The 288,358-nt window shown below is 40.6% G+C and overlaps 2 protein-coding genes and 1 long non-coding RNA gene across 6 annotated transcripts; 1 reads left to right on the forward strand and 2 right to left on the reverse strand.

Annotated features, from left to right (window-relative positions):
* The first annotated feature begins 25,803 nt into the window (after positions 1-25,803).
* On the forward strand, positions 25,804-200,107 carry CYP7B1 (cytochrome P450 family 7 subfamily B member 1). Of its 4 annotated transcripts, XM_086336812.1 has the most exons (8): positions 25,804-26,064; positions 166,241-166,337; positions 167,716-167,852; positions 175,408-175,995; positions 176,466-176,672; positions 185,604-185,678; positions 185,763-185,938; positions 194,514-200,107. In XM_086336812.1, exons 2-8 carry the CDS (start codon positions 166,318-166,320, stop codon positions 194,799-194,801), a joined length of 1,491 nt encoding a protein of 496 aa, XP_086192938.1. In that variant the 5' UTR covers positions 25,804-26,064; positions 166,241-166,317; the 3' UTR covers positions 194,802-200,107. The 4 variants fall into 4 exon arrangements, with proteins under 4 accessions (XP_086192938.1, XP_086192939.1, XP_086192935.1 ...); XM_086336813.1 differs by lacking the exon at positions 185,604-185,678; XM_086336809.1 differs by lacking the exon at positions 166,241-166,337.
* LOC147359438 (uncharacterized) lies at positions 196,422-206,535 on the reverse strand. Its single transcript, XR_015140814.1, has 3 exons — positions 205,961-206,535; positions 205,268-205,407; positions 196,422-205,184 (listed from the first exon to the last, which is right to left on the reverse strand). It is a non-coding gene; the product is annotated as an uncharacterized LOC147359438 (long non-coding RNA).
* Positions 206,536-207,710: 1,175 nt separating this feature from the next.
* BHLHE22 (basic helix-loop-helix family member e22) lies at positions 207,711-211,547 on the reverse strand. Its single transcript, XM_086336814.1, has one exon. It carries the CDS (start codon positions 210,508-210,510, stop codon positions 209,422-209,424), a length of 1,089 nt encoding a protein of 362 aa, XP_086192940.1. The 5' UTR covers positions 210,511-211,547; the 3' UTR covers positions 207,711-209,421.
* Positions 211,548-288,358: the final 76,811 nt, after the last annotated feature.

The raw sequence follows: 288,358 nt of genomic DNA on the forward strand, positions 1-288,358 counted from the left end.
ACCCAAGCAATTTTCTTGGCACATCTCACTTTTCACACTCCTTTTTCCAGTTATCAAGCATTCCCTTAGTTGTGCTCTGTACTTAAAACAGAATAACTTCTAATGACTCCTTTGTCACTATAACCATAATAATAATTATGCTCTAACCCCGTAGTTGGGGCTTCCCAGGTGGTGTAGTGGTAAAGAATCTGCCTGTCAATGCAGGAAACACAAGAGACGAGGGTTCAATTCCTGGGTCCGGAAGATTCCCTGGAAGGGGAAATGGGAACCCACTGTAGTATTATTGCCTGGGAAATCCCATGGACAGAGGAGCCTGGCAGGCTACAGACCATGGGATCACACGGAGTCAGACACAATGGAGCAACTGAGTGCACGTGCGCGCGCGCACACACACACACACACACACACACACACATACGAAACCCTGTGGCTACTCTGGGTTGCTCTAGGAATGTCGGATAATAGAGAGTTGGGGACAGGGGTTGGCTTTACAAAGAAATATTCAGCAACACACTATCAATTCTGTGTACAGAGAACATGGAATTTAGCAAGAACGTGGAAATTTCATCTTATGTGTCATCAGGGAGATGCTAATTTCTATAAATAAAGGGGCTGTATATTTAACTCCTTTAAACCACACACTATGAAAACAAATAGATTTTTCACCCAATTTTGAGAGTATGTTCGGAATGCTCTGATTTATAATCTAAACTATATACTATGCGCAATCATGCAAATTATGTAAGGGGGTTGAGGGAGGATAATTTTAAATATTTCCATTATTTATGCTGTACATATTTTGGAAAAAAACCACACTTTTATGTTTTAAATGAAGAGAGCTCCAAATGTTCACTGATGTTCTAATACTATGAATTTCAATGTTCTTTTGGCTACAGTCATGAGAAATTATCCCAGACAAAAGGCAAGCTCAAAAATGAGTAAATCTTAAATTCAAGTCATCAAAAGCCTGAAAACAAAAGTGAGCTTTCTAAGTGAGTCCGAAGGTGGTCTGGAAAGGATAATCTTTTGAGGACACTTGGGAGAGGCATGTTTTGCTAAAGACACTGAGGCTTGAAGTTTGGTGTAAGGAATAGCCAACCACCCAGTGACGGGCATCTTCAAGAACCACTGAAACCCAGGCATGCCCATGTGACTGACAATCCAATGGGCTTGCCACGGGTAGTTAAAAGTCCAGCCTGAGGGAAATTTGGCGGCTACTCAAGAGAGACATGCCATGCATATTAAGATTCCATGGACAGAGAAAACAAACAATGGTTTTAAATACAAGCCCGGAACCAAGGAATGTAATATTGGTTCAATGGCTGTAATGTGTCATTATCTATAAATACTGAAAATAAAAGATCAGTGCAAAGGTTCCACACTGAGGTCACTTAATGAGCTTCCAGAACTACTGAAATGGTTACTAATAGGGGAAAAAAAAAACAGAAAAAAATTTTTTAAATGACATCAAGATCAAAAACATTGTATGAACATAGGGTAGAGTAAAAGGAAACCAGTGTTTTAGACACTGGCTCTCACTGCCTCCCTTGGGCCAGCTTTCCCTTTGTAAGCCTCGATGGTTTCCGTGGAGTGTTTCTTGCACCCTGGACATGAACAGGCCACAGCGTAGAGGATACGAACTGCAGGCACTGGCTGTGACGAGCTGTTTCTGTGTGTTATGTGCTGCACAGTGAGAATAGCATCCATGTGTCAACCATACAGCAAATGTATGTATGCGTGAAACCAACTTTTATAAAACTATAAATTATTAGCTCTGTCTTAATTTTATTATACTTATAGAAAAATATTATAGCCTTGACTTTATTTTATATAAAGATGGTTGAGTATCTTTTCAAAGAAAGCTGAAAAAGTATCTTTTCAAAGTATCTTTTCAAAGAATTGCCTAGATATAAAGAGAGAAAAGCTTCCCTCGTGGCTCAGATGGTAAAGAACACACCTGCAATGCAGGAGACCCTGGTTCGATCCCTGGGTCAGGAAGATCCCCTGGAGAAGGAAATGGCAGCCCACTCCAGTATTCTTGCCTGGAGAATTCCATGGACAGAGGAATTCTATGGTGGGCTATGGTTCATGGGGTCACAAAGAGTTGGACATGACTGAGTGGAAACTATCCAAGAGAGAGAAACAGAAGGGAACAGGAGAAAGAAAGAAAGAGGATGAGGGGGAGAGGAGCAAAGGAGACAAACAGCATTGTAGGTGCTGATTCAGTTTTTTAAAAAAATTTTATTGGAGTATAGTTCCTTGACAATGTTATATTATTTTCTGCTGTACAGCAAAGTGAATCAGCCATATATAAACAAATATCCTCTGTTTTTTGGACTGCCTTCCCATTTAGGTCACGATAGAGCATTGAGTAGTGCTATACAGTTGGTTTTCATTGGTTATCTATTTTATACACCGTTGCATTTGTTGTTCAGTCACTAAGTCATGTCCTACTTTGTGACCCCATGGACTGCAGCAGGCCAGGATTCCCTTTTCTTCACTGTCTCCTGGAGTTTGCTCAAAATCATGTCCATTGAGTCAGTGATGTCATCCGACCATCTCATTCTCTGTCACCCCCTTTTCCTCCTGCCCTCTATCTTTCCCAGCAACATGGTCTTTTCCAATGAGTTGACTCTTCGCACCAGGTGGCAGCTTCAGCATCAGTCCTTCTAATGCATATTCAGGATTGATTTCCTTTAGGATTGATTGGTTTGATCTCCTTGCTGCCCAAGGGACTCTCAAGAGTCTTTTCCAGTAGTATAGTTGGAAAGCATCAAAGGGCTCAGCCTTCATGGTTTAACTCTCACATCTGTACATGACTACTGGAAAAACCATACACAGTAGTGTATATATGTCAGTCCCAATCTCCCAATTCATCCCACCTCCCTTTCTTCCTTTGGTGTCCATACATTTTTTCTCTATCTGTTGTCTCCATTTCTGCTTTGCAAATAGATTCATGTGTACCATTTTTCTATATTCCATATATACGCATTAATATACAATACTCATTTTTCTCTTTATGACGTACTTCACTCTGTATGACACTCTCTAGGTCCATCCACGTCTCTGTAAATTGAACAATTTCATTCCTTTTTATGGCTGAGTACAATATACAATATTCCATTGTATTTATGGGTATCTCTTCTTTATCTGTTCAGTTTTAAAATATAAACTATTAGAAACTAATGAGCTGACTTTTCTATAAGAAGATGAACCAGATACAGATTTTAGTTCATGGCTGAAAATTGAAGTAGACATTCCTACTCACAATATACTTTCTTTTCCTTTCAGTGGAAACCCTGCCCTCCCCGTTATTTTTTTAACCTTAATGAACACCTTTTTTTTCTGTACTTATGGTGAAACTACCATTTATAGTCACACAACTATTCCCAGAGATAGAAACACAACACAAGCTACATCAACCATAATCACCCTTGCGGGATTTAAATAAGAGCAAAGATCCATATGCAGAAGGTGTCCATGACTGGATGATCCAATGGAATTATTAAAAATAGAGTTCTCAGGTTCCTGAAGCTGAAAGCCACAGGGATATTCTAGAGCTTATCTTTCATTTTGTCAAGCTAATCTAGGTTCTGTACATGGATCTCATTTTCTTGCTTAAGTTATAGCTCCTTTTGCTTTCGTCAAAGGGTGATGTATCTCCATGGATTCAGGGTCCATACTGAATTTCACTCATTGTTAGATTCCCTGTGTTTGGCTCCACTGAGTTCTTGGTAGGGATTCAACTATATGCTGAATCATGAAACAACAGGGTGAATAAGTTCACCCAATGCCTAAAAATATTTCCTGCCTTTATGATTTAACATTTTAGGGGCTTCCCTGGTGGTCCATGCTTCCACTGCAGGGGGTATGGGTTCAATCCCTGGTCCAAGAATTAGGATCCCCCATGCTGCATGGTGTGGCCCCGGAAATTTAACATCTTAAATCTAAATAGTTGAGGTAGTTCTCATTAAACATCTATTATTAAAATAATGTGACAATTCAGTTCAGTTGCTCAGTCGTATCCGACTCTTTGCAACCCCGTGAATCTCAGCACGCCAAGCCTCCCGGTCCATCACCAACTCCCTGAGTTTACTCATGTCCATCGAGTCGGTGATGTCATCCAGCCATCTCATCCTCTGTCAGCCCCTTCTCCTCCTGCCCCCAATCCCTCCCAGCATCACAGTCTTTTCCAATGAGTCAACTCTTCACATGAGGTGGCCAAAGTACTGGAGTTTCAGCTTCAGCCCTTCCAATGAACACCCATGACTGATCTCCCTTAGGATGGACTGGTTGGATCTCCTTGCAGTCCAAGGGACTCTCAAGAGTCTTCTCCAACACCACAGTTCAAAAGCATCAATTCTTAGGCACTCAGCTTTCTTCACAGTCCAACACTCACATCCATACATGACCACTGGAAAAACCATAGCCTTGACTAGACGGACCTTTGTTGGCAAAGTAATGTCTCTGCTTTTGAATATGCTATCTAGGTTGGTCATAACTTTCCTTCTAAGGAGTAAGCGTCTTTAATTTCATGGCTGCAATCACCATCTGCACTGATTTTGGAGCCCCCCAATATAAAGTCTGACACTGTTTCCACTGTTTCCCCATCTATTTCCCATGAAGTGATGGGACCAGATGCCATGATCTTAGTTTTCTGACTGTTGAGCTTTAAGCCAACTTTTTCACTCTCCTCTTTCACTTTCATCAACAGGCTTTTAATGTGACAGAGATGAGTATTAATATGAAAATTGGATTTAAAAGGACAGAAAGTTTTGACAAAAATTTTAAGAAATGATTTTTGTGTTGTCCATTATATGTCCTAATAGAATTAAAGTGCAATCCCTACTTACTCTTTGATGAATAACATTTTAACATACTTATTTTCATTCTCATCTGTGCACATTATTGATTATCTGCACAAATTGTTTTTCCACAGCCATCAATTCATAATTTAATTTTGTAAAGCACTGCTATGGACTGAATGTCAGTGTCCCCCTCGCAAAATTCTTATGTTAAAATTTAATTCTTAATATGGTATTTGGAGGTGGGGCCTTTGGAGGTAATTAGATCATGAGGGTACAGCCCTCATGAAAAGGGCTAATGCCCTTATAAGAAAAGGCCAGAGAGCCTCTTTCTACGATATGAGGATACAACAAGAATGTAGCCATCTACAATTCAGAAGAGGGCTCTCAACAGAATCCTTGATCTCAGACTCTCAGTCTCAAGAAATAAGAGAAATAAATTTCTGTGGTTTATAAGCCATAGAGTCTATGGTACTTTGTTGTAGCAACTCAAATTGCCTAAGAGACAAATACAAAGGCCAATAATTACCAAATTCGGTAGATATGCCTCTCAAGAACTTTGTAGGCAGTAGACGAAAATCCATTTTCATATTCTCAACTTTTTGCAAAAATTGATCTGCCTGAAAATAGGTCTCGGGTCAAGGCATCAATTTAGTTTATTTTTTCCATTTCCTTCTAACAATAAAATTTCCCTCATATTACAGAAGAAAGGGCCATGTTTCACCCAATCCAAATCTTAGGGGAAAGTATCTGAAAACTTCCTCAACTGAATCAACGTAAACTTTTGATAAGACTTTGATAAGGCTTATCTTTCCCTTTCTACTATGTTTTTGTCTTCCAGACAAACTAGGGCATTAGAAATAGGGTATTCTGCCCATGTTGGAATGTTCTGAAATCAGATATATACGTAGAGTTGGGTTAAAGAAGAAGTGACAATCATCTCTAAAGATCTATTTTCTTCTATACCCCTAATTCCTGTCAACAAAATTGTGGATGCTGAGGAAGATCCTGAGAAGAAAGCAACAGAAGTGTGCCAGTAATAAATACTAAAGGGTATTGTAGGCTATTTCTCATAGAAACTCATAGAAAGGCTGTAACTAATTATGTCCAATGTCTATTTCAGAATTAAAAAGTTAAGATTTGTAAACATGCATGGTCCCTTCCCTCTCCCTATCTGGTTTCCTTTTAGAATAACTGAGTCCACACACCAGTAGTTAGGGCAGAGCAAAATAACATGAAGAGGGGAAACAGGAGCGCATGCCCAGTGTTGAGTGTCTGTCTGAGCATCATTAAGAAGGTGTCTGAACAGTGGCCAGGGCTTCCCAGGTGGTGCTGTGGTAAAGAATCTACCTGTCAGGCAGGGAGACACAGGTTTGATACCTGGGTGGGGAAGATCTCTTGGAGAAGGAAATGGCAATCCATTCCTGCATTCTTGCCTGGAAAAATCCCATGGACAGAGGAGCCTGGTTGGCTACAGTCTATGGGGTTACAAAGAGTTGGACAAGACTTAGGACTGAGCATGCATGCATGCTGCATGGTGGGCACACGTGGGGTGTCGGACCTAAGAGGTGTGAGATGCTTATGGCGACAGGGCAGTGGTTATGGGAAACTGTCCATAGGCAGGATTGATCAGATAAGTAAATATTTTAAGAGTGATGGAATCCATGTTTCTCACTGTCAGAGGAGAGAGTTATATATGCATATATATTCATATATATTATACATCTGGTTTCCCTTGTAGCTCAGTCATAAAGAATCTGCCTGCAATGCAGGAGACCTGGGTTTGATTCCTGGATCAGGCAGATCCCTTGGAGAAGGAAGTGGCAACCCACTCTAGTACTCTTGCCTGGAGAATCCCATGGACAGAGGAGCCTGGTAGGCTACAGTCCATGGTGTTGCAACAGTCAGACACAACTTAGTGACTAAACCACCACCATTATAAAATTAATATAAATTAACCACCAATAATATAATATAATAATTTTAACCACCAATATTAAAATGTATATTTCTAACTAAATTGTACTTTCAAGGTTTACCTATCCATTTCTGTAAAATACTAAGTTTCTTTGATCAATAATAAGCCAATAATAATTGTAATGATAACTTAATCCAGATGAAGGAAGAATAGCACTTAGGTCCTCTGGTCACAGAGAATATAAAAAAATTAATTTCAATTTATATACCTAATTTTATAGCAGAAACATATAAAATGTGATCAATAAAAGACCGTCAAGCATAAAAATATATTATGTTAGGATAAAATTCTGTAGGAGAAATGGAATGGAAATATGAGTTCAAGGAGAAAATGGGACAATGTAAAATTTCTGGTTGTTAAAGAAGAGCTTATTCATGGATTTTTAAAATGGGGATGGTGGGCATAAAGTCACTATAGCACTTAAATTATATTGATTAGAACGTTTGAAAGGATGACAATATGATTTCTATATCAAATGTCAATAATTAAAATATGCTGAAAGTCACATCTTCTGATATTATTTTACCTTATGATGAAAACGTTTCACTGTTAATTTAAAATGTGGGAAAAAAGTAAAATAGTTTTTAAAAAATATCAGAGGTATGCAAGCAATCCCTAAGTGTAAATATTTCATTTGTCTTTTCCAACTAGAAAAACAGAAATTCACAAAAATTAATTAAGGTTCACAAGTTCACAATAGTAAATGATGAAAGCAGGAAGAAACTCTTTGACTCTGATCTTCTAAAGTTACCACTGCACCTTCAATTTCCCAGATTTTCCTCACTTCACTTCACTTCCTGGCCTGTTTGTCTTTCCAACTGTTGGCCTGCCTGACCCACAGGAACCCCAAGATGACCCCCAATGCTGGAGTGCAGACTTGTAAAAGCAAGAGCCACACAGAGGCCCCTACTTGCCATACACTTCTCGTGAGTCCATGTGGGCAGATGCGTCCATGCTTCTCTGTAAGCTCCACCACGTCCACCTGCCACAGTGCTTCAGGAGGCCTGGTTGTTGGCTTTGCTCAGTGGTCTTCTGAGTTTCCCTTCTGTGCCTTCACTTCCCTAGCTCCTCCCATAATCATGTAAAGCTTAATCAGATTAATAAATTTCCTACTCTAACAGTATGCATGAGGCTCTGCTTCTTGATCAACACAATTATTTTTACCTAGAATAATTCCAGAGTAACAGGATCTTAGTATTAGCAATCTAGAATGGGTTCTTTGATCTGGCTGGATTTAAAGACCATCATGATCTTGTTTCCGGGAAGGCGATGGCACCCCACTCCAGTACTCTTGCCTGGAAAATCCCATGGATGGAGGAGCCTGGTGTGCTGCAGTCCGTGGGGTCATGAAGAGTCAGACACAACTGAGTGACTTCACTTTCACTTTTTACTTTCATGCATTAGAGAAGGAAATGGCAACCCATTCCAGTGTTCTTGCCTGGAGAATCCCAGGGATGGGGGAGCCTGGTGGGCTGCTGTCTACAGGGTCATACAGAGTCAGACATGACTGAAGCGACTTAGCAGCAGCAGCAGTATGATCCTGTTTCCAGTTGCAAATAGGGCAGTGGTAGTCCATGGCATGCAGTGGGAAAACACTACCTATATTAAAAAAATTTTTTTTAGTTAATTTCTTTTTGGCTGTGCTGAGTCTTTGTTGCAGTGTGTGGGCTTTCTCTAGTTGCAGCAAGTGGGAGCTACTCTCTAGTTGAGGTGTGCAGACTTCTCACTGGGATGGCTTCTCTTGTTGCAGAGCATGGGTTCTGGGATACACAGGCTTCAGTAGTTGTGGCACATAGGCTTAGTTGTGGGATCTTATTAATATTAATAGTTCCTGGATTAGGGACTGAACCCATGTTCCTTGAATTGGCAGGCAGATTCTTAACCACTGGACCACCAGGGAAGTCCTCAAAGAACACTACCTAAAAGTATCACCTCTAGCCACCTGGAAAGACCTTGCATATCCAAGTGGCTCCTGCCATAGGACAATTTAGTGGAAATAACTGTGAAACTACCATGGATTGATTTGGTTGTTTCTAAATGTGCTGGGCAACATGGAAGCGGGGAAAATGGGATTAGGGTTTTAAATTCGTAACTCAAGGTCTTGGTAAGGAATTGAAAACTTCTAGAATAGCCCTTAGGTGACTTATTTCTAAAAACTAAAATTGTAGTCAAAGAATTGAAATTTCTAAAAACTAAACCCAAAATTCAATCATGTGGATGGCTGAACTGCAAGGCAAATTTAATTCTAAGTTCTCAAGGTCTTTTAGAAAATTAATTAGAAATTAATTAGAAAAGAGTGAGTTTCTGAAATTTGGGAGGAGGGCACATACACAAATTCCAAGAAAGCTGAGGATTTTGAAGACCCAAATTCTACCATTTTCTTTGACAATCAAAGTGAGATTTCTACCATTTTCTGAGATTAGTTACCTTTTGTCTGAAGAAACTGTAAAAGATCTCTTATTTTCAGGGCATTACTATCATCCTTAAGCCCTACTCCCATCACCTCTCATTGGTTCTAACTCTACAAACAGATTCAAATCCCAGATGACTCCAGAGGTTCAGCTACAGAGTATGACCCATGAGGATGTCCTCCTAAGGGATAGGAGGGAGAATAAAATTATTTTTTATTATAAGGAATTTGCACTACTTGTGAAGCAGTACGGTGTTATTTGAAAGTGGTCTTGAATTAGTTGTAAATATGTATTGCAAGTTCTAGCAAAGCCACTAAACAGTGTAAAAGGAAGAAGTATAATTGATAGGCTGAGAAAGAGAAAATGGAAATTCATATGAAATATTCAATGAAAACCTCAAAAGGCAGAAAAAGAGTAGAGAACAAAATAGGAACAAGGATCAAGGATAACAAAGAGAAAACAGTACCCATACTAATGCTAATCAAAATAAAGCTGTAATAATTTCTGAAAAAGTGGATTTTGGGACAAAGAAAGTTATCAGGGATAAAGAGGGACATTATATAATGATTAAGTGGCCAATTCTCCAAGAAGGCATAACAACCTTTAAAATGTATGTACCTAGCAACAGAACATCGAAATACATAAGGCAAAATCTGATGGAGCTGCAAGAAGAAACAGATGAATCCACTACTATACGTGGCTTCCCTGGTGGCCCAGATGGTAAAGAATGCAATCTGGGAGACCTGGGTTCGATTCCTGGGTCAGGAAGATCCCCTGGAAAAGGTAATGGCTACCCACTTCAGTATTCTTGCCAGGAGAATGTTACGGACAGAAGAGCTTTGTGGGCTACAGTCCACAGGGTTGCAAAGAGTTGGACATGACTGAAGTGACTTAGCATGCAGGCACGCACTTCTATAGATAGAGGCTTCAACATCCCTCCATCAGAAATAGGTAGATAAAGCAGACAGAAAGAACATAGTTGAACTCAAAAACATTGTCAATCAACTGGGTATCATGGACAGCCATAGACTACTTCATCCAACAACAGCAGAATATACATTCTTCCCAAGCTCACATGGAACATTTGTCAAGATAGACCACATTCTGGACCATAAAGTTCATCTTAAACGTATTTATAAAGATAGAAATATTACAATGTCAGCTCTCAGATCATGATGAAATTAATAGAAGTCAAAAGCAGAAAAACAGCTGGAAAATTCCCAAACACATGGAGATTAAACAATATACTTCTAAATAGCATTTGGGAAAAAAAATAAATAACATTTGGGCCAAAGAAAAAGATCTCAAGAAAAATTTTTAAATATTTTGAAGTAAATGAAAATGAAACTACAGCTATCAAAATTTTGAGATGCAAAAAGCAATGTTTAGTGGGAAATTTATAGCATTGAATGCATATATTAGGAAAGAGGAAAGTTTAAAATCAGTCATCTAAGGAAACTAGAAAAAGAGCAAATTAATCCAAAATAAGCAGAAGAAAATAAATAATAAAAATTAGAGTAGGAATCAATGAAATTGTCAGCAGAGACAATCAATGAAATTAAAAGCTGTTTCTTTGAAGAAATCAACAAAATCTACAAGCCTCTAGCCAGGTTAACTAATTTAAAAAGAGATGGTATGCAACTCATTAACATCAAAAGTGAAAGAGGGGCCATCACTACAGACCTCATGGGCATTAAAAAGACGACTAAAGAATATTACGCCTCATCAAAAACATAAAGAAGGCAGGAGTGGTAATTCCTACTGTATCCCCATTTCACTTGCCTATGTTGACTATGCAGGACACAGGTAAATCCTCAAGAATGACAATAGTATATTGTGAGCTTAATAAGATGATGATTTGAATTAGAGCTGCTGTACCACGTGGGCTTCCCTGATAGCTCAGTTGATAAAGAATCTGCCTGCAATGCAGGAGACCCCAGTTTGATTCCTGGGTCAGGAAGATCCCCATTGCAGCACATCAATACATCCCTGGACACTGCAGCTATTAATCTCAGAAATGCAGTTTGCTTTCACCTAGAAGGGTCAGCAATAAACAGTCACTGTCCCACCCACTTATATCAAGTCTTTAGCCCTTGTCTTAATCACAATCCAATTAGGAGAGACCTTTATTGCTTCTTCATTCACATTCACCTATTCACATATTCTTCATTCACATATTCATTCTTCATTCCTGATCCACTACATTGATTGTTATCATGTTGATTTGACCTTATGAAGAGGAAATTAAACTTTTCTAGACATCCCATTAATCACATGTATGCCACCTTGATGGATTTTTTAAGGGGGTGGTGATCAAGGGTCAAGAAAAGCAGGTTGCTGCATCTGATTCCTCCTACCTCAAGGAAGAAGCACAACAGTTACTGAACATTTTGGATTTTTAAGGAAAACAAGTGTCTCATTAGGGTTTGATACCCCAATATGTTTACTGAATAACCCAGAAGCCTGCCAGTTTGATAGGGTTCAGAGCAAGACAAAGTCCTGAACAGCTTCAGGCTGTTATTATGTAAGTGACTTTGCTGCTGGGTTCATTTGATCCAACAGGTCCGATAGTGTCTGAAGTGTCTATGGACAACAGAAATGCCCTCTGGAGCCACTGGCAGGTCTCTGAAAGTGAGTCACAGAAAAACCTATAATATTTCAGAGCAAAGCCATAATTCTCTGCCTATAACAATTCTTTTGAAAAACTTTTGTCTTGCCTCTGGGTCTCATGGAAACAAAACATTTGACTGCGGCCAGCAAATTACCATGCAACCTGAGCTGCCCATGGAGAACTGGGTCTGACTCATCAAGCTATGAAGTTGGACGTAGAGAGCTGCACTCCATCATCAGTTGTAACATGTATATATCAGGCTCAAGAAAATCTTAAAAGCACAATTAATTTCTAGAACCAATTCTCAGATTTCTGCTACATTACGTCCTTTCACAACCTACCACAATTTTCTGCAGTCTGATGACTTAAAAAGAAAAAGAAAAAAAACTCAGCCTGCTGTATAAAGAGTATTGCATGATATGGTGACACCACCTAAAAATAAATGGCTGCAACAGTACAGCCCATTTCACAACTGAAAAATGGTTTGAAAATAAACCCTCCAAATGGACAGAACTTCAGGCAATGCACCTGGTGGTTTGTTCTTCCAGAAACGAAAGATGACCAGAAATACAGATCTTCATTGAGTGACAGGTATTAGATGACAGTTCAGTTGTACAATCAGTTAGTTAGAAGAAAAACGATTGGAAGACTGTTGACAAGAGGTCTAGGGCAGAGGTATGTAGATAAGCCCTGCCACATGGTTATTAACTGTAAAAGCATTTTTTTTATTGTTGTTTCATATTAATGCTTCCCAAAGACCAACTTCAGCAGAAGATCTCAATAAATAGCCTCTTTTCTCAGCTATTCCTATTGTCAATCCATGAGTTCACGGACAAGATGGTCATGGTGGCAGGAATGGAGATTATATGCCTGAAAGTTATTCATCTTCCTGTACCTGTTTTCTCATATTTAAGATAGAGATTATAAAAGTACCAACCCAGTGGGGTTGTGAGGGCAGATGAAAATACACATGAAAGAACACAGAACAGTAAGCAACACATAAAAAGTGACTAATAGATACTGAGTGATTTTCTATCTATCTATCAAATATGTATAAAGCACTGACTATACTGAAGGCCCTGTGTGAGGATGTTGTGAACTAGACAGTCAAAGTCCCTGTTTTCTGAAGTTGACATTCTTGTGGAGAAGGTTTTCAACCGTTCATTACAGTAACTGTTATTTAATGATCATGTCATAAATGCTAGCAAAATGAAATTCAATACTCTAAGGAGGCAAAGAACAGGTTGAGATGTTTTCTTTCTAAAACAGATAGCTTAACTAAGCCTTAAGAGAGACTGTTGTTAATCATTCCTGTTATTTTGACAAGCAACTCTTGTCCTGTCTACAAACCATCTATTCTAGGTTATACCTTTAGAAAAATAAAACACACAAAATTACCCAGCCTCTATCCTTAAGAGCCCCTACTGTCTGCTCTTTTTAATTTCTCAGAAACAACCAACTAAACCTACCCTTTGCTCCTTCTAAGTTAGTTCTGTAATCATGATGTTTTCCTCAAATTAAAGCTTTGATATTGTGTAAATATTGACCCGAGATCTAGAAATATCTTTTAGAAAAAAGAAAAATTATATGGTAGGTTGATATGCATTATACATACTACATATTTATAATATATTTTCTAGAAATAATCTAGAAATGCATTAAATACAGTGAGGCAACCCTACACAGTAGCAAATGTGCCAATAAAATTCAGATTTTATTGAAAATCCATTTGCTTGCACAATCTAGCTCCTGCACTTGGTCAACCTCATAGGAATATTGTGTAGATAAAATGTAGATGAAAATATTTAGATTGGTGAACAGCCCATTGTGGGTACTCAATAAAAATTCATTCTATTTCATTTGTGAACATTAGTTTTCCAATGTTCATTCATTTAACAAGTATTTATTGAGACTCTACTAAGTGGCACATACTCTGCCAAGAATGGTGCGTACACTGGTGAGACAGTCAAGGTTGTTGATGGCAGGGAAGTTATCAGGTGTGTGTGTCAAGTGAAGATAAGATTCAGCCAGCTAGATTGTCCAGTGGTCACATGAGATAATGTTTGAAAAACCAGCAAAGAACTATGCTAGTTCATTTTTAGACCTCTACTTACCAAATAATTATGTTCTGATTCCAGATGCAGAAATGCAGAGAAAAGTAGGTGGGTAGAATTCTAACCTATTCCTTAATTTCTGTGTGAGCATATAAAGTACCTTAAAGCATTGTATTACACTTTTCTTGGCTAGGAGCTTGTATACATGCTAGAGGGCTAAGCGGCTTACCGAGAAATGGCAGATAAGAAATCTAGGTAAGGAACAGATTTTCAGGCTCTTCAAAGAACTGATACAGAAGAAGCAAAAACCCCGGAGACATGAGAAAAGAGTATGGGATTTTGAGATTCTAGAATACCGAAGCCAGAAGGAGGAAATTCTGAAAAGTTAAACTGGCCCTTGGACCTTTCCAGATTAAGAATCATTAAAATGGTGGGGAGTAACAGGTAAAGAAAAGACACAATATGTCTATAAGTGTGACTCTCTGAGACACCTACCAATGTAGAAGGGGCTCATGTTATTACTTGTGCACCAAGTATTCAGTGAATATCTGAATATTCACTGGAAGGACTGATGTTGAAACTCCAACACTTTGGCCACTTGATGCGAAGAGACGACTCACTGGTAAAGACCCAGATGATGGGAAAGATTGAAGGCAAAAGAGGAAGGGAGCAGCAGAGAATGAGACGGTTAGAGAGTATCACCGACTCAATGGACATGAATTTGGGCAAACTCTGGGAGATAGTAAAGGACAGAGGAGCTGGGGTGCTGCAGTCCATGGGGTCACAAACAGCTGGACACGACTCAGTGACTGAACAACAACAAGGCTCTCTGATTGACCAGTCACTATCATCACAGTAACTTTAAGGATGGGAGGAAAGGAACATTAGTATTCTCTAATTTCCTTAACATTTACTTATATTTTTGAAAGACAGCATAGTTAAATTTGCTTTAAAATTTTTTTAATTGATATTTTTGATGATGATAATTGTATTTGGAAAATATTATATGCTCATTGTTCAGAAGAAATTTTTCTCTTGCTTCTTGACATGAGAGTGGTTGGCACAAATAAATAGTGTGGACTGAACTGCTCGGCTTCACAAAAGTAGGAGGTATTTGATATTTGAAGAGGAAAATCCTGGAGGGAGAGAAGAACTGGAGAGGCTGGCCTCCGTCAGGGGGAAGAGAAACATATATAAGGTTGGACATTTTGGGTGTCCACTGGGGATCCTGGAAGGTATCCCCTGTAGATAAGAGGCCTACTGCAGTCTACAGGCTTTAGTCTAAAGTTTTTTTCTTTAACATTAGAAGCATTTAATAAACATGATTGCTATGTCATCACAGAAGCTGAGAGGCTAGTGTTACTGTGGTTCTGCTAGTAAGAAATAGAGCAACTCCAAAATGAATGAATACAGGAATCACCACCACCTATTGTCACCTGCCCTGTTATATTTCTGTGGCACTGGAGCAGACACTGCATATGTACTGGTCACTGAATATATGGTGGACACTGTGTATGTACTGGACACTGTGTATTTAGTGAATAATGCATATGTGCTCACAAGGTTGTGTCACTCAGATTCTGTCAGGGTGGGAGGACCTGTGTTCCCAGCTTCTGGGAATGTCACCAGTTGCTTTAGGAACTGCCTTCAGCTAAAGAGAGCTCCTTTCCAAGGTTGTGCCCCCCAGCCCCACCACCAGCCTTCGGTCACCCTGAGGGCAGTCCATAGCCAATGGCATGTTGCTACTGAGCTCTGAAAGCCTGGATCTTCATCCTAATCTTGGGACAATTCTAGGGGCAGTGTGGGCTCTAGATATCCTTGTGGGCTGAGTCTTTGGTTTTTTAAAAATTTTTAATTGGGGACTAAATTGCTTTACAATGTTGTGTTGGTTTCTGCTGTAAAACAACATGAATGAGCCATAAGTATATATTAATATATATCTCCTCGGAGGCCTCATGAGTCTCCCACCCCACCACCCCGAGTCTTTGGTTGAGGTTGCATCCCAAGCAAACTTCTCCCTCTGTCTGTCTGTTTGAATCCGCTGGCACTTATCCTCAGACTCTGTCCTAGTAAAGTCCCATGCTGGTCTCTCTCTGTCTGTCTTCCTGGATCTCTTCCGTAACAGGTAGAAACCGCAGAACCTGGTGGTGGTGGAGAGGTGGTGTGGATACACTTTACTTCAGACTAGGGCTTTTGTGGCTCTCTAAGGATCGTCCTGGCCCAAATCAGAGTTTTTGGGTATCTAGGTTCAGAGGCTAATCAGAAAATGAAATGTTGGAAAAGCCAGTGAATCAGAAACAGAGATGGAGTCTCAAACCTTGACATGGGAAGTAGGGTCAGATCATGAGAATGAACTAAGGTTTAGCACAGGATTGTGAATTTATAAGCCAGAGTATTCAAAACTCAAGTGTGAATAAGGAATGCCAAGACTATTAAACAAGAAATGACAAAACTCTTGAATCTTTTCCTTCCTCTTGGAGATAATCAGAGCCATCTGTTCCACCATTTTTAAAGCTGCTTCAAAATAACTACATCCAGGCCTTACCTAAAATTGTACTTTATTAAGAAAAAGATTTACATTTAACAATGGTCTCTACTATTGGGTCACTCTTCATTCAACAGCAATTTTTTTTTTTTTAATAAGCATTCTTGCTTGCCATATCTGTATGTGTAAAGTGAGTGCTAGGTTGACATTATAAACTGGCTTCTTAGGAGAAAGAAAAACTAAAGGAAAAATAAGTGCAATTTTTTTAATTTTAAAGAAAGAATAAGAGGAAGCATTTGTGATTTAAGGTATTTTTGGTCAGGTCCAGGGCCAACATCTGAAGTGCCTTGCTATTTACTATGTGATAACTAAACAATACTAACAGCAGTCTCAGGATATATACATACACACACATATATAAATATATGAATATATATATATATATAATTACTGTCTCAGATACAATCAGAATAGCCACCTTAAGCAAACAAGAAATGGCACATTTTACATTTTAATTGGGCAGAAGTAATTATCAACAAGCTAACACCTTAGCTGGGCTGAACTTGTCTGATAAGCTCATTTCTACTTACACCCTCTGCCAATGGAGCAGAAGGTGCTCAAATATGAAAAAAAAAAAAAAGAAAGAAAAGCACCAGGCATTTTGACTGTCATTTATTTACTGCTCACAATTTCATTCTCATAAATCTATAGGGAAAGCAATCTGCCATTTTTCAGATGGAAAAACCAAGACTAGCCTCTGAGCTAGTGAGAGAGCTCTGAGGTAGGCCAAGGTATAAAGCAGAGAAACAACTGTCCTTGTGGGGTGCTATGGTTATGGACAGCTCAAGGTAAAAACAGTATCCCTAAAAATGGAGGCCAGAAGGATTGGGTGGGAAAGGTTCATGAAAGAAAAAAAAGAAGACAGGATGGTACTCTGGAAGAAGAATGACTCTATAGTACAAGCTGAATAATCACGGGTAACCTGAAACTCTTTTGAGTCTTGGTTTTCTTTTGTGTGCATGCTAAGTCGCTTCAGTTGTGTCTGACTCTTTGGGACCCTATCAACTGTAACCCACCAGGCTCCTCTGTCCATGTGATTCTACAGGCAAGAATACTGGAGTGGGGTGCCATGCCCTCCTCCAAGGGACCTTCCTGACCCAGGGATTGGACCAGGTCTCTTATGTCTCCTGCACCAGCAGGTGGGTTTTTTTTTACTAGCGCCACCTGGGAAGCCTAGTTTTCTTTTGCCTCTAACATCAGTGACTGGTTTTGAAGACCAGGAAAAACATGTGAGTAAAACATGAAGCAGTACCTGGCACATGGCAGGTCCTCTTAATCCTTGTTCCTTTCTTATTTTCTTCCCTTCCTCTCCTTCACTCTCTGGCCCAAAAGCAGTCGTAATTCTAACAGGGGGGCAGGAAGTCAAGGTTAGTTAAGACAAAGCTCATGAGGAAGGGGAGAATCGTAACTACAGTCTTTCTTTTTAAAGATATGACTCAAACTCTATTTACATTTTATATCAAAAGTTAACGGGAACTTGAAGGCTTGAGTACTCAAACCTGCTTTTAAAAGACTCCCAATTTTTTAAAAAAGAGAATGTGTGGAATTCTTCTTTGACAGTTCCCACAGTGGGACTTTCAAATGTTTCCCAATAACTGGAGCCCACAAGCTCCCCTTTTCCCAACACATTATTTGTTTCCCAGGAACTCATAAGATTGCAGCCATATGGGTGCATGTTTTAAAATCCCCTCATCCCACCCCACAATCTCATGTTGACCAGCCTCCTTTCTTTCTCCCTTCCAATGTCAACCCTTCTAGTCCTCTTAGGTCCAGCTCTTTGAAAGAAGAACAATCTCATCCACTCTTACAGCTCTAGAAGGCCGGGCATAGGGCCATGGACACAATGTGCACTAAACAGAAGTTATTGACCACATACGGGTGGACTTGGAGGTCTCAGTCACATAGGGGTGGATTGGGAGGTCTCAAGCCCATGTATTTGTATTTTCAAAGTCACAGCAGAACTGGGGATTCCCTGGCGCTCCAGGGGTTAGAACTCCAAACTTTTACTGCCATACAGCCTGGGTTCAATCCCTGGTTGGGGAACTAAGGTCCCACAGTCAAGCAGTCAAAAACAGAACAAAACAAAACAGAGCAGGGGGATTAGACACAGATGTTGAAATGCAGGAACATAGCCATTTTTCAAGTTTTGGTGACTTCCAAACATGCTTTATATAAAAGAGAAGGCCTCAAGGGAAGCAGGGCCAAGACTCAAGCCTTAATCAGATTAGAAAGAGGACAGCAAAACAGGCAGACAGCTTAGACCGTCTGGTGGATGAGGGTCAGCTGGGCTGGAGGCAGAAGGCTTTGGGTACACCCTGTCATCTGGACCTTCATGGCTCTCCCTTTAGAGACTCCAGTTTAGCATCTTCTCCCTTTACTTCCTCTGGTCCTGCTTCTGTTTTTGCATGTATTTTTCTCTCTCCATGTGATTCATAATTAGTATTTTCTGAAGACAGATGATTAGGCTAGTTGCTCTCTATTCTGAAAACATTTCCATATCTGGGTATCTCAAAATCTAAAGGCCACCCCATGACCTTTAGACCTAACTATTGATTCTGGTGTAATTAGCAGAGCCAATGTACATAAGACACTAACATTGGTAGCCAGTGTTTGAAGGAGAAATTTTTGGCTGATTTCTGAAGGGGATGTTGGGCAACTAGAATTTTACTGTTGCCTTATATGGATGCCTTATGATCTCCTGTGTTGAAATTAAGCTAGTTACCGGATGTAGCAAAACACACAAAGTTCAGTTCAGTTCAGTTTAGTCGCTCAGTCATGTCCGACTCTTTGCAACCCCATGAACTGCAGCATGCCGGGCCTCCCTGTCCATCACCAACTCCCAGAGTTCACTCAAACTCATGTCCATCGAGTCGGTGATGCCATCTAGCCATCTCATCCTCTGTCAGCCCCTTCTCCTCCTGCCCCCAATCCCTCCCAGCATCAGAATCTTTTCTAATGAGTCAACTCTTAGCATGAGGTGGCCAAAGTACTGGAGTTTCAGCTTTAGCATCATTCCTTCCAAAGAAATCCCAGGGCTGATCTCCTTCAGAATGGACTGGTTGGATCTCCTTGCAGTCCAAGGGACTCTCAAGAGTCTTCTCCAACACCACAGTTCAAAAGCATCAATTCTTCGGTGCTCAGCTTTCTTCACAGTCCAACTCTCACATCCATACATGACCACTGGAAAAACCATAGCCTTGACTAGACGGACCTTTGTTGGCAAAGTAATGTCTCTGCTTTTGAATATGCTATCTAGGTTGGTCATAACTTTTCTTCTAAGGAGTAAGCATCTTTTAATTTCATGGCTGCAATCACCATCTGCAGTGATTTTGGAGCCCCCCAAAATAAAGTCTGACACTGTTTCCACTGTTTCCCCATCTATTTGCCATGAAGTGATGGGACCAGATGCCATGATCTTAGTTTTCTGAATGTTGAGCTTTAAGCCAACTTTTTCACTCTCCACTTTCACTTTCATCAAGAGGCTTTTTAGTTCCTCTTCATTTTCTGCCATAAGGGTGATGTCATCTGCATATCTGAGGTTATTGATATTTCTCCCGGCAATCTTGATTCCAGCTTGTGCAGCCTCCAGCCCAGCGTTTCTCATGATGTACTCTGCATATGTTAAATAAGCAGGGTGACAATATGCAGCCTTGATGTACTCCTTTTCCTATTTGGAACCATTCTGTTGTTCCATGTCCAGTTCTAACTGTTGCTTCCTGACCTGCATACAGGTTTCTCAAGAAGCAGGTCAGGTGGGCTGGTATTCCCATCTCTTTCAGAATTTTCCACAGTTTATTGTGATCCACACAGTCAAAGGCTTTGGCATAGTCAATGAAGCAGAAATAGATGTTTTTCTGGAACTCTCTTCCTTTTCCCATGATCCAGCAGATGTTGGCAATTTGATCTCTGGTTCCTCTGCTTTTTCTAAAACCAGCTTGAACATCTGGAAGTTCACGGTTCACGTATTGCTGAAGCCTGGCTTGGAGAATTTTAAGCATTACTTTACTAGTGTGTGAGATGAGTGCAATGCATTCTTTGGCATTGCCTTTCTTTGGGATTGGAATGAAAACTGACCTTTTCCAGTCCTGTGGCCACTGCTGAGTTTTCCAAATTTGCTGGCATATTGAGTGCAGCACTTTCACAGCATCATCTTTCAGCATTTGAAATAGCTCAACTGGAATTCCATCATCTCCACTAGCTTTGTTCATAGTGAAGCTTTCTAAGGCCCACTTGACTTCACATTCCAGGATGTCTGGCTCTACACAAAGGATCCCATTAAATCTGAATTTCATATAAACAATAAAAAACACTGAATGTAATATTTGGGATATACTTATACATGCTCCAATGGCTGCCTGGCTTCCAGGCATAGTGTCTATATTCTAAATAGCAGAAAAGAGAATGGAAGTAAAGGGTCTGGCCATGCCTATTAAGGACACTTGTCTGAAGTAACACCTTAAACTTGGTATACTGGTGAGAATTCAGTCACAAGGTTATATCTAACTATTTATACAAGGAAGGCTGAGAAAGCAGTCTTTGTAATGGGCAGCCATGTGCTGAGTTAAAAATTGAGGACCCTTATGAGGAGGAGTGGGCAGACATGGTGGGTCAACTAGTCATCTCTGTCAGAGAAGTAATGGAAATCGAGGCATGCTTTGGAAGTAAAATAAATTGAACTGGATTGAATATAGTGATGTTGACACTGGGTTACAAAAGCAAAAGGGGAATCAAAGAGGTCTTTAGATTTTATTTCAACCAGGTTAGTTTACAGTATGTGTGTGCTAGTCACTCAGTCATGTCTGATTCTTTGCAACCCCATGGACTGTAGCCCGTCAGGTTCCTCTGTCCATGGGATTCTCCAGGCAAGAATACTAGAGCGGGTTGCCATTCCCTTCTCCAGGGGAGGTTCCTGATCCAGGGATCAAACCCAGGTCTCCTGCATTGCAGGCAGATTCTTTACTGTCTGAGTCACCAGAGAAGCCCCAGTTTACAGTATGGAGTCCCCTTTTAGCAAAAATGGCAAACCTAAGAGAAACACATATTCACAATGTATTAAGTGTGTACCATAAAGCAGTGGTCGTCAACCTTTTTGGCACGAGGGACTGGTTTCATGGAAGATAATTTTTCCATGGACCAGGAAGGGAGTGGGGATGGTTTGGGGATGATTCAAGCACATTACATTTATTGTGCACTTTATTTCTAATTTAATACTGTCACTGATCTAACAGGAGGTACCAGTCCAAGGCCTGGAGGTTGGGAACTCTTGCCATGAAGCATTCTAAGATACTATAGCAATATCACAGGGAGATGACCCAGTTGCCAGCCATATTCAGTGGGTTGACAGTGTAGTCTTCCTCCTTCCACCTACCTAAGACACTGTGATTAACTGCTGGCATTGTCTGTTATTAATGTTATAAAATAAAAAGTTTAGCATGGTGCCTGGCCCATGGTAAACATTCAATAAACTAATGTTGAACATTTTAACCTATCTTTTCAAACAGAAGAGTCATCCAGGAGTCAAATGAAAAACGGGAAGTATGTAAGTTGAGGCTTCTTGTGAAAATTAGTGAGAGGGCTTTTCTTCAGTGGATACAGAAATGTGAGGCATTGATACCATCCTGTAAACTGACTCTGCAGGCCAGGTAGTGATGGAAACCTATTTGCTTTTTCTCAGAGGGGATAAGATAGCTGTTGGCTCACTGGATGCTGACTTCCTGGAAAACTGAATCTATGACAGGAGATAGGAGGGGCAGTAGAAGAACCCTGTAATAAAAGCACAAGAAAAAGAAGCTCAAAAAACATTAGAGTTCTCCTGCTTGCCCAGACATTCCCAGTTTTAAGGCCAAGCACAGCAACACATGTAATTCAGTTCTAGACCATGAACTAAGGGCCAGGCACATGCAAAGTCATTCCAACTATTGGGTTAGCCAAAAAGTTCATTTGTTTTTTTTCTGTAAGATGACTCTAGCAGTGTTTTGTTGTCTTTAACTTCATTAGAAACAATTTTGTTAGACAGTATTGTGACAATAATATCAGCCTGCATTAAAAATAAAGGGTGAATTTTTGTATAACCATTTTAATATTGAAGGTGGAAAAAAAAAGCAACATTGATATACTATGCTTTATTATTTGAAGAAGGGTATGGAGAAAGTGCAGTGACTGATCAAATGGGTCAAAAGTGGAGATTTCTTGCTGGGTGATGCTCCATGCTCCAGAAGACCAGTTGAAGTTGATAGTGATCAAATCAAGACATTAAGTGAGCACAATCAACCTTATGTCATGTGGGAAATACATGACATACTCAAAATATCCAGATCAAGCACTGAAAATCATTTGCAACAGTTTCGTTAGGTTCATCACTTTGAATTTCTGTTCCAAAAAGTTCTTGATAGTGTTTCTGCATGCAATTCTGTACTTAAATGTAATGAAAACATGTTGTTTTTAAATCAAATTGTGACAGGGGATGAAAAGTGGATACTGTACAAAAATAAAGGACAGAAGAGATTGTGGGGCAAGTGAAATGAACCACCACCAACCACACCAAAGTTTGATCTCCATCCAAAGAAGGTGATATTGTGTATATAGGGGATTGGAAGGCAGTCTTCTAATATTCTGGAAAACCAAAGGCTTCACTGTGGCTCAGCTGGTAAAGAATCTGCCCGCAATGCAGGAGACCTGGGTTTGATCCCTGGGTTGGGAAGATCCTCTGGAGAAGGGAATGGCTACCCACTCCAGTATTCTGACCTGGAGAATTCCACGGTCTGTATGGTCCATAAGGTAGCAAAGAGTTGGACGTGACAGAGCAACTTTCACTTTCTTTCTGGAAAACCAAATGATTAATTCCAGCCAGTACTGATCCCAATTAGACCAAACTGAAAGTAGCATCGAAGAAAAGTGTCTGGAATTAATTGACAGAAAACACATAATCTTCCATCAGAATACCACAAGACCACGTGTGTTTCTTCGATGACCAGGCAAAAACTGTTAAAGCTTAGCTGGGAAGCTCTGATTCATCCAATGCATTCACCACACATGGTACCTTCAGTTTTACATTTATTTCAGTCTTTACAAAATTCTCTTAGTGGAAAAAAATTTCCATTCTCTGGAAGACTGTAAAAGGCACCTGGAACAGTTCTTTGCTCAAAAAGATAAAAGGTTTTGGGAAGATGGAATTACAAAGTTGCTGAAAAACGGCAGAAGGTAGTGGAACAAAACAGTGAATACACTGTTCAGTAAAGTTCTTGGCGAAAATGAAAAATGTTTATTTCATTTTTACATAAAAACTGAAGAAAACTTTTGGCCAACCCAATACATTATCTCAAGTCCAGGGTCGGGGACCAGGGCGGTAAGGGGCAGAGTGTAGGTGAAGACAAGGTTGTCTAAGAGCGGCTTCTCACCTTCTATAGCAGGTGAGACAGAACTAACTCGCCTTGGGAAAATGTGAAATGTGAAAATTCACGCGTGTGTATTTACTTTCCACACCAAACCTGGAACACAATTTTCAGCATTGTGTTAGAGAACATATAGGGTTTCCCTCGTGGCTCAGTGGTAAAGAATCTGCCTGACAATGCAGGAGACACAGGAAGACTCGGGTTTGATTCCTGGAATGAAAAGCAGAGAGTGTTAACAATCTGGAAGACGGAAAGATTAATTATAAGACTTAGTAGTAATTTCTACCAGGAAGTGGTATTTGGGCTGGGTCTTGACAGGTAGGTATAAGAGAATTTAGGGGAGAGAGGAAACTTTTTCAGGTTGCGAACGTCATAAACAAAGGTGTGAATGGACCGATTGTGAGGGACACAGTGGCTCAAGCGTTCCAGCATACGGACCTGTCCTAGCCACGGATGGAGGCAGATTGTGGAGAGCTTCTCATTTCAGGTCCAAGATTAATGACTTTATCACAAAAGCAACCAGTGAGAGTTTTGACCAGGATCAAAGCTGGATAAGTCTGTGTTGTAGGGATGTGGCAACTGGGAGACAGGCTGGAAAACTCAAAGGTCAGAGGTATGGAGACCAGTTTTGAGGCCACTGTAACAGTCTGGAGAACAGTGAAATAAAAATCTTACCTAAAGGAAAGAGCATATTGGCACTGGAATAGTCCTGGTTAGAATGGTTATTAATTACTTAACTGGGTGGCCAGAGGTAAGTTACTTCAGGTGAAAGTTAAAGTGTTAGTCACTCAGTCCTGTCCGACTCTTTGTGACCCCATGGACTGTAGGCCACCAGGATCCTCTGTGCATGGGATTCTCCTGGCAAAGATACTGGAGTGGGTCGCCATTTTCTTCTCCAGGGGATCTTCAGAACCCAGGGATCCGACTGGGGTCTCTGGTATTGCAGGCAGACTCTTTGCAGTTTGAGCCCCAGGGAAGCCCTTAACTTGAGCCTCATTATATTTTCTCTTGCACACCTGCTCAGTCACGTGAGAGTCTTTGCGACCCCATGGCCTATAGCCCACCAGGTTCCTCTGCCCATGGGATTCGCCAGGCAAGAATACTGGAGTGGGTTGCCATTTCCTACTCCAGGGGATCTTTCGGACACAGGGATAGAACCCAAGTCTCCTGAGGCTCCTGCATGGTCAGGCAGATTCTTTACCACTAAGCCACCTGGGAAGCCCTGGATGTTCTCTAACACACAAAAAGTACTGCTCCAAGTTTGGTGTGGAGGGTAAATACACATGTGTCAAGCAATGCGAATGATCATTACTAAGGAAAAGATCTTTTCAAAAGTTTCTCCCTTATCCTAAGGACAACTTGTGGGAGCTTATACCACTTCTGCTGTAGTTAGTACCTTAGCGTCGTTTTTTAACAGCTCGTTTCACGTGTCTTCTGTCTTCTGGCAGGCCTGCCCCATCAGGGCTTCTGGAGGGTCCCATCCGGGTCCCTGGCTTTCGGGCCCCTGGGACTGGCCTGGGTGCCCAGCAAGCGCGGGAGGGAGCCGAGGAGCGCGGCGTGGACCAGGCGGGCGGAGGGCAGCGCAGCCCGCAGGCACCCCGCCGAATGGACAGGGCGGGGAGGCGTGGGATTTCTATGTGGTCGCGGGGGCCCAAGCACAGCGGGCACAGTCCCAAATCTCCTCGAGGGCTAGTGCGGTCCCTCCGGCCGGGGGCGCGGGCTAAGGGATGCAGGACGCAACCGACTCACTTCCAGCTCAGAACTGAAATCCCCTTCTCTCCGGCCATTAGCGGCTCCAGCCGGGGAAATCCTAGCCCCTTCCCCCTCGTCTCGAGCCCTTTTTCCTTCCTACCCCCGGGCGGGGACAGAGGGGTGGGAGTGGGGGTGGGGTGGGGGGAGCCGCGCCGCGTTCCAGAAGCGCCAAGCGGGAAGCGGTGGCCAAGGGGGCGGTGCGCGTGGGGGGGGGGGGGGGGGAGGGTGCCGGGGGAAGGGAGTCCGGGAACTTTGAGACTCGGCCCTCGGTGACATCCAGGCGGCGCCACGGCCTGGTCAGCCTCCTGGGCCCTTGCAGAGTCGCGGAGCCGCGCCGCTCGGAAAGAGACCCCGGCTACCCTGATCTGCGCGCAGTCGGGACAGCGGAAGACATGAGCGCGGGCATGGGCGGCTTCTGGCCGGAGCCGTGGCTGACGCGGTCGCTCGGCTACCCGGGCCTGGCCCTCGCCGCGGCCCTGCTGCTGCTGGTCTTGTGCCTGAATGCGCGGCGCACCAGGTAAGCGCCCCGACGACCCCGCGCCAGCCCGGGCCACGCATGCGTCCTGGGCCCAGACCGCCCTCCACCATCCCGGCGCGCGGGCTCACAACTTGGGGCCACGCCGGCGTCTCTGGGGGTCGGGTGTTAACACAAAGCTTCCCCTGCCTTTCTCTCAGGCACGCGCAGACCTTTTTACAGCGTGGGCACCGAATTCGAATTCGATTCGCTGCTCCAGGCTCGTTTGTAGTCAGCCCTGGGTTTGCGGTATTACACACTAGGTGTCACGCATGTTTCCAGACACGTTTTGGTGCCTTGCTGCAGTGAGTTGATGCTTTATGGCCTAGCCTGCGAGGTATCCCAGGAGGGGAATTCTGTTTCATTTCATTTTGTTAAAAGTGAAATGTTTTAGGAAAATCCCAGTGTATGGTATGAGCAGTACTCTGGCTGCCTCTCTGGGTCTCAGTTTACCACTGGCCGGCATCTGGAAAAAAAAAATAGTAACCCCTATTTTTGTGGGTACTCAGTGAGCTTGCAGGGGCTTCCCTGGTATCTCAGCTGGTAAGGAATCTACCTGCAGTGCAGGAGACTCGGGTTCGATTCCTGGTTGGGGAAGATCCCCAGGAGAAGGGATAGGCTACCCACTTGGGTTTCTTGGGCTTCCCTGGCGGCTCAGACTGTAAAGAATACGCCTGCGTTTGGGGAGACCTGGGTTCAATCCCTGGGTTGGGAATGGTCCCCTGAAGGAGGGCATAGCAACCCACTCCAGTATTCTTGCCTGGAGAATCCCATGGACAGAGGAACCTGGTGGTCTGCAGTACATGGGTCCCACAACGAGTGTGCAGAGTCCCACACGACTGAACGACTAAGCACAGCAGTGAGCTTGTAGTGTGTATTTTATACACTTATTCTGTTATTTTTATTAGAAGAGAAAGAACAGCATATTAACAACCACAAAACCCAGAAGTGCGTCACTTGGTTATCTGATTTGAAAAGGGGAAGGAGAATGGAACATACAAGCACTCACTTTGAAATCTATTTTCTTGTTGCGTCACTTTTTCATACCACTAGGTTCTTTGTAGCTTTTTTTCCTCTCCCTTGTTTTTTGTCTGATCATCTGGGTGGATCTCGGTCAGGTGGGGAAGTTGGGGAGATCAATGATTTTGTTGGGGACATATTAGATCAGTAGAGAAGTCTGTTTCTGGTGCTTGGTGGCAAGGTCCAGGGAGGATATTTAATTATAAAAGTCAGAAATATGAAAATGGAACATAAAGTCATGAGTAAGATTGGTCACCTTGTGGAAGAATGATGAAGAAGCAGGGGTCCCAGGGCATTCTTCTTATTGAAGAGCCAGGCAGAAGATCACCAAAGAAGACTGAGAAGGAGTGGCCAATGGCATGGGAAGAAAACCAAGTGAATGTGGTATCCTGGAAACTAGATAGAAAGATGTTTAAACAGGTAAGGGAGTTATCTGTGTCAGAAGCTGATGAGAAGTCTAGTTTGTTGAGGACAAAGGACAATCAGAGTTGATAAGACAGAGAATCCTCCTGCGATGTGGGAGACCTGGGTTTGATCCCTGTGTTGGGAAGATCCTGTTGAGGAGAGCATGGCAACTCACTCCAGTATTCTTGCCTGGAGAATCCCCATGGACAGAGGAGCTGGTGGACTACAGTCCATGGGGATTGTTGCAAAGAGTCGGACACAACTGAGCGACTAAGCACGGCACACAGCACAACACAGAATTGATGAGTGAAACTGAGAGTTGATGGACATCTAGCCTGTTTGAAGTGGATTTAAACACTGTCTGTCCTACAGTAGTAGCTCCTAAGGTTTTATATTCAGGTGAGAGTGCAACGTAATATTATGTTTCATATCTCTTGAGGCAATAATTCCAGTAATTTTATTTAAAGGAATTTCTCCTGGTGAAGTAATCATGAAGGTCCTTAAAGATTTAATTAGCACAGTGCTCATTAGGGCTTCTTATAACAGTGAGGCATTAGAAAAAAACTGTTTTCCAAAAAATACTGTTTTAGTTAAAAAAATTATTGCATATTGGAGTCATAGAAACTTATGTAGCCATGATGAAGACATAGAAATCTACATTCAAGATACAGTAAGTGAACAAACTTACAAAACAGAATATGTTCATGTACATGGTTCAATGACATCCAGCCAAAGACCACTGGGAACACATCTTTAGTGGAATGAGTTGAATTATTGCTTATCGCTATGAGAAAGAACACACACCATTCGTTCTGGCTAAGAGTGTTAGAAAGGACCTATTTATGGGATTTGGGTTGTGTTATGTGATTTTGGGGACAGTTCAAGGAAGCAAGGTTTTGCTCTGTTGGTAAGATACTCTCAGATGGTCGAGGCTAGTCTGTGATTGGACACCTTGATAAGTCTCCTTGATGAGGCAAAAGGAATGCATTAAGGCTGAATCAGTAATTAGTGAAAAAGCAACAGACACTAGAATTAGTAATGTTTGGGGGATATGTGGTCATTTTATTGATTTAGACAGTGATTTCTGTCAATATTTAGATGTGATTATGGATTGATCTCATTTTTGACTTTGTAATAGTCATGGAGTGGCTTTCTTTGATCACTTAATCAAATGTTTGAGTAGTAATGGCTTCATTTTTGCTCAGCAGAAGAGTGAAGTGCCATAGCTATTGTCAACTGAAGAGAAGTGCACAACCTAAAGTTATGAGTTATATTGTATCTGGAACCTTTTGAAAACTATATAGCCCAACAGACAGCCTTTCACATAGCTCTAAGGAACTGTTCCGAAAAGGCAAGGGAGGAGTCAGACCACTGTTCGCAGTGGTCTTTGGCTGGATGTCATTGAACCATGTTTTTGCTGGGGGGGAAAAAATCCATGTACATCAAAGGGTTACTGCTAATCACAAAAAAATAGACATCTCAAGTTAATGATTTTAGTTCTTTTCTATGCATGGGAAGGGGCTTTCCAGGCGGCTCACTGGTAAAGAGTCTGCCTGCTAAACAGGAGACTCAGGTTTGATCTTTGGATGGGGAAGACCTCCTGGAGAAGGAAATGGCAACCAGTCCAGTATTCTTGCCTGGGAAATCTCAGACAGAGGAGCTTGGCAGGCTATAGTCCATGGGGTCACAAAAGAGTTGGATACCACTGAAGTGACTGAGCATGCGTGTACAAACATTCTTTTATAAGACTCTGTGGGCATGTATTTAGTTATTTCTTGGGTTAAAATCCTGAAACCTTTGAGAAGATCGATGGGTCATGGGGTAAAGACTTATAACTATCTTGGAAAATGCCACTTTTCCAAAGTATACTGTTTGTAACACTTCCACCAGTACATACTATACAAGAGTTCCAGTTGCTCTATATCTTCACCTGTATCAGATGTGGCCGGTCTGTTGGTTTATAAACCCAGCTTTCTAGATTCTGAATGTTTATCTTCCCTTGAAGAGTGTTGAATTTTGTTTTAGAGTGCAGATGTATTTCTCTTGAACTTGGGGAAGCTTAGCTTTATTTTTTTATAAAGTCTATGAAAAGCTCCATATACTGGGAAATCCACTTCCAATGGGATTGCCAGGGAAATCCAATGGACAGAGGAGCCTGGTGGGCTACAGTCCATGGGGTCGCAAAGAGTCGGACATGACTGAGTGACTAACACACACATGGAAATCTCAGGGTATTTTCTAAGCATCTTTTCTTCAATAGGATTCAAACCCTAAACTCTTGTCTCCCCAGCAGTGGGCAGCACCTGAAATCTCGGCTCAGTTCTTTGAATCTTCCAACTGATTCCTTCCAAAGGGCTCTTTGAAATCTCCTCCACAGATCCATACTTCTGAGTTTGGCCAACAATTTGAGGGGTGATTATATGCATATTTTTCTAGGTTTCTCTTCTGGATTTACACCCACTTCCAACCCCAAGCTCTGACACCTCGATCAGTAATATTGTAGCATTTTGCTTGAGTTTCAGCTGTCTCTCCCTCTTGCAGATGTATCAGAGGAAACGCTGTGTACCCTGGACCTAATTCATTATGAGTCTGTTCTTTAAGGGGTCACTTCCCTTCAGCGGCTTCCTTATTTTGCTTGTTCTTTAGCGCATTTAAAACATTTTTTTTTGTTTGTTTGTTTTGTATTTTATTATCTGTGAAAATGTTAGGTTATTTTAAGCTACTTCACCATTCTTGCTGTGTCTGACTCTTTGTGACCCACCTGGCTTCTCTCTGTCCATGGAATTTCCCAGACAAGAATACTGGAGAGGGTTGCCATTCCTTCTTCAGTGGATCTTCCTGATCCAGGGATTGAACTCATATCTCCTGCATTGGCAGGCAGGTTCTTTACCACTGAGCCACCTAAGAAGTCCTACTTCATCATTAACAAGGACCTAAACCCAGATTTCTAACACTGCTTATATCTAGGTGATTTCTTTTTGTGGGATGATTTTTTATCTCCTATTTTATGCGTATATTTTCAAATTGTCAAAATACATATGCCTTTCTTTCATAATACAAAATAAGCAATACATTTAAATAAAACTTTGAAAAATTATTTTAAAATGTTTTTAATCATTTTTTCTTTTTCAAAGAACCAGCATTCTGGATCAGTGGTAGTGGTAGGATTCTAACTTAGAAGATATGATTTGAGTGGTGCTAGGAAATCCAGTTCATTTCCAGAACATCATTAATAATATGTGATATGTGTTTTTGTCCAATAATTAGCTACATTTTAAAAAAAATCACTGTCTACTAATAACAGACTTAAATACGGATACTTTCCAATGTATTTTAGAAGACAACATCATATAAATTCAGAGTCTGTGTAGCAAGACAGAGTTGAAAACAAACACATCTCTGTTGTTCTTTCTCTACTTCCCCATCCCCTATAAAAAGGACAAAAATCAGTCCTACCAAAAAATATAAAATAAATATAAAATTGTTAAATTGTTGTAAATGAGATAAAAGTGGCACTAAATATCATGTTTCCTGAAGAGGACACATAAAACCATATTAAAAGCTTTATAATCAATAGGGGAAAGTGTTTATAGAAAACGTCTTGGGGAGAGGGCAGTAACAGATTTTTAAAATATTTATTTATCTGATTACGCCAGGTCTTAGTTGCAACATGCAGGATCTTTACATGTGTAACACAGATTTTTTAATCTTACAGTTCGGAATATGAGAAGTCTGAAAATGGGTGTTACTGACCAGTCAAGGTGTTGGTAGGCCGTATTCCTTATGGTGGATCGACAAGAGAATCCATCTCCTTCCTTCTTCTAGCTTCTATAGGCCACCAGAACTCAAATCTCTTTTTTCCTATTCTGACACTCCTTTCTTCTGAGAACCTTTGTGACTATATTGAACCACCCAGGATAATCTTCCCATCTGAAAGTCCTTAATTCAGTTACATGGGCAAAGTCCTTTTTGCCATGTTAGATAACATACTGAGGTTAGGGATTAAGGATTAAGACATGGACATCTTTGGTTTTAGGAATTAACACATGGACATCTTTGGGGGACGCTATTTTTCCTATCACAGTGCTCCCTCTGACCTCCAGAGATCTATGCCCATTTTACATGCAAAATATAACCACCCTATCACAACATCCATAAAATTCTCTACCAATTACAGCATCAAATCAAAGCTCAAAATCTCATCTAAATTTCATCAGCTTAGAAGTCCCAAGTTTCATTATTTCAATCATCTAAATCAGGTGTGGGCCTCTGGGTATGATCTGTGCTAGGACAAAAATTCCCAAGAACCTTGTGGGTCTCCCATGTATGTCGTAGCGATTTACTCCATCAGACAAGAGGCTTTTCCACAGATATTCTCTGGGTAACCCCGTTTATATTCCTGGCTTCTTCTGAGATGCCTGAGGGCAAACATGAGTCACGTTCCTAACATTTTCGATGACTGACTAATTATATATGAATGAACGTGTATGACTGAACATGTCAACCTTTGACTCTTCCCCTATGTTCGTGCTAAGTCGCTTCAGTTGTGTTTGATTATCTGTGACCCTACGGACTGTAGCCCACCAGGCTTCTCTGTCCATGGGATTCTCCAGGCAAAAATACTGGAGTGAGTTACTGAGCCCTTCTCCAGGGGATCTTCCTGACCCAGGGATGGAACCCACATCTCCTGCATGCAGGGAAGCCCTGATTCTTCCCAGGCACTAGCAAAAATTGTCCAGCCACATCCTTGACTTTCCCTTCGGAGCACTCTTTCCTGTCAGTGAATCTTCTAGTTTTAGGGTCTCTTGCAATCTGGATTAGGCTGAGAATTTTCCCCAAATTAATTCCTGTGTCCTTTGTACAATGCTTAACAGTTTTCCCTTAATCTGTATCTTTCCTCTCACACTTTCATATAAGCAGCAAGAAGAGACCAGTCTGTCCTTTCAACACTTTGCTTAAAAATCTCCCCAGCTAAATAGCCAAATTCACTGTTTACGAAATCTACTTTCCACATAACTGCAAGACATGCTGTGACTAAACTTTGTGTAGCTATATGATTAAGATCCATTTTCTCCCATTTCCAGTAACAGGTTCCTCATTTCACCTGAGCCCTAGCAGCAGTGCCCTTGATGTTTGTATTTCTACTTACAGTTTATTTGGGACAAAGTAAGTGTTCTCTAAGATAATTGTATCAATATATATTCTTTCTGAGTTCTCACTAGTGGAATTGTTGATATTCATATTTCTCCTTGCCATCTATTCAAGGCGATCAATTTTTTTTAGAGGAACAAATTATTGATACTTCATTTTAAAACTACTTTATTTATTTATTTATTCACTTATTTTGGCTGCACCACTGAGCATGTGGGATCTTAGTTCCCCTAGCAGGGCTGGAACCCATGCCACCCTGCAGTGGAGACTTGGAGTCTTAACCACTGAACCACCAGCAAAGTCCAATCTATGTTTTTCCTATCATCCTCCTCAAAATTCTTCTTAGCTTCTGCCCATTGCCCAATTCCAAAGCCACTTCTGTGTTTTTACAGCGGCACATCACTTCCAGATGTAGTGATGTTAAACAACACAGAGGGACTCTCTCTTAGTCCTAGAGGTCAGAGTCCTACTGGGCTGATATCAAGGAGTCAGCAGGGTGAGACCTTTTGGAGGGTCTAGGGGAGAACGCTAGATTCTGAGAACACAACTGAACACATGCTGGCTGAGAAAAATCCTCAGGAGAGGACACCTCACTGAATGACATTCTCTGGACGATGTCATAGCGAGTTCCCCTCCTCAACAGGATGTTCAAAGGATCCATAGTCCAATGACCACTGAATCATCTTCCTTAATAGAAAGTGGAAGTGACAGCCACCACACAGGTAGATATGAGAAGTGAAGTGCACGTTTTGTAAAGTGTGAAGTCACTTGGAAGACAGTTCGCTTGCAACATCAGGTTTCCTTGGTATTTCCCAGAAACACTTTTCTCCTCGTTGCTCTTTAGGAGGAAAAAAGTAGAATGAGTTTCCTTCCCTTTTTCATTCTTCTCCCGTAACACACATATCCCGCCCCCCCATCCCACCCCCAATGCTCTTATTGGTAAGAAATCCTATTTAAATATTTTAAGATAAATTTTAGTCAATGTAAACAATCTGATTATTTTTAAGTTAGAAGATGTCAAGGTTATGTAGATAATGAGTTGTTTTGAAATGTGGGTTTGTTGACATCTCTGTAGCACACAAATCAATTATTTCCTCTTTCTAATTACTTAATTACTCCCCGATGAGACACTGATGCTCCGGATCCCTCACACTGTTACCACTGCCAAGAGAATGAGAGGAACTAGGTTGTCATCATTAGGGGATGGTTTTCTTGTTCCTTCTCCTTTTCTCATGACAGAATGTGGGAGAAGGATGTGGGCACCTGAAAGCAAAGTCATTATGTACTTGAGAGGATGCTGATTCAGCAGGTGGATTTGTATGACTTTTACATAGGAGGTGATAAGACGCTCTCCAGGCACATCTATGACCCTTGACTAATTAATTGACTGATCAGTTAGAGGTTGCTACACTTACCCTTACTAAGCCAAGGAGCTTGGATTGCTCTTACCTTTTGTGACCTTTCAGGCTGCATCACTATCTTATTTTGTATCTTTTTAAAAAGGGTCCTGAAGATAGTGTTCCTACTGTGTAATTAGAGGAACAGCTGAGTTTTGGAAAATGCAGTACTTTGCTGTTTATTTGTGTGTCATTCAAAGAGACTATTGTCTGGTTCTTGGGAAGTTCCAAACTGCTGACAGGATCCACACTGAGGATTGCTCAACACTGGAATTAAAATTTGCTGACAAATCCTGGCTATCCCTTTAAACAGGGGTTCTGAACCTCTGGGATCTACTGCCTGATGATCTGAGGTGGAGCTGATGTAATAATACTAGAAATAAAGCACACCATAAATGTCATGGACTTGTAATGAATCATCCAAAACCATGCCCCTCCCTGATCTGTGGGAAAACTGTCTTCCGTAGAAGTGGTTCCCTGGTGACAAAAAGGTTGACGACTGCTGCCTTTGAATATTCAGACTTTATGCCAGATCAGCATAAATCTCTTATCATTATCAGAGTGAAATCTTGAAGTGCTTATCTTAGTCATGAGGGATAAAATTATGTATGTAAAATCATCCATAGCTCAGTGTTCCCTACTAGTGGGACTTTTCTTGTAGAAGAAGTGCAGTGTAAGGCAAGGAACAAACCTGTGAAGCCATAATGGACCTGGGTCCAAAATCCTTCTCCACCCCGCTAGGATGCTGACTTTTGAGAGGAAGGTAAGGGAAGATGGAAATGAACAAACCAGGCTCTGTGCTTAGCTGGTTTTGCACATATTGTCTAATTTAACCTTCCCTACCGTTCATGAGATAGCTGTGAAGCTATTTTTTCAGAAGAGATGAGCACAATGAGAAATGAACCAGTTTGCAGGGCTACCTGGGTAGAACTGGGTTTTTGATTCCAGGTTCATTATAGCTGTGGTAGACAGACTAATACCTGCTTAATCCCCAAATTGTTCCCACCTTAATCTCTAGAACCTATGACTAAGTCCCTTGCTGCTGCTGCTGCTGCTGCTAAGTCACTTCAGTTGTGTCCGACTCTGTGCAACCCCATAGACGGCAGCCCACCAGGCACCCCCGTCCCTGGGATTCTCCAGGCAAGAATACTGGAATGGGTTGCCATTTCCTTCTCCAATGCATGAAAGTGAAAAGTGAAAGGGAAGTCGCTCAGTCGTGTCTGACTCTTAGCCGACCCCATGGACTGCAGCCTACCAGGCTCCTCTGTCCATGGGATTTTCCAGGCAAGAGTACTGGAGTGGAGTGCCATTGCCTTCTCCTTGGCAGAGTTGAATGAAGGTTGCTAATCAGCTAACCTTAAAACGGGTGGTGATCCCAAACTATTTGGTGGGCCTAATGCAATCACAAATTAAAATGGGGAGAGTGAGGCAGGAGGGGAAGTCACTTGACTATTGCTGCTCTGGAGATGGATTAAGGAGTACAAAGGCCAAAGAATGCAGACACCTCTTAAAGCTGGATAAGCAAGGAAATAGAGCCCTTTCTAGAGGCTCCAGAATGGAGCCTCACCCTGCTAACACCTGGGGAAAGCCACTTTGGACAACTGGCCCCAGGTGGTAGTAGTGGTAAAGAACCCTCCTGCCAATGCAGCAAGTGACATGGGTTCGATCCCTAGGTTGGGAAGATCCCCTGGGGCAGGGCATGGCAACCCACTCCAGTATTCTTGCCTGGAGAATCCCATGGACAGAGGAGCCTGGTGGGTTACAGCAATGGGGTTGCAAAGAGTCAGACATGACTGAAATGACTTAGCTCGCTCACATGCAAGCCACAGGTTCATGCTAATTTGTTATAGTGGCCCTAAAAAGCTAACATAGCAGCTTCTTGCAAGGAAGTTCAGAGGGCAGAAAAGACTGGAACTGGGGTCACTTTTCTGGTTGCCCGTAAGGAGCAGGATAGAAGATAAACATTTAAAAATACTCTCTATCAGGCTTCTTTGATGATCTAGTGGTTAAGAGTCCTCCTACCAATCCAGGAGACACGGGTTCCACCACTGGTCTGGGAAGACCCCACATGCCTCCGAGCAACTAAGCCCGTGCCCTGCAGCTGTTGAAGCCCGTGTTCCTAGAACCCATGCTCCCCAACAAGAGAAGCCACCACAATGAGAAATCTGCACATCGCAACTAGAGAGTAGCCCCCACTTGACACAACTAGAGAAAAGCTCTCAAGCACCACAGCTAGAGAAAGGTCTCTCCCAGCAACGAAGACCCAGTGCAACCAAAAATAAACACGTCTTAAAAAAAAAAAAAAACAATAAAAAAAGTACTCAGTCTTTGCTAATACATAACAATTGGAGATTACCATGAGCTATTCATTGATGTTTCTCTTCCTTATCCATCAATTCATAAGTAAGGTTTATTGTGTATCTGTGTAACTCCATGCATCTTTTAAATATATATCTATTTTTAATCGAAATGCACTTTCTGTATTGAAACCGCTCAGCAGAAAGGCCTGAAGCCCAGAGTGTTGGTGATGGGCTGGCCTGGCCTTCTGATCCTTGATGCCAGGGAGGGCGGATGCAGGCGGGAGGGCGGATGCAGGCGGGAGGGCTCCACAGCACTCCTGCAGACATGGTTAGGCACACCAGTCACCAAAAGCAGAGAATAAACAAAAACCAAAACACACTCAGTAGATCTCTCTTGAAGTTTCCAGAGTTTCTGGACCAACTACTCCCAGCCTTCAAAGCCAGGAGCAAGGGACTAAAAACCCCTCACCTACACCAGTGCCAACGGAAACCCAGTTTTAAATTAAAAAATAAGTTTGTACATGTCTTAAATTCTCTTTAAAAATCTCACAATGTGTAAATGTATACATTTTTCTTTAACATAAAAGTTTACAATGTTTGTTAAAATAAAGGCTCGGGAAAAATGGTTTCCAGAAAAAGGAAGAAAAAGCTGAAGTTATGAATTAAAGTTGAATTTTTTTAATCCTGTTGTTGAACCAGTGACTTTTTAAAATGTATGCTGATAGGTTGTTGTTGCTGTTTAGTCGCTAAGTCATATCCAGCTCTCTTTGTGACCCCATCGACTGTAGCCTGCTAGGCTTCTCTGTCCATGGGATTCTCCAGGCAAGAATACTGGAGTAAGTTGCCATTTCCTCCTTCAGGGGATCTTCCTGATCCAGGGATCAAATCAGGGTCTCCTGCTTTGGCAGGCAGATTCTTTATCACTGAGCCACCAGGGGAGCCCACTGATAGGTTAAAGAAAGGAATATATTTTTTGAAAGTGTGATGCCAACTGGGAGCACTGAGGTTCATCCCTGTTTGCCGCTACCCGTGGCCTGGAGGAGAAAGCAAAGGGAGAATCTGGGGGAGTTGAAGGGACCTGGGTGGCAGGATGCTGTATGTCCCTGGTTTCCCCCAAATTGAGCGCCATCGGCTGCAGAGGAAAGATTAACGGCTTCTTGGAAAAGAATATTTTTGTACTTTATCCAAAGTAAAACCCCATTGAAACAACTTCAGGTTACTGTTCTGTGAAAGGCAAAGGACAAAATTATAGAAAGCTGCTTTGCCGAATAAGAGAAGGTGACATCTATTATATCATGCATTTTTATGGCCCAAGTGCTCATTTTTATGGCTTTGGCATTTTTTTTTCAACAATGAAGTATTTGGGATTGGATCTTTTTTTTTTTTTTTTTGGTCTGTAGCAAAGTGGAGAGGATTCATTAAGTCTGTAATTGCTTAATACAAAAATTAATGGAAATTTTATTAAAAGTACAATCATAACAGGATTTAAGTCTATTGTCATTTCTCTTCGTAACTGTATCCTAAATAATTGATAATAATGAAGAAGAAACTTTGAAAGTTGACTTTAGTTTTTGCACGAAGCGCAATATCTGACACTGAATAGGTCCTCGGTCAATACTTATTATAATAAAGGATGAGGAAATGGGTTTGGTGCAGTAATTGTTATTTATTTCAATATAACTATTTTAGAGTCATAGGTATTGATATCAAAACATACAAACTACATACAAAAATGATGTCAATATGTATCGATTTTTCTGCAACTTTAATAAAAAGATTTCATAAGCGAGTGCTTACCTAGCATGAGTATTTATAAATGGAGAACATATATTAGTGCAATGATAATTTTTTAAATTGTATTTATTTATTTTTGGTTGTTCTGGGTCTTTATTGCTTTGTACAGGTTTTCTCTAGTTGCAGCGAGTAGGGACTACTCCTCATTGTGGTGCACGGGCTTCTCATTGCGGTAGCCTCTCTTATGGAGCATGGGCTCTAGATCACAGGCTCAGTAATAATGGTGCATGGGCTTAGGTGCTCCTCAGCTTGTGGGATCTTCCTGGATCAAGAATTGAAGCCATGTCTCTAGCATTGGCAGGTGGATTCTTTACCATTGGACCAGCAGGGAAGTCCACTGGATTATTTGATTATTCTTTAGTGTAAACCTAATTGAAAACATAGCAACTAGAGTGCAGTCAATTCCTAAAATTTCCTGCTTCTGAAAATTCAGAATTTAAAAATATGTATTGTTAACTTCCAGGTCTAGGCACTGGAATTGTATAACTGTGCTTGTGGTTCCTCTCCCCTCTGTTGGTGAATAGAGTGCTTTGTTGAACAAATCAGAGCTTGTTTGTGAAAGAGCAGAGCCTGATTTGGGTTAATCACGTAGATTCACACACATTTTGGTCTTTAGTACCCTGATCGCTAATAATGGTGGGCTGATTACTTGTAAATATTAAAGAGACCAGATTTTCTGTTTGAAAATCAGCATTGCCCTGGTGAAAGCTCTGCTTTGTATCAGCTGCTCTTTAGAAGTCTGGTCCCCAGACCACTTTATTCCAGAAAGTTGTTGTTTGGTCATGTCTAGTTGTGACCCAGCATTTTGGCAGGGCTGTACTTTGGGGGCAGGAAGTGAAGGGATTAACATCTTTGGATAATGGACAGTCACCTGGTGGAGATGTTCAGCTATTCCGATATTACTGACTTTCCAGTCTATTTTTGTGTTTTGAGTACACACTCCTACAGAATTCGTTTGACTTGTAATAATGGCGGCCAACCCTTCTGAGCACTTCTTGTGTGCCTAAGAGACACTGAGGCAAGGACTTTATAGCCATTGGTAGAGTGAATTAATAGAGTCCTCCCTCAGAATAACTTTCCTCATTTTTATAGGGGTACAAAAGTAAGTCTCATTGAAATACTGTTCCCAAAGTCACACAGCTAGAATACAGTGCAGTTAGGTTTCAAAGCCATAGTGCTGACTTCATTTTTTTTTAATTTAGCATTTTTTTTTCCATGTTCTTTTGACGTTTTCTTGTAATACGGTTCTGGCATATGCCCTTACCCTTGACTAAGAATGAAAGTATTAAGATCTAATATGACTTTTAAGCATTTCTAATAAAAATTTAACTAAGATATGAATATGTACACTTGGACTTTTAAAAGAATATATTAAGATTGAAAAAAAAAACAGGCAGTGCTAGTCTACTGTCTCCTTCTTACATTAGATTGTATGAAAGTCACATTTGTTGGCCAGTGTGAGGAAACATCTCTTTTTCCTTTTTCTGTTTACTGGCTTTGCACCGCCTCACTTAATGGCTTAGCAGAGGAATTGAGGTCCACTGTGCGTCCACATCCTTTGTCAGAGACAGTGGAGAACAGGACAGATCATGCAGGACCCTGTCTCTCTCTCTCTCCTTTTTTTGACATACACAAAGCTATGTATGTTTAATGTTTACGATTTGATGAATTTGGAGATAATTATACATCAATGAGGGCTTCCTGGGTTGGGAAGATCCCCCAGAGAAGTGATAGGCTACCCACTCCAGTATTCTTGCCTGGGGAATCCCCATGGTCAGAGGAGCCTGGTGGGCTGCAGTCCATGAGGTCACAAAGAGTTGGACACGATTCAGCAACTAAGCACAGCACAGCATATACATCAATGAAACCATCGCAACAGCATGTGTCATAAACATAATCCATCATCTACAAAAGTTTTCTCCCACCTACTTTCTTTATTATTATTAAGAACACTTAACATAGTATCTACATCTACCCTCTTAGCAAATTTTTAAGTATACATGACAACTTAGCATATTAAAAAACAGAGACATCACTTTGCTGACACAGGTCCATAAGTCAAAGCTATTTTTCCAGTAGTCATGTACGGATGTAAGAGTTGTACTCTAAAGAAGGCTGAGTACTGAAGAATTAATAACTTTTGAATTGTGGTGCTGGAGAAGACTATTGAGAGTCCCTTGGACTGCAGGGAGATCAAACCAGTCAATCTCAACAGAAATCAACCCTGAATATTCACTGAAAGTACTGCTGCTAAAGCTGAAACTCCAATATTTTGGCCACCTGATGCAAAGAGCCAACTCATTGGAAAAGACTCTGATGCTGGGAAAGATTGAGGGCAAAAGGAGAAGGGAGCAGCAGAGCAGAGGATGAAATGGTGAGATAGCATCACCAACACAATGGACATGAATTTGAGCAAACTCTGGGAGGTGGTGGAGGACAAAGGGGCCTGGGTGCTGCAGTCCATGGGGTCACAAAGAGTTGGACACGACTTAGCGACTGAACGCCACCACCACCACAATATTAATTAGAGGCACTATGGCGTACAATAGGTCTCTAGGACTTATTTATCCTGGTTCTTGCCTGGAGAATCCCAGGCACAGAGGAGCCTAGTGGCTGCTGTCTATGGGGTCGCACAGAGTCAGACACGACTGAAGTGACTTAGCAGCAGCAGCAACTGAAACTTTGTACCTTTTGACTAATACCTGTCTGTTTTCTCCTCCCTCTAACCCCTGTTAACCCAAATTCTAGCCTCTTCTTCTACAAGTTTGACTATTTGTAATTCCTCATATAAGCGATATGACATGGTATTTATCCTTTTGTGTTTGGCTTATATGACTTAACATCATTTCCCTGAGGTTCATTCATGTAGTCACAAATGGCAGGGCTTCCTTCTTAAGGCTGAATAACAATCCATTGTATGTATAAACCCCATTTTCTTTATCTGTTTGCCCATTGATGAACATTCGGGTTGCTTCTGTGTCTTGGGCTATTATGAATAATGCTTTAATGAACATGGAAGTGCACATATCTCTTTGGGAAGTACACATATCCTTATTTCAATTTTGGGGGGATATATACCCAGAAGTGGAATTGTTGGATCATATGGTAGTTCTAATTTTAATTTTTTGAGGAACTTTCTGTTTTTTTAGAGTGACTGTACCAATTTACTTACATCCCCACCAACAGTACAAAAGTTCCCTTTACATCTTTGCCAGCACTTGGCTTTTTTCTCTTTAATAGTAGTCATCCTTACAGGTGTGAGGTTATATCTCATTCTAGTTTTGATTTGCATTGCTCTGATGATTAGTTATGTTGAGCACCTTCTCACATTTGTAAGAGAATGACATTTGTATGTCTTCTTTAGAAGAACACCTATTCTGTTCCTTTTTGCATTTTTAATCAGGTTATTTGGTTTTTTTGCTATTAAGTTGTTGGAGTTACCTATAGATATTGAGTAGTAAATGCTTTGTCAGATATATGGTTTGCAAATATTTTCTCCCATCCTGTCAGTTGCTTTTTCATTTTATCAGTCGTTTCCTTTCCTGTGCAGAAGCTCTTGAGTTTGGCATGGCCCCGCTTGTTCAGTTTTGCTTTTGTGGCCTGTGCTTTTGGTGTCCTATCCAAGAAATCATTGTTAAGAAGCTTTTCCTCTGTGTGTTTTCTCAGGATTCCTACCTACTGACAGGGCTTCCCTGGTGGCTCAGACAGTAAAGAATCTGCCTGCCATGCAGGAGACATTAGTTCTATCCCTGAGTTGAGAAGATCCCCTGGAGAAGGGAATGGCTACCCACTCCAGTATTCTTGTCTGGAGGATTCCAAGAACAATGAGCAGGCTGTTACATCTTAATCTTTTTGAAAACTTGTAAAATCTGATTCAAGATCACTGTTTTCCAAAGGAAAATCACGTTGGCTCAGTGGTAAAGAATCCGCCTGCTAATGCAGGGCATCCTGGTTTGGTCCTTGGGTGGAGAAGATCCCCTGGAGAAGGAAATGGCAACCCACTCCAGTATTCTTGCCTGGGAAATCCCATGGACAGGGGAACCCGGCGGGCTACAATCCATGGGGTCACAGAATCAGACATGACTGGGTGACTGAACAACGAAAACGACCTTTTGACAGGAAGAATAATGAGCAGGCTGAGTGTCATACCTTAATCCTTTTGATTGTAAAATTTGATTCTAGATCACTGTTTTCAGAAGGAAAATCATGTTGAAGGAACCTGAAACCCGAGATGAAGGATATTTTCACCCTCTGGAATCCATTAAAGATAGTTTGGTGTATTTCCCATTTTAACACTGTCTCCTAAATGGATTCTGCAACTTGTTGTGTGGGGCTGCTGCATTTACCATTGCACTTAGAGAAGCAGCATTAAATATTGTGTGATATAAGTGTTGCAGGCGGTTCAAATATTACTTGATACTGTAGCAAAGCATAGGGGTTTCTCTTGTGTCTCTTGAATGCTTTCAGGCCTGTAGTGAACTCTCAGTCTTGCTTTGGATTTTGAATGACCTTTTTCCACGGGGACAAAGAAGCTCAGTTCTGTATGCAGAGTGTGTCACTTTGCCCTTATTTCTTTGCAGGCATCCATGCAACTTCTTTCACTATGCATGCAGTGTATGTGTGTGTGAATATATAAATGTATAAATATATGTGTGTATATATGTGTATATATTTCAAACTAGTTCTACCCTTTTTGCTTGTCAGTGTGTTATACCATATGGTATAGAGCATCATGCCAAAAGATAAAAATATTCCTAGAACATATGAAATCACCAGTCAACTGAAGAAGGGGAAAGACTTCTGACCACAGCACTTGTGACTCTGATACATCTGTGGGCAAATGGCAACATGGCTTAATACTGAAATTCTGAAAAAAAAAAAAAAAGGACATATTTTGAAGTTAAAGTGCCTCTTTGTATTTAAGGGAATACATCCAAAAGTGAAGTCTTTCAAATTTTTATTTTTCTGAAGGAATTGATTCAAAAAAGTGTTTTTCTTTCCTCTGTTGAAATTCTCCCGTATGTATTTACAGAACTTTCCCCTCTTATTTTAATCTCTAGATTTACCGTGCAGGGAGACACTGGAGATGGAACTCACTCTATTGGTGGTTGGAGTTGGAGTCTTTGGACTGCAAATAACATAGCCACCACACAGCTTTTTCTAACTTATTCCTTGGGTGAGATGTTTCAACCTAAAAAGAAAGGTATAGAAAATCAAATCTTACAGTGTTCGTAGGGACCATGGAATAAAGTCATAGTGTCAGTGTGACTCAGGGCTGTTTGAGTCCCAGCCATAAGCAATAAAGAGTCTGCAGATGACAGAGACTAATGCCTTGTTAGTGCAGACTAATGTCTGATTGTGCTACTTAGATTTCACTCATTTTACTTGTCAAGTAGACTCAGGTTCCTTTGCGCTATGTTGAATATTGTTTCCAACTACTTAATTAAACAAAAATAGGAGGAAAACTTTAGCAGTTAGTTTCCTAGCCAAGGATTGAGTATATTTTTTTTACTAGAGATAAGCTATCATAGAAAATAGAGGAAGTGCCATTGCCATGAAATTTCTGGGTAGCAGTTCTGTAAATAGTTCTCATGTTATTTGACAAAGATCCAACCTTAATGTTTCATCTCTTCACTGATTATGTTTCTTCTTTTGTATTTAATCAGCTCTTCTATTTTTCTTATTTTTTTACAAAATAGCTCTGCCTGGGCTTGATTTTTACAGGGTGGATCTATAATAGAATAGTATTGCTAGACCAAATCTTAGCAGTGCCCTTTCTCATTTTGTATGACTTATGTCTGAACCCTGTGATACTGCAATCGACTTCCTTGGGCAGTGTTTGCCTTACCTTGAGAACAACACATAGATCTCAAAAATGTTCAAACAAAAGTCTTGTTCCTGAAGCATCTACATGTTTTATTTGTTCTTGTGCTTTTCCATATGTTGAGATCTACTCTCAAGCAGTTTCTTTAGTTCCAAACATAAGTTAATAAAGTTGTGTGCTGCTGCTGCTAAGTTGCTTCAGTCCTCTCTGATTTTGTGCGACCCCGTAGACGGCAGCCCATCAGGCTCGGCCATCCCTGGGATTCTCCAGGCAAGAACACTGGAGTGAGTTGCCATTTCCTTCTCCAGTGCATGAAAGTGAAAAGTGAAAAGTGAAAGTGAAGTCGCTCAGTCGTGTCCGACTCTTAGCGACCCCATGGACTGCAGCCCACCAGGCTCCTCCGTCCATGGGATTTTCCAGGCAAGAGTACTGGAGTGGGGTGCCATTGCCTTCTAGGTAAAAATGTTCTTAATTACATTGCCTTGCAAGATAGATGCAAATTGCCTTCCACTTTATAGGCAGCTATAATATTTTTAAAGGGCTAGTTTTTCCTCTTTTTAGACGCCGAAGTAACTGACTCGTGTCAGTTTTCTCAGTCTGCTTTAGTGGGACTAAGATAACTCAATCCCCGTTTGAAACTCTGTATTTGTACTCTTTTAAGACAGTCATATTTGAGAAGAAATGCTGGCCGAATAGAACCAACAGCTGAAATAGCGTCTGTTTTTGGACTTTAAAACTGTCACTGTCTTATAAAAAAGAACACAGAACTGGAGTCTTAAGCACTGTGTTTCTGTGATGGGAAAGAGGGCCTTTAAGTAATTAAGGATGATGCATATTTGAGGCCATCTCATGGCATGGGTAATACATTTAGAATAATACTAGGTTATTCAACTAGTAAAAATTGATCATTCTTGATCTGTCAACAACTTCGAATACTGACCATTTTCTAACTGTTTTGTGATAGGTGTATATTTATTTTCAAATCCACCCCCTTCCTTGAAACTGACCATATCAATAAAAGGAAAAACAAGAAACATTGCAGGAGCATTGTTTCTGTCTATCACAGGATGACAGAAAATGACTGGAATTTTGATGATATCCAGAGCATACTTTTCACAGGGTTTCTGAAACCTTGGGAGTGAAGAAGAATACAGAGCAGTGGGAGCTTTTTAATTTTTTTTCCAACTGCTATTTCCAAATTTACTAAGATGCTACCGTTGCATGCAGGTCAGGAAAATAACCTGTATATGTATATCTGTATCCTTATTCAGAGAGAACAGGGATCATGGTATTTACGAAATCCCACAGAAGAGGAAATGGTATAATAACATTTCTCACTGCCTCTGAGCCTCAGTTTTCTCATCTATGAACGAGGAAGTTAGAGGAGATAATCACTAAGGAAGTGATATGATTCTACCAGGAGTTTGACATTCTCAAATTAATTCCCAAAATACATGTATTTCAGCTCTACAGAAGGTACCTGTCCTCAAACACAGCATCTCTCTGTTTTTAAAAAATATTTCTAAAAAAAATATGGACCTCTTTTAAAGTCTTTATTAAATTTGTTAAAATATTGCTTCTGTTTTTATGTTTTGGTTTTTTGACTGCAAGGCATGTGGGATCTTAGTTCCCTGACCAAGGATTGAACCCTCACCCCCTGTTTGGAAGGCCAAGTCTTAACCACTGGACCACCAGGGAATCCCAGTATGTCTCTTTCTGATTCTGTTGTCATCTTTCTTTCTGCCCTTTTGGTCCCAGTGTCAAAGCTCCATCTCTCTGGAAATTTTCCAGGTCTTTCCCAAGCGGAGTTTGCCGTCTCCTCCCTGAGCCGCTCCCAGCATTTCAGAATTCACTTCACAATGTGTCATAATTATCTGTCAACATGTATCTCTCCCTAGTCAGTGTGTCAGCAGCTAGTATGACAATCACTTTTCTTTTCATTCATCTCTGTGTTCTCAGCACTTAGAAGAAAATGTCTGGTGCATTTAGTAATATATTAATAAATAATGCATTAATAACTTAAAAATAGAACTTCCCTTGGAAAGAATCAATATTCATCATAATATGGAATTAAATGACTATGGACAATTTTCTTTGTAGTCATTATTGACTCACAAAATGCTGAGAAACCAGACATACAGAGCTGACTATGAAGAGCATGACCTGTGACTCCACCTGAGTCAGAGCTAAGCCAGCTATCAGGAATTCCCCTTTGACAAGTATAAGCTATAAGACTAGTTTCAGGGCCCAACATAGAGGAATCACAAGACCCTGAATCCCAGAGTAAGTTCAAGGCTATGAAAAAACATAGCATTCCTGAAGACTCAAAGCAACACTGTTTCTGAGAATTAAAGCAGAGAGTTGTTTGAAAGGGATTGAATAAGGACATTTGGAAATTAAAGCATGTCCCTGGAACTTACAGCAGAGACAGGAAGGCCATTTCAGGAAAAATCGGATGAAACTCTTGGTACAAAACCAGAATAGAAGGGAGTGAGTTACTTGATCGTTTACACTTGTTCAGAATACTTCAGGTGGCAATATATCAGAATGGTTCAGGCTATAGAACCAAAGAGAAGAGTTAAATTTCTAGTTCTGCTACGTATTTGAGGTAAGACTTTTCACAGGTTATTTTACCTCTGGGTATAGAAATGGTATTGGAGGCAGACAGGTGAGTTTGAAAAGGTCTCATTGCTCAGGCCCTTAAAGGAAAGCAGGTGTTCACTGTTCAGTGACTTCAAGTGTGAGAAACCCTGAGATAAGTGGACGGCAGAATAAGATACCAGTTTTGCTTCCAGGGAGTTTATAGCAGAGTTAGGAAGACATGTACAAATAGGTCCCAGTCTTCAAAGTTCAGACTTCCCTATTCTCTTAAGTCCATATTGCGTAACATCTTTATTTGCCATTGTGTAATACTTCTGTTTCCTGCCTTCCCTTCCCTTTGGTTCTCAACCTCCTGACACCTGGTCCACCATATTCACTCTTATCAGAGAACCTTGCTTCCTACTTTTCGAGAGGACTGAAGTTATCTGAAGAGAATTTTCACAGACTCAGCACCACACACACCTGCCAATCAGCTCCCAGTCCTTCGTTCTGCCTTCCTACCTCATCCTGTGAGGAACAGTCAGTGCCCCTGTCCAACCCGGCCCTCCTTTTCCACAAGAGGTCCATTCGGGAGAGATCCACCACGACGTCAACTTGGAAAGGCTGCGGTGCCCACATACGTGGTTGAACACTATTCTAGAGGTTCTGTAAGGGTTTATTTTTGGATGAGATAAATATTTAAGTGGGTGGATCTCAGTAAAGCAGATTGCCCTCCATACTGTTAGCCTTAATCAATCAATTCAGTCACTCAGTCATGTCTGACTCTTTGAGACCCCATGGACTGCTGCACACCAGGCTTCCTTGTCCATCACCAACTCCGGAAGCTCGCTCAAACTCTTCTCCATCGAGTTGGTGATGCCATCCAACCATCTTATCCTCTGTCGTTCCCTTCTCCTCCTGCCTTCAGTCTTTCCCAGCATCAGGGTCTTTTCAAATGAGTCAGTTCTTCACATCAGGTTGTGTCAAGGTTGCGTATTTCTCACCCTGCTTATTAAACTTATATGCAGAGTACATGTGAAATGCGGGCTGGATGAAGCACAGGCTGGAATCAGGATTGCCAGGAGAAATGTCAATAACCTCAAATATGCAGATGACACCACCTTTATAGCAGAAAGCAAAGAACTAATGAGCCTCTTGATGAAAGTGAAAGAGGAGAGTGAAAAAGTTAACTTAAAACTCAACATTCAGAAAACAAAGATCATGGCATCCAGTCCCATCACTTCATGGCAAATAGGTGGGGAAACAGTGAAAACAGTGACAGTCTGTATTTTGAGGGGCTCCAAAATCACTGCAAATGGTGACTGCAACCATGAAATTAAAAGTCAGCCTTACCCAATCCGTTAAAGGTGGGAATTGTTATCCAGAAGCGGGGGAGTGAGTGGAATAGGGCAATGTGGCGGGATTCACGGTCACTTGGGGTTGAGGTCGTAAACTGAAGGGGAGAGCCATCAGCATGAAGGTGGGTTTTGCTTTGGCCACACTCACTGCAGTGGCTCTGGGTGGAGAAAGCAGAGCTTACGTTTCTGCTCACAGCCCTGTGTCGTGTGAGAGGAACAAGAGTGGTTATGATGCCTGGCCGTGGAATTTGATGGCCAGAGGGGCCATCAAGTGAGAGAGGGACTCAGAAAATAGGAGGTCTCAGGGGGATGTTCTGAGGCACCCCATCCCTGCTTCCTGTCACTCCTGACTTCAGTTGCATTAGCACATTCCCCTCTGAGCTGAAGAAGGGTGGGTTTTTGTCACTTGCAGTTGAAAAAGTCTTGCCAATTGGACAGGAAACAGAAAGAAAAAAAGGGAAGGACCCAAGTGACGAAACTTCCACCCTTCAAACATACGGTTCTCAATTATGTGTGTCAGAATTATCAGAATTAAAGTGATGAATCAAATTAAAATTGAGGGATGCTCAGATCCCATCCCTGAGATTCTGATTCATTTGGTGAAGTCTAAGGAAGTTGTTTTCAACACCCCCCTAAAACCCAATCTTCAACCTGGCTTGAGAATGCTAGTTCTAAATCCTCTCAATTCAGGTCTTTCATGACAGCTTCAAATTATTCAGATGCTACAAATTAATCTTTGAATTCAATGATTGATAATTTTTGGATTATGTCGGCCTCCTACTGGGAGACCTATGAGGAAAGAAAGAGGTGTTCAGATTTCCCCTGGATACATTTTACAGCTCTAGTGCCCAGCCACGTGCCAGGCCAGAGGAGGCTAGCAATGGACAGTGGGGTACCCTACAGCATAGGTGTGACCACGAGGATAAAGGTGTGGCTGCTACTCCCCGGGAGCTTACCATGCGTTTTTTGTGTTATTGTTTGTTTAATGTTTATTGTGAGGAGTGTATTGGTTTTAGATTTATGGTTCAGTAGTTTTATTCTGTATTTATTCTGAACACTTTATTGCAAATTAAGGCTCCTTAAATAATTGGTGTGTAAAGTATGCCCTTTTAATAGGCATTTACAACAGGACAGTAGAATTCCATGGACAGAGGAGCCTGGAGGGCTACAGTCCATGAGGTCGCAAAGAGTTGGACATGGCTGAGCGACTGATGCGTTCACTTTTCTTTTGCAGTAGAATATCCTAAAAAGAGCTTTGGTCTGTGTGTCAGCAGAGCTGTGCTCAAGTTCTGTTCTGTCCCATCCCAGCTCTGAAATTCAGGACAAGTTTCTCACCCCTTTTGCATTAGGGTCTCCACCTCTACACTGACGGTCTCCAAGATTCATTTCAGCCCTAAAATTCTATGAAATACGCCATAGTTTCTCCCCCATTTTTTGAAGATACAGAAGTGTTTTATATATATACATACATATATATATATATATATATTTTTTTTTGGCTTCACAGTGTTGGCCTCACTGTGGCTTATTGTCACTCCTTGTTTTTCGAGTATCTTGGATGGTGCCAAGTGAAGAATGTGAATAAGCTTGATAACAGTCTGCTTTCCAGTTTTCTGGTATGGCTTTTAATGATGCATTGTGGTGAAGAGTAAGCGCATGTGTTCATAGAACAGCATCATTGACAACACTAAGTGATGAAAATGGGTGAAGAAGAATGGGGAGAACATGACCTCCTGGCGGACTTCTGAAAGAAAGGGGAGAGCACTGCTTCACTGTTGGTCTGGGAACAACCCAGGGAGGAGGTGGCAGTTGACCCAGTGTTTGCAGGATGAGCTGGATCTCAGTCTTCAGGGAAAATAAGCCTTCCCCTGTGCACTTGGCTGGGGCAATGGAATGGAAGTGGAGATGTGGACAAAGATGGATAAAATTCGAGAGATGGGGGAAGAAGATCAGCTTGCCTTGGAGGAGGAGAAGGAAAGGCTAGAAATACAGAAAGTTCAGACTGTCCACGAGTGGTTCATACTAGTGTGAAATGCAATGGATAGAGCACATTCAAGTATTTTAAAAAATCTTTCTTTTAACTTTTATATTAGAGTTGATTAACAAGGTTGTGTTAGTTTCATGTGTACAGCAAGTGTGGTTCCGTTGTATATATACATGTAACTATTCTTTTTCACATTCAAATATTAATATTTAAGTATTTTTATGAAAGGTTGAAAAACCAAAATGTAACAGGGAATGGAAATGTAGCACGGGATAAAGCAATCTGTATTGAAGGATTGAGGGTAGAAGGCGAAGAGGGCATCAGAGGATGATTTGGGCTGGATGGCATCACTGACACACTGGACATGAACTTGGACAACCTTCGGGAGGTGGTAAGGGACAGGGAGGCCTGGCGTGCTGCAGTCCATGGGGTCACAAAGAGTCAGACACGAATGGGTGACTGAACAACAACAACAACAAAGCAATCTTTAGAAAAAAGGAATAAAAAAGGGCTTTTGTATATCCTTTGGAGGACAGGCTGAAACTCCAGTACTTTGGCCACCTCATGCGAAGAGTTGACTCATTGGAAAAGACTCTGATGCTGGGAGGGATTGGGGGCAGGAGGAGAAGGGGACGACAGAGGATGAGACGGCTGGATGGCATCACCGACTCGATGGACGTGAGTTTGAGTGAACTGTGGGAATTGGTGATGGACAGGGAGGCCTGGCGTGCTGCGATTCATGGGGTCGCAAAGTGTTGGACACGACTGAGTGACTGAACTGAACTGAACCGAACTGGAGGACAGGCAGAAGATGTTGTAAAGGCAGCCTGCTTCTGGGCTCTCTGCTTTTACATACTTTATAAACTTTTAATCTAATGGTGATATGCCTGAGACGTGCTTGAATGCCAAGGAGTCTGCCTTTTCTTTAACAATCTTCCCACTCTTGCTGAATCTTACCATTGTCTCAGAGTATAAAGATCTCTTTGGTGAAGAAAAAAGAGTGAGGATTCAAAGTATCTGTGTTTGTCAAGTCTTCTTTCATCAAGGCGCTCTACCAGCCCCTCCCATGCATTTCTTAAGGGATTTGTTCCCGATTTTAAAGTTTAATAATGTATTAAAATGTGTAGTGCATTTAATTTGTTTTGTTCAGTGAGTAATGCTAATGATTTTATAATTTAATGATGGTTTAACACAGAAGAACATGTTTAACAGAGTATGATGGTCAGGATCATGAAAAACAGTATTTTAAATTTTAATACACATAATACTTTTTGCAGAGATGTATAGTGGGGTGATGTATGAAAAAACTGGCGTGTAGCTCATAATTCTGTGCAACTAATCTCATATAGTTTTCAGTATGTTTTGGAAAATCCATTAAGTATTAGAACCACTCAAAGGTAGGTGATTCTTTTATTGAGGAAATTGTTTCAAATGGGTTTGATTTTTCAAATTGTCAAGTCAGGCATTTGGGTTATACCTAAAATCAAATGAATCTTTGAATTCAAGCACAGCCAACTATTGATTATATAATTTTATTAGTTTTATAATCTTAATCTCATAATCTCTTAAATTACTTCTTTGGGCCTTAGTGCTTTCCTAAGTAAACTGGGGATAATAACACATATCACAGTTGGTTTTTTTTTTTTTTTCATATCACAGTTTTTATTTGAGGAGTAAATGGGATCATGGTGGTAAATGCTTAGTATAGTTGCAGGTACACAGAAGACTCTGTCAGTGGGTTTGCTCTTTCTTGCTCTCTCACTATATGTAGGATATGTGTGTGTGTATGCGTGTGCTCAGTCTTATCCAACTCTTTGTGACCTGCCAGGCTTCTCTGCCCATGGGATTCTCCAGCCAAAAGTACGGGAATGGGTTGCCATTTCCTTCTCCAGGGGATCTTCCAGACCCAGGGATCAAACCCATGTCTCCTGCATTGGCAGTTGAATTTTTTACCATTAATGCCGTCTGGGAAGACCATATGTAGGAAACTCAGGTTGATTATAGATCAATCATTAATTTAAATATGGCTTTAAAAAGTAAACCTCACTTGGAAAATTATTATTTAAAAAAGCGGTGAATATATTCTTTTTTTAAAAAAAAGAAAAGATTGGAAAATGCATCAAAAGAGCAAATTAGTAATTCCTCCTTGAAATATAAATAATACCTCTTAGTTCCCCTCTTATAGTTTAGATTTTTATACACTGTTTATCTACTTGCCTATCTACCTTACCAGTTTGTTAATGTTAGATATACCTGAAAAACATTTATTATTCTCTAATAACCATAACAATGAATAATAGAACATGGAGTCTTTTGGTTAATTTAGATTCATAAGATTAATGCATATAACAGTTATCTGAAAGCTCATTGGAGGGATTTGAGATTTTACATGAATAATGGCCACCAAAACTAGCTTCCTCTTGAAAAGGATCAGTTCAGTTCAGTTCAGTCGCTCAGTCATGTCCAACTCTTTGCGACCCCATGAATCGCAGCACGCCAGGCCTCCCTGTCCATCACCAACTCCTAGAGTTCACCCAGACTCACTTCCATCGAGTCAGTGATGCCATCCAGCCATCTCATCCTCTGTCGTCCCCTTCTCCTCCTGCCCCCAATCCCTCCCAGCATCAGAGTCTTTTCCAATGAGTCAACTTTTCGCATGAGGTGGCCAAAGTACTGGAGTTTCAGCTTTATAATCATTCCTTCCAAAGAAATCCCAGGGCTGATCTCCTTCAGAATGGACTGGTTGGATCTCCTTGCAGTCCAAGGGACTCTCAAGAGTCTTCTCCAACACCACAGTTCAAAAGCATCAATTCTTCGGCACTCAGCCTTCTTCACAGTCCAACTCTCACATCCATACATGACCACAGGAAAAACCATAGCCTTGACTAGATGAACCTTTGCTGGCAAAGTAATGTCTCTGCTTTTGAATGTGCTATCTAGGTTGGTCATAACTTTCCTTCCAAGGAGTAAGCGTCTTTTAATTTCATGGCTACAGTCACCATCTGCAGTGATTTCGGAGCCCAAAAAATAAAGTCTGACACTGTTTCCACTGTTTCCCCATCTATTTCCCATGAAGTGATGGGACCGGATGCCATGATCTTCGTTTTCTGAATGTTGAGCTTTAAGCCAACTTTTTCACTCTCCTCTTTCACTTTCATCAAGAGGCTTTTTAGTTCCTCTTCACTTTCTGCCATAAGGGTGGTGTCATCTGCATATCTGAGGTTATTGATATTTCTCCCAGCAATCTTGATTCCAGCTTGTGCTTCTTCCAGTCCAGCGTTTCTCATGATGTACTCTGCATAGAAGTTAAATAAGCAGGGTGACAATATACAGCCTTGACGTACTCCTTTTCCTATTTGGAACCAGTCTGTTGTTCCATGTCCAGTTCTAACTGTTGCTTCCTGACCTGCATACAGGTTTCTCAAGAGGCAGATCAGGTGGTCTGGTATTCCCATCTCTTTCAGGATTTTTCACAGTTGATTGTGATCCACACAGTCAAAGGCTTTGCATAGTCAATAAAGCAGAAATAGATGTTTTTCTGGAACTCTCTTGCTTTTTCCATGATCCAGTGGATGTTTGCAATTTGATCTCTGGTTCCTCTGCCTTTTCTAAAACCAGCTTGAACATCAGGAAGTTCATGGTTCACATATTGCTGAAGCCTGGCTTGGAGAATTTTGAGCATTACTTTACTAGTGTGTTAGATGAGTGCAATTGTGCAGTAGTTTGAGCATTCTTTGGCATTGCCTTTCTTTGGGATTGGAATGAAAACTGACCTTTTCCAGTCCTGTGGCCACTGCTGAGTTTTCCAAATTTGCTGGCATATTGAGTGCAGCACTTTCACAGCATCATCTTTCAGGATTTGGAATAGCTCAACTGGAATTCCATCACCCCCACTAGCTTTGTTCGTAGTGATGCTTTCTAAGGCCCACTTGACTTCACATTCCAGGATGTCTGGCTCTCGGTGAGTGATCACACCATCGTGATTATCTGGGTCGTGAAGATCTCTTTTGTACAGTTCTTCTGTGTATTCTTGCCATCTCTTCTTAATATCTTCTGCTTCTGTTAGGTCCATACCATTTCTGTCCTTTATCGAGCCCATCTTTGCATGAAATGTTCTCTTGGTATCTCTAATTTTCTTGAAGAGATCTCTAGTCTTCCCCATTCTGTTGACACCCTTAATAACTGTGTAAACTTGTACTGTCGTAAATGGTTGGTAGCCCTATTCACTGAATCATTTAACCAAGGCTTCAGAGGCACTATGAGAACTAAGTGAAATAATGTATTTTCTTTACCTATTTTTGTTAATCTTCTCAAGCTAATTCTACCCAGGTATTAATAGTTCATTGTTTTAATTCCATTGCATGTAAATTATTATCAGTGTTACAGAAATTCTAGAAATTTGGGGGGCTCATTATTTGGTTAATATAAATTAAATTGACCTAAATTAAGCATGTAACTGAAGAGGAATCTGAAAATAAAATCAATATGATCACTCATGAGCAGGTAAGTTTATTCTCATATTGTATCAAAAATAAATTTAATACATCCCAGTGACCCTTTCCAGATGTCTATAGAAGTTTTTACAAATATATAATTATTTAACTGAGATAAAATTTCAGCTATAATATTCTTGATGCATTAAGAAATTTACTGTAGTAGGTTTTTGAGCTGTAATTAGGATAGCTACCATACTGTGTGATTCTCCAAAAGCTGAATGTATACGTTCTGTGCTATCATTTATAACAGTTTTTGCAAACTAAAGAAATTTTCACATCTGAAAAAATTTGGAAAGCAGTTCAGAATCTCAACTTTGGAACATGCCTGTCTTTCTCATTTCCTGCCTCTCTCACAAACCCTGCCTTCCTCCTCACCGTGGAATATGCAATAGGAACCAACGAACGGGTTGAAGACAGTACTATACACAGTTCGCACGAGGTCTTGTGAAGAAGATGGGACCCCATCTTCAACCATATGGAATACCGGAATTTTTGGGAGCAACCCAAAATGGTAATACGAAGTCTTATTTAGGAAACAAAACTTGTGTGACTAGAAATAGACCAGCCTCTAAATATATTCTGGTTTATGTGCATTCGGGTAGAAACTGCATGTCACTAAGTAGAGTTTTAGGTGGTCAGCAGAGGGCAAGCATGCTTTTTACCTTAAAAAAAAAAAAGTGTCCACCAGTCCAGGAACTGATTATATTCTTTTTCTTGTTTGATCATTTCAAGTCTTTTCTAACCCAGTGACAAATCTGTACTTCTATATACATATTTTAAAATATTGTCAGTCCCTTTGAGGAAGTAAATGTTCATTTCAAGACCATTTTGATCATGAATTTTGACTTCAGAGATCTCATTTCTACATTTAATTTTTAAAATTATCGTATAAAATATTCTGTGAAATATTGATCCTCTCATGGGCTTGCCCAACTAAAAATGAAGTTGTAAACTGTTGGAATTTCTTTATTTTCCCCTGAAATAATCCATGTTAACCTATGATATGTAGGTATGCTAGAGTGGGTTCACATCTCTAGACTTTCAAACATTAATATTTTTCTTATTTGTTTGCTGCTTCATCTTAAAGCAATTTATTTAGCCACTCTGAACTTGTATCCTTGTTCATAGAATGAAGATTTTCATATTTCATAATCTTTCAGACTTCTTGTAGTCTGAATTTCTATCTTCATAAAAGTCTGATATCTTCTACTCACCTTATAGTTTGATCATTTTCCACAGTTTTTGAAATAAATCACTGGCCTGCCACCCTCTTTGTTTGCTAGTTCTTATAATTTGGCATATGATTATTCTTTGTTGCTGGCTGTTTCTTCAATTTTTCTGATACCTTTCTTGTGTAGCTAATAGATAAAAGGGAACCTTTTGAGGTTTTGTAAAATAATGTGAAAAGTATAGTTATTTAGAGATGTGTCCGACTCTTTGTGACTCCAATGGACTGTAGCCTGCCAGGCTCCTCTATCCATGGAATTCTCCAGGCAAGAATACTGGTGTGGGTCCATTCCTTTCTCCAGGGGATCTTTCTGACCCAGGGATCGAACCCAGGTCTCCCGCATTGCAGGCAGATTCTTTACCGTCTGAGCCACCAGGGAAGCCCATTTAGAGATGTAAGTGATCATAAACATCATTAAGCCCATCCATCAAAAAGAGGAAAAGTGATGGCAGAATTGTTCACGGCCTTGATTTTGGTTTAGACGGAGGACCTTTGGAGTCAGAGATTAGCAGCTTGATGACTTTTCACATTTTATCATGTGTACCTCCTTTTAGCTGTGACGTCAGAAGTAACGTCTCTCCTCTCATATAAACACTGGTTGTGACATTTAAGAATAAATCTTTTATTGTGGTGAGCTACAGCAGTTTCAGGTTTCTGTAGTCAAGACTCCAGATTCTTCCCCCATCACTGGGTTCAGAGCTGACCAGGCCAGGAAGGTCACCCTAGGACTTACTGAACCTCCTTCTCCTTCCCCTTACCACCATGCTGCAGGGTCCCCAAGGTGCTTGGAGAACTCCTTGGTCAGTATTTCTTGATCAACAGACCCTGCCTTGAGCTTATCTTCCTATAGATGGTGGTCAGGTTTGCCTAATGCCCCAGCTGGGAGGCAGCACAGTGTAATAGATCAGGGACTGAGGGTTCTGCCTTCAATCAGGTAGGTGACATTGATCTCTGAGCCTCATTGCTTTAATATGAGGGTTTGTTTTGTTATTACTCAAGTATGGTGAATGATGCCACACTGGGGGTGAGAGTGAGGGCACCCAGGGAAGCACCAGAGTTGGTCAGGAGGCCGAGAGAGCAAGGGAAAAATATTAGGAAGAAAGCTTTTTGTGGTTTCTAGAGGAAGGGACAGCAAGGCAGGGTAAACAGGCTTAGGATTGGCTAGTTTGAATGATTTTAGCAGGCTCTGGTGGAGAAGGCAATGGCACCCCACTCCAGTACTCTTGCCTGGAAAATCCCATGGATGGAGGAGCCTGGTAGGCTACAGTCCATGGGGTCACTAAGAGTCAGACATGACTAAGCGAATTCACTTTCACTTTTCACTTTCATGCATTGGAGAAGGAAATGGCAACCCACTCCAGTGTTCTTGCCTGGAGAATCCCAGGGACGGGGGAGCCTGATGGGCTGCCATCTATGGGGTTGCACAGAATCGGACACGACTGACGCGACTTAGCAGCAGCAGCAGGCTCTGGGGCATAAGGGGCTGTTACTAGCTGTCTGGTGCCAGGCCACGGGGTGACTAGGGCAGGGGAATAGTCACCCAAATTGTGAGAATACAAAATAAAGGAGGTGGTTGCGGTGTGAACTCTGGGTTGATGAGTTTGCGTATGAAAGTTATGCTTGCAGGTGAGCCATATCTTATCTCTAGATAAGAATGGTTGGGTAATGCAGGGAGAGGCGGTCCCTCTAGTGTCAGCAAGGCCCCAGATGTCAAACCATCAAAAACAGAGTAAAAAGACATGATTACTACACTCACTAGCCTTAGAAGTTTTCATTTGAAACAACATGAGTAATGATATTATTACTAACTTAATGTTTGTAATAATCCTAATATTATTACTGGAAATAGTACTATGATCTATTCACTATGTTTGATTCTCCCTACAATGAGAAATGGCATATAAATTACTGTATCCTTTTTACAGATGTAAAATATGGAGATGGGGTTTCTTGGCCAAGTTTACACAATGAGTCATTGTGTCTGTACTTCCCCTGCTCGTTGTATTTTAAAATAAAAGCAAGAGAGAACAGAATTACATGTATTGTGTATGTGCCAGATGTGTTCTTAGGTGCTTCAGTATGTTATGTTGCCGTTTGGTCACTAAGTGGTGTCCGACTGTTTTGTGACCCCATGGACCGTAGCCCACCAGGCTCCTCTGTTCATGGGATTTCCCAGGCAAGAATACTAGAGTGGGTTGCCAGTTCCTCCTCCAGGGGATCTTCCCAACTCAGGGATTAAACCTGCATCGCCAGCTTGGCAGGCGGACTCTTTACCACTCAGCCACCTGGGAAGCCCTGTGTTATGTAATTAAATATTAAATAAATAAAAATTCCTTGTAACACCGTGGAAGGAATTATTGTGCCATTATTATGCCCATTTTGTCCATGAGAGAAATGAAATTCATGGGAGTTAGAGAAGTTATTTCAAGGCTACATGAGTAACAAGTCATAGAACTGAGATTTGCCCCAGCTGGGTCTGCAGGGCTCAGGGTAGCAAATGAATTTATCTGGAGCATCAGCCTCAGTTAGCTGATGGAGGCTGCCTGAAGCAGTGCAGAGAGGATGCTGAAGTGTCTGGGCTCACTAGGAGAGAGTGTCACACTGAGTTAGTGACCTTTGTCACAGGCGTGAAGGGTACAGAGCAACACCCAGCCATTTAGTTCTCTTTCTCGAAGTAAACTCTCTTTCAAGTCCCTTTCAACTCCACAAACCTGTTATTCTGGGTAACCATGGGAATAGGTAATGTCAGCCTGCACTCCCCTGAAAGCGGAGCCTGAGATAGAGGCTTGTGCGCAGGTAGTTAATTTAAGAATGTGACCTGGGTGCAGGAGCAAAGAATGGACAGAGGGAGAGCCAGCAGAAGGGAGTGTTACGGAGGTGGTCACCACTTATACTCAGTTTGGTGCAACCTCCTGAAAAGCATCGTGAAATGTGTCTGAGGACTCTCCACGGGGTAAGATCATGGGCAAACAAGAAGCATCAGCGTAGACTCCTGGGTTTTGGGCCAGGGCGGTCCTGCGAGTGTGCACTCCTCCATCCTGCCTGGTGTGTGTTCAGGGGGTTTTTGGGGTGTTCTCTGCTGCAGGCAAGGAAGCTCACAGGTAGAAAGCAAGAACGGGCAGTGCATCTTGGTGAGAAACTCTTGAGACGCAGCCAGTGAGGCTGGTAAAGCCTGCAGTTAGTCAGCTTGGTAGTGGCTGGTGTGAGCAGTGGGCTGCAAGGATCTTGAAGTTGAAGTGGTGCCCAGGAGGACACTGACCAGGGTCGATGTCTGTAACTCCCTCAGACCTGGGGAGACTCCAGGACCCTTCTAAAGCCTGTAATTAGGCTGTGTTTGCTCAGTTGCTCAGCTGTATCTGACTCTCCGGGACCCCATGGACTGTAGCCCTCCAGGCTCCTCTGTTCATAGGATTTCCCAGGCAAGAACACTGGAGTTGGTTGCCATTTCTTCCTTCCGGGGATCTTCCTGACCCAGGGATGAAACCTGCCTCTCTTGCATTGGCAAGCAGGTTCTTTACCAGCTGAACCACCCAGGAAGCCCATAATTAGGCTAGGAGAGTACTAATAACGTGTCATCTGCAGTACTTCTCGAACTTTCCCTCTCTCTATCCCTCTTCTGACTGACAGAAACTTGGGCTCATAAATATCAGTCTGTTTCTAAGAGACCAAGTTTGTTGAACATTAGCGATTCTGTTTTGTTGAGTATCTGTTATGTGCCAGCCTGTATGCTAGACTACATAAGCCCACTTTATCTTTTATTTTTTCTAAACTTTCTATTTTATATTGGTGTATAGCTGATGAACAATATTGTGATAGTTTCAGGTAGACAGCAGACTCCCCCACTGGCTCAGTGGTAAAGAATCTGCTTGCAGTGCAGGAGATGCAGGTTCAATCCCTGGGTCTGGAAGATCCGTTGAAGTCAGAAATGGCCACCCACTCCAGTATTCTTGCCTGGGAAATCTCATGAACAGAGGAGTCTGGTGGGCTACAGTCCATGGGGGTGCCAAGAGTTGGACACGACTGAGCAAATGAGTATGTGCACACACACACACACACACATACAAATACACACACACACAGGTGGACAGCAAAGGGACTCAGCCGTATATATACATGTGTCCACTCTCACCCAACTTACCTCCCATCCAGGCTGCCATATAACATTGAGCAGACTTCCTGTGCTATACAGTAAGTCCTTGCTGGTTATCCATTTTAAACATAGCAGTTTGTACATGTCAACTCCCTAACTATTCCTTCCCCTCATTCGTCCCACTATAAGCCCACTCAGTCTTAACCACAGTATCGTGAAGTGTGTATTAATCCCGTCTTACACAGGAGGAAAATGAGGCTAAGAAATGAACTAAACTGCCTAAGGCCACTTCTGCGGAGCTGAACTTCAGGCGCCCTTCCAGCTGATGCCTAAGTCCAGATTCATTCCACCCTGCGGTTGTCTGATGGGCAGATGTAGTAAGGTCTCGGCTCTCGTTTGGCAAGGGCTTGAGCTCTCACCCTCGGACTCTACAAAATGAGCTCACTTTGGGGATTCGGGCCTGTCAGCATCCTCCAAGTGAGTCAACTGGGGACCTGGCCCGTCTCCATGATAAGAGCTGGAAATTCCTGCTGTTTCTCTGACTCAGAGGTGACTTTCTGAGCCCACAAATCTTTATAAACTGCCTGGGCAAGTACACACTGAAGTTGAAAGTTCCTAGAAGCTGTACCCTTTCCCCCCAAAAGTACTGAAGGCCACGTTCTCTCTAATATTCAAAAACATAAAGTTAAATAGATTGTCAAAAGTTAACAAAGAAAGGGGTGTTCCTGATGGTCCAGGGCTTAGGACTCCTTGCTTCCAAAGCAGGTGGCACTGATTCAATCCCTGGCCGGGGAACTAGGAACTAGGAACACAGCATGCAGTGCCACCAAAGAAAAAGGAATCTACAAAAATGATACAGATGAACCTATCTGCAGAGCAGGAATAAAGACAGAAGTGGAATGGATTTGTGGATATAGGGGGGAGGAGAGGGTGGGAGAAATTGAGAGTAGCATTGACATATACATACTACCATGTGTAAAACAGACAGCTAGTGGGAAGCTGCTGTATGGCACAGGGAGCCCAGCCTGGTGCTCTGTGATGACCTGGGCAGCAGGCTGGGGGTGGTGGGAGGGAGGCTCTAGAGAGAGGGGATACATATATATATACACTTACAGCTGATGTAACTTCCCTGGTGGCTCAGACGGTAAAAAATTCTGCAGTGCAGGAGATGCAGGTTCTATTCCTGGGTTGAGAAGATCCCCTGGAGAAGGAAATGGCAACCCATTCCAGTATTCTCGCCTAGAGAATCCAATGGACAGAGGAGCCTGGCGGACTATGGTCCATGGAGTCCTAAAGAGTCGGACACAACTGAGCAACTAACATACACACAGCTGATTCACACTGTTATACAGCAGAAACTAACACAACATTGTAAAGCAATTATACTCCAATAAAAAAAATAAATTAAGAAAAAATTAGCATCAACCTCTCTGAATCTCAGTATTCTCATTTATGAAACAAGGCTGTGGATTTCAAGTTCTCTAAGGTGGCATCCAAAACTTTGGATTTAGATTTTTTGAGACTGAGGCTCCACTGAATTGGATTAGGAGGAGCTAGAGGGCAGGGGCAAGGCTGCACTGGGAAACTGCTTCCTCAGCGTTTAGCACAGAGTACATTCCCAATCTGCATTTGCCAGATGACAATGCGATTCAAAATGGACAGGGCATTCTTTCCTCCTTGGTCTTCATCCTATTCCAACATCTATCAGTTTTGCTTCCAAGACAAACCTTGTGCTGAATAAATGGTTGGACATTTAGTTGTGTCTTCGTGTGCAGGATCTGAGTCAGTGTATTCTCCTCCCCAGGTGCATTTGCTTATTGAGATTTATAGTTAATTTTGAAATTAAGGAAATGTCACCCTTCAGCCAATTTCATTTTTGAGAGACAGGGCTCTTCTGAGGCTCTAAACTCACCCCATGCATGCATGCGTGCTCAGTTGTGTCCGACTCTTTTGTGACCCCATGGACTATAGCCTGCCAGGCTCCTCTGTCCATGGGATTTTCCAGGTAAGAATAGTGGAGTGGGTATCCATTGCCTTCTCCGGGGGATCTTCCCAACCCAGGAATTGAACCCAGGTCTCCTTCATTGCAGGCAGAGTCTTTACCGTCTTATCCACCAAGAAAGCCTCACTGTTACTGTAGAACAAACCTACATAATAGAACTGATTTTGCCTCTTGGTCCACACAGCTTAAAATACTTACTATCTGGCTGTTTACAGAAAATGTTTGTCAACCTCTTGTTGATAGGAAAAGAAATCAGACAATAGGAAGAGTGATAGATGTGGGAGAGGATAAAAGGGAAATGGAGCACAGGAAAATGATGTCACATGTAAAATGGAACAAGTAGAATGTTCTTTCTCTAAGCACGTGAAGCACTAAAGTGGGATTTTTTAAGGACTTGCCCACTTTGCCAAGCTCAGCAAAAAATGATCTTCTCTGTGTGTAACTTAAAACACATACATAGTGTGCGTGTGCACTCACACACACAGACACACACACACTCCTGTCCTCACCCCAGAGACGGGCCATGGCACAAGGGGTGGTCTCTCTTCATGTCCAGCCAACCGATGCACGCTGCCTGTCAGATGCCGGCCTCCTTCCTGAACCCAGTACCTCCCTGTCCAGGCCTGACTCAGCTTGCAGCTTCATCTACCTGCATCCTCAGTCCGTTCTCTCCTCTCAGCTCTGCTGCACTAACTTCTAGTCCTTCAGGGCCCCATCAGCCTTGATGCCTGCCTGTTAAATAGGTCATGTTGAGCATTTGAACATTGCTTTAAAGTTCATGGATCAGACCATCTTTCTAAGCACTTCAGGTGACTGTCGAAGCAGTCACCACTCTGGTTTTGAGCCCTCTTGTGGATCTTTTTTTTTCTTGTGGATCTTAAATATTACAAGGATCAGTACATCAAGTATGCGCAAATATTCCAGTACTGAAGTCATCCCAGTACTAGAAAGGAGCTCCTGCACTTTTTGCACAGGCTTTGTACAACTTAATCAGGCCACGCGTGTCCTGTCACTGCTTCCAAGTCTGCCAGGCTTCCTGTTTTTCTCAGCGGAGAGTACACATCCTATCTAGGGTGGCAGGGTCCTAAGAGAAGCCTTCTCCCATCCTCCCCTCCTGTACCATGTCATGTTCAGGGCACCAGCCAAACTGATCTCTTGGTTCCTTGGGTATGCCAGGCTGCTTCCCCTTACACCCTTGCCCTTTTGGCTGGGACTCGGGCCCCACATTTTCATGCCGTGTTCAGGCTTGTCATCCAAAGTACAGCTCAAATGTCATCTGCTCAGAAAGGCTTTTCCTTGTCACCCTCTGTAAAGCTGTCCTCTCCCCCTGTTGAATGAATCCATTGTGTTTCCCCGATGGACTTATCACAGTCTGAAACCTTCTGGCTTGTGGTTTGTGTACTTAGTCCCATCTGTTTACCGCGACCAGAATCCGAGCTTCATGAGAGCAGAAATCTTTTCTATTTTGCCTTCGCTAGGCCCCCTCAGTTGTCCTGCTCTGTCTTTATTCCTTTAGGATGAACGTGCAAAAGTCAGTGCAAAAGGTCTCCTTCGTTCCCTGCGAGGAACGGGTTGCTTTCTGTCAAAGCGAACATTAACCTTTGGTGCGACAGGGTTACACATTTGGGTTTTAAAGGAATTTTCTCTCCCTGGTGGCTCAGATGGTAAAGAATATGCTTGCAATGCGGGAGACCCCGGTCACATCCCTGGGTTGGGAAGATCCCCTGGTGGAGGGCATGGCAACCTACTCCAGTATTCTTGCCTGGACAATCCCCATGGACAGAGGAGCCTGGTGGGCTACAGTCCACGGGGTCACAAAGAGTTGGACATGACTGAGTGACTGACACACACACTTGCTTAAGACAGACAAGAAGTCAAGTTTGCTTGCAGAGTGGTGGGAGCTGATGTAAGGATGTTAAATGTTGGTGGAATGTTTCAGACTTCAGCCAAACAAAATAAATATTTTGCAGGCTATTAGTAAACTCACATCAAGAACAGTCCTAAATGGTGGATATTTGGCATTGCTTTTTCTGTTGTTTTGAAAAATTGCTGCAATGCTCTCATGAGAAATTCCTGTCAGTCTTTCCAAATGTGAGTCCATCATCTTCATTTTGAAGAGTATTAACTTCTTAAAGAGAACTCTTGAATTATGGAAACTTCTAAGCCAAAGGTCTTCTCTTTAAATCTTGAGTGGAAAATAACATTTCAAACACTGGAAGACCTTAGGAATTCGTATTTGACCTTTACTTTGTGCTCGCCGTGTTAACTTTTGCAGATTATTCATTGTGTGTGTGCTATCTGTAGATTCTCTCAGATTTCTCCTCATCCCTTTAACATGTAACAGAAGTGGTATATTGGCTTCCCAGGTGGCGCTAGTGGTAAAGAACCCACCTGCCAATGCAAGAAACATAAGAGACACAGGTTTGATCCCCAGGTCAGAAAGATCCCCTGGAGGAGGGCATGGCAACCCACTCCAGTATTCTTACCTGGAGAATCCCCATGGACAGAGGACCCTAGCGGGGCTACAGTCCATAGGGTTGCAAAGAGTCGGGTACGACTAAAGTGACTAAGCACACGCACAGAAGTAGCATATGCATAGTGGATTTTCCAGAACCTTTGTAATCCCTGGCTAGAAAACCCGAATCAAGGTATTTGGTAAGAAGGCACTGATGGGGACCTTTAAATTATAGAACTTTCTCAGATTTTACTTTTTTTCCTACATTGCAAGAGAAACTATAACAAAAATCACACATATGTATATATTTACATATAGGGTCAAAGTTTCTTATATATATAGACTTAAGTATATATAGACTTACATATATAGAAAAAGACATAAGGTTTTGCAGTTTCCCTTCAAATACTGTACTGTATAATTTCACACAGCGAACATTAGAAAAAAACATTCTCTCCTTGAGTCCCATTCTGTATCTCTTACCACCTACCTCAGCTCTACATAATATCCCATATGTCTTTCCTCATTACCGGCATATTTTAAAGTCATTAGAACTCTGTGGGTGGCAGAGATACATTGGAGAACCACTCATAATTAATATAAACCTCGTGGGGAAACTTGAGAGTTGATCTTGATATATACATATACGTATACACACACAGAGAGACACGATTTGTTTTAACAGAAAGTTGGACATGACATTTAACTATGAAAATCTATGCCAAAGTATGTAGCCTTGCTTGTAAGTAAACTCTCTTTACATCGTTTTTACATAATCTCAGCTGTGTACCATGTGTGATCTAGCTAGAGCACTGATTTGCTTATGGGACTTGGAACTTAAAGATTTTTTTTTTCTGGTATACATGATGGATCAGGTACTGGCATCTGCTGGCAATGAATGATATTGCTTTCTAATTCTATAGGCGGCCTGGCTTCCCGAAACAGTGCGTCCCTGGAAAGCAGACCGTGGTGTTGTTTTTTTAGAACAAACATATACATGAAAGGATAAGTAACAAAACAGAGTGGTGATGATCATTTACATACTAGCTGGTGTGTGGCATATGGAAGGAAGAAAATGAACTTTTGTTGTGAATGTGCTGTGCCCATGTGGTGGTGTGTTCTTCCCCATGCCATCGGAGAGGTTAGAGATCAGAAACTTGGAGAAACTGTCCGAGCTCACGGGGTGAATGCAAGGAAAAATCTATGCCTGTGGGAAATAGCTAGGATGACCTAGTTTTTGAGGCAAAAAAAGAAAAGGCTATTCAGATGAGAAGGATTTGGACAGCAATGAACAATCTTAAATACTGCCAGTTGTAGGGTATTTTGCTTCCATTTTGGGGGGGAATGACAATTTTCCTGTATGCAAATAAAGACTTAAAAATGTGCAGGCCGTTTGACTAGCCAATTCCAATTCTGGTCATTTATCCTCAGAAAATAATCAGAGAGGTGCTTAGAGATTTATTAATATATATAGTTATTGCATCTCTCTCTCTCTCATACATGTATACTATATGCTTCCCCGATGGCTCCGCATTAAAGGATCTGCCTGCCAAGCAGGAGACACAGATTTGATCCCTGGGTCAAAAGGAGGAGGGCAAGACAACCCACCCCAGTAATTCTTGTCTGGAGTATCCCATGGACAGAGGAGCCTGGTGGACTATAGTCCATATGGTGGCAAAGAGTTGGACATGACTGAGTGGCTGAGCACGCTTGCACATACTATATGCTATAGCATTTACTACAATCATGAAAAATAAATGATCTAAATAACAGCCAGTAACAAAGTATTGTTAACATAAATTATAGTATATCCCTATAAATTATATTCATCCATTGGAAATGTTATATAGGAATATTATTGACATGAAATTATTTATACCATTTATTAAGTAAAAAAATGGTTTATGAGGTCATATGATGCAACTTTCCAAGTAAAACTCTATATGTGTAAATGTGAGTTGTGTGGGCTTATATAGAAGATTTACCAAAATACCAATAGTGGTTATCTCTAATTACTTGGCAGATCACATTTATTTTCTTCTTTTCCTCATCCCTCTTTTATAAATTGTCTTCAATGAAAATACATCATTTAAAAAATTTAGAACAATTTAGGGACTTGCCTCATGGTCCAATGGTTAAGACTTTGCCTTCCAATCCTGGGTGTGCAAGTTTGATCCATGGTCAGGAACTAAGATGCCACATACCTCCAGGCCAAAAAAAAACAAAACAAAACATAAAACAGAAACAATATTGTAACAAATTCAATAAAGACTTAAAAAATGGTCCTCATAAAAAAATCTTAAAGATGTAATAAAATTTAGAGCAGCTTGTCTTCTAAGAGAATTAAGAATATGACAACAGGAAGCAACCAGGGGACTGAGACTACAGAACCAACTGGGATAGAAGTGGAGAGGGACTGGTATCCGCAGCAGGAAGTTAATGGGAAGTGAGGTTAAACAGCGAGGATTTCCGGCATTGATGGAATTGGTGGCTTCCTGGCTGTCGTAAAGGGAGGGAGTAGAAGTTCTTGCACAGGTAGCATTGCGTGCGTGCATGCTAAGTTGCTTCAGTCCTGTCCAGTTCTTGGCAACGCTATGGCCTGTGGCCCACCAGGCTCCTCTGTCTGCAGGATTGTCCAGGAAGCAATTCTGGAGTGGGTTGCCATGCCTACTGCTAGGTGATCTTCCCGATCCAGGAATCAAACTCATCTCTTATATTTCCTGACCTAGAGATCGAATCCATGTCTCTTACATCTCCTGCATTGGCAGGAGAGTTCTTTACCATTAGCGCCACCTGGGAAGGCCACCAGTAGCATTGGGGTTGTTTAAATGGCAACTTGGTGACTGCAGAGTAGCCCCAAGTTAGAAATTGCTTTTGTCCTAGAGAAGCTGGGGGGCTAGCAAGAGAGTAAAAGATAGGAATGAGGGCTGGCTCTGGGAAGAGGTGGGTAAAGCCAGGGCAGAGGGAGAGACAAGTCCAACTCAGTGTTAAATGACTGAACGACTGTCCCAGCTCGCCGCATTTCCCCTTGATCATGCTCCAGACAAGCTTCATTCCCTCTTCCTCCCCCACACTTGAGATTTAGAGAGCCATTTGTCTGCAGATGGAAGAAGCATCATCTCCAGTGTAATAAAGGTTGCTTTAGGCTATTAACGTACTTGGAACGAGTTGGAAAACATACAAATAAAACTAAGCCAACAGATGGAACCAATGTCTCTTTTTCCCCCCACTTAATTTTTCCCTAGGAAGCAAAGGTGATTAAATTCATTCCTTTGACTTCAAACATGCCCTTAAATCGGGATCATTTGCAACATCTAGATGTTTCAAACCTTGCAAAAAGTTTTTGATTGCAAAGTTTGGGAAAGAAAAAGACCATTGGATTTGGGTCAGTGGATCTCGATCCTATTTGTGCTACCATGCCTGACTGAGAGAGTCACTTCAGTGCCTTAGATCTTAGTCCTGCAAAGGGAGATAAAGATGGAAGATCCTGCCAGCCCTGAAACTCCAGGACTCTCCTGACCTGAAACTGTATTCTTCTTTCCATGACCGTATCTTCTCTCATATCTACCTATCCCAGTCCTTAAATAAAAGAGCCACAAAAGAGAAACATCCCCCACAGAAGGTCATACTGAGGGGAGAGATGGTTCTTTTCTTTTTTTTTTTTTTCCTGTGGTGTCCTTACAGACAGACTGAATAGCTAAAAGCCCAGGAGCATTTTAACATTTGCATATTCATCTATTCGCTCATTCAAGAGGTGCTGAACACCTGGTTTTGTCTCGTGTCGTGTGCTGGGTCTTAGGTAAACAAAAATAAAAAAGATCCTGCTGTCAAGGAACTTTCTGTGTCATGAAATCTTCAATTTTCCTGCTGTATATTCCCCTGGAGGCTTAGAACCTCCTCCTTCTTCTCCCCCTTCCACCCACACTACTTTTAATAAGATATATTATGAGAGATCTTAATTGTGTTTATGGATTGTATGGAGGTAGAGAATATTGAAAACCATTGACCTAATGCAGGAGGTAGACTCATATATAGGCAATTATAGATCACCATCATATGATCTATGAGTGCCCAGTGGCTCAGTCATGTCCAACTCTTTGTGACCCCATGGACCGTAGCCCGCCAGGCTCCTCTGTCCATGGAATTTTCCAGGCAAGAATACTGGATGTGTTGTGTTAGTTGCTCAGTCGTGTCTGACTCTTTGTGACCCCATGGACTGTAGCCTGCTAGACTTCTCTGTCCATGGAATTCTCCAGGCAAGAGTACTGGGGTGGGTTGCCGTTTTCTCCTCCAGGGGATCTTCCCTACCCATGGGTTGAACCCATGTCTCTTGCATCTCCTGCATTGGCAGGCAGGGTTATTTACCACTGAGCCACCTGGGAAGCCCCATATGATCTATGACAGGGTGATATTTTGGGGTCATGGGCCACAGAAACATAACTGTAGGAATATACTGACCCTGACCTCCCATCCTCTATTCTGTTTCCAGGAATTTCTTACATAACCAGGGACTTGGGCTCAATGAACAAGTATTATGAATCTATTTAATAAGTTGCTCTAAAATTCATTCCATTCCTTTCAGTCCCCTACTGCCTTTCCCATAATCCCATTTTCCATCATTGTTTACATGGGTCACCTCCTACCTGGTGTCCCTGCCTCCTGGGAACCCGTTTTTCACATCATAGCTAGAGTGATGTTTCTAAAACACAAATCTGATAATGTCTCTCTCCTGCTTTTGTACATGGAAACCCTTAGTGGAAATTAGGTGAACCTCCTCTGTGCCTTCATCTCATTCAATCCATTCAATTGCCTTCATAGTCATCATTCTCAACCACACAGAAAACTCTCTGAAGGTGGAAACTAGTTCATTCATCAGTAAATGAACATACCAAGGACTGTACCTGGCACAGTGTAAGGGCTGGACAGTATCTCTTCGATGAATGGAGGATGCCAGTGTTGAGGTCATGTTTAGTTGAAGTCATTGGTGTAGATGACATCTGGATTAGGAGTTGCTTGGTAGGTAAGGGTTTTGTTGAATGAATAGGTAAATAATGAAGGTTACTTGGAGCTTCTCTGGTGGCTCAGGTGGTAAAGACTCTGCCTTCAATGTGGGAGACCTGGGTTTGATCCCTGGGTGGGGAACATCCCCTGGAAAAGGAAATGGCTACCCACTCCAGTATTCTTGCCTGGAGGATCCCATGGACAGAGGCCAGGCTACAGTCCATGGGGTCACAAAGAGCTGGACACGGCTGAAGCAACTTTTCACAAAGGTTAGTAGACTAAAGACAGACGTAGACAGTAGAACCCTAACACTCACATTTCACTGCAAGGTAGAGAAGTGTCAACTGAGAGAATGATTGAAAAGATGGGAAGACACTCAGGAGAGAATGCAGGAGGGTTTGGAGGAGCCAGAGTCTCAAAAAAAAAAAAAAAAAATGATGCTTCTTTGTATTTGCAGGGCCCAGCACAGGAGTGGATGAAGAAATGGGTTGAATGAATGATGGTCAGGAGATTCAGATTCAGCAGCCAAGTTGAAGACCACAAGGCCTGAGAAGAGCTCGCTGGGTCTGGCAGTTAGGGCATCCTTGGTCATCAATGGGATAATTAATTACAGTTTTAGTGGAGTGTTTGGTACAAGATGGAGAAGGCAATGGCACCCCACTCCAGTACTCTTGCCTGGAAAATCCCATGGACAGAGGAGCCTGGTGGGCTGCAGTCCATGGGGTCGCTAAGAGTCGGACACGACTGAGCGACTTCCCTTTCACTTTTCACTTTCATGCATTGGAGAAGGAAATGGCAACCCACTCCAGTGTTCTTGCCTGGAGAATCCCAGGGACGGGGGAGCCTGGTGGGTTGCCGTCTATGGGGTCACACAGAGTCGGACACGACTGAAGTGACTTAGCAGTTGGTACAACAGCTGGAGGAAGGGGCCAGTGCAGGTGAGAAGGGAGAGATGTTGAGTGGAGAAGGAAAGAAAGGGAGGGCCTAGAAGTGGAAGGCCCTCTTGGAGAGGAAGAAAAGGGAAGGAGAACTCTTGGAAGGAAAGGGAAGGAAAACTTTGGGCACAATTTCTCGCCCGAGAAACATCTCGTAGACCTCAGAGGAGCAGTTGGCAAGAGGGGACCAGCACTGATGCTAAGGTCGTAGAGATGCTGCTTCCTACACAGCAGAGCATAAAAGGTCATGACCTAGGTTTTTCCCCTTTCAAGTTCCCAGCTTTGCTACTGGGTGACATATTAATAATTGCAACAGACTTTCTCCTGAGTACATTTTCATTATGTTTCTCTCATCACGATAATGACAGTGGTGGTGATAGTAATAATAATGGTGAGCAAGGCACTGTGATAAGTGCTTCTGTAAGCACCATCTAATTTAATTAGGCTACTAATTAGGATACAGATAAAATTATTCTCCCCATTTCACAGATGAGTAAAATTAGTTGAATAAATGAGTATTTTTTATTAATTTAGAAATAGAGTCGATGAAATGAGTTTAAAATAAGGTCAGTGAAAACACAGAATTATTATTATAAACTTGTTTTTCACTCGAATCTGAGGAACCAGATCTTTCATAAAATGAAGGTATACTGTAATGTTGGAGACTTCTCAATGCAGATTGAGATTTAATACTTTCCACAGGAGGCAGTTGATAATAAGTATGTCAAAATGCCCTTTTCATCTCTTTTGTGTCTTTAGAGTATTACCATATAAGCAAAAGGTATTTATAAAAAATATATAGCATTGGGTATATTTTAAGTAACAAAAAATTAATTTTAACTTGTTTACTATCCTGTTTTTAGTAATTTATTTTTGAAATGAAAATATTTCTCCTGGCTAATGGGTAAAAATTTTCTTGCTTTTAATCCTTACTATAAACATGCCGAAGGAAAATAATTTTGAGATGATAGCTCACATATAAAATAGAGTTATTGTTTCTTTTAAGGTACCAAAATGTGAATACATTTAGTATCAATACTAAAGTCTTCATAGCCATTGGAACGGACTACCTACAAAATATTTTAATATAGTCTATAAGTGAGTGATGACAACACACCAGCATGTATACCAGCATGACAGCATCTCTTATGTTTGTCCCTATCCATCACTCAGAACAGATTTTTCTCGTGGTAAAACAAAACCAGGGACAAAAATGTATTGCTTTTAAAGTAACCTTACAGGCCTGCTTTAAATAGACAACAGAAGCTTGGGAGATCAACGCTAAGGAATCTTAGCTGCATTGTTAATCTACCTTTTTGTGTTGCAGAATTACTACACATAACATACATGAAGGTCTTCACTGTAGTTTTTACAAAAAACCTTGGCTATACTGCCTTAAGAAAGGGATTTCATTCTCACCTCTTAAATACCCACTTCTTTCTTTTTAATTCAACTTAGATTCAGCAAGAGAATTCAAGCACATTTGAAAATTTTAGTGGAGAGAAATACTCCTTCATATCAAATAGATTCAAAAACACACACTGAATGGTTGACTCAGGGGCTTTCACTAAACTGGCCATGAATGCTGAAACCATCTGTTTTTCTGGACGTTGTCAGGGTGAGTGTGGCGGAGGCAGCTGTTTGCAAAGGGACGCTTTGGATGATGAACCAGCCCATTGTTCCTAAGCAATTCACTTGCTTTCAGAGGCTCTACCCAAGCGTACTATAGAGCAATCAAAATCAAACTATTGTTTGTACCAATCATATTGATCTGAAAAGAACGTGGTGGGATGACCCCATTGTAGATGCAAATAGTTGTTCTGAGCAGCTGTATGCTGGCCAATATGTACCTCAGTAGGAAACAGGCTTGGAGGCTAGAGGGCTCCCTGTACCCTACTGAGGGAAGAAAAAAGATTATACCAGATTAAACTGCAGTTTAAGGGGACTGGAGGGAATGGAGACACAGGTCTATTGGTATTAGTGGCAATTTTCCCTCACAAAAACATTGTCGACGTTAGCTCTAGGGTGGTAAAATTACTCTTGTGTATGAAAGCTTTCTGCAAACTAGAAATCTAGATTCTCCATAAAATTAGATAAGGACTTAAAATGATAGCACAAAACATGATTTGCTTTGGTTGGAAGTGTTGAGTCCTTTAGTTCTGCAAATTTTAACACTGCCTAAAGTTTTACAATTGACACACAACTCAGAAGAATGGCAACACAATCTTGATATTGCAGTCTTTGCATGACCATTAAAAAGGACATTTTGATCAATGCAGAGAGAAAGTGGAAGCACACAAAAGGAAAATTATACTGGCTAATTTTTAAAAATAACCTGAACGCTATCTTTTATCCATTAACTTTTAAGCTTTTTGGTTGTCCTTGTCACTTCATTGCATGCATGCTAATATCTTCTCATATAAAATTTAATCTGTTGAACTAAATGAAGGAATTAGTATCTGAAAGACATCTTTCATTAAGCAATTAACGAATCTCTCCAACAAATCTACAAAAGCATATGTGTTTATATTTAATAGTTATTTGTATGATCAACCAGTTATAACACAGGCATACATTTTGTTTTAGCCATGATAGTACTACACCTAAACTTATTGTCGTTGTACTGTAGAGTCCTAATAAAAATGTGGCTACAGCTGGTTATTTGCTAAAGGATATATATATACATATATCTGTAGTTTATCGCCTTGAAAAATTCCTCTGTAGTTGATTATAGAGCAATGACAAGTCCCTCAAGCAGAGCTATTTGGTATTGGATGAAATTTTGCTTTCTGTTGCAGCACAAACCAGAAATAACAGGGTAGATTCAAGAAATATATAGGTTTGTAGAATATGATTGAAAAAAGACTCAATACCATATGTACCAACCAACCTTTATTGTCAAATACAGGGGCCAGGATAAGACTTGTGAGTCTTTCTTAAGAAAATATCTTACTCATTATTTTAATTTCAATTAAAACGCTTTAATTGGCAACCTACCATGCTCCTGCAGAATATATTCGGTTGTCTTGGTGTCACTGTGAGTATGGCGTGGCGTGGAGCCTACAGAGCATTCCGTAATGGCAAATTCAGTCCACCACTAGGGTAGCCAGGCCTATGTATGTGAAAGGAAAATACTAAAAGCCATTTCTCAATTAAATCTCTGATTTTTACTTGAGTTGACTTATACTTGCAGATGGAATAGCTAGAAAATACCTGTCAAATAAATTTCATTGGTTCTAATGTCTTAAATGTTTTATATACAGTAGTCATAGACACAGACAATATTTCACTTTTCTAACACTCAACTGATTATATTTCCTGTCTGCTTTTTTTGGTCCCACTCTCATCCAGTATGATCTCAACTTATTACATCTGTAAAGCCTCTATTTTAATTTTATTTTTTTAAATTAAATTAATTATTTTAATTGGAGGCTAATTACAGTATTGTAGTGGTTTTTGCCATACATTGACATGAATCAGCCATGGGTGTACATGTGTTCCCCATCCTGAACCCCCCTCCCACCTCCCTCCTCATCCCATCCTCAGGATCATCCCAGTGCACCAGCCCTGAGCACCCTGTCTCATGCATTGAACCTGGACTGGTGATCGATTTCACATATGATAATATACATGTTTCAATGCTGTTCTCTCAAATCATCCCACCCTTGCCTTCTCCCACAGAGTCTGAAAGTCTGTTCTTTACATCTGTGTCTCTTTTGCTATCTCGCATATAGGGTCATCATTACTATCTTTCTAAATTCCATATATATGTGTTAATATACTGTATTGGTGTTTTTCTTTCTGATTTACTTCACTTTTAAGAGATTAAGACCAATTATAATTTTTAAGCCAGTATAAAGGGTTTATTCCATAAAGTAATTTCCAAGTTATATTCCTAGTATGAATAAACATTTTGCCATTTTCCCCTCTCATATCTGTAAAAAGAACTTTTGTTGTGATAAGTGATATTCACAAGGATGACCTGAGGGGCCATAATGACACATCATCCATCAAAGAATAATTACATAATGTTCATAATATTGTACTTAACAATAGCTAATTATGATTGGGCTTCTACCCGGTGTCCATGGTGAAGTTCAGTTTCTTTACAACTTACTGCTCCAAACTAACAAAATGAAAAGGGTATTAGAATATGTTGTGGGCTGAACTGTGTTCCTGCCTCCCTCCAACTGATGGCTCACCAAGGCAGGAGACACAGGAGACGAGAGTTCAATCCCTGGGTCAGGGAGATCCCCTGGAGAAGGAAATGGCAACCCACTTCAGCATTCTTGCCTGGAAAATTCCATGGACAGAGGACCCTGGTGGGCTATAGTAAATGGGGTTGCAAAAGAGTCCGACAGGACTTGGCAGCTAAACAACAGCAGCAGCATAAGTGGTATTTCATATGGCATTTGTCTTTTTCTGTCTGACTTACTTCACTTAGTGTGATAATCTCTAGGTTCATCCATGTTGCTGCAGATGGCATTATTTCATTCTTTTTTATGGCCGAGTAGTATTCCATTGTATGCGTATACCACATCTTCTTTATTTATTCATCTGTCAATGGACATTTAGGTTGTTGTCATGTCTTGACTGGCTGTTGCAGATAGTGCTTCTATGAACATTGGGGTGCATGTTTCTTTTCAAATTAGGGTTTTCTCCAGGTATATGCCCAGGAATGGGATTGCTGAATCATATAGTAGCTCTGTTTTAGTTTTTTAAGGAAAGTCCATACCGTTCTCCATAGTAGGTGTACCAGTTTACATTCCCAACTGTGTAGGAGGGTTCCCTTTTCTCTACAACCTCTCCATCATTTATTGTTTGTAGACTTTATAATGATGGTCATTCTGATCACTGTGAGGTGATACCTCATTGTAGTTTTGATTTGTGTTAAATAATTTGTGATGTTGAGCATCTTTTCATGGTCATCTGTATGTCTTCTTTGGGAAAATGTCTGTTTAGGTCTTCTGCCCACATTTTGATTGTGTTGGTTTTTATTTTTCAATTGTTTAAGCTGTTTGTGTATTTTGGAAATTAAACCCTTATTGGTCACACTGTTTGCAATTATTTTCTCCCATTCTGTGGTTGTCTTTTTGTTGTGTTTATGGTTTCCTTAGTGCGCAAAAGCTTAAAAGTTCTATTAAATTCCATTTGTTTATTTTCACTTTGATGGCACCCCACTCCAGTACTCTTGCCTGGAAAATCCCATGGATGGAGGAGGCTGGTAGGCTGCAGTCCATGGGGTCGCAAAGAGTCAGACACAACTGAGTGACTTCACTTTCACTTTTCACTTTCCTGCATTTGAGAAGGAAATGGCAACCCACTCCGGTGTTCTTGCCTGGAGAGTCCCAGGGCCAGGGCAGCCTGGTGGGCTACCGTCTATGGGGTTGCACAGAGTCGGACACGACTGAAGCGACTTAGCAGCAGCAGCAGCAGATTCCATTTGTTTATTTTCACTTTTATTTCTATTCCTTGGGAGACTGACATAAGAAAATATTTCTACATTTTATGTCAGAGAATTAAACATGGTTTTGAACCCATGTTTATATGTCTTCAAAGCCTTTCTCTTAACAACCCATGCTGCCCCCTCTCTTAAGCAGGTGGTCTATCAATATTATTTAGAAATGATTTCAGCGATAAATGTAGAACTATCTCCTCTAAATTTTAAACTCTCATTATTAGAAAGGCTAGTTCACAAAAATGGTCTGTTATCCAAGAATTTCATTAATAAAAGTTAATATTACATATTAAATAATTCATCTTTGGTAATTTTATTTCCATGAGTGAATTTACTGGAAAAAGTTCCACTTGCATTGATTTTCTAGTGTGTAAATGTAACAAGATAAATTCCTCCAGGAGATGCTAACAGAAAGAGTTTAAGTTTATAAGAAAAATGTGTTAGAGATAGAATATTATAAAATAAATAATTTAGGAAATTAATAACATTTTTTAATGCACTCAGTGTGTTCATGAGGAAGTTTAGCTTCTTTCTAATGAAAAGAAACAGTTCTGCTCCAGTCTAGCAAAATGAAAAATGTATTTTTATTTGAAAACCATGCTGTTTACTCTGTTTTTCTTTTTTATTGGGCTGAACCATATGATTCTGGGATGGGTTAGAAGTTGAAGCTGAGAAACAATCAAATGACCTACTTAATCTTTGCTTATAAATTCTCTGTGGCGGGGGGGTGGGTAGTAATTTATTTAAAAAGACTGTGGACATAATGATACATTTTCTTTTGTCCTCTTCCATCCTGTCATCGCCTGATGTCTTAATATTAATACTTATCATAAAGGAAAACATTTTCTAGTTTTCTGCATATACATCCTGAACATGTTTTGTTAGATGTATACCTAGATATTTCATTTTTGGTGCTATTTTAAATAGTATTGTGTTTTCTTTTCAAACTCCAATTTTCATTGATGGTATATAGGAAAGCAGTTGCCTTTTATATATTAATCTTGTATCATATAACCTTGCTATAAGTGATTATTTGTTCAAGGATTTTTTTTTTGTTCGATTCTCTAGGATGTATGCATAGAAGGTCATGTCATCTACAAATAAAGAGTTTTATTTCTTCCTTCCTCTCTGTCTCTCACAATCTGCATACCTGTTGGATTTCCACTATGACATTACATGGAAGTATTGAGGGGTATGTTCTTGCCATGTTCTCTGTCCTAAGGGAGCATGTCCAGTTCTTCACCATGAAGCTTTCTTCCTTTCTTTATGTAGGTCCAGGTTGTTGACCTTATCTTTTTCCTTTTCTCTGAAGAAATTCTTTGAACATTTCTTGCAGAGCAGGTTAGCCAGTGATGAATTCTTTCAGTTTTTGTCTGAGAGAACCATTATATCTCCTTTACTTTTGAAGGTTAAGTTTGGTGCGTATTAAATTGTTTTTTTTTCTAACACTTAATATTTCAATCCATTCTCTTCCTGCTTGCATGAAGATAATTCTGCTGTAATTCTTATCCTTGTTCCTCTTCAGGTAAGAGTTTTTTCTCCTCTGATTTCTTTCAGGACTTTGTCTTTAGTTTTCTTCAGTTTGAGTATGACGTGGTTAGGTGTGGAATTTTCAGGATCACTGCTTGATGCTTTTTGAGCTTCCTGCATATGTGTGGCTTGATATCTGTCATTAATTTAGAAAATTCTTAGAAGAAAATGAAAATTTTGAAAATATTTTTTGTTTTGTTTTCTCATTTCCTCTTATTCCAATTATGCATTTGTTACATATTTTGAAATGTTCCCATGGATCTTGGATGCTTTATTCTGTTTTTTTCATTCTTCTTTTCTTTTATATTTCAGTTTCATGAGTTGTGAATTGAAGTGTTTTTAAGCTCACTGATTCCTTCCTTGGCTGTGCATATAGGTGAGCCCAGCAAAAGCATTCTTCATTTTTGTTACACTTAAAAAAATTTTTTTCTAGTATATGTTTTTGATTCTTCCTTAGAGTTTTCATCTCTCTTGTCTACATTATGCATCTTTTCTTAAGTGCTGTATATTTTTTCCATGAGAGCCATTAACATATTCATCGCAGTTATTTTTGATTCCCTGTCTTGCAATTAATTCCACAATCAATGTAATACTGGAGTCTGGTTCTGAGGCTTGGTTTATCTGTTCCGAATGTTTTCCCATTGATTATCAAGACTGTTTGGTTTATATAGTTATCTCTGTGTTTTTGAACTACAGAGCAAAGTGAGGACTGCCTCTGTGTGTGTATGTATGTGTGTATACATGTGTGCACATTCTGCTCAAGTAATAAAGTACTTAACACAGGAAGTTTTCCCTTTGCTTTGATGTATCAGATAACATAAAGCCATCTGAGTGTCTATCTTTGAATTAGCTATTATCTTTCAGCTTCTCTTTGATTTAGTTGTGGGAGTTTCTTTCCTCAGTCTGATTGTTATTGAGCTAGAATTCCTATTATGAAATTTTCTCTCTTTTTTGTTTTTTATATATTTTTAAAACTTTTTATTTTGTATTGGAGTATAACCAGTTAACAATGGTGTGGTAGTTTCAGGTGAACAGCAAAGGAACTCAGCCATACGTATACCTGTATCCATTCTCCCCCAGATGAAATTTTCTCTCTTAACAGACCTTTTCTATGATTGCATTTTGAAGAATTTGGGAAATAGAAATTCCCTAAACGTTTTGAAATTAATTTCAGTTGTTTCCCTGATTTTTTAGAAGTGTGTGATAATTTCCTCGAGTTTTTCTTAATGATAGTAATAATTATAATAATCACATCTATTTACTGAATATTTGGTATGTGTCTGTTTCTTTGCACAAGCGCTTCATACAGATTATAAGAAAATATAATGTTTTTCTTAAAAAGTCTTTTACACATCATTACTGTTGTATCTTAGACTTTTTCCCAGCTGAGGCAAGGGGCTGACAGAGTGTAGGGAAGGGTCTTATTAGGATCTAGGCATTTCCCATTCACTGCATGAGATGAAGTGGCCCCAGTGGCCTATGACTTGCCCTCAGGAGAAGAGCTGCAGGTGCTGACCACTGAAAGCACCAGGAGGATCTAAAATTTGTTTTTACATTATACTCAGTAACAAAATACTTGGTAACTTGCTTGTATGATCTAAAAACTTAAACACAGCCCCAGTTTAGAAAAGGAACCAACCTGCTGCCTGGAGATACAGGCAATGAATGATAATTATACTTTCCAAATCCTCCAGTAGAAAACTCAATGAGCTGTATTTACTTCTTTCTAGCATTATAAAAATTATGCATCCTTTTATGTGCAGAGACAGTTCCTTGGGGATGAAGAGTTATGCATGCTCATTAGCAGAAGAATATGTACCACAGCAGGCACTGCATACGCAACCCAAGACTTATGACCCTACTGTCCACATGAGTGGCAGGCATAACTTCTGTGTTGTGGCGGTGAAATGAGAGGATGAAGAGCTGATGATGAAATGAAGGACAACCATTTGAATGTCCTTGTTCTGGACTTTAGTTAAATATTCAAATATCTTTCAAATTAACCATGCTGCTTCAAAAGTTGGAGTCCAAGTGGGATTAAATCATATAACATTACTTTCTTGCTGAATTTTCTGTGTTTTGAAATGGAAGATACCTTTGGAATTCTCTCTTAGAATTGGCAAAGCACTTTGCCCTGCTATGAACCTTGATTATTGGTTTTACATCTTTTAATCCAAAAAGACTTTAAACTGTTTTCGTTGGTTTTTCTAGACTAATCTTCCCTGACTCTGTTGGCAAGTATATTAGCATAATCTTTGCCAAGAGATTTTTACTTGGTTAGCTGTTTCCTATGGTCTTTTTCAGTTTAGAAGAATGAACTAATAGGACTGAAGCAATCACCTTGATGTTGGAATCCTCATGATAATTATTCTTTTCAAGAATTCAGGTCCTTGGTGTCATTTACTCTTATGATCAATGCACATATTGTGTAAAGACCTGATTCATGAGAGTGATCATGAAAACTGGTTCATCGGCTAAATATACATTGAAAGATCTCAAGAGAACAGAAACTAATTGTGAAGAAAAAATAATTTAAGGAAAACAATGAATGTTCAGCATTATGTCCTTAGGAAATCTTGTCAGCAACAACAGCAAAAAACAGTGTATCATTACATGTGTTGTTTAAAAGAAGAGATATGAGAACTTAGGCTCTGAAATTAAGTAAAATAAATTATAAGAGACTGTAGATCTTCTTAGATCGCAGTCCTTGGAAGCAGAACTCCTGTGCAGGAACTTCCAGGGGAAACATTAAAGGAATGGGAAAAACCAGTCAGTGGGGGAGAAAACCATGGAAAGAGACTGATCTCAGGAAGAATCTCCCAAAGGGTGGGCTTCAGCCTAGTCCTACAGAAGACCTCTGGAATATGAATTACGTGTTGAAGGTTCATACTCTGTCACCACATAATCACTTGACTGTCTCAGGGTGTATAAGAAGGTCACAGCCCCTCAGGTCCTTCCCACTTTTTACGCCTGCAGCCAGGTAGCCCCAGCAGCCTGAGAGTTGTCCTCTGAAGCACTGCAGGCCAGGCTATCGAAAACTCCAGATTTCATTTTTATACATTTTTGTAACATAGGATCATCTGTTTAACAGACACTGTTGACTCCCTCTTATTCCTTTTTACCATTTCTGCATGCATCCCACCTCCTACATTACTGTATGTAAAATAGATAACCAGTGGGAGTTTGATGTATGACACAGGGAATCCAAAGCTGGTGCTCTGTGACAACCTGGAGGGATGAGGTGATGAGGGAGGTGGGAGGGGAGTTCAGGAGAGAGGGGGCATATGTATGCCTATGGCCAATTCATGTTGATAAATGGCAAAAACCATCACAATATTGTAAAAATTATCCTCCAATTAAAGTAAAATTTTTAAAAAATGTGTAAAAATTCAGGAAGGATATTTCAAATCTGGATAATTTCTCAGATTAAAGAAAAAAAATCAAATTGACCATCCCAAGAATCCTTGTGTGTTGTTTTGTTCTTAATCATATAACAAACACATGAAACCTGCTATTGATTGAGCTCCTACCAGTCACTAGCTCTTTGATTCTCAGGGCAGTGAAAATGGTTATTATTTCTCTCACTTCAAAGAGAACAGAAACTCTGCCAGAGGCCATGGTGCACCAAAAATGATTTTTGAATGAGCAAATTAATGGCCACACCTTTTTGAATTTAAGATGGGGCTTCCTTGGTGGCTCAGATGGTAAAGAATCTTCCTGCAGTGCGGGAGACTTGGGAGATGCGGGTTTGATCCCTGGGTTGAGAAGATCCCCTGGAGAAGAGAATAGCTACCCACTCCAGTATTCTTGAGTGGAGAATTCCAGTGACAGAGGAGCCTGGTGGGCTACAGTCCATGAGGTTGCCAAGAGTTGGACACGATTGAGCAACTAACACTATTGAATTAAAGATAGGCTGACATGTACTTTCATTGCATTATCTCATTAAAGTAAGTAAGTGAATGGCTCACTCAAGACACAGTGTCATCTGTCTGACTCTAAAGCCCTGGGTGGTTTAATCTGTTCAGTATACAGACGGCTCACGATTTGCGATGGTTCAACTTAACGGTTTTTTAAGTTGACAATGGTGTTAAAGTGATAGCACATTCCGTAGAAACTGTACTTGAATTTTGACCTTTTCTTGGATTTTCCTGATGCTGAACAGCAGCAGCAAGGCACAGCTTCCCATCAGCCATGCCATCACAGAGGTGTAACAACAGACACTCTTATCGCCATTCTGTACCTGGACAACAGTGCTGTTTTTCACTTTCAGTACAGTAGTCAATGAAATTACATGAGATACTCAACCACTTTATTATAAAATAGGCTTCATGCTAGAGGATTTTGCCCTGCTGTGGACTAATATAAGTGTTCTGAGCATGTTTAAGGTGGGCTTGGCTAAGCTCTGATGACTGATAGATTAGGTTCTTAAATGCATTTTTGACTTAGGATATTTTCTACATATAGTGAGTTTATCAGGACATGTAATCCCATTGTAAATGGAGGAAGATGTAAATGCCTTTTCAAAAGAAAATTGTTTTTAAATACCTCTAGTCTCTATTTCCCAAACAATAACAACTCCCTGTATTACTACAGCTCCACACAGTTCACCCAGCCTTCCACATCCTTAGCCCATTTCATCTTCACCACCACCATCCTTACAAATTAGACAGCTGATATTCAGGGAGGTTGGGTAACTTATTCAAGGTCACAGAGCCAAGAAACAGTAAGACTCATGCCAAAGTAAGCTCTCTTGACTCCAAGGCCAGTGTTCTTTTCAAAATCAGTTGTTTTGATCATGCACTTTCTTTTTTTTTTAACACTGAGTTTCCCCCTGGGATACAAAGTGTTTTACAGAATTTGTGTCACTGTAGGGTCAGTGAATACATATTTGCTAAGCTGGTTGCCATGAAATTGCATTCAAACAAAGGACTTTCTGACCCCCACACCAACATATATTCTGTCTCCATATTTTCTCAGATACATGGACCTCTATACCGGTGGTCTGTGGTTCATTTTAAATCTCTTCTGAAACAAGTCTGATAATTAAAAGATGAAAAGGTTAAGGAATAAGAGAAACAATAGAAGTTTTTGGCTTACATTTTTCTTTTAAAGATCAGAGGGCTGGAAAAGGTTTCTTATCTTACGTAAAAGCTATCTATTTTTCCTTTAGTTTCATCTCAGGAAGACAACACCTTAATTAGACTCCAGTGAGCTAGTTTAATTAAAAAATGTCAGTCAGATCCTCATAAGGGGACCAAATATCCATGAAATGGACCGTCTGTTTCCTCTGTGATTACTCAGAAATCTCTGACCCTCCACCCGACAGGGCGGCGTGTGTGGGGGTGTGGGGATGGGGGGTGAAGAGCTCGTGAGTTTCCCTTGCTGGAGGCAGAGTGGGCCCTTGGTAGGCCAGTGAGGGAGGGAGAGAAGCCAGGTAGATCAGCAGGACCCAGATTTCAACACTGAGAGACTTTGTCTATCGCTGTACTGAACTAAGGGATTCATGGTCATGAGTTCTATTCTCATCACTATGAAGAGACCTAAGAATTTAGCCATTCTTCCATCCCTGTTCCACTTTCCCACCTGTCTCCCTGCTTTCCTTTCTCCCATCTGTAGGCTCAGACCCTGCACTTTCGTGTATACGTGTCTGAGAACCATTTAGTGCTTTTTCAACTTGAATGCAAACAGTCCTGTGAGCATGTCACCTCCCTAAACCCTAGGGCAAACGTGGTGAAGGGTTTCAGAACCATGATATACTGAGGTCCTTCCCTCTTCTGGGTGTTTTAAAGACATGATTTCATTTAATGCCCACTTGATTATTACCTCACTTTGCACAGAAGTGGAAAATGGAGGCTTAGAGAAATTAAGAGATTTCCCCAAAACTATAGAACAAGCATATGGAGAAACTAGGAATTTATCGGCAGAGCTACTCATGACCTGTTAAGCTTCTAACTCCAGGTGTTTCTCAGCCATCTCTTCTTTATGAAAATAGCCTTAATCTGATTCTGTACGTTACATGCTTATTTGAAAAATCTGGTATATTGGAATAATATGCTGTTTTCACTGAGGATCTCTTAAAAATAATAATAATTATTGTTATTAATAATAACAATAATTCTTGTTCAGCCAACCTTTACCAATATCTCCTACCTGTCCCCTCTACCTCCAGAACCCTTCCATACCTATATGAAGTGACACAGCCCTTCAAATGTTGCTCTAAGAGAATATAATTGGAATGAATTTGCAGGTGTGCACACAGCATGAATAGGGAGTTTGTTCATGTTAGTTATTTTAAAAATATATTCTCATCTTTTCACTCAAGAGTAACATCATAGAAAAATTTCCTGGCCAACTGGTATAACTAGCACATTCTTTTAAAGGTATGTAATACTACCTAGGAGGCATGATCTATAGTTTTTCTACTTTGTTTCAGCTCTTTTTTTTCCCCTTTCTCTTTTCCTGAAGAAACAATTTTGTACTAAATATCTTTGTACTTTGTACTAAATATCTTTACATCTTATTTCATATTGGTGCTTTTATTTCTATGAGCTAGACCTTCCCAGAGGTGAGGTTTTGTAGGTTGAAGAGTATGCCTTTTTAAAATTTTAGTATCACCAGATTGCCTAAGCAGTTTCTAGGACATGTGAAAATGCCATTTATCAAAAACCCATCAGACGTACATAAGAATGGACGCATGCGTTCCCAACTCTAATTTGGCCTTCTCAAACCCTGACTGTCCCTTATCAAATGTGTTATAAACATCCCAGTCCTGGATTAGGTACAAGTCAGACTCCACAGGATCAAATTGAGAACAGATCTCCAGAGATAATGTTTCCTTAGGTACGCCTCTACTGAATGTCTGGGTTATGTAAAACTCACAAAAGTTCTAGAGTTTACTTACAGGACATTTGGATAGCAGATTATTGCTGAGAAGATCAATTTGTGCATTTGTGTATAGAAACACCCCTTATGATGTATCATTATAGAGTCATGGGAATTAAGAGCTGGAACCGTTCAATTGATGATTCCTTCACAAATTGCATAGAATCTTTGAGAATGATATCTTGACAGCGTATGCCTTTGGTATGCTATGATGTTATCTTATTTTTGGCGCTTTCCTGAAAGCCTATTTTCAACGTGTTTTTCAAAATGTTCAAATTTTTTAAAAGAACAAGGCATGTATTTAAAGTTATTTTAAAGACCACTGATTCAGGGCTAATGGTTGTACAGTTTATTAATCAAATGTATTTAGTAGGGAAAAAAACCCAGTTACAATTCACTGACAATTGGGGTTTTACTCTATTTTAACGTTATTTTAATGAGCTACAGATTTGAATGTGGCCTTTGTTCATCTGTTGCTTCCGCTCAATTGCAGTTTCACCCTAAGACGACACAAGACAGATTGATCAGGCTTCCAGTCATTGTGAGGCTTAAATGAAGTGAACAGGGCCTTATGTTTCTCTAAACCAAATGAGAGGATTAAGGCAAAAAGAAAAAGAAGGCAAAAAAAAAAAAAAATTAAGTCCCCCCGCCCCTCCCCAAAACACTCTAGACTAGACATTCTTTAAATCATGTTTGCTGTTCTTAAATCTTCTGCTTCAGTATCCCTGTTTTCCTAGAAGAACGTCAGAAGATGACATCATAAAAATGAAGACTTGCAAACATCCCAAATATTAGCAGGTATATAAACGTGAGGGGAAATCTGCTGTCTCATCTCATTTGTGACACATGACAATTTCAGCACAAATGAGCATTTAAATTACATTAGATCTTTAGTAGATAATGGTATGTCCAAACTTTAAAAGCTATTTATCATCTAAGTGAAGTGAAAGTCTCTCAGTCGTGTCCAACTCTTTGTGACCCCATGGACTATACAGTCCATGGAATTCTTCAGGCCAGAATACTGGAGTGGGGAGCCTTTCCCTTCTCCAGGGGATCTTCCCAATCCAGGGATTGAACCCAGGTCTCCTGTATTGCAGGTGGATTCTTTACCAGCTGATCTGCAAGGGAAGCCCATTATAGCTTGTTAAAAATTGTTCCACATTTATATGACGTATTGAAATGAAAGTAAAATTCCTTTGTATTAGTAATGATTCTTTGTGGTTAATATTTTCAACACTGTACATGATTGGGAGTAACTTTTCCAATGAGCTGCCATACAAGGTCTGGCACATACTGTACCAGGTTTGGCTGCTCTTCTTCCTGTTTATAAGGATGGTCTACAGAGGCCATAGGTTCCATCATGCAGTTTTGCATTGTGTTTATCACTCTCTATGCTGCTTGTGCGTGTATGTTAGTCGCTCAGTCGTGTCTGACTCTTTGCGACCCCATGGACTGTAGCCCACCAGATTTCTCTGTCCATGGAATTCTCCAGACAAGAATACTGGAGTGGACTGCCATTCCATTCTCCAGAGAAACTTCCCAACCCAGGGATTGAACCCTGGTCTCCTGCGTCGCAGGCAAATTCTTTACTGTTTGAGTTACAGGGAAGTCTGTAATGCTGCTTGAGCTGAAAAAAGAACTTCACAACCAGAAAAATAGAACTTAAGAGTGGTCTTAAAGCTGTAGGAAGCTATGTGGCAGCTTGGACCAACCTCATTCAGTAAGAAATTAATCATAGTTTCTGAACTTTCATGACTCTTCGGAAATTGAAAGCATTGCATACCCCCATTATGTTATTTTAAAAAAGTTTTTTTTCCTTTGGCCACAACTCAGTGCATGTGAAACTTTCCCAACCAAGAATCAATGCACATCCCCTGCAGTGGAAGCACAACGTCTTAACCACTGGACCACCAGGGAAGCCCTCATGTTATTTTTTAAAATTATAAATGGTTTATACTGAACGCAAGTTTCATAAGTTAACCTTCTTAGGCAAGAACATCTTCTAATTAACAATAATTGTTTTTATGAATTAACATTCTTTAGTGGAGCAATCCAGATTTGTTGGACTTATCTGAACAGTACAGTAAATGCAAAAAAATAATACTTAATGATTCTTAATACTTAATATTGTATTATACAGGAAATAATATAGTATCAATATAAATATGAAATATTTTGTATATTGGAGATACTCAAGGACAGTTGTAAGTAGCATATATTTTTTAGCTTTTTATTTTTTATTGGCACATAGCTGGTAAGCAAGGTTGTGATAGTTCCAGGTGCGCAGCAAAGTGACTCAGCCATACACACAGCAAGTTACATACATTTTTAAAACTGCAAATTTCAATGAGAATCCGCTACTGAAAAATTCCTATCGCAAGTGCCGCGTGTTACAAATATGAATCTTTTCATCGTCCTTCACCTTCACTTATATGCTGGTTTTGTTTAAAGCGAGACAGACCTATTTTGCTTTTGTTTAAAGCAAGGCATACCCCCATTATGTTATTTCCCCGAGAGCTTGTTGCTTATTTTAATACTGTTTCTTTCCTTTTGATGATAGGAGCGATGTAGTAAGACCAAAACCATATAAAATAAAGTATAGAAACTAAGGTGTTTTAAAAAAGGAGTGGAGAAACACTATATCTATGGGATCCTAGAGAATTCACTTAGAGCTTTCTAGCAGCCAGAGCAGATGTGTATCTTGTACTTGAACTTCAGAGTCACTTGGTGAATGACAGGGTTGTTTGTGATTTCGGTGAAGGTAGGTTTTGTTTCATTGTTTGCTAGTTAAAATTCATGTGGAAGTTTTCATGCGTTCTCTATTAAAAGAGAACACACCCACAAAAGAAACATGCAAGAAATATTGCAGGTAAAGAACTAAGTAAGAGTCATGTATTTTCCTGTCATTTGTCATTTGTGATTATGTGTGTGTGACTTTGTTCTATTTTAGATTTTAATTTTGTTTTCTTTTTAATAATTTTTGGTTCAGAGAATAACATTTTATTATACATTTCATTCTCAGTACATTTTTGCATAAAGGAAAATACCTATTTGGAAGTGATTTACAAATAGATTAAATTCAAAATATAATTGACAGCCCTTTAGTAAACTGCTGAAAAAATGTGTTGAGAAAATATATATAACACTTCCATGTCACAGAGACCATTATGTTAGTTATTAATTGTGATAAAATTTGAAATTCATCCATGTATAGTTTTGTTAATTACATAATTTAAGAGAATATTTTTATCAAAGAGATTTATATTTTTTAACTAATACATCTTTTAAAATATGCACATGAATTACATTCTGGCCTCAGACAAAGATGGATGACTTAAAATTGTGTAAAATAATGACACACAACCAATTTTAAAGAGCTTAATTTCCTTTTGATGGCATGTGTGTACAACCACTGTGGATGTTTTTGCATTGCTTTGAGCATTAACATTTTCTCTGAATATTCTGTGTATCTAAGTAACCATGACTGTGGTTCATTTCACTTAATGGTCATTCATATAAAATTAAAGCTTTGAGAATATTATTTGCTTCAGCTAATACCAGCTATATTACTCTTTTATAGGATGGCTGATATTTTCACATAACAGAGATTTTCCCGTCTCTTGACTTTTTTCATTTTATTGCATTGTTTCTTTTACTGAAAATAGACTCATAATAAGTTCAAGGTGAAGTTTTCAGGCTCAAAGCTATTAGTCAGTTTTCATGTAAACAATCAGCCGCAACCATCTTTGACATCATCTTTCTATTCATTCACCTTTGCATCCTGTTATGTAAATAACCATACCTGTGTGCTTTTAAAAATCACTATTTCTAATGGGCACATTAAAAAATCCTTAGGTATTCAATGCTTTTCTGCAAATAAATGTGAAGTGGGTGTATTGCGCTTTAGATTAAAGGCCAGTAAGGCAGACAAAAGGGACACCATTGCAAATTAAACCATAAAGGTCTGAAGTATTATTAGGAGGTTCACAGATACTATGTTCCAATCAGGCTCAATAAGGGCTGAATTCCTATTATGTTACTAAAGCCTTCAAAAAGACATGGGAAGGGACCCAAAGTTAAAGTCGTCAAATAAAACGCACTTAAGCCAAGAGCACATGAATGTATGACTGGGTAATGGGCCTTTCATCTTTGAAATAAAAACAGTCGAGTTCAATTGGAACTGAAGTTTCCCCCCTTTGAGAAAGTTTATTTTAATGAGTGTCCATTTTATGCGTGGGCTGCTCTTTAATCCGGCCTGTGCCATTGAAGTGTTACCCAATGAAGACGCAAGACAGATTGTCCAAGCTTGCGGCTATTGTTAGGGGTTGATGAAGTGTATGGGCCCTTATGGTTGATAACAGAAGTAGGTGGTCAAAGCCAATAAATAAAACTTTAACTCTGATTGTTGGGTGCTTTCTGCTGAAAAGGTTTCCATTAGCATGGATCTTTGGTTTTGAAGGACTTGTGAACCCAAAGGCAGCTTGTAGCTCTGTCACAAACTTAAGTCACTTAGACAAGCAGCAATCTGTCCTGGCTGATCAGCTCAGTTTGACTTTTAAAATTCTAGACCTCATTTTAGAAATCAACACTGTTAATATCTTGACAGACAGTTCTATAGCTTAACAATATGTGAGTGAGCTGCACTGCTGATTTCTCACATACGTGCTTTAAGGAGGAGGTTAGTTTGTGCTTTGCTTTATGGGGTCTTAATAATGAAAATTATAGAATGAACCATTTAGTATATTTTAAGGGGTTAATATTTGAGGCTGGGAAGGGGAGGAGGATATTTTACAAACAATGTGAGTCGCGGGATCATCTCAAGTGTCCTAAATGTTGGTTACTCACCCTTATGACATTCATAAGCTCTCTCCAAATTTTTATTCTTCTAAATTTCATTTCATCTAATTTTTTGAGTGATGGGTATGATCATTTTAGTACTTAGAGTTGTCCTAAAGGGCTTCCCTGGTGACTCAGTGGTAAAGAACCCACCTGCCAATACAGGGGATGCAGGTTTGATCTCCAGGGAGATTCCCTGGAGAAGGAAATGGCAACCCATTCCAGTATTCTTGCCTGGAAAGTCCCATGGACACAGGAGCCTGGTGGGCTAGTCCATGGGGTTGCAAAAGAGTCAGACATGACTTCATGACTGAACAATAGCAGAAACAGTTGCCTAAAACTTACCAAAACCATTTGTCATGAGTCACAGTTCCTTGAAAAGCTTGCCCTAGTGACCTCAAAGTTATGCAGCACCAATTTAGGACTTTAGAAGGCACTGCATCCCGTGACAGTTTAAGGCATGACTGTAGTAGTATGACAGATGGACCTGAGATGACCTTGAAAGAGTAACCCTGCCCTCACTGCCTCACCACTGGAAGGTTAGCTAGGTGCTTTAGGGAATCCCTCATAGTCTCCGTCCCAGTTACCCCAAGGAAAACTCACCTGTGATATATTTGAGACAGAGATACAAGGGGTGGCCCTCAGCCTGCATCCGCCACGCTGCATGTGTTCTTGCATGCCTGGAATAGACTACTCAGCCCATAGGAAGCTCCTCTGAACTTTTCCCCACCCCAAACAGCCACTGGCTAACCACAGACCTAGATTGAACATGATGGCTGCATTATGGAAAAGTGGACGTGGGATCCTGGACTGTGGCAGGATCTTCTCTACATTTTGTGGTAAATCTCTGAGTGAATACAGTGACCAGCAAGGGTGACTTCCCTGGTGTTCCGGTGGTTAAGACTCCACACTCCCAGTGCAGGGAGCCTGGGTTTGATCCCTGGTCAGGGAAATAGATCTGTAAACCCTGGCACAGCCAAATAAATTTTCATTTAAAAAGTGACCAGCAAGGATGACACTGAGAGAAGTCAGGGGCAACGAGGAAATGAGAAAAGGTGTGTTAGGAAGCCTAAAGAGAGGGTAGCATAGGTGTTGTTGACTAATTCATGCAAATTACCCAAAGGGTGTCCTTTTTTGTCCCCTTTTTTTTCAGTGATAAAGTGTATAGTTTATAACCATGCTCACAGTTAGTGATTTCCTATCTGTTCCTCAGTAAAGATTGCTGTTGTCGTCTCAGTATATTTCCATGGAATCAGACGTTGAAAAGATTGTCAAAAAGTTTCCAGCATTTTTCTCTTCCAGAAAGGACAATCTAAGTATGAATTAAAAAAAAAAAAAGTGGGTCTTTTAAAACAATGGTCTTTGAAGAGGAACACAAATCTTCATTCCTACCAAATTTCATGGTAGATATGTACAAATGTCCTTCTAGAATTCTGGTCTGTAATTCATGAGTTCAAGGCCTTGAGAGATATCAAGGTCTCCCATCTTTTACCCAGGTCCCCTCTTTCCTTATTCCTACATTTGGTTGTTTCATGCTTTGCATTCCCAAATAAGGAGTATGCCAGCTCTATTCAGACATAAGGGGAATGGATCTTTCTAAACGGCATCCCTGTTCTTTATATCACTGGGGTAAATATTTGTTGAAAATATGCTAAAATGTTGAGTTTGTCTTGGTGTTTTTTTTAAACCTTTAAAAATCTCATCATCACCACTTGCAGCTATTTGTCCTGAGAGCAGAGTGATGGGGGCATCTGTTTTCATACGGTATGTGACACAGAACCAGAAGTGGGACGCTATCGTGTCTGCATCTGTCTGTCACCGAGGAATGACCTTAGACTTCCTGATCAATTCTGACAAGTCACTGACAGTTTGCAGGAGAAGCACACATGTGACAAAGGACAAGCAGGGGCTACACGTATCAGCAAGAACCCTCCGATTCTGACCAGAGGGAGTCAAGTTGCTGACAACTCTGGTATTTGGAAGCTCTTGGTTTTCTTGTTAAATATGACTTCAGAAAATCACAGGTTCTCACTCTTCCAGACAGGCAGGTTTTCTGCCGATAGAGTCCATGACTAAATGGCAGGTCACACCAATTTCAGTGCTAATGTGTTCATGGTCTTTTTGCCAGTTTGTGTATGAATTTGTACACATTTATGGATATAATTCTGGATCTTGAATGATAAAGCATAAATTGATGTTAGTTATAAAAACTACAATTGAAGTGTTTTAAAACCATGTTTAGCATAAAAATGGGCACGTTTGGCTCAAGTTTGAGTCTTAACATGTTAACGTCTGTCCCTTTTGCAGATGTAACAGAGGCCACATAGAATAGTGGTTAGAAGCTTAGATATTGAAGCCAGATCTCATGGGTTTGAGTTATGGATCCACTTAAGAATTGGGCTGTGTTCACATGGAACTCTGCTCAATGTTATGTGGCAGCCTAAATGGGAAGGAGTTTGGCGGACAATGGATACAGTATATATATGGCTGAGTCCTTTTGCTATTCACCTGAAACTGTCACAACATTATTTGTTAATCAGCTATACCCCAATACAAAATAAAAATGAAAAAAAAAAAAGAATTGAGCCATGTTGAGCACAATAGCTGATATTTCTGAGAATCAGTGTATCCTTATCTATAAATCAAGGATAGCTATAGCTCATTCTTCGCCAGGTTGTGAGGAGTATGTGGGTTACTCCCTGTGAAGCTGTTAGAACAGGTCTAGCATCTGGTAGTTCAGTTCAGTTCAGTCACTCAGTCATGTCTGACTGTGACCCCTTGGGCTGCAGGATGCCAGGCTTCCCTGTCCATCACCAACTCACAGAGTTCACTCAAACTCATGTCCATTGAGTCAGTGATTCCATCCAACCATCTCATCCTCTGTCGTCCCCTTCTCCTCCTGCCTTCAGTCTTTCCCAGATTCAGGATCTTATGGTGGGTGCCACATAATTATTTTTAAATTGTGTTGCGGAACTGTTATATATCCAATATGCAAATTCTATGAAATGGCATAATGTAAGAAGAGAGGGTCTCTGAGTTCATAATTTTGATTGAATTTGGGGAAAAAATGAAGCCATTATCCCTTGAAAATTCTTTTGTTTGCATCTCTCTTTCTTATCCTTTTGGAATTCCAATGAATTACATGTTTAGACTGCTTTTTCCTGTCCAACAGGTCATCACAACTGTTTTATTTCTTTTATAACTTTTTTTCTTCCTTTTGGATACTTTCTGTTGCTATTTCTTCAAGTTGATCTTTTCTTCTACAGTATCTAATAAAATTTGCTGTTGATCTTGTCCAGTATAGTTTCATTTCAGATGTTTTATTTTTCATCTCTAAAATTTATATTTTAAACCTCCCATTTCTTTTGAAGTTCATGTTTTACCTGATGTTCTGAGCGAGTATGGTATGTCATCTACCAATTTTTATTCTCGTTCATGTTTTTGTGGCAACTCTTATTGATTGACTTTTTATCTGTATTTTCCTACTTCTTTGTTTGCCTAATAGTTCTTTTGTGTGCTGGACATTGAGGATTTTATTTGCGGGTGTCACATTTTTTCTGATAGTGTACTTTGTTCTGGCATGCATTTAAGCTTCTTGGTATCAGTTTAATTAATTTGAACCTAACCTTGCTCTTCAACTGTATAACTTTGGGTCCTGAAAGGATCATTTGATTAGTCTCATACAACACACTGACAACTTTTGTTTGATGGTGCTAGTTATTCATTAATTTATTAATTAGCTCTCTATTTTATCCATTCACCTACCTACTTTATTGAATTTCTCTGATATGGTTAAGTTGAATAAATATCCTCACGGAACTTAACCTTTCAGGAGAGAAGATCCATGTAGAGATATCGTCAGGCAGTGATACGAGCAAACTGCTGGAGAATCTGCTAGTATCTTTCTTTTCCCATGTGTGTATATGGATGTTCAACCAAAGTGTACTCTTGTACTGAACTTTCTTTTCTCTGTGATGATTCTCTCTTGGCTTCACAGTGTTTAAGAAAATTTCAGTATTATAAAGATGTATACTTATATATGTGTGTGTGTATATATATATATATACACACACATGGTAGCCAATCAAGATATACTGGTTGAATCAATGCTTGAATTGTAAATATGTACATTAGGAGGAGAAATTTATCTACTTTTACAACAATTCAAGCATTGATTCAACCAGTATATCTTGATTGGCTACCATGTGTCTAAAACTGAAGCTAAACCATGAACAAAACAAAGTCCTTTCAAAATGCAAATTCAAAACGCATAATCAAGCAGTGATAATGTATACTGAATTACAAAATCATGACTCTGTATTTATCTTCCTGCTTTTAAAGTGACATAATGATTCTACCATTGACTTACTGGTAGAAAAATTGCCCTTGTACAGGCCAGATTATTCCCCGTTCTGAGTTCCAGATCCTAAGTGCTGCCGAAAATGGCTAGTTCCAGAGAAGTGTTTTTAAAAAGGATTGCTGAGGTATCTATATTTTTGCCTGTGAAAGTACTATTATTGTACATACAAATTGGATTCCTTTTTGTAGAGTTCTGGGGTATGAATTCAAGAAGATTCTTAATTGCAGAAGAAAGGCCAGGCTAGGAGCTCCTAGCTAACATTTGGAGCTCCTAACTCCAAATGTTACTACTATTCCTGCTGCTGCGATTTCTTGAGTATCAACGTCTGCTGGGGCCCTGCTCAGTATTCTGTGAAGTTCTCAACTTAATCTCTTTTCATCCTTCAAAGAATCGTGGGATGTGAAGAGTAATAATAGTACAGAAGAGAAAAAGTGAGGATGGCCATAAAATCCTTTTTCAAAGTATTCATGAAAATGAGACATATCAAGACAGAAATAATTTTCAATCTGCATTATTGAAAGTGCTATAATAAGACTATTAGCACATACTGCACTGCAGATTGTAAACTGCAGTTAGCATTGTTGTTTTAAGCTTCCCTGGTGGCTCAGACGGTAAAGAATCTGCCTGTAGTGCAGGAGGCCCAGGTTGGATACCTGAGTCAGGAAGAGCCCCTGGAGAAGGAAATGGCAACCCACTCCAGTATTCTTGCCTGGACAATTCCATGGACAGAGGAGCTTGGTGGGCTGCAGTTGATGGGTCTTTAAGCCTTTCCTTTCCTGATGCCACACCTGGTTGTGGTGCCACCATGGCCCATTCCCAGAGAGTGAAGGGGATGGGCTGACCTGCAGTGCTTGATCCCAGGGCGGTGGGGCTGCAGATACAGACAGACACCCATGAGTTTAAAGTGCAGGCACGACTGAGCAACTAACACTTTCACTTCTTTCTTTATTGTTGGTTTGATGACTGAGTAGATGGCTTTCTGAGCAAGGCTTATTTGAAAGATTCAAATCAAATTCTACGTGGTTTTCTAGAAGGAAGGCATAGTGTAAGAATACTGGAGTGACTTCCCTGGTGGTCCAGTGGTTAAAACTCTTTGTGTTTCCAATACAGAGGGCAAAGGTTTGATCCCTGGTCAGGGAACTGCATTTCCCACATGCTGCACAGCTTGGCCAAAAAAAAAAAAAAAGAATGCTGGCAATTTAAAATAACTCTCACAACAATGTCTCTAGTATCTCCGCCTTCCTGAACAGCAAATACCCTCCTTAGCTAGCTTTCCCAAGAATTAACTAAAAGCTAAGTGGTAGATAAGATTAAAATGGTCAGGGGATATATGGCCCAGGGTGCTTTTCACACACCTTGGCTTCCTTCTCTAAGGCAGGGGCTCCTTCCAGAAGGAGACAGATGATAAGATCCACGCTGAGCAGACAGCCTTTCCTGATGCCACACCTGTTGTGGTGCCACCATGGCCCCTTCCCAGAGAGCGGGGGAGGGGATGAGCTGACCTCCAGTGCCTGGTCCCAGGACGGTGGGGCTGCAGATGCAGACAGACACCAGTGGGCTTAGAATGCAGTTGGGAAATCGTTTCCACTCAGCCGTGAAGTGTCTAAAAACAAGAGAACTGGTTTGCAGCTGATTCTGCTGTTCAAGAGGTTGTAGCGGATCTGTGTCTGTTCTGAGAGAGAATATTACGAGTATTGCTGGAACTAAAGTTTCCTCTAGCTTTGTCTTCTGGTGGATTACATTTTCAAAGATTTGAAAAATGGAACTTTTGCTCCATCCCTCCTTCCAGCTCTATACCTTCCCTCCCTCTTCTAAACATATGAAAGGGAAAGGGACAATGTGCACTGTGCTTTTTTCTAGATGTGCAGTTTGTTATGCTGGTAGACATGGTATTTTTAAGTTGGAAAAGATATGTGTAGTTTTATTCTTTAAGCTCTTTAGGGAGAGTTCCCATTTTAAACTGCTACAAAGTAGGTATTTCCTTTTAATAATTAGGTTGCTTGAAGATTTTATATAATGTTTAATATTAAGTTAATTTGAAGGTAAGATATTTTGTCTATTTTTATAAGGTGCTTTATGCCTCTATATGTTCATATTATATATATTTATATAAACATAATCCAAATAAATATATAAAAATATGTATTTTGCAGACTCCTTTGTATTTATACATCTGTAACTAAACCACTGACTGAGCCATTCATGAAATTTTTTGAGTTCCTACTATGTGCCACATATCAGCCCTTCTAAACTCACACATTTTGCTCTTAGTTTTACTTTTATTATCTATTCTTGGAATTTTTCATGTGTCTTCTAATTTTATTTTCATCTCTGCAGTTACCTGCTGAAAACTTTTCAGTATTGGGTTTGAAATGGTTAAATGAGAGGGTATCACAAACAGTATAAAGCAGCAAGTGGGAAGGTCCAGGGTATCTAGTAATTCCGGCACTGACTTTACACATTTTAAAAATGTTTTATTCGTGCCTTTGTGGTTTGTCCTGAGAGACATCTTTCCTTAAAGATTCCATGTACAACAATATCGTGCTAAGTAAGTTTCCCAGAGCACCAAAGAAGAGTTGGTGGGATATTGGCTAGTCGTGAGAATGGGAGAAGGGTGGCTTGCTGATGAGTAGGGTAAACCAGTAGCAGCAACAGGGGCCAACGAGAGAGCAGAAGACGATGTCATAGACCAGCCAAGGTCAGTATATTTAAGAGAATAAAGCTAAAATTTCATTCAAATCTTTTGTAATGTTAAACAAAATATATACATTAGGCCACGTTTACACTCGAGACTCAAAGTTTAGCCTAGATAAGATTTGTACTCTGTTGTCCAACACTTTTTTACTCAATGATTGGTGTCGAGACTGACAGTCAGATAAGGAAGGAAAAAGTGTTGCCTTTGCCTCTTTCTGCTCATGGCCAGTATTCCCAGAGGCCACTGTGTGTTTGGATAGTGGGAAATGACAGCAGTCTTGCCTGGATTAGAATTATGTCTCTGGGCTTCCCTGGTGGCTCAGATGGTAAAGAATCTGCTTGCAATTCGGGAGACCCTGGTTTGATCCTTGGGTTGGGAAGATCTCCTTGAGAAGGGAATGGCTACCCACTCCGGTATTCTTGCCTGAAAAATTCTGTAAACGGAGGAGCCCGGGGGGCTATGGTCCATGGGGTTGCAAAGAGTCAGACACGACTGAGCGACTAGACTAACACTTACTCACTTTCACTTTTTCAGGGACTTCCCTGGTGGTCTAGTGGTTAAGACTCTGCACTGCCCATGCAAGGGGTATGGGTTCAATTCCTTGTCAGGGAACTAACAGACTGTAACCCACATACAGTCTGGTCAAAAACAAAAACAGAATCATATCACTGCTGCTGCTGCTGCTAAGTCGCTTTAGTCGTGTCCGACTCTGTGCGACCCCATAGACGGCAGCCCACCAGGCTCCCCCGTCCCTGGGATTCTCCAGGCAAGAATACTGGAGTGGGTTGCCATTTCCTTCTCCAATGCATGAAAGTGAAAAGTGAAAGTGAAGTCGCTCAGTCGTGTCTGACTCTGAGCAACCCCATAGACTGCAGCCTACCAGGCTGCTCCGTCCATGGGATTTTCCAGGCAAGAGTACTGGAGTGGGGTGCCATTGCCTTCTCCACTAGCACTTCTGATTCCCAGTGTAGTTCCCCTCTACCACTCTTCCTCCCCTCATTGCTCATGTACCCAGAGTATATCTCTTTCTTTCTGATTATTCTGTGATAGTGAATTATGAAAAATAGACACATCCAGTCTCCTATTGGTAACTATTTACCAATAAGACCTTCTTCAAAAGTCCAGAGTTTATCATGGGTCAAGTTTACAATTGATTTTGGACTTTCAAGTCTTTAGGAAAACAAGTTAGAGGCCAAGAAAAATGGGGGAAAAAAACAAAGTTAATAAAATGTTAATGTTTTGGTGAAATTGTTTACCAGTATATCTTGGGAATAATTGACCCTCCAGCAAAGAACAGTCCAGGAGAGGCTGTCCATTTTGAATCACAGCTGAATTCCATTCCCAGTGATTGCAAGTCATGTTTGCAGTAGAATCTATTAAGATTTTAACCAGGTTTTCTAGTCTGATATGAGTTTGAGCAAGCTCCCGGAGTTGGTGATGGACAGGGAAGCCTGGCGTGCTGCAGTTCATGGGGTCGCAAAGAACTGGACCTGAGCGACTGAACTGACTGACTAGTCTGATTGGGTTGGTGAGGTCTCTGTTGGCTCAAAAGAGAGGAAGAGGTTCCTCTTCAGTCCCAAATATATGCCCCTGGATTACATGTTTGCCTAGAAAAAAAACTTTCACCTGGAGGTGACATCAGAAAGCTGATTGACTAGTCAGTTATCAGGGGAACGTGGACTTGAATCAGACAAATATGTTGGAACAGATAATAGACTCTGGAATTTGGGAAATAATGTTGGCTCGGATATTCATTTTGTTGGCCTCTAGGGACGCTCAAAACTAAATGAAGATGAACTCCATTAAGGATGAAAGCATTATCTTAGTAAAACTCTGAGGCTTTCATTTTCTCTCTTGAAGGCTTGTTTGCTACAACACATATGTTGCACAGCATATGCATTTTGAGTTATTCAGGTGTAGATTCTAAGTGCATACTAATGCATTCTGTTTAAAACAGAATTATTCAGGGTTTCTAATGCAAATTCTGATCCTATGAACCACTCAATGACATTAAGTAGACATATTGTTCAATTCCACTTTTGATAGTGATCTAAATACTTTGTTTTAAGAAAGCATTTTTCTGATAATAATCTTTGCTCTCATTTCTAGGGAACTTCCTATGTGCCAATGAGGCATTACTGTTACTGCACTACTTTAATAGAGATGCGATTCAAAGGTGAACACCTGTAATGTGAATAGCTAAGACAGGTGCAACCCAGGTCTTCCTTGAAAGCCTATTCCTGGTGGTAGTGATGGAAAGCCTCTCTATCAAGCAAGATTGTTGTTTATCGGGGTTACTATAATATTTTTGGCTTTGCAGGTGGTGCTAGTGGTAAAGAACCTGTCTGCCAATGCAGGAGACATAAATGACACGGGTTCGATCCCTGGTTCAGGAAGGTCCCCTGGAGGAGGGCATGGCAACCCATTCTGGTATTCTTGCCTGGAGAATCCCATGGACAGAGGAGCCTGGCGGGCTACAGTCCATGGGGTTGCACAGAGTCGGACGCGACTGAAGAGACTTAGCATGCATATAGTATTTTTAACACAGGATGAAATGGACGGGATTAAATCGGTTGATGAGAATCGTACGTGGGCATGCTTAGACACTCAGTTGTGTCTGACTCTTTGCATCCCCATGGACTATAGCCTGCCAGACTCAGACTCCTCTGTCCATGGGATTTCTCAGGCAAGAATACTGGAGTGGGTAGCCATTTCCTTCTCCAGGGGATCTTCCCAACCCGAGATTGAACCCACAACTCCTGCATCTCCTGCATTGGCAGGTGGGTTCTTTACGATGGCGCCACCTAGGGAGCCCCGATAAGAATAGTGGAGCTGTTATTTAGGACAAGTACTTTTTTCCCTTGTCCTGAAGAATCCAAGATTCATGCTGCAACATGTTTATCAGAAACCAAATACAGGAAAGAAGCTTTCAGAATTGCTAAACTTTTTACAACTGTTTCTATTTTGTTAGAATCGTAATGACCAAAGTTAAAAAGCTTGAAAGTTACACAGTTAAATGACTAATAATTTAGTACATTAGTCTATGGGAAATATATGGGAAATTAGCATATGAGAAGAATAAGCATTTGTACAATAACTGTCTTCCTAGCTTAAAAGTATGAAAGAGCCCCTAAATTGCATTTTTTTCCTTAGTACTTATTATTGGTACACTGTACTCAGAGTCTCATAGTCAAGTTTACCATGAACTCTAGCCTCACCTTTGCACTCTACACTTGCCTTGAATTAGGGTCAAGTTTACAGATGTATAAGATATACTTTTGTTTCAAAGATAATTCTACTGAATATATCACCCAAGAAAATATTACCATAAGCTGGAAATCTGCTAGCATCTGACTAGAGAAATTCTTAATACTGTTTTCTTCTTCTAGCAAAGTATTTTCAAATAGGTATTTAATAATAAGCAGTTCTTATATAACTAAAACATTAAGGCTGACTTTAGACCTCCTGGGTTATAATAACCCTTTGGAGTTCAGAAGGCTTATATACACCACAGTGTTAAGTGCTCCAGACATCAAAGTGCCTGGATTTTATTGTTCTCGCTGAATCACTGTATTATCTTGATACTTTCTAGCATTTTCAGTACAATTATTGAAACAGTTATCATGGCTCTAAAGGAATGTAATTGGAAAAGAAAGATGGCCTGTACTGGATGAAATTCTTAATTAATCTTTCACTGTTAAATTGTTCAAAATTAATCAAGTATATTGCCTATAAGGAGGCAACTACACTTTACATACCTCAGTATTATCATCACCAAGTCATATATTAAAAGTTAATTTCTGATTTAAAAGTGTACTTTAACTGCAAAGCCATCAATCCTAAATAATTCCATTACCAAAGAAAAAAAATCTTATAATACCAAAGAACATGATAGAGTACTTTCGCTTAACATTTTAAGAGTTTATTTTGTTGTTGCTGTTGTGAGCTTTGCAACATCACATTAGGATGTTTGTTCTTACAACTTACCTGATTTGGGAACACTGTTCATTCACTCATTGATTCATTCATTTATTCCTCACATATTCATTGAAAAAGTTAGATTTCAGGCACTGAGAATAATGACTATGAAATGCAATAGCAATTTTCTGGTGTGTCAACAGGCAATAAACAACTTGAGTTCTAATCGTGTTTGTGGATAAATATCCTTGGGGCTATTTGAGAAAATTATGAAAAGGTGGTCTCCCTCCGCCCCAACTTGTTTTGAATTATGCTGATTATACTGTTCAGTGGTTCTCAATATTTTTACCACCTTAACACACCATAGTGACAAGACACACCCCACCAGACACACTTGGCCCCTAGGGCAGTGCTTCTCAGCTGGAGAAAGAAAGTCACTTGTCCCTTTGCTGAAGCTGGAGATGAGGGAGTCCCTTGGCTCACTGCCCTGTTTCTAGGTTCAAAATCACCAGTAAATGAAATCTTGCTTAAATCTTGCTTATGCAGCAGGCCACAGAGGTAAATACCTCAATACATCCAGTGTAAGGTCCGTATGTTCCTTATACAGTCAGTAGAACTACATTACATTAGTGGATTTTTTTTCCCTAACAAATCAACTAGCTATTTAATTCAATCAATTATATTTTTGTGTGTTTTGGTCTTGCCTGTGGTTCAGATGGTAAACAATCTGCCTACCAATGTAAGAGACCTGGGTTTGAACCCTGGGTCGGGAAGATCCCCTGTAGGAAGAAATGGCAGTCCACTCCAGTATTCTTGCCTAGGAAATCCCAGGACACAGGAGCCTGGTGGGCTATAGTCTATGGGGTCGCAAAGAATCGGACCCGACTGAGTGACTAACACTTTATGTGTTTCACAAGACTTAACGTATATAACATTGGCTGGGCACTTTGTAAAGATGTGATTGTGAGCAGGACCATTTTTTCTTATGTTATGACTTTATCATTTTCTCTTTTTTTAATTTTTAAAATTATATTTATTTATTTTTAATTCATGATTGCTTTACAATATTGGTTTGATTTCTGCCACACATCAGCGTGAGTTAGCCATAGGTGTACATGTGTCCCCTCTCTCATGAGTCTCCCTCCCACCTCCCCACCCCGCCCCGCCCCTCTAGGTTGTTTCAGTGGGGTGTAACAACTCAAGGCCGTTTTGAGCTCCCTGGGTCATACAGCAAATTCCCGCTGGCTATCTGTTTTACGTATGGTAGTGTATATGCTTGCATGCTACTCCCTCCATTCACCTCTCCCTCTCCTTCCTCTCCCCGCCCTTGTCCATAAGTCTGTTCTTTACATCTAAGCAGGACCATTTTAAGATAAAGGTGTAACAGATGTTCCTCAAAGCCAGACTAGCGTGAAATACTGTATTTCATGGAATGTAGTCAGATCTAAGATGTTTTGATGATGGACGGCTCTTGATCTTACCAAAGGTGTCAACAGCTGCCACCTGGCTGGCAGAGGAGCTGTTTCAAAAACGTTAAGATGTAAAGAAATGTGAGGTTGTTCTTAGAATCAATGACACAGGATACTAGCTTTTCCTGAAGATTTTCTGTCTGTATTCTGATAAATACTGTATTTTTTTTCCAATACTGTATTCTTAAAACCTACTTGTAAAGCACATAAAATCTATACATTAAGAAAGACTTAAGTTACTCAGCTGAAGAGTATCATATGTATCCAGTGGGCTACATTGATTGAAAGCCTTCAAGTTGGGTAAAATCTTTTCCATAGTGGGCTAGTCATACAATTAAGTGGGATGATGCATGAGTAGAATGGACAGTTACTTGTCTTTTTATTCCTTCACCTTAAGAATTAGCTCAGCTTTGCCTCTTTTAAATAGTTATGTTTCTCTGAGAATTAACCTATCATATCCCAAACAACTTAGTATGAGTTAGTTTTTTTTTTTTTTTATTGTTTACTCTCCTGGCTGGGAATTAGAAAAACGCAGCACACAAAAGGATGCACTGAAGAAAAATTTGTGCTGTTTCTCTGTTTTGCTCAGTTTCCTATAAAGACTTCATTTATCAACTACAGCATCAGTTTTAGAAAATCACTTTGAGAAACTGGCAAACCAAAAATTAAATGAAGATGGCATCTTTTAAAAGTTAAAAGGATGCATGTACTTTAAAATGTGACGTTAGATGATCAGTTAAAATGCTTCTTGAAAAAGGCAGACTATTACATTAATTATTAGTTCAAGCATCTGTAAAATTTCCAAAATATGTACTCTTACTGTGTAAAGATTCAAAGGCTAAATTAAAACAATCAGGTGTGCCAGTGCATTATCCCAAATTCATATATTTTCTTCCTTTTCTAAATGAGGGAGCTGGTGGGACCAACAGCTGTTTCTATTATGTATTGATAGTTTGGGATGCACTGCTATCCCTCGTTCACTCTGTGAACTGTGAGGGTTTCTAATGCTTCATACTTGAGTCAAGGGATTTATCCTGATGGCATTGCTGTTACTTAAGATTTTCCTGGTTTCTTTTGTATGGTCTTAAATGTGATTTAGAGGTATCATCAAATTTCATTTGCATTAAAGGCACAAAATAAACAAGCATGCAAGAGTCAGACAGTTTTATACAAATAATAGAGTATCATGGTGGGGGAGATTTTCCCATCCTTCTGTTATGTAAGCAAATCATGCAAACCAAGATAAGTTGTCTTCAAAACCTAGATGATTCTTTTTCTCCCATTGAATAGGGGCTACCTTTTATTTTGTTCAAAAATACATCTTTACCTTGTATTTTGGAACAGAATAGGAACATTGAATGAGATAGCATTTTGTTGAACAAGACAGAATTATTGAAAGAAATAGAAGACAAAGCCTCCAACCTCTTCAATAAGCTCCTTTCAGCCCATCTCCAACATGGTGACATTGCTACCGACAGGGTTTGTCACCCATAAATTTCCAGCTTATTCCCATCTCTTCATAAATTGACTAAATTTCTTGAAAGAAAAAATATATATAGGTGTATAAAATACCAGTTACAGGTTGTGTTCTATTTAGTCCTTGATTGAAACGTATTGCTCCTCAATATCTTTTCGCTATGAAAATTATAATATGGAACAGAGATTAGAATGAAATTATCATGGCTAGAAGGCATTTACTCAGTGGTGGCAGCCGCATAAGCCTGGGTCCTGAGAATGATGATAATGTGTTAGGTTCTGCATGCCCGATATTATTGCCGTACATTATGTATGTTTCATTTATACTATTTCGCACACACCAGCAACGCTGACAGATAGGTAATTACTCTCTGCGCCAATGAACAGTTATCAGCACCTCCACTGTTTATTGCTGGGATGGAGTGCGTTTGTCAGTCAAGGTCACTTGTTTGTGTGTCCTCTCTAATAGTTCCTTCACAGTTGTTGAACTTTGCGTGCAGTTCTTACGGCAGTGTTCCTGGAAGTTGCTCTACTACTTAATGTGTTTCTCAGGTTACGAAAGTCACTTGTATTTATCACTTTAATTGATAAACAACTAAGTTGCGGGAAGCAGAACTGAAGATGTGAAAGAAAATACTTTGCTCGTCAGCTGATCCCACGAGGTATTCAGTAATGAATGACCGACCCCATACAGATGCTTTCAGCGCAAACTCTCTGAGCCAGCCTGAGCTGGTGAAATATCATTTTATAACATTAACCTTAATTTCAGCTGTTGATGGATACTGACACCATTCCATAACTACTATGGACCTAACATTTGTACCCTCTAGAAGGATTTTTCTTTGTTCATTTCTTGTGAGGTGCAGAAGTGATTTTCATGCTTAGTATACTTAGGTAATGGGCTAAATCCATTTGGTTTGACTTTAAACCAGTCATGTTTATTTTTTAGATATGTGCCATTAAGCCTCTCCGTCCCATAAAAAATGTTATCAGTCTAATGCTGGTTATCATCGTTGTGTTTAAAGCACCGGTCTTGTTCCAAAATGAACATTGCATGGTGCATCTTTGAGAGTAAAAATAAATTCGATGCTGTTGTGTCTATTCTGGGCAGCCTGTAATTTCATCTGTTATAAAATAAAGAAAACGGTTGATCTTTTTTATTTTTGTTTGTTAGCTGCAGTGCTTTATTAGAAACTGGAATAACCTCTAGGATATAATAATTTATCCAGTCAAGATAACTGGAGCTATTTCCTTAAGCCTGTGATCAGCTTGAGTTTGTGTGTGGGGAGATTTATACTGCCGTCGCTTATTACCAAAGAAACAGTTAAAAAGGATTTATGGGGCTGCACATTATGTGTGTGTCTGGAATTTTTGTGTACTTAACTTCTCTCCTTGCTTGTCTCTGTTTATCCTTTCTTAGCATTATTGTCAGATAGAGACCATATCTAAACCTACTATTAAGTGTAAATTTTGTTCTGGCATTTAAGCAGAATCACGTCCGTTCATTAAACCAAATGATTCTCTTATTTGAAAAAATGTATCAGCACAAGGTAAGATCACCTCCTCTTTACCAGGGACTCTAGTTCTCTGGTACTGCAAAAGTTTCCTGTTTCATTATTAAAGGATTAAACTGTGGTAAAAGGTGCCTGGTGACTGTGACTGTTTTAGTTAATTTGATTATACCAATAAAAATAGAATTTAATTCCTTAGCAGTCACTGGGTCTTTTCCCTGGCAGTGGGATTGCAGTGTATTGAGGAGCTGATCTTGTCCTGGGAGGGGCTGACGTTGCCATTCGGGCAAGGCCAGTGGGGAGCGGTGAGCAATTTGGTTCTCTCATGAACCCAGGTTAACACCATGCCTCTACGTTTTCAAAATGCTTCCTTTTCTTAGTTCTTAGTTACCAGAGTGTTACAAAGAAAGGGTTTTGATCTCATGTAGATAGCATAGCATTAATTACCCTGACACTAATTAAACTGCATCAAACAAATACCACCGTGTTCCTCAGGGGGACAACAGAAGGCAGTTTAAAATAATTACTGGAGCTTCATGCATGTGTGAAGTTTTCATTACTCTTAGGACACAAGCAAAAGAGATTTGATATCATTAAAACAGCCACCTTTTAGTGATTGCAACAACCACCAAAAAAAGTGACTAAAATTTCCTGGGAGCATATTGATGTCTAAATAGTAATGGCTTCAATCCTTGGGAATGGTAACTTTTCCTTAAGAATTGCAAGTCTGCAGAAGCAGGAACAGGTGTTCCAGTTCACATTCTGGTATGATTATGTATTAGCTTATGTTTGTCAGACCATTTCATTAACCACCTACTGCTATCACATATACATATACTTTGTTCTTTCTGAACCATGAAATGAAATGCATATATCTTCACTAATGCTTGCTATCAATGTAAATGAGAAAAAGAGGCTTAATTACCAATCATAGTTGCTGTGAAACCCACACCTCTGTACACTTACAGGTAATAAACATCTTTTCATAAGTAGGACCTGAGATATATTGAGTTCTGCCTATAATAAGAAATGGGCATCTTGTCCTACTTTTGTGTTAATGGATGGTATTCCCCATACGTATTTAGACACACTGCAACAGGACCATGTTGGAGCAGGCGTCTTCTCTCCAAACTGGAGGTGGTCATTTATTTCGAGCTCTTTTGTCATTCTGGAGGTAAGCAAACCTTTATGGTCACAGATAATGGATTTTTTTCCTGCCACTGGAGGAGTGTACCAAGTGCGTAGCCATGATGATTAGGATTGGAGATGGTCTCTGTAAGAGTAACTCTGAGGAAGGGCTGGTGTGGAAATGATTAAAGCCTAGCTAAAGGGAAAGGTGAACAGAGCAGTGGAAGGGATCAACCAGATGGTGGACAGTTAGGGTGACTGTGGAAGTTGCACGTCTGATTCCTTTCAGGTCGTGTGTGTGCATGCCTGTGTCCCTGCACATGTGTGCATGCGTGTGTGTGTGTGTGTGTGGTGGGTCAGATGTATTCTCCCCCTGGTCTGCTCTATATATGCACATACTGCATAGTCCATGGTCCTTGTTCACAAGGTCGCTTCCCCTGTTTATTTCAGTGACGTATGAACAGGGGGATTCGAGTTGCCTGGCTTCCAGCACCAGATGCCAGCCATCCTTCCTGAAGGGTGTTGGGAATTAAAACGAAAGAGTGGTCATTGCCAGATTTATGCGACTCATATTTCATTCGGTGAATGAGTTTTTGAATGTGATTATGGAGTGGTTCTGTGTATGCAGTACTGCATATTATAAGCCATTTATTTTTTTTACTTCCTTCTGAAAGCAATAATTTAAGGGAATTATGTACTAGAAGGGTTTTTCAGCAATTAAAAAAAATTTAATATAATGCCAGATATTTTCAGAAACCTGTTTAGGAAAATAACACTGAATTCGTGTTTTTAAATTGTCACACTAAGCAAAAAAAAAAAAAAAAAAAGGATCAGAATTGATCATAGAAGAATAAAATCTAATCCAGTTGTAGAAATTTGATGGGTCCAAAAAATATGCAAAAAATATACTTTTGTTCCTTTATAGCCAGATGGTTTGTCCTATTTTAAGCTGATAGTATCTTCATACATCTCTCTTGAATGTCATTGGTTTTAACTGGCAGACAGTCTACTATTAGAATTTTCCTTATTCCTGGATGATCTAAAGTATATTTTTGGAACATTTGGATGATCATACTGTACACTAGGAAAATTTTTTCATTACACTTAGCTCATACTCAAAGAAGTGTTTATATAATTAAAAAAAAAAAAACCCTCTAAAAATGAACAGTTCTTTTGACATGATGTTGACAGAAGTCACTTTGATGTAGTTTAGAGTCATGAATTTTCTATCTGTTCCATTTTTCCTGGGGCTCCATCAACTCAGACATCCTGATCTGTCATTTTGCAACTCTTTGTGAAGGCCTTGACAGATAGAGGTTTTGACAAGTGCTGGACATCAGCAGCAATGCAGAATAAGCAGTGTATATTTCTCCAGGTAAAGTGACAAGATGTCTAAAAGCGTCAGAAGAACTGTGTGGTCTTCAATCATATCTAATATTCTAAAGCAGGGCTTTCTTTACGTTCTGTGTTGTAGCATCATATGATGGCCAAGATTGGAAATTTTCTTGGAACCTGAGATTACACACCTTTTGTTTTATTTAGGAGTGTTTACAATAACGAGAACAATTGGGGTTGCTCAAAACATCGTTTAGATTCCTACTGAGTGAATGATGGGAGTTGAAGCATAATGTGATTGGGCTCTTTAAAACTGTTGCATGCCATTAGGTATTTCTCACAGTACTGATATGAGGGATTCATTGATATCAGAGTCAATGGTTTAATTGAAGAGAGCCTCCACTGGACACTAATTAGACTTATTGGCCAGGATGCTAACTTTTCAGATGTCAGTGCCTGTCTTAGTTCCATCTCCATTTAATGACTACGGATTAAACATAAACGCTGGCCCACCAATGTTTGTTGTTCTTTTCATATAATTATTTTGCGTCTGTATTCACTCAAGAAACAGCTGTTGAAAGTTGAGTGGGATGCAAAATGGCACCGCCTGAAGATGTTCTTGTTCATGCGGCCAGCTCCTTTTTGATGTGATGCCTACTGGCAGGATGGTGTGGTGACTTCAACTTCTGTGACAGCCGTCAGTGCAACTGACCAGAGGTTTCAGGTTTTCTAGTGACGGCAGAGAGTTAGGGAAGGATTCCATAGTTTAGTTTCCACCCCCCTGCTGCTGGATCTAAAGCTTCTGCCAACAGCCATCTAAATCAACACCATGCCGACGTGCTCTGCAGACCGAAGGTCACCCCAACATCTGGCCCCACTGTCTGCTTCTTTCAGGTTGGTCACTGGGCAGCATCTGTTATGGAGTCTGATTCAACCTCCCTTTGATCTCTCTGACAGTAAAAAGAAGCTTCTATCACCCATCATGTATTAGGATTTTTTTTAATTCCAAAGCATGGAAAACTGGTGGGATTTTTGTATGTCTTCAGCTTTTTTTTTTTTTAAGCTGGGCATTCAGAGACACAGAGTAAGGGGATTCTGCTCTTGATTTCCAAAATATTGTCACAGTTGATACGTCTAATATGTGAAGACATCTAGTCTAAGCGAGCCCCGACTCATTCCTCTTGGTCAGCCTGTAAAGAATGAAAAGTGAATCGTGCAAACTGTTTTTCTGTGTTGGTTTTGACTCTGAAGAATTGGTGTTGATATCTGTTGTTGTCTGTTCTGACATTTCTATCTGTGATTAAGAGCTCCTGCATCTCTCATCCACCAGTTTGGGATGTAGGAGGCAGTTTAGGGATGCTACATAATCTGTGGGTCCGTATTGGTGCCAGCTGTGGTCAGTGTTTGCCCATCTGAAGAGTGAAGTCCCAGACTGAATACCCTTCCCCAGCCACTGGTGGCTGGATCGCATGCTGTTTATAGAGGCTGAAAAGCATCTCCAGCTTCTTTCAGTCCTTCAGCCCCTTGCCCTTCAGGAGGACTCTGATGATTTCTAGTCTGGAGTTCAAATTTAGCAAACAGTTAAGGAGAGCCTACCCTGTGCCTGGGTTCATCCTGGGAGCTGGGTGTACAGAAGTCAAGACAGACATACTCCCCTGGTCTCTCAGAGTTTATAATCTGGATTGATTCAGGGCTTAGAAATGTTCACGTCAGGAAACAACTCAAGGATTCAAAATGTGTTTGGCCTTCCGTAAGAACTGGCAACTCATTACTCCATCCGTGCGTTCGTGCTAGGTCGCTTTAGTTGTGTCTGACTCTTTGTAACCCTGTGGATTATAGCCTGCCGGGCTCCTCTGTCCATGGGATTCTCCAGGCAGGAATACTGGAGTGGATTGCCATGTCCTCCTCAGGGGATCTTCCTGATGCTGGGATTTAACCTGCGTCTCTTATGTCTCCTGCATTAGCAGGCGGGTTCTTTACCACTAGCACCACCCGGGAAGCCCCTACTCTATTTGTATGTGAATATATAATTATGGTAGTTCACAGCTATGATTATAGGATTTTAATTCTAGTCCAAATCAAATGTCCAAACTCTCAGGAAGAAGTTATAGTGCCTTCTCCAGCACCTGACACAGCTGCTCAATACACATTTGTGGAGAACATTTGAATTTCTTCTGTTTTCATTCATTTCCTAAAATGATTGTCAGTTTCCTTCTGTTTCTCTTCATTTTCCAGAATATTATAGCCATAGATAAAATCTTTTTTTTTTCCTGTGTGATTTCACTTTAACTAAAACAAGATTTTTTTAATCGCATTTATAACAATTTTCAAGGTACTTTCACTAATTTGGCATCATTTTTCTTCCCCAAATCCCAGAAATTTATAAGAAACATAAAGTTTAACTCTTAAGTCCATGGTAATGAGGAGATCATTAGGACCAGGAATCTGCATATATTATTGTTATTATTAATTACCTAATTTTTCATTTTCATTCCATCAAAGGAATTCCCTAGGAGTTTGTTCTTTCAGTTAACGAATGCTTCTGAAAGTGCTTAAGTAATCAACAAAATGTAAAAAGTTGTAAATGATATGTCCAAAGGAATGAGACTCTTTCATATGGGAATCAGCCTGCATATGTTATAGTCACAAGTCCATGCAAAGTGCAAACTTAAGGGGAGGATGCTAATAAAACCAGGATTCTTTCTCCTCAGTTGTGTGTAGTCAAAACAGAGTTGTGATACCCAGATGCCAGCTCCCTCTTCTGTTTCACTAGTTCGGTGATCCAAGAGCAAGTCATTTGAGCTCTTTGGCTCCCAGGTTTTTATATTTCACCTGTAAAGCAAAGTCTCAGGATTAGATGGCAAAACTAATCATTTATATCCAATTTTTTGCTTTGCAATATAGCATTTCCACCTCTATTATCTCCTCTAACCATACATTTCAATTCTAATGTTTTAGGAATCTGTAATTTCACTTTAAAGGGTACACATTTTTCATGTAAAACAAAGCCCTCATTTAAGGCATCAGATTATCATGATTTCGTTTAATGATATCTGTTTTGGAAAAGTATCTGTGGAAATTCAGTCACCAAGATGCTAAGCCCTGGTAGTGGTAAACAATAATCATGGCTTTATTAATAAATTTGATAATGAGTCTTCTTTGTTCTGAACATTTAATATTATAAACGCAGGAGGATGAATTTGTGTCTGATAAATTATAAGAACTATAAGCTATATATAACATTTATCATATACACTTCAATACTTTAAGAATAAGATCTTCATTTTACATTTTCTTAGATTTATATACAACAACTTCATTTGAAAAAATAGTACAAAAAATTATCTTCTCTCGAAAATGCAAGAGACAAACCGTTTTTGTCATCAAACCAAGGAATTTACATAGTGCTATATTATTTTGGCCACTAGAGGGAGTCTGCCTTGTCACGAGCGCCCAAGAAACTCAGAACAGGAAACAGGCTGTATTAGAGCATTGATCATACATCCATTGTCTCCCCACAAAACGTATACATGCACGATGTCATACAAAAATCATGACAATACAAAATAAACTCAATTTTACCAGGTCCATTCTTTTGCTTCCCTCCCCGCCCCCACCATGGAAGTTTTCATCATATGTTATTTTGTTCTTGGGAAAAAAAGCAAGTGCAACTTTCAAAAGGTGATCACTTCACAGGCTTCCTTCTAAGAACGGAGATTCCTTTCCTCTCTCCACACAAGGAGCAGCTGTGCTGGAGTTTTTCATGCTGACCTACTGATATCCATCTTCCCTAACCTGCGGGGACTTCTTTGGAGGGCGAGAGGGTAATTGTGTCTCATGTCCGGTCAGTCCTCCGCTCCTCTTCTGAGACCACCAAACAAGTGGCTCTGTGTGTTTTCGCAGAGCCGGTTTATAAATGAGGAGCTGAGCCGAAACCACCTGCTCACTCCACTCAGCCCCAGAAAGCAGAGGGAGAGCGAGGGCCACGTTCCCTGCGCAGCACAGCTGGTTTTAGCCAGCAGAGTTCAGATTTTTAAAACTTCAGGTTTTCGACAGGGCCCCTTAGCTTTTGCTGAAATAGCTCACCTTACCCATTAGTGACTTTTGATGTGATTTATTCCTGGATTATTCGCTTCTTACGCATGGGCTTCCCAGGTGGCTTCGTGGGTAAAGAATCTGCCTGCAATGCAGGAGACGCCAGAGATGCAGGTTCGATCTCTAGTCCAGGAAGATCCCCTGCAGGAGGGCACAGCAACCCGCTCCAGTATTATTGCCTAGAGAGTAGAATCCCATGGACAGAGGCGCCTGGTGGGCTACTGTCCATAGGGTCGCAGACTAGGATGTGACTGAGCACGCAGGCACCCATGTATGCAGAAGTCAGAGGATCACCATACTAGGGGTTATTGACAATACAGGTGATTATTACAGATATGTGTTGATATTTAGCTTACCAGCTGGTTAGTTCTCATCTTCAGATGATTGGTTCTCATCTTCAGATAGAGTTTTCTTTGCTATTTTAGGAAATCATTCTTTTCCTCTCAAACAAAACCCGATTCAGAAGCCCTGGCATACTTGTCCAGCACAGTGTTTCTCAAAGTCTCTGTGGTGATAGACCCATTCTTTTATTCCTCTTCCAATTGGTTGTGAATCAATACTTCTGTCAAGTATGATAAAAATAAACGACTAGACAAATGAAATAAGCATTGGAAATACTATCTAATTTTTTCTTATTACATTCATTGGACATAAAACTCCTCTGAAATTGCTGTAAGAGTTTCTAAACAATGTCCCTCATGTTCTGAATCTCATTGTGGACCAGAATGGACAGTCTTAGGCCTAGTAGCATCTTCGTATTTTCACAGCTTCCTGGTGATCCAGTCAGAGAACAGGTAACCTTGTCTTTCAGAGTAGCAGAGAACAGCAGCTTTAACAGAACGCACTTATTTGCTCTTATCCAAAGCAAGGGAGGAGCTGGAAGGTTTTGCTTCTGAGCTGAATATGTGTGTTATTCGCTCAGTCATGTCTGACTCTTTGTGACCCTCTGGACTGTAGCCCACCCGGCACCTCTGTCCATGGGATTCTCCAGGCAAGAATACTGGAGTGGGTTGCCATTCCTTTCTCCAGGGGCTCTTCCCAACCCAGGGATTGAACCATGGTCTCCTAAACTGCAGGCAGTTTCTTTACGGTCTGAGCCACCAGGGAAGCCCAATGTAAGGTTGTGATAAATAGAAAAGGAACTGTATTAAAAAATTAAAAAGAAGAGTTGATGGCAGTACCAGTTTAATGAAAATAAGGTTTCAAATGTTTGACCCTGTGCATATAATTAAAAGTTTGTTGCAAATGATATTTTCTAATCACCTTTCACTATAAAGAGTTTGAAATTAAGTTATTTTTGTCTTTGAATTTGGGGCAGGAGTGAAGCAATTAAAGGAAGTCTTCATGTTCATGAAATATTCAATAGGTAAGGAATCTGGAGAGCCTAGTAAAATAATAGACTTGACCACATTGCCTTATTTCTCTCTTTCTTTTTAGTTGCCCTTTTGACAGAAGACTAAGGGTAATTTTGTCTCCCAAGCCTCAACGCATATTGAGGATAGATTAACTAAACAAATATGCTGGACTGGGGATCAAGAGACTCAGTTATCATCTTGTCACTATTTACTAGCCATCTGGCCTTAAGCAAATCACTTTAGACCTCAGTTTTCTCTTCTTAACATGGGAAGACTATTAGTACATTTTTGTCTTCCTCATAAGATTCCTAGGAGGACCAGGTTAATTAGGCAGTTGGCTTTGGCGGCCATCAGGCATGTTATCCACACGCAAATGTGTGTGTGTGTGTGTGTATGTGTGTGTATATATGTATACATACATATACATATATGTATATGTGTGTGGCATTATTCTTCCTTTTCTATTGGACTATAATTGCTTTGCAATGTTGTGTTTGTTAGTTTCTGCTGTACAACAGTGTGAATCAGTTCTATGAATACACTTATCCCCTCCCTCTTATTCTTTGTTTTTCTTAAACAAACATTTATTTTCTTGAACTCTCCTGAAATACACATTTTAAGTTCCTTGTTAACTCATCCCATGTATATTTTATGGTCCTTTCTACCTGGTGGCTCAGACGGTAAAGAATCCACCCATGATGCGAGAGACTCGAGTCTGATCCCTGGGTTGGGAAGATCTTTGAGTAGGAAATGGCAACTCAAGATCCCCTTGAGTAGAAAATGGCAACCTACTCTAGTATTCGTGCCTGGAGAATTCCATGGATAGAGGCGCCTGGCGAGCTACAGTCCATGGGGTTGCAAAGAGTTGGACACAACTGAGCAACTAACATTTTCACTTCATTCATTGACTCATCTATCTATCCATTCAAATATTTATTGAGCACCTGTTAGAAACCAGAGTCAATACTTTGTGCTATGTAGACAGAGGCAATGAAAAAACAACCTGGGTCCCTGCTCCTGAGAATCACAGATGGTTACAATGTAAGGAATGGCTTCAGCCAACTTCTCCTCTTCTATGGGCTTTGAAGGTATATGCAGCTTGATAGAGGAAGTTGTAGAAAACCAGCTTGGGTTTACATTTACTTTGCCGCAGCTACAACTGTGAGTCAGCCGTCCGCTGTGATGAGGCTTCTGCTTTCTCTCTGAGCTCCTCAGAGACATTCTTCGAAATGTCTCTGGCCAGTTTCTGTTGTTGTTACAGACAGAGCGTGCAGCTGGCAGCCCAGAGCGAGGTTCCGGCTCCATTCCTGTGCTCCAGGGCCTGCTTCTTGCTGGAGATAGACCTTTTCAGAGAGACAAAAATTAACATGTCCTAATCAGGACATTGGGGTAACTTGAGATCCCATTGGTTTTCCAGTGGGATCTGTTTTTCATGAAACAGAATCAGGAGCCATGGAAGGTGGATAGTCCTGGGACTGTCGTGAGCAGGCACCAATTGTCAGTGTATTGTGTATTCATTTCCATGATGCTTGCTCCTTTCTGCATCTGTGAGTTTCTTTTCTAATAATGTTTTGCCCACAGAGTACACGTGTTTAATGCTGATTAGTTTCAGCCCTTCGAGATAGAATCTAAATATGGACACTGCGCCTTGCAGTATAAACACCTTTGTCAGGAAGTACAGCCCTGGGGGGTGTTCCCAGAAATTCTGTGATAAGTGTGGTCGGTACTGAGGAGTCCTGATCTAACAGTTATGAAGCAGGATGCCTACAACCATGGCTTACCTCCTCTGCAGGTGGAAGAGGCGGGGTTGGGGGAGGAATAAGGACCTGTTGAGTCTTGATTCTCTGATGATCCCTAGGCTGCAGTGCCATACACAGACTTGTTAGTTCCTCAGGCTACACAGAGGTGGAAGGTACTTTTTGTGCTATTATCATTTCACTGAAGGTGTTCCTTTATATGCTCATGTTGTTTCTGCACTTGCGAGTCAGAGGCTAGCAGAAACTAGCCTGTTGCATGTGATGTGGAAAGGACCTGGAGGCCACCTTGGACCAGCAGCGTCCTCCACCCCCACTGGCATAACAACCATAAACTTGTATTGTATTGGCGTCGGATGCATGTGACAGTGGGTCTCCTGCTTTCCTGGTCTTCTGGAGCCTTTGACAGTGGAGAGAGGTGAGAATAGGAGGAGGTGAATATTCCTTTGGCTTCTCTGTTCTTTATTTTAGAGCTTTAGGGAAAGCTGATGTCATTTTCTTCTGCGGGCACCAAGCCAACAGTCCCTAAACTCTATCCCCTAGTTAATAGATGCATTTGCTTTGATATATGAGGAAATTGAGACGTTTTGGTAAAGACTACAACCTTGAGAAATGTTTATGTCAATTTAGGTTTGGATGTTGTTACTGAAGCTGAAGCTCCAATAGTTTGGCCACCTGATTCGAAGAGCGGACTCATTGAAAAAGACCCTGATGCTGGGAAAGGTTGAGAGCAAAAGGAGAAGGGGGTGACAGAGCACTGACTCAATGTACATGAATCTGAGCAAACTCTGGGAGATAGTGGGCGACAGAGGAGCCTGGTGTGCTGCAGTCCATGGGGTTGCAAAGAATTGGACATGACTTAGCAACTAAACAACAAAAACATAAAGCTATTGATGTTGCTGTAGAATGTTTAAATAATACCTAAGCTGTTGATATGACTCTTCTCACTACTGTTGTTAAGTTGCCTCCATCACCCACCCCGAACAGCGATTATCCCGGGATCCACTCCATCTCAAAGCACTGAATTGTTCATAAAACCAGGAGGGGGGGATGGAGTGGTGGGTTCCATGCAAAAGTGGCACATGTGTGAGCCCTTCATACCGTGAGAATTCAGTTCCATTTCTTACTGGAAGGCATAAAACTAATTGCTTATGTGCATGTTTAAACCACAAAAACGTCCTGGCAGAAAGTGAATGCCTGGGGATATTTGCATCCACAGCCCACAGTGGAATGAACAGGAAGAATAGTTCCAGCTATAGGAGAAGCAGAAGGCAGCCTCGGACATTCTCTTCAATTTCCAAAATGTATTTTCTCCATTCTTTTTTTGAATAGAGCAAGTCTCAAATATTTCTTCAACCACAGCTCTGCATGTATATGTTATTGAAAATGTGTCTTACTCCTTCAAATTTGGGAAAGAATAATTCTTGGTGGGGGGGGGTGGGGTATGTGTGTGTCTTTAACCAGTATTTTCTAAGCAGAAAGATGGGATTACTGATTACAAGGGCCTTAGAATTTCTTGAATTCAAAGAAGGCTGAGACTAGGAGTAAGTCTCTTATCTCTGCCCCACCCTCATATGCAACATCTGGATTAGTGCATGACTTTTGAGATGGAACATTTCATGGCACTAGTGGTAAAGAACCCGCGTGCCAATGCAGCAGACATGAGAGACGCAGTTCAGTCCCTGGGTTGGAAGGGTCCCCTGGAGAAGGAAACAGCAACCCACTCCAGTATTCTTGCCTGGAGAATCCCGTGGACAGAGGAGCCTGGCGGGCTACAGTCCTGGTGGACTCGCAAAGAGTCAGACGCGACTGAAAGCGACTTAGCACTCGCGCTAGCATCATAAACATGAAAAACTGGATGGTGTCAAACAGTTGGTTTTATTTTCAAGAATATGTAGTATTGGGACATCCTTTTAGAGTTTGGGGGAAAAAAGTATTAAAAAGAGGAGAAAAAAAGAGTATTACATCAGCTTACATTTCTCCTTGTTTACGAAGAGAAGATATATTTTAATGTAGTAAGTACACAGCTGTAGTTTATTTGAGGCATTTTCGAGTGAAGATGCTTTTTGAAACCCAGAATCACATAATTTTTTTGGTAGATCGTTAGCCAGATTGGGGTAGAGACAATGGATATTTCAAAATGGACTGATTTAATTAATAAATAATAGGGAGAGTATTATGCTTTTTATGATTTGAGGGACAATAACCTCTCTGGATATACGTCTGCTGGTGTCAGTTTAGAAGGTGGAGATCCTTGTGGTTCCTATCAAGGAAGTAGGGGCAACATGTGCGTGCATTAGGAAGGAATGCAATTATTCACATGTCTAATAAAAGCCTAGAAATAAAATTGAATTTACCATTCAGTTATGAGTATTTTGAACTTATATGTTTACTTCATTATTTCTTTAAATAATAAGTACCAGGGACAGTTCAGTTCAGTCGCTCAGTCGTGTCCAACTCTTTGCGACACCATGAATCACAACACACCAGGCCTCCCTGTCCATCACCAACTCCCGGAGTTCACTCAGACTCACGTCCATCCAGTCAGTGATGCCATCCAGCCATCTCATCCTCTGTCGTCCCCTTCTCCTCCTGCCCCCAATCCCTCCCAGCATCAGAGTCTTTTCCAATGAGTCAACTCTTGGCATCAGGTGGCCAAAGTATTGGAGTTTCAGCTTTACCATCATTCCTTCCAAAGAAATCCCAGGGCTGATCTCCTTCAGAATGGACTGGTTGGATCTCCTTACAGTCCAAGGGACTCTCAAGAGTCTTCTCCAACACCGCACTTCAAAAGCATCAATTCTTCGGCGCTCAGCCTTCTTGACAGTCTCTCACATCCATACATGACCACAGGGAAAACCATAGCCTTGACTAGATAGACCTTTGTTGGCAAAGTAATGTCTCTGCTTTTGAATATGCTGTCTAGGTTGGTCATAACTTCCCTTCCAAGGAGTAAGCGTCTTTTAATTTTATGGCTGCAGTCACCATCTGTAGTGATTTTGGAGCCCAAAAAAATGAAGTCTGACACTGTTTCCACTGTTTCCCCATCTATTTCCCATGAAGTGATGGGACCGGATGCCATGATCTTCATTTTCTGAATGTTGAGCTTTAAGCCAACTTTTTCACTCTCCACTTTCACTTTCATCAAGAAGCATTTTAGTTCTTCTTCACTTTCTGCCATAAGGGTGGTGTCATCTGCATATCTGAGGTTATTGATATTTTTTCCGGCAATCTTGATTCCAGCTTGTATTTCTTCCAGTCCAGCGTTTCTCATGATGACATTATAAGTAGATTTTTTTTTATATTTTATGAAATTTATGTTTTCAAGTTTGATGTTCATATATATGTTAAAGAGTTTATCTCAAAAAGTATGTCATATATTTGGAAACAAAGAATTATTTTTAAAGGTAAAAATGTTTATACAGCTATTTTATAAAACCAAGTTAATACTAGGAAAGAAATGAAAGACTGCTTAAACTTAATGACATACATCACAAAATCTATTTTTAAATCAACAGCTTTTTAGCACCCAGTGCCTAGAAAACCAGAACCCCAGAAACTTGCACTTCAGCAAAAGTTGGACTCCTGAGAGCTTCCTGGGAGGGGTGCATTTTTAAATGAAGTGTAAACTGCTCAGATGTCATTGTTGTTGTTGTACGGTCACTAAGTTGTGTCCGACTCTCTGCGGCATAAACATGCCAGGCTTCCCTGTCCTTCACTATCTCGAGGAGTTTGCTCAAATTCATGTCCATTGAGTCCATGATGCCATCCAACCATCTCATCCTCTGTCGTCCCCTTCTCCTTGTGCCCTCAATCTTTCCCAGCATCAGGGTCTCTTCCAGGGAGTCGTCTCTTCACATCAGGCGGCAAAGTCTTAGAGCTTCAGCTTCAGCATCAGTTTTTCCAGTGAATATTCAGGGGTCATGGATGTGTCTTTTTCATTCAGTTTATCAACATCCGATGTTACGTCTGACATGTAGTCTATATATCATCAATATATGTTGCTAAATAAGTGAGTGAATTAAAAAAAAAAAAGTAGGGAGGAAAGAAAGGTCCTGAAAAACGGAAAAGCGTCACAAAAAAAGCTAGTTTTCAAGGCTTTACAATATTAATTGTAGCCACGACAGTCCCCGCCTCTAAAGCTTTGCTTGGCGAGGCGATGGGGGAGAACAGGAATGCTCTATTAGAAGCCACCAGGACACTGTCACAGGTACTGTGACCCAGCTTGAATTCGGGATTGTATGGGCAAACCTCTGTTATCACCATGGCTGTCACTGAGTTGGGAAATGAGTTTTATGCTGACGATAGGCGCTGAGAGCATAGGAAGGACGATTGAGTGTAATTATTTGGTACTAAATGCACTTGTCTGCGTTGTGATGCTTGATGAAGGAGCTCTGCAAGCCCAGGAGGCGGCTGGGAAGGGCACCTTGACCTCCAGCATGTCCTGTCTCATCCCCTGTACCAGCAGCTTCAGCGAGCTCGCACTGAAGAGGCTCTTGTGGACAACCTAGGGTAAATCCACTGGAATGTGAGAGAGATTTTATCCAGGGAAAAGCCCGCAAGGAACAGAGTGAGGCTTTATTTATTACTCCTTCCACAATGTTGAAAGCAGGTGGAGCTGTTTTCCCAGCTATCCAGAGCGAAAACACACACATGGAAAATACTTGAAGAAACTTTGAATTGGCCAAGGAGTACTTTTTTAAAGAAAAATTTACATTTCTTGAGCATCTATTATGTGCCGCATACTTTTAGATGCTATCAAATTTGTGAGGGGATGCATTTATTTTTTTGAGATATAATTTGCACACCATAAAATACACCTTTTAAAAGTGTACAGTTTTATCAGTTTTCATTATATTCACAAGACTGTGCAGCCATCGCCGCTGTCTGATTCTGGAACATTTTCATTACCCCACCACCAGCAAATAGCTCGTAAGCTATTCCCCATTCCTGCCTGCCCTCATACCTACTCATTGTTGTGTAGTCCCTGAGTCGTGTCCAACCCTTTTGTGACCCCATGGACTATATAGCCCACCAGGCTCCTCTGTCCATGGAATTCTCCAGGCAAGAATACGGGAGTGGGTTGCCATTTCCTTCTCCAGCGGATCTTCCCAATCCAGGGATCGAACCCTCATCTCCTGCCTTGACAGGTGAATTCTTTACCACTGAGCCATCTGGGAACAGCCAAAAGGAACCTATCAGGAAAGAAAGACTGTATTTAAAAGGAACACTCAACTGGTGAGACAAACTAAAATAAGCATGTACAACATATGAGAGAAAAATGAAGATGTGATGAAAGAAAAAGTGGGAGGTTTCCCACAAAATGAGGACAGGAAAAGAGCTGGTTTTCTTATCCTCCATTAAGCATAAATATAAAATCTACTATACTTAAAATAAGGGGAAAAGTTTTTGGTTCCCTTTAAAAATAAAAACAAATAGAATTAGAAATTAGTAAGCAAGAAAAAAAAGTTGAAAAACACATTACAATTGCCATAAAAAAGAATGAGCATCTCTGCTAGCATTCATTGAGCCTTTTGCCCAAAAATGTTTTCTTTTTTTTTTAAGAACTGTATGTAACTGATAGCAACAAAAATATTTTCAAAAGCAAGAAAATATGTTTAAAGATTTTTTTCGTCTATCGACATAACACAGATCCTAGGAAAGGACTCCTGCTTGGTGGACAGTGGGTCTTGGGGAGTCACGACCAGCGGAGGTCAAAGCTAATAGATTTGCTTACAGGGGAGTGTGAAGGCTGACATCTTCCTTTAACAAAGGGTTTCCTCGTTGTTTCCTGTCCATCAGCCCTGATCACTGGCCAGGGAAGCAGTGATGATAGAAATCCCTGTCCACTTCCACAAGAAGTCAGTAAGGTCTAGCGTAGAAGAAACTGATTTTGGTCAACGCTTCCTCCTTCAAGCTAACTGTTGGAGGCATGAATGAATGTGGAAAAAAATGGGCATTCTAGTTGGATTATCTTAATAAGTTGAATTTCAACCAGAAGGTTATGAAAGTTTTACAGGTCTATTAATCATCAATTCTACCTTTTCTGCCCCCTTGAAGCTCAAAACACACAAGGACTGTCATAGGTGTGCAACCAGATTCATTTTCAAGATTCTCTTGCCCAGTTGCCTGTCTTGCTTTTCAGAAACTGTCACCACAGACTCCTTGTATCTCTCTCTCCAACTCCTAAATAGATAAATAGATGCATGCACACACACACACACACACACACACACACATGATGGTCTTGGATATACGGCATTACTGTTTAACAAAACCAGTTTCCTTAAGCTCTATCAGAGTTCTGATTTCTGATTTCTTTGTATATGAAAGGTCCATACAGATTTCATCATATATGAAACACTGTAGTCTTTGCACACAGATTTGGCTGTCAGTGTATATTCTCTGTCTCAAGGCAGTATTTTCCTCTTTATTTCTCTATGGATGCAATAATCATCTCCAGTAATTGTCATGTGGCCACATACTGATGGTATACCTTGTTTTGCTCAGCTCTGCACATCACCACATTACCCCACCTCTTGTTTGAAAAGCTCATCTTGGCGCATCTTGGCTCCTTGACTCCTTGTAGGTGAGAGGCCCACCTTGGACCAATCTACTGTTTTTGTTAGACCCAAGATTGGGTCATATAGCACTTGGTGAGGATGGTGGGAGCAGTGGTTCCTGGATGCCATGGGTGTCCACTGAATCACAGCAAATGAGCCAGCACTTTATTTGTAACTAATAAATTGGCTTTGTTGTCACAAGGAGTTTTCCTGGGGGGAACAGGGTAGGTACTTTCTTTTGTTCTAATGACTTTTCTAGGGGAAAAGTGTTGATGCTAAACAAATCCTGCTGGACTAGTGACCCCCAAGAACCCTATGAGGTCTAAGTCTTTCATAGGGCTTAAGGCAGTGCAGTTGGTGGACTCGAAACCTTTTCTAGTGAAATGAAATTCACTCATCGAATCCCCAGCTCTGCTCCTCAACAAGCAGGCATTGGCGCCTAGCCCTGGGCTACATGTGTGGGAGGTTTTGTTCATAGTCTCAGATACAGAGAGTGAGACAAGGGCAAAGTCAGGGTGAAATGAGCCATAAAGGCAAGACATACAGATTAGAGCCTCGGCCCTAAGCATTTAGGCAGAGAGAGGGAATTTAGGTAGAAGACAGGAGCTTGGAATTAGTCCACCAAAGCAGAATAAAAATATCCAGAAAGGAGTGTTAGAAACAGAATTAGCTAGAATTATGGCTTAGCCACAAGCAGTCCTTCTAGGGGTCCTTTAAACCTTGGGAGGGAACCATGAAAGGCATTAAGGGAGCTGATTCTGACATCACAATAATAATAACAATCATAAGAGCAGCTGATGTTATCAGATGCTTTCTGTGTGCCGACATCCTAGCTGACTGCTTTATAACAATGATCTCATTTGGCAAGACCAGGTTTTATATTGAGTTTATTTTAAAATGTAGATCCTACGATGCATTTCTCCGTGAAGAAATCCAGGGCTGTGACTCCTCTTTATGTATTCTTTCCGTCACATAACCTTTGGGAATATTTTGATGAATCCTTAATTTTCTGACATGCGATGATTTTAGATTAGGTTTTTAATGCGATGGTGATAGAGCTTTTATGCTTTTATGGCTTGTCCTCCTCAGTTGCTTGAGAATGTTCTGGTGAGCAGTTAGTTCTGTACTTGTATGTAATTATCATTTCTCTGGCAATTGTCTAATATAGTCATGAGGAAATCATTGCTTTTTTAGCCCTTCAAAATTGCTATTTACCTCCTTTCTATGGGTCTTTGGTAAGAACTTCAAGTTCTTACTTAGCTGTTGTTTGCATGTTATTGTTATCTTTTATGACAAGTTATATTGAAGCATATTATGTTGGTCAGCTTGAAAAGGTTTTGCTTTTTTCTTAAGATGTTTGATTGTCCAGTGAGCACGAGACTGCTTTGTTCCGAATATTAATGACCAGTTAGGGCAAGAAGCATCACTTTTTGTTTTGAATCTATTTTGCCATGAGTGTGTCTTTTTTTACCCCCTGTAACTCAAAATATTGTATGAGTATTAGGCTTCTAAACCATCTTAATTCCAATCTTACATGTAAATATATTTTGTCTAGTGGGCTTTTCTGTTAACATTTCAGAGTTTTTGTTTTCGCAGCATAATGTGCTGCCTTTTACATTAGAACAAAAGCCCCCAAATGTCGGTTCATCAGCTGACAATACCAGTTTTGTCTCTTAATTAGAAAAGAGAATAAAGCTGTTTAGGGGTGTCAATAAAATGACAGATGCATCATTAGCAGACGGTGATGGTGGATCAGTTCTGTGCAAATACTTGGAATGGAATTAATAGGAATTTCTGCAAGCATATTTAAATCACAGGCTGGGGGGGGATAGAAAGCAGTGCTTCAGTGCAGTGAACTACTGAAAGAAAACGGGAGTGCACAACCATTTAAGACTGAATTAAGAGTGCAAAAGAAATCCGGTTGCAGCCGAGACTGTATTCCTGAGAAATTTATATATTATTAATAGATCACAAACGAGCCATTGTGAATATTGTATGATTAATTCATTTAATAAATATTTATTGAGGGTCCACAACATGCCAGGTGGTAAATTTAATGAGAGTACAAGCCCCAAGTCCAAACCCAATGTGACTGCCCCTTGTAATTAGGAGGACAAAATTGCAATCCAACCATAAATCTCTGAAGAGGTTCTTCCAAGGTTTTGCATTGGATGGTCTCAGACTGTGTAAAATCCAGGTCACTCGGTGAGATTCAGGGACAATTCCATGTAGTCCACATTTCCTGAGTGGCTAGCAGGTACATGGGGGTGTGACATGCACAAGATGTTATATCATGGGATTCTGTAACCAAGAAGCACTTAACTCATGAGACTAAACATCGTGCTTGTAAATTATTACATTTCCAGGGCTGAAAATAGTGCCCCCAAAGAGTAGGCACCTATCGACATTTACCAAAGAAAGGGTGAGAAAAGAAAACATATAAATCTGAACACAAACAATAGACTATTTGGATACAGTTTTAAGAAAAATATAAATTATCATGGTAGAAGGCCTTCGTTTTATTTGAAGTCTATATTCCCTTGCTTATTTATTCTGTTGACACCAAAACATCAGAGCTGTCCCATGCACTGTGCTTGGACTGGGACTTGAGAAATGAAACACGGTCTCTGCCCTCAAGGACGCCCCAGGATTTTTTCAATGCATCTCCTTTTTAAATTGAAATATAGTTGATTTACGATGTTATGTTAGTTTTAGATGTACGGCAAAGTGATTCCGTTATATATGTATATTCAGTATATGTGTGTATATATATACACACATATATATCTTTTTTTGATTCTTTTCCCTTATAGGTTATTACAAAATATTGAGCTCCTTGTACTATGCAGTAGGTCCTTGTTGATTATCTATTTTATGTATGGTAGTGTGTATGTATTAATCCCAGACTCCTAATTTATCCCCCCTTTCCCCTTTGGTAACCACAAGTTTGTTTTCTATATATGTGGGTTTATTTCTGTTTGTATATAATTTCACTCATATGCTTTGTTGTGTTAAGTCGGTAAGTCATGTCCAACTCTTTGAGACCCTATGGACTGCGCACACCCGGGCTCCCCTGTCCTTCACTATCTCCCCCAAGTTTGCCCAGATTCATGTGCATTGAGTCAATGATGCTATCTAACCATCTCTTCCTCTGTTACCCTCTACTCCTTTTGCCTTCAGTCTTTCCCAGCATCGGGGTCTTTTCCAGTGAGTCAGCTCTTCGGATCAGGTGGCCAAAGTTTTGGAGCTTCAGTTTCAGCATCAGTCCTTCCAGTGAATATTCAGGGTTGGATTGACTGGTTGGATCTTCTTTTAGTCCAAGGGACCCTTTTATAAGATTCCACATATAAGCGATATCATATGGTATTTGTCTTTCTCTAAGGAACCTCCAGTTTAGCCTTTATAGGATGAGTCATTGGGTCACATTAGAGATCTGCCTGTATTCCCCCATGACTTAGAAGAATACAAGATGGCACAGACCTCTGAGAGTTGGCCTTGGAGCTGTGTACAAAAGTAATTTTTTTTGGTAAATCTCTGTAGGAAAAATGTGTCCACCCTTAGGCAGGACCTGTGTATGTAATCCTGTGGGTGACCTTGAGATTATGCCAGCACATCTCAGGGACATCCTCTCAAGTAGGACCTGCTCCCTCACTCCCAATGCCAACCACCTCTGCTCCAGTGTTGGAGAAAGTATATTTAACACTCAGATGTGATTTTTTAATATTTCTTCTTCTATGTGACACAGTCATTGAATAATATTAATAAGTTATGTTTAATATTATACTTTGACCACCTGATGGAAAGAGCAGACTCACTGGAAGAGACCCTGATGCTGGGAAAAATTGTGGGCAAGAGGAGAAGGGGGGTGACAGAGGATGAGATGGTTAGATGGCATCTCTGACTCAATTGACATGAATTTGAACAAACTCCAGGAGATGGTGAAGGACAGGGAAGCCTGGTGTGCTGCAGTCCGTGAGGTCACAAAGAGTCAGGCAGGACTGAACAAGTTATGTAATGATCCTTCATAAGTATAAGCTAAAACTTGCATTTACCAAATAAAAATATCATACCTTGCAATTTGTACCATTTCATCATTTAAATTTTTGAGCGTAAATAAAAATTCCAGGGCATCCATAGAATGACAGAATTGTAACGCTGGATCTGTTTCTTCACCATTGTAACCACTGTGCTATCATATTTATTTAGAATCCACTGTGGAAACACAGAACTATATAGAACCACCGGGTTAGGAGAGGTGAATTACTTTCAAAATGAGTTTATATTATTTTGCACAGTGAAGCATTTACTCTTGAAGTAAAAGCATAGTGCTGAGTCTGGGTGGGTCAGGAGGGAAGATTGTACAACTGGTAGTTCTCCCGACAACTTTCAGGTAGAAGACCATGTTCACGAAGGGAAATGTAAGAGAAATTCACTAACTTGAATAGGCCCAACATGTGCTTAGAATTTAAGGTTAACAAAAGGTTTTTAGAGTGAGGCGTATGTTGCCATGAACATCATTTAGAGTTGCTGGTGGCTGGTGATAGCTAAAGAGTAGGCTGATGCTTAGTAGTTTCATCCTTATATTTCAGTTCTCCACACAGCATCCTTCTTATTGTCTCTGCCCCGGGTGGACCCATCCCACCTCTCTGCCCTTGAGCTGCCACTGCACCTGACCACCTGCCCCCACCTATGGGCCCAGGCCTATCTGAACAGCTGAATCACTCTGCTGTACCCCTGAAACTGTTGTTGTTGTTTAGTCCCTAAGTTGTGTCTGACTCTTTTGCAACCCCCATGGACCGTAGTCCGCCACGCTTCTCCGTCCATGGGATTTTTATCTTCCTGACCCAGAGATGGAACCTATGCCTCCTGCCTTGGCAGGTGGATTCTTTACCACTGGGCCTCCAGGGAAGCCCACACCTGAAATTAACTTATTGTAAATCAATTCTACTTCAATAAATAAATGAATGAAAGAAAAAAGAAAAATTTAGAAAATATTCTTCTGCATAATACATAATGTCGTAAACATCAGCTTGCTTAGTTTCTGCAAGCTATGCACAAGAAAATGCCCAGTTCACTTTACTTTTGTTTCTTTTCACATAATAACCACAAGGTGAGGAAAGTAAACTGGAGTATCAATGATATCAATTTTTTAAAGTTATAATGACTTACTCATTAATGATGTGTATGTCACATACTTGCCATATGCCAGACGTTTGCCAGGCTCCAGGTAAACTGGACCAACAAGGTGGTAGATACATAGGCAAATATCCCCTCTGGTATAGCTTGGCCCATGCCAGGGACAGGTGGACACACTCAGCTCTGGGAATGTAGGTGCTTCTGGAAATGGGAAACACTGAAGCATACAAGAGAAAAGTGGAACTGAATTTAAAATATCCGTCTCTGTGTGCATTATAGCTAGAGTCAGTACTCAGCTGTTAAATCCGGCAAAAATTCCATTACTTTAATTAATTTCTTTGTGCCGATTCTTCCTAGTAAGCCTTAATTTTAACAAAGTTAATTAGGTTGAAGATTAAAAATCCCATTAGTGTCGATCATTCACTTCTTGGCTCTGTCAACAAGGTGCTAAAAATGTTGCTCAGTTCCGAAGGGGCAGACAGAACACTCAGAACACTTTGGCATTTTTTGGAATCAGGTATTGTATACCATTTTTAAGGTTTTAGATGGATATCATTTTAAAGCATATTTTTGTACTTTTCTGAACGTCATGTGTCTCAGATCCTTCAGACTTGTGGCTATTTATTTTCCGAGAGATCTGTAGCAGTGGTGTGTTTGCTGAGAAACTCTATCCCATCTCCTCTGATGATCTAATTTGCAGGTTTGCAGGGCATGGATTTTTAATCAAGGGCCTGTTTCCACTGTCACCTTGTCTGCCCGTTTATTATGGTTAAAGACTCAATGGTGGCTAATACCTCACCCAGAGCAGAAAAGAACAAACAATTAATAGACTCATGAATTACCTGCAGGTCATAATTCTGTTCAGAATACTGGTTTGAGTTATGCTTTCTGCTTTGGCTTCTACACCCGACTTACAATGGCAAAAATTGCAGAAATACAAGCACATATTATTAGCACGGGCTCCCAGGAAGTGGCTATAATGCCCATGCAACAGTCATGCGGGCAGAAGGGGAACAAGACCAGAGCAATGAAGCACCAGCCACAGGCCTAAACCTATTATCTTGTTCATGATTGAAAGTCAGTAACAGAAAGGAACCCATGAGTGTGGAAGAGGCAGGAAGCCGTCTGACATCAGGTTCAAACAGGGGTAATGCAGAGGCACTTCCTGAAAAGAAGTCAAGAGGGGGGAGTTTGATTAAGGGTTAGGATTATAAAACAGAGTGAACATTATGCAGAACAGTATTTTCCAAGTAGATTCATATAAACAAACATAAGATGAGGGAAAATCAGAACACGGTACAGCCCCATAAGATGTGTACGACACCAGGGCCCATGAAAGATGGAGAAACTCCAAGAGACAAATGGGTATCTAGATAAGTTACTTGAACCTTCAAGGTTGGGAGGAAGGCAGGGAGGAGAGAGGAGTTGCATTGTGTGTTAGTCACTCAGTTGTGTCCAACTCTTTGCAACCCCACAGACTGTAGCCCTCCACGCTTCTCTGTCCATGGAATTCTCCAGGCAAGTATATTGGAGTGGATTGCCATTCCCTTCTCCATAGGAACTTCCCAATCCATGGATCGAACCCTGGTCTCCTGCATCACAGGCAGATTCTTTACCGTTGAGCTACAGGGAAGAGGAGTTGCATAGCAGTGCATAAAATGTTCTGCATATAGTGTATCATCAGAAATGTTGGGCTCACAGGAAAAACTCTAATATTTTTCCATGAGCTGCTGCTAAGTTGTTTCAGTCGTGTCCGACTCTGTGCGACCCCACAGATGGCAGCCCACTGGGCTCCCTCGTCCCTGGGATTCTCCAGGCAAGAACATTGAAGTGGGTTGCCATGTCCTTCTCCAATGCATGAAAGTGAAAAGTGAAAGTGAAGTTGCTCAGTCGTGTCTGACTCTTCGCGACCCCATGGACTGCAGCCCACCAGGCTCCTCTGTCCATACTGCCTATAAATCCCTACCCTTGACATTATTACTTGCCTGTGTGCTCAGTTGTGTCTGAGTCTTTCCCACCCCCTAGGAACTGTAGCCCACCAGGCTCCTCTGTCTGTGGAATTTTCCAGGCAAGAATACTGGAGTAGATTGTCATTTCCTACTCCAGGGGATATTTCTGACCCAGGGATTGAACTTGTGTCTCCTGCATTGTCAGGTGGATTCTTTACCATTGCGCCACCTAGGAAGCTCATTATTAGCATTATTATCATGTAATAGCTTGAATCCGTGTTAATAGGTGGGGCACATGAAATGCAAAAACAAAAACAATAAATAACAAAAGACCACACCAGGGTTTTATTTATAAATGGTCTCTTGCTATAATATCATTGAGAACTAGGATCTAGGCAAGCACTGTAGAGTAGAGATAGCTTCCTGTTAAGAACCTATTCAAAGACTTGGGTAGCCTCTACCTGCAGAATAAAAGTACCTACTCATGGCAGAAGAAAGGGATTTCTTTGAATGAAAGGGGTTTCTCTTTGGGCATCAAGTTCATCATTGAAATAATGACGATGAGAAATTGAGTTACTTTTGTGGTCCATTTTAATTCTACAAAATCTATGATTCTTGACCCTGAAAGTTATTATCTTTGTGTCACTTACCATAGCTTTTCCCTTCCCCCTCTTCTTTGCTGAAAACAAAAACAAAAACAAAAAACTCTTCAAATCCATCTTCTATGACCTCACCCCCAAAACATGGCCCCAATACCATGAAAATCCTGTTCAGGCTGGTTGAGCAAAGTATTCTGTCTGTTTCTCAGAGCATGAATGTTAATGAAGTCTTTAACACCACCTCTTATCTCCTCACACACTCCCTAATCTGGTCAACCTCTACTGCCTGGGAGCTCTGCTTGAAAATGCTCCAAAGAACCTTCTGTATTCAGAGCATCAGCCTCTACTCACACTTTTTGCATCACAGCTCAAGAGAGGAAGTAAAGAGGTCTCAACACAGTCCTATCTCACTCAGTTAATCCCTCCCAATAGGTGGAATTGGTATTGCAAGACATGATATCTCTCCTTGAAACTTTTTGAACCTTAAAAAAAAACCATCATCTTCATCATTCCAAGTACCCTGATCTGGGATGGCTTCAGTTGGTTTTATTTTGTCTAGACCCCCAGGTCTTGAGCTGGTGTGTGGCACGTACAGTGCCTCTTGAGATGTAACGAGACACTTTGAGTCTGACTTTCTTAGGTCTAACTTCTGAAATGGAGGTTGTCATCTTGCCACTGTACTTCATTTACTTTTTCATTTTCTCCCTTGGCTTTGAACGTAACTATTCTGTTCATATTTGACCCCTGTGAGACCCAACTGAACAGAATGAGTATCTTTTTAAGCAAAGTTAACATCAGTTCTCACATAACATTGGAAAACCTGCCATCCAAGAACAGTGGAGAACAGACAGAAGAGGGCATGCTAGCTGAAGGTGGGCCTCTCTGAGCCTTGTTTGCTCACCAAGTTGTGTCCGATTCTTTTGTCCAATTCTTTTGAACCCAATGGACTGCAGGACGCCAGGCTTCCCAGGCTTCCCTGTCCTTCACTATCCCCTGGAGTTTGCTCAAATTCATGTCCACTGAGTCGCTTTGCCTACACTTGGTCTTTAGTCATAACCAAAACAACAGTGCCTCATATGCTCATACTAGAAGTCAATTTGTAGTGCTAAGAAACAGAACCTTCAAGTCTGCATTTTTTGAAAGGCATCTGTAGATCTTCCTGTCTCATCTGAAATGGTTGTCTACTCAGATCTCCCTAAGTGATATGAGTTACAGCTGTTGGATGATAAGAACATCTCTTGGGCTAAGATTTGGGCGAATCTCAACTTTCTTCCCCCAAAATTCTCCCCTTCACATAGACACACACACACACACTCCATTCAATAATAAAAATAGTAAATGTGAATTCCAGAAAAACTTCTGCTTCAGTGACCACTCTAAAGCCTTTGACTGTGTGGATCACAACAAACTGTGGAAAATTCTGAAAGAGATGGGGATACCAGACCACCTTACTTGCCTCTTGAGAAACCTGTATGCAGGTCAAGAAGCAAGAGTTAGAACTGGACATGAACAACTGACTGGTTCCCAATTGGAAAATGAGTACATTAAGGCTGTATATTCCAAATTGGGAAAGGAGTACATCAAGGAGTACAATATACAGCTGGGACGCTGCTTATTTAACTTATATGCAGAGTACATCATGCGAAATGCTAGGCTGGATGAAGCTCAAGCTGGAATCAAGATTGCTGGGAGAGGTATCAATAACCTCAGATATGCAGATGACACCACCCTTATGGCAGAAAGCGAAGAACTGAAGAGCTTCTTGATGAAAGTGAAAGAGGAGAGTGAAAAAACTGCCTTAAAACTCAACTTTCAAAAAACTAAGATCTTAGCATCCGGTCCCATCACTTCATGGCAAGTAGATGGCAAACAGTGGCAGACTTTATTTTCTTGGGCTCCAAAATCACTGCAGAGCATGACTGCAGCCATGATATTAAAAAATGCTTGCTCCTTGGAAGAAAAGCTATGACCCCCGTAGACAGCATATTAAAAAGCAGAGACATTACTTTGCCAACCAAGGTCCATCTAGTCAAAGCTATAGTTTTTCTAGTAGTCATGTATGGATATGAGAGTTGGACTATGAAGAAAGCTGAGCACTGAAGAATTGATGCTTTTCAACTGTGGTGTTGGAGAAGACTCTTTAGAGTCCCCTGGACTGCAAGGAGATCAAACCACCAATCCTAAAATAAATCAGTCCTGAATATTCATTGGAAGGACTGATGCTGAAGCTGAAGCTCCAATACTTTGGCCACCTGATGTGAAGAACTGACTCATTTGAAAGACCTTGATTTTGGGAAAGATTGAAGGCAGGAGGAAAAGGGGACGACAGAGGATAAGATGGTTGGATAACATCACTGACTCAATGGATATGAGTTTGAGCAGGCTCTGGGACTTGGTGATGGACAGGGTGGCCTGGCATGCTGCAATCCATGGGGTCACAAAGAGTTGGACACAACTGAGCAATTGAACTGAACTGAAATGTGAATGGCTAGATAATAGGAATAATGGACAAGAAAGATGAAATACAGAATGTTTTCTCCATGATAAATAACCCATCACGTCTTGTGGGTTTAGAGTAGGTGAGTGTTTATGTGCTTTGAAGAAAAAGAGGAGGAGAAAGATGTAAGAAGAGACAGAATAGGGTCAGAAAGGAATCGTTGTCCTGCTTTGTACTTTGTCTCCCAACTCTGTTATATCTGTATTGTTTTCAAATTAGTGCAGGTAAAAGGAATTGCATACCCAGAACGACTTAATCAGTCACCTCCATTCATTAATCAAGCCAGAAACAAGAGCCTCCAGCTCCAAGCTGATGTAATTTCAGTGTAAAGACTTTCTTTTCATTAAGGTCTTCAACTCAGCTTGTTTTTTTGTTACCTAAAATTAGAACGGCGAATCTTCCATAAGACCTTATTATTAATCTACTCATTATTTATTCAAAATAGTATATTGAGTGCATACTATGTAAATCACTTTATACAAGCTCTATGGAAAGGACAGAAAAAAGTCAGGAGAGTATCAACTCCTGTTTCAGCATCAATGTCATTGCTTCAGAGACGCCTTCCCGATTCACTCGGTCTAAGTGGAGGTCACCAGCCACTTGCATTAATACTCATCTTGTTTTATTTTCCACACAGCCTTGTCCCTCACTATTTCTTTTGATTAGCAGTGTATTTAAGTGATTATTAGTTTGCCCCTAGAAGAATGTATCTTCCATAACAAACCTTAAGTCTTTCCAACTCTCATAATAGTCCAAGTTTTCCGGAGAAACAAAACCAATAGGATAGAGATATACATAATAATATACATATATACACACATATATATGTTATATATAAAGTATATGATATCTAATGTGTATATGTGATATATATAATGCATGTATGTATATAATGTGTATATTTATATGAGATTTATTTTAAGATTTATTTTACATTTTCTCACAGGATTGTAGAAGCCATCAAGTCTAAAATCCATGGGATAGATTGGCAGCCTGAGTATTTTAAGACAAGAGCTAAGCTGATTCTATCTTGAGGCAGACTTTCTACTTTCTCAGGGAAAACTCAGTTTTGCTTTTAAATCCTTTCAACTGACTGGATATGGCCCACCCCGTTATTGATAGTAATCTCCTTGACTTATTAAAGTCAATGGATTGTTGTAATTTGATGCTATAGCTTAGCCAAATTGACACATAAAACTAACCATCACAGCTCTATGTCTCTAGCACATAGAGCCATGCCTGGCACATTAATCCTGTTGCCTCTGTAGTAGTTAATTCATTGTATTGACCTTACAAGAAGCCCTGTAAGATACAGCCCCGCCCTCCAGTGCTTATGATCTGGATGGGAAAACACATTCCACTCAAGGAAACAATTAAGCTACAGCAATGGACAATCTGTGCTGGGTCAGTGGTAAGGAATCCACTTACCAATGCAGGAGACATAGATTCGATCCCTGGTTCAGGAAGATCCCCTGGAGAAGGAAATGGCAAGCCACTCCAATATTCTTGCCTGGGAAATCCTATGGACAGAGAAGTCTGGTGGGCTACAGTTCATGGGGTTGCAAAGGTCAGACACGACTTATCACTTCAAAAACAAGAATGGACAATGTATGATTCAGAGATTAAATGGGTGATATTAACACAAATTAAAAAAAAAAAAAAGGACTAGGCTTTCAGAGAAGGGAACATCCTAGTTAGCATGGGAATGAAAGAAGATCTATATGTGGGTCTGACTGTCTATGTTGGGCTGTTAGTTCATTGTCATTTTTCATTGTGTGACAATAACTAACAGCCTAGTGGGGTGGGTTTGCCTCTGCCCTCGCTGGGTCTGGAGTTGTCTGTCTTCATCTCTACTGATGAGAATGGCGGTGAGCTGGGAGGATGTGCTGCTGAGGTTTGGTTCCTGTAGAATGAGTGGCCCTTTTGTCTCCTCTGAGTGGTCGTCCTCTTGGATCTTGTGGGGTCGGCTCTTAATTGAGTGGGGGAGGTGACTCATTTAACCTACTTTGCGCTTAGCGATTTTAATGTTATATTTTTTTGACTGTAATAAATGTCATCTTATTCATTAGTTTGGCAGTCTTTTTATCTGGGGGAGAATAGTGGAAACCAACCTTTTTCTTAGTTTTGTACTTATTTAGATCATCTGCTAAAGTTATCTCCTAAGGAACCTAGAAGACTTGAAACAATTATACGTGTGTGTGTGTGTATGTGTATGTGTGTGCACATGCACGCACACGCTCAGTAGCTCAGTTGTGTCTGCCTCTTTGCAACCCCATAGACTACAGCCTGCCAGGCTCTTCTGTCCATAGAATTTCCTGGGCAAGAATACTGGAGTGGATTGCCATTCCCTTCTCCAGGGGATCTTCCTGACCCAGGGATTGAACCCAAGTCTCTTGGATCTCTTGTATTGGCAAGCGGATTCTTTGCCACTGAGCCATCTAGGAAGCCTGTTTATCTATGTATGGTTTTAAAAGATAAACATAAATGTTTAAGCAGACATGAATAGGAAAGCTGGTGTAGGGTGAGGTTGGTTTATCGCTTTGTCCCTACTGCTGGTTGCTTTTGATTCCATGTGTGGGACTGTGTGTCTGAGACCGGGGCTCCCCGCACTTATGGAGAGGCCTTGGGTTACAGGGCATTGGGGAAGGTGGAATTCCTACTGTTCTTTAGGGTCTGCACTTGGGTGTGGCTTTGGGCAAGTTGGGTTGTTGTCATTGTGGGAACAAGTTCAGAATGGAGTGGGAATAGCCCTTCAACATTCTATGAAAAATTGTGAATGAGGTCATTCATCCACATGTTTTTATAAAGACATGTTTTCTTTAAAACAGTAATTACAGAAAAAATAGGAGGACATAACTTCTTATACAAAGTTTAACTGATAACAGGGGTCTCTGGGCAAAGCCCCTTCATCTTGCAGCCTTCCCCACTCTCCCCATCATCACCCCAAGCTCTATTGGGAGTTTGGTTTGAAGCCTCTCAGATCTTTATTTTTGCATTTATTTTATATATGCATGAGAGAAGGGGTCATTTATATAAATAGGACCATATTAGAGTTACTATTCTATGACTTAACCTCTTTCACTCAACAGCATGCCTTAGAAATCTTTCTGTATCAGTAAAATATACTGAATTCAAAGGATAAAAAGGTATGAATATCATCATTTGCACCCCGCTATCAGCAGCACTGGAAATTTTCAATCTATGAAATGTTTGCTATCTGAATGGCAAATTTGAAACCTTCCTGTTGTTTTAATTTATTTTCACTGCTGTTTCATTCATTTGAGTTCTGTATATTGGCTATGTACCTTTTCCATTACCTGTTACATTGAAGATTGAAGATTGCCTAAGGGGGTGAAGATTGCTTAAAAAAGAGTAAACATTTTAACCATGGAATCTGTTTAACAGAGTCCTTGACTGTTACGTTTATATGTCTCTGATAAGAAATTTAGGCTTTGTAGCCTGTAAAGCAATTTTCTTCTGCAATTCAAACGTATTTTGGTGGACTCATAGTCATTAGTGGCCTTGGATAAAGACTGTTTTATCAATTAGAGGAAACTTACTCTTGTGATAAAATGTAAATAGAATCATTATTACCACCTTGATTTAAATTGCCATGTCCAGAAATTATGAAGTCCTAGAAATCTCTTTTTAAACCACTTTTTTTTAGTCAATGTACATAGTTGCCAATTTAATAGAGTTTTTTTCCTTTAAAAACAGTACAAAGCAAGACAGGATATCAGGTTCCAGCTTCTTATTTCATATACCAACCAGTACGTCAAGTAAGTTGCCAAGCCAATCCATCATAAGGAGGTACAGATCTCCTAAGTAAATGCCAGTAAAAAGAAATAGATTTAGTAAGATTAATAATCACTTTAATTTATAGCACTCTGCCCCCCAAAGACACTTGGGAAGCTTTGCAAACGTCTGAACCGAAGTGCAGTTTAAACCACTGGGAACCAGATATGTAAACTTGCTAAAAAAAATAAAATATGAGCCTCATATAGTGGTCCTTCATATTCAGAGATGACACATTCATATTATATAGTTATCAGTTCAACAAGTTTTTACTGCATTTTATTTGTTCTCCCCAAAGCCTTATTTTTGATAGATGATGCCTAAGATATACAGGGAGCGTCCTTTCAATATCGTGTGAGTGATGAAAAGCAAAACAAAACAATTTATCAAATCACACTGCATACATCCCTATAAATTTGGAGAGTGATGAATCTGTAGACCCATAGAACTTGGCATGTCATGCATTCATCAAAAGGTAAAGCCCCAAACATCGCAAACACTGCTGGGGACAGGAAGGCCCATCTTACTTGGGGGGTTGGAGAGGGGAGTAATTACCCTCTGGAACTATTCTTATATGAAAAAAATTCTTTAAAAGATGGAACAGTTGTTTGAAGAGTTGTTTGAATTGTATAGAGATTTTGATATGAATATTTGCACAAAATTTGCATATCTGATATGAATATTTTTTTCTATTTAGCAAAGTTAAGTGGGTTTACAAAAGCAATCCAAAGCACCTATTATATATTATCCTATATCTAATATTTATAGCTGTTGATGGAGATCCAAATAAAATACTTCTTTAGGTTGTTAAAAAAAGGACTAGAAAATCATTTATCCCCCATCCTGTTTAAAGGAAAATGTTAGTCACTCAGTCGTGTACGACTCTGTGTGACCCAAAGACGATAGCCTCGCCAGACTCCTCTGTCCATGAAATTGTCCAGGGAAGAATACTGGGATGGGTTGCCATTCTGTTCTCCAGGGGCTCTTCCCAACCCAGGGACTGAACCCAGGTCTCCAACATTGGAGGCAGATTCTTTACCATCTGAGCCATTAAGTTTCAAGGAACCAAAATACAGTTCTTTCTCCCATCACAGATACTTTGCAAATATGAATAAGAAACATATTCACCTAAGTTACTGTCTCATGGCAAGGTGTCCAGTTGGTACCTCATTAGAGGTGAATCTCATCTCCTGTAACTTGGGGAGTAGATTAATGAATCATTTCAGTATGCTTTAGTACAAAAGGATCAGACGATAATTATCTTCCTTGTCTGCTTCGAGAGCTCAAGATTTTTACAGATCACTATTGTCATCAAGTCCTGAAAAACTGATGTTGTTACCTGGGAGCATTGGAAAAGTGGTGGCTTTTTAGGGTTCTCTGTTGTTATTGTTGTTTAGTTGCTAAGCTGTGTCCCACTCTTGCGACCCTATGCACTATAGCTCACCGGGCTCCTCTTTCTATGGGATTTTCCAGGCAAGAATACTGGAGTCGGTTGCCATTTCTTTCTCCAGGGGATCTTCCCAACCCAGGGATCAAACCTGTATCTCCTGTGCCTCTGCATTGACATGTGGATTCTTTACCACTGAGTTATTTGTGTTCTCTGGGCCCATGTACAAAATAAGAGAGACTTAATCTTCCCTAGCTTCTGGCCTGGCTCTCTTGAGCCAGGGTGCTCCGAGGAACCACCTACTTCTCTTCTGCAAGGGGATTCATATGGTGGCCCCTGAGGAAATTCTGCCCAATTTCAAATTACAGTTGACCCTTCAACAAGGTGGGGATTAATCCTTGTACAACTTGTAGTTGGCTCTTCACTTCTGCATCTGTGGATTCAACCAACCAAGGACCATGTAGTGCCGTAATACTTACTGTTGAAAAAGATCTATGTATAAGTGGACCATGCAATTCAAACCTGCATTTTTCAAGGGTCAACCGCACTTAGTTATTATGAGACCCTCACCTCAAAATCTTTCTCTTTACTTTTATCAAATATGTAATTCCATTAACACAGCTTAGCACATAGTATTAATAGTAGGGTTTGGTTTTTTTTTTTCCCTTCTATTTCCCCTAGTCAAAGTCCCACCTCCCTTTGAGAATGATAGCTTCATTTAATTTAGGAATATATCTTTCAAATAAAGCAGAAAGCTTACTTTGACCGATAGTCCCTGAACCCATGAGAACTCTGACTTTTTTCTATAATATCCAGTAACTTTGAGGTTGTCTGGGTGAGAAGCTGGATAGAAATAAGGGAATTCGAGTAGAAACTTCATCTTATAAGCATGTATAAAGACTTGAGAAGTAGAACAAATGAACATTCTGGCATGTGTGTTTTCGCTTGAATTTCTCAGATCAAATACAAATAACTACCTTCCCACAACTTCCTTTCAGTAGCCAACAGCATTTGTTATTTGGTGGTACGTGTAATATTTTTAAGGCAGAAAATGACTACAGCAAACCAGCTCAACCATTATGTTACATAATGGATAACCAGTAGGATTGAAGGGGGAATAACTGGATAGTGGACTCTTTTTTTTCTCTTCCACTGAGTATTCTGGTGAGTTCTACTCATTCTCATTCACTAAAATCAGCTATAAGTTAGTGTCATCAAAGCTAAGCATTCTGCAGAAGACAAATGCACTCTCCTAGGTGGTCACTTCAGATTTTTCTCCTCCTATTTGCATTTCCTCTGGGAGATCAGCCTTTTGGGTTATAAAATGCATTTGTGATAACAAGAAAACGTAGGCTCTCCTGGCAGTGTAAAATATATTTGTTTAGTCCGAGCCCCAGTTAAATTGAATGATGCTAACCTAGAACAACGTTTTAAAAGAGAAAAATGATATGTATGTGCATGTGTGTTTGAGTGTATGCAAGACTTTATTTACACAAGCTCATTTCTTTTGTATCAAAAATTGATACCCTGGGACTTTCTTGGCAGTCTAGTGGTTAAGACGCCATGCTCCCAATGCAAGGGATGCCAGTTTGATCCCTGGTCTGGGGACTAAGATCCCACATGCCATGTGTTGTAGCTCCCTCCCCACCCCCAAAAAAATAAATAAAAATAAATTTTTAAATAAAATTTTAAAAAGGACAGGACTTCCCTATAGCTCAGATGGTAAAGAATCTGCCTGCAATGCAGGAAACCCAAGTTTGATCCCTGGGTCAGGAAGATCTCCTGGAGAAGGAAATGGCAACCCACTCCAGTATTCTTGCTTGGAGAATCTGCACAGAGAGGCCTAGTGGGCTACAGTCCAAGGGGTTGCAAAGAGTCGGACAGGACTAAGTAACTAACACACCAAAAAAGGGCAGTGCCTGGCATGTAAGTGGGGTTTTATTTGTTAAATACATTTTTTTGTTAAATGTAGAATTTACTGAGTTAATAGCTTTGACGATTTCTCTAAAGTAACACTTTTAAATGTCAATTTAAAGTAAGTTTTGTGTTTTTAACTGTTTACCAAAAAATGCATCTTTATTATTGCAGATGTGAAAAACTTGGAAAAGCACAAAGAAGCATTAATCACAGTCCCACTACTCAGAAACAATCATAGTTAATTTACCATTTTGGTGTGTATATAGCCTTCAAGTCTTTTCTCAGCCAGTGCATATATTTTATAAAGCAAATCATTTTAAAAAGAACATTAACATTGTTGCAGAAACAGTACATTAACTTTTCAAATGCTTGACGTGTAACTTCTTTGTGTTAGTGAGAGCTAATATATTAGGACTGGGCAGTCATTAAAAAATTTGAAGAGATTTTATTAATTTTTTAAAGTTGCTCTAAAGGTGAAGCAATTTGTCTAGGTTAAAACAGTTTGTCCAAACTCAAAGTTTGTCTAGTTTCATTTATATCATTTGTTAAATATCTCTTTTCTTAGACTGCCTTTCTCCAACATTCCTGCCCTTTTATATGAAATGCCGTCTCCTTCTTGAAGCCTTTCCAGATCCCCTCATTTTGATCTCCAAAATTCAAGGGTACTTGGTACTCCATATGACCTCACTCTCCCCACCTTCATCATCCTGTAAGCAGATGGGGTAGGAGGTCCTTAGAGGAAGAGAACCAGACCTAAACTTTCAGAACATAAGAGAAGCCATTTTAGGCTGGAGCTATTTTGTGATCTTGGCTGCAGATCTTTGCAGAACAGTCTCAGTAGTCACTGATTTTAAGGCAACGAAAGAATGTAAAAATAAACAACTATTACCAAGCCAGGGAGATAACCATATCAGAGTGTCAGAACAATGGAACAGTTGTAAAGACTCACAGTTCTGTTTCAAAGGCAAAGATTAGCCTGAAGCATATTTTTGAGCTCTTCTGCAGAATTTAACCCCCGCCCCACCTTACTCCTCAATCATCAGATCGACTAGAACCCAAAGAATGACCCTTTCTGATGCTCATAACTTCTTCAGTCATCTAGAGCTGAACTGTATCATCCTTTGCTTCAGTTCTAGGCTGAATTCTCCTCTGCTCAAGCCTCTTCATGAATATGCATATACCATCCAAACCCCTTCGTGAATATGCATATACCCTTAGCTTAGAACTTTTTTTTTTGAAGTGTTTTCAATTTTGTTGTTTAGGGAGACACTACTTTGGGAAATATCTCAAGTGTTCTTACTTGCTGCGAGTAATAAATCCTTCCTTCTCCCACTCTGGCTTGGTTGTATCTTTTGGCTCGACAACCCCAAGAGTCAGATTGGAGTAACAATCTGATTTTTTCCCTCCCTTCTAATAAGGGCAAAAATCATAGTTTTTTATCCAAACATTGTACCCAGAGCCTGATTCAGTGCCTCTGACACAGTAGGCATCGTCTGCTGAATTAGGCAGCATTAATGTATGTCCCATGGACAGTAATGAGCCAGTGTCATTTTCATATATGACACATAGAAAATAATTGTATGAGTTGCCAGAGTCCAATTCATGGCCAGCCGTGGTCTGGATTTCTTTTTATGATGATGCCAATGTGATTGGCAGAGACAAATTTTAATTCCATGCTTAAAGCCAAATTGCAGTTGGCTTGGGTTCCTTTGGACATATGAATGATGCCATTGTTTCTGTTGGTGTTTCAGCTCTAGATTCTCTCTCAGTTTTTCTCCTGCTTCAGTGCCTTTAGGACAGACGAGAATTGGTAGATAAAGGACAGGTGCAAACAAGGTTACTTCCCGTGGAGATAAAGGCTCAGCTCATAGCATTGTCCTCACCCTGGGGTCCCTCAGCCTCTTGCACTCCTGGCCTTTAAGTCTGCCGGCATCAGCCAAAGTCAAGGAAATTGAGTCAGAGGGCATCACCTTAATGGAATAACAATTCTGGGATGTGGTTTCCCTGTGCCATTCAGGAGGGAGGGTGAACTGGGAGCCCAAAACCCATCTTCTGACTCAGAGGTGAGCAGACCATTCAAATCCCAGCATTCCTGCTTTCAGTGGGAGACAAGTTTCTTACTTCTCAAGTCTTGGTTTCTCTCTCTGGAAAAAAAGAGTACAGGTAAAAATCTGTTTCAGAAGCTTATTGTAAAGATTCAGTTCAATTGCTCAGTTGTGTCCGACTCTTTGCAAGCCCTTGGACTGCAGCACGCCAGGCTTCCCTGTCCATCACCAACTTCTGGAGCTTGCTCAAACTCATATCCATGGAGTTGGTGATGTCATCCAACCATCTCATCCTTTGTTGTCCCCTTCTCCTCCTGCCTTCAATCTTTTCCAGAATCAGAGTCTTTTCCAGTGAGTCAGTTCTTCATATCAGGTGGCCAAAGTATTGGAGTTTCAGCTTCAGCATCAGTCCTTCCAATGAATATTCAGGACTGATTTCCTTTAGGATGGACTGGTTGGATCTCTTTGCAATCTAAGGCACTCTCAAGATTCTTCTCCAACACCACAGTTCAAAAACATCAATTCTTTGGCGCTCAGCTTTCTTTATAGTCCAACTCTCACATCCATACATGACTACTGGAAAAGCCATAGCTTTGACTAGATGGACAGTTCTTGGCAAAGTAATGTCTCTGCTTTTTAGTATGCTGTCTGAGTTCTTCCAAGGAGCAAGCGTCTCTTAATTTCATGGCTGCAGTCACCATCTGCAGTGACTTTGGAGCCCAAGAAAACACTCTTTCACTATTTCCATTGTTTCCCCATTTATTTGCCAAGATTAAATTGTAAAGATTAAAGGAGGTAATTCAAAGCTTTTAGCACAGTATCTGACAGAAATGTGTGTATTAATCACTCACTTGTGTCCGACTCTTTGTGACCCCATGGACTAGAGCCCATCAGACTCCTCTGTCCATGGAATTCTCCAGGCAAGAATACTGGAGTGGGTTGTCATTTCCTTCTTCAGGGATCTTCCCAACCCAAGGATCGAACCCGGGTCTCCTGCATTGCAGGTGGATGCTTTTCTGTCTGAGTTACTAGGGAAGAAATGAATTTCTTATTCTTATATAAATATTCTTATATATATAAATATATATATATATAATATATATATTATATATATATATTTATAATTATAATATAATATAATATAATAAAATATATTAAATATATATATTTATAATTAAAATATAATTAAAATAATATAATATATATTATATATAAATATATATATATAATATATAATATATATATATTTATATATATAAATATATTCTTATATATATAAATATAAATATAAGTCATATTCTTATATAAATAAAATGTTATTATTAAAATTGAACAGGAACCAATAATAGTATGTGTGTGTGTGTGTGTGTGTGTTGTTCTTGTTGTTGTTCTGTTGCTATCAGACTCTTTGTGACCTCATGAACTGCAGCATGCCAGGCATCCCTGTCCTTCACTGTCTCCTGAAGTTTGCTCAAGTTCATGTCCCTTGAGTCCGTGATGCTATCTAACCATCTTATCCTCTGTTGGCCCCTTCTCCTCCTGCCCTCAATCTTTCCCAGCATCAGGGTATTTTCCAATGAGTCAATTCTTCGAATCAGGTGGCCAAACAATTGGAGCTTTAACTTCAGCATCAGTACTTCCAATGAATATTCAGGGTTGAATGGTTGGATCTCCTTGCAGTCCAAGGGACTCTCAAGAGTCTTCTCCAGCATATATAAGATGTGACCTGAAAAACAGTGAACTCCTGTTGGCTAGATGATTCAAACTGCAAATAGGCCACATCTGAAATACTGCCCCCCCCCACCCCACTACGGACACTAAAACCCATGACCTTGGACATGGACAGGGTGTAACCTAAGATACAGCAAAGAGGAACAGTATGAGCAACTTTTGCCCTTCCCTCACCTGGGTGGCTCCTGAAGCTGCCCTGCTGCAATCTGTATCTCCAGCCTTTCTAGAGGAGCCTAAGTGGGTCTGACCACGAGAAGAGTGGCAGGGAGGGTGCTACTGAAAGCCAGGGAATGCTGGGCAGCTTCAGAGGAAAGATTGGGTGCCTGGGGAACAGGTGGGTGGGATCTATGATGCTGCCAGGTTTAGTGGACTGAAATGAAATTCTTGGTCCTCATGATCTAGAGCTGAAGTTGAGAGCAACTTGGTCTCTTTAAGCCAAAACAGTGGCTGATAAAAAAGCACTTGGAACTTAGCAGAGAAAGGACAAAGAGGGAAGTCATCCATGCATGGTTGTTTGGAATTGGGATACTGGTTGAGGTGAGAGAGCTTAAGAACTCAGGATGTGAAGGGTCTGCGCTGTGTTGCTGTGCTCAGTCATGTCCTCCGTGGACTGTGGCCTGCCAGGCTTCCCTGTCCATGGAATTCTCCAGGCAGGAATACTGGAGTATGTTGCCATTTCCATCTTCAAGGGATCTGCCCAACCCAGGGATCAAACTCGTGTTTCTTGAGTCTCCAGAGTCTCCTATATTGACAGGCACATTCTTTACCACTGTTCGACTGGGCAATCCCATATGAAGGGTCACTCTGTTGCAATTACCTAACAAATGTTTCCTTTGTATTTGAAACTTTCAGGAGTTAGAAGGGGTCCTTGGAAATTTAATGCATTTTTAAAAATACGATGTTTAGATCAAAAAGGCCGTGTCTATGAAAGGAGAAGGAAAGTGAATCATGGCAAACCATATTTCAGGAGCTTTATAATCTGATTCAGAAATGACTACTGTGGATTCAGCTCTTACACATTCCTGAGTAGAGTCTCCATCCACTTAGTCATTCATGCATACAGTCATTGTTTTGGACTATTTAAGTGTCGGGCACTGTACTAAGAGCTGGGAAAACAGATAAATAGAAGACACATCAGTAGGCATTCAAGAATAATTAGTTGTGCAAAATGAATCAATATATGATTCCCCATAACTATCTATTATAAATAAATATTTATAATAAGGTAGCAGCAACCTCACAATTATTTACAAAGCATCCTCGAAAATAGTTATCATCTTCCAGCCAGGAGAGGGTAGAGGAAGATCAAAAAATGTTTCATAAGAAGTAGTTTGTTTAAGCTGAGTCTTAAGTGATGTCTAGATGAAAAATAAATGCATTCTGGATATAAGGAAGAGTATATTTCAGAAATTACCTTTTTTCTGAATTATATGAGTGTAGGAGTTGAATGAAGGGTAGGAAAAGGAAGAGGGGTAGATAAAGTCATGTGAGTTGGAAGACAGAGGTGGGGTGGCAGACGGGGGAATACAGGACTGCAGTCTAATAGACTGAGTGTGAATCCCATCTCTGCCAGGATGAATGAATAACTGCTTTGTGACCTTGGAAATCATCTCTAAGATTTCATGTCTTCATCCATTATGATGAAGAACTCACAGTATCTTGTGGGGTTGTAGTGAGAATTTGTGGCCATGTGAGTGAAATTCTGGATATGTAGAAGTTACTTAGTATTTAAACACCATGAGACTTCCCTGGTGGTCCAGTCTAAAACTACATGCATGCTTCCAATGCTGGGGGCCCTGGGTTCGATCCCTAGACAGGGACCTAGATTCCACATGCTACAACCAAGAGTTTGCATGCTGCAACTAAAAGACCCCACAAGTAAAAATAAATAAGTAAATAAACAGGATGCTAAGGAATTTGTGCTTCAGTTTGCTTGTTCCAAGGAGCCAATAAGGATTTTAATCAGCAAAGCAGCCTAGCATGCATTCACATTCTGGTTTATTGAGAAAAATAGAACTGACACGATTTGAGCAAGTTGCTTAACCTCTAAGTCTTTGTTCATCTAGAAAATGGAGACAGTAATAGAATTACCTCCTCAACTCTATTATAAAGATTAAATGAAATCACGAACAGCCTTTAGCACTGTGTCTTAACTCAGTAGTAATCTCTCAATATGTATTCATTATTATCTTTATCTTCTATATAGGGATGAGGCTGAAAGCAAAAAGACCAGCCAGCCAGGAGGCCTTTGTTTAGGGTCCAACTAGGAATCGAGATGGGGCCATACCTTGTGAGATGGGCTGGGTAGCCAGGTAATGGATATTTAAAAAGTTGAATCAACAGGCCTGGGGTCACTGAATGTGGAAGATAAGCATACTTCACAGCATGCTTTTTCCTCTATGAAATAAAAACTGTAGTTGAACTAATTTTCCTAAAGTATGTACGTGCTCAGTCACTCAGTCATCTCCAACTCTTTTGTGACTATAGCCCGCCAGGCTCCTCTGTCCATGGGATTCTCCAGGCAAGAATACTGGAGTGGGTTGCCATTTCCTCCTCCAGGGGATTGTCCGGACTCAGAGATGAAACTCGTGTCTTTTGCATCTCCTGCAGTGGCAGGAGGCTTTTTTACCACCTCGACACCTGGGAAGCCCTCCTGAGGTATGCATTTCTGTTTAAAGGCATCCATTTCCAGTCAGGTCTACATTTCCTGGAAGTCCCTATTAATGAACCATTATTTTTGAGTGTCACAAAGGAAGGGGTCGCTTTGAGTTCAGCAGAATTGGAACAAGTAGGAGAGACCACAGTTGGATTGAACAAATCTGACAGAAGTCCAGCAGGAGCTGTGACTTCCAATATGTACCAGACCTGCTCCCCTCTACCCTGCACACAAATCTAAATATATTAGAAGGATTATTAACAACCTTGAACAGTTTAACAGAAATCAGCCTAAGCAATGCAAACCATCTGGATATAGCTAGAATCAACTGTTCTGTCTCCACTAGAAAAATGGTTTAAATTATCTCTGGTTCTCCAAAAGAAGGAGATTCAAAACAGAAACTGGCTTCCTTACAAATAAAGAGCCGTTTAAGTCAGAGTCGTTGAACTGCCAGAAACTAACTTCTCAGAACACTACAGTGGCCTGATGTGGAAGATTTGGCCACCTCCTCCCAAACCTTTACAAAGCCCTGTTTAATTCTTGTTGGAACTTTAATCTGGAAGAAACTTACAACATCTGATGCAAAATCCCTCATATTCACGAAGGGCCACCCTCACACTTCTCAGACCTGTGAACATGTGTGAATTTCCAGGATTTCCTATTCTTGTCTTTGACAGCAATTCTTATTAAGGCTTTATCCTTTATGAGAAGAATATATGAAACTCTGCATGTTGCAGTTTAAGGCCACCACATTTCACTCTCATTTGATCAGTTAAGAACTGCAGATCATCATACATTCTGTTTCAGTGCAGGCCTCTAGTATTTTTTTGAGACTTTTTTGGTGTTTTGTTTTTTTTTTGATGTGCACCATTTTTAAAGGCTTTATTGAATTCGTTACAATACTGCTTCTATTTTATGTTTTGGTTTTTTGGCCCCCAGACATGCAGGATCTTAGTTTCCCAGTCAGGAATTCAGCATTGGAAGGTGAAGTCTTAACCACTGAACCACCAGGGAAGGCCCTGCAGCCTCTTTTAAGATATTTGGCAAAACTAATACAATTATGTAAAGTTTAAAAAAAAAAAAAAAGATTCTGCTCAATTTTCTAAAAGTTTCGTAATGTTTTTGCAGCCTCTCAATTATTTGTGAGTTTTCTGTCCCATTGGCTCTTTGTGGGTGGGTCTCATATATCCCAGAATTTTACTTTCCCCCTGTGTGCTGATAACCACAAAGCTTCTCATCTCTTATAATCTCAAAATGTGTGTATATTTTTGCCTGTGGAATAACTATGGAGCTGTCCCACCCACAGATATCTCAAAAGTCCTAGTTTTCCTCCCAACCCAACAGTAGCTATTGCTACTGTATTGTTCTTGAGAGGAATCATGATCTAAGAACCTTGTTCTGAGTAGGGGTAACCAAGAGTGTGCTAATCTTTTAAGACAATCATCGCAAGCATACAGCGATCTATATACAAAGATACTCATCATAAAGTAGTGCTAAAATTGGGCTTCCCAGGTGGCACATTGGTAAAGAATCTGCCTGCCAATGCAGGAGATGCAGGAGACTCAGGTTCAATCCCTGGGTTGGGAAGATCCCCTAGAGGAGGAAATGGCAACCTATCCCAGTATTCTTGCTGGGAAAATTCCATGGACAGAGGAGCCTGGTGGGCTACAGTCCATGGAGTCACAAAGAGTCAGACTCGGCTGAACACACACAGTGCTAAAATTAGGAACCATCTAGGCATCTGTCAATAGGAAATTGTGCTCATAAATAATAATGAAAGTATAGGTGTTAGTCACTCAGTCGTGCCCAACTCTGTGCGACCCTGTAGACTACAGTCCATCAGGCTCCTCTGTCCATGGGATTTTCCAGACAAGGATATTGGAATGGTTTGCCATTTCCTTCTCCAGGGCATCTTTCCAACCCAGGGATCGAACTTGAGTCTTCACCCTGTAGGCAGATTTTTTACCAACTGAGCTACCAATAATTAATAATAATAATTTGACATTTATTTAGTCCTTGCTAAAGTTGGCAGGCCCAGTTCTAAGAACTTTATATATATTGTGCCACTTGCTGCTGCTGCTGCTGCTGCTAAGTCGCTTCAGTCGTGTCCGACTCTCTGTGACCCCATAGACGGCAGCTCACCAGGCTTCCCCGTCCCTGGAATTCTCCAGGTAAGAACACTGGAGTGGGTTGCCATTTCCTTCTCCAATGCATGAAAGTGAAAAGTGAAAGTGAATGAAAAGTGAAAGTGAAGTCGCTCAGTTGTGTCCGACTCTTAGCGACCACATGGACTGCAGCCCACCAGGCTCCCCCGTCCATGGGATTTTCCAGGCAAGAGTACTGGAGTGGGGTGCCATTGCCTTCTCCAGTTGTGCCACTTAAATCATTACAACTCTGTTTATATTTATTCAGGGGAATTGACACAGCCCGTTTTAAAGGATGCTATAGATATAGATCAAGCTCATATTGAAAAATACTCATGAAATTTTGTAAAGTGAGAAACAATTATGAAGGTATATGTAATAGCACAATATTAAAACACATCTAAGCTTAGATGTAGATATATACAATAAGTAGTTTCTCATTACAAGCACTTTGCACAGTTTCAATGTGAACAAGGTTTTAGTTACCACGTCTTAGTTAAGTAACACTGAGTCCCCAGCAGCGCTTTTCAAATGTCAGTTGCTACAGTCTATTACTGTGAAAAGTGAAGTACAAACTTTGCTGCTAATTCTTCACTCCACAAATCACCATGTAAGTAACAGATGCAAATCCTGTGACAAATCACATCAGTCAGTCCTTTCAGTGTTGATCAGTGATTGGCCATTGCATATTTGTTATTAAGTCCATGCAAGCATGTGACATTACTTTGCCAACAAAGGTCCGACTAGTCAAAGCTATGATTTTTCCAGTGGTCATGTGTGGATGTGAGAGCTGGACCATAAAGAAAGCTGAGCACTGGAGAATTGATGCTTTTGAACTGTGGTGTTGGAGAAGACTCTTGAGAGTGCCTTGGACTACAAGGAGATCCAACCAGTCCATCCTAAAGGAGATCAGTCCTGAATATTCAGTGGAAGGACTGATGCTGAAACTCCAATACTTTGGCCACCTGATGAGAACTGACTCACCATTCCCTGATGCTGGGAAAGATTGAGGGCGGGAAGAGAAGGGGACGACAGAAGATGAGATGGTTGGATGGCATCACCAACTCAATGGACATGAGTTTGAATAAACTCCAGGAGTTGGTGATGGACAGGGAGGCCTGGCGTGCTGTGGTGGAAGGGGTCGTAAAGAGTTGGACACGACTGAGCGACTGAACTGAACTGAAGCATATGGTTGTAAAGGGTACAATGTTGGAACCTGATCCAAACTTAGAAAAGAATGGAACAGTTGGCCAAGTAGTAGAAAAGTTGTTCACTCCATATCATATAACTTATATAACAAGAAGCAAGCAACTCCTGGTCAAACTACTCTTAAGTTTTTTATCTGTTTTAAAAAAAAGGGACTTCTCAGTGTTTCTAATGTTTTAAATTACAGTGTACTAAATAAATATTAACTTTACCATTTTTTCCATTTCACTATACATTTATACCAAAGCCTTGACAAAAACTTTTAAAGATCACAAAATAATCATAATTGTCCCCATTGATTATTAAGATGACCTTGGATTTTATGGCCTTCGTGCCTGTGAAAAGCAAGGATTGCCTGCGTATAGTAGTAAAAAACAAAAAGTCCTTTAGATGACATTAAGATGCTAACAAGATTATTTGGGGATGGTTGCATTACTGATGACTTTTATTATTATTAATATTTCTTTTTTATATGGTGAAGGACAGGGAAGCCTGGCATGCTGCAGTCCATGGGGTTGCAAAGAGTTGGACACAAATGAGTGACTGAACCACAAATACAATGAATAGAGATGTTTAAAATCCAACCTAGTTAGTTAGGCATCTGTTTCTTTAAACACGTGTTTTTGAGTTTCAACAACTGGAAGGAATTTGGTGAGTACTGGACATTGAAGAAAGAAAAAGACGAAGGTCACGGAGCACTGCAAATATCTTCCACGTTACACACAATTTTTGCTCTGTGTGTCAAGTGTAATAAAGATACAAAAAAAAAAAAAAAAGACTACTGGAGAGAAAGCTAGGAATTCCTTCTGGGAAAACTGAAGCGGGCCTCTGGCTTCTTATACTCTAGAATTAAAGTTTTGCCCTTAAGGAAAAATGGATCCTAATTGGCCACCAAATTTTATCCTGGAAATTACTAAAACCTAGAGCCCATTTTCTAGAACCAATTTTAGTTCTGGGTCTCACAAACAAAAAAGACAGAGATAACAAAGTAAGGGGAAAATATGTGAAATCTTTCGCCAAAAATTATTCAGATACTGATTTTATCTGTTTCCTTCTGTCATTGAAGCTGGACCACAGGGAGTTCATCATGATTTGTCTTGGTTGTTGTTTTCCGTACCACTTTTTTACACAAGCCAAACATTTTGTAGTCAGAGTGTTGAATAGCCAGGAGCACAGATGCAGCCTGCCCTGCCCCTGGGCCCAGGGATGTGACTGACACAGGCTGCTCCTGAATGCTGCCTGTCTGCCTTATCACTCATTATGTTTTGCCTTCAGTTTTCAGAGTTTTCAAATGAAAGTTTTATGTGTTTATATGGTGGTTTAAATTTTAGCGGTGTCCCCAAGCACAATGCAGTTGTGAGTGATCTTATTAGAAGTCTTATTATTATTATGTCTTATTATAAGTCATTATAAGAGTGACAGCATCAAGTAGGGATACCTAACATCAGTAAGTGGAATTCAGAAAGAAAATCTGAATACTGCATGAAACGATTGTACCACTGGGCTTTTTTTTTTTTTCTTCTAATCTCTTCAGTGAATTCTTGTTGGTTAATCTTTCACTTGGGGACCTCATATGGAGCACTTTTCTTACCTGTTGAGAGATGATGATAAATGAGAAGCTTCACTAGTGTCTTGGCAAGGGAGCCTCTCTGATGTTTGCTCCCGAGAACCTTTCTCTAGGAAGCAATGTAGACAGCGTTTCCCAAAGTGTACTTTGTGGCTCCGATGGTAAAGAATCTCCTGCAATGCAGGAGACTTGAGTTTGATCCCTGGGTCAGGAAGATCCCCTGGAGAAAGGAATGGCAACCCACTCCAGTATTCTTGCCTGGAGAATTTCATGGACAGAGGAGGCTGGAGGGCTACAGTTCACGAGGTTGTAAAGAGTCAGACACGACTAAGTGACTAACACTTTCACTTTCACTGTGGCAAGGAGGTAACATCAGTCGAATCATCTAGTGAAAAGTTACCCCTTTGCAGTTTTCTTTAAACCTTATTAAGTTCAAAACCAAGTCTTCAATCCCATGAAAATGAAAGAAAGATATGAAAGTGTTAGTGGCTCAGTCATGTCCAACTCTGCGACCCCATGGACTGTAGCCTGCCAGGCTTCTCTGTCCATGGAATTCTCCAGGCAAGAATACTGGAGTAGGTTGCCATTCCCTTCTCCAGGGACCTTTCTAACCCAGGGATTGAACCTGGGTCTCCTGCATTGCAGGCTGACTCTACCATCTGATCCACCAAGGGAAGCCCACTCCCCATAACGACTCACTAAATCTTTTTTTTTAACCAATAATAGGGTCCAAGCTTGGACCTTTCAGCACACTAGAATATCTGGCTAGAATTTCATAGCAGTGTTTAGTTTTGTTTTCTTTCTGTATGGTAGTGATTTATATATTTTTTTTAAAAATGAAGGCTTCCCTGGCGGTCTAGTGGTTAAGAATCTGCCTGTCAATGCAGGGGACATGAACAGGTTCAATCCCTGGTCTGGGAGGATCCCACATGCCTCAGAGCAACCAAGCCCACGCACCACAACAACCAAAGCCTGTGTGCCTAGAGCCTGAGAAAAGCCAACAAAATGAGAAGCCTGAGCATTGTAACTAGAGAGTGCCCCCTGCTCACTGCAACTAGAGAAAGCCTGTGCATCAGTGAACACCCAGCCTATTATACAGAGTGAAGTAAGCCAGAAAGAAAAACACCAATACAGTATACTAACACATATATATGGAATTTAGAAAGATGCTAACAATAACCCTGTGTATGAGACAGCAAAAGAGACACTGATGTATAGAACAGTCTTATGGACTCTGTTACAGAGGGAGAGGGTGGGAAGATTTGGGAGAATGGCATTGAAACATGTATAATATCATGTATGAAACGAGTCCCCAGTCCAGGTTCAATGCACGATACTGGATGCTTGGGGCTAGTGCACTGGGACGACCCAGAGGGATGGTATGGGGAGGGAGGAAGGAGGAGGGTTCAGGATGGGGAACACATGTATACCTGTGGCGGATTCATTTTGATATTTGGCAAAACTAATACAATTTGTAAAGTTTAAAAATAAAATAAAATTAAAAAATAAATAAATAAATGTCTTAAAAATAAATAAATGAGTTCCTTTAAAGACAGATATTAAGAAAACAGTATGAGCCAGTGTTTCATGAATATAGCTAAACATTTTGCCAGTGGTCTTTGAAGACCTAAAGTTTGGAATATCAATAATTTGAACAAATTGTAGGCTAGGCATCAAAAGGCCTAGATTTATATTTGGGGTCTTTGTAACTTTAAGATGGTTGCAAGCCCTCAGCCTGTCTGTCTCAATGTTCTCATCAACTAATTTTTAGGTTAGGCTGCATGTGATTTGCAGTAATAGCTAAGAGACTTTCCTTTAAACTTGATTGTTCCCAAATAATTTACAAACACCATTGAATCTTCACAACCACGCGATAAGGTAGGTTTGCAGAAAATGGAGCCAAGATACAGAGAGATTTTGCCCCAAGAGAATATTTTTTTTTCAGTTTACTTTTGGCTTTGCTGGGTCTTTATTGCTGCGTGGGCTCTCTAGTTGCTGCGGTGAGCGGGAGCGACTCTCCAGTTGTGGTGCACAGCATCTCACTGCGGTGGTTTCTCTTGCTGTGGAGCATAGGCTGTAGGTGTAGGCAGGCTTCAGTAGTGGCAGCACATGGGCTGAGTAGTTGCAGTGCCTGGGCTTAGTTGTTCCACGCCGTGTGGAATCTTCCCAGATCAGGGATCAAACCCGTGTCCCCAGCATTGGCAGGCAAATCCTTACCCACTGGGCCACAGGGAAGTCTCCTAAGAGAATACATTGAGTAGAATGAAACCAGGAATCAAATGCAGATAGTCAGGCCCTAGACCCCATACTCCTCACCATGAAGATCAACAATGTAGGTTCTCAGGACGCACTGCAACATTTGTTTTAAATTCCAGAGATTCGATGTGTCCATCACCTTCCCCCAGATTATCTTCCAACCGTACCATTTTATGCGGTGGAAACAGCATCAGCCTTAATGTGGACCTGATGGGTGAAGCAGTGCAGACGAGTGGCCTGGGGGGGAAGATCTGTCCATCTGTCGGCTGCCCTTCTGGCCGCAAAGTGGTAGAATGAGCCACCTCTTCCCAGTGCTGTCAGAAGGGAGAGAGACCATTTCCATCCAAAGCCAGGGAGCTTTGGATGTTGCGGGATCACTGAAAACATTCTCCAAGTCCTGTTTCTCCAAAGTGCAGATGATCACAGTGCATTATGGATAGTCCCTGCCGCTCGTCCTCATTTCCCACATCCACTCCCAGGAGCTGGACAGGGAAGCCTGGTCTGCTGCAGTCCATGGGGTCACAAAGAGTCGGACATGACTGAGCTACTGAACTGAACCGAATTCCTATCAAATACGCCTGTATATATCTTTATGATCTAAAGATTAGGCAATCATAATTGCATTTTATACACCCGGTGAAAACTGTAGAAAGTATCTGCTTTTTCTTGGCCTGACCCCATTGTGCTCTGTAGAGGAAATTCTCAGGCACGTTCTAGAATAAGGCATTTTTATCTGGTTAAAAGGCCTCATGAAGGCCAACTAGCAAATTTTCTGCTGCTATTAGTTTACACGTTGAATTATAAGTGTCTCAGAAGGTCCAAATTAAAAAAAATACATTTCAAAGCTATTATAATTTAAAACTTAAAAAAATCTTTGCCAGGCTATGTTAGAAAATGATTTTATCCCTGGCATAAAAAATTAAATATTTCTATATAGGAATGATCCATGACTTTCTAATTATTTTTTAAGGCAGGAAGGCAGTTTTTAATAATACATCTAGTTTTGCCTATCTGCTTCATTTTATTATTAGGAACAGATACACAAGTTTGAGTAAACTTGATCCATACTGAGCACCCAACATATATCTTTCTTTGGGGAGTTGTGTTATTAGAGAGAAGCCTCTGTTAACTTATGTCCTTGTTTATTTTGGAATTAAACAAAGTGTAAAGTAATTTTATTCTAAACATATGCATAGATTGGAGAAGGCAATGGCACCCCACTCCAGTATTCTTGCCTGGAAAATCCCATTGACGGAGCCTGGTGGGCTGCAGTCCATAGGGTTGCTAAGAGTTGGACACGACTGAGCGACTTCACTTTCACTTTTCACTTTCATGCATTGGAGAAGGAAATAGCAACCCACTCCAGTGTTCTTGCCTGGAGAATCCCAGGGACGGTAGAGCCTGGTGGGCTGCTGTCTATGGGGTCACACAGAGTCGGACACGACTGAAGTGACTTAGCAGCAGCAGCAGCAGCATACGCACAGATTCCAGAGCATGTGGGCATGGAAGGCTGGTGCTAATACTTATTGGCATGAAGGTACTACTCAGACTATTATTTTTTAAATCTCAGATCACTTTGGGAGACTGACAGTTGATTGTTTTAAAGTGTGGAATTTACTAATCACTTGAATCTCCCATATCTCATTTAGCAGAAATTGGATTTCTGGGGAATTAAATTTTGAGAAAAGGTGTATAGTATTCTATCTTCTAGATCAAACATAGGAAAAGTATTCCCATACTTCGTTCTCACTAAATACCTTTGACATAACCTTCTTGTGATATGAGTATTTTACATCAGAAGAAAAACAGTTATGAAGTTTCCAGTGGTTAGCAGAGGCCAGAACAAAACAAATATTGAACCAAATAATCTGATTTCCTGCTTCACAGAGATAGCAATGAGAGAAGGGCCATCAAAACACTACTTAACAAGCACTGAAGTTAAATAATATGTTGAAAAAAAAATGTGAATACATCCTGCAGGATGGTGAATAAACCACTCTTGGAGTTGCATGTTCATGTGGGGATCTAAGCATAATTTCACATGATCAAGGTAGACTCAATCATTAAATATCATTCTTTCAGTTAAGTAACAATATTCCTTTCTTGAGGGTGTATGCAAACCAGATATACAGGGTAGAGGAGCAGATTATGTGGTCTAGGGTTTTCAGCTCAACAGGGTGATGACAAGGAAAAATGAACTACAGAAGCTTTTTAGAAAAATGGAATCAAACTAAGAAGTGAGTTATAAGTCAGAACACATAATTCCGTAATTCGTAATGAGCTCTACCATTACTCACGTGACAGTGTGTCTGGGTTATCTCCGTGTATATACCTGACCCTCACCTCCGGAACACTGAGCCCTCCCAGGGAAGATCCTGTGTCTGTTTTTCTTCCTCGTGTCCTTGTCACCTCAAACAGCCTCTGACACAAATTGAGTGCCAGGTAATTGTTTGAATTAATGAATTGATTGATCCATTGATGAATGGCTGACCCAGGTAATTGAGATGGCTACACAGAGCCAAAATTCATTTGAAATTATTGGCACCTAAAAGGAATGGTATGACCAGATAAGAGACAATTTTAGGATCTTCTGTGACTCGGAGGCCAAATTAAGGTGACAGGTTTTCAGGAGTGAAAGCATGCGTGTTAGTATAAAGCAAATATATGTCCTAGTGATTTATATGAAAGTTGATAATTAATGTATGTTATAGCAATTTGTTTCAAACTGTTCTATAGGCTTCCCAGGTGGCTCAGTGGTAAAGAGTCAGCCTGTCAGTACAAGAGATTCAGGTCCCATCCCTGGGCCAGGAACATCCCCTGGAGAAGGAAAGGGCAACCCACTCCAGTATTCTTGCCTGGGAAATCCCATGAACAGAGAAACCTGGTGGGCTACAGTTATAGGGTCACAAAGAGTTGGACATGACTTAGCGACTAAACAACTTACTTCCATCTGCCAGTGGGGATTAAAAAAAACAAAAACAAAAACAGACGTTAAACTAGACTAAGGTTCAGTTTCCGAAGTTTCTAGAGATACCCCTTGGAATGTGGAGATAGAGAAAAGTATGCATGGGATGTGGGACTTGAAACCCTTTTGCTACCACACTCTGGCTGGTATCAAGTGGCTCATTTTGTTTCCAGAGAATTAATGTTGTTTCCAAAAATTAGCTCTCATAAGGCTCATTCAGGTAACCAGTATTGAATATGGAAATGAGATTTTTGTTCATACAAGTCTATTACATTATAGTTTATGAATCACAGTGGCTAGGTGCCAGACTTTCTTTCAAGCTAAGCAGGCTCTTTGCTCTGCTCCTCCAGCTGAGTCTTTTATTTGAAGTGTTTCTTCATCTTGGCTCATTTAGCCACCAACAGAAGTTGCCCTATGGGAGATAACATCTTATGTTTATTTACTTTATAGCATTATCACCTCTGGGCTCATTGCAAGTGAAAAACGTATCAGAAAAGAGAAAAATCTGATTTCAGAAAGCCACGACTCCCTTTACCCTGACATTGCTTTTGTTCATGCTTATTATTCTACTGAGAGTTAGCACATTTGCCTTCTGATGGGTGGTCTATGCAAAGAATTAAATGTGTTACTGACATTGGCATCACTTTGGGCAGGTCCAAGTTCAAAATACAATTACATGTGTGCTTGCTCACTTACGCGCACACACACACACACACACACACACACACACTTCTTCAAATGAACAAGAAGAATCTTATCAGTACCTCTGTTCTCTCTGCCGATTCCCGCTAATCCTCCAAGCCTCAGAAACAAGATAATAGAATTGATGGGCGTATTGGAGTAATTTTGGAAACAGTGCAGTGAACTAGAAGCATCCCTTACTTCACTCTGGAATTTTACCTGAAACTTGCATAACTATACACCCCATCATCTTTTCCTCTTTTCTGACTTTTAATGTTAACACTACATTTTCTTATAAGATCGCCTATCTGTTCTCACCTCCATAAATAGAAATGAACTCTAAAAATTTTTTTATCTGCAAATATTACTCCAAATGACTTTGGCAATAATCTCCACAAAAAATAGAATTAAGACAAATTCAAAAAATTGTTTAATGTTAACTATTTATAGGAAACAGATTTGCATATGTGTATATACTATGTTCTACTCCCAAAGTCCCTAAAGCAAAATTAGAATTCATCAAAGATAACAACATCCTCCACTTAACTGGTAGAAAGGCAGCTCATTAAAATGACGAGGCCCCCTTCCAATCATGATATGGTGAAGTCCACCAGCCTCACCAACACACACACAGCGTTGTTTTCAAATGTGAAAGGAAGCTAAGTTCATGAGCCGTTGATGAAAGCTTCCATCATAAAAGAGAGAGACTATGACAAAGAAACAGGAAAAAAAAAGAAGAGACAGACAACTTGGGGACAGAAAAACTCCCCCCAAATCATGTGTAGTCATCTTAGAAACATAGGAGAAGAAATTGCATTTATAAAACAAGAATTAAAGGTAATTTCTATAAGGTACAGCAGAGAGCATAAAAGACCTCTTGGAAATTAGAAATCTAAGAGTAGAAATAAAATAATCTTTGAAAGGGATAAAATCACAAAAGTCTCTTGCTGACTGGAGCAAAACAAAAATTGATGGAAAACAGGAGAGGAGTTATATGAAAATTCCAGGACCATGTGTCTGACCATATTGAGAGTGATTTTAGAGAGGACTGAAAGAGATTGATAAGAATTAGTGATGGGCACACAGAAAGCAAGGCAAAAGGACAGAAATAAAGCAATTGACCACTGCCTAAACAACGTGCCTGGTGAAAACACTGTTGATTTCACAGAACATGTGGGAGGGCGTACATGCCAGGAGCAACGTGTGCAAGGGACACTGCAATGATATGTTTAAAATATGTCGAAGATTATCTTTAATAGAACTTTCAAATTTGCAGGATACTATTAGAATTATCTCTCTACAAATAATCTGTATATGTCTTCTATGTCCTATGTCCTAGTATTAGTGATAATGGAGTTCCTGGAGTAGTCATCCATTCCTTTTATGCAGTGACTTAAAATCAGCAGACAAAGTTAAGAACCAGTGTTTGGAAAAGAATGGTATTTTTCCTTTCTAAATGGCCTCTAATTCATGACAAGATCAAAACTTTGCCTTTCTTGGTTCTGTGCTATGTTACAAATGTACAGCTACAATTGGCTTTTGCTATGTTAATGTTTTACCCAATTTTAAGTTATGGTTTTGTATTGCATTATGTACACCATGCAGTGTATGGTCCACAGGCTTTTCATTAGCTTCCCACCTTAGCAAACCAGAGTGCCCTTGAATTGCCTTCCCTATGGTTCTGATAAGCTGGACTTGATTATTTTAGTGTTGGCTATCAGAATTTGGAACTTGGTTTCTTCATGGGCTTCAGTTGATAAACAATCGTTTGATAACTTGACAAAGCACTTCTGTATTGTTGACATTCGTCTCTATATTGTCATTACCAAGGCTCTCTGGGCTAGTTCTCTGTAAAATTTAGTTTTCACAAAACTGTACGTTCTGATTTTTGATTAAATGTTTCAAAGTCAAATGATTTAATCAAATATAAGAAATGATGAGCTAATGGAATTGATATCTCTTCCATGGAGTCCAATCAAATCCTGTCTGTAAAATAAATTAGCAACTGATCATCTCAGAAATTACAAATACAGTTGCATGGTTTTCTATTTTAATTAAGGAGTTGAAATAACGTTCCATTATGAATCAATTTCCCTCTTTTAGAATTATCTAGGCCACTTCAACATTCTTAACTGGCTTCCTCCTAAGCTCCAGAGCTCTTATGAACCCCTTTTGTTCATTTGAGTGTGTGGATTCAGAGATATAAAACCTGAAAAATGTAGGAGGGTGATTCTGGTGCCCCGTTTCCTTGCCTGCAAATCATATAAGGCAGCACTAAACTAAAATGTAAGTTAGGCAAATAAAGGAAGTATGCCAGCAAGTGAAAATAAGATGTCTTAAAAACTGGTATTCTATTGAAAACTTTTAGGAAAGAGAAATTAGGAGAAAGTGGTAATTAGATTTATGTTTTAAGTGATCCCGGTAGTAATATGAAGATGATGAAAGCAGCTAATACTTAGCTGAAGTCATTGTTTTCAGTTCTTTTATGTGTACTAACTTATTTAAATCTCACATGAGGAAAGTACAGTAGTATTTCAGGTATACAGTAAGTAGTATTTTAGGTGTAAGTACAGTAGTATTTCAGGTGTACAGTAAGTAGTATTTTAGGTGTAAGTACAGTAGTATTTCAGGTATACAGTAAGTAGTATTTTAGGTGTAAGTACAGTAGTATTTCAGGTATACAGTAAGTAGTATTTTAGGTGTAAGTACAGTAGTATTACAGGTGAGGAAACTGAAGCATAGATATGTAAGTTGGTCAAAGTCACCAAATTGGTGTTGTCTGCAGAAACCCAGATCTGAGCCCCAGAGTGTAGCAAGATTAACCAGGAGTCATTGTAGCAGCGAACATGGGAACAGATGAGGGCTGGACCTATGCCCTGCTTAGCCCAGGGTGAAGTTCATTGAAAAAAAAAAAAGTATTCCAGTATTGTGGTCATTAGGAAGCCTGCTTGAGACTCAATTAGGTTTTAAATTATAGTTTTATGAAATATGCCTTGACATTACTATTCCCTGGTGCCAACCTGGGTATTTCTTCTAGCTTAAAAAAAAAAAAAAAGCTCAATCATAGACTTCTCAGAGTAAAATCCTATATGGATGTGGTTTGTCTTTTTAGCCAAAGAAGCATTTACAAATCACTCACTTGATCAAGGCATTAGTATAAATCTGCTAATGGAATCGAGTTCAGAAACACTGTACAAACAAAGCTTTGTTCAGATCACACAATTGCAGAGATGAACTGACAGTTAAAGATTCAAGTGGAATATGGCTTGAAGAGTTATGCTCTAAGGTGTGAAAATACATTTAGTCATGTTAGTATTAGTTTAGCCCTGATCCCATGCTAATAATGGAGAAATTGGTGACCATTGAGCATTGGTTGCTTTTACGTTGCCATTACATTTAATGCTTCGATCAAAAGTGCTTGAACTGTGAATATCTTTGCTACTGAGAAATCATGTCAAGTTTTTAAGTCAGTTGTCATCCTGATAGAGGCAGAACATTCCAAGAGTGAAGGTCTTATTTCTGAGCCCCCCCATCATCCTAGAGTGGTAACAAAATTTACCGAAGAGCAAAGATTAGAATCACCAATAGACTGAAAAGTTGCATTTTTTATCCAGGAATTTTTCATTTATTTTTTGTGAGGCAGAGGTTGTGTGAACACCAGATGCCAATCACACAGCACCAATGGATTTGCAAGATTATCAGACTGGGGAAAAAATGAAGGTTAAGCACAGGGTACAATGGAGATTACTTATGGTAATGAATTGTATAATTTTTCTAGACAGCGTTGGATTAATGTTCATCCTGAAAAGAGATTACAGGAGATCTGTTTCTTGCAGTAAACAAATACTAAGCAGATCATACATGTACAACATATGAATCGAGAGTCCTGAAGCACATATGATGATTTATCATTTACAGGAAAGTTAACCCGTTCTCTACTGTGCAGATGAGGGTCACTGGAGTCTTGTGGGGGTGGAGGCAGTGTCCTCAGAGCCACAACGCTTCTTGCTCTGAGTGGAGCCTTGAAGAGGCTATCGAGTTGTCATAGCCCAACACCTGCAGCCTTACTTGTGACAAGCGCCACTCCCCTTCCCGTGACCATCATGGAAGCCAACTTTGCCTGCCTTACTTGCGGGTCGCCTGGACCCTGGAGGAAGCAGCAGGGGATCCAGGTGGCACCGTGCATCCATACTTTGTACACTCACAGAGTCTGATCCCCGGTGTCTACTCTTCCTTTTTGGCTTGTGGTTGGTGGTGTTGGGGAGGAGATAGAACAGGGTAGGGGGAGGGGTGTACTGAGTTCTGCGCTTGCTCAGGGTGAACCTCCACCCACCCTCCACCCCCACCCCCCAACCATGGGAACATTGTGCTCATTTTTAGAATCAGCCTTTGATTCCTTTGTGGAGAAGGAAATGGCAACCCACTGCAGCATTCTTGCCTGGAGAATTTCATGGACAGAGAAGCCTGGTGGCTAACAGTCCGTGGGGCTGCAAAGAGTCAGAAAGAACTGAGTGACTAACACTTGATTTATTTGTAGAGTTTTTGCCATCAGCTTCTTTTTTTTTTTTTTAATTAAACACATTAAGAAAAAAAATTTTTTTGGCCTCTCAACATGTGGGATCTTAGGTCTCACCACTAGGGATAGAATCCGTTCTCACTGCAGTGGAAGCATGGAGTCCTAACCCCTTGATCCACCAGGGAAGTCCTCATCAACTGGTTTTTAGAAAACGGTGCCCTAGGCACCTGGTTTTCATGTTCACACTAGAATAGCATTTTCTTACATTTCCAAAACAATACACTGAGAAGGGTACACTTCTGTGGGATTCTTTCCCAAACCTGTTACAACCTCAGTCTAATCATGCAAAAGCATCAGATAAGCCAAATTGAGAAATGTTCAACAAAACCAATGACAAATAACCTTCATAAGTACTGTGTTTCTGTCTTGCAAGTCAGAAGACCAGAGGACTAAATCTCTATAATTTCACCACCCCAAAGTAGTGACCATTAACATCTTAAAGCAGACTAGACTCTTTTAATTTATGTGTGCTTAGCCACTCAGTCATGTCTGACTCTTTTCAGCCCTTTGGACTGTAGCCCACCAGACTCCTCTGTCCTTGGGATTTTTCAGGTAAGAATACTGAAGTGGGTTGCCATTTTCCTCCTTGGAAAATGGATCTTCCTGACCCAGGGATTGAACTCACATCTCCTATGACTCCTGCATTGCAGGTGGATTCTTTACCCGTTGAGCCATCGGGGAAGCCCATCTTTGCATTTCTATTCCCATATTTTCTTTAGGAAAATAATATTATTCTGTTGTGCTTGTGGTTACTGCTGCTGCTAAGTCACTTCAGTTGTGTCCAACTCTGTGCAACCTCATAGACGGCAGCCCACCAGGCTCCCCCGTCCCTGGGATTCTCCAGGCAAGAACACTGGAGTGGGTTGCCATTTCCTTCTCCAATGCATGAAAGTGAAAAGTGAAAGTGAATGAAAAGTGAAAGTGAAGTCGCTCAGTCGTGTCCAACTCTTAGCGACCCCATGGACTGCAGCCCACCAGGCTCCTCTGTCCATGGGATTTTCCAGGCAAGAGTACTGGAGTGGGGTGCCATTGCCTACTGCTTTATTCACTTAAAGGTGTATTGTAAACAAATTTCTCTGAGAAGTAAGTGTGCATGTCCTCTGAGATGAATGCCTCTGTCTGTGGATAAGGACTCAGAGCTGATTCCTTTACACCATGTTATTGCTGTCACCCTTCTTCACACTGTGGAGCTGGGGACGCCACCAAGGCAAGCCACCGAGAACATTGTAGTCAGGGAGTGCGTGTGTGCTAAGTCGCTTCAGTGGTGTCTGACTCTGCAACCCCATGGACTATAGCCCTCCAGGCTCCTCTGTCCATGGGATTTTTTCAGGCAAGAATACCGGAGTGGTTGCTATTTTCCCTTTCCAGGGAATCTTCCCGACCCAGGGAAGGAATCCACTTCTCTTATGTCTACCTGCATTAGCAGACGGGCTCTTTACTAGTAATGCCGCCTGGGAAGGTCAGGGAATGGCCTCCTGCAGTTTAGTTTCCCATCTACTTGAGCTGCAGGCATCCAGGAAGGGTTCGTGATTTGCTTTGAAAAGTGCCTCCCTTGCTGAAATAGGGAGTGAGAAATTTCTTGAGCAGGTTTTCACATTCAGTGGACAAATAGTAGGAGATATGGCGAATTGTATTCAGTAATGTTCCTTCTGCACCTTTTAAGTTCTGTCCATCTAAAGGCAGGGATCTGTGTGACCAGTGTGTTTAAAGAATGACTCAGACCCCACATATCTGCTGTGATGCCATCTTAATTTGGGGGCTGACAGCTCAAGGGGATGGGGGCTTCCACATAAGGCATCCCACTTATTGCCAAAGGTGAATTTGTGACTGAAGCCAGAGTCTGCCACCTTGATGTTCAAGTCAGCATCCTGGGTGGATTGTCCAGCTGCAATGCTGTCTGGTGGACATTCTCTGGCAGAAATAGCCTGAGGCCTGTTTCCCTTTCGTGCTGCCATGATCCCTTGGTTGATGGAGCATCCCTCCTCCGGCAGCACACTCCACGACAAGGGAGAGTGTTTCCTCCGTGTCCATCACTTCAGATAGTTTCACGATGTTGGGGTGATCCAAGACCTTCATTATCTTGACTTTGTGGGACAGTGTCTGGAGCCCCAAGGATTCTTACCGGCTCTTGTGAATGATCTTCACAGCCACCTCTTTCTCAGTCAGGATGTGCCAAGGCTACCTCACCTTGGTGAAGGTAACCTTGTCAATAGTCGTTGCCCATATGGGTTTTCTCCTCAGCAGAGATGTAGGCAAGAGGCCTCGAAGCAGGTTGCCTTTGCTGTCGAGATAAGGTGCCCGCGAGGTCAGCTTAAAAATGGAGAAACGCTGGGGGAAAACTGGATCCAAATCACCTCAAAAGAGAATCCTGAAAAGCTCACCTGAAAAGCTGATCTTTATAACAGAGTCAAAACACAGAGCCAGACAAAAATGAAGTTGAACAGCGATTATTAACAGACTGGTATTTTTAAGTAAGAAAAGTGAATTTTTAAAAATGGGGTAAAGAATAAAAAAGAAAAACTAGAAAAATAAAAGGGAGATGAGAAAAATCAAAAAGAATAAAGAAAAAGTGAAATAAAAAATAATAGTGAACAAAATTGCCAAAACCCCCACAATGTCAAGGAAGAAACTAACTTTGGTCAGAGTCCCTCAGGTCACTGGAAACCAGCTTCCTGAACTAAAAGATACAAAAACACTTAGTCCAGGCAGGGTCTTAAATAGATGGTTGGAGTCCCATAAAAGTGGCTCCTTATTAGGTCATAGGAAGAAATGTACCTAACATGAATGAGAATAATCAACAGCCAATAGTCTCATGTTTTGGTTTCCAGAACTCTTTACTCTTAAAAAGAAATTGGGACTTCCCCAGTGGCCCAGTGATTAAGACTTTGCCTTCCAGTGCAGTGGGTACGGGTTCAAACTCTGGTCCAGGAACTATGTTTCCACCTGTCTTTTGGCCAGAAAACCAAAACATAAAACAGAAGCAATATTATAACAAATTTGATAAAGACTTTATAAAATGGTCCACATCCTGCCCCCTCAAAAAAAAGAGAGAATGTGGCAAATTGTATCAGTTTGCATGACCAATCCTAAAACCTCAAATTGCCTATCTTTAAAAAAAAAACTCTTTAGCTTCTTTTAAAAATGGAAATTAATAATATATTTCATGCTCAAAATTCATTATATATATGCTTTATCTTGTAGGGCAGTTTGAAGTTCACAGAAAAGTGAGAGGAAATTGCAGAGTTCCCGCAACCCCCTCCTGACCCACCCAACACCTTAGCATTTCGTTTTATTAACATCTTGCATCAGTGTGGTACCTTTGTTACAACTGAGTCAACATTGGTTCACTACTATTAATTAAAGTCCTGAAGTTTACATTGGGGTTCATTTTTTGTGTTGCATATTATGTGGGTTTTGACCAATGTATAATGACGTGTATCTACCATTACAGTGACATACAAAACAGTTTCACTGCCCTGAAACTCCTGTGTTCCACCTATTCATTCTGTTCTCCTTCCCTGTTAACAGCTAGCAGCTACTAATCTAGTGAATCGCCATCATTTTACCTTGTCCGGGTCATGTGGTTGTACAGTATGCAGCCGTCTCAGGTTGTCTCCTTTCACTTAGCGATATGTAGTTAAGGTTCCTCCAAGTCTTGTTAGGACAGGATACCTATTTCCTTATATGGCTAAATACCATTCCAGTATATATGGGCTTATATAGAAGTTTGCCTATCCATTCACCCATTTAAGGACATCTGTATTGCTCCCAAGGGAAAACTAACCATACTCTGTGTACCAGCTACTTTCTAATACTTCACCTCAGCCTGATGGGTAAATCTCTAAACTGAATATCTTTATTCTCATTTTCAGGTGAAAAAACTGAGCATCTAGCTACACATAGCTAGCATATGGGATTTTCAGTCTCCTAGGATGAGTCAGATGTGCAGAAATGTAATTTTAATTCTTTATACCTGAACTCAGATTTCTGAGCCCCTGTTTCTGCTCATAGCAGAAAACACTGAATATTTCCAGTGAAAAGTGGCTCAGTCACTTCTCCTTTAAAACTTGGTCTCTTTTGTACCAGGAATAAATGAGATTTGGGATTCTCTCTTCCCCTTCCTTTCTGTTGATCTGGTGAATCGCGTTGTGCAGATGTTCATGAGGTTCATCTATGGCTTCCCGGAGGTGCCTCCTGGCTAGGGTTTTGGGAGTAGTCCTCCACCTTTGCATCCCTTACTGAAGTTCCCCAGCTGATTTTAACTCACTGAGTTTCTGGAGAAAGCGAGGCATGTGGTTCTGGGCTTGCTTGGCCCCACCTGGGTGCTCCCTGAGGTTGCTCCAGCACATTTTCCACACGCTCTCTCTCGGGACCTTTCATCCACAACCCTGCGATGATGCTCCCTCTCCACAACGTCCCACAGGGCATGTTGATTCTCTGCTTTTCAGAGCCGCAGGAACATTTTTAGGTATCTTGGTGCCCCCATTGGAGCCAAAAAAGAATGGTGGATAGAGGATGTTTCAAGAATACAGTTCTAAGAGACACAAAGAGGCAGATAACATTTTGCAAATAAGTAGTTTCCAAAATAAGTCAGGGAAGCATGAAACAGAGCAACTTCAAAAGTGCCTTGCTCAACAGCACAGTTTGTTCAAAAGGTCAGTATTATTGTCAGATACTACAATGCCCTTTAGTTGTGTAGTTTCTGAAATTTAACCACCTACACAAAGAAAGTATTAGTTAGGAAAAATTAAAAAATTACTAAGGTACTGTTCCAGATATTAGGTGACCTGATACAAATGTATTGTCTAGAAAAACTTCATCAACATGTAATTTTATTTTTTCCCTAGATTGTTGTGCATGTATCAGGCTTGCTCCCTACTTGCTTAGAAGGTTGTTTCAATAACTGAGATTCCTAGCCTAGAATGATCATGGGAAAAATGGAGAAGAAAATACTTTGACACATGTAGACTGCTTTGGAAAGTGCTGGCGCTAAATGTCCAGGGATACAATGTGTGGGATGTCAAATTGTTTACCTGTTTATTTCATGGAAGGTGTAGCATAAAGACGAACTGCATGTATCATTAGAAACCAAGTATTCTCTGTTGGTCCACTCTTTTAAATTTTATGCACTGATTTTTCACCAAAGGGAAATGTCTTTAATGTCTTTTGTGTTCTATAGTTATTTTATGTATTTAGATTCTTTTCCACTGTTTGCTTCCAGATAAGCCTGAACTTTAAGATGTGTTGTACAAGTTGTAGGGAAGACCTTGTGAGCAGTGATGCTGTGCTCTCTACATAGAACTTGGGATTAATCATTGAGATTCTTTGTAAGCTTTAAGTTGTATAATTTACAGGATATGATCTTGTAGTCTCTAAAATAGTAAAGAAGGTATTTGAGTGTTTATTATTTGAGTGGGGGAAAAAGAGGGATATGGACTGTAGATTTGAGGGGAGAGGTTGGTGACCCACCATTGCTTCAGGACTTGTTCCTCTTAAGCTTTGGAACTGGAGCATCCCCAATAAGCATTAAGCATCCTGTCCCTTCACTCAGAAGTGAGCAGTTGGTACTTCATTTTCAAAGTCACAGAGCATGAAAGAGACAGATAGCAGTGTTTGCACTGTGCTAGGTGTCAACAGGCCTTTCTGGATCATGATGATGATATCTTTCCTCCCTAAATAATTTTTACAAATATAGTGATGAAGACAGATTTCTGTTAACTGTCTTCAATGGGTCATAAGTTGAACTAGCACTATATTTTTTTTTTCCTGAAAATATGCATAGCTGTGACATGGTATTTAATAGTTAGGGCTTTCCTGTAGCTCAAACGGTTAAGAAGCTGCCTGCAATTGCAAGAGACCAGGGTTCGATCCTTGGGTTGGAAAGTTCCTCTGGAGAAGGGAATGGCAATCCACTCCGGTGTTCTTGCCTGGAGAATCCATGGACAAAGAAGCCTGGCGAGCTACAGTCCATGGGGTTGCAAAGAGTCGGACACGACTAAATGACTAACACACACATATTTAATAGCTTGAGGCTTATTTCTACCCAAATGAGCACAGCTGTAAGAAATGATGACCCTCTCATCTTCATAGCGATAAAATGGCTTCCTAATGTGTTTCCCTACCTTTGAATTTTCAGTTCATTCCTCTGGATTTCCAAGCTCCATCCTTTCCCCTCTCGGAAACCCTGTGAAAATGTACGACTTTTGACCAGATGACAAAGCACAAAGGATGAAATCAGTTGCATTCAATTATGATATGACAAAAAGCCTTTCAAAATCTTTGTCACAGTGCAGTATTCAAGCAACATTAAACATAATAGAGTAAAAGCAGACCGAGGAAGAGAGTTAATATTTTGACAGGAAGTTTTGTGAACTAAATCACTTGCAAATTTCAAAACAGTCGTTGATGAATAGCTTTGGTAGTTTCTAACTTTCGGGCCTACTTTCCAATCATATGTGCAATGTCTTCTTATTGATTAATCTTTGGACCTAAAATTAACTGTTACATTGTTTTCTTGGTACACTTTTATATTTCTCAAAAAAGCAAGTCTCCATTGCTGAGTTGCATTCAAGAAAATAACAGGGAGTGAGGTGAAGAGTAAGATACACGTTCCTTTTTTGGGAGGGGGTGATGGCTTTTTAAATTTTTTATTTATCTGTTTATTTACTTATTTATTTGGCTGCACAGGGTCTTAGCTGTGGCACGTGGGATCTCCGCTGTGTCCTGTGGGATCTTTCACTGTGGTGCATGAGCTCCAGAGCCCCATGCTCAGTAGTTGCGGCAGGTGAGCTTAGCTGCTCCGTGGCATGTGGAATCTTAGTTCCTCAATGGCCTCCCCTGCACTGCAAGGCAGATTCTTAACCACTGGACCCCCAGGGAAGCCCCCAAGACACACGTTTCTATGTTGTGTTCCCTGTCTTCCTATTCTAAGTATATGTATTTAAACAACAGCTTGTATTTTGTAAATTATTATAAAGATAAAATTTTCAAGTTTAATTCTACCATATTGGGTTGTGGGAAAATAAAAGCTTCTGATAGGGTTAATCTAGCTACATAAAATTCCATGCTGAGTATGATCATAATCTTGGTCTTTGATTAGATCTGAGCTTGTAATATCTTGTGATTAATCAAAATGGGTTGTATTGCGTGTAGTATAAGTCACTTCACAGATGGGATGGGGAATCATCAGAGTGCTCTTGAATATTTGTTTTAATCCCTTGTAGGATAAAATGGCTTTGGATCTTTTTTTTTTAACTTTAAATCAGATTGAGTTCACCAAATAAATGATTGAGAAGAAATTTTGAAGTCCAGTTTTGCTAGGATTATGGGTCAGAAAAGAAGAAACTTGGTTTTTAATTCATAATATTTCAATGATTCATTGAACATACTTCATATATTTAAAAAATCTTGTAAAACTTAATAAATATTCCTATGAAGAATATGACAAAAAAACCTTTCATAGGATAATATTGAGATTTTTATTGTTTTCAACAACACAAAAGATTTTTCAAGATTAATAATTGCCCCTCTTCTAATTATTTAATTCCAGTCTAATTGACATCTGATAACAAAGAGCTTTGCTTTGGCAACTAAACTGCCTGACATCTAACCCCCAGAAGCACAGCAGGAGCACTCACACACAAAATGTTTACTGAATATGTCTGTCATTTCAGCCAATTGAGTCTCACAAGACACAATTTCTCACAAGTGTTGCTCACCAAAAACTGTAAGTTGAACTGTCTGCTCCAGAGCCACACACATGAAGGGGCTCAATAAATACATGTCTAAGATTATATGAGTCACCGAATAAAGGGCTTCCCAGGTGGCACTAGTGGTAAAGAACCCGCCTGCCAGTGCAGGAGACATAAGAGACAGGTTCTATCCATGGATTGGGAAGATCCCCAGGAGGAAGAAACGGCAAGCCACTCCAGTGGTCTTACCTGGAGAATCCCATGGACAGAGGAGCCTGGAAGGCTACAGTCCATAGGGTCGCAAAGCATGGGACATGACTGAAGTGACTTAGCATTCACCGAATAAAAGAATTGGAAAAAAAAACAAACTGTGAAGTTCTTCCAGTCTACTTCTAGACTGGACAAATGACCTACGGGTGTTAAAATAAGAATGATTTAATTTTTTCTTTTATTTTCTTTTTTTTCCTATAGGAGACCTGGTGAGCCTCCATTGATAAAAGGCTGGCTTCCTTACTTTGGACAGGCCCTGAAATTACAAAAAGATCCTCTGGGTTTCATGACTTCTCTTCAAAAGCAGTATGGTGACATTTTCACTCTTCTCCTTGGAGGTAAATGACATTTCTTTTAAGTTCCTTACTTAAAATTTCTCACCTATTCTTTAATGTCGTTATATTTTTCTCTAGGAAAAATTAGATTATTTGTATATTACTTTACTTGTAGAGCAATGCAAAAGAAAACTGTTTTTGAGTGTAGTAATCCTAACATTAAAAAACAAATTATAGAATTCTCTTGAGAGTGCCTGGGGAATACCACTCTCCTGTTGTCATATGTTATTGGGTTTGGTTTAACTTGCCTTTAAGCATTGTTTTTTTAAAAGCCAGAATGCATTGACGGACTTGGCTTTGTGAAGCAGTGTTAGGTTTAGAGAAAATTGATCAGACAATACAGACAGTTCCCATATATGCCCTCTTCTCCCTGGTCATAACTCCCCCTGTTATGAACACCTTATGCTAGTGTGGCACACTTGTGGTAACTAATGCACCAATGTGGATACATCATCAAGTCTGTGGTTTGCTCTGCAGTCCATTCCTTGTGTTGTCCAGTTCCTTGGGTTTGTCCTGTTCCTTTGTGGGTCCTGTTCCAAAATGCATCATGTCATGTATCCGTCATTATGGTGTCACAAGAGTAGTTTTACTGGCCTAAAAAATCCCCTGCATTTCCCCTATCCACTTCTCGTCCCTTTCCCCTGAGCCCCAAGCACCCACAGATCAGGATGCACCTTTTAAAATTATTTCTTTATTTGGCTGTGCTGGGCTTTTCTCTAGTTGTGGTGAGTGGGGAGTATTCTCTAGTGGCAGTGCATGGGCGTCTCATTGCGGTGGCTTCTCTCGTTGAGGATCACAGGCTCTAGGGCATGCGGGCTTCAGTGGTGGTGGCTCCTGGGCTCGAGAGCACAGGCTCAGTGGTTGTGGTGCACAGACTTAGTTGTCCTGCAGCATGTGGGGTCTCCCTAGACCAGGGATCAAACCTGCGTCTCCTGCATTGGCAGGCAGATTCTTTACCACTGAGCCACCAGGGAAGCCCACATTTTGGAGGCAGGGGGGCAGCATGCCATGTGGCATGCAGAACTTCCCTGGCCAGAGATTGATCCCATGCCTCTTGAATTGGAAGCAGGGAGTTTTAACCACTGGACCACCAGGGAAGCCCAGAAAATATTTTTAACTTAAAAGTATTTTTTATGATTCTAACTTCAAGATGTTTACAGAACAAGAAAAAATATACACAGAAGGATCACTACATAGTCCAACATCATGGTGCTATAGGAGAAGCTGGAATGTTCTCAGATCATCTTCCTTTAAGGCCCACGCTCTCCAGCTGTGTTAACTATCTCTGGCTGCATAACAAACCTCCCCCAAATGTAATGCCTTGAAACAACAACTGGTCTTGCCCAGGCCCACTTGTGTGGCTTGAGCCATTTGACTGATTGGGGCTAAATGTCCCAAGATGACCTCATCACATGCCAATTAGGACCTCCTTGTCCTCATGAGGTTTCATCCTCAAGATGATGTCCTTATGTGGCAGCTGATATTTTAAGAGGGTTAGAGGAAAGCAGCAAGGCTTCTCGAGGCCTGGGCTCAGATGTCATAGAACCTTGCTTCCACCACATTCTGTTAGTGTGAGCACGTCTCAGAGCAACCCAGATTCAAGGCTAAGAAAAGAGACCTCCACTTCTTCCTGGGCAGAGTGGCAGAGTTGCAAAGGAGCACATGTAGAAAGAGTGAAGAAATTTATGGTGGTGTGTTTGCTCACAGTCTTCCACCATCAGCTTATCTCCTGGGCTAGCCATTCCTTTGCTTGCTTTTGTCTGTCCCGTGTATGTCTGGGAGGCTGATCTCTACACACTAGATGGTCTACACTCCTCTGCCCTCCTACTTCTGGTTGAGTGTGCAGATAGGAGGCTCTGTTCCAGCTCCCTGTCACTGGGATCTGATAACTTTCAGTTTCTTTCCCAAGAAAATTGAAGATGACAGGTATGATCTCGCTTAGATCCCCACATACCTGTCAAATGCACTGGTGTTTTACAGTGATCCTTACCACCTCCCCATGTTATGTCTGATGCCTCTTCTCAAATCACTCTTAGTATCTCTTCTGTCAAAGCATTTAATAAATTGTGACTGTATTGTTAATTCACATTATCTATTTCCCTTCATTATTATCTAACTCCTCTCTTGCCCACATTTAGTTCACAGCTCAGCACTGATTGATTCACAATAAATATTTGATGAGGAAATTCTTAATACCTTAGAGCTGATGAAATACTATAACACAAATAAAGGCCATAGTTGGGGCTTCTAGCCTAAGTGAACTATTCGTTTCATATTACATTTTGTATTTCTTCACTTAGAAAAAGTAATTCTTGGGGAGGGATAAATTAGGAGTTTGGGATTAACATATACATACCTCTCTATATAGGGCTCCCCTGCTGGCTCAGACAGTAAAGAATCAGCCCGCAATGCAGGAGACCCATGTTCAATCCCTGGGTCTGGAAGATCCCCTGGAGAAGGGAATACAATTCACTCCAGTATTCTTGCCTGGAAAATTCCATGGACAGAGGAGTCTGCCAGGCTACAGTCCATGAGATTGCAAAGAGCTGGACACGACTTGGCTTCATAATACAAAACTATATTCTTCACTTAAAAAAATAATTCTTGGGGAAGGATAAATTAGGAGTTTGGGATTTACATATACACACTACTATATATAAAATAGATAATCCACAGGGACCTTTTGTATAGCACAGGGAACTCAGTCTGAAAAAGAATGGATATATGTATAACTGAATCTCTTAAATGCACACCTGAAGCTAACACAACATTGTAAATTAACTATACTCCAATATAAAACAAAAATTAAATTTTAAAAAGTCACTTTTAACTTTAAAAAGTAAACCTTATAGTCTAATGAGTAGATACAACAAATTATTGACATTTTCAGTTTTCCTTTCTAATACATTCTACAAAAATAACCTCAGATGATTAAGCAGAAACTTTAAGGCAGATTGGAATAATTTTATTCACTTTTCAGAAAATAACAAATTTCTGCTGACACTTGATATCTTCATCTTAAATACCGAGACACTTGCTGAATTTCTAATGTCTATTGACCATGGTTATGTTTTTAAACTCCACCACAGACAACCAGAGTTGAATACATACTACTACTTCCTTTGGCTTCTTCCTAGAGTTTGAATAAATTCCTGTCAAGAAATCCTTTTCATGTACGTGCCTCTAATGATCAGTTGGCAAAGTAGCTCGTTTGGAAAATGTGAAACGGGAAACAGTGTCTCCCACCTTTGTCCCATGATGTGATTTCACTGAGTATATGTTCTCTCGTGATGAGCGAATGATTGTCATCCCCAAAAGTCTCAAGGGACACGAATGTCATCTTAATAAAGAAATTAAAAGGTACATCTTTTCATGGGAAACCACGCAAATTCGTGACCTGTCGCAGAAAATAGTTCTCTAATTGGTTTTGTGTGGTGGTGCAGCGGAATCGTTTTCCCTAGATGTCACCGCAGCGAAGCACCACTGTACATCATTGTCAACAGCTAGCGAAATCTCCCTAATAAGAGTGGGAGGATAATGTGGTCATCCTTACCAAATAAAAAGTTGGCTCATAGTCCACTCTTCCAACGAATATTTTTAGCTGGAGATTTTAAATGGAGAGCCAGGTATATGTGGAGATTAAAAGGTGATAGCTATGGAAAATTTCTATAAAATTCTAGTTTATCTCCTATTTATTGACTATACATTTCTATTCCAAATAGTCAAATGGTTGTTCTGAATTCCCTTGGAGGTCTTCCTGTACAGCACCAAATATCTAAGATGAAAACATCAAAATTCAAGTTATAATGATCCAGATGTCAAACTTCAAGACATCAGAGTGAATGACTTTTTTTTTTTTTAACATTTAGTGACATACTTATCATTACATTGCTTCACCTTCCTAAAAGAAGTAATTTTGCAGGAAGTGAAACGGCTCTTAGGTTAGTAATAGATCATGTGCAGGTTATTCAGGAATGATGGAATTAATATGTTTGTGTTGAGCCAGTTCCTAAAAAAAGGAGGACAATGAAATGTTTGGTAAAGAATATATTAAAAAATGTGACCCCATTTCAAATTTACTGCTCAAAAGGATGATTTTATATATATATATATATATATATATATATATATACACACATACACACATATACATTATTTTGCAGAAGTGAGCCTCATTTTGACATTTATTCTTTGAAATTCTTTAAATCAATATTTCACATCAACTGCTGGTAGCTTTCCTTTCTCTTTTGAAAACATGGCAAAAGATACTGTTTCTATCTTGTGATCTTTGTGAAGTAGACGAGTTGCCTGTTGACACTCGGCATTCACTTACATAAAAGCACACTGGAACAAAAGTTAATTTTGCTCCAAGAATCCATGGCCTTCAGAATAACTTTTCAAATTTCCTTTGTTAAGAAATTTAAATTCATTTTATGAATGTATATGTGTTTTCCTAACTGTCTGATTAAAGATTACAAAGAAACTCTGGTTTTGCATCTCACATTAGCAGATGGTGGACAGATGGTTTAAATTAATATTAATTTTGGAAAACTTAGCTTAAATTGTTTATACTGAAGATTAAAAGTTGGAAAGCCAGCTAGCATCTCCAGTGTTATTAGTACTTCCAAACCCACTTGAAAAGTAAAATCCAGAAAATCAAAATGTCTTACTCAGCAGTCCACATCTTATTTGGATAAGAGAGTCAGTAAAGCATAATGCCTTGATATTGAAGAAAATCAAAATAAGAACTGAGAAAAAAAATACAGATCCTGGAGTGTAAAGAGCCTTGGAAAGAGTGAGAATTTTATCTACAAATAAATTGCATTAAACTGATCAGTAATTTTTTAAAAAACAACCTATGTGACACTGCCTATTAAAAAATAAGCAGTTATTAAAAATCAATGAATACTTGGTTGCTAATCATACACAGTTTTCCACATTTAGCTTTTACTGTTTTTATTTGATACTAACCTCATAATTTCTTCCCATTTCCTCACCTTGAAGGTGAGAGAAAGAAAGGGAGAGAGAGGGAATACATGTGTATTCATGATGAATTATAGATAAAAATCTCTAAAGTACATGAAGCTTGTACTTCAATAAGTCAGTGACTAGTGGCTTCTACTGCCATGACTGAATACAGTTTTGTCTTTCCGCTTAGATTTTGATGAATACAGACAATTGGTAACAAAAAATTCCAACTATTCTCTAAAATTATGTTTTACAAACTAAGCCTTTTATGCATTCTCTGAATTTTAGTGACAAATTTAAAATAACTCTGTAAAGATATGTAGCAAACTCCTTTCATTTAGTGAAAAGAGAAAAGTATGAATCACCACCTGTGAAAATACACAGCCTTGCCTAAAATTATATCTTTTGCAACATAAGAGAATTGACTCTTTTTTTCAATTATTTGTCAGGCAGATGCTGGTGATTTTATTTAATTAAGCTGCTATGGTAAAGCAGGTGTCATAAAATATGCCCAAATCCAGTTGAGTCAGTTTTGCTCTCCTGGGGGGTTGGGAATCCAGTTTATGTTGTAGATATAACTTTGGGATCTGATCAGAATGAGTAGTCACTCAAGTTTTACCCTCATTCCTGAATTGGCCCACCTTATTAACTAAATCAAGGGGAAATAGAGTGAATACAATTTAAGTCATTTATTTTTAGGCAAAAAGTTGTAGCACATGTATATTTATGTACACTAAAACCTTAAATTATGCCTTAAGACTGAAAAGCAAAAAAAAATTATCCTATTTCTAGGATTAGGTTAAAATTATTCAAAACTTTGTCATAAAACTTGTCCCAAATTGAATTTAATTTCTGTGATGCTGTTTGAGTTACCAGAAATAATAAGTGAGTTGTTTATCTAAGAAAGGTTCACACACATACACATAAAAACACAGAAATGATGACGTGAAGAGCTGAGCATAGATGTTCTGACAAACTTTCATGTCTAATCATTTATCATTTTCTAGAAGACAGTAACATAAGCATTACAGTTTGTGGGATCAACTAAATTTCATGTGTGTTCTTGGAAAGGAAGGCTTATTAAAGTTAATATTGAGTATTGAATGCATATGACTTCTCATTAGCAGGAGTCTTGAAGCAACCTTTGAGTGAGAAGGAAACAGAACAGTACCAGGAAAAGCACCGTGTGTGGACTGTTTTCTTGTCTAGGCTCTGCCACTAAAAAATGGCAACACAATCCTGGCCTTTAGCTTTTCCTGCCTTTCTTTCACTGGTAAATGCCCGGGGTGGTGGGGGTGGGGAGGGTGCAACCAGGAATCTCCACGGTCCCTGCCAGTTTTGAGAGCTAGACTGCAGTGTGAGTCTGTGCCTTAGTGGTGCTGGTGATGTTGCAGTTTAGTCACTTAGTCATGTCCAGCGCTTTGCGAGCCCATGGACTGCAGCACACCAGGCTTCCCTGTCCTTCTATCTCCCGGAGTTTGCTCAGACTTACAGCCATTGAGTTGATGATGCCATCCAACCATCTTATCCTCTGTCACCCTCTTTTCCTCCTTCCCCCAATCTTTCCCAGCATCAGGGTCTTTTCGAATGAGTCAGCTCTTTTGTATCAGAGGGCCAAGTTCCTTAGTGTGCCTTCTTATAAGAACCACCTGAAAGACTTGTAGGTCCCATCTCGGAGCCATCTGAGTCAGAATCAAGCAGGAATCTGTATTTTTAACCAGCACCTTAACTTTGGACCAATATATGGAAAATGCCAAATATCACCTCCTCAAAGAATGCCTGTTGATCACTCCAGGCAGACAGAAGCGGGTTCCACTTCCTGCTGCTCTTACATTGTGTTCCCACCTCTGCTCTCTTACTGTCCATAATGATGCAGTGGTTCCTTTACATCTTTATCTTAAGAGGAAAGAGATTCAACCAAGTACCTGGATGTCAATAAATGTCAAGTAAATTCATGAAAGCTTGAATGGATGGGTTCTAGTTTTGGAATCTTCTTTTGACCACAAATCAGTATGATACTTCAGCCTTGTTAGTGAATCTCCCTGACCTCTACTATACTCTCATCTATAAAAATGAAAATATTGGTATTTGTGACTTGTTAGTGTTGAATTAGATGTTCATTTGTGAGTACTTGCTTCACTCCAAATCTTCGAGTTAAAATAATTGTATTCAATCAAAGCTAAGATAATATACTTTACCAATTTGAATTGTTTGTTTTCTGAGTCTATTATTGAGGAAAAATATGAGAAATGTTTAAGTAATGACTGTTGAGACTATTTAAAAGATAACTTAAATATCTTGGTAGTTCATTAAAATAAAAATCTGAGGAATAAGCTATATTTTTGAAAGTTATTAAGAATTTCAGAATATTTAACTTCAAACTTCTAGGGTTTTCCCACCATCTTCCATTTTAAAAGGAAACATGTAGTGGAATTTTGAATCAAATAGATTTTTATTGTACTTTGCATCCTTTGAGACATGAGTTGATTAAGGTCTTTCTAACTTTCAGTAGGATATTCTCAAATTTCAGATATCTTTTTTCTTTTGTTGTATGGCCACATGAATTCATATTCTCATTTATTTCTTTTAGGAAAGTACATAACATTTATCCTGGATCCTTTCCACTACACGTCAGTGGCAAAAAATCAAAAATTAAGCTTTCAAATATTTACTAATAAATTCTTAAAGAGAGTATTTTCTATCAAAAAGATGTTAACAGATTCTGACCTCATCGACGAGATTCATAGTACCTATCAATTTTTACAAGGGAAGCATTTGGACATACTGATGGAAAGCACAATGCAGAATCTGAAACAAGTTTTTGAACCCCAACTTTTAAAAACCACAAGCTGGAGCACGGAATATTTGTTGCCATTCTGCAACTCAGTAATATTCGAAATGACATTTACAACCATATATGGAAATATTCTTGCTGATGATAAGAAAATATTTATTACTGAGTTAAAAGATGATTTTTTAAAATTTGATGAAAAATTCACACGTTTAGCATCAGGCATACCCATTGAGCTTCTAGGAAACATCAAGTCTGTTCGAACTAAACTCATAAAAGACTTGACAACAGAAAGCTTAGCTAAGTTACAAGGAATGTCTGAAGTTGTTCAAAGAAGGAATGATATCCTGGAGAAATACTATACGCCCAAGGACACTGAAATAGGAGGTAAGAAACTTCTGAATGATAACTTGTCTAAAATAAAATAATTTACAATAGACCTTTGAAATAAAAAGACAAAATGGCGACCTTGAGAATTTTTATGCTCTTTCTAATTGGCTAATGATAAAATGTTTTACTCTGAAACAACCCTTTGTGATAATTGATTTTTTTTTTTTTTTTTTTTTTTGCTGAGATGGTAATGCAAGATACTTAATGGTGATAATGAGAAAGAGTATAACTAAGCTGCATTTACTCCCCTTATCTCTTCTCCCTCCTCCCCTCCCCCACCACACACACATTACATTTTAAACTATTCTCATTAAGCAGAAAATTAGACTTCAGAAGCCTATTGGTCCTCATTAGCATGCACTGATCCTTGGCTGGGTCTGTGTCCTAACATCTTTTAATTAGCACACTGCAAATCTAATCAGTGTAATAAACGCTATTAATCTTCCTTTTCACTTATTTTCTCCCAGCACATCATTTAGGCTTGCTCTGGGCCTCTGTGACAAACACTGTTCCAACCATGTTCTGGGCAATGTATTACCTTCTACGGAACCCGAAAGCTATGGCCGTGCTGCGTGACGAAATTGACCATTTACTGCAGTCAACAGGTCAAAAGAAAGGGCCCGGATTTTCCATCTACCTCACCAGAGAACAATTGGACAGCCTGGTCTACCTTGGTAATTTATTTTTATCTGTTATGAAGAAAAGAAGGTACCTCTCTGCAAACTCAGTTTATCACTCAAAGCTGTTTACCAAGAGGTGGAGGACACAGCTGCCTAATTGACATAATAACACCCATTTACATCAATTATAAATTATGTAGTTTATAGCTGTAGGTGCTCTCATTGCATGTAAACATTAAGGCCTAAGTAATTAACTATGTAAGGTATGCAAAAGGCTAAACCAAAGCTTTGCAATTATTTGGAAAAAAAAAAAGTTTATGCCTATTAAGTCATTTGATTCTGAGCATCTGTTGGTGTGCTAATGCTTTCCAAACACTGCAGTAGTATCTTAACAAGAAAGGTATTTGGGATTGAAAAAGAAAGTATTTCAAACAGACAGCTTATGTGTAAAACATACTTATTCTCCCCCAAAATGGTGTCTTTTTTAGGCAGAGATTAGGATGTCATATACAGCTTACAGTGTATGATTCTCCAAAACTTGTAAGAGTGATTTTCCCTGGAAATTTGCGATTTAAACATACTTGGGGAAGAAAAAAAAATGAAGGAAGAAAAGGAGGCAGTGAAGGAGGGAAAAGAGCAGGCTACAACTACAGATTACTTCATGTGAAATATCCATGTTTTAGAAAAGAGTCACTGTTCTATAAAAGATTCACGAGATATGTGTGGTCACCCTTTCAGATATGTTTGAAGTCAGAAGTGACTAAGTTGCTTTTAAACATCTATGTAGGTCTGTGTGCCAGTAACAATGAGCATTTGATGACAGTGGATTCTCCTTTCCCAGTTTTGATAAGATGACTGTCATCATGTGAGTAAATTTTAATTCCCAAAGTTAAATTCCTCATCAGCGAATTATTCTGTTTTGTTTTGTTGGGTTTTTTTCTGTATTGACCTTTCATCCTGTAGCTTTCTTTACACTCTATTCCAGGTCCCTTTGGACAAATATGTTTGTTGTTTCACTCCTTTGACAATGTAACAAGTATTTTAGCCCACAATAATCTACATTTTTTTCATATTTTTAAAATATGTTCCAGGTTCTTTGATGGGAACTTCTGAGAATAGAGGCCCTACAGGTCTTGATCAGTGTTGACCACCAGTTGACATTAAAAAGACTGGTCCAAGTGTTTGAGAGATTGTTCCCCCTGGTTAGGATAAGACCCATCAGAGGCACTAGCAGGAAGCTTGCCTTGTAGTGACAGTTGGCTAGCTTATTCAGTCATGCTGTTTTTAGCATACATTATCAAAGTAATTTTATATTTGCTTGGAGAAGGAAAATAACCCCAGCATTATTAAAATATGAACATTATTATATTTTTCTTTTTCAGAATTACTGGGGACCAAATGCACAAATGAGGCTTCCCTCGTAGCTTAGATGGTTAAGAATTTGCCTGCAATGCAGGAGACCTGGGTTTGATCCCTGGGTGGGGAACACCACCTGGAGAAGGGAATGGCTACCCACTCCGGTATTCTTGCCTGGAGAATCCCATGGACAGAGGAGCCTGGCAGCTATAATCCATGGGGTCACAAAGAATCAGACCTGACTGTGCGGCTAACACCCTTTCTTCAAATGCACAAAATTTGCATCAAGTTCTGGGTAGTTGTTTTCACATGGATCTACAGTATTTTCTGGGTAGAAGATTTATGGTTTGTATGAAGATCAAGGTTGCATTTCCCATAAATTCAAGTAATTTATATTGCATTTTATGAAGCAGATGATATATACCGGGAAATAAAGCAAATAAACTTTAAGGAATATGTGTTTGTATCCAGTACAATTTAGTTAAATTAATCAGCTCTCTTTTTACTCTCAACTTCTCACTATTCAAAGAAAAGATTATTTTAAAATTGTGCTATTAGAGCTGACAGGGCTTTCCAGGTGACTCAGTAGTAAAGAATCTGACTTCCAATGCAGGAATTGTGGGTTTGATACCTGGGTCGGGAAGATCCCCTGGAGGAGAAAATGGCAACCCCCTCCATTATTCTTGTCTGGAAAACAGCATGGACAGAGGAGCATGGTAGTCTATAGTTTATAGGGTCCCAAAGAGTTAGAAATGACTTAGCAACTGAACAACAACATTAGAGCAGGCAAGTTTAAATGTATTCGAGCAGAAGAAACGGCAAGTTCCAGAGCCATAACTGGGGCCATTAAAGTCTATCACTAGAGTAGAGACCTCATCATTCACTTATCATCAATGAATGGACCACCACCAACCCCAAATGCCTGGAGATCCACCTGAGTACAGACAGCACCTTTAGCAATCTAGAAGGTAGACTTTGTTCATCACAGCCTCAGGTACCAGCAGAGGCCAGTGTTGCTCATTACCAGAATTGAATCTTCTAGAAAATCCGGTCCATTTTTTTTTCTTTTTCCAGATGACTGTTTAATGCAGATTGAAGCAATTTCTTTAATATGAACAGTCCCAGAACAGATGACCTCTGTATCTAGTCATAACTGTATCATGGGTATCTCTATCAGAAGGGTGTGAACTCTAAGCTGAAAGGCAAGACTTACAGAATTAAATATTTACAGTGCACTTCATGGACTGAGTGTACATGCATCTTACCTCCTTAAGAAAAGAGTTTTATGTATTCTAAGTATAATTTCTTTAAAGATAGATATCTTGAATTTTTATTATTGTAAGAAAAAGGATCACAAGGATAAAAGGAATGCTAATTTATTTTTAAACCAGGAAGGAAAATTTTTATATTAGTAGAACATGCAAAGGGAAGGGAGTTTTTTTAAAATATTTTAATTTATTTAGTTACTTGCTGCGCAGGGTCTTGGTTGTGTCCTGCGAGCTCGCTCCTTGTGGCACTCATGTGCTGTAGTTGTGGTGCATGGCTTATTTGCCTGTGAGATCTGAGTTCCCCAACCAGGGATCAAACCCATGTGCTCTACATTGAAAGACAGATTCTTGACCACTGGACTACCAGGGAAGTCCCAAAAGGAGTTGTTTTTTTTTTTGAAATTTGTCCAAACAAAGAGGGGAGAGGAGTTCTTTGTATCTTGATTCATCAAAGCCAGCTGTGATGTGCACATAGAAGAGACCAGAAAATGTGAGCTAGAAGGTGATAGAGTTAACTATATTCTTAATTTCAGGATGAGACAGTATGAATGACAATATTAATAATTATTATTTTATTATGTAGCAGACTTATTAGCTTACTTCATCATCATCAAGTATTAACTTACTTATATACATGTAAGTAAACTCAAGTAAACTTATCTTATCCTCAAGTATATTATCTTTATTAATTGTTGGGTAACAAGGTGCAGAAAGATTCGTTAACCGATCTAAATCATACAACTAGATAGTGGCAGAGCCTGAAATTGATGTCAGGTCTACCTAATTTCAATGCCAATCCATGAACATTGTCAACTCAGGGAAAAATACTCTAGAAATATACCAAGACCTTGACCATTATATTTCACAAGGATATATATCATGAATTCTCAAATGCAGTTGGGTTTGAGGGTAAGGTTGGGGTTAAGAGGTTCACATTGTAATTTTGTGTTTTTTTCCTAATAAAAATAAAATTTTTATTTTAGAATAGTTTTAGATTTGCAGAATAGTTACAAAGACAATACCCGTATACCTCACACACGCACAGTCTGCCTCACTATTAACATCTTAGTGTGATGTATTATGTTTGTCATAACTGTGGGTGTTATTTTGAAAAAGCTCATTCATTATTTTAAAAAATTGTGTATTTTAAAAATTAAGAGTGTCTATAATTTAAACAGCAATAGTAAAGTTTAACAAAATCCTCTCTTCCAGTGGGGCTATACAGGAGGTACAAATTCCACTTCATGTTAGAAATCTCCAACTGGAGGAGGGGAGAGAGGCATCTCCCACAAGGTGTACACTAGAAATAATTGATGGAATTTTTTATAAGTAACATAAGGAGACAGTGGTCAAAAAAGTGAAAAATACAGGTTTAGATATTTATCAAGTTTTTGACTCGGCACAAAGCAAAGAGGGCTAGATAATATAATGAATGCTGGAAACAGGTGTTGCAAGGATTGAAAGGGAAATATAAAGAGAATGCAAATTATTGTACATAGGTCCAAACATCAACTGCGTAAGAATAGGATAAGGAAAGAGATGAGTGGCCCAGCAGAGGAGGGTTTAGGTTCAGAGTCATAGTTCTCAGGAACTTTCCTGGTGGTCTAGTGGTTAACACTCTGTGCTTTGAAGACAGGGGGTATGGGTTTGATCCCTGGTTGGGGAACTAAGATCCCATGTGCTTCTGCTTTTGGAATCATCTGCGGAGCTTAAAAAAGTACTCACACCTGGTCCCACCCTCAAAGGTTCTGATTTCAATGGTCTGAGGTACAGGCTGAGGGACTCAAATGTGCAACCAAGGTTCAAAACCATGAGTGTAAAGGTTTTCCTAATGCAGTGGTTCTGACGCCATTGGCCTGAGATGGAGTATTTTTTTTTTTTAAAACCACCTCAGGTGATTGTAAGCGTGCCATCAGAGCCGATACTTCTGGGACATCAGAAAGCTTAACACAAGTCCATGGTGTTATTACTTCAAAAACCTATTGTTCGTATGCATCCAACAAAATATTAATAGAAGTGTGGTATCTAGGGCAAAGTAGTTCCTGTCTACTTTCCCAGCTGAAATAGCACACCCAGCTCTGCCACATTGTAAGAGGCACGTTGACTAATTGAGTTAAAGACTAAAGGCCGTTATCATCTCTGACATACAATTCAAAAATGACATGATCATTGTCTTTAAATATTTTTAAAGGGCTGTTATATAGAAGAGAGATTCAAAATTTTTTGCCTTTGTGTATTCTAAAGGGAGGAAAATTTCAGCCAATACGGAAAATAACTTGCTAACTAAATGGACTTTCGGAATGCCATCATTGGAGTTATCCAATCAGAAATTTAACAGTATCTTCAGTAGGACCCTGCGGAACATCCATAATCTCTGTTCTCTTTTCCACCAACAGCAGTAGCCCAGTGTCCTGAGCAGAGAAGGACCTCAGTAGTCTATTTATTGACTCTATGAATGTTGAATTTATATTTCTGTGTTTTAGCAGTGAACCAAAAGCTATGTCTGCAGTGCAGAGTGAAAGTAGGCATGCGTACTGATTCAGATTTATTTTTAACTATACTTAAAATACACAATTCTTGAGCCAAAAAGTAGTTATTTGGCTTCAGATTATCTGATGATGATAATGTCTTATTTATTCAATAGCTTCTCACCTGTCTTGAAGGCAGTTACATAAAAACTGGCACACACATCTGTAGCCTCACTCCGTTTCTCAGTCTTCTAGAGCACTATCTGCAGAGCCCTCCATCCCCTTTCCTGTCTACCTTCTTTTTAAAGACCATCCCAGCCCATTTCAGCAGAGGCTGGCTGTTATTTCACTCCAGCCATCATTGCTATCCACCGATCACCATGGCTAATCAGATGGTGTGACAGTCTGTACCAATCATTAAGATGACCCAAATTAACAGCCTGGCCATGTCACAGTACATTCATTCCACACATCCAGACACGGCCTAAGTGTGAGGCAGAAACTTGGATGTGCTTGTTTGTGTTTGCATTGTAACATGCATTATTGATTGTCATAAGCGGCTTCAGCGCTTTAAATCTGCAAATGAGAATCATCTGTCAATTATTACAGCCAGAATTGAGATCTGAGGGCAGAAGAGAAAGTATATATATCTTTTTCTACCTGCATTTCTTTTTCTTTACCATTTTCTTTCCCAGTCACATTGTGTCGCTTCTTAGCTCAACATGCTCCTCAGCTTTTTGCTTAGAAAAGATACTTAATCAGAATATTTTTATATCCTACAAATAGAAACAAATCTCTCCTAGTCAAGTGAAGGAGACAGGGCAGGCTCAGAATTCCAAGTTCATTGTGGGAATTCTGCAGTCTAATTTCCTGGGGATACTGGTCAGTAAAATTCAGTTCTTCATAAAACATCAGCAGCCTTATTGTATTCACAATTGCAAGTGTTGGCACCTTGCAGTGGCTGGTATAAATGATCCTCCAAATATTTGCATTCTTGATAGCCATTTCTCTACAGTGCGTTTAGTAAGTAGAGGGTCCCATTACCTGCTAAATGTAAGTATAAATTAACAACCCATTATGCACAATAAGTTTTATAAAACATTTACAGATAGAGATCACATTTAATTAAAATTAACTTGCCTATGAAAGCCAAGTGCACTAATGATCACGATGACCTTTTATTACCTGCAGTCCCTTGTTTTGGCTGGAATGATTGACAGCTTGCTGTTTGGCTACCATGTTGAATTTCAGCTGACAAGACTTTTCATTTTAACTCAATTTGCCCGCCTATCACAAGCTGGTGGCAGGCCAGACCCAAGTCACCCAGCTTTGCCTCAGCAGCTTGCTCTAGTTCTCATTAGTACGCATTTATTCAGTGGAAATTGGAAGACAAATGCTTGAAGGCATGTGAACTAAGTATAGCAAATTAGGTTTAAAGACTGAATATTTATAAGTGTATGGAAAGTTTTTTTTTTTTTTTTTAATTCTAGAGCGAATTGAGAACTGAGTGCTAGCTTTGGTATAAAAGAAATGCAGATAGAAGGGGGGAAGGAAGATTCTAAGAATAACAATACTATCAGGCTTTTCTTTCCATTTTGGCAATATGTAAACTCTCTCTGACAACACCTTCTCAAACCAACCTGGCCCCTCTTTCGTGGAGTGCTTGCACAATGAAGTTTAGCACCTCGAGTGTGAGAAGGGGGAAAAAATGAGGGTCATGTTCATCTGTTGCTTGGTTATCCCTTGGTATGTTTTCAATTGCCTTGTTTGTTCGGCACTAGCACAGAAACAGATGTTGCTCTGGCGTGTAGGATAATTTACTCTACCTCCTGGTGCGGCATGGACGGCCTCCCAAGGCCCAGCTGGTCTGTCAGTGGCACTGGCTGGTGTCTGCTCAACTATGACAACTACAAGTCGAGGCTGCAATTTTTTTTTTTTTTTTTTATTGTGCAGTTGTCATTCTTCTCAACGTATAGCCCTGCCCGTGTTCTTCCTGGGGCCCGCAGCGAGGCTATGGCTTTTGTGTCTGTACCTTGTGACGCAGAGCCATAGCCCCCCCTCTCCTCTGAGGATAATAATGTTCATGACTTGTGTCCTCTGATGATGATCGCATGACCGCTCAGACCCAGAGCCAGCCTCATCTCAAGCACATAACTGGTACTGGAAGGTAAAACAGATTTGTCATTTGCGATCCAACCGCTAAGCCACACTTTGGGCTCCATTATTGTGATTAACTTCCGCCTAAGATACGCTTGCCCGATTGTCATTTGTGATCCTGTGGTGGCCGCAAGCTGCCACGCTTCCCCTAGAGCACGTCAGCCAATGGGATTTGACCGTGTTATTCGGACCGTTCAATGCTTGCCCCGTCACAGCGGCCAGCCCGCAATTACCGTGCTTTTGTATTTCTCCCTCTCGCACCCCTACTGGACCGGGTGGGTGCCCAGCTCTGATGCATATGTCAGCTACCATTTCACACCACAAGCTAAAATGATGCTGCGCTGCTGTTGATTCAGCAAGAGCCAGCGGCAGCGCATGGGAAGCTGACCCTTGCTTTGCACCATGGAAATGTTGGTCGCTGGTGTCCTGCCAGCTGAAATCCGTCGTGTCAGGCGCCTTGTGGCTATCTGCAGTAGAGTCCCCGTTCCAAAACCAAAGTTCTTTTCTGGCCTCATCACCAACAAACCGATTTGACTCTGCCTGATTATAATAACGAAGGCAGTCTAAAAGAATATGCACGGTCTCACTGTGCGTCACATCGAATCACCACACTGGCCACACAGAGCGAACCGCAGCCTCATTTCTTTAGACAAATGCATGCTTAGGGAAAAACCTCCTGGGAGAAGGTCCCGAAAGCTGTTAGATATCCCCATGCAAGCTGTGCATAGATTTCAATTTTCGGGAAATAACATTTATTTTTATTTGTTTGGCTGATGCAAGCCCTCCCTGAGTGGCCTGCTTCTATCATCTAATAATTAGTCATTCTACATTTCAGAGCTTTACTGAACACTAAGAAACTGGGCTCTGTGTGTGTGTGTGTGTGTGTGTGTGTGTGTGTGTGATTCTCAACTGCAAGCCATAAACACAACCATTTGTTACCATGTGGAGGAGGGAGAAAACGCTCAATTTGGAGCTCTTCTTTCACATTGCTGATTAGAAAGAATCAAGCTTTTTATTCTAGGACCCATTCGCGCTGGTGAAAACATAGTCAGTTTTGATTATGAAGGCAGAGATGCAGACCTAGACAGCAGCTACATGCTGATGTGCATGCTATCAGAATGATTTATGCAAATTATGCATATTATTCCCAAAGGAATTCCTCCTCAAACTGCCAGGATAAATTGCCGGAAATTAGCCATAAAATCTGTCGTGCTAGGAGCAAAAGGTGAAGGCCACTGGGAAAGCAAGGACATTCAGCTTCTGGAATCTTCCAGGTTATGATGGTGGCTATTTTCCCTGGATGCCACAGAGAAATCTGGTTTTCTTCTGAATACTCTCAAAGTATTTTCCCTTTGAAATTTTTCCAGCAAATGCTGACTCACATTTTATTTACAGCTAGCATAAAAGAAATTAAGTGTTAAGCTGTCTCAGAAAGCACTACTACAATTATTTTACTATTAACTGCCTAAGTGGATATTAAATGCCTAAGCCTGGCTTTGAAGGCATCGCTGTTCTTCAGAAGGTTGGTGAAATAACTCACCAGGGGTGTACTTTAACTGGGATACAGTTTTAATTTCCAAAGAGTGTACCCCAACACAGCTTTCCTGTCTTGCAGATCAATCTTTCCTACAAAAAAATCCTAATTAATGACTTTCTGTCCCAGTACAGCAGAGTTGTGTCTTGCCTGTGAAATGCCCCACACTATCTCACCCCTCCCCTCCTTCTCTCCCATCCAGAGCCCGCATCCACTCCCTCTTGCTGCTCTGATGGATCTGATTGGGAAAGGATTTCCCTGTCAATTGAAGTTATTGGTAATGAGCTTTGATGGTTAAATGAGAGTACTTTTCAAACGCAGTCGTATTTTAATAAAAATGATGCTTGCCTGTTTCTTTCAGAAAGTACCATTCTCGAGGTTTTGCGACTCTGCTCGTTTTCTGGCATCTTTCGTTTCGTTCAAGAGGACTTGACACTTCATTTAGAGAGCCAGGACTGCTGTCTGCGAAAGGGAGATTTTGTCGTCATCTTTCCTCCCATCTTACACCACGACCCTGAAATCTTTGAAGCTCCAGATGTAAGTAAACATCCAGCCAGCATCGCTCCGTCTTAGATGCTGCAAGCACATTCCTTCCCTCATGGTCTCTCTTTCTTTTGCCACCTTGTTCCAGAAAGAATTTGAGAGAGCTTAATGACTCCAGTTTTTCCATCCAATGGAAACATCATCCTATTTACTGAGAGGTTTTCTTAAGGACCTCTCTTTCAAAGGTTTTGTGATCTATAAATAAAAATACAGAGATGAGACTAAACTCTAGTTTCATCAAGTGAAATGAACATTGATACCACAATGGACACTAGTCACTTTAGGCCAAAATTAAGTCTTGCATGGCAGAGATGTGTTACAAAACCATGGAGGGCTAGCTGTTGACAGGTCACTTAGAGAAGAAACACTGGTAGACTGTTGTGCTAAGTGTTTCCAGTGTGGGCTTGACTGTCCCAGAGTCCGATACCATCACTGCTATAGTTAAGCTCTCTACTTTTTCACCTCTTACTAAAGGCATGTGCCCCTTCTTGATCAATTAGGATGGCACTGTGAACTTGAGATTGTAAAGCTGCTGCTCACGGGTGAAGCTCTGAGGGTAATTGTGTCATCTCCTTGTATTTTTTTCTGAAGCTGGAGTTAATGAATATCAAAGACTGGAAATTAATCCACCCTGGCTCATCCCTTAATACCACTTCAGAGGTTCAGCACCTGCATGCAAATTGCAAGCAGTCATCTTCTGCCTGTGCTTCTCAGGGAGTCAGGTTGTTGCTGCAGTGGTTTTTATATGTAAAATACCATGTTTCAAAGAGAAACTTCCATGCACTTTCTGAGCAGTTTAGAGCTGAACCACTTCTAAACCCAATTTCTAAGGTGTTTGACAGCCAAGCTGGTTTAAAATCTGGTTGAATTTTGAAAATTAATTAGAAAGGGACAGACTTCAAATACAATGACATAGTTTGCATTTATTTCATCAGCAAAGACAAAATTTCCTAAGTGAGGGGAGAATATATATATAGTTTCTGTGTGTTTCAGAAGAGGTCTTACTTAACTAATGATGGCAAATCAGAAGTTGGGTATTAGTGAGTGAATGAACATTGTGCAAACAACAAGCTTCATCTCCACGTTTGTAAATATAAAAAAAAAAATCCACACATAGTTAGATGTTCAATAAATAAAGCAAGTAAATAGCTAATCTTTGAAAAATACTTTAGAATTTGAAAACAGTTTCATTTTTATCTACAATTTTTCATTTAATTTCCACTTTGTGTTTCTATTTTGTGATTATTCCACTGTCATTAAATTTACCATTCATGTCATGATAGTAAAATCAACATTCAAGTCATCAACAAATAATAAATGTTTACCCAACCATAACTGTCATTAAGAATTTCTGGGCTCCTCCTCGTCTGTATCCCCAGCCTTGCCCCCATGAGTTAGACTCATGGATTAGACTTTTAGGAAGTTAAACATCTTATGGAAAAACCCAAACAAAATTTTTTGTCAACCCAGTATCAAAGGTAAACATTGGAAATGTGCTCAATTATGTTTTTTCTGTACAATGCTAAATAGCAACCCCCAAACTATACATAATAAATAGTAGTCAGAAGGCTTTGCCTCATACTAAATTGGTGGGAAGAACAAAACTGCAGTACTGTGAACCCCGAGTTAGCATCATTAGGACAGCTCTAACTTGACTTGATGAGCATTCTGTACTATTTACCAGACTTAAACTTAGTCAGTTATGCCTGACTAATGTTAAAATCAACTAGCTAATTTTTGTTGTGATATTGTTCCCTTGAAATTAGTTGTGGAATGGTGAAATGTGATAGCTACTGGCACAGAAAAAAAATGGTATGGGGCAGAACCAATTTTATATGTTTGGCAAAGTCTTACATAATCATTCATTCTATAAATGTTTACTGAGCACTCACTCTTCTCAGGCTCGTGGGTTGATTTCTATTGCACTTAATAACTTAGGATAACAATAAGTAGATGCTGTTGATGCTCATAGAACAGATGCCCATTCCTAAAACCATCATGTGCCAAGAGTAAGAAAAGAGAAGAAAATTCTGGAAAGTTCTGTCCTTGGTTATTTGTCACTGACAGCATTGTCCCAGGAGCTTATCAAAGGCTCATATTCCTCACTGCCTGACTTTGGTACCCTACAGATATAGGAAGACCTGGCTTTCCTTAGATACAGAAAACAACCACTAGCTGTTAGTCCAAAATCATGGAAAAGACGAACTCCAGATATAAGTACAGTTATTCTTGGAGAACGTGGAGACTGAGAATCTTCAGCAAAAGATGGGTTGCTCCCAACCAGTGAGGCATGGTTTCAGGATGTTCAAGCCCAAGAGACCCTAGAATATTCTAAAAGCAGGGCACCTCTTTCCTCACACATCTGTCTATTGTTTAATGTCCCTCTTGACTTGTCTACCGAGAGACTCCAGTTGACTTCACAAGACTCTCTCTTAGTCACCATCTTTGACAAGGTCCCTGATTTCCACATCATTCCTCAGAGAATCTGCCACTGCTCCCTCTGGCCTATGTAGTCTGTGTGAGGGGGCACAGCCCACGGTATCTTGCAGTGACTTGTTTACTCATGTGCCCATATCCTATAAGTTCTTAGAGCAGAGAGAGCCTGTCCTCAACCTTCTCTGATTTCTCAGTGCCTGGCACTCAGGAGGGTACCCATAGAAGGAAGCAAATAGGAAGTGCTGAGATGGGTGAGTGTTCCGAAAGTGAAATTATACTTCAGTTAAAATGTTAAATCACTGCAGAGACCACACACTCAAATGTATCCTGGGCCTAATTAGATCCAATAGATAGGGTGGCTTGTGTGTAAATATTGCAATACCATTGGGAGTGGTAAAAACGATCATTTGGCTGCTTCTGAACCAACCCTCAGTTCTTATAAGCACATAGACCTGATGTAATCAAGTCATTTTTATTATTAGTTTTTTAAACTTCAAAAACAGACTTTTGGGTGAAAGTTAAAATTTTTAAATGTTTGGAAAAATTAAGTCTGAACACAATGTGGGCTAAACAAAAAATGTTTGGATACCTAATTGGGCCTATAAGCTACCAGCGTGTAACCTGTACCAAGAATTATTTTTCCCTAAATGTGGGTTCCTTAGCTTATTGTGATGTTAGCCTGTCAGGTGGCACATGCTGATGTGGGAAAACAGATTGGCAAGTGAAATTTAAAACAGTGGGCGAGAACAAAGGAAACCCCCCCCTTCCCAGTTCTTTCTTCTTCCTTCTTTATCCATCTAAATGCCACCCAAGAAAGTCTGGATGATCTCTTAATTAACTCGGAATGGGTACCTTTTTAAATGGGTACCTTTAAAATTTTCTGGAAGCTTCCTCAAATTTATGTCAATTGTCAACCAGAATTCTAGCCACTGGCTTTCAAGTAATTAGTAAATGGTGATGATTACTTTTCTGGCAAAATGAAGCATCCAAAAGTAGAGCTGTGGAGAAGACCAAATGTATTGGTTGGTTTCTCTGTGGAGGTGCTAAGGTATAAAGGGAAGCTGGCCCATAGGAAGAAAGAGCCAACGTTTTAGATGGTGATGCATTTCTATAACCAAATAGCCTCTAAAGAAAGACACAGTGAAACAAAGTAATTACAAAGCCATTGGAGTACCCCCTACCAACCCCAAAGCTCTGAGTTAATGTCATACAAGCCTTCCCAGTCTACTTCTCAGGGGCGCAGGGATTAAAAAATGATAAATGAGTTTGAAAGCCCTTGAAAAAATTCTAAATTACTGTAAAAATTGTTTCATCAATATTCTTCAGATTATTGTCACTGTTATTAAAATACACAGATCATGACAAATGTGAAAACAGTCTCATGATTTTGTGTCTCTCAAACTGGAATATAGATTGTGCCATTAGTACATTTCAACAAAATAAACCTGTATTGAGCATCTACTATCCAGAAAGCACATTGATGTGCATAATGGGTGATATAGATATATCAAAGGCCCCTGTCCTTAAGAGCTTATTATTTAGGGATTAGTCCTTATGATGCGGCTGTGTTCTTATAACCACATGCTCCGTGTTGAGAGGATTTCTGCTCCGCTAGTGAACTGGCACTTGCATTCCTACCATATTGGAACCAGCAATGTGCTGGCAAACCAGCACTCTGCAAAACCCTGATTTTGTCAATTGTCATGGTGTAAACGCTCTCATCTTCACTGATTTCCTGCTACCAACGTGAAGACCCTGAACACAGTGTGGGGAAGAGATGTGTACCCTCTCTTACTGGTATAAACTGGCCACAGCGCACCACTGATTGGAATCCAAGTCACGGAGATAAAAAAAGAAATCTCTGTACTTAGTCATCTTGCTCCCAGGAGGTCTGGCTATAAACCAGGGCAAGTGTGCAGCCTCTTAGTCATACATTCAAAATAGTGACAGTTTTTATTTCTAGAAAGTCATATCTTTTATCTAATCCAGATTCCTAAACCCAAAATGATGAATTGAGTGACTACAAGAGCTGATCATATGGATTTGAACACCTATAACTACTCCAACAAGACTATGTTTTATGTCTTTTACTTTTTAAAAATATTTTCATGGCCACACCACACAGCATGTGGGGTCTTAGTTCTCCAATCAGGGATCAAACCCACACCCCTGCATTAGAGGCATGGAGTCTTAACCACTATTAACCACCAGGGAAGTCTCTATGCCTTTTTAAACTTTAGTACTTCCTTCACATGCTGGAAATGCTTAAAAAAAAAAAAAAGCTGTTGACTTGAACTAAACATAAAATTTGGAGAACTCAGATTAGGGTGTTATGCAATGTTCCTCAGTCACTCAGACCCAAAATTCTTCTCTATCCAGGAAATTGTATCGTCTACCCAATCTTTATTTCTAGCGCTAAATAGTATACCACTTTCTATTTGTAAACATTTTCTATTTGAATATTCATCTACTCTTCATTCTTCCCATCTTTATTTACTCATTCAATATCTCTGTTTTCTTCAAAAGCTTGAAGATTGCTTTTAAAATATACTTTATTGTCATGTATTTATTCATTAATTCAACAAACATACATAGAACCTCACTATGTGCATAGCACTCCGGTGGGGACTTTGAAAGTATAGAGATAAATAAGACAGTGTGACGAGTCTCATCTCTTGGGAGTTCTTGGCTCTGCCATCTCCTGTGGGTTAGCTTCGTCTTCAGCCTGGTGACAGAATCGCTGCAGCCTTGCAGGGATCTTATTCTCATCTATCCAGATCCAGAGTAGGAAGAGTGGGGAACCGTTTCACTACATTTTTCCTTCTTCATGAGAAGGGACATTCTCCCAGATGGCCCCACAGACTCTTCACCTGTAGCCCTGAGAGACTGGTTCACACACCCTGTCCGGAATCAGTCAGAGGCCAGAGCAACATGGTCACCATGATGGGTGCCTCAATAGGTCACACAGAAGAATGATGATGGGGAGCAACCAGTGGAGGAGTAGACAATCAGCAGAGGAGCCGTGGGGAATCTCGGTGCCTAATGCTTGTCTCTCAGGATTGTTCTCTTCTCATCCATTGAATAATACTGCATTTAACGGTCCCTTAATTGTGTAGCACTGAACTGTTATGGCAGTGTACTGCCATGTGATGGATCCTATTTTCATCGTGTTCCTGATCAAAGATCACGGCATCTCAAGCTTCCTGACTTTTTGTTCTATGTCGCTGTGACCTCAGAATCTCTGAAGTGAGACTATTACACCCCTTCTTTTATTAAAAAAAAAAAAAACAGACTATACTTCTAGCAGCTGTCACAAGCCCTTCCTAATAACATGGAACCTGCTCAGGTTCTCCATGTCCTGGCAAAGGAAGACAGACTGAAAAGAAATTTTACACAAAAAGCTATTTATGGGGACTTCCCCGGCAGTCCAGTGGTTAAGACTTCACCTTCCAATGCAAGGGATGCAGGTTCAATCCTTGGTTATGGAGCTAAGATCCCACATGCCTCATGGCCAAAAAAAAAAAACAAACCACCATAAAACAGAAGCAGTATTGTAACAAATTCAATAAAGGTTTTGAAAATGGTCCACATTAAAAAAAAAAAATTGCTATGTATGCCCATATTGCCTTTGAGCTTGATGGTAGCCACAGAACAAAAGAAATTGGCCTTTTCCTTTCTTGGTCCATAATATAAACAACTAGGAATTTCTTTGATATTTATTGTGAGGAAATTGACTGGGAGGTGATGGAAAATTGGACGAGTGATATTACTGATTGACTAGAAGTCTGAGGGAGCTGCATGTGCACTCGCTGAAGGTGGCAGGGGAGAAGGAAGATTTAGGCATTTTTTTGTTGGTCACTGTGGCTTCTCAGCTGTATATCCATGTATACAAAAGAAAATCAAGATGCCGTAACAGTGTCTGGCTTATTTATGATATCAGCATACTATGAAGTCGTAACTCAAACTAAATTTTCGTTCTGTATATTCTGACTTAAACTATGAGACTGACTGCAGTGAGAGCTTTTCAAATGTAAAAGTGATATCCACTGGTTTGGCCTAGGCAAAAAAACTCTTGAGAAGAGCACGATCTTAGATTGGTCACTGAGAAGGAGGAAGCTGCAGTATTGAACTCAGGCAGGCAGGCCTGGGCTCCAGTAACAAAAAAAGATTTACTGAGATACAGTGCCAAGTTGTAATTCCATCTCTAGTAACAAAGTCGATGTCCACAGAGAATGTCCTTATCCATGCTCCAAGGATGGACAGGTATTTATAGGTTAGCACTGGTAGATCCTATTCAGATATATCCCAGAACTATCTATGGCAAAATATGCTTGCATTCTGATGCAGATTAATTTTCCCATTATGATCTCATCAGCTTGCAAGTTTAGGGGGCAGGGGTGGAATAGAAACTACCCAAGATGTGTTTTAAAAGCTTAATTAGTTATCAAAATCAGTATCCTAGGTAAATGAGGGTAAAACCAATACTTTTAAAGGAAATGGTTTCACTGACATGAATATTGGCGTTGAGCGAGAAAATTAGATCATTTGTGATAGAGTCAGAATCTATCTGTACTGTGGGGTTTTTGCTATAATCTGAATGCCTTCGGTCTGACCTGCTTCTTTGCCTCTGGCTTCATAGTTCATGGCAAAGTTGTGTGCTGAGCAGGTCTAATGCTAATGAGCATGGCATACAGGACAGACTTGGTCTTGTCATGCATGCCATGTGCATTAATCTAATCAATGGTTTAATTTACCATGGGCTGAAATAAGGTCGCTCAGTGTCCTCTCAGAAACTCAACTGAGAGTAAATTAAGATGGCGGACCAAACACCTTCCATAAACCAGTCCCATAATTTTCTGTAACAAATAATATTACTTGTTTATGAAAACATATCAGAAACCAAAAGAGTTAACCCAAGGAACACTCATTCTAAAGAGAACTGTCATAGAAGAAAGTCAATAAAACATCAAAAAGCAATCCAGACAGACTTTGTATCTTAGTGCTCTTCTTTTCTAGTGCTTAATGTGAATCTTATTATTTCATATGTTTCATCCAAACATGAATCCTAAACTCATCCTACTTGTCCATCTGTAGCAGCCTCTCTGCTGCTGCTGCTAAGTCGCTTCAGTCGTGTGCGACCGCATAGACAGCAGCCCACCAGGCCCCTCCGTCCATGGGATTTTCCAGGCAAGAGTACTGGAGTGGGGTGCCATTGCCCTCTCCAGCAGCCTCTCTGGTCAGTAGAATTCACTATTCCCTAGTAACCGTGGAGGCCTTGCCCTTCCCTTTCCCCCAGCCTTGGTATTTCAGGTGTCATTAAGTCGAGACCCATTTTAGAGAACAAAAACAGAAATACTGCCTCTATACTTAGCATAGGAAAAAATGTGAAGAGAGGTCCTACAGAAGAGTCTGGATTTCTGTTTGATATGAGAGGAGTGAATGTCTAATAACATTGGAGATTTTTGAAAGTTCATACCTGATTTGCACTTCAGTTGAGTTCAGTTCAGTCACTCAGTCGTGTCCTACTCTTCGTGACCCCATGAATCGCAGCATGCCAGGCCTCCCTGTCCATCACCAACTCCCAGAGTTCACTCAGACTCACGTCCATTGAGTCAGTGATGCCATCCAGCCATCTCATCCTCTGTCGTCCCCTTCTCCTCCTGCCCCCAATCCCTCCCAGCATCAGAGTCTTTTCCAATGAGTCAACTCTTTGCATGAGGTGGCCAAAGTACTGGAGTTTCAGCTTTAGCATCATTCCTTCCAAAGAAATCCCAGGGCTGATCTCATTTAGAATGGACTAGTTGGATCTCCTTGCAGTCCAAGGGACTCTCAAGAGTCTTCTCCAACACCACAGTTCAAAAGCATCAATTCTTCGGCGCTCAGCTTTCTTCACAGTCCAACTCTCACATCCATACGTGACCACAGGAAAAACCATAGCCTTGACTAGACGGACCTTTGTTGGCAAAGTAATGTCTCTGCTTTTGAATATGCTATCTAGGTTGGTCATAACTTTCGTTTGCTACATTAAAAGAAACCTTTTAAGATGGGCAAGGAGAGCTAGCATCCTTGTGAACTGAACTCAAACTTTTTCATGGAATTTTTTTGTTTTAACATGCTGTTTTCTTCTTTACAGGAGTTTAGATTTGATCGTTTTACAGAAAATGGTAAGAAGAAAACCACCTTTTTTAAAAGAGGGAAAAAGCTGAAGTATTACCACTTGCCATTTGGATTGGGAGTCAGCAAATGTCCAGGCCGATTTTTGGCCATGGTTGAAATAAAGCAATTGTTGGTTGTGCTTTTAACTTACTTTGATTTAGAAATAATTGATAATAAGCCGTTAGAACTAAACTATAGCCGCTTTTTGTTTGGTATTCCTTACCCAGACTCTGATGTTTTATTTAGGTACAAAATAAAATCTTAAGCTAAAAGGAAAGGAGAGAAATCTATCTAGAAAACTAACCTAAATGTCCTCAGTTCATCTATTTGTTTTTAATTTCTTCAAGTGTAATTGCTTTGTTTGTTTTAAAAATGCCAATTTCTATTTGATCTGAGATCAGTCCCATCTATACTTGATCACAAAACCCATCATAAAAAAAAAAAAGATGGTAGCATGAAAATGGACATCAAAATCAACATAATGATAAATTTAAAGTAGCTTTTTTTAAGTTTCTACATATTGTGATTTGCAAATGTCATTGTATGTGTGCCTTCACAGTAATAGATCTGACACTGTGGGATTTTGTTAAGTCAAAAATTCTTCTATAATATGTAAAAATACGCTTTATGTACTAATGGAAATTTATGCTGTAAATGGACACAGTCTAACAAATTCCAAGTTCTCAGAGAAGAAGGAAATTAAATTTCCACGAGATACACTAGATGAAAATGTTCCCTTCAAGTATAATATCAATAATATCTATATTGCTGGGGTACGTTTGCATTAAATGAGGTTTGCAGTAGATTAAATGCTTCAACTTCACTTCAATATTTAATCATCCATAAATGTACTTTATTACTTTGTATACTGTGGCTCAGTAAAACAAAATTTCTTGTTATATAAGGCTACTCATGTTCAAGTTAGATACTGGTAAGATTTATCAGTATAAGAACACACAAAACCTATTATATATTCAGCAATTGCCCTAGACATTAGTATTAGGTTTATTGTAGGAGTAAATGTTGAGATCATTACAGGATTGATTATAGCATTTGACTCCAGTGTAAACTGTAAGGGTTATGCCGGTATTGTAATTAACGTTCCTGAATGCTTCGATTTATATCAACTGAGAAACTAGAGAGCAGTGTTTGTTCTTGATGCCTCACCTCTTGGACTGGGATTTGATTTGTAGTATTTGAATTACACCATTATGTAATGCAGTATAATTCCATATGCCAAAATGCAGCATCGGCTGGATGATTCAAAGATTGCTAATATCAGATTGCCAAATGATGGTTTGTCATTCAACTTGAATGCTGATGCCATATTTAAACAGGCAAAGCAGGTAAATAAGCCCAGTTATTTCATGGGAACTTCTAGTTATAAGTTCTAGTTATTTCATTGAAACTTCTAGTATTTCAGAAATTTGCTTTCATTTTTGAAAAGGAAATTTATCTTTAAAATAACATTATAAAATACTGACCATATTTAGTAGCCTAATAGCTTTTCTAGCATCTATTTTTCTCCTTCCTGAAGTTCATGCACTAAATGCTCCTTAGTGAAGGTCTGTCAGTCTAAACTTTGTTTTTGCCAATTTGAAGATGCTTTCCTTTTGTCCTCATTCCTGAGTTTGCCTTTTTTCCTGTTTTGATATCTCATGTTGTTAAGAGCGTAGCCTTCATTCGGTTTAATTATTCAGTAGGTAGTCTGCCTCTTTTCTCTGACAGCTTTAACGTGCTCTCTTTGTCTTTGACGCTCTTAGTTTCTGTTTATTGTGCTTGCATGCCATGGTGCCTTTCATCAAGCGTAGAATGTTCACGATTATCTCTTTGAAAATTTCCTCTTTCAGCTCTGTATCTTGTTTACAGTCCATGTTGTTTGACCTTTTCCCCTTGTATTTTTTTTTTTATCTCTAATTTACATTCTAGGCCATTTCTTTGGATCTTTATATCGCTTTCAGTTTATTCTACTCTTTAACTCATCCATTGGGTTTGTTTCTTCTGTCTTTTTATTTTAACCTCAGGTTCACAGGATTGAGTGATCACATGCCTTATACCCCTTAGTTCACGGTACACAATTATAATTGGTCCAAACAAGGCTTTATTTACTCATTCTATTCTATCCCTAAGCCCTACCATTATACCCTTCCTCATCATCAGGAAATATTCTGTGTTTGGTATGTATCTTTTTATTTGTAGGTGTTTTTATAAAACATATGTTATTATCTTGGGTGTATGTGTTTTTTAATTTTCATAAATGTCTATTCTATACATCATATTCTTCTTAATTTTTTACTAAGCACTATACTTTAAAAGTATTACTTTATATGTATTTGATCTATTACTTCTAACTACTGTGTAGTATCTCATAATGTGTACCCATGATGTTTCAGTGCTCTATTCACCCAGTGATGTAAACTATGTTGGTGGGACAGTTAATCTGGGGGAAAGGCCAAAGCAGAACCTAAAACTCTTGCCCCCACCCATCCTCTCACTACTGCATGCCCCTCCTCCGCCCTGGGCTGCCACGAGCCCTGTCATCAGCACCACCCCCCTACACCCACACACACAGACAACAGTCTGTGACAGCCTTCATTCTCTGAGATGCTCTAGACTTCTTGTGTTTCACACTCAGATCCTCACTACCCTCTGCCTTCTATGGGGTCTCCAGAGCTGATCTGAGCCAGGGTGCCAGCCGTCAATTTGTCAGCTTTCAGATTTCAATTCCCCTGAGTCTGATAAATTTAGTGGTTACATTTTCAATTTGAGAATTCTCTATCTGCCTGGTCATTTTTGATAGTATCTTGTTCCTTCATCATACACTCAATATCTTCTTTCATTTTAAAAATATATTAAGAAACTTATATTCATATCTGGTATTTCCACATCATCAGTGTTTTATGGGTCTGATCCTGTATTTTGTTTTTCTTTTAACTCTTCCTCGGAATTGCTTGTTTAGTGGACTCGTTCTTTGGAATTTTATCTCTGGAATTTTTTTTTAAGACCCGAGTTTAAAGTTCACACCTCCAGAGAAAATTTGTGTTTGCTTTCACCTGGCTGCTGTTACTATCAAATTCAGATCAATTTAAAATTTCACCTTGAGTATTATGAGAGGGGACGGGAAACTACATGGGCTTCCCTAGTGGCTCAGTAGTAACAAATCCGCCTCCAATACAGGAGATGTGGGTTCAATCCCTGGGTGGAGAAGGAAAGGGCAACCCACTCCAGTATTCTTGCCTGCAGAATCCCATGGACAGAGGAGACTAGCAGGCTACGGTCCATCTGGTCGCAAACAGTCGGATGTGACTGAAGCGACTGAGCACACACACATGGGAAACTGCATAGATAGGGTGGGTTCTGGCCCTAAGTCAGCCAGATTGCAACCTGTGAGTAGGGATAAGCAAGAATACCCAGTCCTCTGTGGAGTGAGGTTTCTTTCTAGTCACTTACTGAAGATGTTGCCTCTGCAAGTTCTTGCCTTTGTGCACAGGTCTTGGATTAAACCCACACACACGTGCATGCACACATGTCCTACCCCTCTTGGGCTGCAACCTTTATCCCGTCCTGCCACAAAGTAGAGCCCATTCGTTTTGTACTAGGACCTCTATTCCACCATATTGCCTGATGTGGAAACCTCCAGATTATTAAATTCATCTTAGTAGCACACTTCTGTGTTGCTATAGCAGAGAGAGCACAGAAAAGCATTCCATTCTAATTTCTGCTTAATTTATAGTGAAAGGAATTAAGGGTGGAAATATTATATAAAAGCAATGGATGGAGTCTTGTGACAGGCTTAAACCTGGTCATTAAAGATTGTCTATGAATAGAATAAATGTCATAGAGAAATAAGTTAAAAGACATGAAATTTAGCTATGACACAATTGATTTACTATTATCAACAAGTCACTTTGCCTCTCAGTGTTTCCATATTTGCAAAATAAAAATAATATGGCTTTTGAATGCCAGGGTTCATTATGAGGATTGAACACAGTAAGATGTGTGAACTTATTTTGAAAAGTGTAATGCAATATCCAAATGTAAAGTTGTAAGAAGATACTTGGACAATGCTGTGCCTTTTAAATTAAAAACTGTTTGTATATATTTGTTAAAGGGAAGCATTTTTTGTTATTGGTTAAAGGATTAGTCATTTATTCAGTCAAACATTTATTGAGCATTTCCTCTTAGACTGATACTATGCACTGGATTACCCTCTTTAAGAACACACAGTTTATTAGAGAAAGCAGTATATACCCAACTAATTTATTATAAATGTAGTTGTAATAAATTCATCTTCCTAAAACTGTTTTAAAATTCTGATTCAACACTCATTCTAACTGACCTTCCATCACTCATTCCAAATATGTGTTCTGCAGTGAGAAATTACTATGTGCCTAATTAGATACAACAAAACATATACATCCAGTATTGTGATTATATGTTTAAAGATGTCCAAAACAAAATACAGTCACTGAGGCATCAGAATTTTTTAAAAACTGTATTTTACATATAGTAAAAACCCACCCTTTTCATTTTTACAGCCCCCCTTCTAAATGTCAAATTGAAGAAAATGAATGACTAGCAGTATTATTTTATATCAGTGACCAACTGAGGCATCATTTAGCAAAAACTAAATGCTCTGAAGATATTCAGGAAAAAGCTATTTGTCACTAAATAAAGAATGTTGGTAAGCAACCTATTTGGAAACTTTTATCTGCCTTGTTTGGCCTTCCTGACACACTTCATTATATTTTGTCGATCTTATCATTAAGTTTGGGTCACAAGTCTAAGGCAAAGGAGCTTCTATGCTCAAAATTTGCATGATTGCTTCCGTTTATTTTCTTATGAAAAATAATTTGAGTACCCTTTCTATAAACTAACCCTTCTAATTGAGCCATGAAATCTTAAAACAATTTCAAAGGTCAAAGCACAAAAATTATCTAGGTTTTGATCTTAGTATAAAATAACATCAATAATTTTAAAACAAGAATTATACGCCCTGAGAATGTACACTGATTTAACCTATTAAATTTGCCAGTATTGCAAGCCATTATTTACCGAATTGCATTATTAGGTATTCATATTCACATGCTCAATTAGGAAAAAGTTAGCAAGCCAAGATTAAGTTCCCTGTAGCATTATTTTAAATTACAGTAGGTGATCACATAAAACTCTCTAATGTTTCTATTACTTACTCTATTTCAGAGTGTTAATCTGAGTCAGTGATCATTGGTGTTGGAAATATTTGGCTTAAATGTTTACTTTGTTTATAATATTTTCTTGAGTAAGATGAATTTAATTTGTGAAAATCTCTACTGAACAATTTTTAAAAGGAGTAATTGACAACACTTAACATTTTCAAGTATTTTTTAAGCAGGAGAGTCTCTATATTGTAAAAAGAAATCTTAAATATTTAATACTCTTAATTTTAAAATGGTATATAGGTGGATTTATGAGGAAGCAAATTATCTTGAAAAGATTTTAGGTAAGAAATGCAAATGCTTTGTAAGTCAATTTAATGTGTGTGTGTTTTTTTTTAATATGCAATGAGCCAATAAATTAACTTTTAAAGCACAGGTGAATGATTGTCTCCTTATTTTCCTACTAGGAGCATGTTGGGTGACAGAAGATTTTATTACAGTTAGTAAATGATTTGGGAAATAATTTTGCTGTCTGGAGATCCTCAGACCCTCATCTTTCCCACCATATACATATGTATTCTTATTTTCTCATATTTTCAGTAAAAGAACATTAATTGTTACATTCAGAACATTTTTCAGTATTCATGCATGTATACTCAGTCACTTCAGTTGTGTCCAACTCTTTGCGACCCTATAGACTGTAGCCTGCCAGGCTCCTCTGTCCATGGAGTTTCCCAGCAAGAATACTGGAGTGGGTTGCCATTCATTTGCTTCTTCAGGGGATCTTCCCAACCCAGATATAGAACCCATGACTCTGTGTCTCCTGCATTGCAGGTGGATTCTTTACTGCTGAGCTACCGGGGAAGCCCATTTTTCAGTATAGTTTCACGTATTTATGTGGGAAATAAAAACATAACAAGAGTATCAGTGACTAATAAGTTTTTAAACTTTATTTTAACAAGGTTGACCTTGCTAGGCTGCTGTTCTTAATAATAGATTATGATTATAGACTATGATTCTGTGGAGCGATGTATAAGAAAACAAGAATGGGAGAGAGATTCTGTTTCTCTCTACAGAAAAGAGACATGGTCTTTGTTTTCTGTAGATAACTTTACCACAGATAGTGAATGAAGCTGAGTAATATTTGGACAGTATTCTGTGTATTCACGAGCTGAAATGCTAGCTGTAAATAAAACACAGAACACAGAAGAGTGTTGATGAAATGTGGCTCCTTCAGTCACCATACATACAGTGTTTCACTGGGACTCTTAGCTTTCCTAAGAAAGAATTCATCCATGTTTTAAAGGACTGCCTTGGACTCTGAGGGTGTTTCTGTTCGTTGGAACTAGGCAGTTCAGTATGGTTGAACATTTAGGGTCAATTATGTCGTTAAATGGACAATCTATGAAATAATCATCTTGGGTTTCAGTTTTACTCTAAAACACACTAAATAAACAATAATTTTGCAGAACTGTCTGGCATTATCCATGGTCATGTGGGTAATACTGTGCATTTTCTACTCAGAATATAGTTGAATAGGAAAAAAATATACTCAATGGCTATGCTGGATAATTTTAAATGTGATACAGTTTTTTGTTAATTTTTTTGAGGTATAGCTTATGTTCTTAATTCCTAACTGTATTCATTTTTATAAGGATAGACATGATATTGGAGAAGGAAATGGCAACCCACTCCAGTGTTCTTGCCTGGAGAATCCCAGGGATGGGGGAGCCTGGTGGGCTGCCGTCTATGGGGTCGCACAGAGTCGGACACGACTGAAGTGACTTAGCAGACATGATATACTGCAGACTACCTATAAAGTAAATATTTAGAGATAAACTCATAAGGTATTTTATTTCCCTTACAATTTATGTTCTTTGCTCATGGAAGAAGCTAGGGTGATGGAAGTAACAGGTAAAGGTACTAGTACCTGATGGTTTGTCATTGGGTCAAATTTAAACACTTATAAAGCACATATTAGCTGGTGATTCTTGTTTGCAAGAGAATGTTCACTCCATATAACTTTTATTTCTAAAAACTAACCATTATAGTTCACATGAAATGTATGTCATCATTACATGACAACCCACATTTTTAAGTAAATGATTTTGTCTTTGAGATTCAAATTACTGTTGAAATGAAATAGACTTTCATTCCATAACTTCTAAGAACTGGCCAATATATTTAAAATTTTATAAATGCCTTTGTTTTATACTTTAGATGGAATATTTTTGAAGTATTTGAAATCACTTTTGAATTTTTAAATCTAAAAGCATACAGAAAGTAGTAATTTCTCCATATATTTTAAAATTTGGTATTTTTTTAACTTTATTTTTAACTAATTTTAGACTTACAAGGAAAGCTATAAAAATAGTATTCATTTTTTAAAAACAAAGTCCTCAGACTAAACAATGCAGGACTCAGCCAACTGAAGATCTTAGTTAATCCCTGACCTTTGGAGATGTTTATCCACAGAAGGGCAACACACAGAAGTAACACCAGAGTGGCAGAAGTAATTTGAGTATGTATGTGTTCCACCCAGATCCTCCATAATTCAAATCAGTGTTTTGTTTTCATAAAAAAAAAAATTTTTCTAAGTTGTTAAAAAGAGCTTACTTTGTTGAATAATTCCAGATTTTTCTTAATTTCACTTTCTTGAGAAATCTACACTTTAAAGAATGTATTTGCTTGATGCTTCTGCAGTAGAAAATGTAAGTTATTTACTGCTCCTGCTTTCTGATACATTTATAGATTTAATAGATAGATTTCCTTTCCTCCTTCATGGCTATTCATGTTTCTGTGGAGGCCTGGTTAGGAAAATCTTTTTTTTTTTTTTTTTTTTTTATGGAAGTCTTAGATGGAGGGGACAAGCTGCACTTTGCACTTGAATTTTGACCATAGCTCTTCAGAAAGAAACTATACGTGGCAAATGCAGCTGCACTTGCTTGAATAGACAGTGCATATTTTAATGTTTTAACCACTTGGGTACATAATCTCAGTCTCACTCACAAGAAGAAATTATTTGTCTTCCATTTTCTAAGTGGATATAAGGATATTAACAAAGAAATCCTTACACCAAGTTCTTCAATAATTGCCAGAGCAGAGTAAATGCGTAGAATGAGGTTAGGCCATGAAGCATTTTTATGTCTAAAACTAAATTCTCATCTCTAAACATCCCTATTAACATAGCAGATTTGAGTTGCAACCATCCTCCTAATAAAATTATGAAATCTTTAGAATTGGGAAGCATTTGTAAATAATGGGTCCTTTAAATATCCCTGAACTTTATTCTGAAACTTATAAAGAGAAATAATAATTGCTTTATATAACCACTGATATCATTTTAGCATTTGATGAAGATGTTAATTTATGGTTGGTTAGCAGTTTATGGCTGTCATTAGTTTTTCAGTTTGGTCCACATTAGAAATCTATTTTTCTTTTTTATTTTAATCTGAGACAATTATATAAAGATATGGTTATGTTTTATCTAAAATGTATCATTCTAGTGTAGCATTTCAAATTATTCACAGATCATAGTTCTTATATGTGCATATATGAATTTAAAAATACAGCAATAAAATGCTTGAAACAGATCATAAATTTGCTTCATATTTTATTACATCTCTGAATCAGGTTGAAAAGACAAGGGCAACTATGGTCTTTGGGAAAGAATTAACTCTTTCCCAATCTGGGAAGGAAAATGATATCACATTGTGCATAATTAAAGCCAACTCCCCATCAGAAGTCCTGGTGACTTCTAAAATAGGCTTGTCCATCACATATTGAAAGCTAGGTCTGGGGGTGGGTGGTAACTGCAAAATCCCTTTTCCGTTTGCAGTCTAGCCTTCCCAGCCCAGTCATTTCTCTTCCAAAGCTCCCTAATCTCTGTTTCTGTACTGTCAGAAGGAGGGGACATAAAGTAAAGGATAGGAAAGTCCTACTTGCACACTCACAAGCACTTAGGGGGTGGATAGTTTTGTAATAGTCCAGAAGTCTCCTGGATTATGTTAAGACAAGCCATTTAGGAAGGGCTTCAGGGAAAGCGAGCTAATTTTCTTTGCCTGGCTGGGAAGAGATGAGGTTCTTTGGGGTTTAAAACTGAGGTGCTTTTTTGCACAATTCCGGGGTTTGGCTGGGCTGCAGGCGCTTCTTATAAACCGGGAATCTTCCGGTGAACTCACCAGGCCATGGCAGGTGCAAGGGACACCCCGATCCAAATGCCTTCCCTCGAAAGAGTTGAGGCAGAGCCCCCAAAGTTCCCTTTCTGTCCCTAGGAATTTGGGGGCCGAATGGCCTCGAGCCCCACAGGAGGGGCCCAGAACGACAGCCAGTCCAGGGATGCTCTGCTGCTGTGGAGCCCAAATCCCTCCCTGGGCGCAGCCGGAGCAGCGCAGCGCAGTGGCACATGTTGTGGACATCATTTGGTCTGCAACACTGGGCTGGCCTTCGGGGAAGCCGCTCCCTCCTTCCTCCTGCCCTTCAGGGTCCCCAGCACAAACACTGACCCTGGCTCTGGGGCGAAACAGACACCGTCTACAGAACCCTGGTTCTGGTAAACACAGATCAACTGATCAGAAAAGCCAGAGATCTGGCAGGGAGAGAAGAAAACTCCTGTAATGAGAACTGGTTTTTTTTTTTTTTTCTCTTAAGTTACCTTTTCCTGGTTTTCCCTCCTGTTTCCTTCTCTTGTGCCCAATGTCTGACTTAAAAGGCCAACTTTAACCCGGAGCTCATTGGCTTGGCAAATCCAGGGGCATCCAACTTTGTAAGCGCCAAGGCAGAGCACGAAGAAGCGGGACTCATTTATGGTGCCCACACAACAAAAAATGTTCATTCATGTAAAGTTGCTTGGCAGGTGATTTAGGCTGACCTGCGTTGTAATTAAAAGAATACTTTTGTTTCTGAGGTTTGTTTTGCAATTTAATTCTGTTTAGAGGCAACGTTGTCTGGTTGTCCCAGCCCATCCCCCTACTTCCCCACTGCATTAGATTTTCATCAAAGGTTTTTACTAAGGAGCCTCTTCTGGGCAGGATTCATTACCTTCCCGCCTGTCACCAGAACACGCTGGGGTCTCCGCTCAGTGCGTCTCCGCCCGGCAGAGCCGCCACTGTGTGTTGCGAACTGGGAAGTGATCTCTCATCATTATTTTTCAAAGTCTGGGAAGTGTATTATCCTTTTTCCTAGTGGTAATTAGTTACCATAGCATCTAATACGTAAATGTGCCCAGAGCACACCATTAACAGTTAAACGGAGGATTCAATTTAACACATGATTATATCTTTCATAAGTCATTACATTGGAAAAGTCAATGCCACTCAGGCTGGAACAATCTCAGGGTCCCGGGCGCGGAGAAAGATTCGGTTCCGGCGTCAGGGCCAAGAGCGCGTGGAGACGGGAACCGGTGAGCCTTAGCCCTCCCCAATGAGCTGTTGGCAGGAAGGATGGTGCTGGGTGCGACAGGAGGGTGCAAAAATTTAAGCGCAGCACGGGGTCTTGGAAGGTATGCCCAGCTGCAGAGAATGAGAGCGCATCGTTGCGCGCGCGCTCACACAAGCGAGCGCGCACACACTCATGCGCGCACACACACACTTACAGGCACCACGGAGAGGGAGGAGGGTGTAACTAGTGAGCTCTCCGAAGATGATCATTTGCGGGTTCTATAGGAAGGAGTCCACGAAGAGCCCCAGAGCGCTTCATTCTTGTAGGTGCCCAAAGTCAAGTTGGAGATGGGATCTAAATAGGAACTCGAAATTAGAGAAAGATATTGAAGTTAGAAACTAGAGAAGGAAACCGGTGGAATAAAAGGCCAAGTGAGATTCTGGTTCCTCGCTCACTGCCTCGGCCTACAGTCAGTTCCCTGAGAAACTCAAGCAGCCGGGATCCTTCGGGCGGTGCACTCCCCTCAGAAGCACCCAAGGCGCAGTGGATGCAGCCTCTGAAGCTGACCGAACTACTCTGACAGACGCCGCCGTTTTAGGGGCCAGGGTCTCTGTTCTGGCCCAAGGGCACTTCAGCAAGATCACCCTGACCCCTTGGTGCTCAGTCATCCAATCCTGAAGTGGATGCTGCGCAGTGGGAAGACATCTAGGGCCAGAAGTGTGTGCACCAACTTTCCACCCTGGGCTGAAAATACAGGAGTCCAGCGGGCCTCGGAAAGCGGCCCAGGGCTTTGCCAGGTGGGGGAAGAATTGTCTCTTCAATCAGTGGTTTTCCCTCCCTAAAAACTGCTGCTGGAGAAACTTTACAAAGGTTGGCTGAGGGCAGGGAATTCCACCTAGTAAATTACCGAAAAGTCCTCTCTTGTTCCTTTCAGATGTCCCCCATTTATTCCTAGAACTCAGCACTGGTCAACTCCTGTATTTGGAAAGAGAATTTATGTGTCTGAAATTATCAAAATGAAACTAAATATTATTAACCCTGTTACTTTGCATAACTGCTCATATTTGTCTGACATTTATCCTCTCCTTTCCCCCACCCCCATCCATTTCCAGTTTTTTCAGGACAAAGTGTGGAGATTGAGTTATTAAAGGAGTAAGAGGAGGGTATTTCTTTTTCCCCTGAAGTTCAAGATCTCTTATTTGTACTATTTCTAATCAGAGTTGAACATCACAGAGGTTACAGAGAGAGTATATTAAGGAGGTCCTCTTAATAATGAGAAATATTAAGCAGTAAAATCCTGCAACAAATATGTCCTCTACAATGTTAACACGCAAAATAGGAAAAAAAAAAAAATTCGACTGATGGTGGCTCCGGTTAATTCCTAATCAGAATGATGGACAGCCAGGCCAGAACAATACAAACTAATGGCTGTGTTGCTGAGCACTTTACCCCTTGATTAAAGACACCCAATTATGGCGCAGAACAGTGTCGTAATTATGTTTCTTAATCACATCCAGGAGGTTTAATTGCCTTAACGATGTGTTTCATTAAATGAATTTAGGTATTATAGTCGACAGTTTTCATACACAGTTGTTTTCAAATTAACATAATATTAGACATCGTCATGGAAATTGTTTTAATAATCATAATTAGACGCACCCAGGCTTTGTCTGGTAAATGCTGAGAGACGGGTCTTCTCCTGCCTGGGGGCTGCCCTGGTCTCTTCCCTCCCTCAACCCCCACTCCCAGACTGGGAGGGCTTCAGCTTCAAGGCCCTTTGCTGTGATGTTTTCTGAAAAGTTACAGGTTCTGATTAATCTTTTTTGATGGCAAGTGGAGCAGAAAATATCCTCCCTCACCCCCTACTAAGTTTGATGGCATTTAGGGATATCATTATGAGCTGAGACTATACAGACCAAAAACGCAATCAGCAAACTGCCTATAGAGGAAACACTCTAACTTCATGACCACCATCTCTATAACTTTCACCACAATAAAAATAAAACCTTCTAAATGTGAGGGCATTAGGAAAGTCTAAATACAAGCCTATATAGCCATTCTTTAATAGAATCAACACCCAACCCAATCCAAACATAGCCCCTACAAATCTTATTAACAGGCAACACTAGTACATTGTAAAAATCTCTATGGACATTGTTTACACATATCATTCAACCTGGTTGACTCTTCGATCACACAAAAAAGGGGAAAGCCACAATAGAATTCATCCTCACAGAATCCAAATTCATGTTTTCCTTGGCTTTCTGGAAGTTGGAGATAGAAATTTTTGAAATAAAAACTCTTTAAGAAACTTTACTCTTTCTGATGGGCCTTGGCACTGCTAGTTAACAATGCCATACAAAGTGGGAAAAGATTTCCAGGGAGAGAAGGGCCTTCAAAGTTCATGCCAGCAGACAGGAGCTCTAGACCTCCTCTGCGTCTCACCGCTGACCCCATTTCTCTCTCCTCCAATGACCAGGCCCAGCCATCCTCTTTTAACAAGTAAACACGTGAACTAGGGCTGCTCCTAATTGCGTATCCCTGACAGAACTTTAGTTTCACCTTCTCTAAAACTCCTTTCTTTTTTACCTTTCAAGCAAAGAGTTACACAGAAAAGAGGTGATGGCTCCTTCCACAAAGCACAGCATAATAAGATGTTTGATCAAAATATTTTAATAAAGATTCTTTCTGACATAGATACACATACAAATGGTCGTACATAGCTGTCATAGTCTGATTGACCTATTTAATATATATATCATTCTTTACACATCCAAAACCCGCCAAGAGATCCATCACAACTCCCCACTCACCATCCAACCTGACAAACTGAATTTGTATTATCTGCAAGGAGTGGAAAATAGCAGGACTCCATTTTTTAAAAAAGGTTTTCTGGATTTTCATAGGCTAGAAAAGCAGGCAAACAGCCATGCAAACTAAAACTGAAAGCTCGCTTTGGGTAAATAGCTTCTTGCTCTTCCTTAGTTTTATTTTATTTCTTTTTAATTGTTTTTTAGAAAAATAACAAAGAATTTCACACCATAGGCAAATCAAACAAGTCTTTCAACTTAAATAATTCTCCACAGTTAAAATAACTTATATATGTATACATATATTAAAAGCAATTAAATTAGACCTTTTAAAAATGCACAGCACAGCCTGGAAAAAGTATTTGTATAGCATGTTCTTACTTATAGGATCTATTGCTGTGATGTCTTTCCTTTTTAGAATGCAAAAGAGTCCCCTTTTGGAAAAAAAAAAAGAGAGAGAGAGATCAATTCATTCATCAATTAAGAATACACCTTTCCTGTAATTTTTGGACTGAAGCAATTTATTAAAGCTCAATTTAAATACAGGGATGATGCAACTGAAGATATCCAGGTGACCTTTGATAAACCTAAGCAGCTCAGATACATCAATATGTCTCTTCATACTTGTTGGCAAATAAACCCTTTTAAACACTTGGCACACAATATAAGTTAATCTATAAAACAATTTTAGAGGCATTAAAAAAATCTGCACATAAGACCCCATGACCTTAACACATGATAAATACTGTTGATGTGGAAGGGTCATTGATGAATAACAAATAAATACCATGAATCGTTAATACATCATTGCAGAGCGGAAAGTAACAAGGTGCACATAAATAGTTTTAAATGCAATTTCTTTCAGCCACAGTCAGTTTTTTTTATATCACTCTTGCCAAAACTTTTGAGCATTTTCACAGGATTAAAGTTCAGAGACAATAAAAAATACAAGTCTTTCATAGCAACGTGTCTCTTTCTGTTGTTTTGTTTTGTTTTTTCACTTAAATAAATCTACATTTCAAGTTTTTCTCCTGGCTCAGAATCAAAATTTATTTTCAAGTGCCCTTTCTGATTTGTCTGAATGAATATTCCGTCCCACAAGCCACCCAACCCCGGACTCCTCCTTCCCCCCTCAGCACTAGCCAAATTCACAATTATCAGTAGGATTACTATTTTGCCCTGGAATACCCTCCACGCTTAATAACGACTACTTCTCAACTTGTTTTTTAACCTTAAAGGCAAACTGCTTCCTCGCGGTCTAGGCTGCCACCAAAGTTGCCACTTTTCCGAGGAAAAAATAAAGACATCTATCCTCCATACCAACTCCACCTCACTCCCCACCCCAAACACCAAGATTCTGGGGTTGTCGAGGCTAGAAGTCCCGAGTGTCTCTGATACTTCTCAGTTCTCGCCTCCGCTTTGTCTGTTCTGCAAGTGTTTCACAACTACGAGAGGACCAAATAAAAGGGGTGGTGAGCAGCTGTGCACTGTCCTCTAGCTTTGGGGTCGGTCTGGTGTTTTTCGGGGCGGGGTGGTGGTGGATAGGTGGAGGGGATGTTTAAGGCTTCTCCGTGCACTGTTTGCAGAGGCTGGAGGAGACGCTATTGAACAGGGCGCACTTCTCCGGGCAGGAGGCGGCCGGGGGCAGCCCGGCGCTGAACGGGTATCCGGCCGCCTGCTCGTAGGCGCCAAGCGCCGGGTGCAGGGCAGCGGCCGCGGCCGCCGCCGCCGCGGAGCTGGGCAGGGAGGCGGCGGAGATGGCCTGGCCCTGGTTGAGGTAGGCGACGAGGCGCCGCATCTCCTCCAGGGCCTGCGCCTGCATGAGGATGTAGTTCTTGGCGAGCAGCAGCGTGGCGATCTTGGAGAGCTTCCGCACCGAGGGGCTGTGCGCGTAGGGGATCACCGCGCGCAGCTCGTCCAGCGCGTCGTTCAGGTCGTGCATCCGCCGGCGCTCGCGGGCGTTGATGTTGAGCCGAAGCGCCTTCTGCTCTTTGGATTTCTTGCTGCCGCCGCTACCCCCGCCGCCGCCGCCGCCGCTACCCCCGCCGCCGCCGCTGCTCGGGGCCCCCGGGGGGGCGCCGCCGCCGCTGTGGAGGAGGGCGTTGGAGCAGCCCTCGGCCGCCTTGGTGCCGCCGCCTCCCGCGCCCGGGGAGGCCCGCGGGTCGGTGCCTCCGGGCCGCAGCACCAGCTCGCAACGGCCGTCGCTGTCGTCGTCGGGGCTCTGCTCGCCGCCGCTGCTCTCGGCCACTGAGCCACGGCCGGCGCTCTCGCCGTACTTGAGGCACAGGGCCGCCCCGGCCGGCAGGCTGCTCAGGCTGGGGTCGCCCCCAACGCCGGCGGAGCCCACGAGCAGCCCAGGGACGCCCACCCCGCCGCCGCCGCCGCCTCCCGCGCCGCCGCCTCCCCCGGGCGGTGGCAGCAGCAGCCCTGCCCCCTCGGGGTCAGCCGGCTCGAAGCAGCCGAGGGGCGACGACGAGGAGGACGCCGGGCGCTCCCGGGGCGGCGGTGCCAGGGACAGGTCCATGCCCGGGGGCGTGGAGCGGAAAGCCGCCTCCAGGCGCTTGGCGGCGGAGGCGCTCAGGCTCTTGTGCAGGTAGAGGTCGTCTTCGCCCGCGGCGGCCGCGCCGAGGTGCAGCCCGCGCTCCATGGTCCGGCCCCGGCGAGCAGCCCGGGCCCGCCGCCGCCTCCTGGGCTCGGGAGTCGGGCGGCGCCGCAGACGCGCCCGAGCCGGGCTCCGGGGCTGGTGCGCGCGTCGGTCCCGGCGCTGCTGGCAGCCCTCTCCCCTTCTTTTTCTTTTTCGCCTTCCCCCGCGCTCGCCGCCTCCTCTTCTTCTTCTTCTTCGTCTCCAGCCGATGGTGCTGGCTGCTGGGGCTCACCATGGGCCGCGGCCCCGCATGGTGGGAGGGTGGGCGCGCAGGGTGTGGAGCTGCCGCCGCCGCCGCCGCCGCCGCCGCCGCCGCTCTGAGCCCAGCCCCGCGCCTCCTCTCCGCACCGTTTATCTTGCTTGGATTCACCTTCAAGAGATTTCCGGACCCATCAACCAGCCGCCGCCACAGACGGGGGAGTCTTTTACATCATTATCTCTGAGTAGGTTATTATGAAGAAGAGTCGCCTGTTGGGACAGCGCTTTCTACCCAATCAGGTTAACGTTTTAATTAATAGGATTAAAACGGTAACAAACAATCGCAGGCGCTATCTGGCCGCGAGTCTGAATAGTTTCATTTCCCAGGTCTGAAGACAGGCAGCAGCTAGAGCTTTATAAAAGGCGCCTGCTCCATTATTCTGCCTGCCATCTGTATACACAGCTTAGCGCATATGTTTGCAAGGCGCTGGGTCCTGTTAGTAACCCAACAACTGCCTTTAGCTTGACATGTGTGGCGACTTTCACTCATCAATGAGCACACTAAAAGCCCTACTTAGAGTCGACGATGTTCTTTGCTCCTTCAGCAAATTGTAGATCGGCGGCGAAGCCTGGGAGTCCGGGGGAAAGCAGACGCCCCCCGCACCCCGTTCCCCCCCTCCCCGCCCTTCTCTCGCCACTGCTGTCTCATTGCTACATGACCCTTCCGGGGGAGACTGATACTCCACTCCTGTTCATAGGATGGCTCTGATCTGGATTTGGATATGGGACTTTAGGGGGGGGGGAGATGGTGTCTCCGCTGGCTTGCCCTAAATTCACCCAAGATTCTTAGCTAGTAAAAGAGCAAAGCAATCGCTCCCTCCACCCCCCCCCCCCCGCCCCTCTCAACACACCGCCTTATTCCGCCCCCTCCACTATGCTCCCTGCCCATTTCCTACCCCGATCGGGCGTGGGGGGCGGGGGGAGTGCAGCCCATTAGACTTTTTGTAAAGGTGGTGGTGGAGGGGGTTACTTTCGCAGCCGCCTCCAAACCACGGCTACAGTGATGGTGATGATGAAGCCCACGATTTCCTAACCAGAAAGAAACTGATTGCTCAAACTTCCCTCCAGATTAAAATCCAGTGGCTTCAGAATAGTCAACTTCAACGGGAGTCAACCCCTCTCACACACTAAGTGGGGCATCAGTGCATATTTATTTACCCGGAAACGTCGCCTCCAAGGCTAGGAAGCCATTCAGGGACAACTGGGTCTGCCTCGATTGTTCTTGGAGAGAGAGGAAGCCGAAATGTGGAAACAAGTGCTGCTCCCCTGATGAGAAATGGGACTCTGGGTTCCGTGTCCGGGCGCACATGGTATTTAGCGGCTGGTTTTCATCCTTACAACATAAGTAAAAACAATATTTCCCAACATCTCCAATAAGTCTTCCTTATGTGGCAGAATTACTGAAGCCTATGAAATTTTTGGTTTCTCTGGTTTCATTAAAAACCTTTTAATTGTGGCTTTCAGAGTTGGCCCCAGGTGTTGGACTCTTTTCATTACATTTTGCTCTAATGTGATGAAATTCTAATTCTCTCCTTACCATATGGTTAAATTTCCCCACTGAGAATTAGTTGAAAAAGGAGAAATAATCTATTAATCTCTGTAATAGATTCACAAATGAGGTTCGCCACAGAACCTGTTTTTGAATGGTAATATCGGAACAGTTGGACGCCTTATTTCAGAAAGGAGGGATGAGGACGGCAGAGAAACGTCTGCGTTTTCACCTGGAAAGCAGGGAAAGGGGCCCAGCTCTATCTTTCCAAAATAACTGCTCGAAATTGAATCTCACGGGATCAGAAATGCTACGCAGTCGTCGGTTACCTTCGCCCCTTGGGGTTAACTGGAACCCAAAGGGGGAGAAAGAGCTGGCGGGCTGCCGGAAGCTTTCCAGCCTGGGACCCCGGCCCTGAGCTCTTGAAGGCTCGATCCGGCCCACGTGTCTCGCCCGGGACCCCCAAGGCACGTAGACGTGCAGGGCGGCCCCTGGCTCATCGCTTCCCTGGCCCCTCCCTCCCCCGGCGCGCGCAGCTGTTAACCTCGGGCTTTAAGGTGCTGAAAGACACGCTCCGGTTACTATTTTTCAATTAGCAGCTTTGTTTTCACCGGGATCGTAAACAAAGGTTCTCTATAAATATAGGTGAGTCGGTGTGTCTGATACTAAATGACCCAAGAACTCTGGCCACTTGGGGGAGGACCGAGGCTGGCACCGTCTTGGCTCTGGGCGGAGTGGAGACACGTTTCCGGTTTCGGACTCGGTTCTCCGTCCAGGCCGCCTCTCTGGTGCGCTGGCCGGCTGGATTCCTGCCGGACACTCAGTGGGCACTAGACAGACGAAGGAGCTACCGTGTCCGGGCCGAGTTGGGGGAGCTTGGACTTCGCTAGGAGCGCCACAGGGAGCTGTGCCCTGCAGAACCGGACTGGCCAAACTGGGGCCACCACCCAAAGCGGTCAAAGCTCCGCTAGATCCCCGACCCTCGACAGACCCCGGCACTCCGCTGCTGTCAGCGAACCCGGCATATCATGAACTTTTCCCTGGACCCCACTTCCGGTCCACCTTCCTCCCTCCTCCCTCCTTGGCCACCCAAACTTCTGAAGCAAACTTTGGCGCAATTTCATTTCACTCACTAGGAGCCCCAAACCTCTTTCTTTGGCGGTTCAAGAAAATCCCCCAGGTCTCCCCGGAGGAGGTGGCTGCTTAATAGTCCCTGGAAACTTAGCTTGGGGAAACTGCTGAAGAATTTATAGAAGCTCTAAATGTGGGCCTTATAACAACCGTCGGGGAATGGTCTTTGAGGTTTATGCACTCGTAAACTTTTGCTGATTGCTTCTGGGAAGTTGTCAGGCACTTAACGCTGCATTTATCTTACAGGGCAATGAAAACACATCTGCCCTGTGTCTCGTTACCTGGTTTAATCGTCGCCAGCTCTGAGTCACGGCCTAGGCTCTTTCTCACCACTTGAGTAGAAATCCCGCCGCCTGGTTTCGGGCCAGCAAAGGGCTGACGTCAGCTGCTCACTTAGTACCCTTCTCTGGCCGCAGGAGCTCCAAAAATGTCTGCGCTTGAACTTTATTCTGCTACGAAGAGGGGAAAGGGCCTGGGTTCCACATCTAACTAGCAAGTTGGAAAGAGAGCAGAGAAAAAAAACAAAGGAAGCACTTTCTGGGGGTCTGGGAAGGCTTTTAGGGTGGGGTGGGGTGTGGAATCAGCCCTCGAGGGAAACTCCTGACCCACAAATGACCCCTGGGAATGAAACGGTAGAAGCGAAATCCTCTTGACTCTGCAGTTTCAGAGAAGATCAGTGTGAGTTACTGAAGCAATGGGGGGACAGGAAACGCAGGGAACTGTTCCCTCTGCCCAGTCGAGGTGGTGGCAGCTCAGGCCACCCCGCGGTCCAGACGGCGGGGTGGGCGCCGTCCAGGGACACCTTAGCAGGGTGCCCTTGGTGCTGGGCTGGTGGCGCAGCGGTGCGGTTTGGCAGACACATATCCGGACAGGGAGCATTCTTGGCCGAGTGTTGCATAATTTACAGACGCCAGCGCATGTTGTGCAAAGATGAATACAGTTTTGTTTCAGCAGGAAGGAACACACCTACGGCTTTGAAAGGACGCTTAAACACTTAACAAGCCACCCCGCATTGAAATGACAGGGCTATTGGATTTCAGACCAAACTGATTTTTTTTTTTTAGGTCGTACTTAAATTTCTTGATCATCTTCATTAATACTTGCTTGTAATTTGAAATAGGAACCTGAATAAAATCAGAACGGAACACAATCGAATCCATCATTTAAGAGCAAAGCCAGGAGTTCCTCTTTGTTACTTCTATAGCCCTGATAAACAGCTTATTATTTATCAATATTTAAAAGTTACGAGAACTCTAGAATACTGGGATTTGAGTATCTGTGTTTTCTGAAAGGGAGAATTGTACTTGTGTGAATGTGTTTTCATTTATCTATTTGAGGACATTCAAGAAGGTAAAAAGCAAAGTTTGCCCAAAAATGTCACGAACTTTTGCTTGGGAACTGCTTGGAAAAGCAAATTTCCTGAGAGCCATGGAAACCGCCTGGGGCTGCGCTGCCCTTGAGGCGGAGAAGCCGAGCCTTGGGGATTGCAACAGGCCGGGACCACGGTGACCCCAGCGGAACGTCCTCCTGGGAAACTGCCAGGGAGTTGGTGCTCTGAGCCCTCCTCCGCCTCGTCCAAAGCGCGCACTGGCAGGGCGAGTCCCCAGCGCTTCAGGCCCTCACATTCTTGGCTGCTTTCCAGCCCCAATCTGAGGCACGCTGACCTTGAACTTGCATCTGCCTACCGGCTCCCCTCGCCTGCTCGGCGCTGTTTGGTAACTCTTGGGTCGGTTTGAAGCCGGTACAGTTGTTAGTCATCCTGCGCCCCCGCCGGCTTCGGGAACGCAGGGTCGACTTGGTGGCGGAGAGCTTCAAGTCCATCAAGCTCCTGAAGTCAAGCCTTTCGGCCCCCGTTTGTTTATTCATGTCTTTTCTTACCCTCTTAGCTAGGTCCCCCAAAGCTCAGTGCGAAGAGATGCTATATGTCCGCCTGTGCGTTGGGGATTGGCGGGGCTGATGGGGAGGAGCGCCGCGAAGAAGCAGGGACCGTGGGCGGTGGACCAGCCCTGGCAGCGCGCCAAGGTCCCTAGCCTTAGGTCTGAAGTGCTTGGCAATTCCAAGGACTTCGACCTTGGAAAAGCAGAAACCTGTTGATATAAAGTTCTTTCGTGAAGATTTTCTTCCGTATTCTTTATCTATTTTAAAGAAAGAAGTTGATCCTCAGGACTCTTTGGCGAGTAGCTGGCTTAAGTGTGAACATTGAAGGGAAACGGTCAAACAGCGTCCCCCCGCCCCCCCCGCCCCAAGACAAGCAGCTTTTTCGGCGCGAGGATGCGCCCCAGGCGGACAGGCAGGTCCCCAGGCTCGCAGCGAAGGGCTCACCTGGCTTCCAGGTGACTTTTAAGGGGAGGGGCGTGGTATAGCACTGTGGGACTCCAGCGGTAGGGCAGGATACGCAGATAAAAGGAAACAGTGAAAAGAGTTTCTGAAAAATTCACTGCCTTCTTGGTTACCTGGACATATTCAGTCGCGCTCCTTAGAGGCTGATAATACTCATTTTTGTTACATGAGTTTATCTTTTCGAATCTTGGAAAACGTTCTATTTGGGGGGGGGAATTGTTGGCCTAAAAAAAGTGAACACTTTTAGGGCTTGTCTTGGGGTCCACGAATTAAGAAGAAACTAACTGAAAAGGGCTCAATTCTGCCTTTGGGGTTTTAGCTTTGAGATTTAAAACCCACAGCGCCATCTCCTGGCCGTGAGGAGAACGTAACGATGGATGACAACAACATACTTAAATACTGAGAATGAAGTATTCAAATATGAGAGACACTTTATTTTACGCCTCAAAAATTATTTCAGTGATAAATTGATTGCGATGATAAAAGATGAGCTGGAAATTTATGATCATTAAAGATTGTCAGACACAATCCCGGAAGCTAATTATTTGTGAATAGAAGTCTGTATGCTATATTTACACACATCATTTTTATAGATTCGGATATAGTTATTATTCTAGGGACTTGTGATAAAATATGATTCTTTAATTTATAATCAATACATAATTTGATGGAAGAAATTAAATCCCAGATTAATTTCTAAATTAGGATTTGAACCAGTTATTTTATGCAAAAGATACTGTAACTTTATAAATATCTCAGTGCTCTCAGGTGTTAATTGACTAGTGAAAAGCAATTGCTGAATTACTATCGGGATATTTTAATCACCAAAGCATTTCTTATTAAGTATGGGTTTATTTATTAAAAGCAGTTGTCTTTTTTTTTTTACTTTTTCTGGGTTATGCTTAACATGTAATATGATAGAAAGGAGACTACTGTGAGGTGATGCTGTGTTGAAACAAATTCTCCTCCTAGTGCCTCATCAAATTTTACTAATCAACATCAGTAAAGAATCTGCTCCATTTTTCTCAATAGCCCTTCACTTTCTTGAACAGTCTTCTCAACTCACAATCTTTCAGAATGTCTAATTTAGGCTTTCTGAGCCTGAAATGTCATCTGAAGCTAAATTGTTTTCCAAAAATTTAATGCACATAATAGAACCGTAGATACCTAACACTTTTGCAAATTAAAATATTTCTAAAATGTATTTTTGCAAGCCCTGCTCCCTTTTGTAAGTAAGATCAAAATCCAGTAAAGAGATGATATCCCAATTAAGAACATTTCTCATCTATGATAATATGCCCAGGCCAGCTGCTTGAAATACAAATGAAAGTAGATATGCTTTTTGTAGTGTACAAAATATTATGAGCATCCTTCAAAAATATTGTAGATCAAACAGACAAATGTAAACTTCACTTCAGTTGAAAGATTAATTTTATTTGATTAATTAAAGTGAAGCTCTATTAAGCCAAATATTTGGACTCATTTACTCTGTCAATGTAAGCCTTCCTGTTTGAAAGAAATTTGATTATATATAGGAGGAACAAGATAAACAGATGGTTAGCTAGAGAGCTTTTCACAGTTGAAATTTTTAAACTTAACATGGATAAGTTTGACACCTTCTCAAACATTTTCGATGAGGTCATTTGATCTATTCTAGCAATGCAGTATTGCTGCACATAATCATTTTAACTTATGTTTAAGAAACATTTAACTTGGTTTTCCTATTAGTGTATTTGGATTAAAATGGTACTGTTTGAGCTGCCCACTTAGAAATACACACACACACACGTATATACACATACTCACATATTTGTGCTATATTTTCTCAGTGTTAAACAAGTATTAAAATAAGGCATCATGACATGAGTGTCTTAACATAAAAATAACATTCCTCCGATGAAATACTTCATTCGGGGGCATGAAGGGGGGCATCATTTGCTACAATGCCGTTGGCAGGAAAACCAGGATATCTGTCTACTGTCCAGCATTGCCCTTGAGGAGAACAGATATTACCAAGAGGCAGGGAGAAATGAAAGTTAGTCCTAAAGTGACATAAGAGTTGAGTTTTCCTGGTGGCTAAAATGGTAAAGAATCTGCCTGCAATACAGGATACCCAGGTTCATTTCCTGGGCTGGGACGATCCCCTGGAAAAGGGAATGGCTATCCACTACAAATTCTTGCCTGGAGAATTCCATGGACAGAGGAACCTGGTGGGCTACAGTCCATGGGTCCTCAAAGAGTTGGACAGGACTGAGCAAGTAACACTTTTACTTTCTTTCAGGCCTTAGGTACTTAAGGAAAACAAAAATTCCCATTGCCTTCAAAGATAAGAAGTTGAGGTTTTCCCAGGAAGGTTGTTTGTGATTCATGTACATTAAAATCCTTACTCCCCTGAGTTACTTCCCATATGCCTAGTGTTTTTGAGAACAAGGGTCTTGGGGACAAAAAGGAAAGAAAAGGAAGGAAGGATAAAAGGAAGGAAGACTGAGGAAAGGGAGGTATGCAGAATAAAGACCAAAAGATGCATGTTTTCGGTGTTTGTGGAAATTTGCTTGTCTCATGAAGATGCACTTTGCTTTTCTTTTAAAAAGAACTTTTTTGATCCCTGGTCAGGGAATTAAGATCTCACAAGCCATGTGGCCAAAATAAATAAAACAATAAAAAGTAAAAAAGTATTTGAATTACAATTTTTGCATATGTCCAAACTTGATTGCAGTTGTCTGTGAATTACTTTAAAAGGTATGAGTAGGTATAATAGAAAGAGCAGACCCTGGGCAGAGTAACTGTGTGATCTTTGGCAGTTTTCTTGATCCCACTTAGCTTCAGCAGAAAAATGGATCTATTCATCATGCCTTTTCTGACCTCCTCTGAGTATCAATCAAAGGAAACGATATGGAGGCATTTTGTACACACTAAAATGTCATGTGAATTTAATGTTAGCACTTCATTATGCTTCTTTGTGTCATCTAGACCAGTCCAATCACCTTTAATTATCATTATTGGCTGGCATTTTATTTACTTTTTAAAAAAGTCAGAGCTTTCAGGTGCTGGCAGATTTTAGAGCATCTTTCACTGCTGAGCCATTCTGGAGGATCGTGGAAGTAGGAGCCGCAGGTGCTGGACTTTTTATGTTCCCACCATCAATGCCCTTTGCCTCCAGTGCTCTTCCCTCTCCTGAATATCCCTACTGCCCTACCTGGGAGTCCTGGCTCTCTTCCTTGGATCTTGAATGGATGAATTTGCCCCTAGCCAATTATAAAGTGGGCACCATAGTGTGATTTGATGGCACTAACTGGTATATGGATGGAGAAATGGCCATGGATTTGGTTCAAGGTCAGTTCTGACTTGGCTATTCCCCTGTGTTTCTGTCTCCCACCACAAGCTTCTATGTTCAAAACTTTAAATGTGTGGACCATACTTTTCAACTGAGTGACATTTGTTAAAGTAATGATTATATCATTTTTCTTTCTTCTGTCTTGATCATTAACGTAAAAACTTCCTGAATCCAAATCTATCACTGGTCTTAGTGTGGTGCTTGTTTCTTCCCTTCCCACCACTGGGTCAATGCTCTTATTATCTCTGTCATTGCTGGTCCATCAGGCAGTCTTCAATTCAGTTGACAGTACTCACTTCAAAGCCAATTTTAATTAATTTTTTATGAAAGACTTATAGAGACAATGTATGTCAAAGGTCTAAATATATTAAACACCTTCTCTTCCCTTACCCACTAATTTTGTTATTTTTATCAAGAAAGGAAATCAGATTTGTCTGAATTATTTTTCTTTTAAAACATCCGCTGTTTATTGCCCCCAGGCAATATTTATTATCCTGTAAGTATTTGAAGATAATTTCTACTTGCTGCTGCTAAGTCACTTCAGTCGTGTCCGACTCTGTGCGACCCCATAGACAGCAGCCCACCAGGCTCCCCCGTCCCTGGGATTCTCTAGGCAAGAACACCGGAGTGGGTTGCCATTTCCTTCTCCAATGCATGAAAGTGAAAAGTGAAAGGGAAGTCGCTCAGTTGTGTCCGAATCTTGGCGACCCCATGGACTACAGTCTACCAGGCTCCTCCATCCATGGGATTTGCCAGGCAAGAGTACTGGAGTGGGGTGCCATTGCCTTCTCCAAATTTCTACTTAAATTTTGTTTTATTATTTTACTAGAATCAGAGTTACATCAATTCTCTGTGGACTGAGAAAGACATTTAGGGTACCCTGATGATAATACTATTGATAAAGATACTTTGTATAGATTTACAGTGGAGTTCTCCTAAGCAAGGCAAAAATTCAGACACTCACACAGAGAAAGTTTGACACATTTAAACTATGCATTTAAAAATTAAAATTCCTGTTCTGTAAAAACAAATAGCAGATACATCAAATATACAAAGAGCTTCTGCAAAACAAGAAGAAGATATCTAATAGAAAAATAAGATAATGTAATCTGTCAATTAATAGAAAAATATAAATTTCTCAAAGAAAAAAGATATTAAAAGATGTTCAGGGACTTCCCTGGCAGTCCAGTGGTTAAGATTCCATGCTTCCAGTTCAGGGGGCACTGGTTCAATCCCGATTGGGGAACTAAAGGATCCCTTTTTTTTGGCTGCAAGGCATGGCCAAAAAAAGATAATAATGATAAATTAAATTTTAAAAAAGAATGAAATAAAATGATGTTCAAAATCTTTAATCAAAGGAAAATAGAAATTAAAGCAATCTTATTTTTTAATCAACTTTATTTTTAAAATTTATTATTTTTTAATTTAAATTTATTTATTTTAATTGGAGGCTAATTACTTTACAGTATTGTATTGGTTTTGCCATAGATCAACATGAATCCGCCACGGGTGTATACATGTTCCCCATCCTGAATCCCCCTCCCACCTCCCTCCCCAGCCCATCCCTCTGAGTCATCCCAATGCACCAGCCCCAACCATCCTGTATCCTGCATCAAACCTGGACTGGCGATTCATTCCATATATGATATTATACATGTTTCAATGCCATTCTCCCAAATCATCCCTTCCTCGCCCTCTCCCAGAGTCCAAAAGACTGTTCTACACATCTGTGTCTCTTTTGCTGTCTTGCATACAGGGTTATTGTTACCATCTTTCTAAATTCCATATATATGCATTAGTATACTGTATTGGTGTTTTTCTTTCTGGCTTACTTCACTCTGTATAATAGGCTCCAGTTTCATCCACCTCATTGGAACTGAGTCAAAAATGTATTATTTTTAATGGCTGAGTAATACTCCATTGTGTATATATACCACAGCTTTCTTATCCATTCATCTGCTGATGGACATCTAGGTTGCTTCCATGTCCTGGCTGTTACATTCATCGCAGCACTGTTTATAAAAGCAATTTTAAATAGGCAAAATTTTAAAATAATAATAATACATAGAGCTGTAAGGGAAATGATTGTAGTGAAAATCAGTATGATCTTTTTGTGCAGGTGGTTTTGAGTCTGATGCCTAAAGAACCAATCCTACAGAAATAATGGCGTAAGTACTACAGAAATAGTATAAGTGTTTTTCGAAATGGCAAAAAATAAGAAACAATGTTCTGTAGTAAGCAAATGACTAAATAAATGATGGTTTCTTCATTCTATAAAATAGTATATGGTTATAGAAAGTAAATGAAGTCAATCTTTATATACACTGACCTGGAAAAACATTTCTGATGCATAATTAAGTTGAAAAACCAAGACAGAGAATCTATAGTCATTTTTGTATTAAAAAAACGTGGACCCACACAAAGAGGGAACATATGTATATCTATGGCTGATCCATGTTGATGTATGGCAGAAACCAACATAATATTGTAATTATCTTTCAATTAAAAATAAATAAATGATTTTAAAAATCTGAAAGAAGTTTACAGAACAGTTAAACCCTTGTTCTCTCTGGGAACTAAGATTTGAGATTCAAGGGTAGGGTTTTTCACGAGTTATTTTAAATAGCTTGATAAAGATTATAGGTAAAGATATTTACTGTCTGTCATGCATGTAGTTTTTTTTTTTTTTAAGAAATAAAAACTTACCAATAAATGATTAAATGAAAGTGTTACTATTTCCTATAGGTTGTTTGCATCATTATTCATTCTCTTTTTATTTTAAAATTAAATAATAAATTATAATTAAATAATAACAGTAAATCAATTATTATTTTAAAAATATTAAGAGTGATTTTTCTGATTTTAAACACTTGCTTTCTGTAATTTTGCTTCTGACATTTTATTACCTAAAACCATTTTCTTTCATGTTGTTTGGATCCAGAATGCATTTAAAAATAATAGTGATATTTAGTGACAATATATATCTTTACTTAACCAGAGATGTGCTGTGCTGTGCTTAGTCACTCAGTCGTGTCTGATTCTTTGCAACCCCACGGACTGTAGCCCACCAGGCTCCTCTGTCCATGGGGAATTCTCCAGGTAAGAATAGCAGAGTGGGTTGCTATGCCCTCCTCCAGGGGATCTTCCCCACCCAGGGATTGAACCCAGGTCTCCTGCATTGCAGGCAGATTGTTTACCAACTGAGGGAATTAAATTTTTGAAGAAAATTTATGATATTAAAAATATATATAATATGTATTACTTACATATTGTATATGATTATATTACAATGTTAGTGGCTTTATTGAATTTCAGTAAAGAATGACTCAGTTTTACTTTATAAATTGAGCCGTTTTATACTTTCATTTTAGCATGGTCACAGAACTCTTTTGAAAGAGCAGAACAATTATAGATTGTTGTGGGGCAAGAATTCTCCTTCCAGATTTGACAAAGTGGTTTGGGGGTCTGACTTTAACCTTTGATCTCCTTGCATGTGTTTGTATTATCATTTGCCCATTCTGTTTCCTGGTTCAAAAGTGAAAGAACAATGGTTTTTGCCTCTGAGGTTACTAAAATTCACACTTTAATCTTTCAGGGGCTGCTATTTTCCAGTCGCACTCAGATGTCTGATTGTCAGCTTTTATGTCTCCGAAAGTACTCCTCGCAATTCAGGTATAGTAAAGTATGTAGCTTCAGCTCGCCTCTATGTACTATATAACTTTTATAGTCATTATAAAAAATAATTTATTGAAAAAACTTAAACCTTTTCCAACTCAGGTGACTTTTGATTTAAATGTCTGTGATCCTGGCTATGGTAATCAGTGATAGCAGATTTTTTTTCCCCCTGAATTAAGTTTGCAGTTTATATTACAAAGTTTAGAAAATATGAAAGTAACATCATCTCAAAGATAACGGGTTAGAAGAAATGGTGCGTCTATAGTCCATGTCTTACCATTACTTGCTTTGGAATCACATTTAATACAAGGCCTAGAGAAATTTCCTATTCTTTGTGTCATATTTTTCCTCTTCTATATATTTTTACTTTATTTAGGCTGCTGTGTAGTAAAGTCTAAAATACAGCAAGCCTCACTGTGCTGTGACTGTTGATTGAAAATACTTTGTTAGGTGAAATTATGAGAAGCAACTGAAGCTATTAACAGTAACTGCAGATATTTAGAATAATAATTAATTATTAAAAGATTTTTTAGGAGGTTATTTAAAAGTGATGGTTCAGGTAACAAATCTCTGTGAATGCTTAAGTGCTTAACCTCTAAGACATAAACTTTCAATATATTGTGATCTGAATTCGGAAGCTCTGTGCTGACAGTGCTATTTCCTACGCATACAAAGGGAGCTGACAAGATCAAGGTGTCCGCTGCAGCCTTAGACAATCTGGTCAGGGATTGAGGCTGCTACTTGCAAGGTGTGTTTCACTCTCCGTGGCTTGCTTTGTTACCTAGTCTTTGGGCACTGAAATGAAATCACTCCTTACTCAAATGCAAATGCACATGGCACCAGGCTATTTTTATATTTGCCAACTGAGCTCTTCTGACTCGGACTGTGGTCAAAGCAATTAAGTCATCTTTCATCTGTGGGTAGTTTGATGTGCCAAGACCCAGAAATATCACTTGTGTTCATCATGCAACCATTTAAAAGAAAACAGTTTGCAGACGACTTAAAGTCAGGGCAGCTCTTGACTGTTTTTTCATTACTGTCAAACTCCCTATATTTTCTGGTTACTGATACTTTATAGCATTTTTTTTTTCTTTTTAAATTCATGGATTATTTTTCACTTTAAAAATATGATACAGAAATAGACATGTTGAATACAATCTCAGACTACAGTAATGAGGAAAGCATTTTTTCCTTGTTGAATGAATACAGGCACTTTTTGTAGGACTTGATGTTAGTTAAGGTATAGAAGTTTTAAAATAAGTCTCTTCTCTCTACATTGAAATATGTTGCTGCATAATGAAAGATAAGAGAGCAAAGCTTCTTTAAGAAGGATCTTAAAGAGATTTAAAAAGTACTGACTTACTTAATAGGGTATCTTAAATGAATGCATGGAAAAAAAGAACCTCGCCTACTAATGAAGCGTCAGAAGAGGAAGTAGATTAGTGAGGTTGACAAATGACAATGTTTCTGAGAAGCACTGATTCTTAGTGAGTGCAACTTGCAACAGAAGTGACAGTTTTGAACCATGGGTAGGCTTGGGAGGGAAAGGAAAAAGCAGAGGGCTCCAGGAAGAATTTCTTCAGCCTATTTTTGAAGAGTAACAGTTCTGCAAGGAGAAATGCTGCTTCAAAGCTCATTAGCAGGATCCAATGTGATCATCATCTTGATAAGAGTAAGCAGTGAGTTTAAAACTCACCTGAAGGTGCAGAATCCTGCCTCTGTGAAGCATGTCAGAGTAATTTTGTAACCTACATTAAGGTAAGTGGTGACAAAACCTATTTAAGCATCCCAGCCGTGCATCTATCTGTACAAACTGGATTCAATTCACACATTGCAATCCAGCTCAATTGGACGCAGAACCACACAGCAAATATTCTGTGGTTGTGTACAGGGCTTTCTTTAAATTTTATTTCTAAGATGATTGCTCTTAGGAATAGGTGTCTAATTAATTTTTTGTTAATTCAATTCTCTTTGATAAAAACTAAAGAATTCTGAAGGAGACACGTGTTAATTGTTGGCAAGCTCTAGATGCTACAGGGAGAGGGGATGGGACATTAATCATGAAATGATTGTTAGGCGGTCAGTGCTGCCCTAGATGGCGCCACTGCCACCTAGTGGCAAGAATTTGTGGCCATGGTACATGTACCTGGAGTGTCTGGTTAGTCAGTGTAATTTCAGTAGCAGTAAATGTTATAGTAGCGATCATAAAATAAATTTTCTGCTTACGATTGAAACTATCAAAATTTACTTTTTTTCTTTCCTTCCAGGAAAGACACCCCTTTAATCACAATCTCTCCTTCTTAACTCTGCATACACTCCATTGCCCTTATAATTGCATATACATAGTTTAGAAAAGAGATAGAAAATAATCATAGCATACTAGACTTGTAAATTTATTTGGAGATTACAAAGGCACTTATTGCAAAATGGACCATTAGACAGGCAAACAGATACTTCTTAAAATCTCATCTTATAATATAGAAATGAATTGTGTGGATTTTCCACTTGCTCAAATGCGTATAACGTAATTTCAACACTTCCCATGCCTGTAATTACTTACGGTTTTTTAAGGGTGGCTGGCAAATGGCTTCATATATCTTAGCTTTCTCTCATTCACTGATTCTCATCTTTATTTGTTTCTAACACATCCTTAAACACATATTTGATGTTTCATATTCATTGTATTCGGGTTTCATCTTCTTTTCATTGAGGTTTCAGTTTAATTTGTGACTGTGAATAATTACACATTTTGTCTTATGTCTTAAAGAGAAAAAAAAATACTTGCAATGTTATTCTATGAGCCATGTACAGGAACGCAGGTCGCTCCATTACTTGGACTGTGAACTCCAGTGCAGCAGGTGAAATAAGTGAGGAACAGCCATCTTCTGAGACACATTCAAGCATGTTGTTCATGGGGGGATAATAAAGTCCATAGCTTTTTCTTGACTTTCTATCATGAACTTCAAGGAGTCAAGGGACCTACTGTCTGATTCCAGTTTTCTCATTTATTAAATTATATGACCCTTAACCTCTCTGGCGGAGAAGGCAATGGCAACCCACTCCAGTACTCTTGCCTGGAAAACCCCATGGATGGAGGAGCCTGGTGGGCTACTGTCCATGGGGTCGAGAAGAGTCGGACATGACTGAGCGACTTCACTTTCACTTTTCACTTTCATGCCCTGGAGAAGGAAATGGCAACCCACTCCAGTATTCTTGCCTGGAGAATCCCAGGGACGGGAGCCTGGTGGGCTGCCATCTATGGGGTCGCACAGAGTCAGACACGACTGACGTGACTTAGCAGCAGCAGCAACCTCTCTGGGAGCTTCCCAGGTGGCGCTAGTGGTAAAAAAAACCCTGCCTGCCAACGCAGGAGACATTAGAGACACAAGTTCTATCCCTGAGTTGGGAAGATACCACTGGAGAAAGGAATGGCAACCCACTCCCAGTGTTCTTGCCTGGAAAATCCTATGAACAGGGGAACCTGGCAAGCTACAGTCCATGGGGTTGCAAAGAGTCAGACACAACTGAAGCGACTTAGCACGAACCTCTCTGATCCTCAGTTTCTTAATCTATAAAAGAGTCTACATAGTGTTTTCCTATCTGGCAACTATCAGAAGAAAGACTGATTTTTGATTTCTTCATGGCAGCATTCAATGCCCAGACTCCCAAGGGAGTAAAAAAAAGCCTGATTCTGTGGCTAAGTGAGACCTGAGAATGTTACACCCATGAAAGCTGTCCATTAAGTCTGAAGGCAAGAGGCAGCTAGTCCCAAAGAATTCAGTTCTGTTGCGTCATTCCTTAAAAAATGACTTGATGCTGAGATTTCTCCAGTTAGACTATTAATTAAAATAGGGAACTCAGGAATGCAGACGACTTGATGAAAGGAATGGAGATGAGCACTTCATTTCAGTATAAAACTAAGACAAAACATATATGGGGATTATTAGAACTGGGACAGAATGTAAACTTTAACAGTCCAAAAGAATATTTAATTAATGAAAAATGAAAGGAGAAAGTGTTGGTGTGAGAATCTCCTTAGCTTTCCATATTATGAATCAGTAGTGTTTAAAAGTATGTTAAAATATACTAAAAGTAGTATTTAAAACATGGCTACAGTTTGAAAAGTAACCATGATAATTCCAACCACTCAATTCTTTTTCATTGTGATTTTTATTAATTTTGGTGGTGGTTTTAGTTGCTAAGTTGTGTCTGACTCTTAACAACTCCATGGACTGTAGCCTGCCAGGTTCCTCTGTCCATTGGATTTCCTAGGCAAGAATACTGGAGTGGGTTGCCATTTTCTTCTCCAGGGCATCTTCCCGATCCAGGGATAGAACCCGATCTCCTGCATTGCAAGCAATTCTTTACCACCCAGCCGCCAGGGAAGCCCTTTTATTAATTTTAGTGGTAAAAACTTATCCAAAAGTATAATGTTTTGTATTTCAATTCTATTTTGCTATCAAATGCAAAAATTAAATAATTTTAAAACATGTCTAGAGCAATCACTGCATTATAGTCATTTATGTCTCTTATTTATCTGTATTTATTCAAATAGAGATGTCTAGGTTGATGTTCACTTATGTTTCATAAGAATAACTTCTAGCTAGTTGGATTTGAAGCCATTATTTCTTTTTTTTTCTTTTTGACTGGAATATAATAAAAAAAGCATTATCATTTATAAAAGTATTTTTAAATAAAAGAATAAAATCTGGTGTTTTAGCTTTAGCACATACTGTCCCATTTCCCTAAGATTTTTGGTTTTGGGCTTTGTTGGTTATAGACTTGGAGTAAAGCTCCAAGTCTTAAATATTTTGTTAACTTGGGTGACTAAAATAGCTGGTACTATTTGACATGCTGAGTGCGTAACACAAAGATAGAATTCAAAATTAAGTATTCTACCAGATGTACCCACGCTCCATACGTGTAGTTTGCAAATGTTGCTTATTGTGCATTATGCTTATTATGATTTCCTTTGATACCTAAAACTGTGAACTTTTGTTAGAATATGCATTATTTTGCCTCCAAACTCTTAACTCCATGTTGTTAAAATTGTATATGTGAAAGTCTGGCTCTTAAAAGGAGGGCTCTTTGGGTTTCTCAAATGGAGTCTGAAAAGGGGTTAAAATCAACTTACACAAAAATCATTATTTGCAGTGTGAACATGGATATGTAATTTAAAATTCAATCTAGGTTTTGGGAAAAACAAAGCATTTTTGGAATATTTGATAGTGATTAATTCACAACAGTATGCTGTTTAGACTTTTGTGAGTGCACCCACTCAGAAACACTAGGATCTGGCATAGAATAGTACATCAGATCAGATCAGATCAGTTGCTCAGTCGCGTCCGACTCTTTGCGACCCCGTGAATCGCAGCACGCCAGGCCTCCCTGTCCATCACCAACTCCTGGAGTTCACTCAGACTCATGTCCATCGAGTCAGTGATGCCATCCAGCCATCTCATCCTCTGTCGTCCCCTTCTCCTCCTGCCCCTAATCCCTCCCAGCATCAGAGTCTTTTCCAATGAGTCAACTCTTCGCATGAGGTGGCCAAAGTACTGGAGTTTCAGCTTTAGCATCATTCCTTCCAAAGAAATATAGGAATGTACTATCCTTATCCACGGACAATGGTAGAACTTTCACTGTTATCAACACGTGCAGATCACCGAAACAGCCCTTGCAAGTGCGTTTATGTGATCTATGCCTTCTACTTTTTCATCTTAGTCCTTTCTTAATCCTCTCACTGGACTTCCCAGTTGGCACTAGTGGTCAAGAACCCACCTGCCAATGCAGGAGACATAAGAGATGCGGGTTGGATCTTTGGCTCTGGAAGATCCCCTGGAGAAGGGCATGGCAACCCACCCCAATATTCTTGCCTGGAGAATCCCATGGACAGAGGAATGATAGGGTTGCAAAGAATCAGACACGACTGAAGCAACTTGGCACATGGCACACAATCATCTCATTATAAATTTTTTTTCTTTAAAATTGTTTTCTCTCTTTAATTTGTCTTTTTTTTTGGTAATATTTTCATTTTAGCCTGCTGGGAATGTTGCAATAGACACAAAGAAATACAACTTCATACGATACTCACTTACTGAGCCCCTTCCACGTGCTTGAGCACTGTTCCATGTGTTAAGTGGCACGAATGTGAGCAAAGTGCAGACCGTGCTCTCAAAAACTGACAATGTAGGAAGTAAGATGCGGAAATAATAGATTAATTCTGGTTTATTTGTCTCTGAGGTGAATTCTCTTTCATTGCTAAAGCAACAGCAGTTTTGAATATAATGAGAGCATGAATTTTGAAGTCACAGATATGAGTTTGAACCCTAGCTCTGTTGCTTAATAACTCCGAATTGAATGCCAGTTTATTCAAGCTAAAAAAAAAAAAAATGGAAGTGATACCTCATGCAATTGTGATGCAAAATAAATAAGAAGATATTTGTAAAACTAGCCCACTGTCTGGCACATAGTTTCCCTTGATAATAATTAGTATTCTTCTTCATTTAACTTAGAATATTTGCAAAATAACTATCAAATGTATTGCCAGTTATCTACATATTATTTTACTGTATTTCATACTATATCTTTATTGTATGTGAATCTATCTCTGTATCTAACTTTATGGATTTCCCCCTTACCGGTTATCATATATTTTTAAATTAATTTTTTATTAGAGTATAGTTGATTTATAATGTTGTGTCAATTTCTGCTGTATTGCAAAGTGAATCATCATACATATACTTAATGTATAATCTATAATACATATACATTATACGTATACATATGTCCACTCTTTTAGATTCTGTTCCCATATTGGTCATTACAGAGTACTGAGTAGAGTTCCCTGTGCTATGCAGTAGGTTCATATTACCTATCTGTTTTATGTATAGTAATGTGTATATGTCATCCCAATGTCCCAATTTATCTCTCCACCCCCACCTTTACCCCCTTGGTAACCATAAGCTTGTTTTCCACTTCTGTGACTCAACTTCTCTTTTGTAAATAGGCTCATTTGTACCATTTCTTTAGGTTCCATATGTAAGTGATAAAAATATCACATTTTTTCTTTCCCTATCTGACCTACTTCACTCAGTATAACATCTCTAGGTCCATCCTTGACACTGCAGATGACATTATTTTGTCCTTTTTATGGGTGAGTAATATCTGGTTTTATGTATTTTTATTCACATTTGGTTGTACATTCAGATCAGATCAGATCAGATCAGTCGCTCAGTCATGTTCGACTCTTTGTGACCCCATGAATCGCAGCACGCCAGGCCTACCTGTCCATCACCAACGCCCGGAGTTCACTCAGACTCACGTCCATCGAGTCAGTGATGCCATCCAGCCATCTCATCCTCTATCACCCCCTTCTCCTCCTGCCCCTAATCCCTCCCAGCATCAGAGTCTTTTCCAATGAGTCAACTCTTCGCATGAGGTGGCCAAAGTACTGGAGTTTCCGCTTCAGCATCAGTCTTTCTAAAGAGATCCCAGGGCTGATCTCCTTCAGAATGGACTGGTTGGATCTCCTTGCAGTCCAAGGGACTCTCAAGAGTCTTCTCCAACACCACAGTTCAACAGCATCAATTCTTTGCCGCTCAGCCTTCTTCACAGTCCAACTCTCACATCTGTACATGACCACAGGAAAAACCATAGCCTTGACTAGATGGACCTTTGTTGGCAAAGTAATGTCTCTGCTTTTGAATATGCTATCTAGGTTGGTCATAACTTTCCTTCCAAGGAGTAAGCATCTTTTAATTTCATGGCTGCAGTCACCATCGGCTTGAATTTATTCCCATTTCTTTTATTATTATCATAATTGATTGATGGAAACATTAGTGCCCGCACAGCTAAATATTTTGCAATCCTCATGGTGAAAGCAGGCAGCCATTCCTCCTCTAGTTTGCAGCAGAACCTGTTCTTGCTTCTAGTTTTTAGAGGAAGAGGTGCCTTTCCTACAATATCCCTCCCATGGACTTTGTACCACGCTGTCCCATTTTCTTCTAGCTACCTTCCTGCTTTTTTTCCATTTCATGCCAAGGGTCTTAAAGAAGAGCACTGCTTCACTTCCACTTCAATCCGCAAACCACTACAGTCTGATTTAGCCTGCCAAAGCTCAGTGAAAATTGCTTTCACTAAAGGCATTTATGGCAACCAGATTCCAAAGTTCAATTCACTTTAAATACATTTTTCTTCTTTTTAAAATATTTATTATTTTATCACTATTTTAAAATTTATTTGGTCATGCTGAGTCTTAGCTGGGGCACACCAGATCTTTAGTGGAGGCATGTAGGATCTAATTCCCTGACTAGGGATCAAACCTGGGCCCCCTGCATTGGGAACATGGAGTCTTAACCATTGGACCACGAGGGGAGTCCTGAAATTTTTCTTCTCTTACTTGACCTCTGCATCATGTTTAAGCATGGACCCTGGCCCAGCTCTTCATCAGCCATGCTGACCAAATGCTGTGTTCTCTCTCCACTTTGTATAAATATTCTGTCTATGACAGTTTTTGTTCCTTGCTCTGCCCCTTCAATCCATTTTTTATATGGTTTGTGATAGATGTTTATTCTAATAAAAAAGTGTGATAGATGTTTATTCTAATAAAAAAGTGTTTAGATCAAAAATATAACTTTAGAAATAAAAATATCTTACTAGCGATGGCAATATATGACTAGGCAAGGTAGCAAACAGCTCTAAAATATCAGTGGTTTAATAAACAAACTTACTTCTCACCCATGCCAAGTTAAGGTGATGTTCCTACTTGGGCTGCTCTCCTGGGTTGCTTTCCTTCAAGTTAAGACTCTGGAATTCAGACATTTTCTTTCTTTCTTTTTTTGTTTGATGCCACTCTCTTCAACATACAGGGCACTGTGGGAAGGAAAAGGATTATGGCAAGAGCACAATTACTAATTATCCACCTCAGTCTGGAAATGACACACATCACTTCTGTTTACATTCCATCAGTTGGAGTAGGAGAAATGGAGTTTCTTGTTCAGCAGGTGCCTCCCAGGAATGACTCTAAATTACAGAAAGGAAGCCCGGATCTTCAGTGTTAGCCAGCCACAATTTATTACATTTTTCAACTTCTATATGACTTCAACAATTCTCAGTAATGATTGCATTTACTCCCCCAAAGGGTAATTAAGTGCTCTTTTGTGTCTCACCAGTGATAGCCATTAACATTCACTGTTATTTGAGATGCTGATGCATTTAATGTTATAATGAGGTCCCAGGGAATGTAGCAGATTGTCTAAGAAGAGACCTTGTCTGTAGCTTCTCTCAAGTAAAACAACTTTCCAGGGTTTCTCTGCCTCATTGATTCACACTCGTTTTTCAAATCTCAGCTGAAAACCTGCCCTTCTCCCTGGACTATGCCTCTTAATTTATATTTATTTTTTCCTGGGCTCTTTTTAATTTAACTTTATATTGTTTAATTAAATCAGGTTACATTATTGTGTATTGAAGATGCTATGCAAAAGAAAACTGTTATACAACATTTAGCATTTTTTTTTCACTTGCCGTTTCCAAAGCACTTTACAGGGTTCATTAGTAAATTGTCACAACAATCAAGGGAGGTAAATTAATTATATCCTTTTTTTGAGAAACAGCCCATCTCAATGAAGGACAAAAGAATATACTTCGCTTCAGAGATACATCTGTGCTAAACTCCTTCCCCTTGGCCTAATTCCAATGGAAGTTTATTATGATAGAAGTAGTAGAATGATTTCTTGATGTCTTACAGTATATCCATGGAGAGAGGAGCCTGGTGGGCTATAGTCCGTGGGGTCACAAGAGTTGGACATGACTTAGTGACTAAATCACCACCACCACGATGCATCAGAAACCATGCTAAACACTTTACATGGGTGAAATCTTTACTTTTCAGATTTCAGATTTTCAGGCACCCTTAGGTAGGTGCCTTGAGGTATTATGCCTGAGATCCCCCACCTTACAACCTGAGTTACCTCATTAGCATTGTTGGAAGAAGATACAGTAGGTCCCCTACTACGAATGAGTTCTGTTCCAAGAGCATATTCCCAAGTCCAATTTGTTTGTAAGTCCAACAAAGTTAGCCTAGGTACCCAACTAGCACAGCTGACTACATAGTACTTCACTGTAAGAGGTTCATAATACTTTCACACAAATAATACATAAAAAAAAATAGACATTTTTAATCTTATAGTACTGTACCTTGAAAAGTACAGTAGTACAGTACAACAGGGCTTCCCCAGTGGCTCAGATGGTAAAGAATCTGCCTGCAACGCAGGAGACCCGGGTTCGATCCCTCTGTCAGGAAGATCCCCTGGAGAAGGGAATGGCAACCCACTCCAGTCTTGCCTGAAGAATCCAGTGGACAGAGGAACCTGACGGGCTACAGTCCATGAGGCTGCAAAGAAATGAGATGACCAGAGCGACTGAGCACGCACGCATAGTGACTGAATGCACGCAGCAGCTGGCGTTCAGGGGCGGGTATCGAGTGAACAGGCAAGAAGAGTTACTGACGAGAGGAGGGACAGGAAGTGGGAGATGGAAGAGCTGAAGGATCGTCAGCAATAGGAGATGGAGGGCAGGCTGCAATTTCACTCAGACCTGACGTTGATGGCACAGGTTCTGGTTCTTGCTGGAACCAGGTACGTTTGCATCTTTGAAAGTTCTCAGCCTGGAGGCCCATATTTAGGGCACGTACTGAAGTCTAGTGCAGCATGAGGCCAGTGATGTGCAAGGAACTCTGGGCCAGCGCCATCAACACACATCACAACTCTTCATTAGTTACCCAAAATCTCTTATCTTGATCTTCCGTGGGAAGACCTCTTTACTGATACGTTTCTCTGCATCATAAGGACACCTTCAGTTGAAGTTAATTCAAACTGCATTTTCTATTGCAGAGGGTATTTGGGGTTTAAAACTTGGCAAGGGAGTAGTTTAGGGAGGTACCCAGAGGGCAACCTCAGACTGGATCATAGGAGATACGCCTTGGGCTCTCTTAAGGAAATTTCAGTAGAAATCACCAACTGGTGAGGCCAAATTCATGCAAATTTTTGAAGTGACATTTTGAGACCACCCTTCTTATCTTTTTCTGTGCTTTTTTCCCCCAAATGCCAAGCTCATCCTGTTTAGAGAGGCTCCTTTCTGAACGTGCTCTCTGTTTTCGTCCTTTTGCACTAGGTAGTGATGCTATTTAACAACCTCAGGCCAGGTAAGATGACTTCCAGTCACACCAGCCCCTTTGGAGATTCCACAGGGGACTAGCCCCACACTCAAGCCTCTTCTGAGGGGCGTCTCCTTTGCATCCTGCTTGGCTTTCTCCTTCATGACCCTATTATTTTTCAAGCTAACTTTAATACTTTCAGTAACCAACAGATAATACCTTACTATAAGAGTGACTAGGGACTTCACTGGTGGTTCAGCAGTTAAGACTACACACTTCCAAAAAAACAAATAAATAAAACTGCACACTTCCAATTCAGGGGGTGTGGGTTTGATCCTTGGTGGGGGAACTAAGATTCAGCAAGCTGCATGATGTGCCCATGAGATCACATAATATTGTCATATATAATAAATGCAAACACACAACAGTGTGGCAGTATTGAGAGAAAACATATCAGTAACATCAATAATAGTGATGCTTCCATCCAGGTCACGGTGGGGGCGAGTGCTGAGCTAGGGCCGTTGTGCTTGGTGCTAATGTTACGATGAAGTAAAGACCTCACCTCACTTAGGATGAAGTAAGGCCTTAGGTTTCTTGAAAGGACCAAGCTCTTTAGTGCACAGCTGAGGAAACAAGACAAAACAAAAAAACCTTCAAATAATAGCAATGGTAACCGTCAGCACATTAAAAATTAATGTAATACTCAAGTGCTGCCGCTAAGTTGCTTCAGTCATGTCCGACTCTGTGAGACCCCATAGACAGCAGCCCACCAGGCTCCCCCGTCCCTGGGATTCTCCAGGCAAGAACACTGGAGTGGGTTGCCATTTCCTTCTCCAATGCATGAAAGTGAAAAGTGAAAGTGAAGTCGCTCAGTCGTGTCTGACTCTTAGCGACCCCATGGACTGTAGCCCATCAGGCTCCTCTGTCCATGGGTTTTCCAGGCAAGAGTAATGGCGTGGGTTGCCATTGCATTCTCCAATACCCAAGTAGAGTTCACTGAAAAAAAAACTCCAAGATGTTCAGTGTGATCATCTCCACAGATACTGAAAAGACAGAGAAAATTGAACACATGTGTTCAATTGTTAAAAATTCAAGAAAATAGGAATGGATAGATCTTTTACTGGCCTGAAATATGTATTTCTCAGGGGGAGAGTCAGCTTCTTACTAAATGAGGAATTAAGTTCCACTAAAGTCAGGTGTTGTCATGGTATTAAAGTGTAAGAAGCAAATGTTGATGAATCATTTTATAATCTAAAAGCGGGGGAAAATCTGACTATGATTCAAAATTCAGAAGTAATATAAGAAAAGATGAAAATATTATATGATATGCTAAAAATCTTTTGCATGGCAAGAAAAATCAGACAAAAAACAAAGGGGAAATGTATGTTTGCAGTTTATATCAAACAATATCTAAATGTAAAAGTTTCTTAAAGCAGAAAAAACAATGAGCAAAATATATGAACAAATATTTCATATAAGACATGAAAATCACTCAAAAACACACAAAAATTTGCTTAGGTGTTTTAGTTGCTAATTTGCGTCCAACTCTTTGCAACCCTATGTAGCTGGCCAAGCTCCTCTGTCCGTGGCATTCTCCAGGCAAAAATACTGGAGTGGGTTGCCATTCCCTCTTCCAGGGGATCTTCCTGATCCAGGGATTAAACCCATGTCTCCTGTGTCTCCTGCATTGGCAGGCGGATTCTTTACCTGCTGAGCCATCAGGGAAGCAGTATATTCAATGTAATAGCAATGCAAGCTGCTGCTGCTGCTAAAATTATCCAAAACACACTTCTCAGATTTGCAGTTGACAGAATCCCGAGTTTAGTCCATTCTCTATTGATATGGTCGGAGGCAACAGATTCACTCGAGTATTGGCTAGTGACAATGCAAAGTGGAACTCCATGAAGAGGAATTTATCATCACTACATAACAAATTTATCTTTAATTCAGCTATTCCACTTCTAGAAATCTATCGCAACATACATAGGAAAAATTTGAAATGCTTTATGCAGAAGTCTATTCCCTATGGCATTATTTGTAACAACAAAATACGAGAAACAATCCTAATGTCTGTTGAGAGGTGACCAGGTTGTACAGATTATGGTCCAGTTGAAGGGACCATTATTATGTACAGTTGAAGAGGCTTCCCTGGTGGTTCAGTGGTAAAGAACCCACCTGCCAATGCAGGGGATGCAGGTTCAATCCCTGGACTGGGAAGATCCCTGGAGAAGGAAATGGCCACCCACTCCAGTGTTCTTGCCTGGGAAATCCCATGGACAAAGGAGTCTGGCGGCTACAGTCTATGGGATCACAAAGAGTCACAACTTAGCAAGTGAGCACACACTCACAGTTGAATACGATGCAGATCTCAAAGGCAAATTTCTAGAGATAGTAAGTGGGTTAGTGGTTACCTGGGGTTGGGGATAGCAACATGTATTAACTATTAAAGGGCATGAGGGATCTTATTGGACTGATGAAAATGTCCAAAAAATGGATTATGTTGGTGATTGTGCAACTCAGTAAATTTACTAAAAATCATTGAATTGTATACTAAAAAATGGGTAAAATTTATAGCATGTAAATCATATCCTAAAAGAATATCTATAGGCTAAAATAAAATGATCTTTTGCATATACTAATTGAAAAAAGCAAGATACTATGTGATATACAGAGTAGATAGATTTTCATTTCTTTCAAATATTTTTGGTGAACAGAGCAAGGAAATGTATATTTTTGAGAAAAAACAATCAAGAATTTCTACTGTTTTCCAAGCAAATTTCCATTGCACAATTTGTGCTTAATTTTATACTTTTATCCTTTTTCTCTCTTTTATTTTACACTGAAGTGAAACTATCTCAGCCAAGACGAGCCTTATGAGACATGACAACGAAATGTATTATGTTAACTGGGATGGCATCCTACAATAGAAATAGGACATTAAGTAAAAACTAAGGAAAACTGAATCAAGTGTGGACTTTAAGTCATTTGGAAAATGTATCAATATTGTCTCATTAACTGTGACAAATGTACCATACTAACATAACGGGTCATTAAGAATAATAAGGGAAAATGGGTGTGTGAAACATATGAGAACTGTTTATATTGTCTTTGTCATTTTTCTATAAAACAATTCTGAAATTAAAAGCTCATTTTTTTGGTCTCAGTTTTATTTATTTATTTTTTTACTTTACAATATTGTATTGGTTTTGCTATACATTGACATGAATCCACCATGAGTGTACATGTGTTCCCCATCCTGAACCCCCCTCCCAGCTCCCTCCCCATCCCATCTCTCTGGGTAAATCTCATTTTAAAAAATCTGTTAATTTTATGTCAAAGGATATAGCAACCAATGTGACAGGGCTCCCAAGGGCCAAAAAATGGGACAATTTATAAGTGGAAATGACTGGTTGACAGTCATCTGGTTGCATATTGAATATACAAAAACCCATAGGTTCATGATGAAAAATTTAAAACAAAATAATTGAACACTATTTGAATTAATTAGGTACCAAATTCTTACTCTGAAAATTTGCAACTAAAAGAACATGCTTTGGGGTAACTATACAGCTCTAGGTGATGAGAAAATTAAATCAGTCCAGACCAATCTTAGTGTCAGTAGATGAGACAATCAGATATTGTCTGTCTTATGACAGGATGCTATATGAAGCCCATAGTAACAGTGATGAAGTATTCTTATTCTTACAGGAGAAAAAAAAAAACAAAACCAAACTCTAAACCTGAGTCTAATCAAGTGTTTAGAACTAGCTTCTGTTTACAGGAATTGTAGAGACAAAAGAATAAGTTACCTGACACCACAAGAAGGTCGACAAGTATATCTGAACAGTAAGAACGTTTTTTAGGATAATGAATCTGGTTTCTGTCACAATTGAGTAACAAGAAAAAAGAAAAAAAGAGAGAAAAAGGAGCAGAAATTCTTAGGTTAAAGGAGATCTAAGAAGAGACATGAAATCCAAAGCAGTGTGTGAGCCCAGTTTAGAAATAATTCAAACCAACCAGCAATTTAAAGACATATTCTATTTTTTTTAATTTAATTTAATTTTCAATTGAAAGATAATTGCAATATTGTGATGGCTTCTGCCATACATCAACATAAATCAGCCACAGGTATACATATGTCCCTTCCCTCTTAAACCTCCCTCCCTCTTCCCTCCCCATCCCACCCCTCTAGGTCTTCACAGACCACTGACTTTGGGTTCCCTGAATCATACAGCAAATTCCCACAGGCTATCTGTTTTACACATGATAATGTATATGTTTCAATACTTCTCTCTCAAGTCTTCTCACCTTCTCCCTCTCCCTGTCCCACTGTTTAAAGAAATTTGTAGATATTTTTAAATTTTGTATTGAAAAAATTAACATAAAAGTAAAACCAACTATATTTGGAGAAATTATCTGGAGTGCATATGTAAACAAAGTTGATATTTTTTGATACAGGGAGTTGGAATGGAGGTGAATGAGCCAGTGTGCTTTGTGATTCTCAGATACATGTTAATATATTGCCATTCATTTTAGTAGATAAGGAGTATTTCCAGAAATAGGAGGCTTGGGAAAAAGAGAAAGAACAATTCTAGGTCTTTTCATACATATCACCCGACTGGCTTCTGGAAAATATATAGTAATTTATGCTTCTCTGAGGGACCATTTTTCAGAACACTTTCTAATCCCTAGAATTTTAGCTTTAAAAAATCTTTGGTGACTTGATGGATGAAAAATAGCATCTCATTATTGTTTTAATGTGCATTTCCTTGATGACTAGTGCTTTGTACATCTTTTCATATGCTGTGGACTGGTAGGTTTCATCTTTTTAAAGTGCTTTTTTCATCTTATTTGTAATCTTTTCTACAAGTTGTTTCATTTTTCTAATTTGTTTGTGATAGACTTTCAATACCTCAATTCTTTTCTCATCATATGTTGCTAATATTTTTTCTAGATTTTTTGTATCATTTTAATGTTTTTCACAATAGATCTTTGGTACAGATAAGTTCTAATTTTATATGATTAAACACTGTTTAGTCACTAAGTCTTGTTCGACTCTTTGCCATGGACTGCAGCATGCCAGGCTTTCCTGTTCTTCAGTATCTTCCGGAGTTGGCTAAGATTTATGTCCACTGAGTCCGTGATGCTATCTAATCATGTCATCCTATAATATCTTTTTAAAAAATGGTTTTTGTTTTTGGCACAATTCTTGCAAAGGTTGTTTCCACAACATGATTACGTAAATCATCACTTAGACTTTCTGTTAATATTTTATGGTTTTATTTTTATGTTTAAATCTAAAATCCACATGAAATTCATTTTGGTGCTGCATAATATATGAACTACTGTAATTTGTTGTACAAACGATTGGTAGTGTGTTCCAATACCATTGAGTGAATAATACATTATTTCCTCAATGATCGGAAGTTCTAGATTTATCAGAAAATAATAATTTTTTAATGTAGTCTTTATACTCAGTGATTGATAATTTGTGAAATATATTTTTCCCTTTTCCCTTAATGATGTGGCCTTCCTAATCCCATTTTTAGTCCCTTAATTTTTCTTAATATCAATCTAAATTAGCTATTTGAGATAGAGAAAAAAATTTTTCCTTTGTGGGGCTGTCTCAAGGCTGTAAAGAAGTTTTGTAAGTAACATTGTTTTGTCATACATATATACACACAAAACACCAGGAAAGGCACACACTGAAGATATAATTCAACTCTAGGTAGTTATAGAGTTGGGCTTCCCTGGTAGCTCAGCTGGTAAAGAATTCACCTGCAATGCAGACCTTGGTTTGGTTCCTGGGTCGGGAAGATCCCTTAGAGAAGAGATAGGCTACCCACTCCAGTATTCATGGGCTTCCCTGGTGGCTCAGATGGTAAAGAATCTGCCTGCAATGTGGGAAACCTGATTTCAATCCCTGGGTTGAGAAGATCCTCTGGAGGAGGGCATAGCAACCCACTCCAGTATTCTTGCCTGGAGAATTCCATGGACAGAGGAGCCTGGCAGCCTACGGTCCATGGGATCACAGCGACTAAGCACAGCACAGTTAAAGAGTTGCTGAAAGTCTCTGGACCTACTAACCTTGAATGCTGCCTTGAATTTTGGTAATGCTTTCCTTTTTTGTCGGAAGGAGTTATTTGTATTAAATCCCTTTTGGAATAATTCAGAGTCATCATGTTTTCTCTCCTTCAATTGTGAGACATGCACAGTTGATCCCTAACTGACCACATCTAATCTTTATTTATTTTTTGGCCAAACCCCACCACATGTGGAATCTTAGTTCCCAGATCAGGGATTGAACCTGTGCCCCTTGCACTGAAAGTGTAGAATCTTAACCACTGCACTGCCAGGGAAGCCCCATGGGCGCATCTATTCTTGAAGGAAGAAAATATTTGGAGAAGCAAAAAAGACAAATGAATAACATTTGTCAAGAACTAATGGAGAGGTTTAAAGGTCCCCCAAGGAGAAGTGATAGATAAAAATTTGGAGGAATACAGAATCTTGTAGCAATATAATTTCTCCCTGGCTTCATCCTTTTGCCCAGGGTAGAACTATGTCCAGTATTGGAAAGTTTTACTTTCTTGGTGGCTCAGACAGTAAAGAATCCACCTGCAACGCAGGAGACCTGGGTTTGATCCCTGGGTTGGGAAGATCCCCTGGAGGAGGGCATGGCAACCCACTCCAAAATTCTTGCCTGGAGAATCCCATGGACAGAGGAGCCTGGTGGGCCACAGTCCATGATTCGGACACGACTGAGCAACTAAGCACAGAGATATCAGATGATTTTTTCTCTTCCCCCTCTAAGTGGGGCTACTCTCTATCACCCATCTCTTCCACATAGCCAAGAAAGTTCACAAAAATGCTTCAGCCCATGACTCTGATCACAGAGCTAGTTCTGGAAGATGCTTTCTCAGCTGAAACTAAATGATACTTTGTGTGTCTTCCCTAAATAGAGAGATTAGAAAGTTATATTTAAAAGAAAAGAGGGGGTAGGGAAACACATTAAATATGTGATAAAGTAAGTGGTTTTGTAACTGATTTTATTACTTAAGTTCAAACATTCTTTTCTTGCTAGTCTTTGTCAACTATAAATTAAGATAGAAGAAGTTGGACAAGGGGGCAACCGGAGCAGTGCGGAATGCTTCAGAGATCACGTCTTTAAGGGTTATTAAACACAATTTGTTTTTGTCAGACTCCAATTTATCTGTATCTTAGCAAACCCAGGGAACGTGAGTTCTGACATCTTGTACATCCTTATTAATTATTCATGCTTGAGATTCTGTACTTGCTTGACCTTAAGGAATACGTGCTGTTTACCCTAGTGAGAAAGGAACAGAATATTCTGCCCATTTTGAATGAACACAGCAGATCCCCTCTCCCCCTTTTCAGTTTCAGACACACCAACTGTCTGCTACCATGTTCCTCCCTCCTTTGGAGGGGAAATGATCACGATAGATAGAAGTGACCTTAAAGGGATGGTATTTATATTCAGAGAATCTTTGAGGATATAAAAGATCTTATTAATAATATTCAGTGATATGAGTCCTAAAGAGTTTTATCATCAGAAATGATCACTTTATGCACCTAAGTCCTGCAGTGATGCTTTTTGAATGCCCAGTTATTTCTGAGAGCTCTTCCGGTGTACAAAGACAGTGTAACTGCCTTCGTGGTTTATAACTGGTAATATCTGGCACCAGAGTTCTCCTGCCTACTGATGAATAAGGGGCAGACAGAAGGGGCAGAAGCTTAGATTTTTCCATGAAAATATAAATTGGGGTCCTCCAGTTTATAATATGTTGCTGCTGCTTAGTCATTTCAGTCATGTCTGACTCTTTGTGACCCCATGGACTGCAGCCAGCCAGGCTCCTCTGTTCATGTAATCTCCCAGGCAAGAACACTGAAGTGGTTGCCATGCTCTCCTCCAGGGGATCTTCCCCACCCAGCGATTGAACCTGTATCTCTGGCAGGTGGATTCTTCACCACTGTGGGGCTGAGTCATCCTTAATTTTAAATCCTTTCATCACAGCATAGGTCCTGGTGCATGGTGATGCTCAATGAACATTTGCTAAGTGAATGACTAGGACAACTACAGAAGCTTTCTGTTCCTCTATGAAGTGCATCCTCTGATTCCTTATTCTCTCACTTTCCCTGTCCCCAGTCTGTTCCTAACATCTCTCTCCCTTCTCAGATGCTTTTTCCCCTGCACTATCTTCTTCCTGGAAGAGAGAATTCCAGGAGTGGGATGAGGTTTTTATTTGACTTGTTCCCAGGAGTTAGGTTTTTTCCTGCCAGTTGGAATTCTTTCTAACCTTAAAGATCAATTCTTTCTCCCAGATGATTAGAAGGCATAAAAAGTCCCATATAGCTGTTTTTCCTGAAATTAAGTTTAATCATCTTCAGTCTCGGTATCATCTCACTGGCCTTCTTATTTTCAGGACTTCTATCCATTCACAAGTCCTTGTTAATAATTTTCCCCTAAATGATGGATGTGGTGTTAAACAACATAGAAGAGCACGGTAGTTCCAAAATAGTGGATAATGACTCAAAGTAGCTACAAAACCTGCTGAAAAGGACTGGTGTTGGTAATGCTGCATTTTATTCAATCTAAGTCACCACTGATTGCAAGATTTCACCATTATTTTATATTCCACTAAGGAAGAAAAGATTCATTGGAAAAGGCCTTGATGCTGGGAAAGATTGAAGGCATAAGGAGAAGGGGATGACAGAAGATGAGATGGTTGCATAGTATCACCAAATCAGTGGACATGAGTTTGAACAAACTCTGGGAGATAGTGAAGGACAGGGAAGCCTGGTGTGCTGCAGTCCATGGGGTCACAAAGAGTCAGACATGACTTAGCAACTGAACCACAAAGGAAGAAAAATTGCTGTCAATTAACTATGGCATAATGATTCCTTGTCACTTAGAATATTCATTTTATACTTGTTGAAAAGAATATTAGCCTTGATTAGACCCAGATATCTTTTATCATGTATCCCTCTGTGTACATGCATAAGAAGGAAGCAGTAAGCAGAATGAATGGACTGAGGTGTCATTAAAACTTTGTCCCTCTGTTGAGTCCAGCTGTTCCAAACACTGATTCAAAGTCATCAGTGCAGCAGTTTGAGAATAGTTGTGCGTGTGTGTGTGTGCGTGCACACAAGTGCACGTGTGTGCTCTTTTTGTCTGGTTTATTTTTCTTTTCATCATATATAATTTGAATCCACCATTCCATTTCTCATGTCTTCCACAAGATCTCTAAGAGATTTTTATACCCCAGCTTGTGTTAAATAGTGCAAAATTAAGGAGAATAGATTCATGGAAAGCTTGGGCAGCTTTTTAAAAACACATTGTTTTCAACTTATTAAACGGCGAGGCTGCTGTAGTTCTTGATTTAGCAGCAGTCATTCTTTTGTTTGGGTCCCCAGGTGGCACTTGTGGTAAAGAACCTGCCTGCCAGTGCAGGAGATGTAAGAGACACAGGTTCAATCCCTGGGTGGGGAAGATTCCCTGGAGGCAGGCGTGGCAACCCCAGAATTCTTGCCTGGAGAATCCCATTGCCAGAGGAGCCTGGTGGGCTACAGTCCACGGGGTTGCACAGAGTCGGACATGACTTAGCACACACACATACATTCTTTTGTTTGCATAGTTATGATTTTATTTGTTGTTTTGCTGTGTACTGAAAACATAAAGTGTTCTTTATGATTTTTAGTTAAGGGTTGTAGTATAGCTTCTCTGTGGTTGTAGTGATATCCACATTGTTTTCTAAGATTTTTTTCTCTGTGCAAATGATCTTTATTTATAAAGAAAAACTCCTTCATTTTGTTATAAAACCAGCACTAGGGGAAGGCACTTGACTGGGGAGAGGGAGGCAGGGGTCCTGGTGGAGACTAATGTGCTGAAGGCTGAAGGTAGACATGGGGGCAGATGTTTCTGCAGTTTTCTTCAAGCCACTGACACCTGTTCTGCAAGTTTCAGGGAACAGAGAGGCGGTGGCAGCCATGGCGTTTCTGCCGGCCGGCAAACAGGGACTGTAACGTTTAGCTGGATTTCAGAGCTCTGTAAAGTGTGCCTTGGTGCCCATTTAAAAATTGATGTAATTTTAATGGGTTTATATTTTCATATTTTTATGAGGAATTTAACCATATTGCAGAAAGTTTGGAGATGTTTATGTATACATTCTAGTGCATATGGATGTAATCACTAATGGCATAAAATTGATACATACATTTTAAAATGTTCTTATATATGTACCATCATATGATGATAGGTTTTTAAAATTATTATTTTCAGGTTTTTACAGTATGTTTATAAGCATCATTTAAAGTTTTACTGGATTTCTCTGGTGGTCCAGTGGTTAAGGCTCCATGCTTCCAATGCAAGGGGTCATGGGTTCAATCCCTGGTCGGGGAACTAAGACCTAACATGCTGAGCAGTATGGCCAAAAAAATAAAACAAATAAGATAAAATTTTACTGAAGGAATATTGAAATGGAATTCAGTCTTTTTCATTCAATACCTAAAAGTGTTGATGCTGTTTTGTTCATTCATGGGCTTTGTGTTTCTTCCTTCCCATAAGTGTTAAGTAGCTTATTGCTACAGGCCCTGAGTTTGAATTATTTATAGAGTTTTTAAACAGTTTTTCAATATTGATTGGAAATTGATCTTTTCCTCTGCCATCTCAGTCATCTCAGTCATAAGTTTTTGTTTTTTTTTTTTAAATCCAGTTTTCTTGGTCATTTGTTAAAAACCTAAATGTTAGACATAAGTAAAATACCAGCCATTCCCACTGTTTGTCATTGTGCAGCTGAAATAGCTGTTCCAGGGGGCAAATGTTCTGATTCTCACCTATCTATTTCAGCATCACATGGTCTGCACCAGTAGTAGGTTGGGATGTAAGGTAATTCTGTGATCCCTAAGGCCCTAGAGTTGCTTCTCTTGATGGCAAAAAAAAAAAAAAAAAAATTGACTATGATGCTTCATTCTAGGTACTTGGGTTTGAAATCCTGAACCAATAAGGACATTTGTCAAAATAAAGATTATTTGATATTTGAAAGATGATCAAACCATTCATATTTCAATCATTAGCACAGCAAAACAACATAAACAGATGCTTTCTAAATATAGGATATGAAAACAGTTGGTAACATTCATTTTAGGATCATTATGTCAATCCTTTCCCTAAAATAGTTTCTTACAGCTATTTTGGGGTTTATAGATGTTCAATATTCAGGAAGAAGGATGCGCTGACTCTAAGAGTTCAGGTTTTTATTTTTTCTGCTGAAAATTTCCTACTGTAGCTTGAATAAGTTAAAGTGAAATAGCGGTATTGTGAAAAATATTTGGTTGCTCAAATAGCTAAACTTCCTAGTGTTCAGAGATATTCCTTTTCATCTAGAAATTTTAGGAGTTTTGACCTCCCTCACACCCTATGGATCCTGTTCAACCTAGGATAAGGGAGTCAAAGAGAGGGATCCGGCAGCATGGAGTCCTATTTAGAGGGACCTTCATCTGCCACTCGAAAGAGAACAGTGGGAAACTAATAGTGTGGAAACTTCTTTCCCAAAATCTTGCCCAGTGAGAACCAAGGAGTAAAAAGGAAGCTGGCAGTAAGCAAAAATGAAAAAAGCACTTGTGACACTGAGTTCCATGTGGTAAAACAAGATTTTGGAAATATGAACTAGTATCACCGCATCAATTTCTCCTCTTTTCCCCTTTCTCCCACTTGAGCAGCTATTTCATTCATTGCCTCTGGGAAGAGATTTGATACTTACCAAGCAAATGGGCCCTGGAGCAGGGCATGGCAACCCACCGCAGTATTCTTGCCTGGAAAATCCCATGGACAGAGGAGCCTGGCAGGCTACAGTCTATGAGGGTTGCAAAGAGTCGGATACGACTGAAGCGACTTAGCATGCACGCAAGCAAATGGGCCACAGTCTGCTCACTGCCTTCCACCCCAGCATTCCCAGTGCCTTCAACTGAAAGGCAGGGGAAAAAACTGTTGATGAACAGGGTGAGAGTCTAGAACTCCATCACAGCCTCAGACTAGAGGATGGCACTGGGCTTGGGAAGAAGGAAAGACGCAGGCAAAGTGATGAGTGTCTGTGTTCTTAGGTCCTGGATAAAATGGCACTGCTGTCAGACTTTGAGAGGAAACCTAGAGGTTAGGTTAGAGCAGAGTTTCAGGGGAAGATTCCTGTGCAGTTTATTATAGAAGGGTTCCCAGGAGAGACTGGTGGGGGAATGAGCAAGGTGGGACAGGAAAGGGGGAAAAGCCATGTGAGGATGTAATCTCAGGTATAATCCTAGAGTCCTGCTCCTGCAGAGGGAACTTTTCAGAGAAGATTCTGCCTCAGAATTGGATTTGAGCCTGGAGGGCCTCCAGTCCTCCCTGACACCCAGTAAACCTCTAAGGACAAAGCAACTTCAGTTGCCTCAGGGCAGCCTTCAGGGGAACCATAGGTGCTGATGGTGTGAACAAGGGCACTGGGAGGGTGTGGGGAGTGGGATTTGCAATAGATATTGTGAACCAGCTATTGTTGTTGCTTAGCCACTAAATTGTGTCTGACTCTTTGTGACTCCATGGGCTGTAGCCTGCCAGGCTCCTCTGTCCATGGGATTTCCCAGACAAGAATTCTGGAGTAGATTGCCATTTTGTTCTCCAGAGAAACTTCCTGACCCAGGGATGGAACCTGCATCTCCTGCACTGGCAGGCAGATTCTTTACCACTGATCCACACCATACCTCAATTTTAAAAAATTGTGAAAACAGAATCCACATTGTTCTGGATAGAGCACTGAAGTCTTCTCTACCCAGGGCATTCAAGAAATAGAATACTAGAGTAATATGTCTATGATATGTGTGTATACAGGATTCTACCATGATCTTTTCTGATCTTCACTGAAACCTTAGATGATACTAGAAGATACAGGAGATACATGCCATGACCTGTCTTAGATGTGTGAATCTGAGGTACAGCACCATCAAGCAACTTGCCCCAAAGATGACAGCCTGTGTTGTTACCTCCAAGCCCAGCCATCGTTCTCTTTTCTTCAGCCACAATCTAGAGACTCTTTCTGCAATCTTCTCCCACAGATCCAGAGTCCATGGATTATTATTGTTCTTGTTACTAAGTTGTGTCTGACTCTGCACCCCCACAGACTGCAGCATGCCAGGCTTCTCTGTCCTTCACCATCTCCTGGAGTTTGCTCAAACTCACGTCCATTGAGTTGGTGTTGCCATCCAACCATCTCATCCTCTGTCATCCCCTTCTCCTTCGCTCTCAATCTTTCCCAGAATCAGGGTCTTTTCCAATGAGTCAGCTCTTCGCATCAGATGGCCACAGTATTCGAGCTTCAGTATCAGTCCTTCCAATGAATAGATTAACTAGTTTGTTCTTCTTGAAGCCCAAGGGACTCTCGAGAGTCTTCTCCAGCATCACAGTTTGAAAGCAACAATTCTGTGGTGCTCAGCCTTCTTCGGGGCTTCCCTGATAGCTCAGTTGGTAAGGAATCCACCTGCAATGAAGGAGACCCAAGTTCAAATCCTGGGTTGGAAAGATCTGCTGGAGAAGGGAGAGGCTACCCACTCCAGTATTCTTGGGCTTCCTTTATGGCTCAGTTGGTAAAGAATCTGCCTGCAGTGCAGAAGCCCTGGGTTTGATCCCTGGGTTGGGAAGATCCCCTGGAGAAGGGAAAGGCTACCCACTCCAGTATTCTGTCCTAGAAAATTCCACGTCCATGGGGTCGCAAAGAGTTGGACACGTCTGAGTGACTTTCACTTCACTTCACTTCAGCCTTCTTTATGGTCCAACTCTCACATCCATACATGACTACTGGAAAAACCATAGCTTTGACTAGATGGACCTTTGTTGGCAAAGTCATGTCTCTGCTTTTTAATATGCTGTCGAGGTTTGTCATAGCATTTGCTCCAAGGAGCAAACATCTTTTAATTTCATGGCTGCAGTCACTGTCTGCAGTGATTTTGGAGCTAAGGAAAATAAAATCTGCCACAGTTTCCATTTTTTCCCCTTCTATTTGCCCTGAAGTGATGGGGCCAGATGCCACGGCCCAGGGGTTATTGTAGAGTCTATGCTGGGCTGTGGCTCCTGTAAGTATTTCCTGGCTCACATCTGAGTGCTCTGATTCAGTATCTCCCAGGACAAACAAAGCCAGTGGTTTCTGTTTTTTCAGGCTCCTCAGGGAGCGTGTGTATAGCCAAGGAAGTGCACTTGCCTGGAGTCCTGATTCAGGAGACCACTGATTCAGAGCAGTTTTGGGTTTCCGGCAGGACAGGGTATGAATCCTGGTTTTGCCATTTACCATCTGTGTGAGTTGAGGTGAGGTCATTGAAGTTCTCAGAGCCTCCCTTTTGTCATCTGCAAAAGTAGGTAATGTGTTTGCCTCCAAGATTTGTGTTGAAAATGCACCAAGATGATATTGGGAAGTGCTGAGCCCAGGGCCAGGAAGGAGTAAGTTGCCAGTAAGCAGGATCTACTATGATTTTATTATTATTAGTCTTCATTCTTTCCTGCAAATTACTCAAACTCAGATCACCCTTCCTCTAAAGTGATGTCTTCTCCCCTAATGCCATGATGAACGTCAGTGTGGACCACTTTTCAGGACTTGAAAATGATTCAGCAAAGTGAACCTTTTGGTTAATGTTGTTTACTGGAGTGGGATTTGTGCTGGAGCAACTTAGACACTTACTTGGCTGGCAGATGGTGGATGGCCTTGGGAGGTTATACCATTTGCCTAGAATACAGAGTTTGTGGTCTCTTTTCACCAGCCGTTTCAAAAATGAGTCTCACTTAGAATTCCACAGAAGCAAATGAGCCTGTATTTAAAATCCTGGTGAAATAATCACTTGTTTAGTATTTACTTACAGCCCAGAAACCCAGCAGGTACAATCCCAGATGTATTTACTTTAGCTTAAAAGCAAATTCTACAGTGCCCTTCGATTTCCTATTGTCTGAGCATCTAGAAAGAGATATTTGAAGATCAGCTTCCTCCCAGCCCTCATCCCCATGACAGAAATAAAAAAGGATGAAAGAATTTTTCTCTCTAATTTGTAAAGCAAGCAAGAGACATAAAAAGAGCAGGAGAAAGCCAGCTGCTGGAGTGATACCCAAATAGAACAGTTCTCCATAGGTGAGAAATCACAGCACGAATGAAGCTGAATGAAGGTGGTGCCCAGGCTCTCAGACCTTTCAGCATATGTGTCAGTGGATACATCAGGGATAATGGAGGGACCCTGATGACAAGATGAGATGAAAAATAGTGGTTCATCTCTGCAGAGACAGAGCACAAGAGCAAAGCTCACTGAGAACGCTCTTCTATCAATCACAGCCATCCTGCGGGATGATCTCAGAACCACAGGATCCGGGAAGGTTGAACACAGCCCCTCATTCTTAACATAGCTAGAGATGTTAAGAGAGTTGCCTTCTTCCAACCAGCAAGGCCAGTTGGCGTGAGAACATAAAACTCAATGTTGCCCCCGGCCCTCCGCCTCTTCCCAATGTACTAGCCTGTACAGTTTTCACTGCAAACTGTCAGTGAAATGTTAACCCTCAGTGAAATGGATAGAGGGACAACATAGCTGACAAAGGGGCTTCCCAGACAGCTCAGTGGTAAAGAATTCACCTCCCAGTGCAGGAGACTCGGGTTTGATCCGTGAGTCTGGAAGATCCCCTAGAAAAGGAAACGGCAACCCACTCCAGTATTCTTACCTGGAGAATCCCATGGACAGAGGAGCCTGGTGGGCTACAGTCCATGGGGTTGCAAAAGAGTCAGACATGACTTAGCAACAACAACAGTATATCTAATGAAAAGAGATCTCACCTTCACTGTGTCCTTCCTAGGTGCTATATTCACATGTGTTATCTCAACTAATCCTCGAAATGGCCATATCAGAGATGTACTCTCCCCATCTTGTAGAGAAAGACACTGTCTTTGCAAAACTAGTGAGAAGCAAAACTTGCCTTTAATCTCACGAATTTGGTTTCCACAGCCTATGGTCTAAACTTCTAGCTATACTGCCTTCCAGCAGAGAAAACCCCTTCATTGCAAGTAATGTAATGAGGCCCTCCTATGTCATGAAAGGCAGAACACAAAGAAATGTATACTCTATACAGTCAGCAAAAAGAAGACCGGGAGCTGACTGTGGCTCAGATCATGAACTCCTTATTGCCAAATTCAGACTTAAATTGAAGAAAGTGGGGAAAACCACTAGACCATTCAGGTATGACCTAAATGAAATCCCTGATGATTATACAGTGGAAGTGAGAAATAGATTTAAGGGCCTAGATCTGATAGATAGAGTGCCTGATGAACTATGGACTGAGGTTCGTGACATTGAACAGGAGACAGGGATCAAGATCATCCCCAAGAAAAAGAAATGCAAAAAAGCAAAATGGCTGTCTGAGGAGGGCTTACAAATAGCTGTGAAAAGAAGAGAAGCTAAAAGCAAAGGAGAAAAGGAAAGACATACCCATTTGAATGCAGATTTCCAAAGAATAACAAGGAGAAATAAGAAAGCCTTCCTCAGTGATCAGTACAAAGAAATAGAGGAAAATAATAGAATGGGAAAGACTAGAGATCTCTTCAAGATAATTAGAGATACCAAGGGGACATTTCATGCAAAGATGAGCTCAATAAAGGACAGAAACAGTATGGACCTAACAGAAGCAGAAAATATTAAGAAGAGGTGGCAAGAATACACAGAAGAACTGTACAAAAAAGATCTTTCTGATTGGATCAGATCAGTCACTCAGTTGTGTCTGACTCTTTGCGACCCCATGAATCGCAGCACGCCAGGCCTCCCTGTCCATCACCAACTCCTGGAGTTCACTGAGACTCATGTCCATCGAGTCAGTGATGCCATTCAGCCATCTCATCCTCTGTCGTCCCCTTCTCCTCTTGCCCTCAATCCCTCCCAGCATCAGAGTCTTTTCCAATGAGTCAACTCTTCGCATGAGGTGGCCAAAGTACTGGAGTTTCAGCTTTAGCATCATTCCTTCCAAAGAAATCCCAGGGCTGATCTCCTTCAGAATGGACTGGTTGGATCTCCTTGCAGTCCAAGGGACTCTCAAGAGTCTTCTCCAACACCACAGTTCAAAAGCATCAATTCTTTGGCGCTCAGCTTTCTTCACAGTCCAACTCTCACATCCATACATGACCACAGGAAAAACCATAGCCTTGACTGGACGAAGCTTTGTTGGCAAAGTAATGTCTCTGCTTTTGAATATGCTATCTAGGTTGGTCATAACTTTCCTTCCAAGGAGTAAGTGTCTTTTAATTTCATGGCTGCAGTCACCATCTGCAGTGATTTTGGAGCCCAGAAAAATAAAGTCTGACACTGTTTCCACTGTTTCCCCCTACAACCCAGATAATCACGATGGTGTGATCACTGACCTAAAGCCAGACATCCTGGAATGTGAAGTCAAGTGGGCCTTAGAAAGCATCACTACGAACAAAGCTAGTGGAGGTGATGGAATTCTAGTTGAGCTATTCCAAATCCTGAAAGATGATGCTATGAAAGTGCTGCACTCAATATGCCAGCAAATTTGGAAAACTCAGCAGTGGCCGCAGGACTGGAAAAGGTCAGTTTTCATTCCAATCCCAAAGAAAGGCAACGCCAAAGAATGCTCAAACTACAGCACAATTGCACTCATCTCACATGCTAGTAAAGTAATGCTCAAAATTCTCCAAGCCAGGCTTCAGCAATATGTGAACCGTGAACTTCCTGATGTTCAAGCTGGTTTTAGAAAAGGCAGAGGAACCAGAGATCAAATTGCCAACATCCACTGGATCATGGAAAAAGCAAGAGAGTTCCAGAAAAACATCTACTTCTGCTCTATTGATTATGCCAAAGCCTTTGACTGTGTGGATCACAATAAACTGTGGAAAATTCTGAGTGAGATGGGAATAACAGACCACCTGACCTGCCTCTTGAGAAACCTATATGCAGATCAGGAAGCAACAGTTAGAACTGGACATGGAACAACAGACTGGTTCCAAATAGGAAAAGGAATATGTCAAGGCTGTATATTGTCAACCTGCTTATTTAACTTATCTGCAGAGTACATCATGAGAAACACTGGGCTGGAAGAAGCACAAGCTGGAATCAAGATTGCTGGGAGAAATATCAATAACCTCAGATGTGAAGATGACACCACTCTAATGGCAGAAAGTGAAAAAAAACTAAAGAGCCTCTTGATGAAAGTAAAAGAGGAGAATGAAAAAGTTGACTTAAAGCTCAACATTCAGAAAACAAAGATCATGGCATCTGGTCCTATCACTTCATGGGAAATAGATGGGGAAACAGTGAAAACAGTGGCTGACTTTATTTTTGGGGCTCCATAATCACTGCAGATGGTGACTGCAGCCATGAAATTAAAAGACGCATACTCCTTAGAAGGAAAGTTATGGCCAACCTAGATAGCATATTAAAAAGCAGAAACATTACTTTGCCAACAAAGGTCCATCTAGTTAAGGCTATGGTTTTTCCAGTAGTCGTGTATGGATGTGAGAGTTGGACTATAAAGAAAGCTGAGCACCAAAGAACTGATGCTTTTGAACTGTGGTGTTGGAGAAGACTCTTGAGAGTCCCTTGGACCGCATGGAGGTCTAACTAGTCCATCCTAAAGGAGATTAGTCCTGAGTGTTCATTGGAGGGACTGATGTTGAAGCTGAAATTCCAATACTTTGGCCACCTCATGCGAATAGCTGACTCATTTGAAAAGACCCTGATGCTGGGAAAGATTGAGGGCAGGAGGAGAAGGGGATGACAGAGGATGAGATGGTTGGATGGCATCACCAACTCAATGGACATGAGTTTGAGTAAACTCTGGGAGTTGGCGATGGACAGGGAGGCCTAGTGTGCTGTGGTCTATGGGGTTGCAAAGAGTTGGACACGGCTGAGCGACTGAACTGAACTGAACAGGTGCTTCTCTGGTGAGACTGGCTTGGTTTTTGTGGGTTACACCATAAGATGCAGAGAAGCAGAATTTAGCTTTTATAAAGAGTGCTGTGAGTAGGCCTGTGTTGACCCCATGGTCAAGGAAGGGGGAGGGATAAACCACAGCTGTTCAGACCCCTATCACTCATTTATTTCTCAAGATACCATTGTCAGGTCTTTATCTTTTGCCAGACACTGTGATCAGAGATTAATGAAGAGCGATTTCTTCTCATGAGCCTCTTCCCATAGAAGGGGAAAGTCTGACGAACAGATAACTACAAAGTAGTTGTAATGGTTACATACAAAGCAGTATGTGATAGTTATATTCAGTGATAATAGTGGAAATAGTTGTAACTTTCAACCACTTCTTTTTAAGTCCCTAAAAAGATACAAGGAGGAATATGAGACATTTTTAACTCAAAGTCTGGATGAAGATGGCTCTCTGAATTATAAGCACTGATAGAGAAAAAAAATCAAACTTTAATAAATTCCAGAGAAATTTAAAAACTTATGTCTTTTTTTCAAGGAAAATAGAAGATAAAAAAAGGGAGAGTTTTAAATTTGATAATGTCCAATTTGTTAATATTTCCCTGTATGATTTGTGCTTTTTATATCTTATTTAAGATATCTTTCCTATAACAAGGGCTTATGTATCTTTTTTCTAAAAGTTTTATAGTTTTAACATTTTTATTTAGGTCTGTGACTCATTTTTAGTTAATTTTTATGTATGATGCAATAAAACAGTTGACATTCTCTTCTTATTAACATATAATGTACAGTTACTGCAGAACTTCTTGGTACTTTCATGATTTCATTCCTTTTATGTTACTGAGATTTGTTTTTATCCAAGAACATGGTCTGTCTTGATAAATGCTCGATGTGCCTTTGAAAAGAATTTGTATCTTGTTTTGGGGTGAATAAATGTTCTATAAATGTCAATTATATCAGCTTGCTTGGTAATGTTCTGGTCTCCAATATCTTTAGTGATTTTCTGCCTACTTGTGTTATTTATTGGTTACTGGGAGGGAAGTGTTGACATCTCTAATTTTAATTATAGATTTGTCTATTTTTCTTTTCAGTACTATCAGGTTCTGCTTTACGTATGCCAAAGTTCTGTTGTGGGTGATTTTTATTTCTAGCATTTCTTTCTGACTTTTAATTATCATTTTCATCTTCCTGCTGAATTCCCCATGTGTTCACGCATGTTGCCCATATTTTATACTTGATCCTTGAACAGATTAGCTGTAGTTTTATAAAAGTTCCTGCATGATGGTGCCAACATCTGGGGTGTCTCTGGCTCTCATTCTGTCACTTGCTTTATCTTCTAACAATGCACTGATTTTTTTGCTCTCCTTGATTTTGTGGGTATCTCCTAGTTTTTAATGAAATGCTGGACCCTGAATGTGGAAGAATAATAGAGAGCAAGGTAAACACTCTTCTTCTCCGGCAATAGGCCATCTTATTCTCTCAAGTTGTTAGTGTGGGTGGTTGAGTCAATCTACTGTGTACTTGAGTTAGGTTGAGGTATGCTATTGGAAATGGAAACCCACTCCAGTATTCTTGCTTGAAAAATTCCATGGACAGAGGAGCCTGGTGGGCTACAGTCCTTGGGCTACCAAAGGCTCAGACATGACTGAGTGACCTAGCACATATGTTGTTGTTGCCACTGACTTCATTGTTGCACGGTCATCCTTTTCCTTCCTCGGTGGCAGACAAGCCTGGCATTCTGCAGTTCATGGGGTTACAAAGAATCGGACACAACTTAGCGACTGAACAGCAAAGAGTACACAGAGTACCACATCCTTCCTGGCTTTGGTGATTGGTACAAAAATGGGTAGAATTTTTAAGATGTGTCAAAGTCCTCTGTAGGACTTATCCTGAAATGATTGAAAAGTGATTGAAAAAGAGGCACCCTCTCTTTTTGAGATCTTAGACACTAAAAGTCCCAGAAAGTATGGAGCTGGTGAGGTCCACGTGGACAGGTCCATGGAGAAAGCCTGACTGAGAATGAAGTCAGTGTAAAAGAAAATAAAGTCTAAATCAAGAGCTAGAAAATGATAAGACTTGTGCTTATTGTTTTAGTTCCTGGATAGGGCATTTAAAATTTCCCTGATGGTTCAGAGGATAAAGAATCTACCTGCTATGCAGGATACATAGGAGATGTGGGTTTGATCCCTGGGTCAGGAAGATCCTCTAGAGGAGGAAATGGCAGCCCGCTCCAGTATTCTTGCCTGGGAAATCCTATGCACAGAGGAGCCTGGAGGGCTATAGTCCCCATGCTTGCAAAGGGTCACACACAACTAAGCAAGCAATTTGACATTTGATGCCGACAAATACGTATTAATCCCTCAGCTATTCTGAGTTCAGCCTCTGTGCCATGTGACCATGTAAAATTGGGCATATAATTGTGAAAAGAACACACATACACATCACCCAACAGCAGACAGTACTTTTTAGTTAATAAGAAGAGATTTTTCCTACAGGCAAGGCGGAAGCATTACATTATCAGGCAGAGCAATGTCCATTCTTATTTCCTCATCCTTCTGCTTCTAGATCATGCTCTGAGACTTATCAAGCAACAGACTCAGCAACATTTGTTATTCCAACACCAGGCAGAAGTTTGGGAATTAAAGTCCCTCTACTCGCTCCCGCTCTATCCCTTTAGACCAGGTCAGAATGGTGGGCAGTAATCCTTTCCACTCTTTACATTGTGGGTAGATGCAATAGAAAAATTGATATTCTCCCTGTCAGAGTACCTTCTCCAAAAGAAGAGAGATGTTACTACTTAATGAACAAATGACCGTTTCATATTAGGAAGAAAATGTTCAAAGAAATAAAAATTTTAGCTCAATTCCGTTAGCAAGTTTTGATCAAATTAATGCTCCCAAATGTCTAATAGGTGGATGGAAAGTCAGATGATGCAAGCTTTTCTGGAAAGCAATTTGTCAATACACATCTAGAAGGTCCTGTATTTCCATTCCCCTTTGCTGAGTATTTTCCACTTCTGGGAATAGTCTCTAAATAAATTATCAGAAAATCAGATGGAAATTTATACACAGAGATATTATTTGAAGGCTTGTTTATAATACAGAAAAGTTGGGAGAAACCTAACTCCTCACAATTAATGTGTGATTAAATAAATGCAGCCCATATATGTAAGAGATTACCATTTTAAATGGTATTTCAAGAACTTAAAAAATAATCCCTACACAAACTGATAAATATTATGATCTCACGTAAAAATGCATGTAAACCTCACAACTCGTCTCGACCAAGGCTGAGAACATTCTAATGCCTCTATGTTTTTCCATCTGCTGGGCCTTCACCCACTTTGCCACCTGGTGAATTCTTATTTTTCTTTAAAAATCCAGCCTACATAGTATACCTTCTGCAGAAATTCTTCTTGAGAAGGTGGTGCCTAAACAGAGTTAATTATTATGTCCTAAAAAATACCAAAGAGTAGGCCACATGTCCTGAGAGTTTGTTTGAGTCCTTCTCTTCCATGAATGCATGTTCTTTGCAGCCTCTGCCACACATTGGCACTGCCACCTGAGATGAGACTAATTGCCAGTCTGCCTCTGTGCTGTCCTGGGGGGACCTCTGTGAGGCCTCAGCCAGCAAAGACCAATGAGATATCCTGGTTCCCATAAGCAACAGGAGCCCACAGTTGGGTGCCCTGAGCTGGATTGTCACAGATGCATCATTTTAAAAAGACCTTTCTGCTTAATAATGCAGTACTTCATAACTGTGAGATGTTGATACACATTACAAAATGTGGACTTATGCCACTTGTAATGTGTCAACTATTGGGTGGAATCCATGAATAAAATCAGCCAAGCTTTAAAATATATATATATATATAATTGTCTCTAGAAATCATAAGGGAACCATGGAAATGAAACTTCTGTTGCTAACATAAATCACAGCCCAGGGCTTGCTGCCTCAGAAGATAGGGAACCACTGCCTGGTGTGGCAGGTGGAGAGAAGGTGAGTCCTTACCTGCTGTTGGTTGCCTACTAAACAAATGAGCAATGCAGTCAATATAATCCCTGAACTTGGCATTGATCGATTTCTCCTCCACCAAGGATCACTTTTCTCCTGCCCAGACTTTCCCATTCTCAGTCTTTATGCTATTATTGTTATTATTGCTACTGTTTTGCCAATAATTAGTGGCTCATGGCACCAATGTGAACAAACGTGAAGTTGCTCAGTCCTGTCCAACTCTTTGCGACCCCATGGACTGTAGCCTACCAGGCTCCTCAGTCCATGGGATTTTCCAGGCAAGAGTACTGGAGTGGGTTGCCATTTCATTCTCCAGGGGATCTTCCCAACCCAGGGATCGAACCCAAGTCTCCCGCACTGCAGGCAGATGCTTTACTGACTGAGCCACCCAAAGCTTGCTTTTATTATCATAACATTTTCCTAAAGAATTGAAAGCTTTTGGATAGGCATACCTCTGCCTTTTCTGGCTCTTTTTGGAGAGACTGCTTAACAATCTTGAGGGTGAGTTGGGAAATTTTCCATGAAATATAGTGGGAAATAATGAGACATGGATTTTTAAACTTTTTTTTTTGTTTTAATACATGGTGTTCAAAATATATTGGTTTCCTAGAAATATTCTAAGAGCATCTCTGACTTTGAATTTACAGAAAACCCCAATATAATACACACTTTTGAATGGTGTTATTATCCTTGGGCGTAGAGGATTTGTCACTTGATTTTCAAGTCTGTTTTGTCTGGTATGAGTATTGCTGCTCTAGCTTTCTTTTGATTTCCATTTGCTTGGAATACCTTTTTTCCATCCCCTCACTTTCAGTCTGTAGAGTCCTTAGATCTGAAGCGGGTGAGACCTGATGTTCTGTGGAGAGTCTGTAAGGATTACATAAGATGCCACATGTGAATTTTATATGCATATCACTTATATAGTAAGTGCTCAATATATGCTAGTCATTATTATTAGTTTTTCTATGACCATTATTATCGTTGGATAACTATGATAAGTAAGTAGTCCTTCTCCACCTCACAGTCAAGGCAAGTCCCCACTGTTAGAAGTGGGGAGGCAGGAAAGTCTTTCTGGAGTGGTCCTCGCATGCACAGTGCTTCCAGGCATTGGTCAAGGTGGGGCCCGAGTTGATGTCTGGTGATGAGCTGGTGATGTCTTTCCACTGCCACTCTGGGGGAAGTGGATATTGTCTGACCAGAACTGCAATATCTTCCATGGGGGGGGGGCTGGTTCTCATCTTGGCAAGTAAGCATATTTTCTTTATGCCTTTACCTTGTAAAGTTGCAAGAATGGTAGTGGTCTAGAAATGATTAAGTGACAAGTCATCAGATTAAGTGATAACGTTCTGATGTACCATGGAATAAACCACGGGACTCACCTTTATGGGGTGGGCTTCCCAGGTGGCTCAATGGTAAAGAATCTGCCTGCTGGTGCATAAGATGTAAGAGACCTGAGTTTGATCCCTGGGTTGGGAATGTCCCCTGGAGAAGGAAATGGCTACCCACTTCAGCATTCTTGCCTAGGAGATCCCATGGACAGAGAGCCTGGTGGGCCACAGTTCATGGAGTCACAAAGAGTTGGACATGACTGAAGTGACTGAACATGTATGTATGTGCTCAGGGCAGGAATAGAGTCTTATTATTCACTCATTCAACAAATACCTACTCAGTGATTACAATGAACTTATCATGTCTATTGTATTTCTAGTCCTTAGCAGAGTAACTGGCAAATAATTGATTTATGACCAGTGTCATGACCGTGTCAGAACAAATGAGAAAGATATGTAGTTTTATGTCATGTGAAGAAGGGGATTGCTGGGACCATCATGGGAGCATGGCGATGTGTAGAGAAGGAAGCCAGTTAGAAAATTCATCCAAAATTCAGACACACTACAGGCAAATATTTAAATCTGTGGCTTAGCAAGAGAGTATTTCTTTTCTAAAGAAGCATAGTGGTGACAGCAGACAAGGAAAGGGATGAGGGGAAGAGAAAAAAGAGAATGTGGATAAATTTAATACATTTAGGATAGAGGTAGCCTGTGAGCAAGAAGGAGAAATTGGATTTGGGGAAGGGCATATAGTGGACTTCATATCTGTAGCATTTTATGTCTTAAGCTGGGTGGTAAGTGAATGGATACTCACATTTTTCTCTGTATTTTTCATATTTCATAAACAAATAAAAGAGTCATTATGATGCCTTATTGCATTTAAGCATCTTATGATTTTATTAGAAATTTATAAATTTATACAGTTAATCACTAAGTTTAGTCCGCTTGATGTCTGTCGACCCCCCGCCCCCCCGCCCCGCCCCATTTAGATCCACCTTTTCAGGCTCTCAGCAACCTCTTTCTGAGGGCTCAGTGATTATCTCCTAACCATCCTGGCAGCCAGACTTAGGTCTCTCCAAAGAGGTCTTGTAGATCATGTCATTTTTCTTCCTTAAAACAGTTAGTGAGGGAAAACTGCCAACCTAGCATTCCAAGAACCCTACAATTTAACACTTGTTTGCCTCTCTGGTCTTTTCCCCACAGTGGGACATTGACTTGCTGTCATGATGGCTCACTTGACCCCAGCCCACCTCATCTGCTTCCATCAATCTTTAATTCTCTCATTATACTTGAACGATGAATGCAGAACCAGATGACTTTGCTCTTCTTGTTCAGTTTGGAAGATGCCTTCAAATAAACCAAAGCTCTTGGTATCTGAGAGCCTCAGATAAGAATAAGACTGACATCAAATGAATCAGTGAGCAAGTGGTGGAGATATACTTGTATCCACATGCCTGGAATAGTCCCTTTGCTTTTTGTTGGCCTTCAATATCATCCTGTTCAGTGAGAATGAGATATCAGGTAGATATTGAAACTGAGGATAATTGTTGTTGCTGTTCAGTCGCTAAGTTGCATCTGACTCTTTGTGACCCCATGGACTGTGGCACACCAGGCATCCCTGTCCTTCACTATCTCCTGGAGTTTGCTCAGATTCATGTCCATTGAGTCGGTGATGCTATCAAACCGTCTCATTATCTGCCTCCCCCTTCTCCTCCTGCTGTCAATCTTTCCCAGCATCAGGGTCTTTTCCAATAAGTTGGCTTTTCTCATCAGGTGGCCAAAGTATTGGAGCTTCAACTTCAGTATCAGTTCTTCCAATGAATATTCAGGGTTAATTTCCTTTAGGATTGCCTGGTTTGATCTCCTTGTTGTCCAAGAGACTCTTAAGGGTCTTCTCCAGCACCACAGTTCAAAAGCATCAATTCTTCATTGAGTTATGCAAGCCCCATTGCCACGACAATGCTTTGATCCATAAAGTGGGTGATGATAACTACAAAAATGAAAAAAATTAAACATTAGGCAAGAACTTAGGACTTGATCAGTGTGTTTTTTTCAACATTTCTTGTGTGTAGCTGTGTGCAATCAGTAGGTAGACTGGAAACAGGAGATAAAACAGTGGCCTGCAAATTTTGATTTTAATTTTAATTTGGCAAGATATTTCTTTTTTAATTAAAGGTTGTAGTTCTTGGAGTTTCAATGACCTTTCCTGTTGATGAGAAATAGTCCCCTAACTAACTCCAGAATCTAACCTCTCATGTGTTTGCAAGCCTTTTGTCCAGTGTTACTGAAATTGAAGACGAAGGGCCTGTCTGGTACCTCTTGTAGAACAGCTTATCCATGATGGTGCTCTGTGAACCCATTGTAGTTATATGAGTTTGCAGAAATAGGTTCATCAGTTACAAAAGTGGTTGACTTAGCAAATCATGGTTTGAGCAAGTAAGATCATGGCATATTCTACCAGCTAAATTAAAGTCATCCTTCACCACACTGTCTTCAGTTATACCTGCTACTGGAGCAGAGTCCAAATGGTAGCAGATGTATTCAGAGGAATGACATCTCCTGCCTCTCTGGTTTGGTTTTAGAGAAACCTTGGAGATCCCACTGGCCTCATTTCACTCAACTTTAACCCCAAAATGTCATTCTGGGATTTTCCTTATATTTTTTAAAGACTTTCATAAATACTATCTATATTAAAAACTTCAGCTGGCATGGAATATCTGATAAAAGACTTTAATGGGAGAAGGGGTAAGTAATGAAAAGAATCTGCAAAATAGGAATGTGAAGTTACATGTTCATAAACAACAGGAAAAGACAAACACTATGGAGGCTGGAACCACTGATATATTTGCTGTTTATTATCACTGAGATTTTATGATTGTTTTGTTTGTAGAAAAGACTGCCTTACATTTAAAGACATAGAAAATGTGCACTTTTAGATGAGAATAATGGCAATATTATGGAGTGTAGGTGGTGGAGAGAAGGAAAGAATGAATCCAGGGCAGTTTTGAGTTTCAGAGAGATTATCAACTGAGTTTTCAAAGAAGTCTATGGCCTTCTGAAACCAACTATTTCTCTATTTTTCAGGTTGAATAATTTCAGTGAACATTTATCCTATATATGCATCTTTACTGGATGGTTTTTAAAATTAAATCCTGAGTGTTGTCTGTTTGTTTGCAGTATGTGTAGTGTTGGCATCTAGTACCCCTGGAAATAGTGAGCAGGAGTAGAATTTGGGCTTACTCGGAGTGCAGTGACTTAGCAGTTGATCACATTTTGCAGAATTCTATTTGCAAGCTTAGAAAATTACCACACACAGTTCACCATATGGCCCAACTTATTTTGCTAAGGGGACCATTGTATTTGAAAAATCAAGAAGACTCACTAAATCCCCAAATCTCTCTTTTTCTCTCTGCCATAATGGTTTCCATGACTACATTTTACAGCTCCATGTTACATCCTAATGTAAATGATTGCTCCTGAAAATCGCTGTGCAGAATTTTCAGGAGGGAGAGAGACACCCAGGCGAGTAGTGTGTGTGGATGTCCACAGCTCTGCCTGGGATTGGGTACAGCACCAATGATCAGTTCCTGTTATTCTATTACTTTTTTCTTTTTTTTTTTAGCCACACCACGTGGTATGTGGAATCGTAGTTGTTGACCAGGGATCAGACCTACACCCCCCTGCATTGAAAGGTGAAGTCTTAACCACTGGACTGCCAGGGAAGTCCCCAAGATGAATATTTGAAAAGCATGATTTCTCAAACTTTTAAGATTGATTCTGTGACAGACTAGAGATATTGCTGATACAAAAATTCAATTGGCAGATAGGGGTTGATGAGAGTCACCTTTGTGTCATAAGTTGAAATCTTATAGCTTCTAACAGCTCTTACATGTTCTGCTTCTCTTTTATCTTTGTGGTTTAAGGGGTACTCTGAACATTGTTTTCTTTCAGGGGGGAGAAGGTACAGTCACATAAAATTTCCCCCTCATGAATTTCTTAGAATAACAAAGACAAATAAGCATTTCTGGTTTTTTTTTTTGTGTGTTAGGAAAAGAATGTTGAATTTAATTTCATGCCTATTCCTTAAAAATATTCTTCAGAGCTGCCCTTTCCTGGGGTGCCTTTCATTTTATTGAAGACCATATGTTGTTTTCAGTTACATGAATGCTGTATAGTCCACAAAGTTATTATTGTGTTTAAAATGAACCCTGCTCAGGTTCTAGCAGGCTGCATCCAGAGCCAGGGATCTTCCCTGGTATGTTTTATAAGCACTGGTACAAGGGCCTTCTAGAGTTACTGCTGAAAAAGAAAACCCCAAATGTGTCTCATCTTACTATTAGGCAATACTGCTTCAGTGCTTTTCAATCCTTGCTGTTGAATAACATCATGCTGCTTCAAGAGGAATAGCATTGAAAGGTAGGTTTGATGCAAATAGACTTCACTTTTTTTCACTTGCATATTTTGAGGTTTCACACATTTTCTTGTTAGTAATTAGCACCTGAAGTTGGCCCAACATTAGCAATATAAAATTCTTGGGCTTCCTTGGTGGCTCAGGCAGTAAAAAACCTGCCTGCAATGCAGGAAACCTGGGTTCAATTCCTGGGTTGGGAAGATCCCCTGGAGAAGGGAACAGCCACCCACTCCAGTATTCTGGCCTGGAGAATTCCATGGACTGTTGCAAAGAGTTGGACATGACTGAGTGACTTTCACTTTCACTCTGACTCGTACAGTGGAAATTTTCCTAGGTTTGCTGTAAAGTCTATAAGCTAAAGAAGCCACATTAGGCAGATTAAGAATTGGATGACCTGAACGAGCCACACAGAAGCATAGGCCACACCAGAAGCTGCTCTGAGTATGTTAAAAACTTTGTCTTCTATTTCTCCCCATAGAGAGATATGAAAAGAGCCTTACTGCATTTCCAGTTTTGTTTCTCTTCAACTACCGAAGGTCAGAATTTCTGATGAAGATTGAAGGGCAGTGGCATGAGGTGATAGAGTCATCATTCTTGCAGAAATTGCTGCTTCTACCACATTTTAGCTTCTACTTGTTTCTCTTGCATTATTAGAGGCAAGCCAGTTGAGCATGTAGGAACAGAAGTTAATAAACACTGAGGGACAGTAGGCATTGTGTGAGGGATGTTTTCACTTGTGTGTAAGTACATGACTATTGGGGGATTTTGTGGATAAAATGCTTCCTTTTGTAAAATGCTACTTGTACAAAATTACATGTATGCATAGGTGTAAATAAAAAATTTTTATTAATAATGTATATTAAATGAGATTCCAAGGAAAACTTAAGATTTCAAAATTGAGCAAAATTTTGCTGAAACAAATGAGTAAAAACAATATGCATTGCACTGGGGGATGGGGATGGGACTTCAGTAAAAATGGGGTAGTTAAGTTGTTGCTGTTGTTCAGTTGCTAAGAATTGTCTGTTTGGGAACTCATGGACTGTGGCACACCAAGCTCTGCTGTTCTCCACTGTCTCCCAGAGTTTGCTCAAATTCATGTCCATTGACTCAGTGATGCTATCTCACCATCTCATTCTCTGCTGCCCCCTTCTCTTCCTATCCTCAATCTTTCCCAGCGTCGATGTCTTTTCCAGTGAGTTGGCTCTTCACGTCAGGTGGCCAAAGTATTATAGCTTCAGCTTCAGCATCAGTACTTCCAATGAATATTCAGGATTGAATTCCTTTAGGATTTACTAGTTTGATCTCCTTGCAGTCCAAGGGACTCTCAAAAGTCTTCTGTAGCACCACAGTTCAAATACATCCATTCTTTGGTGCTCAGCCTTCTTTATGGTCCAACTCTTACATCCGTACATGACTACTGGAAAACCCATAGCTTTGACTATACGGAACTTTGTTGGCAAAATGATGTCTCTGCTTTTTAATACACTGTCTAGGTTTGTCATAGCTTTTTTTCCAAGCTGCAAGCATCTTTTAATGTCATCTACAGTTCTTGTCTGCAGTGATTTTGAAGCCCAAGAAAATAAAATCTGTCACTGCTTCTACTTTTTCTCCTTCTATTTGCCATGAAGTGATGGAAGCAATCAGGGAAACCCGAGATAGTAACTACCTCCAAGAAATCTTTCTTCCATTAAAGCAATGAAAACACTGGCAAAAGAAGTCAAAGTCAACTTTTTCAGAAATCTGGCAATTAGCAAAGAGCTTGGAGCAATCTGGAGATGTTTATTCGAGAAAGATGACTCAGTTTCACTAAGAACACTGACATTTTAACCTGCCTAATTCCCATTCTCCCCAGTTCCCTGGTCACCTTGAAAAAGAGGTTTACAATTATAGCTCACTTGGCGCAGAGCAGCTTTACCCCAAGGGTATTTGTCAAAGTAGTCTGGGGCAATTGTTTAACATTGTATGTGCCTAAGGTGGTAAACAACAGACTGGTTCCAAATAGGAAAAGGAGTATGTCAAGGCTGTATATTGTCACCCTGCTTATTTATCTTATATGCAGAGTATGTCATGAGAAATGCTGGGCTGGAAGAAGCACAAGCTGGAATCAAGATTTCCGGGAGAAATATCAATAACCTCAGATATGCATATGACACCACCCTTATGGCAGAAAGCAAAGAGGAGCTAAAAAGCCTCTTGATGAAAGTGAAAGAGGAGAGTGGAAAAGTTGGGTTAAAGCCCAACATTCAGAAAACTAAGATCATGGCATCTGGTCCCATCACTTCATGGGAAATAGATGGGGAAAGAGTAGAAACAGTGTCAGACTTCATTTTTTTGGGCTCCAAAATCACTGCAGATGATGACTGCAGCCATGAAATTAAAAGACACTTTCTCCTTGGAAGGAAAGTTATGACCAACCTAGATAGCATATTCAAAAGCAAAGACATTACTTTGCCAACAAAGCTTCGTCTAGTCAAGGCTATGGTTTTTCCAGTAGTCATGTACGGATGTGAGAGTTAGACTGTGAAGAAAGCTGAGTGCCGAAGAATTGATGCCTTTGAACTGTGGTGTTGGAGAAGACTCTTGAGAGTCCCATGAACTGCAAGGAGATCCATCCAGTCCATCCTAAAGGAGATCAGTCCTGGGTGTTCTTTGGAAGGAATGATGCTAAAGCTGAAACTCCAGTACTTTGGCCGCCTCATGCGAAGAGTTGACTCATTGGAAAAGACTCTGATGCTGGGAGGGATTAGGGGCAGGAGGAAAAGGGGATGACAGAGGATGAGATGGCTGGATGGCATCACCGACTCGATGGACGTGAGTTTGGGTGAACTCTGGGAGTTAGTGATGGACAGGGAGGCCTGGCCTGCTGCAATTCATGGAGTCGCAAAGAGTTGGACACAACTGAGCGACTGAACTGAACTGAAGGTGGTAAATAACATTTGGGGCAAATAGGCTAACCAAAAAGCTTAAAAGGAAAAACTGGGGATGAGATGTCTCCTAGGAGCTTGGAAAAGCTGTAACATATTTCTGGAAATCTAGAAATTAATGTATATATGTGAAGCTGTGTACATGCCCAGAGCTGTGAGCATACTCAGTAAAGATCAGCCAAAGCCCTAAGTTCTTACCTATGGACTCTATACAAATAGAAAGTGAAGGCTAAGGCAGAGTTATAAACTGCCTGACTCAGTATTGAAGGCATGCATCAACACATCCATGGAGTCCCTTGGCAAAAACTAGGAAACTCATTGGCTCCAGACACATGAGAAATCTCTGTAAATGAGGTAAATGAGGAAAGATGCTAGTGGTCACACATGACAAATACAGGTTTTATAGAATCAGTTCAGAAAAGTTAGTAAAATAACAAATAACAACAAATAGTAGCAAAAAATAAACCTTAAGAAGGGGGTAGAATCTAATTTGCAGAATTGCCATTTTTTAAAACATCCAGTTTTTGAGAAGTATATTGTAAGTTAGTAAGTAAGTGTTAGTCACTCAACTGTGTCCAGCTCTTTGGGACTCCATGGACTATAGCCCTCCAGGCTCCTCTGTCTATGCAATTGTCCAAGCAAGAATACTGGAGTGGATTGCTAGTCTCTTCTTCAAGGGATCTTCCCAACTCAGGGACTGAATTCAGGTCTCCTGAATTGCAGGCAGATTCTTTACCATCTGAGCCACCAGGGAAGCCTGAAGTATATAAGACATGCAAAGAAAGACAAGTATGGCCCATAGAGTGGAAAAAGCAGTCAATAGAAACTGCCTGGGGAGGTTCAAATGTTTTCAGTTATTTTTGGTGGGAAGATAAATTCAGTCCTTTGTTACTCTATCTTGACCAGAGGTAGGAGACTTCTTCCTGATGATATTCAAAGTTGATAGAAATGCATTACATAAGCACTCCTATATTTGTGGGATTGTAAATTGTTGTACTTTATGGAAAGCAATTTGACAATTTATAGCCAGATAGTCTATATCCTCAATCCCACTTCACAGAGTATGTTCTAGGGAAATAATTTGAAATGCTGATAAAGATTTACATATAAAGCTAACCTTTACAACTTTTTTTATGCTAGCTAAAAACAAGATAATCTATATGTTTAACAGTAGGGTAATACGTAAGTAAACTATGGTTTGCTTATTTATGGAATATTACAGAGCCATTAAAAAGCATTTCAAAACATTTGACTCAGAGTTAGATTCTAATCATATACTTGAGGTGAAGAAAGCAGATTGTGGAATTACAGAACTATAAGATCTTACCTCTACAAGTTAGTTTGTTGAGAACCATTGAAATGTCTCAAATGTGAATAGTGGATAGCTATAGACTGGTATTGTAGTCTCTTCAATTTTCTCTAATGTCCAAATGTTTGATTATGAGCATAGATCATTTTTGTGCTCATATGTTCATATCAAGATCATAATATTGAGATAAATTCCTTTTCATAATTTATGAGAATATTCACTATTTAACTTTAATTGTGGAAGGATCTGATGGTGAAATTCTAAATTAAAAAGGGTGCAATAGAGAAACTGTTCTAAAGATCATATACTGAGTCATAATGTTGCTTATTTTATTTACCATTTTTTTTCCAGATAAGCATTAGTTTGGCAATAATCTTAAAGATTCTGTAAACAAAGGGCCAGGTTAAATGTAAGCTATGGGCGTCAGGTGGTGCTTGTGGTAAAGAACCCACTTGCCAAAGGAGACATAAGAGGCATGGGTTCAGTCCCTGGGTTGGGAAGATCCCCTGGAGGAGGGCATGGCAAGACGCCACTCCTGTATTCTTGCCTGGAGAATCCCATGAACAGAGGAGCCTGGTGGACTACAGTCCATGGGATTGCAAAGAGTCAGACTCACTGAAGCAATTTAGCGTGCATAAATGTAAACTGCATCCTCGAAGGGGAATGTGGTGGTTCGTGCAGCATACGTAGCTAAGAATTGAACTCTCTTTCCAGACTGATGAGCAGGGAATTGGGGGAGAGGTGGGATGCAGAGCTTTGTAACTTGCCCGAATGTTTTTGAAATGTGTCCCTACAATTTAATGTATTAACAGGGAAGGCAGAAGGTTAAGAGCAAAGTCAGAATTTCAAACTGCAAGAATTTTTTCATTCTGTGTTGGAAAATATGAGATTTAGGACAGTCTGTTCCTTTGATCTGGGAGAGTCCCTTTAAAGGGGATTATTGAACCCTTCAGTTGGGGAGAGAATGGCCCCTAGGGAAGCTGTTTGAGTTGATATCACTCCAGATGACTCACCTGATACTCAATACAGAGGAATTATATTTTCTCTGTGTTCAGGTCCCTCAAGACAGATTTTTTTTTTCTTATCTGAAGATGTAGAGAAAATGTTTTTCTTTTCCCCCTGGTGAGATTTCTGTTTGGTTGGGTTGGGAGCTGCAAGCCAGACACTGAAGGAACTGACTTCCTGAGAGACTTGGTAAGATGCCAGGACCAGTGGGGGATGCTCTGAGGGGGGATCAGTTTTCCATACTGAGCAGTAGAACCCTGGGAGAGTCTGGCATCACTGGGAGTGAAAACTGAGGATGCAAGGGAGACAGCCCTAGTCGGGACTGTGGGGGGCATAGCTGTGTGCCCACATAGAGTACTGGGCAGCAGTGGGAGAGCACACGTGGACCTGAGACAACACATCTGGGTACCCAGCAAGTGGCCGAGGACCCCTGGGGATGATGGAGCTATCTCGGAAGGTGGAGCTCCAAGCGTGCATCATTTCAGCGCTTATAGAAATGTAACCTCAACTGGATCCAGGGGCAGACGAAATCCACCGCATTCTACTTTCTTCTAGACAGCGCTGCACTGTGTAAAATTAGCAAGAAATATGCTGGTCTGACCTTCAGTTCTAGAAGATGGGAAGCCCAAAGATAATCAAATGGCTTCATCAGCAGTACAGTAAAAACATCTCAGGATTAGCCTATACTATTTGACCTCACTGAATGCAGTGTGATGATCAAATGCATCTCTTCTTAAAGGTGTTGTTCAGTTGCTCAGTCATGTCTGACTCTTAGTGGCCCCAAGGACTCAGCGTGCCAGGCCTCCCTGTCCCTCCCCACCTCCCAAAGTGTGCCCAAGTTCATGTCCATTGCATTGGTGATGCCATCCAGCCATCTCATCCTCTGACACCCTCTTCTCCTTCCTCCCTCAATCTTTCCCAGCATCAGGGAGTTTCCCATAAATTGGCTGTTCGCATCAGATGACCAAAATACTGGAGCTTCAGTTTTAGCATCAGCCCTTCCAACGAGTATTCAGGGTTGATTTCCCTTAAGATTGAGTGGTTTGATCTCCTTGCTGTCCAAGGGACTTTCAGGAGTCTTCTCCAGCACCACAGTTCAAAGTCATGCATTCTTTGGAGCTCTGCCTTCTTTACAGTCCAGCTCTCATAACTGTATGTGACCACTGGGAAGACCATAGCCCTGACTGTACAGACGTTTGTCAGCAGAGTAATGTCTCTGCTTTTCAACACACTGTCTAGGTTTGTCACAGCTTTCCTGCCAAGAAGCAGTTGCCTTCTGATTTCATGGCTGCAGTCATCATCCTCTGATTTTAGAGCCCAAGAAGAGAAAATCTGTCACAACTTCCACCTTTTCCCCTCTATTTGCCTGGAAGTAATGGGGCCCAATGCCATGATCTTAGTTTCTTTAATATTTAGTTTTAAGCCGGCTCTTTAACTCTCCTCCTCCACCCTCATCAAGGGGCTTCCCTGGTGGCTCAAATGGTAAAGAGTCTGCCTTTAATGCAAGAAACCTGGGTTCGATCCCTGGGTCAGGAAGATCTCCTGGAGAAGGAAATGGCAACCCACTCCAGTATTCTTTCCTGGAAAATCCCATGGACAGAGGAGCCTGGCAGGCTATAGTCCATGGGGTCGCAGAGTCAGACTCGACTGAGGGACTAACACTTAACTTCTTCACTCTCCTTCTTCACCCTCCTCAAGAGGTTCTTTAGTTCCTCTTTGCTTTCTGCAATTACAGTGTTATCATCTGCATATCTGAGGTTGTTGATGTTTCTCTTAAAGGGGTCACTCTCCTGCAGAATCATTGTCCTAGTTGTTGGACTGCTTTTCCTTCAAAGGAGAGCATTTAATGTGCTGGTTAGTAAACCATTTGTTCATGACAAGAACTCTGCATTTTGAAGCATCAAAACCTCCTGGAGTCAGCTGCATATACATTTTTTCAAGGCCTATATATTAAAATACAAAGATTTGTTATCATGAAATTTACTACACACAGAGCAGTGTCACAATAAGATCAGTTTCTGTATGTCTATTATCTAATTGGAAAGATGACAAGTGTAAGATAATGCTGCCTGTGCTATGATGACAGTTATGCTTTCAAGAGTTTATAGTTCTTAAAATCAAGGGCGAGTCAGATCAGTAAATTAAGTGTATAAAAATATAAAGCAATATGAATAAAACCTTTTAGAAATGAAAGGCTTTTAAACCATTCTTCCCTCATTTCTCCACTTGCTGAGTTTCCTTATTAATAAGAATTATGTTTTGGCTAACAGTCAAAAGAACCAAAAAAGCAATTATTCATCAGTAAACTGCATTATTACTGCAGTGCCTAAATTTTCAAGTGTATAAACAAGAAGTTCCTCTGCACTTAGGAAAATTCAAAACCAGGAATTGGATTTTGTAAAAGGCAGGAGACCTGGGTTTGATCTTTGGGTTGGGAAGATCCCCTGGAGAAGAGCATGGCAACCTTCTCCAGTACTCTTGCCTGGAGAATCCCATGGACAGAGGAGCCTGGCAGGCTACAGTCCATGGGGTCGCAAAGAGTCGGACACGAGTGAACGACTAAGCACAGAACATTTCGTTAGTAAGTTTGGGCAAGCAGTGAGAGTTTCTTCAGTCTTTACCAGTTTGATATATTTAATAAAGGATGTGAAAAGGAAGTTGCCTATTGTGATTATCTCTAATTTTGGAGATATGATGGAGTATGAAGACCTTTAGGAAACATTGTATGTTGATTTAGCTCATTGGCTAAACAAACTTTAATTGTTCCCTTTGCATTAAATAGATCATTACCTTAAGATGTGTTTGAGATGTTTATTTCCTACAACAGAAAATTTGACTACAGTTGTTAACAAGGCGATTAAGGGTTTGTTTGACATTCTTGCATACTGGGAAAATCCAGTAGGATTTGTGACTTAACAGAAGTTAAGAAGCTTTACATTCAAACAACCCAATGACAAATTCGTGCAATTATTTTTCACACTTTTTTTTGGGTGAATTATTACTTTCTTTCTAACCAATTCAGAGATCGTTGTGGAGTGAAAGTATCTAGAGAATCAGGATTTGGGGGCTTGAGTCCTGCCAACAGCAGATCCTAAAAGACAGATTCGGCTCCAGGGTTTATTTGGGAGGAGGCTACCAGGAGCAGGAGGGGAGGAATAGGGTAATTGAGGCACAGAAATGAGAAAAGCCAGTCAGCCTGTTAATGACCAGGTTGTGCATGCATGCTTAGTCGCTTCAGTTGTGTCTGACTCTTTGTGACCCTATGGACTGTAGCCCCCCAGGCTCCTCTGTCCATGGAATTCTCCAGGCAAGAATACTGGAGTGGGTTGCCATGCCCTCCTCCAGGGGATATTCCCAGGTACCGAACCTCGAACCCGCGTCTCCTGTGCTTCTCGCATTGGCAGGCAGATTCTTTTCCATTAGCACCGCCTGGGAAGCCCAGTGACCCAGTTACCACTGGGGCAACTCGATGGGCTTGGGGAGTCAGGCTCTGAAAAGCCGTGAGGGAATCCCCTGTGAATTCTCCAATTAATGAGGAGACTGGGCATTTTTTGTGCTATTCCCATCCCCCTTTGATGGAGAACTACCCCCAGGCATGAAATTCCTCTGCCTTATGGTTTGCACCGAGGGACCTACAACTCCTATGACCCCAGACAGAGCCCTTAGGCAGGGAAGACCAGCCGTACAGTCCTGAGGGACAAACCCGCAGCGTGCTGCAAATTGTCTGCGGCCCGGTAGGTTCACTTGTGGACTGGGTACCAGCAATCTTGGGGGCCCCAAGGGCAGTTTCAGTAAGTCTCCTCTGTATTTGGGGTAAGGTTGTGGAATCATTATATCCTGGTATATTCCTACCCCTGGCACATTAATCAATGCAGTGGTATAGTGTTAACCCTCTTGAAAAGAAGAGAAATGGTGTTTTCTGTTTGGCTTCTGTGAGAGAGACTAAAAAGAGCAGTAGCTTATAAAGAGACAGCGGTACTCATGTGCTGCTATGCTTAGGTTGATGGTGTTGATTGTTGTCAAGGAAAGCATGGGTGTGGTCCACAGTGAGCCATGGACAAAGCTTCCAGGCTACATTTCTGGAGACCCCAGCTTATGTTTCCACAATGGGAGAGTTTCAAATCAATGGAAAGCCTATGATCACTCAGATTCCTGGAGATCTCTCCTACTTGACTAGAAAAATCACTTTCCCTTTGGGAAAGAAGATTTATTATGAGTAGGTGCCAGAAAATGACTATTTAAGAAATGAAATTTTCAGTTAAGAAGAAGAGCTGGCCAAGTACTACCTTCACATATGGTTTCTCTTTGATCCTCCACATAGCTAGTTTTCATATTATTTTTGTGATTACGCATCCCATTTTACGGGTGAGAAAATGAGACTAAAGTGTTTAAATGACATACTGATACCCAGTAAGTTCCAGAGGAAGCATGGGTTCTTTTTACTGAATGTATTTCATCTTTGAAACCCAACACTGATGTAGGCTGGGGCCCAAATGTAGTGCGTGAGTGTGTGCTCAGTCTCTTCAGTCGTGTTCAACTCTTTGCAACTCTATGGACTATAGCCCACCAGGCTCCTCTGTCCATGGGATTCTCCAGGCAAGAATACTGAAGTGGGTTGCGGTGTCCTCCTTCAGGGGACCTTCCTGACCCAGGGATTGAACCCATGTCCCTTACAGTTTCTTTACCACTGTGCCACCTGGAAAGCCCGAATGTAGTGCAGATCATATCAAATAGGAAAATTAGAAGGATTCCTTTTTTTCTTTGATTTACCTTCTTGATTCATAACTGCAAGTCATAACCATTCTGCACAGCACTCCTGATACTAGAGACAAAAGGTACTTTTCTTTTGGGTTTACAAAGCACCAGCCACAGACTCAGACTCAGTTGGAATTCCAGGGAGACTCTGTATATCAGGGGGCTTACTTTCTGAGGGGCCCCACCTCCGGGATCAGCCTCCTCCTTGGTCCTTTCAGGATGATGACCCAGCCCACATGAGGTGACAAACATGTGGTTAAGCTCTTTTCGTGTTCAACGTTATTTCATCCTCACATTCACAATGGGATATTGGTTATATTGCTGCCCCACTTCATATTCTAAACACTTGGAACTTAAGGGGTAAACTTACCTGCTCAAGTTCATGGGGCTGATGCAACAGAGCCAGGATTTAGAACCCAGGTCAGTCTATCCCTGGAGCCTCCACTCTTGGCCACCTGGATCGGACCTGCTTCCCTCACTGAGGACTTGGGTCAGTGGGACACCGCGTCCACTCCACCAGGATGATTGACATGAAATTGTAGACTAAAATACCATGGATATCCAAACAGAGATACCCACATTCCTTGTTTGTCACATCTGCCATCACCAGCCGAAAGGAGACTTCTCCTTTTAGGACTGAAGTCTTGTTTCTTAAGGGCTTCTCTGATGATTCAGCAGTAAAAGAATCCACCTGCTAATGCAGGAGACTCAGGTTTGACCGCTGTGTGTGTTAGTTGCTCAGTTATGTCTGACTCTTTGCAACACCATGGACTGTAATGCACCAGGCTCCTAAACTTGTTAACTGGTAAGGCCCAATAAATATGTGTAGAGATATATGACAAATTTATATATGTACCTTTACATGTAAATTTGAAGAAGGAAATGGCAACCCACTCCGATATTCTTGCCTGGAAAATTCCATAGACAGAGGAACCCGATGGGCTATAGTCCATGGGGTTGCAAAGAGTCGGCCAAGACTGTAAATTAAAAAAATTTACGTGAAGAGTTTTTTATATATATATATATATGTAAGTTAAGCTTCCCTGGTAGCTCAGACTGTAAAAAGTCTTCCTGCAATGTGGGAGACCTGGGTTCAATACCTGAGTTGGGAAGATCCCCTGAAGAAGGAAATGGCAACCAACTCTAGTATTCTTGCCTGGAAAATACCATGGATGGGGGAGCCTGGCAGGCTACAGTCCATGGGGTCATAGAGTTGGATACGACTGAGCAACTAACACACACACACATAAATTATATAAAATTGTGTAAAATACATGAAATCACACCTAAAACACATACATAAAAATCACATATATGATGTAAATACATCAAATATAAAATTCATGTATGTATAAAATAATAAATATGATATTATAAATATATGATTTTATATGGGGGCTTCCCTATCATATATAATTTTACATTCACATGTCATTAACATTTTAGTCAAAGTCTGGGACCCCTTGCTGTCTGGAAGTCTCATCTCTGAAGGGTGGGCTGAGGACCCTGGGCCTCCTCTCCCATCAGTGCTTGGGAAATTCTCCAGCTGCTAAGTTGAGAGCAGCATCAGGAGAAGCTCAGCGTGGACCCAGGGCAGTGAGGTCTGGGCACAGCCACCCAGGTGCTGGGGCAACCTTCCGATCCACAGACCCAGAGGATCTGGGACCCTGTTTGCTGGGTGAGGGCTACGAGAGTGTCGCTTATCTGTCTTGTGGTTCCTGAGCACCAGTGTGCACTTAAACACAGACCTGGTTTGTTTCTCACAGGACCTCTCAGGCATCATCAGAGGCCTTGTTGCGAGTGTGCGAGTGTATATTCAGTTGTGTCCCACTCTTTGTGACCCTATGGACTGTAGCCCCCCAGGTTCCTCTGTCCATGGGATTTCCCAGGCAAGAATACTGGAGTGGGTTGTCATTTCTTTCTCCAGGGGATCTTCCTGACCCAGGCATCAAACCTGCTTCTCCTGCTTTGGCAGGTGGATTTTGTATTGCTGAGCCACAGGGAAGCCCTAGAGGCATTGTTGGCTCCATCTTAAACATGGAGAAATGGATGTCTCCTGATGCAAATTGTAAAGTGGCTGCGGATGTGGCTAAGATACAGGAGAAACAGAATTAGTGCTTAGTTCTGTTTCCTACTTGACAGCTTTTCCTATCCCGTCTTCTGTACCTTGTTTCCCCTCTAGTTGCTTAATGTACCTCCCACCTCCTACCAGTAGGGCAAGCCAGCACGATGGTACTGCACTCACGGGTAGATAATGTTTATGCTATTCATTTTCAATAGTATAAGTATGGGGTGGAAAGAATTCTCTCCCTTGCTCTACACTGGTTGGCAACCGGCTTTCAGCCTCATGTCATTTTACACATTGACATATGAGCCCATCTCTCCTTCCTATCCTCTCCTCCACCCCCATCAGTAAATTGGGTTTATAATAGAAACACTAACTCAACGTTAACTATAGTGATACTGTCAAGTGATATGATAAGACTGCTGGGTAATGTTTTATGGTAATAGATTCTCTTTGGGCTTCATTTCCAAGATCATGAGATGGTGCCTTAAAGGGCAAATGGAAAATGTGAAAGCCACAACAGAAGGAAACCTGTAGAAGGTATTTCACTATTACATTTCCATTCCCAGTTCAATTATGCAAGCAAACAAACAAAACCAAAACCAAACAAAACCCCATCTTCTGTTAAAACAATTCACGGACCAGAGTTCTTAGAAAAAGAATCCCTTTATAAGGATATTAAGCCTATAAAATGAATCATAATGTTGTCCAGCCTACCCACTTTTACCCTCCCAAGGGGACGTTTAGCATAGTTAGTTTGGCCACACTCATATGAACCTCTTTATTTAAACCGCTTCACACTAAAGTGTTATAAATCCCTTCCTTAGTTTCTCTTACCTGATTTAAGACAGACAGAATCTTTGAAGGGAAAAAAAAGGAAAATCAATGCACAAAAATGTGAAGAACTATAAGGAGCATTAAAATAGTGATCCTGGAAAAGATGTCTGGAGAATTCTTTTTCTGACCCAAAGTTGGGACATACATCATTTCTTGGCAAGAATCAAAAAGATATTTCAAATTCTCTTGGTTTGGTCATTTTTGTGATGAGCACAGAATAGATGCTGCTGTAGGAAGCAGCTCCATTGTGAGCAGAGTGGCCTGAAATGTGTGTTTGGAGAAGGCAGGAAGTATGGTTATATATCCATTCTTGGGCCAAGGACCATTCTGTTTGCACGTGTTAAGTCTGGGAAACAAGGGTCAGTGGATTGTATTAGAAAGAGGGCAGATGGCTGGATTTCTCCCAGTGGGCAGATTGCCCGACCCATGAAGGCCCGCACCTGGTTGCCCAGCTGCCTGGTCTCTGGCCACCTCTTGGACGACTTGGTCCCGCCAACTTCACGGAGAGCGGTGTGCATTTGTGCTGTCTTTTCAATCTGGAAAAGAATGTGGATACTTACAGTGGGTTTGCATCTCATCTGAGGAGAAACCATATTCTTTTAGCAAGATACTGCCTAGCAGGTGTGTCTCTCTTTATACAATCCAAATGGCCAAGATTCTTCTCCAGATTTTCAGAAAAAATATGACTACTAACCTGCGTGAGGGTTCAGTTACGTCTGACTCTTTGCAACCCCATGGACTCTAGCCCGCCAGGCTCCTCTGTCTACGGGACTCCCCAGGCAAGAATACTGGAGTGGGTGGCCATTTCCTTCTCGAGAGGATCTTTCCAACCCAGGGATCAAACCTGCACTGGCAGGTAGATTCTCTACCACTGAGCCACCAGGGGAGACCCACCTTTAAAGGAATCATATCTAAGATCTATTTTGCTGCTTTTCTCTGAGCAGAGTCTTTACAAAGATAAACCATACCTAAAAGGCTTTGCCCACCACAGGCAAGAAGGAACTCAGTTCAGACAGAGCCCCAGTCACCAAATTCACCTTCACAAGCTGCTTTGTTTGAAACTGTGCTCCTGGGGCTTGAGCCTGGGACATTCTCTCCGTACTTAGCTGCTCATGACAGTCTCTCAAAGGAGCAGGGAGCCCAGCAGGAATTATTAATGGAGGAAGGATGATGGATTCAAGAACCAAGATTGTATGGCTTTGCGGTTCTGTGCCTTTCACTGAAGCAGAGTAAGGAGGTGTTAGGGTGGGTCCCAAAGTGTGAGGGTTATGACATAACAACTTGTCCAGTAGAAGATAAGAACTGGCCATCACTCTATGACCTGTATGGGACCGCAACTCAGTTAGAATATCACAGTGTCTTGGATGGTGTCTTGGAGATGCTGGGGTGCAACCATGAATAGATTGATAGATTACCATGGTTCTGAAGAAGGAGTGGGTCGGGGAAAAGTGGGTGGGCTGGGGACCAAGCACAGGGATTCTGATGCCCAGACTTGCCTTGATGCCACAGACCAGACATCTTATCCTGGCTAAGGCTGCCTGGCAAGTAATTGCCAGAATGAAGTGCTAAGCAAGCAGCCGCTGTGTCAGAGAATCTGACCTTGGGGAGATAATGAGACAAGGAGAATTCAGAACAGATGAAAGCCAAGAGCACCTACTTTATCTCCTGACAGCCAGAGAACACCTTCATGCTCAATCAGTTTCTGCTAATGAGACAAGATGGGGCAAGATGGTAAAACAGCAGTAACAGGCAAACTTTTTTTTTTTCAGCTTAATGATCTATAACTTAGTTAGATAAAACTGTCTTTTAGGTCAGGCAGCAACATAAGTCTGAGCAGAAAAAAATACAAAAGGAACACCTGAATCATTTTGGTTTTGTTTATTTTGGGAAGGGAGGGGTGAGGTTGAAGTAAACAATGACGATCAAACATTTCCTGATGCACTTAACCGGAAGGACAGAGTTTCACGGAATTCGGTGAATTCCTTAATTCATTGTCTTTAACAGACCCTGTCACTAGCTGTTTCAGTATCCAAGACAATTTGAAGTTGTACCCGATGTGGTTTTTTTTTTTTCAAATTTACTTAAAAAAATTTCTTGGAGGACAATTGCCTTACAGTTATTAACACATGCACATGGAATTTAGAAGAATGGTATTGATGAACCTCCAGGGCAGCGATGGAGATGCAGACACAGGGAGCAGACTTGTGGACACAGTGCTTGATATTTTTAATTAATTGGTGCTTTAGTCTCTCTCTGCTATGAGTTATTACATACCTCTTGGAGATGACAGTGCAGTTTCCAAAGATTTGAATATCTATCAATAGAAGAGTTTTGAGATATATCCCACTTTCTTTGCAGTTGCAGAAATGGTGTCCAGGTCATGACAGAAGGGACCATTGGCTGGGTCACTTCTGTGCTTATGACATGGCATGAGGTGCTGCGGACACAGCATCCTTTGTCTTCCCTCCAACTCTGGGTGGCAATTCTTTTTTTTTTTCTGACCATACCAGATGGCCTGTGGGATCTTAGTTCCCCAGCCAGGGATTGGACCTACAGCCCCTGCAGTGGAAGTGTGTAGTCTTAACCCCTGAACTGCCAGGGAAGTCCCTGGGTGGCAATTCTCACTCAGCTGCCTTTACTGATGAGAAAACTGAGGGCAGAGAGAAACTGTGACAGTTCCCCAGTATTCCATGGCAAGTGTGTCATCATTTGTCTTTTTATTGCCGTCGTGCCTGTCCTTTTCCCTGCATCCAGATGCTAACAGATGGTTTTTCAAGAAAGATACATGGGAACGGGATGAAAAGTGTAATCTTGAGAAACAAAATCAAAGTATTTGAGAGAGGGAAAAGTCATTTCCAAATTATACATTGTAACTATAATTGTATATTGGAGAAATACATGTGTTTGAAATAGTGTGAGAAGAGATTAGTGGATTGTCATCTGTCTTAGCACCTCTGGGTCAGAAATAGTTCTGTGGGTTCTTGAGCTGGCAGTTTCTTATCTGATGCCACTGGTGTCTGCATGAGAGTTTTCTTGCCTTTTTTTTTTTAATCTTTTGGCCAAGCTGTAGGGCATGTGGGATCTTAGTTCCCTGACAAGGGATGGAACCCACACGCCCTGCATTGGCAGCACAGAGTCTTAACTGCTAGATGACCAGGGAAGTCCCTTCTTGCTTTCTGCAGAGAGGAAAGGCTATATAGTGGTTTTTAGTCTCTCTGCCTGCGGTGCTCCAACACCTCTCCCATATATGCACACTCGCGTGTGTGCAGGCGCACACACACACACGCATGTGCATGCACACACACACCTGTGAAATCCCAGACAGCCGCAGGCTGCTCACAGGAGTGATGGATGAAGGAGTCAAGGCTGCCGTGGATACTGGGGAGATGGAGCTGTCAGCATGGATTCTTCTCTAAAACACGAGCCCATGCTCACCTCGGCCAATCTGACAAAGGCTGAGCCATCATGAGCAGTCAGCGGCTTCTGTGTGTCAGTGAAATATGTCACCGGAGCAAATGCTTCTTGGGATGGGAAAGTGGACACGTTCTCAGTGTGGCTCCTGCTGACCGTGCTCAGGGGTCTCGCGGGGGCAGCTCTCACCCTCAAACCACAGAGCCTTGGGGACCGTGTTGGAAGCACCATGTATTTCCTCATTTGCTTGTAGAAACTTGCCTGAGCCGCTGCTGTGTGGATCGGGGAGGGCGGTGTCAGGGGAAGGATGAACCAGAAAGGACGGTGAGGCTTTTACTGGTTTATCTGGTATTCTAATTCAAATAATGATTCCTCTTTCTGAAGATTCATGCCACAAATCCATAAGCCTCTCTGGCAATAATAGCCAACTTTTTTTCTGAATTAAATTACTCCTTCTGACATCGGAGGATTTTCGTCTGTCTCTCCTTTCATTACAATGAAATGGCTTTTATCGTACGAAATTTATATCCATTGTAAAAAAAAAAGAAAAAACAAATAAGCAAAAAGAAAACTAATGATAATTGTATTTCTAATGATAATTTTATTAAAGTTTGTTGTATGATCCTTGTCTCCATTTCTATTTCTGCTTGTACATATAGTGACACATATATAATAAACAAGATGAGATAATAATGCAACGTTCTTTTTGGTAAACTATATTTTTTGCCGCTTAAATATATAAATGGACATTTTTCATATCAGTAATATGTTTCCACGTTAATATTTAAAATTTTTATGTGATATTCCATAGTATGATAGTATCATACTTTAATCAAATTTTAGGCTGTTTTGACATTTTGCAATAAGTTCGAGTTTATGTTTTTGTACATAAACAGCTCTCTTGTACAGCTCTCTTTTGATAGTTGTACAATTAATTCCTTAGAATAAGTGTCCTTAAATGGCATTTCTGAATAAAGTGTATGCATTTTAAAAAGCAATTTTCATTTTTCTTGGAAAATTAGGTTAAAAAATGGTTTTCCTTTACAAATTCATTTCCATTATTTTCTTCTAAACATTTTATTTTATATTGACCTATTTTAAAACATCCTTGATTCTTATGTGGCCACTTATTTAGCCGTGTAAGTCCTTTCATAGCTTGGTTGAAAGAAAAAACTTTGACCTTTTTACCGTTGTCATGAAACCCACTTCTTCCAGATTGTTCTTTTGAGTGTTGTTTCCGGGAAACTAACGATTTAAATTGACTCTGCTATTGCAGCATTCTCTCCAGCACCATGATATTTCGACTTTTGTAATAATTTTTGATGTGTTGGCTTGTCAGTACTTCTCTTTTAAAATGATTTATCTTTTTATTTTTGGCTGAGCTGGGTCTTTGTTGCAGTTTGAGGGCACATGGACTTAGTCGCCCTGAAGCATGTGGGATCTAGTTTCCCGGCCAGGGAACAAACCCACTGCATGGGAAGGCAGAATCTTAACCACTGGAACACCAGGGATGGCCCCTGTCAATAGCTTTCTAAAGGCCTTTATAGATTACTCCATGGGGCTTTCCCCTCACTCACTGTCTTTCCTCTGCCCTCCTCCTCTCCTTGGAAAGGATGATGCCTTCCCTACTTGTCCTCCTGAAAGACTGCAATAAAGGGACTGATGCTCTTGAATATAGCCTAGTTCCCTCTAGGTAGCCAGATATGGAAAGGCCTCTTGGAGGGTTCAGTTCCCAGGACTGTGCTGAAGCTCAGACTTTCAGCTTGGCTCCCTTCGGTCTTTACTATGGTGGAGGGGCAAGAGCCCAGAGGGAGACTCTTCTCTGCAGGAGTCTTTTCTATGCATCTTCACATGTGCGCACACACAACCCTAACCGGACCTGAACCACTTTTCCATCCCGTGCCCCTCCCTCACCACATTCCTCAAGATCCTGTGAGAATTGTAGGATACAGGTTGTGGGAGGTTGGGGGAGGCTAAGTAATGTTTCCTGCTTCAACTACTCAAGAACACTTTTGCATTTGAAAATAGTCTATTCTTTCCATCACGAATGACATCCATTTGCAACAACCCATTTCCACAGCAGTCCTACCATGCGTCTCCATTTCACTCGGGCCCCATTCAGTCTCAGGATTGAAGGGGGGCTTAGCATGTGGGTGTGGGCACTAGTGACAAACTGAGAAGGCGCAGAGAGGTGCAGACGGTCCACACACTCTGCCAGCACCCTTTCCCTGTGTGTCCCTTAAGAGCCGCTTCCCTTCATTTTGAAATAATTAGAAGCTATCTTGCACCTGAAACCAATATAATACTGTGCATCAACTATACTCAAATAAAAATGATTTAATTAAAAATATCAAGTCAGTCAAAGCTGTTTTTACCCCTCAGCCTCTTATCTATGGAAAAGTTTTGAATCTATTGGAATTATTAATCAGATAACATAAGGCTGTCATTTCTTTAGATGATGGGTATTTTGAAGGCAAGGGATGTATTTTGCCAAAATCCTGGGTTGGGAAGATCCCCTGGAGAAAGAAATGGCAACCCGCTCCAGTATTCTTGCCTAGAAGATTCCATGGACAGAGGAGCCTGGCAGGTTACAGCCCATGGCGTTGCAAAGAATTGAACAAGACTGAGCAACAGTGCACCCACACACCCACCCACATACACACACTTGGTACCTAGTAGGCCCTTACTGAGAATTTATTGAACAGATGATTGACTATTGTTAACTGACTTGTGTCCTGGGTATGTGGCAGAAGAGACCCTAGGCTAGGAGGCAATAGATGTCTAGATCTAGATGAGGCATCTATAGACATTACGCTGCCTGTAACTAGCCATGTAGTCCTCAGGAATTCACATAACTTTTTCTGTTAGTTTCCTCACTGGGGTAACAAGGAGTTGGGGAAACTGTTCTCTTCTAGATCAATTCTATGGCCTATTTTTCCTGGTGACATTTAAAGTTGTTCCTGAATCACCTGTGATAAATGGCTCTTTAACAAAGAAAAAGGACAAGTAGAAGGAGGCAGAGGTGAGCAGTGGTTCCAAGAAATCTGGAGCCGTGGACAATCCCCAAATCTTGGTCCTCACTCTTATAATTCAGCAGCTGACTTCACCTTCTTTCCAAGTTTTCTGTTCCTAATTGCTTAGACAAATACTAAAAAAGATCTTATTTTTCATTCTTTGGGGACCTGTCATTAATGTCAGGGGAAGGTGACAGAATCGTGCAGGGTGGTCAGCAGAGAGATGCTGGGTGAGGATTAAAATGTGACCACTATTCAAACATTGCTTTCTGAGCCTTTGTTTCAGTAAAGTGATTTTAGCCACCTGGATAAGAGCTATTTTTCAAAATCCCTCTTTGTAACTGCATCTTCTTATGGGCATGATGGATGGTCAGCGTGACAGGCAGCATCTGCCCCTGACGGCATGTTATGTTGTCCTGCAGAGAGGCCAGGGCGCCCAGTGGACCTCTTGGGGTGGGGCAAGTCGGAAAGTGCACGTCCTAACCACAGCTCCGTCCTTCAAACTTGTGGGATGACCTTAGAGAAGACACTTGGCTAATCTGTAGCTCTGTTTTTTCTTTTTTTTATCATCCATAAACATGGAGGAAATAACAACTTTTCCTTTAGCAGAGGACTAGCTAATAAATCATGGAAATGTGCTTGGCCGTAAAAACCTCTGCAGAAAAGTGGAAGGCTAACAGCATGCAAATGGACTAGAAATTGCAATTGTCCAAGAAAAGCAATCTCTGCTCAAGCCTGCATGAGGGAAAATGGACATGTTCTCGGCAGAGCACCTTTGAAATAATGAACAAAAGTTTTACCTGATCTGTCCAGCTCCATAGATAGAATACACCAGATGGTGATGGTTCTTGGTGAAGCTTGAGTTGAAGATGTGGTCCCTTGTATAGCATATGGGTCCTTGATGTTGTTGCTGAGTCGCTAAGTCAGGTCCAACTCTTTGTGACTCCGTGGACTGCAGAATGCCAGGCTTCCCTGTCCTTCACTGTTTCCCGGAGTTTGCTCAAACTTATGTCTGACTCATGTTCAAACTCATTGAGTCAGTGATGCCATCCAACCATCTCATCCTCTGTTACCTCCTTATCCTCCTGCCCTCAGTCCTTGCCAGCATCAGGGTCTTTACTGGTGAGTTGACTCTTTGCATCCAAGGATTGGAGCTTCAACTTCAGCATCAGTCCTTTCAATGAACATTCAGGGTTGATTTCCTTTAGGGTTGACTGGTTTGATCTCCTTGCTGTCCAAGGGATTCTCAAGAGTCTTCTCCAGCACCATGGTTGAAAATCATCAATTCTTTGGCTCTCAGCCTTCTTTATGGTCAATTGTCACATCTGTACATGACTAGTGGAAAAAACATAGCTTTGACTCTACAGACCTTTGTCAGTAAAGTGATCTTTGTCTAGATTTGTGGTAGCTTTTCTTCCAAGGAGCAAGTGTCTTTTAATTTCCTGGCTGCAGTCACTGTCCACAGTGATTTTGGAGCCCGAGAAAATGAAATTTGCCCCTGTATGGGTCCTACTAGAGTGCCAGTTCTGTCCCTGGAGAAGAGAGTCTGAATTGGGATGCCTGTTCCGAAAAGTCAGTGTAGAACCAGGGAGCCGATGGTTTGAAAGGAAGCAGGAGAAAGAAGGCCTTTGAAGGAAAAAGCATCTTATTACAGGATCTTTTTTTTTATGCTATTGCCCTTATGCTGGTTGTCTATGCCTTGAAGATAAAAGCCCAGGGTTTCTCAAACTTCAGTAGGTTTTCAAGATCAAAGTAATGACCCTACCTTGAACTTCAGTGTTTAAATTTCTTTCCACTCTAGTACAAGATTGCCTCCTGTCTGTCTACTTCTCTAATGAAAATCCTGTCCATCCGTCAAGATCCCCTCCTCTAGTAGTTTCTCTCAGCTATGGGTCTTGATGACTTTGGACTCCAAAGCCCTTCCGTGTTGGGCCTCAGTTCATCTTGCAGTCTTGGTGCAGCTAATACATAGAGCACCTTTGTGCAAATGACAGCAGGACTGCCTCCCAGGGAAATGAATAAATGGCACAAAACTCCACCTGCCCTACCCTGCCCTCTTTCTATTCTGGCCTCCCCACTTCCTCTCCTTGTCTTCCCCCGCGTCCATCTTCAGTGCACAAGTTTCTAGGTTGCACGTGGGACTCTGGATGAATTACTTTCATCCTCTCTGGTGCTGTAGTGTGTGGCTTGGCAGTTTTCTCTGGGGGCCGATGCTGAAGCTCACATCTTGGCAAGGCCAGCTTCTTGAGGTGCCTCTGCAGTGCTTACCAGGCTTGGGGGACTTGCTTGTAGCCACAGGGCTGACCTGGCATGAATCCCACCTTTTTGCCATCCCAGTCAGCCCATGTCTTGAATCTCTACTGGTCCTTCTAGTCCTCAGGACTGAACTGTGAAGGTGTTTTGTTCTTTTTTAGATAATGGTGTGATGGGTGAATTTTCTTTATTTCTTTCCTATATTTTCTCAGTGTTTCTTTTTTCTTTCTTTTACCTTGCCTAGTGGGATGTGGGATCTTAGTTCCCTGACTGGGGTTTGAACCCAGGTGCATGGCAGTGAAAGGCCAGAGTCTAAACCACTGGACCACAGGGAAATCCCCTCTCTGGATTGAATGGTGGCTTGATTATCCTTTTATTCTCTCCAAACAGTTTTGCTTTCATTATACAAACAATTCATACTCTTGCAGAAATAACTGGGAAAAGATGGTACAAAGGAGCTTCCCAGGTGGTTCAGTGGTAAAGAATCCGCCTGCTAATGCAGGAGACACAGGCGAGGAGGGTTTGACCTTGGGTTGGGAAGATCCCCTGGAGTAGGATATGGCAACCCACTCCAGTATTCTTGCCTGAAAAATCTCATGGACAGAGGAACCTGATGGGCCACAGTCCGTGGGGTTGCAAAGAGCTGGACATGACTGAGCATGCACGCACCCACAGTGCAAAACAGAAAATATACGCTACAGAGAGTCCCAACTCCCAGTCCATTTTGTGTGACTGTCTAATATTTCAGTGTTGTACACCCATGCATGTACTCACATACATTTATCACAAATGGAATCATCCGAGATGTGTATTTTATATGCTGACGTTTTTCATTTAGTGTGATGTTCTCAGTCAAGAATAAATGATACCTTTTATGCTTCTTACTATTAAATATAATCAGAAAAGTTGATTTTGAAGAGCTACACAGTGTTCTTTTATAGGAATATGCAAAAACTTGTCAACCTCCACACGGTGGATATCAGCATTGTTTCCCACTTCCCACTCTGGTAGATGCATGTCAGCATAGGTGTGTCTCCGGTCATTCAGCTTCTCTCCACTTCCATTGCCCCCGCTCCCAGTCGACATGACCACTGTCTCTCTCATATAGGACTGTGGTCCATCATAGTGTTCCAGCATAGGCTGGAGACAGAATGCTGAAGTGCGGATCCTGGATCTGAGCCTTATAACTGTGACCTTGAGGACGTGATCTGGTCTCTTCTTGCCTAGCCTGGCGTGCTGTGATTCATGGGGTCGCAAAGAGTCAGACACGACTGAGCGACTGAACTGAACTGAACTGAATATGGAAGTATCATTGATAAATGTCTAAAGAGGTATTAAGGGAAACAATAAAATACTATTTCTAAGGCATTTTAGAATACTGGTGTCAGTATTTTAGAATACTTGACAGGCCTGTAAGACATTCTCAATAAGTGCTACATTTTCAACAACTCACTCATCACTTGCACCCATTCTTGCCCAAATGGACTCCATTTTCCACAGGGTAGCTAACATTGCATCAATGTTACATCCAAAGTTTACAAGTTCGTGCATGTATATTGAATATATGCAGTATAGCTTTTATCTGGATCTAAAAGGGGACCCCTCGTATACATATTATTGAGAAAGGGGTTATTCACTTTCCTATGCTTTAGGAGAAAAACATGTTATGACTTGAAGCACTTTCCTGACATTCATTATGCCTTTAGAATGAAGCAGTAGCATATGTTTCTGACATTTTTTCCCCCAATATTATGCTAGTTATCATTTGTCCCCAGTTTCTCAAAAAGAGATTTCCTGATGAGGTCATTAGGAGTCTGTGGCAATTCACTGAGAACTTCATGGGAGAAAGCAGCCCAGCTTTTATTTGATAAATTCCTCAGAACATTAACATCTTGTTCTCTAAAAAATGTTCTCTTTGGTGGTGATAATTATTGCAGATGTGAGTGAAGCTGCGTTTGAATCATTTAAGAACTCAACATTCACAAATATTGCCCAGTGGAGCTTATCTCTGAAACTAATGTTTAAGCAGGAGTTTAAATAATGATGTCTTCCTGTGTTTGAAGAAAATCAACCAAGTATGGAGATGATGAAGTTTAGGTGTTTTTAAAAAGTAAACATTCTTTCACTCAGTTAAGAAGGGCCACTAAGGAAGCATTTGGGGGCTTATAAAGGTGCAATCCTTTGAAGAAGTATATGTTTGAGATTAGCAGAGCCATGGGAGATGTTAGAGTCAAATTATGAAATGTGTTAGCAATAATAATCCTGTGAAATGAATCTAACTAAAGGGCAGATATAATTGTCAATTATTACTGAGGAATTGACCCTGATTCACACTTGGAACATAGCCTTTTCCAACAGGAGGGGTTTTGTCTAATTTTTGGCAAGTTTCTTTCTGATAACCTTCACCTATTGTAGGAGTATATCATTCTTTGGGTTTTGAAAAGTTGACAGTTTTCTAAAAACAAATCAATCTGTTAGAAAAATAGGGCAATTATAAAGAGTAATCATAGCCTATATTTTGTCAGGAGCTGTGTGTGTGTGTGTGTGTGTGTGTGTGCGTGTGTGTGTGTATACTCTAGGAAATGTGATACAAGCTTTTTTGATGAAGTTCAGAGTAGATTGTTTTAGAGCAGGAAGAGATGTTTCAGCTCAGTGAGACCAGTTCTTTCTTTTTACAAGTGGAGAAACAGCTACAAACAATTCAAAGACTACTCCAGAGTCACAGCACCCTTGTGACTCAGGGTCAAGGGCAACCAGAATGGCTCACCACATTAGGTTCAGTCAATGAGATACCAACTTCTGATATTTTTGGTGATGTCATCAAACCATCTCATCCTCTGTTGCCCCCTTCTCCTCCTGCCCTCAGTCTTTGCCAGCATCAGGGTCTTTTCCAATGAGTTGGCTCTTTAAATCAGGCGGCCAAAGTATTGGAGCTTCAGTTTCAGCATCAATCCTTCCAATGAATATTCACAGTTGGTTTTCTTTAGGATTGACTGGTTTGATCTCCTTGCAATCCAACGGACTCTCAAGAATCTTCTCCAGTACCACGGTTTGAAAGCATCAATTTTTCGGCACTCAGCCTTCTTTATGGCCAGCTCTCACATCCATACATGACTACTGGAAAAACCATACCTTTGACTAAACGAACTTTTGTTGGCAAAGTGATGTCTCTGCTTCTTAATACACTGTCTAGGTTTGTTATAGCTTTTCTTCTAAGGAGCAAGCATCTTTTAATTTCATAGCGCTGTCACCATCCACAGTGATTTTGGAGCCCAAGAAAATAAACATGTATTTCAAACAGTAGTAACATCTTGTGACATTTAGAATAGACAGACAGACAGGTAGATAGATATTGAAATCTAATACATGACAAAAATAAGACAAAAGGCAGATGGGGTAAATAAATGGTTGGAAGGCTCTTGTATTGTTTTGGAGGGACTGGTAGAAGTATTCATTGAAAGTAGTCTGTAGTAAGTTAAGAATTCATGTTGTAATCTTTAAAATAATTGCTAAAAAAACCCAACATGGTTGTCCAATGAATAATCCAGCCAGTTTTGTGTTTGAGAGCATGCTCAGCACTGTTAGCACTCATGACAGGCAGATCTAGGGTCAATTCTCAATAATCCTCTTTGGGGAAGGGATGCTCAGCACACATACACCTGGCTTAGTTTGAGAGGAAGCCCAGTGCCTCCATAGCTCCCTCCAACTAAGTCTTCCCACCCCTGTCAGTGAGTTAGAGGTAGAGGAGGGGTATGGTGACAGAATTGATTGTCAAGCCATGCACAGAAGGCCTAGGACTTTGATCTAGGTTGAAGAGCAAGCTCACCCACTTCTCAGCCTTCTCCAGCGTGGTGTTCTTAGCTGAGCTCTGATTTAGGCAGTTTTGTACCGTGAGTGTGTCAATAATACCAGCACGCTCCTGGATTTCCCTACTGTGTGAAGGTCACACAGTGAAAATTAAAAAGTCATGTAGTCACCTTCCATTGGGATCATAATTTGAAGTTTCTAATGCATTGTTTACATTTGCCAGCTTATCTGATCCTCATCGTAACCCTGCCGGGTAGTCAGAGAGAGGATTGTGGAAACAATCCTAATCCTGTGTTTCAGATTTGGTTGGTAAATTTCAGAATACCTAAGAAACCTGTCTCAGGTCACAGAGATATGGGACTCCCATTAGCATTTTTGAACGTTCTCAACT

This window comes from Bos grunniens, chromosome 14 (assembly GCF_055505025.1).
Source record: "Bos grunniens cultivar Pamir isolate PY7600 chromosome 14, Bosgru_T2T1.0, whole genome shotgun sequence".
Lineage (NCBI taxonomy): Eukaryota > Metazoa > Chordata > Mammalia > Artiodactyla > Bovidae > Bos > Bos grunniens.

What these genes read in the sequence shown, in the direction of transcription:
- BHLHE22 (XM_086336814.1), bottom strand. Translation starts at nt 210,510, where the DNA reads ATGGAGCGCGGGCTGCACCTCGGCGCGGCCGCCGCGGGCGAAGACGAC.
- CYP7B1 (XM_086336809.1), top strand. Translation starts at nt 25,940, where the DNA reads ATGAGCGCGGGCATGGGCGGCTTCTGGCCGGAGCCGTGGCTGACGCGG. An exon ending in GGACAGCCTGGTCTACCTTG is followed by an intron (nt 176,673 to 185,603) that starts GTAATTTATTTT and finishes TCTCCCATCCAG; the next exon opens with AGCCCGCATCCACTCCCTCT. An exon ending in CCTGTCAATTGAAGTTATTG is followed by an intron (nt 185,679 to 185,762) that starts GTAATGAGCTTT and finishes TGTTTCTTTCAG; the next exon opens with AAAGTACCATTCTCGAGGTT.